Raw genomic sequence first — 288,358 nt, forward strand, 5'->3', positions numbered from 1 at the left:
AGTCTTAGCCATGCCTACTCAGACATTAGGACTATTGAATTCAATGGGGCTGCAACTCAATGTCTACTTACCTTGGAGCCTTACCAATGGGCAGTCAGTGTTTTATTTCTGCAGGCCTTAGACCGCTCAGGCTGTTTCTGGAAACTAGAATAGGCCCTGCAAAATCTGAACCTCTCATAACATGTATTTGTTGATGTTGTTTATCTTCCCACCTGCAGGCTAGATGGAGATGAGAGTGCCTCAGAGCATCTGCAAGCACATTTCCCTCACAAATGAGGAATCTCATGTGTCTGGGATTAGGGGACAGCATCTGTTAATTAGTGATATTAGCAGGAGCTGTAAATGCCAGGATTTATATGTCTTTTCAAATTGCTAGCAACTCAGAATATTAGGATTTATTTTTATTTTATTTTTAAAAAAACTTCTTTATCATTGGTCTAAATAGCCAATATATCTTTAAACATATGCAAGAAGAAATTGTTTAATTAGTTGCCACAGAAACTCCATTGCAGATGGTGGGATGGGACTGTAGGATTCAAAGGCTCCTCTTGAAAATATTCATGAGCAAACCTATACAAGCAATCAATAGCCACTAGCCATGATGGCAATGTTCTGCCTCCACTGTTACAGGGGCGCAGCATATCAGTTGCTGAGAATCACAAGTGGGGAGAATGTGGTTGCACTCGGTTCATGCTTGTGGTCTTCCAATAAGGATCTGGCTGGCCATTGTGAATTAGATGGGCCATTGACCTGATCCTGTAGGAAGTCAAAGGGGCTTATTCTCAGGAAAGTGTGACTAGAATGGTAGTCTAAACTGCAAAAAGAAGTGTGTAGCTTTAAGAATGCATGTGATGCTTACTTTCATAATTATACCACTTTAATTATTATTAGAGCAATGTTAGCACAGATCAAGTAGTAAAGCAAAGAATGCATTACATACCCTCCAACATGTTGAGTCCCAAGACTGGCACGCATGTCTTCCTGTCCGTGCTCACGTGCAGAGCCGGATTTACATATAAGCTAAACAAGCTATACTGTAGCTTAGGGCGCCACTCTCTTGGGGGTCCCAAAAAAATTTTAAGGAAAAAAAACACCTGGATGTACATTTCCAAAATATAAGATAAGTTCAACAATTACTTTGATAAAATACATATTTTGTTATGTGCAAATGGCTTTAGATACCTATTAGGTCCATAAATTACCATATAGCATATATTCAATACAAAAACAGCGACAAATTGTTGTTGACAAAGGACAGCTGGACATATACAGGGTCCCATTACCTTCAGTAGCTTAGGGCCTCATGAGACCTAAATCTGGCCCTGCTCACGTGCAAGTCACATGACCTGTGCAAGATCATGGAGCCCCAAAGACATGCTTTTTCAGGACTGTGCTCTTATGGGGTCCAAAAATGGCCCCAAATGGCTGCTGTGCCTGAGGAAGAGCAGCAATTCAGCTTCCCACCCTGTGAGGTCCAGGTATCCAAGGCCAGCAAAGTTATTTGGGCACCTGAAAATTCTGCAAACATTTCCCCACCTCTGGAAGGATGGGAGAGACAGAAACACAGATCAGTATAATGAAGACCCTCATAAAAACAACACCAAACGCTTGGCAACCTTTTAAATGGAAGTCAATTTAATCTTACTAGTTGCATTGATTGGCGTGTATGATTTAGTACTGTTCCATAAGCTGATACACTCTACCTTTCTTATCCAAATGTTACCTTTGTATTGTTCTAAATCTAATGCTTTAAAAATGCAACTGTAAAGTGAGTGCATCTCTATAGTGGTCCACAGCTCCAGCCTTCAGCTGGTTACAGGCACCTGGACTTGGATATTTTCAACAGGACCTTGTATGACTGTTGGAACAATTCTGGAAGTACAAAGTGTGGTGCCAATGCAGATGACTGCGTTCAGGCTGCGCATCTGCCTTTGTGGTGTGAGAAGAGCAGCTGTTTAGAAGTGCATTTAGAATTGTTCCATTGTGATGAGTAACATTGTGATAATGAGCATTGCAGATACCTCCAAGGCCTCAAAATGTGGAATGTGATGTGCTGGCAAATTAGCGAGTCGCCCGCCAACTCAGATGCCTGAAAGCATCAAGCAGCTGACATCAAACAGATGTGCTTAGGAAGTGGACAAATGGAATTGAGACCCACTTGCCAGCCTCAGATGGCGAGTTTGTAGGAAAGTCCTCTAAATAAATGCACACCATCCAAACAAATGGACCTTGTTGGCACCTTGTTTAGGGAACACAGGAAGCTCTCTTATGTAATCAAGCTCAATTCATCTAGCTCAGATTGTCTACACTGACTGGCAGCAACGATTTAGAGCTTCAGAGAGGGGTCTCTCCCAGCTCAACCTGGAGATGCTAGGAATCGAACCTTGAGACATTTTGCATGCTAAACATGTGCTCCATCCCTGAGCCACAGCCCTTCCACTTCATTTGCAGTTTTGTGGTCTACTCTCCAACCCAGTTGTTTATATATGGCATGGGACTCCATGTTGCCAACCCACATGTTCTAGTCTTGTTTGTATACACTATTGAACTGCAGAAGCTAATGAGTAAACACAACAGGTTCCTGCTGTCAGCCAGCTTTAGCCAGGATGTTTATTGAGAGAGTTTCTAAGTGCTTGGTTTTTAAAAGAGTTGAGAGCTCTTGGCTGCTCTGTGCTGCTTGTACATTTCTCATCAGCAGATGAGATGTTCCATCAGGGTGGAGAAAGTGCCGGCTGGCCAGCTGCAAACATACCTAGACCCTTTTCAGTCTGGCTTGAAGCTTGGGTTCAGCAGCAAGGCACAGCCTGGCTTGCCTTGACTGGTGATCCTTTTGGGAACAGAGACGGAGGGAGATATCCGTCTTGTTGGTTTGCCTTGATCTCTCAGAGGCATTCAGCACCATTTACCGTGGTGTCACTCTGGAGCAGTTCTGTGCTGGGAACTGGGGACATCAGGGTCACTGCTGGAGAGTAGCATTGGGGACCTTCTGGCTTGTCCCCATGGCACTTGCACTTTAAGGTCCCGTGTGGTTCTATCTTGTCCCCCATGTTGTTTAACATCTATATGAAACTGCTGGAAGCTGTCATCAGGGGAATTTGGGAGTGGTGTCCTGAATATGCTCCGCTTGGTCACTCTCCTAGTAGTTCTAGTCAGATCTCCTCTGAGGTCTGGGGGGTGGAATGCTTTGCTAAGGCCTGGGGAAAGCTCACCACCTTCTCTTCCTTGTATACCTAACTTACCACATTTTTATCTTGCTTTTCAGACAATTGTCATCTTGCAAAGCAGCTCAGATCAATAATAAAAAGGCCTTGCAGTCAGGCTTACAAATAGAAAGTCAAAACACAAAGGGGGAGTAGAATGAAAAGATTGAGGAGTGAAACCCTCAACCTTTATTCAAGGCCAGAACTGTGTGCTGGTCAAAAAGATTTCTACCCAATTCAGGCCAAGCTGATCATCCCTTGTTGAAGTTTTGGTTTTAGTAGCAGTTGGTGACTCTTGTTTCTTTGACCGATGGATGGGGTCAGAATAGGCTTTCTCCCTGCTTTGCAGTTCCAGTGCAAAAGGCAATTGGAGCAGAATATTTTGTTGTGGGTGCGGGAGAAAGCTCCCATCAGCTCTTTTTGATTTTGGTCCAGGACAGTCTTCCTTTAGCCATGATGGTCTTCTTGATAGGCAGGGGCAGCAGCTGCTCAGCGATCCTTTGTCTCCTAGCCAATGGCAGAGGTCAGAGTGTGCATACCCTCTAACATTTCTCTGATGAAAATAGGGATGTCCCATTCCATCATGATAATTTTACTATTTATACCCCACACAACTTACTGGGTTGCCCCAGCCACTCTAGGTGGCTCCCAACATATATAAAAACATAATAAAACATTAAACATTAAAAAACCTCCCTATACACGATTGCCTTCAATTGGCTTGGAGGTTGGATAACTCCATACCCTCCAACATTTCTCCATTGAAAACAGGGGAAAGTGGGACATTCCAGGATCAAAGGAAAAGTGGAACATTCCAGGAATGAATCAGAAACCAGGATGGCATCCTAAATTAGGGAAAATAGGGACTCTTGGAGGGTCTGAGTGTGCTGCTCTTCAGCTCTGCAGTCCCATCCATAATACTGTAATTTGTTTACAGGTAGGTAGCCGTGTTGGTCTGGATCGAAGTAAAATAAAAAAATTCCTTCAGTAGCACCTTAAAGACCAACTACTTAGTTGGTCTTTAAGGTGCTACTGAAGGAATTTTTTTTACTGTAATTTGTGTTATGCTGGACATTTATATTGCTTGAAACAAGCTAAAGTATGTCTTCGTCTTGTGTCAGCTTTCCCCGACCTGGTTCCTTCTAAGTATTTTCAACTACCATTTCCATCAACCCTGGCCATGCTGGTTAGAACTACAGTGGTGCCTCGCAAGACGAAATTAATTCGTTCCGCGAGTCGCTTCATCTTGCGATAATTTCGTCTTGTGAAGCGTGATTTGCCACGGCAAATAAATAAATGAAACCGCAAAAACCATTCATCTTGCGAAGCGCGGCCATAGAAAACTTCGTCTTGCGAGTCACCAACAACATTGCAAAACGCTTTTGTCTTGCGAGTTTTCCGTTGTGCGAGGCATTCGTCTTGCAAGGTACCACTGTAATAGGAACTGTAGCACAAAACATCTGCAGGGCACCAGGTTGCAGAACATTGATATTGGGCGTATTTTTATGCAGTTTTCTTTTACATAAGGTCAGTGGCATAGCGTGGTGGGCACAGGGGTGGTTGCCCCAGGTGAAAAATTTCAAAACCAGGTGCTGCCTCAAGACAGCTGTGTGCTTCCGTTGCTGGGCTCTGTTGAAAATGACTTCTCCATGCCATGACCTCTCCAGACAATGGGATGACTCTTCTTTTCATACCCTCTGCAGCTGCAATCTCCTGGGTGACATGGATGCCTTTCGGCAGTTAAGTGTGCATGCATAATCTGTCTGTTTCCCTCCATTCCCCTCTGCCCTCCACACAGCCCCAGGACCTGGCAACCCATGCTATGCCACTGTGTAGGGGATTTTTTTGTTTGTTTAATTTTCCAAATGTAGTCTTCATTCAGTGACAACAGTGAAAAAGCTTCAATTTGGACAGGTGTGCAGGTCTAGCTAAGCATAGAAGCAATTTATGTAAACAGCCCAGAGAGGTACTCATTTGCTTGGGTACAAGGTTAAATGTTTCAAAATATGTTCAGGCTCTTGTTTTGCCACAGACTTCTTTCTGACATGAAAATTATGGGCTTTAACGTGAACAATTTCAAATCCATTTATGCACTTAGTAAAGCACTTGGAATTAGTAATGGGTTTTATACTGAAGATACCCTTGGGAGATTTCAAAGTGTAAGGGGTGCTAAATTCTCACTTTACTGTTTTGTACTTGGGGGTGGCATATACCTGAATACAAAATACATATTTGCTCCATCGAGTGAGAAGAGCACATGTGTGTAGAATGGAGGCAGGGGCATAGCTTTTTCAAAAGCCAGAAGTGGTTGCCCTTGACCACGAACAAGAGGGTTAATGGAGGTCTCACAAAGTCAACTTTACTTTATTTTATGCATTCGCTCATATATTTAGATCTTGTGTATTCAAAAGACTTTTGGAGGTGGCTCGAAGCAATAAAACAACAAACATTAAAACGTCAGAACCACCAATAAACAACACAAACCAATGAGAAAAACAAAACATCAAAACTGAACAGTGAAACAACTACAGAGAAAAAGCACTAAAAAAAACCAAAGCAACTGTCAGTAGAATCATAGAATTGTAGAGTTGGATGGGATCACAACTGCAATGCAGGAATCATTTGCCCAATACGGGGCTTGAACCCACAACCCTGAGATTAAGAGTCTCATGCTCTACTGACTGAGCTACCAAGGCAGATAAAACAGTAAGATTTAAAGATCTGGACAAATAAAACCAGTTTTATCTGCACGCTAAGCATCAAGAATACAGACTGTGGCAGGGCATTCAAAGAATGGGGTGCCATTACTGAAAAGGCCCTGTCCACCAACTAGTTACTGCCTGCCTTATTTCAGTATGTGGGAGACACTTGTAGACGAGGTTCTCAGGATGAACTTCAAGCACAGGAAAGGTTGAAGAGACTAAGCCATCCTGGGGTCCCTTCACGACAGGCTTTTTCTTTCTTTTTCTTTTTTTGCGGGTATATTCAGCAACATGTCATTGATGCATTCATGGTGGATATATATACCTAACTACTCCCACACCGTTCCACTTCATGAGTTGTTGTTGTTGTTGTTTTATTTGCTGTCAATGTTACCACATTATTGCTGTCTACAGTGCGACAAAATGACAGGAAATCCAGTATATTTGTAGTAGAGGAGTTATGGGACATGCAGTGACTGGAAACAAAGCAGCATGTCTACCTCAGATCGTTGCAAGCACAAAGCGGCATCACATATAACTCTTCCAATACCATCAAGAGCACAAATAATCATGAATGCACGTTAAAAAATAACGACTGGAGGGGTCATGGTCTCAACCTATATAGGACTTCCTAGGCCTATGTTGGAACTTTGAATCGTCCATAGCAGCCATGGTGCAGAAGTCTGAACGAAATGAAGTACCTGGCAAGACTTCAAAGGCAGCTCCTGTGCATGCATGTCATGAAGTGGCACTACAACAGGGAGGAGGAAGAGGATCCTGGAGAGGGGTGTAGCTGGGACCGGGACACACAGGGGCAAGCAGGGAATGGGGAAGTAAGTACTCACAGGATGATGGAGGATGGCGAGGGGATGGGGGTCAGTGCACAGGAACCAGAGCTGCAGGACCCATCGCCTGAGCCAAAGGGACCCCTGTCTTCATGAACACGGCAGGCTGTGAGGTGTAGGGAGCAGCTGGTGGGGTGCTCCAGGAGGCTGAGGCAGGCAGGGGCTCACAACCCGGCTCACTAGCTGGCTAGGTGGGGCTTGCTAGCTCTGGGAGGAGGGGTGTGATTCCTCAGCTGGAGTAGGCTTGGGAAAGGTGAGGGTCACATGTCACATCAAGCCCAGATGCTGCAATAAGCATGCAATGTCCAAAAGGGAAGCAGAGCGGAGGTGGTAGGTCTGCTCAACTGCCCATGTTGGTGGACCTTGGCTTGGATGCTCCTGAACCTCTACGGGATTGTGCTTCAGAGGTTTAACTCTGGACTGTATCTTGCTTTGGATGACTATGGACTGTGTTTCCTGAGCTTTGGATGTGGACTTTGCTTGTGCGGCTCGACCCCTAGACTTTGGACTTGACATACAGTGGAACCTCGGTTTACGAACACCTCGGTTTATGAATTTTCAGTTTATGAACGCCGCGGACCCATCTGGAATGGATTAATTCACTTTCCATTACTTTCAATGGGAAAGTTCGCTTCAGTTTATGAACGCTTCAGTTTATGAACAGACTTCCGGAACCAATTGTGTTCATAAACCGAGGTACCACTGTACTGACTTGCTGCCGGGTAGGCTAGGGGTTAGGGACAATGCAACACATGGCAGTAGTCAAAATTGGATGTTACCAAAGCACAGGGATAGCTGTGGCCTGGCTACCGACTTCACTGCTCATTCCTTGTTCTTTTCAGCCCTTTGTAGGCCAGGATGTATGGGAAAGCAAGCCAATCTTGCCAAGGCTATAATTGGCAACCTGTTCCCAAGGGTCTAGATTCCGCTCTTTGAGATGCATGAAATGGAGCACACTGGGGCTGGCTTCTCTTCTTGTTCAAGCCACTGAGGATCCAGGCATCAGCATGACTAGCTTTCTCTCTACTGAAGGAGCTTAGCCTCCCTGTGAGCCCAGGACAGCCAGTCCCCATAAAGTGATGGAGTAGCTGCACCCTTAAAGCACCCCCAGGGTCACATTTCAGTGCTCAGCAATGGATGGAGCAGCACATGTCCTAATAGGTTAGCATACGGCCCTATGACTCAACGACCCGCTCCTTTCATCGCTATTGTCAGGATTCTGCGACTTCCTTCTTGACAGTGAAAATGCAGCTTCTGGCAAGCTCTTGTTATTTCAGCTAAGGCTCATCAACCATCCCTCTGTCACTAAATGCCTCATTATGTGCAATTAATGGACTGACTGAGAGGAGCTACAAAGTCGCTCTCTCTATGAACTCACTTTGAGGCAGCTGGGTTACTTCTAGTGACTTTTTAATGTTGTCAGGTTCATTACCAAGTGCAGCTGGGTAAATGGAGGTGGGGGAGAGAGGAGGGGGAAGGAAGGAAACACTTAAAGCAAAGAGAACCCAGAATGTATGCAAATATGGCCAAACAGCTCCAGGCAATGTGATGTACTGAACTCTTTACAGTACTTGCTTGATGGACCCGCTATTCACATTCCTAAAGGAATCTAAAAGGGCATCGTGGAACTTAGTCAGTTTCAAACTATTATGTTGTAGGAGTATACACCTACGGTATATTGTAGGCTTTGCAGGCATAGCTGCCTCTTTTAAAATTGCTAATGTACAACACACACAAACACACTTCTGGCAAGCTGACCTAAGAAGAAAAATAGAAAGAAAACGAAGAACAAGTCTGGATTCTCTCCCTCCCTGCTAACTTCCTTGTCACCGATGTGACATGTGTGTGTGTGTGTGTGTGTGTGTGTCAGGGCCGGATTTAGGTTTGATGAGGCCCTAAGCTACTGAAGGCAATGGGGCCCTTTATATGTCCAGCTGTCCTTTGTCAACAACAAATTGCCGCTGTTTTTTGTGTTGAATATATGCTATATGGTAATTTATGGACCTAACAGGTATCTAAAGCTATTTGTACATGCAGAATGTAGGCACTCTATATATAGAAATGAGCAAACCAGTGATATTTTAGGGAGCAGGATAGCAGGCGGGGTCCATTACTTATCATAGGAGCCTACACAACACAAAGCACTGTTGCTGTATGTAAGTTTTCTTTTATTTGTTTTTTATCTTATATTTTGGAAATGTACATCCAGGTGTTTTCCCCCCCCTTTAATTATTTTGGGGGCCCTCAAGAGAGTGGGGCCCTAAGCTATAGCTTGTTTAGCTTTTATGTAAATCCGGCACTAGTGTATGCGTGTGTGCATGCATGTACACACACACACACACACACACACACAGTGTCCTACACCAAAAACAGTCTGCAATGAGATGTACAAATGTAGACTAGAACACCATGCCTTGGATGCACGCATGCCAGGCTGAAAAGCAATTTTCTTCAGGCTACAATCCTATAGCCAATTAACTGGGAATAAGCTCAACTGAACAGGCTTCCAATTAGACATGAATAGGGCTACATGGTTAGCCACTCAAAATCATTGTATACCTAAAAGCAATATGTCATGTATGCATGTACGTTTCTTTGTTACAATAAACAAGTCCTCTGAGATCTTTCCCATTTGAAAATCCAGAAATATGTGGCAATGGTTCAAAACGGATTCATAGACTTGTCTCTGTTTTTTTTCTAACAGGAGGATCAAACTTGTCTGGAAGACAAATTAATTCATCAGTGGTAAAGGAGATGCATTCTGCATATGCGCAATGGTGCTCTTTTTTTGTTCATTATATCCCCAAGGGTAAACCTTGACTTGAAAACAGATTCCAGAGATCAACTTTGGTGAGCCTCTGTTCCAAATAGGCCCTGAATTTCCTTCCTTTTTCCACCATCTACCTTTGTTCAGTGACACTTATTTTATACAAATTAAATCACTGCACAAATTCCTAGATTATAAATAAACCTAAATATGTTGTGGCGTGCTATGGTCCATGGGGTCACGAAGAGTCGGACACGACTAAACGACTAAACAACAACAACATGTTGTGGATAAGAAGTTCATGCCGGAGCCCATAAGCAATGGCGGCACAAAATGCACAATATTTAGGTCTCTTGACTGCTTGGTTGTTAAAGGCTGAGCAGCATATATTAAATCAAAAGAGCCTAAGTCTGTGGAAGAGGTTCTATTTTTGAATTTTAACCAAATATAAGTTATTTGCAGGGGAGATTAACAGAGGTAATAATATGGAATAAGAAAGCAGGAGCTTAGACTGGATTTTGTGCAAAGTGAGAATGTGAGAGGCTGATACCTGGAGAGGGACGAAGGAGGCTGAAAGAGCGAGGCAATGCTCACAGAGAAAAGTTGCGTTTCTGATGCATGACCTGGATTAGAGGTTTTTCTTTTTCTGCCCACGTCTTTAAAAACTCAGTTGTGATCCCTTATGCACTGTTTTCTGCTAGGGGATTGACACAGTGCGGTGCTGAATGCTCTAACCCTGACCTTGCAAAGCTCTTAAGCATGTGCCTAGCTTTAACCACCAAAGAGTAATCCCATTGTGATTATTAATTTGCCTGAAGTTAAGCATGTGCTTGAATGCTATTGCAAGATGAAAGCAAGGGTGTTCAGAGCCAGAGCCACCTACAATTTCACAGTAATCAAATATTGCCCTGCGTGAAAAGGAATAGGAGTATTTTACCATTTCATGCAAGCTGGCAGCCTCTCATCAGTGGGGAGAAATAAGTGGCGTCATTATCGTGACTACCCTTTATCCAGTTCTCCAGTTCATTTGCAGCATATTTGGTGTCCTACAGTGCTGGGAGGAGCTGCTACCTGCTCGGTAGGAGAAATTTCAGACCGCCATTTCTTGGGACAAACAATTCTGCTGCCTAGGTCTGGGGGAAGAGTGGGTTTGGGAGTGGAGCCCAGTTAATTTGCAAGGTCTGAGACCAGTGTGAAAGCATACAAACCCTGCAGGGGCTGAAAAGCCCAGCTGCAGAAGGATGGTTTGCTCCGTTGTACAGGAATGACCTGGATACAGGAATATCCAGAGGCATATCTAGGGGTTGGCGAAACTGGCCGTCACCTATCAGAATATGGTGTGGGTGTGTGGGTGTGTGGGTGTATGCTGCTGTCACAACAGGATTAAATGTGAGAGAAGCTTCTCATCCTTTTTTGCAATAAATTGTAAACTCTGGGCTGCCATACGTCCAGACATAGCTGGGATTCATCCATTGAAAATGGCATCTGGGCAGAATTTTAGAAAAGCGGCTAAAATGTCCGGGGAAACCCAGGCCTATGGCAGGTCATACCAGAAGTGTAAACATGTGCAGTACAGTCGTACCTTGGTTCTCGGACATAATCTGTTTTGGAAGTCCGGCTGACTTCCGAAACGCTCGAAAACCAAGGTGCAGCTTCCGGAGCTTCCTGCACTCAAGCAGAAGCTGCGTCAGATGTTTGGCTTCCAAAAAACGTTCAAAAACTTACTTCCGGGTTTTTGGCATTCAGGAGCCAAAACATAAGAGTACCAAGGTGTTCAAGAACCGAGGTACGACTGTAACATGATTTATTTGGGGAAGAGTGCTGGTACACTTCCTTACCAAGGCTGCAAAGATATCCATGTAACTATTCTTTGGAGAGATGGATAGTAGAGATACTACCTACTTACTTTACTATGTAGCATCTGTGTTCTTTAACAGGGTGTGAATCAGGAGCAGAATGGAACAGAGCAGAAGAAAAGCGGGAACGAATACCAAGAGGTGAGCACTGAGTTCCATTGCTTCAGGGCCTCTTTCTTCCTCCAATCTGTATCTTTATCTCATTCTTGTCACCAGGAAGTAGAAGGCTCACAGTGTGTTGGTTTCTCATACCTTTTGCCTGTTGAGATGGCAAAAAGGCTCCATGGATCCTGTAGGTATCCGGCATGATTAGATTTGATTAGACTAATCTCTAGGTGAGAGCTTGTTTCTCTCCTCCTCCTCCTCATGGTTTAATGGTGTTGCAAGGACAGTGGAAGGGCTCTGTTACGGCCTCCACTAAATCCTCTCCTTTGGGAGAGAAGGGAAATTATTAAAGAGCTAAGCCCCTCCCACTTCCTCAACAGAACTCCACCCCCTTCACAGCAGACTTTGTCCCTGCATTTATTTGAATGATTAGTTGGCTCACTGTATTGGACTAAGCTAGCATAATGTCTGGGCAGGTATTTTCCCAGGTTACTGTGGGCAGGTAGCTTTCTGGACTCTGGCTGATTGCAGCAATGTAGGTGGAATATACACACATATAAAAATGCAGTGAAAACGTTTTGAAAAATATTGAATTTGCCATAGCTCACCATCGCCATCTAGTGCCACATCTGTATACTGCATTTTACAACATGCCTAAAACATTTTATTTACAGCTGTATAGCTGAGTCTGTTGTCTTAGGTGTGGCAGGTATATGGGAGGCTACTGGGCTGGGGGCTGGCTTGTTTGACTGGGGGTTTCCCAGAATACCAGAACAAATCATCATCATCATCCAGATCATTTTTTTCAGATCAATTTGCAATCTTAGAACGCTTTTACCACTGTTCTTTCATTAGTAATACCCTTTTTATCTGTGAAATGCTGGACATTATTTGATAAGCTTTGGAGGAACCTGCTCCACAATTGCTGTTAAAAATGGCATCTTAAAAAACAACAGCTAGAGGAGGCCAGTATTTAAATTGCTTAAAAAACAAAACAGCTCGGAGCACTGCTTACTAGAATGTTATTATCCTGCTTCTGAGAAGAGTTGACATAATTAGACCGATAAATATGTAGTACCCTCACTGGTCCGAGAAATTTCTCATTGCGTTTTTGATGTTACCATAAATTTCCCTGTAAAACTGAGTTAGCACATCCTGTGAGGGAATCCAAAGAGCTCAATTGTTCAGATTGGCAGTAACACCAGGATAAAAGTTTTAGGATCTGGCATAAAATGTTGCCTCCGGGAGAAGTGTTCCAGAGCAATGGTTTTCAGACAGACTTCTGGGAATCCTGGGGCTTCTCACATAACACCCAACATTTCACAAACAGGGGCAAGCTTGTGTGACCCTACTTGTGTGAAATGCTCCCTCTGCTAATAGCATCTCTACTCTACACAGGGTTCATCTCTACTTTCTCTATGCTGTGTCTATTTATGGTTCCTTTGATTAAGTCTATAATAAATATCCTACAATATTTTAAAAAATCAACACTTCAAACTATATCTTGGTAACTGCAAGATGCAAAATTGCAGGTTGTGAATTGCATAGTGCCTTGGTGATCATGCACATGTATTTACCTATGAGACAGGATGCCTCCACCTCCATTTACAGGGCAATCCTATCATCTTTATTCCAAAGTAAGCCATACTGTGTTCACTGCAGTTTACTCGTAAATAATTGTGCATAGGGAATTGCAATTCTATACTCACTTCCCTGGGATTTAATTCTGATTAGACATGCAAAGCACATGCAAAGCGTTGCAGACTTCTGATCAGACATGCAACGGATTGCAACCTCATACATCTAACTTTCTCATTCTGAAAAATAGCAACTCTAGACATACCCGGGGGGGGGGGGGGAATCAAGAAAGGAATTTCCCAAAGCAAAAATAAGGACAAGGACTAAAAAACAGGGGCTGTCCCTGGTAAATAGGGACAACTGAGTGGCAGAAATTGCATTGGGTAGGATCAACATAGTATGGGGGTGGGGAGGATTGACCACAGCAAACCCAAGCTTGGGTTCAGTATCTGCACCCTGGTCCCCCAGTGAGACCTTGCTTGCTTGGCTTGTACCATGGCAAGGTTCAACACTGGCTGACTCCCATTTTACAGGTTTGGAGCGACTGAAAGCCAGCAGATCCTTTCCATCAACATGGGGCTTGTGGAATGATGAACTGATCCTGGGACCCAATGCTATACCAACCCTTGTCCTGGCTGCTGCTGCCAATAAATAGTTGGCCTGATTTTTCCCCATCACCATTATGCAGTCTAATTATTTTGCTGCTCTCGTGGGTCAAATTACGCACCTGCCTGGACAAATAGGGACAGTTGAAGCATTCTTTGTGAGACTGACACTAGCAGATAAGCTTGTTGTTGTTTAGTCGTTTAGTCGTGTCCGACTCTTCGTGACCCCATGGACCAGAGCACGCCAGGCACTCCTGTCTTGCACTGCCTCCCGCAGTTTGGTCAAACTCATGTTCGTAGCTTCGAGAACACTGTCCAACCATCTTGTCCTCTGTCGTCCCCTTCTCCTAGTGCCCTCAATCTTTCCCAACATCAGGGTCTTTTCCAAGGATTCTTCTCTTCTCATGAGGTGGCCAAAGTATTGGAGCCTCAGCTTCACGATCTGTCCTTCCAGGGAGCACTCAGGGCTGATTTCCTTAAGAATGGATAGGTTTGATCTTCTTGCAGTCCATGGGACTCTCAAGAGTCTCCTCCAGCACCATAATTCAAAAGCATCAATTCTTCGGCGATCAGCCTTCTTTATGGTCCAACTCTCACTTCCATACATCACTACTGGGAAAACCATAGCTTTAACTATACGGACCTTTGTCGGCAAGGTGATGTCTCTGCTTTTTAAGATGCTGTCTAAGTTTGTCATTGCTTTTCTCCCAAGAAGCAGGCGTCTTTTAATTTCGTGACTGCTGTCACCATCTGCAGTGATCAAGGAGCCCAAGAAAGTAAAATCTCTCACTGCCTCCATTTCTTCCCCTTCTATTTGCCAGGAGGTGATGGGACCAGTGGCCATGATCTTGGTTTTTTTGATGTTGAGCTTCAGACCATATTTTGCGCTCTCCTCTTTCACCCTCATTAAAAGGTTCTTTAATTCCTCCTCGCTTTCTGCCATCAAGGTTGTGTCATCTGCATATCTGAGGTTGTTGATATTTCTTCCAGCAATCTTAATTCCGGCTTGGGATTCATCTAGTCCAGCCTTTCGCATGATGAATTCTGCATATAAGTTAAATAAGCAGGGAGACAATATACAACCTTGTCGTACTCCTTTCCCAATTTTGAACCAATCAGTTGTTCCATATCCAGTTCTAACTGTAGCTTCTTGTCCCACATAGAGATTTCTCAGGAGACAGATGAGGTGATCAGGCACTCCCATTTCTTTAAGAACTTGCCATAGTTTGCTGTGGTCGACACAGTCAAAGGCTTTTGCATAGTCAATGAAGCAGAAGTAGACGTTTTTCTGGAACTCTCTAGCTTTCTCCATAATCCAGCGCATGTTTGCTATTTGGTCTCTGGTTCCTCTGCCCTTTCGAAATCCAGCTTGCACTTCTGGGAGTTCTCGGTCCACATACTGCCTAAGCCTGCCTTGTAGAATTTTAAGCATAACCTTGCTAGCGTGTGAAATGAGCGCAATTGTGCGGTAGTTGCAGCATTCTTTGGCACTGCCCTTCTTTGGAATTGGGATGTAGACTGATCTTCTCCAATCCTCTGGCCATTGCTGAGTTTTCCAAACTTGCTGGCATATTGGGTGTAGCACCTTAACAGCATCATCTTTTAAAATTTTAAACAGTTCAGCTGGAATATCATCACTTCCACTGGCCTTGTTATTAGCAATGCTTTCTAAGGCCCATTTGACTTCACTCTCCAAGATGTCTGGCTCAAGGTCAGCAACCACACTACCTGAGGTGTACGAGACCTCCATATCTTTCTGGTATAATTCCTCTGTGTATTCTTGCCACCTCTTCTTGATGTCTTCTGCTTCTGTTAGGTCCTTACCACTTTTGTCCTTGATTATGGTAATCTTTGTACGAAATGTTCCTTTCATATCTCCAATTTTCTTGAACAGATCTCTGGTTTTCCCCATTCTATTGTTTTCCTCTATTTCTTTGCATTGCTCATTTAAGAAGACCCTCTTGTCTCTCCTTGCTGTTTTTTGGAAATCTGCATTCAGTTTCCTGTATCTTTCCCTATCTCCCTTGCATTTTGCTTGCCTCCTCTCCTCCGCTATTTGTAAGGCCTCGTTGGACAGCCATTTTGCTTTCTTGCATTTCCTTTTCCTTGGGATGGTTTTCATTGCTGCCTCCTGTATAATGTTACGAGCCTCCATCCATAGTTCTTCAGGCACTCTGTCCACCAAATCTAAATCCTTAAACCTGTTCCTCACTTCCACTGTGTATTCATAAGGGATTTGATTCAGATTGTATCTTACTGGCCCAGTGGTTTTTCCTACTTTCTTCAGTTTAAGCTGGAATTTTGCTATAAGAAGCTGATGATCTGAGTTACAGTCAGCTCCAGGTCTTGTTTTTGCTGACTGTATAGAGCTCCTCCATCTTTGGCTGCAGAGAATATAATCAATCTGATTTCGATGCTGTCCATTTGGTGATATCCATGTGTAGAGTCGTCTCTTGTGTTGTTGGAATAGAGTGTTTGTGATGACCAGCTTGTTCTCTTGACAGAACTCTATTAGCCTTTGCCCTGCTTCATTTTGAACTCCAAGGCCAAACTTGCCAGTTGTTCCTTTTATCTCTTGATTCCCTACTTTAGCATTCCAGTCCCCTGTAATGAGAAGAACATCCTTCTTTGGTGTCATTTCTAGAAGGTGTTGTAGGTCTTCATAGAATTGGTCAATTTCACTTTCTTCAGCACCGGTAGTTGGTGCATAAACTTGGATTACTGTGATGTTAAAAGGTCTGCCTTGGATTCGTATCGAGATCATTCTGTCATTTTTGAGATTGCATCCCATTACAGCTTTTGCCACTCTTTTGTTGACTATGAGGGCCACTCCATTTCTGCTACAGGATTCTTGCCCACAGTAGTAGATATGATAGTCATCCGAACTGAATTCGCCCATTCCCTTCCATTTTAGTTCACTGATGCCCAGGATGTCGATATTTATTCTTGTCATCTCATTTTTGACCACATCCAGCTTACCTCCACTCATGGTTCTTACATTCCAGGTTCCTATGCAATATTTTTCTTTACAGCATCGGACTTTCCTTTCGCTTCCAGGCATATCCGCAACTGAGCGTCCTTTCGGCTTTGGCCCAGCCGCTTCATCAGCTCTGAATCTACTTGTACTTGTCCTCCGCTCTTCCTCAGTAGCATGTTGGACGCCTTCCGACCTGAGGGGCTCATCTTCCAGCGTCATAACTTTTATATGCCTGTTGTCTTTGTCCATGGAGTTTTCTTGGCAGGGATACTGGAGTGGCTTGCCAGTTCCTTCTCCAGGTGGATCACATTTAGTCAAAACTCTCCACTATGACCTGTCCATCTTGGGTGGCCCTGCATGGCATAGCTCATAGCTTCTCTGAGTTATTCAAGCCCCTTCGCCACGACAAGGCATTGATCCATGAAGGGGGCAGATAAGCTTATCTTAGTGCTTATCCACACTTACATTTTGCCCAGCTCCTTCCAAGCAAAGTTCCATGTTTAAAAGCTCCGAGTCCCAGTATTATTGTTTTTGGTCCTGAAGATTTCCCTGTGAAAAACCACTCTTTAGTTCTCAATCAGAGCAAACGTCAATTTGGGGTTTTCCACAAATTGCTGTTTACTCCAGTTCAGCTTTAAAGAGCTGGTTTTTTGCAAGGAAATCTCTAATAATAATAATAATAATAATAATAATAATAATAATAATAAGTGCTCAAACATGGAGTTTTAAAGCACCTGGAAAGAATGGAGGAAAATTAAGTGTGGATGAGCCCTGAAAGAGAGCTTACTGCTACTGTTTTATCCTGCAATGCACAGGGGAGTGTATTACTATTCATGCAGAATAGCAGTGTAGGTTGCCTAGTCTCATTTGCAAACTGTGTGCATGTGTCTTAGGACACACCCCAGAATCTTCTCTAATGTACGGGGTTTCTTCAGCAGCCAAGCAAATGTTGGAAGGGTCCACTGGATGTAGAAAACTGTTCTAGAGTGATGTAAGAAATCAACAGTTATATGGCTACAGTTCATTTCCAGGCCACTGCAATGCGGACAATCACTCAAGGAGAGCTGTGCCTGCCTGAGATTTCTGGATTTTCTAAAGTTAATCTGGAAGAAATGAAACTGATGTAACTAAGGCTCAGGCAGTTTCTCTCTCTCTCTCTCTCTCTCTCTCTCTCTCTCTCTCTCTCTCTCTCTCTCTCTCTCTTGCACAGATGCAAATTTAGAGCTGTTTCTCTTAAACAAAAATAGCACTAAATTGCAGTGGAGACGAAGTAACAGGAAGCAGAATCTGGCCATAAATTGTATGCCCATGAGGGAAAGTTTGATATCTTGCCCCTCTTACTCAGTGCTGCTTGACTTTCTTCAGCTGAAGGGACTTTTCCCTTCATTGTGCCATATACAAAGGAGGAATGTGGAAGAAGAAGAAGAAACAGCAACTTTCTTCACATTAACCCAAAGGAAAACATGATAGAATTCTTCCCTTCAGCCCTAGCGTCTTTATAATAGTATTCAAGCTAGAAGCATCTTCAGGGCTTTGTTGTCTCTTAGTCAGAGATGGGAGCTCTTAAGGTTGAGTTTTAACGTTAAAAATATTCTTTGAACTCTGAAGGTTTTTTGAGTGTGTACGTGGGGCTCCTGATAGAGATACTCGTTTGAAGGGGAAGAAGAGAAACCTCCTCTATTCCCTCTTGGTTTGTGTCACTGTTTGATTCTGCTGCACTGCAGTTTTATGAAGGAAATTATCGGGGGAAGGGGAAGCAGACAGCACTCTCCTGACAGTGACTTGTCAGCTTTTTGCTTTAGAGTTTGGGAAAGAGCTGCATTTCATTTTTTTTTAAGCTTGCCATTTTGAAACCCCAGAGTAGAAAACCCACAAACACCCTGTTTCCTTCCAAGGATTGGCATTGAGTAAGCAGGCCGCTCTCAAACTGGGAGGGGTGGTGGTCATGTGTCCTTCAGGCCTTCTGAAGGAAGGATGGTGGTGACATTTAGCTGCAGGACATTCTCTCCCCCCGCCATATATTGCTGCTGTTGATGCTGTCGTTGATTGCATTTCCTACCCATCCTTCACCATAAGTTCCCTGGGTGTGTTACAACAACATAAAAATAATTTAAACTGATTGACAGTCAGAAGAACAGGCTGGACACACACACACACACCAGCCAATCACATGTCAAAGGCCAGAGTAAAAAGCATGGATACTGAACATTACTACAACACAGTAATCCTGAGGGCGGCAGATTTTCATAGGGGCTTCAGGGCAGGCTGAATGGCACACATAGTTCTGCCCTTCGGAATATCCTGCTGCTGTAGGACCCTCCCACTGACCAGATCCCCATATCTGCTGTTTGAGGAGACTGCCTTGCTCTGCCTAGGCTGGCTCATATCAGCCTCCAGGTCTCCTCCTTTAATGGGATGTTGACTTGGACAGACCTGTGTGTACCATATCGTCTGCACATTATCCCCTAAACTAGCCTGTGCCTTCAAGGCTCAGTAGGGAATGGCATCCCCTTGCCAGTGTCGAAGGAGGATTCATTTGCCTGCCGTTCTGGTGAGCTTTGCATATGGAATAGAGGAAGGAACCACCTTGTCCTTCACCTCAGGCAGCAAAATGTCATGGGCCAGCCTGGCTCTGCAGCAGATCTGTGGACGTTTACTCTGCTCCATGTGCTGCAGGGTGCTCAGGTTTTACATGGCAATGTGCAAGAGAAGAAGGAAGACCTGAAGACAGAACACAGGCTCATATGGTGAAGGATTCTTAGGGCTGCCATACATCCCAGCTTCATCCGTCGGAAATAGCATCGGTGCGCAATTCTCAAAAATCGCTAAAAATGTTTGGGGAAACCCGGGTGTGTGGCAACTCATGTCAGAAGTGTTGGTTTTTTTGGGGGGGGGTGATTTTCAACAACAACAAAAAACCCTCACCAACTTTGCCTCCTCCCACAAAAAGCTCAACAGGGCGGGGTATAAATAATAAATTATTATTATTATTATTATTATTATTATTATTATTATTATTACTATTCGAAATATGGCAACTGTAGTGGTCGGAGTGCTGCATTTAGGACCTTGGAGGAACACGGGTATAAAATTGTAATAATAAAAAAAGAATTTACATGCATCTTGCCCAAGAGAGCTCAATATAAGGAGATCCATATTCCAAGAGGTCCTGCCCATCATCCCTGGCAGTTCAAGAGCCCTTAAAGAAAGGCATCATTTCCTCTCCCCCCCCCAATGCCCTTAAAAGTACAGATGCATAGCTTTATTAGAAGCATATATGGTCAACTTTAACTTAATTTGGTTGTGAGCTTCTTCTTCCTTTTTTTTTTTTACTTTTCTGCAAATGGTTAACAAAACTTCACAAGAATGACTTTGTTCTCATCCAAAAATGGAGCCTCTGCTGCTTTGCTTCTATGAATGACAGATCAGCATCAACAACACTGTAGGTATTTTTATTAGGACTCCATGGCAACCCCAGTACATGATTTGGTGGTTCCGAGGGAACTGAATTATTTTCAGCTTGCGGTTTGTCCCATAAAATGACAATGTGATAGGGGTTCGTGCATCAATTGACGTCTGAATTTATCAACATTGTCGTCCCCCTGCTCCCCCCAGCAACTAGGGCTGCAGACTCTGGCTTCAGACAGGGCTGCTGTAAAAGTTTCAAGAATCTTCTGCGGTTCCGGTTCCACAGAATGATATCCAAAGTTAGACAAATTTGGAGTAGGCTTAGTGATCTCAATAGCTCTATTCTGGGTATGACTTAGAGATGGATGTTACCCAGAAATCTTATATTTAGCAGTGTGGCATAAAACCACAACTTTATTCATTTCTCCATTTCTGTTAAATTTCTAGGAAACTTATGGAAAACGCTTCATCTTATGGTTAGCATATAACCATCAAATTATTTGCTTCTTGGCAAGAATCTTGACCACAGGATATTGAATAACCCTCACCCAGGGTCCACAACTTTTGCAACCAGCATGACAGAAGGACTTCACTTCTCAGTCTGATACCAGAGGTAGCCAAAATATTTGATTAGTGAGAAACCAGGATAAATGGGAATGCTGTTAACCAATTTTTAAAAGAAGGCAGTACATGCAATGTATTCAGATATCATGTAATTCTGAATTTGTGGGAAATCCCATTGGTTGGTTCTACCTTTCTGGTTGAAATAATTGAGTCCCCAGTCCCCATATCTTGATGAAAGCGTCATGGGTTTCAGGACAAAATGGCTGCCAATGGCAGCCAAAAGAAAGAGAGGTGATGGTATTCTGTACCAGTGAGCATCCTCACAAAAATGCACTGGGTATAGAGGACAGAGTGTCAGACTAGGACCAGAGTAAGGTTGCTGGATTCAAAGGTGGAGAACATCATACTGGTACTATGTGCCTTCAGATTTCCTGAAGTGGTAGGACATAAGATGTGACTTCTCCTGCCTGCTCCCATGCCAGCCCTATCATCTAACCCCTTCTCCTGCTTACTGTGCATGGAGGGGCCCATAATAATAATAATAATAATAATAATAATAATAATAATAATAATAATTTATTATTTGTTTCCCCAGCCACTCTGGGTGGCTTCCAACAAAGATTAAAATACATTAAAATATCACACATTAAAAACTTCCCTAAACAGGGCTGCCTTCAGCTGTTTTCTAAATGTCAGGTAGTTGTTTATCTCTTTGACATCTGATAGGAGGGCATTCCACAGGGCGGGCGCCACAACCAAGAAGGCCCTCTGCCTGGTTCCCTGTAGCTTTGCTTCCCGCAGTGAGGGAACCACCAGAAAGCTCTCACCGCTGGGTGAGAACGATGGAGGTGGAGACACACTGTCATAAAAACGTTCCTCCGCATCCTCCCCGGCAGAACCAAAGTTTGCCAGCACATCATGACACACACCTTCAGGTATACTGGACCGAGGCCAGACCGATTATAGGTGCTGCCACATTTAAATCATCCCTAAACATTGGTGCATTGCTTTCATTCATGGTTTTCATACCTACGCAAAACTATCCTATTTTACGCTCCAAGTTTCATTGAAGATTTTAGAGAAGGGCAAGCCTTTTCACTCAAGCAATATTCCGAATCTATTTTTACAGTGCTTGCTCTGCATCAAGACCCACCCTCTAAACGGTACTACCCACACACTGATATGAGGCTTACTCATTCCATCTTCAGACGGGCACTAACAGATCTAAACAAACCTTTAAAAAGGACAAAACATTTGTAAAACAAACTTTTGGCTACTGAGAGTGCACTGAAGCAGGCAGTCCCATAACAGACTTGAAAGGGGAGGGCTTTGTATATTCTTCTCTCACATTTCCAGTGGAGCCTCTTGTGTACAGGTGGAATAGCTTCTCTCTTCTTCAGGCCAGCCTCTGCTCCTTCTTTAGTACTCATTTCTTCAGTGAAGTCATTCTGAACCATCCCTAGTCTCACCTTACTGGTACCTCCACTGCCACCTGGGTCTCCTCCACTCACTCCATCTCAATTATTCATTTTTCTCTCTTGTAGGTTGTAAGGGCAGGTCATTCCACCTGAAAAAGGATATTATTTAACTGCAAAAGTGTAGAAAAATGCAGCTGAATATCATTAAGTTGACCCTCCTGTTAGGAAAGGGCTGGACAACATTGGTGTTTTTCGTAGTAGCAGTAAGATTTTTCTTTAAAAATTTGGCTTTTGGATCGCACAAACTGGTAGTGGAGGAAAGCCAGTAGATATGGAAACTTTTGAATCAGGACCAGGGCTTGGGGTGGATCGCTTCTCCCCTATATGAATGCATGACAAAATTTCTGAGCAAGGCCTTTCTCCTCACACTAGTACTTAGGTTCACACCCAAAGGCCTACATTCCAGATAAACAAAAGGAAGTGCTTCTGCACAGAAAGCATAATTTACCTTACAAAATTCAAGCGAACAATACAGTGGTGCCTGCCAGTAACTTTGGGAAAAAATCGACAAATCCATGAAGGGTAGGTCGGTCAAAGCCATACAATTAAAGCAAAATTTGAAGTCGTCAGGTAATGCAAAGCAGATACGGGACTGATGCATAACGCAGTGTGGATGCAGCTAGTTGGATGCATGCAACAGTGCTTTTCAATTAGCATGGGCAATACAGAAAGCAAACCCACTTTGGCTTGTATTAATCAATTATTTGTGCCCTGAGTTCCAGTGAGCAAGAGCTACATTTGTAGTCAAAAAGGCAGAGGTGTGTGTGCATTTGTGGAATGTGAGGATGCAAACAGAATCACAGAACCGTAGAATTGTAGATGGTGCACTATGAATATGAAAGCAAAGGGAACATTGTCCCCTTCAAGGTTTTTTTAAACACACGCACACCAGACACCATAACAAGAGCAAAGTGTGAAAGTGTCTGGAATTGATGCTATGTTTTCAATTATTTATTTAGCACAGCATTCTTTTTCTTGTTGACACTTTGTTTGTGTTCTCTCCTTCCAGTTGGACGTGGTACATCTGTGAACACAGCACTTACCTATCACTTGACAACAATTCACAGCATAAGGGGTTTTAGAGCCTGGATAATGAAAGGAAGAGCTTGTCAAGTAGTTCTGGCACTACAATTTAGATGTACACTTCTTGGTTAGTTAGGTGTTGTTTTTTTAAGGAGAGCTTCATACTTGGTTTATGAGGTTCAAAAATCCTCCTGTGTCAAAGTTTAATAACAGCAAAACTTGGTTGGGATGTTCTGTTAATTTAACCCAGCACTAGAAACTTTGAAGAGCAGAAACCCACAGGTGAGCTGAGAAAGAGGCAGGTTTCACTTGCTATCAAGGCTGAACAGAAGCATTTTTGGACATTTGTTAAATCATACTGATCTAGATTCTTCTTATCATTGTTTCTGATGCATAAATATGTGCTCTCCTAAGCTACAGCCATGCCAGAATATATCTTTGTGTATCTTTATTTTAGTTTTTTTTTTTAAGTTTTTTTAAGGCAGATTCAGCTACCATCTGTGAAACCTAATCAATAGATGCTGATGGTATCAAAAGTATTGTTTTGTAAATGCAAGGAAGGGACATATGTGCATCCTATCCAAAGTTGGCATTGACCTAAGTTTTACTTAGAGGAGACCCATTGAAATTAATTTCAACAGGTCTACTTTGAGTAAAACTTAGTAGACCACAAGATCAACATGAGTCAACAGTGTGATGCAGCAGCAAAAAAAGTTTATGCTATTCTAGGCTACATCAAGAAAGTAATAGTACTGCTGTATTCTGCCTTGGTCAGACTGCACCTGGAATATTGTGTCTAGTTCTGGGCACCACAATTTAAGGAGGATATTGACAAGCTGGAAGGCAGAGGAAGGCAACCAAAATGATCAAGGGTCTGAAAACCAAGCCTAATGAGGAACAGTTGAGGGCATTGGGTATGTTTAAACTGGAAAATAGGAGATTGAAAGGAGATATGAGAGCCATCTTCAAATACTTCAAAGGCTGTCACTTGGAAGATGGAGCAAGCTTGTTTTCTCCTGCTCTGGAGGCTAGGACCTGAACCAATGGATTCAAGTTGCAAGAAAGGAGATTCCAAGTAAACATCAGAAAAAACTTTCTGACAGAAAGCTGTTTGACACTGGAATGGACTTCCACGATAGGTGGTGGACTCTCCTTGATTGGAGTTTTTAAAGCAGAGATTGGATAGCCACCTGCCATGTATGATCTAGTTGAGATTCCTATATTGCAGAGGATTGGACTAGATGACCCTTGGGGTCCCTTCCAGCTCTACAATTCTATTATTCGATGTGACTCCCCTGAAGAATCCTGAGCACTGTCATTTCTTATGGGTGCTGGGAATTGTAGCTCTGCAAGGGGTAAACTATTGTTCCCTTGGGGTCCCTTCTAACGTTATAATTCTATGATTCCATGAGTGCCACCCAGAATGAGAAATGAAGGCTTTAAAATACATGGCAGTGGAGAATATCAGTCCAAAAATTAGCCTTCAGTTTTCCACAGTAGCTGTTCAGATGCTTCTTGGAAGTCTACTACTGCAATGCGCTCTACGTGGGGCTACCTTTGAAGGTGACCCGGAAACTACAACTAATCCAGAATGCGGCAGCTAGACTGGTGACTGGGAGCGGCCGCCGAGATCACATAACACCGGTCCTGAAAGACCTACATTGGCTCCCAGTACGTTTCCGAGCACAATTCAAAGTGTTGGTGTTGACCTTTAAAGCCCTAAACGGCCTCGGTCCGGTATACCTGAAGGAGCGTCTCCACCCCCATCGTTCTGCCCGGACACTGAGGTCCAGCTCCGAGGGCCTTCTGGCGGTTCCCTCACTACGAGAAGCCAAGTTACAGGGAACCAGGCAGAGGGCCTTCTCGGTAGTGGCACCCACCCTGTGGAATGCCCTCCCACTAGAGGTCAAAGAGAACAACAATTACCAGACCTTTAGAAGGCATCTCAAGGCAGCCCTGTTTAGGGAAGCTTTTAATGTTTGATGGATTTCTGTATTTTAATGTTTGATGGATTTCTGTATTTTAGAATTTCTGTTTTGTTGGAAGCCGCCCAGAGTAGCTGGGGGAACCCGGCCAGATGGGCGGGGTATAAATAATAAATTATTATTATTATTATTATTATTATTATTATTATTATTATTAAGAGGGCATGAACATACTACTGTTGGTCCCCAGCCGCTGGTATTTACTGTCATACTGACTCTGGACCTGGAGATTTCACACAGCCAACCTGACTGATAGTCATGGATAGACGTATCCTTCATTATACACCTCAAAAGACTCCATCCGTAGATCTTTCCAAGGACAGCTGGCAAACCATCACTGGAATGTTTTATACATGGGATATATTTTCTTAAGGGACAAACATACGAGTATCTACTGTGCCAGGTCCATGCTTACCGAGAAGCTGAAATTACCAGTGTTGTTTGCCTTCTTTTGCTCTATTGAGATAATGAGCACAACTCCAAGGTTTGATTTGGGCTGAGAAAAAGAATAGGAAGAAGAAGACACAGAAATTCACCATTGGCGATGGGTGAGGGTTATGCTGGACATGGGGAAGAAAAGGGATAAAGTTAGAGGCAATTATAATGCAGGACCGGTACTACCGGTACTATAAGGCAGAGTGAGGCAATAGCCCCAGGTGGCAGATACTGGGGGGGGGGGAGCAGTAGCAGCCTCCCGGGCTACTACTCCCGAGCCCTTTGACTAGGCTGAGACCAGAGCTGTGTGTGCAACACAGCCTGAGATCCCCTCCTCCAAGCTACTGGGTGGGATGCCCTAAGCTACACTCAGGTGAAGATATATTCCCATTGCCAGAGCTTAAATCAGATTCAACTGCTAGTCTAGACAGCTTCACCTTCTGTCCATGGAATAAGATGGAGGTGAGCATCATCTTGCCTATTGCCAGAGGGAGAAAAATATCTTGAGTTGGCCCTACTACAGTGTAAGTGTGACATGTGGATTTTTTATGATACCCTTCTCCTTTTTTATCTTTCAGACATAGCTAATTCAAACACTTCTCCCTTTCCTGCCTAGGCCAGTTCTTATGTCGTTCACTTATTTTGCTGCCTGATGTTCCCAGTTGCTAGGAAACGTATTCCTTTTGACCGAGGGATTTTATTTAATTTTTTTTAAATTTTTTGCTATGGCAGCATCTTCTCTTCCAGCCTTGGGCAGCTTGTTGCCATGGCAGCAATCTACCTTCCCTTCTGGTGCCGTTCCCAAACGCTCGTGGTGTGACCCTCAAGATCTGCAGCCATTGTTCAAGAGTTTCCTAGATGTTGTCTCCCTTCTTGTTTTCCAACTCTCTTCGCTTTACTCTTCCCTGAAAATAACAAAAGTACCGAGGAGCCTGGTATTGCAAGGGATACATTTTCCTTCGTTTTCCCATTTTCCGGTTTGAGCCTAGCCACACAAAACAACTTGTCCTAACCAAAATCCAATTAGTGCCTTCAAAAGCAGGGATGTCTCTGCTTCTAAAGCTGCAAAGCAGACTTGGCCCAGCCAACTGGCATGGCGCTGACTTTGTGTCGCATGTGGTCATAGCACAGTGCTATATCATTGCTAACAGCAGGCCAGGCCAGTGAACCTGCCAACAATTTTAATGGAAGCAGAGTGACCTACCTTGGATACTCCAAGACTGGGACATGCAAGCTAGCTCACAGCTTGAGAAAGAAAAGGGAAATTCAGAGCTGGGTTGGGTTTCCCTTTTCACCCCCACCCCACCCCCGGCCATTCATCTGTTTCGAGCAAGCTGATAATCTGCATGTAGGAAGCAGCCTTTGCAAATGTGCTTACTGAGACAAAGAACGAAAGCAATATGGCCACAGTGGGGCAGAAACTGTTTGCATGCTCAAACTACCTACTGTTTCAGGTGCTGCGGCTTTTGATTCCGTAGGAGCAAGCCTCTCCTGTGCATAAGAACATTTTGTGCAAATTGGCAAGAGACAAGTGCCAGGCACAGATGATTATGACCTCACTTTGAAGTTTCGTGCCACAAATCTTCCCAGGAGCCGAATCCATGTGAATATCAACTAACGAGGCATGTTCTCCATGCATCTGCTGACTGGAGTTGCTAACCAGGCAAAGCACAACCAATTTAGGAGCCCTTCTCAAATATCAGATAGATAACAACACAGGCTTTTGTAAAGAATGCAGTACCATGAAACCTTGGTTGCATTGTCTGGTGATGCAAAGAGTACCGAATGGTTTCCTAAGTGCAAAGAACAATGTGCTCGCATAGTGTGGAATCTCATTATTTTTATGGAATCACAACCTTTGACCTGCGGTGCTGTGTCTACGATTAAAAAGAAAGAAAGATTTGGCTTAAATAGTACTTGACACTCTCAAGGAATGTTTGGGGCTTTTTTTAAAACAATCAAAGACATACAAAAGTAGACAATTTACAGATTCTGTATTAAACTTTTGAAAACATACAATATTATTAAGGGGGGGGGGAGAGAGAGAGAGAGAGAGAGAGAGAGAGAGAGAGAGACTGTTATGAGTTTAGGGGGTTAATGTGGATGGAACTCTGGGTCCAAAACCTGTGATCCAGTATCAGTGAGGCTAGAATGTATACAATGGAAACTGGTGGGTTGGCCAAACTAGTCAAGGTAATGGCTTTAGCTGGGCAGTGAAGTGCTCATCAGCATCTCAAACAATGAGCTAAGTGATGGTGCTCTCCAGGAAAGGGGTGGACATCCTGCCCTGCCCTGCTCTTTCTCTCACCTGGCTGGAGACCAGGCGATCCTCGTCCTAATGGAGAAGATAGATCTATGGGAGCCCCTCCATCCTACACTCAGCTTGTAGATATGTGTAAATAAAGCCATACCCTAAATACAGCACATATAAACTCAGAGAAATGCTTTTGTATTGCCTTTGTGCTGTCTCATCATTGGGTTATTGTTGTTTTAAGAGGGAAAGGGGTGCCCAAACAACAAAAAGTTGAAAGAAAATAGGAAGAACAATGACACATTTCATTGGATGTGGCCACGCGCTCAACAACCCTACCCCATCTATAAGAAACTACACTAGTATAATCAAACACACACACCCTTTTAAAGACAAAAAACAGCCTTGGCAAGTTGCTAGCCTCAATAGAGGAAGGGTGGACAGAAAAGGCTGATTAACCCTTTATCCACTGGCCATTTTGAATCTCCAAATCCTCCTTCCACTGCTTTTCACCCATGGGAGGGGAGGAAAACCAGGTTACCCGTGTCTTTGGTGATGATAAAGCCAGGGGTGCAATTTTGAGCTGAAAAATGAAGGAAAGGGAGAGAGGAGGGCCTTTTTCACTTATCCTGGCAGCTTGCCAAAGGTATTTTTGGTTAAAAGAATAAAGCATAATTTGGTCCTGAGAAATGCTGATTAGTATCATTGCTGGTAGTTGTACTATAAAACTCAACTGCTCTGGAAAAAGGGCAAAGAAGAAGATTAAGATGTAATGAGTTATCTCTTATTGATGAATCCTGTGGTTAAACTGCTGAGATACTTGAAACTTAGTAGAAAACAGATATAATGCATATCTTACTTAGTGCCAGAGAAGAGTTGAAATATCTAAATATATTGAACTATTGCTATAACTATGATCTGTAGCTGCATTCACCAAAATAACCTTTCTTGTAATGTGACACCAAGGAAAAATACTTATTAACAACTTTAAGAGGAAATGGGAACCATTTGTTATGTACTGGAATCAATTTGTGGACTATCAATCAACAGCTGTTTGATTCCCTTCATTAGACAACTGATTATTGCTTCATGAAATTCAAATTATAACGATGAATTAATTTAAATTTAAAACTTAAAATTAGAAAACGGGAAATACATGAGTAATTTAGTTTACTTCAAGTTCTTCCATTGTTCATGATTTTGTATTCAGTGGTACTGCACTACAATGTACCATAAAAAACGAAGTGTTTTAGGGATACCTAAAACATTTACAGATTTATTGTGACATAACCTTTTGGGTACTATTGCCGCCTTTAACAGATTCATGAAATGTTATCCTCACTTGGCACCTGCAACAGGAGGGTGGGAAATTACTAACAGCGAGAGCAAATGGCAACAAAATGCAAGAGGTGCAATCTATGATCTAGCTCAAATGTAAATAAGATAAGCACAATATTATTTAGTCTGGGTTTTCTCTTTAGCAGTAGTTTCAATGAAGCCACTTCCTCCTCCAGGAAAAAGGGAAGGCTATGGCAGGTTGGCTCACTAGCCAGCTTTTGCAAGTGATGAGAAGACTCAGCTGATGGGTGGTGGGAGCAACACAAAAACCTGTATTTGATGTGGTGGCTTCCCGTTTGTGGAGAATGCTCTCCCTAGGGAGACTCGCCTTGCCCCTTCACTATACATCTTTAAGCTCCAGGCAAAAACATTCCTTTTCTCCCAAGCCTTTGGCTAATTAGACAATCTACGTTTTTTTTTTTAATAATCTTTATTAACAACACAAAGAAACAAATCAAATATAATCAACTCAGAAAATAGTACAAATCGTTAAAACCAATGAACAAAAATTATAACCCATTGAAATATCATTTTTGCTTTACCCCCTCCCTCCCTCCCTCCCACTTCCCCCCAATCCCCACCCCCCGCACTTTCCATCCTGTTTAGAGCTTATCCTTATATTCCACATATTATTTACATACCTTAATTTATTTAACTATTAAAGAAAAAAAGAGAGAAAAAAAGAGTAAAATAAAAGACACAGCAAAATACATATAATTACTTATTTTCTAAATCAAATATTCATGACAAAATCGTTAAGCATCTGAGATTACATTTGGGTTTTCCAATTGGCTCTTAATATAATTAATAAATGATTTCCAATTTTTTACGGTCTCCTCTGAATCCATTCCTTTGATTTCTTCGTAATTTTTTGCTAAATTGTAATAATTGAATAATTTTATCTGCCATTCTTCTTTACTTGGGTTTACCGAGGTTTTCCAATTTTTTGCAACTAATAACCTAGCAGCTGCTACCGCATAACTGACTACACATCTGTCCTTGGGATGGATGTCCTCAGATATCATTCCTAGAAGGAACATTTCCGGGTTTTTCTTGAAAGAGTATTTTAATATTTTCTTTAATTCCTTGTAAAGCATTTCCCAAAATTCTCTAATTATACTACAATTCCACCATATGTGGATGAAGGAGCCAACCTCCTTTTTACACCTCCAGCATAAATTGCTGGTTCCTGGGTAGATTTTGGAAATTTTAAGTGGGGTCAGGTACCATCTGTTCTGCATCTTCGAGATGTTTTCCTTTAGATCGTAGTTGGGTGTAAATTCTGAATCTTTTTTCCATAACTTCTCCCACTTCTCCACTGGGATAGGTTTCCCCAGGTCCTGACCCCACTTAATCATGAATTCTTTCGTCAGCTCTTCTTCTGTTCTCCATTTTAGAATTATCTGGTATAATTTTTTAATATATTTGCTCTTATTTACTAATAATATCTCCTCCAATTTTGACATTTCCCTATCAAAGCCCAATTTTTTATCAATTTGCAGTCTCTGATTTATTTCAAAGTACTGCAACCAGGTGGTCAAGAGGTGTTTTATTTCGGAATAATCTTTTAATTTTAATGTTCCCTCTTTTTCTTCCAATAGATTCCTATAGGTAGGCCAATTACCACCCATATTAGTTCTTTTGACCGCCACTAATTCCAATGGTGAGACCCACCATGGGGTCTTTGGTTCAAAAAACCTTTTATATTTCTGCCAAACTAGGTACAGAGATTTTCTAATTATGTTGAACATAAAAATGTTCTTTTTTTCAATTTTTTCTTTCATTAGGTAGCGGTGCCAGCCAAAAGCTAATCCTTGGCCCTCCAAATCTAAAAGATCCGTATTTTGGAGTTCCATCCACTCTTTAATCCAAGCGATTGCAGCTGCGTCGTGGTATATTTCGAGATCTGGGAGCCCAAAGCCTCCCCTGTTTCTATGATCTATCATAATTGTATATTTGATCCTCGGTCTCTTCCCTTCCCAAATAAATTTCATAATATCCTTTTTCCATTCACCAAAAATTTTATCTTTCCTCAAAATTGGTAAGTTTTGAAATAAGTAATTCATTTTCGAGACTACACACATCTTAATTAATGAAATTCGGCCCATTATTGATAATTTTAATTTACTCCATTCCTCCATGTTTGCCTTTATCTTTTTCCAGGTTTCCCTATAATTTTCTTGCACCAGATCTATCCCTTTTATTGTTGTATTTATACCCAAATACTTCATTTTTTTGTCAATTTTTAAACCTGTTTTTTCTTGGAGCTCCTATTTTTCTTTGATTTCTAAATTTTTTACCAACATTTTGGTTTTCTCATAATTTATTTTCAATCCTGCCAGTTTACCATATTCATTTAGCTTCGTAATCACTGAGGGGATACTTTGTATTGGGTCTTCAGTAGTTATAATTATATCGTCTGCATAAGCCTTTACTTTATATTTTTTACTGCCAATTACTATACCCTTAATACTGTCCTCTTCTCTAAAAATTTTTAGAAGGATTTCCAATGTTAATATAAAGAGGATAGGGGATAAGGGACAGCCTTGCCTAGTACCTCTTCCAATGTTTATGTTGTCTGTTAATCTTCCATTTATTAGTATTCTGGCTTTTTGAGTTTTATATATGGCTTTTATTGCTTTCTCCATTCTATCTCCCAGGTTCATTTTTTCTACTGTCTTTATCAGAAATACCCAGGAGACTCTGTCGAAAGCCTTCTCCGCGTCAATGGCTAGGAGGGCTGCCTGCTTGTCCCTTCTATTTTCAAGGCATTCTAAAATGTTTACAATATTTCTAATATTATCCTTTACGGACCTACCCTTTACAAAGCCAACTTGATCTTTATGTATTAGTTCTTCCAAAATTTTATTTAATCTTTCTGCCAGGATTTTGGTAAAAATTTTATAATCAAAATTTAGGAGGGAGATCGGTCTGTAATTGGATGGTGAATCTGTATCTGTTTGGGCTTTGGGTATTAGAGTAATTTGTGCTTCTGTCCAAGATTTGGGAACCTTGCCTCCCGTTAATATTTTGTTCATTAAATCTTTAAGTGGGCTAGATATTATTTCCTGAAATTCCTTATAGAACTCTATGGGAAGCCCATCAGGACCTGGGGTCTTCCCTCTTTTCATAGCGTTTATCACTTCTATTATTTCTTCTGAGGTAATTTCTTTATTTAAAAGTAACATTTTTTCGGCTGGTATTTGGGGGAGCTGATATTTTTTAAAGAATTCATCAATCTCCTGAGCGCTTACCTCCTCCCTTTGATATAAAGATTCATAAAATTTTTGAAATATTTTCATAATTTCCTCAGTCCTATCAAGAATTTTCCCCTCTGATCTAATTCTTGTTATTATTTTCTCACTTTTCCTCTTATTGATCTGCCACATCAATAATTTGCTCGGTTTATTTGCCCATTCGAAGTATTTGTATTTCCAGAATTTTAATTTTCGTTCCATTTCTTGGTCGATCGTCCTTTCAAATTCTGCTCTTAATAATCTTAATTCTTGTTCTACCTTCTTATCATGGTTTTTATAGAGAGATTTTTCTTTTCTTTTTATTTCTTGTAATAATTTTTCTTTTTCTTTTTCTTCCGCTTTCCTGATTCTCGCTGATTGTTCTATGAAGACCCCACGCATGAAAGCCTTTCCCGCATCCCATACTGTATTTGAATCTACCTCACCGTTGTTATTTATTCTAAAATATTCTTTCAATTTTTTAATAGCCTCTTGTTTTACATTGGTTTTTTTCAACATAAAGACATTTAATCTCCAATTTTTCTCTTTTTGGCCTTCCTTTAATATCAGACTTATTGCACTGTGATCTGAAAGGGTTCTGGGGTTGATTTCTATTTTTTGGATTCTTAACAATAATTCTTTTGAAATCCAAATCATGTCTATTCTACGTTTTTTTGAACTGTAGGGGAGTATTGTTTTTGCTTGTGACTATGCTATGTATTTTTGTGTCATCATATTGTAAGTCACGCTGTGATGCCCCTATGAAGGGCAGTATAGAAATTCAAGAAAAACAAACAAACAAATTCCTGTAGGGTGGTGTTGAAATGTTCGCATTTAAGCTCTCAACGTGATTGGAATCACTTGGGAGGAGTTCCAGCTCTTTCCCCTGAACATTGCATCCATATCGCCTGGCAAATCTGCCCTCCACGTGTTGGGTGAAAGTCTGCTATGGTCAGTCTGCATAATGACCAGGGTTCTAAACTGCATGGGGAGCTAGTCCAACTGCAGTATGTTCCCTTCTGCAGCCCTTTACCAGCATGTGGAGGCACACAAAGCGGATAAGACAAATGCAGCAGGGCCATTGACAAAGCCTGTTCTCCTTCATGGAGAGCACGTGTTGTGGTGGGGTTTAGCAAGACACCCCTCTGTTGCTGGGAGGGTTCGTTTGGATGGCCATGCATGTGATTGGGCTGCTCTGGGTTGTTGGGGAGATTTTGATGTTGCCAATTTTGATTGACAGCCTAGAGGCTATACCAGGCACCCCCAAACTTGGCCCTCCAGATGTTTTGGGACTACAATCCCATCATCCCTGACCACTGGTCCTGTTAGCTAGGGATCATGGGAGTTGTAGTCCCAAAAGTTTGGGAGTGCCTGGGCTATACATTCCCTGCACGCAGCACTGAGCTTCCTCTTTTTGCTGCGCGCATCGGATCACTCGCCCACCCTCCCTAATTTTAGGGCTTTTGTGTTTGACCTTGCAATGCCTGTCATGAAGTCGTCTCCTTTGGGGCAGGGGCCTGGTAGGAATTTTGTCCATTTGGCTGATTGGCTGATGCCATTTGGTTTTTGCCTACTGTGTAGCAAAATCGTCACAACTTGTAAGGTTGCGGTTAGGCATTGGTTTAAAAATTGGTTGGTGGAGGGGTATGGATTGGCTGTGCCTGCCCTTCCAATGCTGCTGCTGCAAGGGTATTCCATTAAAGGAATCCAGGGGCTCGCCATGCTCTTGTCCGAACCCCTGTCAAGGGGCCAGGGCCACACAAGAGCCCCTGGGAGCATTTGGGGAGAGGTGAGGGCCTGGCACCCTGCTCTATTCTCTCCCCAAAAATGTTTTCCCTTACTGACTTTGCAGGCTTGTGGATGTCAGTTCTGTCCCTGGGCGGGGACAGATAGTCACAACCAATGCCTAAGCAACCACTCACATTTTGTATTTTAATATAGATGTGGCCAAAATTATGCCAATAACCTTAAACAAAAATTCTGTGTAAAGTGTGAATTTATTTGAGGTTGTTTTGGGGACCTCGACATGCAACAATCATGCTCTCCTCTCATTGCGGGGGTTCTTTAATGCCTGCATAGGGCCCTTAATGCTGATAATTGTCAATCCTACCCACAGAAACTGATACTGTGATTTAGTTAAAGAGCAGGAAACACAGCATAAGAATAGATAACAGGAGTATATGATACAATTCGCAGAAACGGTGCTTGATTTCTGCACACTCTCTGTAAGTCACAATTTCATCTGAATGTGGGCCTATAGAATAGTAGAGTTGTGTGAGCTCTCCAAATTTTCCATTGAATTAATTAAGAAACCACACAATTTGCAAGGGAGGAATTCTGGAGCTTGAACAGCTCACTTCTCCTTTGAGATGGGCTTTAACAAGCCCACAGAGCTCTTTTCTGAGTCTAGCTCGGGAAAATTTGCCACAGAAGGTGCTGTGTAGCATTTACTGTATTAAGTCCAACAGAGTCCAACTAATTAAGATTGGAGCATGTCTTGCTTGATGAAGGATGGGCTTGTAAAGATGCAAGTGTAATGCAGTCCTGTTCCTCAATGAATTTCCCGCATTATCCAGAGTTTCAGAAAATGACTGCGAGTTCCCTTTGACTTCATTCAGATAGATTTGGTCTTTATCTGTTCCTTGAGGAATGCATGTCAGTTTCCCAATAATCTGTGCTCACCTGTGGTACCGTGCCCCTGCACATTATCCATATAGCTTTCAGAACATTTGATCTGGTTTCACCTGCCCTGCACTCACCCCGTGGCATTAGCTATGGTGTGGAGAAGCACATACAAATCCCCACCTCTCCAGTTTAAACAAAGATGCCCCCAAACTAGATGGAAGCATCTTGGTTTCTTATGGCCAGGAACTGGGTGAATTGCCTGTACTAGATGGAGCTACAGGTGACTCTTCCAGTACTGTATTTGGTTTCTGGCACAATATAAAAATATCTCTCTTCACTCAGGAGTTTGGGGGAAATTGATTATTCAAAGCCCTACTGTAAAACACTGGCTCCTGATGAATTTATAGTGTATAATGGTTTTTAAAATCTTGGCTGTTTTATTATTTCATTTTGGCTTAAAGTGTGTTTTAATGGTGCTATGTGCTAATTGTTTCATTATAAGCAGTACTGTGTAAACTACCCTGAGATTCTGAATGGATGAAGGGTGGTTATTAAAAGATGAATAACTGGACAGATAAACAAAATAGACCCAGGAAAAAAAAGTGTGTTAGATCTGAAACAGGAACAACCAGTAGAAGAAATGTTTGCAACAAATGGTCAACGGAACTAGCTAAGCAGAGAAGATCGCCTTGCCCATCCCCACCAAAAAGCTTAGTCAGGTAGTCCGGTCACATAGTTATCAGAGTCAGCAAGAGTCTCAGTACAATACTGGTCATTGATCATAAAAAATCATATTGATCGAAGAGTCCCAGCATGTGTAAAGAGGTTAACTTTAAAGACCTGTGCTTGTACCTACAGAGCAGCTTGCTGTGGACACCCGAGTTGGATTCAACCAATAAGTCCTGCTAGTGCAAGGTCTTCCGCTAACACAATGGGCCTTTTTGCCCCCTCTCCTCACCCTTTGTGCCCCCAAGCCCCCCAAACTGGCTCCAAATGGGTGTTGAGGGAAATGCCAGAGCAGTGCACAGGGGGGGGGGTAGTTCATTCATTTATGTTAGTCTGTTCTGAGTAAAACTTAGTTGAACATGATATCAGAGTGCGTAATTATGAACTTTGGCATTATCAGCGGACTCATGGAACCTGACTGAAATCCACCAAACTAATTTAATACAGGTAAGCAAACACCTTGGTTGGGTGGTATCGACTTTGGAACTTGGCATGAAAGTGTTAAATTTGCCCCAAAGGCCAAGATATAGGAGGTTCAGATTTTTTATCTCCAGCCTCAGTTTCTTGACATCGGTGACAGCTACCCCTTTTCTTCTTGACATGTATGGTCTTTCTGATTTTCTCAGCACACACAGATGTGTTCATCTGGATCCCCTTGTTTGACTTTGGAGAAATTGTGGTTAAAAATGAATTAAGCACATTTTCAATAAGTTCCATTACATTCCGTCACCGAGTAACATATCATGGCTGGCATGAGCAATAAGGGACCAGCCTGAAAGCTGGAGTATTATAAATGATTTATTGGTCTAATAAACAGACTGAAATTATCCACCTCCTTCCCTTCCCCCTTGCCCGAAGGACCAATACAGCTACTGTACAAACATTTTCTACTTGCCATTATGTAATGTTACAGAGAAGAAAAACAAGTATATGAGTCCCATGAGATTCTCTACGGCTGACAAATTCCCTCCCCCCACATCCAGACTGACTATTAAACAACAGCCTTTGAAACCAAGGCAAAGATGGTTTGGGCAGATTGCAGCAGAAACAGATTGCTGTGTTCTCCATCATGGAAGCATTTTGCAGCTATTCAAGCTTCTAGAAAGCCCTTACTTTTCCGAGTCACCTCAGAGGAGCCATTAATTGAGTCACCTTTCCTCACCCGACACCTCTCTGCTTTTGAGGCAGGTCTGCCCATCAATCTCTTCTGTGCGAAGGGGGCAAGGGGAGGTGGAGAGAGGCCTCCCTCAGCCTTGCTGGGAGGAAGGAGGCTACATAAATAACTTCCCTACGCTGCAGAACGTTCCTCACTCAGTCATTTGTTGCACAGCTGCAGAGCTTCATCTCTGTTCACAATTTGCTCCTCCATAATTATAGGACTGGCACATTTGTGGTGCTACTAATAGGAAGGAGAGAAGAAGCTTTGTCAGCCTAACACCCCCGGTGTCAGATACATTTACTTGGAAGTAAGTTCCAGCACTTTCAATGGAACCAACTCACTTCCATGGAAGTGTGCTTTATGACTGATACTCTAAAAGTAGGGCTTCACTAAATATTCTGTTGTTTCAGCATTTGCTTTGAAAGTTGTAATTTTGATGCAACTGAGAATTTGCATACTGAGTACTTGTGTGGTTTTAATCTGGCTCCATACCCTCCCTACTCTGTTGCTTCTTGATGTCATTTCATATTTTCTGCATTCTTACAGTCCTCCTTTGCAACATTGCCATTTCATTACCATTGCCATTTACAAGAAAAATAATTGTCCAAACCCTGGTTACATACATTTTTCAAAACTTACTGCCCCACCCACCCCAACAGTGCCTGAAACAAAGGAAGCCATTTCAGCTTTAGAACAAATATTTAGAGTGGTCTTCCCCAGACAGGTGCACTCCACCTGTTTTGGACTAAAAGGTCCCTCCAGACTTGTTTTTATTGTGCATTCATGGCATTGGGGCAGTTTATATGCAATCCCATTATCAATACCACTTGTGTCCACAAAAGCTTGGGAGTGATCACACTGCTTTGATTGGCCAGCTCACCCATGAGGCAAGGTGAGGTGACTGCCATGGGTGGCAGAAACCACAGGGGCTGCAGATCTGGCCTCAAATCAATGCATTGGTCGCAGTGGCAACAGCTGTGGTGTGCTTGGGCGGGTGAATGCATGATTATTGCATCAATGAGTTACAGTATTGCGGAATTGCTGGCATCCATCTGTCTCAAGAGGAATTGAGTGCACATCCAGGGGTGAAATCAAACCACTGTGTTAGCAGCACTGAAGTGACCTCCCCAGGGTACAAGCCTGGGCAGTGTGTATGGAGGTCCTGGGCTGCCCAAACAACTGATGTGGTCCCAAGGAAAGCAGAGCAATACATCTGGCACCACCTTGGCTGCAGGAGTTGCCAGAAGGAGGTGTATGAAGTGCCATCCAACTGATTTAGGGACTCCACTCTGGACTTGTGTAGGATTTACTCCTTAGCCTTTTCTTCTGATTATATCCCACAAGACAGCCAAGGTTTAGGGCCAGAGTCTTCCTTCTCCTAGATGGGCTACCTTCCCAGGTTAAATTGCCCCATCAGCCCCTCACTTCCCTCTACACCATGTGCAGAAATGGCCTTCTTGACCATTGGACCCACTATTGAGTCCACCTCCAAAACACACACACACACTTTTTCAGTCTTGCAGGGCCCTGCAATATTCATGAGCCAAAGCCAGCATGGTGGGTATCATAGTCCAAAACATCTTGAGTGTATCAGGTTGTGGAAAAGTGGGTAGCCTAGAGAGGTGGGTAACCTGATGCCCCATTACTGTACTACAACTCCCATAATCCCTTGCTATTGGCCATGCTAACTGGGGCTGGTAACATCTGGTTACAGGTTTTCTTCACATCTCTACAGCTTACTCAGCCATCCCAGACCTGATGCCCTCCATGTGTTTTGGACTAATTCCCATTAGGCCCAGTCTGCACAATTAATTACAAGGATGATAGGAACTGTAGTCTAATACATCTTGAGAGCACTGGAGTTGAAGAAAGCTGGCTTACATTCGGAGCAAAAGACTTGTTGCTGATCTAATCTGATTTCTTACCTCTTATCAGACATGCTTTTGCATGTGACACATCTGAACCCAGGTAAAATAATTAGGAGCCTTCGAGCAACAGTCAAGGATAGAACAGATTGTGCATGGATTTTATTGTAAATGAAACTACCGGTAGTATGGTATAGCTCGGATTGCCCAGGGACTTGCAGTTTTTATGAACACTTGCACAATGATGGAAATACTAGATGTTTCCAAGCACATACTGCTCTCAGATCTATAGCTCCTTATGTTTCCAATCCAAGCAGTAATAATTTGCACAAATATTGGATGAAGGAAACCCACGCAATCCCTTCAGGTAATGTAGTAGGGAAAGCAAGACTTTTTTTTACAGGGAATGCTTGCTTGCGACTTTGCATAGTATTAAAAAATGCCTTGTCAAACTATTCCCAGTAATGCTTCATACATACCTGATGAGGATCACACAAGTTCATCTAAATAGTTTTGCTCACCAACTAAAGTAAAGGTAAAGGCCCCTGGACAGACACAAACCACTTAACTATTGTGAACTAAAGGGTGAAACACATCATATGACATTTATTTTGGGGTATTTAGGCCTTTGCTGATGTGTCCTTGGATGAGGTTACTTTTTTTAAAAATAAAATGAGATGGCTCAGTCTGGAAAAATCAGCTACCAACCTTTAAGAAACCTGAGTTGTTGCTGGGGAAATTTTTGTGGAGTGGTAATAACAGCCAAAGGTGATAGCCTGTTACCAAATGTGTACTTGTGAACTTAATGTTAGCCATTCAATGAACATAATCTGAGCAACGATTGCAACTATTTGCTAACCCTTTTTAGTAAACATGTGGATTTACTTCATCTCCCCTCACCCTTAGTTCAAGGTAGCTGAATGCCACAGACTAGGGACTAGGCTTCTTCCAGAATACCTAAAGGTAAAAAAAGGAGAAAATGTATTTCTAATTATAGGATGTGGTTTGTGCTGATGACACAGGAATATAGTCAGACCAGATGCCAGAGTGCATGGGTGGAGAATATGGTTGTCGGGAACAGAGAAAGACTCTAAGAGTCTGGTGAATGATCAGAGAACTACCGTATGTAGTCTCTGAACTGGTTCTTTGGCGTACTTGGTGGCAATGATGCTGATGAAGAAGCATTACTTCCACTTCACCAATGTTTACATAGTGTCACTAATTGAAGTAGTTTCAGACGGTTCAGGCCTTTTGCAGCTTCGCTGCCATGGAAGTGTTTAAGAACATTAGACAGCCCACTGCAAAATGTGTGCAAAGCCATCTGTGTGTGTGTGTGGGGGGGGTATTGTGACTTGGGTGTTACTTTGTCTGCAGAACAGATAAAGTCCAGAGCCCAGTCTAGTCAGATACTGTTGGATAAGATATGATGGTGTCCCTATCTGAAATGTGCTTCCTGTCTGGATCAGGGCCCCATGTCAGGTTTCTGCTGAAAATCAACATTCTCCTGCTGTGGTTTGCCCCCAAAAGGTGCTGTTTCCTGTTCTGCCTCCTGCTAATCTAGTCACTACGCCATGAAGCAGATATGCAGATATCAGCCCTTGAGATCTGGTAGTAATAGCCTCATAATTTTTGGACTTCACTTTTGATCTCCAGAGATACTTATTGGGTAGCCCAACAAACTGCTCCCCCAGTTTCGGATCAGGGCCCTGGGGCTGCTTTCTCTCTAAAAGAACAGAACATTGGATCAGGCCAAAGGTTTATCTAATCTAGCATCCAGATTCCTGCAGTCGCAAACCAGGTGCCAGGTGAATCTGCCTTACTTAAAATAGATGTGACTAATGTTACCTTTGTAGATTAGCCTTTAGTTACCTTTCTGGCAAGAGCAAAATACCTGCAGCTGTTTTCTCCCATGATAACAGGGAAATGGTCCAAATGCACTAGGGATTGAGATGTGTACCTGACACCACAAAAAGTGCCATGTATGTACACACACTGTCTGTCAGTTCCTATCTATTTCTTCAATGTTTTACTCACCCCTGGTTAAGCATTAAAAGGCTAATCTGAATCTGCAGGAAGCACTTACGCCAACGTGTCAAAACAGCCTGAGATTCTAGAGATTTTTGTGCCAGCAATTGTGCTTAAGGCAGTGCGTAGTTTTACCTATGCAAGCACAGTGCCACTAAATAGAATGTTACATTGCTGCTATGTTGTATATATCCACGTTGCAAGAAGAGTGCTAAGGTTTGGAATGGGGATTGCAGTTCGTGGAGTTGCACAGTTAGTATCACCTGAGATCAAAAGAACAATTAAAACCTGCTGAGGCTGTTACAGGTATTACCAGCTACCTGGAGTTCCAGGCATTGAAACAGTCATTGCAAAGCAAAGATGTTCACACCTGCTTCTTTTGCACAGGAATAGCCTGTGACTGAACTGGAGAGGCAGAATAGCAAGTTCAGACCTCTCTTCTGAAAGCAACATACCAAAAAGGATGCTTTCCCGACTCCTCCCTTCTTCAAACCACATTCCTCAGATGCACTGACTTTTCTGGACAACTGATTAGTTCTACAGCCTGATCGACTGTAGCTAATGAAAAGTTGTTGCAACTGGCCTGGAACATTATGGTGAAGGGCAGGCAAGAAACCTTATAAAGAAATTAAATTAGATGATAATGTGTGCCAGCTTGTTGTTGTTGTTTAGTCGTTTAGTCGTGTCTGACTCTTCGTGACCCCATGGACCATAGCACGTCAGGCACTCCTGTCTTGCACTGCCTCCCGCAGTTTGGTCAAACTCATGTTCGTAGCTTTGAGAACACTGTCCATCCATCTCATCCTCTGTCGTCCCCTTCTCCTAGTGCCCTCAATCTTTCCCAACATCAGGGTCTTTTCCAAGGATTCTTCTCTTCTCATGAGGTGGCCAAAGTATTGGAGCCTCAGCTTCACGATCTGTCCTTCCAGTGAGCACTCAGGGCTGATTTCCTTAAGAATGGATAGGTTTGATCTTCTTGCAGTCCATGGGACTCTCAAGAGTCTCCTCCAGCACCATAATTCAAAAGCCAGCTATGCATATAAAAACACAGATCCATATAAAAACACAAATGTCCAAATATATCCAATAGTTGACCAGACTTAAAACTGAGTGGCATTGTTAAAGGGTGGTTCAGAAGGCTTGAGCTCTGGGCCTCTTGGTCTAGATCCTGCTCCCCTCCCATTTTTATTTTTTAAACTTTATAAGATGGCAAGGCATGCTGCATGCAGTGCCAGCGAGGGACCCATCCATGAGCCATCATAATTTGCTCAGATGCCTAAATGTGGATTTATACATATAAACTAGCATGTGCAAATTTTACGCTAATTTGTGGCTGTGCCCTAAGTATCCAAAAACATCCCTGCCTGTGGCACCCTACTCAAAACCACCATTCCAGTTTGATGAGGAGACTATTGAGGAGGACTCACTGAGTACGGTTTTTCAAACAACTTTGAATCCACCTCACTGAATTTAGCTTACATTAAATGAATCTGATAACCAAGAGATCACAGGAGATAGTCAAATGCTTTGCTGAAATGAAGATAATATACTTCCACTGCATTCCCTCTGTCTACTAAGGTAGTAACTCAATCAAAAAAACAGAGGCAATTATAGTGTTGCAGGATATACAGTGGAACTTCGGTTTTTTAATGTAATCCATTCCGGAAGACCATTCGACTTCTGAAACATTCGAAAACCAAGGATCAATGGGCTGGCTGCAAAGTCAATGGGGAAAAATGAAAACGGAAGCAATTACTTTCAGGTTTTCAGTGTTCGGATTCAGAATTGTTCGGCTTCTGAGACGCTAAAAAACTGAGGTTCCACTGTATTCTTAATCAATCTGGGCTGGCTTCTACTATTCTACTGGATTGTTATAAAGATGCTTACAGACTTTAGCATTGGTTTTAGCATCTGATACAGAATTCAGGATCCACTGGTTTATAGTCTCCTAAAGCTTTCTTTCCCTTTTTGGAGATTGGGACAACATCTGGCTATCTCCAACCTTGTCACCTCACCTGTTTTCCAGGAATTTTTTTCCCAAAGATGTGATTAGAGGAGAAACCCTAGACTTCCACCCACTTCAGTACTGAAGGATTGTTCGCTTTCATTCATGCTAGTTAAGTGCTGCGAAAAATTCTGCTGCCCTATTTTACATAGCAAATAGCAATCAAACACAATGTATAACATAAACTAAAAAGCATGCATGGCGCTCTTTGGATGCCTAGATGGATTTGCTGCCCACAAGAGCCTGATACTGTAGCTAATTGGTCTACTTCATGACAGCTGGAATCTTAATGCTCGCGCTCTTTTACATAACCTGTGCAATTTGAAACCCACGATAGCTGGCTTGGGAGGTCGACAAAGCCTGCACAAATTGATTGCAATATTTTATGATAGTTTATTATTTGTATTACAATAGCCCAAAGGCCCACTTAGCATCAGGAGTTGGTTTTTCTGGGTGCTGTCTGTGCAAATCCTGAGATTTTTTCAAAGCTAAGTCAAGGTCTGAGACAATCTGCTCTTAATTTTACAATCAAGGGTGTGATCAAGTCACCACGGACACTTGAAAATTAATCTAAAAAAGGTCTGTGGGTTTGATCTTATTTTGGGGCATCCAAGGGTTTTGAAGCCAAGGCCTACACAGTTTATGGAAAAATCTTTGGTTTAAACCAGACATCCCCAAACTTTGGCCCTCCAGATGTTTTGGACTACAATTATTCCCATCATCCCTGACCACTGGTCCTCTTAGCTAGGGATCATGGGAGTTGAGGCCAAAACATCTGGAGGGCCGCAGTTTGGGGATGCCTGGTTTAAACCAACGGTTACAAACAGCCTGCCTTCAATAACATTCTTTTTGTAAACTGCTTTGTGGGTTGGGTGGTGTTTTTTTAAAAAAACAAAAACAAAAAAACACAATCAAGTGGTAAAGAAATTTTATGCAATAAATAAAATAACACCTGGAGGGGCACAGAGTACCCATTGCCCTTTCTGGTCAGCACCCACCAGTTCCTCCTGCCCATTCCTGTGTTTCTCTAATGGAGCTTGAAATTCTAACATGGTAGTGATTTTCTGCTTCTTTCTCTGTGAGCCTCTTGGCTCTGGGAATAGGGATTTGCTTGTTTCTTTATCTATTCTCACCCTGTTCTCAGACTGTATCTGTGTAGGTTCCAAGAGAGGTCAGTAGCAGATTGTGCTCTCTTTGGGTTGCTTCGCACTCCTGTGGTACAGGATACTCCCCTCCCCTTGATGTCAGAGTGCCTAAGTCATCCAGAGCGAAATCACACAAAGCAGTATATAACAACACTGCGTATCTGAATACAAAAATGTGCTGCTGTGCTTTGGGCTCCCTGGTGGCTTTTCTATCCACCAGTGGCAGGTATTCCCAGCTAATTGGTCTTAGGAGGGAATTTTGACAGCTACAGTCTTGACACTTTCTCAATTTTGCCTCCCCAGTGAGATAAGTGGAACTGGATTGTGAAATTTCCAAGAAAATGCATCTCTAAAGAAATATTTTGGAGAGGCTCATTGAACTCAGGTATGCTGCTTGCGATGTGGGTTTTTAAAAGTATTCCTTAATGTTGTAACAGTTGAAAATGATCGAAATGGAAAAGCTAGGGTTCTGAAATGTTGCTAAATATTGAATTTGTGACATTCCATTCCAGTAGCATGGGCCAGTGCTTCTAACAGGCAGAAATTCAACAGCAAGTTTCCCTTAGGAATTAAACTTTCCCATCATTCCCTTTCCATGGCTGGAGGGAAAATAGTCATTTCATTTCTGTGTTTATGTTTTTTATATTGCAGGTCATAGGTATAACTTTTTTTTGCAGTGCGGTTTAGAGCTTATGAATTTGGTGATAAATCTTTTAGATTTGAAATGTATAAAATAATTGTAAATTGTTAGCAAATCTTCCTATGTCGTTTATGTTGTATTAACTTTAGAAGATTAATAAAGGCCCATTTTTGAGCCATGCTTAGAACATTTTTATCTCCTGGTTTGAATGCTTTCTAGTAAGATAAATTTGAAACTGGCATGAAACAGACATCCTGTTGAGATTTTTTGCTGTCAGGAAGAATATTTCCACAAAGTAACAAGTAAGGATTTATGCATTCTCTGAATGGAACAGCAGCAATTTATCAGCATTAACAGCAAACTTATTGGTAAAATATAACAACTGTAATTATTGAGATTTTGGACTTCTGTACAACCACATTTCCAATTATTAGGGGAATTTTTATAACAATTGAGTCCAAGATAAATACAAGACTTAGGGAACTGTTTAGTCTATTCTCCGGTATTCTTAGCTTGGGAGAATCATTACGTTAAAAACATTACTACTGCTTATACATCTATGCAACCCCTGAACTCAGCCAATTTATTTGCTTCTCTCTTTCCAGTTTTTAGTCTCATTGGAGAGCTTTTTATTCCTTTTTGTGTCCATTGCATGTTAAAAAGGCCTTGCGTATTATTTATATAGAAACATCCAGCAAGAAAACATTCCAGGCCAACAGGAAGCATGTGAAGAAGGGGTGAGAGAATTCAAGAGCTGATCTTGTGGTCAGGAGAATTCATTGCTGCTGTTAACCTTCTTTCTGGGTTGCTAGATTCACTACACCACAGGTCCCTCATGCCTTTAATAGCTGTGCAGAGGGGACAATCTCAGCGCAGGCAAGTTCCCACATCATTTAAGTGCTATGACAGGACAAGTTGTGCCTGCCAGAAGTTCTTCTTTCTACTCAGCTAGAGCCACAGGGGCCCTCTCTAGCTTACTGAATCTGGAAAGCCTAGTTTATAGTATCTATAACATGGGGAGTAACTTTGGTTTTTGTTGTTTTTCTATCTCCAAGCACCGCCTCTACTTTTTCCTCCCGCTGACCATGCTAGTTGCTGTCATTTTTGCTAGTCCTATTCCTGCCAGGCCTGCCACATTGCAAATTTCTTCCCTATGCTTAGCATATTATTAATGATCACCAGTTTTTTCCCTTCCTCCTTTGTAGAGAAGATAGATACAGCTGCATTTATATCGCTCAGCGTGCTAGCAATTCTATTACAGTATACCAAAAGAGGGTCAGTCTCAGTCTCTGTTTGGTTGTTTTCTCAGCTCAGTTCCTGCCCTTAACACTCTTAAGGCAAAGATGGATTCCCGCCCACCAAAGTTACATTCGGTTCTGTTGTTTTTTAGTCCCCCCCCCCATACCTCTTCATTTTATCAGTTCGACAGATTCTTCCAAATCCTTCATTGTTTTTGTGAATTTCACACTTGGCTCTTTAGGTTCAGTTCAGGAAGACGCACATGACATGGTGAAAATGAAGAACCCACTGACTACTATGAAGTTCTTTGCAACCAACGATCCCACGTGGTCTCCAACTTTTCTCCATAAGCATGCATACTAGAGACATTCCTCTCTCCTTTTTAAAAAAATGTTAAATTCTCTAATTTTTTGCTTGAGATTTCATAAATTAACATATGAAATACACAGGGCTCCGTCACAGAAATTTTCATGCTGCTCAGAGCATTTTGGAGGGTGCCTGGATTTGTTTTAGTATTTCCTCGTTTGCTTGTTCAGTCACTGAATTTAGTCATCTTTTTATTGGCATCTGTCTGTCTCGGGAGACAATGGAACAGTGTGCCTCTGGGGGTGAAGTCAAACTGTTAGAGAGTCACAGCACCTCTGTGGCTGTAGAGACCGATATGGGAGAGACATGTTTTATTGCAGGTGAGGCAGATGAAGGCATCCGGTGTTGCTGCTACAGATGCATCTTCTGGTCTGACAATACCATCTCCTACCTTCTTTCTTTTTTGGCTCCTTAGGTCATCCATCTGTTTGCTCATAAATGATACAATCTCCTGGAATTCGGTCTATTTTGCTGAAATCCTGGGTCCAGTTCGCCACGTGCTCCAATTTCCGACATTGCTGTGAGAGTTGTCCTGCCTATTCCCAGACATTTTACTTTCACTGAATAATTTATCTTTATTCTGCTTTTCAAGCACTGAGTATATTCCCAGGAAATCTTCCAGGGTGGCAAGTTCATCCTTCTTCTTTTATGCTTTCTTTGTTCTTTTCTTTTTAACCCTCTCTGTTTCTCTCCACTGACAAGACACAACTCTATCTAGATTTCCTCATTTTTTTAAAAAAAAGATTTATGTAATGAAATTAGGGAAAGCCTTACATACAGGCTTTGTATGCAAAGGGTCACAAGTTCAGTCCATAGCATCTCTCAGTAAGGTTAGCAATGACTCCTGTGAGATGCTGTCATATAGACCTGGGGTGGCTAATCTTCTGTTTGGGGGCCTTGATGTGACCCTCCAAGCACATTTCTCTTGCCTCCAACATGCTACTGAACTTGGCAGAGAGAGAGAGAGAGAGAGAACAGTACTGGGTTGAACAGAGAGGTTTAAATCCCAGCACCCCAAAAGGGATGCAAATCACCTGCTCCCCAGCCATAACATCAGTCATTCAATGGACAGGGAAGGGCTTATTCCTCTCATGCATTTGAGAGTGTGGGGCAGACACATCCACCACTGGCCTCTGGAGGGTTTGTGAAGGGTCAGTGCAGCCCTCAGAACAAATCAGGTAAGCCGCCCCTTGGCTAGGTGGACCACTGCTCTGACTTGGTAGAAGGGACTTTCCCAGCTTCCTCGTTAGGATTCTCCTTGTTCCCTCCCATCATAAAAAAATTCAGAGTTGTTTAATGTCAGATTCAGGCTCTAACCCTACCTACAAGTGGACCGACTTATATTCCAGAAGGACCAAGGCTTTTAACCACTCAAGAGGTCTGGTGCAGGACGAGTGCCGGGTTTTGTTTTCTGCTTTTTATAGAAAACATTGCAGTCCCTTTGTCTGCCTGGAACTGGTATCCCATGGTTTGTAGAAATATAAAAATAAAAAATAAAAAATCTCAAAGCAGAAAAAAGAACCTGATTGGGTATGTGGGTAAAATAGTCCAGTGAGCATGCTCAGTGACCACAGCATACTGACCAGCTGATAGAAAAGGTGGAGGCGAGAATGGAAAACCAGGAGGGTGGGGTATTGAAGAGCAGCACAGCACACACTGCAACAATTGGTTGCATATCCCACTGATTTACCGTATATCCCGGCGTATAAGACGACTGGGCATATAAGACGACCCCCAACTTTTCCAGTTAAAATATAGAGTTTGGGATATACTCGCGAGTAAGCAGCTGCCGCTTTCTTTCTGTGCAGCTCTCCCTCCTCCCTTCTCCCTGCACAGAACACCATGTTTGATCTCCCCCCACCGTATGCGGTGACCGCAGATTCTCCAGTCCGGCACCAGAAGTTTCAGCATCCGGCATATAAGACGACCCTGCAGGGCCTGCAGCGTGTCCAAGACACATGTCTCTCCTGGGAGAGACGTGGTGGCTTGGGCGCGCGCAGGCTCCACGCTGCCCAAATGGTCCGCCTACTGCCTCCCCCCCCCCCAGCTGTAGGGTGGCTGAGTAGGAGGAGGCAGGCAGACTCTGGTGGCCCTGCGGTATGCCCCGCCCCTATGGGTGGCTTGCCCCGCCCCAGCGCATGCCGCCCCAGGCACCTGGTGGTGTGCTGATGGAATTGTAACAGGTGTCTTTGAATACTTTATCCTAGCAAACCTAACGGTAGCAAATGTGTATGCATGCCTTTACCCTCATGCCTCTGCATCTGAACCTTTCAAGCTAATTGATTTAGGAAGTAGTTAGACATTTCCTCCATTAGCAAAACAGCTATACTTCCCTAGAGCTCAGCCAGGGAGACTTAAATGCATTGTTTATTGCTGAAGACATATCATCAATAAGCAAACATTATTGGAGCTAGCTGATGAAAAATAAACTCCTTATACGTTACATAGCCTTGTTACTTCAGTACATGGAAGCCTGCTGGTCAGTCAAAAGATTACAATTGATTTTTCATTATGTTGATGCTCATTTCCTTCACCTGAAAATCTATGAAAGATTGCAGTGCAGACTGGCTGCCCTCAAAAGTGGCAAAGTCTCTGTTATTAAGGCATAAACATAGCTATTATCTAGACAAACTAATAGAGGAGAAACCCAGGAACAGCTATTGGTTAAGGTTATAACGCAGGAGCTCAGCAAACTTTCCTGACATAATTGTCTCGGCACTGAAGGTCATGGGTTTTTCCTACTGATCTTGAAACTTGGGAGTCATTCCAGAGAATTATTATTATCATAATAATAATAATACTGCATGATACATGTCCGGTAGTAATTCACAGCTTCAGGATAACCCAAATGGCTTTGCCCAAGGTGCCACTTCCATTGTGGGGATATTGCATTTATTCATGATGATAAAATCCCATGCAGACTGTCAATATCCAAATGGGGTGATGGGCAACAGAATGTCAAATGAGATTCAGGGTGAGTAAGCACAAAGAAATGCATGCTGGGACAAAAACCTCCTAACCTGACATATAGACGGAATCACTGATGAGGTCTAAATTGGCTGTTACTTCTCAGGAAAGAAATTTTGGGGTCATGTTGGAAAGCTCGCTAAAATGTCAGCTCAGTGAGCTACAGCTGGAGTGGTGGGAGACCAATTTAATATGAGGAAATTAAGGAAGTGATTGCAAATGAACCCACAAGCATCATAACGCCATTATAAAAATCAATACATGGGTCAACACATGACGTTAAACCATGGTTTAGCATTATGTGGACACACTGAAGCAAACCCAAGTAAAGTGCCCCAATACCCTGCTCCCCCCCCCACATGGCTGGAAGGAGGCACCTCTGCACAGATCAGTTTCGCTTGCAAAGAAAGTTGGCTTGTTTTGTCATCCAAACCAGGAATCCTGGCTTATAATCATCTCTGGTTGAATGTGCTAGTTTCATAACTCTTTGAAACTAACAGAGCAATACCCTGATGCTGGAGCGCGGTTGGGCAGAATAGAGATGATCATCAAATCAGCCTCTGCTAGCAGGAGAGCTCTACCACGAGTCACTGGCAAGCGCCCTGATGGCCCCAGCCAAACTGTAGCCAGTGGAAACCCCCCAAAATGGGGTGTTTGGGGTGTTAGGGCAGGGCTGACAGGGGATCCAGTGAACCACGCTGCTTTTTTCTGATGGCAGCAGGCCCGATCCAGGCCTCTTCAGTGCATCAGCCTGAGTGGTAGTGTATGAAAGGGACATGTTCTCCTGCACTGCGTCTTCCATTGTGGATGCAGTGCTGGCTGTGACACTCCATCAAGCCCTCCTACTGCTGGTCCACGGTTCGAATTGCACCCGAAGCCAACATCCTTTGAAAATGTTCTCCGTCTCCACAAAAGCCCTCCTCCAATCTGCGTGGGAAGAGGAGAGGGGAATCAAGGAGACCAACACTTTGCTTGGGCTCACTGCAGCTCATCTACATAGTGCTAAAACTGGGTCTGGCTTAGGGATCCATATTGTTATGTCCACCACCCCTGCAGGCCAAATTTGGTAGGTGGATGGAGCTGCCCACCTGTCAATCACCTGACACCACAATAATGTCAGGTGATCTGCGTGGTTCCACATGGGCAGATGTGCAGTTTGCAAAGTTGGTACCTGCCAACCCCCTTTGGCTGAACCAAGTTTTCACTGTATCATATAGGGCAGGTAGGTGTGGCTTGGTGTGGGCCTAATTAAGCACACAGACTACACTAATCAGAATGGACAATACTGAACTGGGGAGACCAAAAGTCAGACATTGTATAAGTCTGCTTCCTATAATTCCATGTATCACATACAGTATGTGTTCAGGAGTTTGGGTGGGCACACAAGCAGAGGAATAAGGAGGAGAAAGATATGAGAGGAAGGTAGGAGAGATGAGAAGGTGGTGAGAGAGACTTCCTAGAGCAAGAGTGTGATAAAAATGCTTAGCAGACTAGGACATCTCTAGAAGAATGAGATGGGCAAGGTGGCAGTGAGACTGGCAACAAAAGAGTTCTGCTCCAAAGGACTGCTAACTAGGTCATATGGTGAGGAGGGCATTGTCTCCCTTAGACTTTTAGCAGCCCAAATACTGGCTGAAGACTTCTAACTATCTTTGAAAAACATTTTGCGGCAATTTTTAAACACTTCTGTTTTTGCCCATGAAAAAATAATGCAACAGTTATATCCCCCCCCCCAAGTCATAAACTGAATGCAGCAATAGTAAAATGAGGCTGCTGTACTGGTCAGCACCTATTCTGAGATTGTAAGAACATGGGAGATGAGATTGACATATTTTGTGAGACGGGCTCATGAAGAAGACAGATTTACCATCCAAGCAATTACTACTGAAGCAGTAATAACAGGACGGCGAGTTGCTCTTATTGCTAGTCAAATAGTGTCTGCCACAGTAAAGGCACTGGAGTAATTACTCAAAGAGGCTGCAGATGAAAGATGGGCAACTGCATTACGGCTCATCAGACAGAACAGCATTTCCCAAGTTGTGTGTTGCAGAGTCGCACCCAGGCAGTCAAATTATACCTTTCACTTTGGCACAGATTCAAAGTTTTATCCCAATTAGGGATGAAAAAGAAAGTGAAACTTCAAACATTTTCAGAGAACAAATAGAAACACATTCCTGTAGTTTGGAAAAGGATGAAGCCTCTATTTGAATAAGATATTTCCTGTGCAGCAGGCCCCTAATAGCACAAGGGTCAAGCACTTAATGCTCAGATATGCCTGTACTGCAGAACCATTTATTTAAGTGGTGCAGAATGCATGAGTGGGTATAACAAAATGGCAGGTGTCACGGCACTGGCTGAAGCCTGCACCTTGTGAGAGAGTGCTGAAGCCTGCAGTTTAGCTTGCCAGTCCTTCTTTCCTTTGCTCCACCCTCCTGCTACCTGCCAGATATCTATATGCCCTTGATGCCTCTATCTAATTACTAGAATGTGCTATACATGGGGCTGCTTCAAAAAACGGTTCGGAAACTTCAGCTGCTGCAGAATTCGGTGGCCAGGTTGCTCGCCAGGGCAAGATGGTTTGAGGGAATTACACCGATCCTGGCCCAACTGCACTGGCCGCCAATGAGTTTCTGAGCCCAATTCAAAGTGCTAGTTTTGACCTATAAAGCCTAAAACAGTTCAAGGACTGCCTCTCTCCTTATAAACCAACCCGGACCTTGCAATCTTAATCTGAGGCCTTTCTTTGTGTGCCTCCTGCACAAGACCTCCAGAGGGTGGCAACATAAAAACGGGCCTTCTCTGCAGTGGCTCCCCATTGTGGAATGCTCTCCCCAGGGAAGCTTGCCTGGCGCCTTCATTAGACATCTTTAAGTGCCTGGTGAAAACGTTCCTCTTCAACCAAGCCTTGGGCTGATTAATTTTCCATGTCCTTTTAAGTATGTTTGTGGGAGCCATTTGTTTTGTTCTTGTTCTTATTATTTATTTTGTATTTTTATGCTGTGAACTGCCCTGATATATTTGAAAGAAGGGCAACATACAAATTTAAGAAACAAACAGATTTTACCCCTGGAATTGATTTACTGGCTCAGTCAACTCAGTTTGAATATCTGGTTGTTCACAAATGCACTTCACTCTCCACTCCCTCAGGAACAATATTTCTTGCCTTTATCCTAGACTCACACAGATAATAAATGCCTGTATGAAGCTGTGCAAGAGCAGGAGTGTCTGACTTGGAAGGGGAATATCCATACGCCTGTTGTGCAAACATACCAGTGTATGACTTCGTGAGAGAGTAAAGCTGTGCTCTTGAGCTGTTTCACAAATACAAGACTGGGGAAAATACAGTGTAGCTAGAAAAAGTGGCACCGAGTTCAAACTGGAGGACAAAGAGCATATGGGCTACACCTATGACTGGAATTCTGACCACCACCTTTTGTTAAATGTTTGTTTGCTCTTTTTTTCTCCTAGAGAGTTTGGCCAGTTTTATGGTCATTTCATTTAACAGAATATCTTTGCTTCCACTATGAGGTAGTTACCCCCCCCCATACCCCAAACCCTCTCCTGGCCTTTTCCTCCCTGCAGGGCTCACATGGAATTAAGTTCTGTGGAAGTCATTTGTTTTTCATCTACCACAGAATCAGCAGGCCTTAAAAACCAGATCATTCATTCGTCTCCATTCCATATTGACCTCATAACAGGGTGAGGGAGAAATCACAGTAAAAGAAGAAGTAAAAGTAAAGTGAATAAATTCTTACAACGTATTTGCAAGCAATTCACAATACAACATGGATGGCCACCTTATGTGCACCAAAGACGGGTGCCCTGGATGCATAACAATGTGCAGTGCAGCACATCAGATAGCAACACACAGTGGTGCTACTGGGTGAATTACAGAGAGACATAGTGTACTATTCTGCTAATTTCTGTACATTCCATGCAAAGGGTGTTTATGAGGCACAGTGCATTTTACTGTTCCTCCTAATGCTCCTACTGGTGGTGACAATGAGATGTACACACATAGATCTACACACATACAGTACACCTTTACTGCAAGTCCTCTTAGACCAGCAAAGAGATGGAGTATGCTTTTTATTATGGTTCTGTATGTTCTATTGTATTATTGTATTTTATTGTTGTTGATATCACTTTGGAACACCCCATTGTGGGAAGTCATTTAGGAACTAACTAATGCCTTAACCAATGCAGGAAACCCAGAGCTAGATAGCTGCCGAACCTCTGTTTGCGGACCTTCAGTGAGAGAACATCCACCACTGCCCTAGCTAATTGGCTTCATTGCAGAATTTTCCTTGCCACTGAAATGTTGCTTCTAATCTTTCACTGAAATCAACCCTATAATTTAAGCCTCTTAGGTCTAGTCTTGCCCTCTGGGGAACAAATCTTTGCCCTCTTTAAATACCTGAAATGCTATCACAGGATAACCATGTCTCCTCTTTCTCTGCTCTCAACGCCAGTGCAAGACAAGATTCACTTCAGAAAACAGCCCAATCCTGTCCTAAACATTTGGAGTCTGATTTTGGTCTAGATCCTGATTTGGAAAAATGAAGTTTCCTACTTCACCCATACTATTATGGGTGACTTTAAAAATGAATGTAATGTTTTAATTTTTTGACAGAAATGGATGAAATTTGCAGACCTAGCTGCTTCTCCTGAGTCAGCGAATTCTGCCAAATTACATTTAAGTAACTCCAGAGGTGGATTTTTGTGTGTGTGCTATGCTAGGCACCTTTTAAAGTTGGGTGGTGGTGGTGGGGCGGCGGCGGTGGTGTTTTTAATGAGCCATCTATACTTTTCTTCATTTTGGGGCAGATGAAAGAGTTCATGAATCCTGCCTAATGGACTTTCTGCAAGGCCAGTCTTTATGTTCTTGGGGTGGTAAAAAAAAAGAATATAATTCATCTTCCCTATTGTTTTGTGGGTCATTTATGTGAGATACCATGCATCATAGAGGTACCCTTAGGTAAGCAACCTGCCCTATCACAGGCAAACAGTCCAGAGGTTTTTGTGCTCAGTCAGGACATTTGATTGAGGAGAGAACTAAATGTGCAAGTATAAAATGCCATGCATTGTAGAAGTGCCCCTAGGAAAGCTACCTGTAAAATTTCAGAAGGATAGGTGCAGGGGATAGGGAGTTAAGTTGAATGAAGCGGCTGGGGGGGGGGGGCAAGATTAAAGCTTGTGTCCTATTTAATTGGCACCAAAGTCACAGAAACTAAGTGGAAAGCTGATTTGGCAGGAGTGGGTGTGCAAGCATGCAACACAGAGGTGGGTGGACTTGAACACCCAACATTTTCCAAGCAAGTACCAATAGCAGAACTAACAAACAGCACAGAACAGACAAGAACAAGATGATTCATTAACACCCCTTCTTTGAAACATTGCGATTGGAGAGTCCTGGTAAAACCAATCCCTTAGATTGGAAGCTAGATATGTCAGCCACAAGAGAGACCCTCCCGCTCCCCACCCTGGTGTTTTCCTTACATGGTGAACTTGAGTGGATTTTTTAAAGGCACACTGCATTGTTTTTTCAATGTCAGAATTGCCAAGGTACCCAAATTCACTGTACATCCCTAAATTTAAATATGTGTTTTATCATAAAACATATCTATTTTAGCTTAATGTGTGAATTTTAAAACATATATTATTCTAGAAAAACATTTTGCTATTTATTTTTAAAGACAAGAATTGTTATTGCAAAATTTGGAGCTGTTGTAAAATCCAACCTACCACGATGTTCCGATGCACACATGTGCCTGGAGGTGCAAATCAGGTCAGGTTATGTTGGAATTCACAGAAATCATATTCTTCATGTATCCTAGCACACCAGGGAGGCTTTAACATGCCACCTTCCCTGCTGTGCTGTCTTTCTACCTGGAAAAGGGAGGTGTTGAAGTTCAGGATCATGGAAATCTGGGATCCCAACCCCATCACTTGTGCCCCTTCTGCTGCCTCATTCTCCCCGAGCCCAAGAGGAATGGGAGAGAGCACCGTCGTCCCACTGCGGCTCCTACCGGTATTTACAAAGCAAGGCTGTTAATATTTCTTTCCAGCACTACTATGCCATGGAGGAGGGTAAGTGGGTGGGTGGGGGAGAGAAGGAAGGAGAAATAGCTGTGCTCTGTAAGATTCATAATTATTTAACGGGACCCTCTTTGAACTGATGCCAAATCTGTCATTGAATCCTATGTCATTGCATTTGCTGAACAGGGCCCCCTCCAAAGCCCCTGCCTCATTACCTCACAGGGTGCAGGCTGGTGGTTTTACTTCCTGGTGAGGTGCACATGCAACAATGTGTAGCATCATGGAGGGGGAAAGGGGGTGGGTGGGTGGGGGGAAGCAGAGTAGCGCCAAGGGAGAGACGAGCAGCAAGTGTAGAGTTCTTCAAAGAGGAACATCAAAGCGCCGAAGAGAGACGAGGGGAAGAGCTGCGAGTGACAGATCTGGTTTAAAGAGCCATCTATCTCCCAGCTCCTGCTATGTAAATTACACTTGCACGCTGAAGACGTGGTTAATTCATTTTTCAAACCAACTCCTTGCTGCTAGAGCTCTTTGCTCCCTTTCTGACAGTCAAAGGGGGTCATTCCCTCATCCGTGGATATGGTGACTGACAGATATTTTGGTTCGGGCACTCTGGCTGCAGCCAACATCTGGCACTTGCTTAGGGCCTAATTTAACCAGCATCTAAAGCTATAAAGTAGGGTTTTGGGCAGGCTGCAGCTACCTGGGCAGGCCAGCCCTACCATTATGCAGCGTGAAGTGGCCAGCTGAGCAGCAGCATATGAACCCTTTGCTGTTCTTCCTAACCCCCTCAGTTGTTCTTCTTGGCTAGGAATCACACTGTGGGTGCCACACAGTCTGCCCTGTGCCCCCCCCCTGCTCACCTGCTGCCCTCAGCACCCCAACTGAGACCACTGATGCAGTTTCTGTAGGGCGATGTGCCATCCTGTACTTTGTGACAGATGCAAAAATGTCTTGGGCCAACCCTGTAGCTATACAGTTTGCACCCCACCCTATGGTGAGGAGAGCCTGTGTCATCTCTTCTGCATCGAACACTGGTTGTTACCCCGGCTTGAGGATAGGGGGGCTGTTCTGTCTTCGCATGACAAAGGAGCAGCAACATTTTCTGCTACGGGAATGTGTCTGACTATAACCCATCACAGTGTGCTGGGGCCTCAGGCAGAAGGCAGAAGTGCTTGAATTCCTCATTCACCAAGGCTGCTCACAAGTTAAAGGCATGTACTGTGGTACCTCTGGATAAGCACACCTCTGGTTGCTTATCCTTCAGGATGCAAACATGGCAAACCTGGAAGTATTTTTTTTTGGGGGGGGGGGTCGTCATGCACACGTGCAGAAGCGCTCTAACACTGCGCGCACATGCACAAAAGTGGTCCCTCCTGTTTCGGAAACCCCAGGATCCGACCAGCGCTCTGGAATGGAACCCGTCTGCAACCAGAGGTACCACTGTATCTGGTTTATTTTTATGTATATAAAGGGGGGAGAGCTCAAAATAGTATGCATTGTTCTTCCTCTCCCATGTTATCTTCTCAAAAAGCCTAGGAAATAGTTAGGCTATGTGGTGCCCCCTTAGACTGGCAGAGAAGGTATCTTCATCTCTGCTCATCATCATTTGAGTAAACAGTGGGGCCCTACGTGGCTCTATATACCTGATTTGTCAGTCTGAACAACGTGTTATACTGAGTGGCAACACAAATTTGCCTTGCCTTATCTGGTATCTGAACACCATCCTGTCTATGATTCTGCTTCCTGCCTCTTCCCCCGGTTCTTGTTCGCCTGATCTGGGAACACATCTCAATCTAAGCTGAGGCTGATGGAGCTGTAGTCCAAAACATTTGGAGGGCACCTGGTTGAGGAATGATGCAGCTCTCCTTCCTTCTTTCTAGTGAATTAGGTAGATTTCCCCAAGAAAACAGCTAAGGGTTAAAGTCTAGAATTCTTCATTCCACAGTCAGCCTGATCAGAAACAAGAGATGCCAGCTGGCTGTGGCATTTGCTTGTTGCGTTGAAAACGAGCATGAAGAATTGCAGCCCAAAGGGTCAATTTTTCAGAAATGTTGAAGTGTCTGAAAACAGGGGTTCGGAATGAAAGCGTCTCCCGAGCCGTTGCTCTAACCTCAGTGCTGCGGTGCTGTAATAAGGTGCTTTTTATGTAAGTGACCTATTTTCCAGGGAAGCCAGTTCTCTGAGAGGGGAATTGAAAAATGACTAGAGCAGCAGTTTTTAACTTTAATATGTTTTCATTCTCTGTGAGCAACAAGCAGCTGCTGTACCCGGAGGACTTGAGGAACTGTCTGCTTTCATAAACGGATCTCTCTCTCGCTGGGGCCCAACAGAGATGGGGCTGAAGATGGAAAGGCAAAATGCTAGCAAGTGCTCAGTAAAACCCCCTTGCTGTCCTGGAGCCCCTTAGCAAAGATTTCCCATGCGGGCTGTGTACACACAATGTGCTTATAGCCCATGGTTTCCCCCAAAGAATCCTGGAACTGTAGCCTACCCTCACAGAGCCACAAATCCCAGCACCCTTAACAAACCAGGCTGTGCACAGTTTCTGATGGAGGTTGCTGGGAATTCTCTCTCTCAGGGTGTCATCCAAACCTCCACTTGTCCCACTGCTTTCCCTTGGGGGAAACCTGTGGTTTAGCACTGAATCAGAACAAACGACAATTGGGGTTTCTGCAGATTGGCGTTTGTTCCAATTTCATAGAATCATAGAGTTGGAAGGGACCACAAGGGTCTTCTACCTCCTGCAATGTGGGAACCCACAACCCTGAGATTATGAGTCTCATCCTCTACCAACTGAGCTATTTCAGCACTTAAGCCTACGGCAACCGGGATTTAGCATTGAAGAGCAGGTTTTCTGTGGGAAAGTGGAGGGGCAAAGGCAAAACTGCTGAGATCCATGGCTAGAAGGCACAAGACAAGCGGGAATGTGGGCAAGTTCCCACCCTCTTGCTTGCAAAAATGCATATACTGGGCAAAGTGTATTGGGCAAGAATGCATGCAAGATTGTATATATTAGATATAGCTTTCATGAAAATGGATGCAAATTTTCACGAGGCTTCCCCCCCCCCCCAGTACAAACTGATGTGGAAATGGGGACAGCTGAACTCAAGATGGAAAAATTAGAAACAGAGATAAACTGAAAATAACAGTTCTGTCCATCTGTAGCTGTACACACATCCTTTGCGTACGTGTGCACACATTCTAACGAGGGCTCAGCAGCAGCTCAGAAGACATCCTGAGCTCAATTTAAACAAACTGTGAAGACTTCAGGATTACTGCAATTAGATGATGCTTTCCCATTTAAATGCCACAAATGTCCCAAAAGTTGCAAAACCTTGCCTTTGCTTGCTTTACTTTTTTGTGTCCCTTTTGTCATTAATGCAAATTCATTGTTACTTTAATTCAAGCCAGGGCTAATGCTATGCTTTAATGTTCTTGACTTTCAGCCAGCGAGCTGATTGCAGCTTCCTCTGTTTACTGGCTTCCTCTCCTAGCATTTGCAAGTCTAAATATGCTGCATATTTATTATTAGCCTGCCATTTTAGAAAAGACACACACCCCTTGAGATGCAGGAACACTCTCTTTTATGTCATGCTTAAGAAGACTTTCCTCATATAATAAAGCCGTTGATATCCAACAGTTAAAAGAGTCTAGAGACACTTTGATTTCACCATACTGAAATGAAATGAAATGGCTCTAAACTACAGGTAAGGTAACAGCTGATCACAAAAATGCTGTGTCTTTCTCCAGCTTAGCCATATCCCATTCAGAATTTTGTACTTGGATCTGGTCTCTCCATGCTGATCCTGGCATCTAACTAGGTTTCCAGGATTAAATACCAGCAAAACTCGACAGGACTAGCCATTTCTATGTTCCATAGAAGCTTGGAGATGTGAAATGGCAGGGATTGTAGCTGGAAGACAAGTGGAGAGAAACTCAAGGTGAATCGAACTGGACACAGGCAAGAGCCCATTCTAGGGCTGAATCTGTGCTGGTGATAGTGGTAAAGAACAATACTTCTCTGATATCAGCAAATAAGCACAGTTTCATTCAGTGGAACTGTTTGGAATATTCTCCAGGATATTGGAGAAAATCCATGACAGTCCACTGTTTTTTGTTTGCTAAACACCACAAACAAATGAAATCACTTCCATCTGGTGCAACCTGGACACCACTTCTGGAACGGCATAAATACAGGATGTTACCAGAGAGCTGTCTAATTCTGTTTGCTTGGATGACTTTCAGTTAATGTAGCCCAGGGAGGTGGAGGAGGCTTGGTGGAATGTCAGTTACCGCATGGTTTGCTTGACCTTTGCACTTCTGGATTGATAGCATCTAGCTGACCATCTGGATTTGAGAGCTAATGCTTTGCTACAAGAGGGAGAAAGCCTGCCGACTTTGAAGGATGGCCCCCATCACTGTGCCAAACACACCCAAGTCTAGTTCTCCTTCACATCAGAACCTAGCAAGACAGTGGCAGGGCTCACCCATGCTGGAATCAGTAACGGGATAAGTGAGGGTGAACAATTCAGATAAGATGGAATTGCTGTTAATGGGAACTTCATTGGCTTTGTGAGGTAGTATCTCACCACCCCTGAATGGGGTTTCACTCCCCCTGAAGGGACAACCTCTGTAGCTTGAGGATGCTCTTGGATCTTGTCCTTACTTCAATGCTCAAGTGGTAATGATGGCTTTTTAGCTTAAACCAGGGGTCAGCAAACTTTTTCAGCAGGGGGGCCAGTCCACTGTCCCTCAGACCTTGGGTGGGTGGGGATTATATTTTTTTTGGGGGGGGGAATATGAACGAATTCCTATGCCCCACAAATAACCCAGAGATGCATTTTATATAAAAGGACACATTCTACTCATGTAAAAACATGCTGATTCCCGGACCGTCTGTGGGCTAGATTTAGAAGGCAATTGAGCCACATACAGCCCCCGGGCCTTAGTTTGGGGACCCCTGGCTTAGACTGAGCTGTGGCCCCTTCTAGACAGAGAAAGCCTCAGAACATGGGGGGCAGACTTTTGACTGGGAGTTGTCATTCTGATTATACAACACCTGTCTTCCGAGGTTCAGTCATGGTGCTGCTTTTATCAAGCTCTCAACAGTTTGATGACACTTCTAATCTGGGGAGAGGAGTTGTGCTCAAGTCCTTGTGGGCTTCCCATATGCATCTGTTTGACCACTGTAAGAATAGGATACTGAACTAATTGGGCCACTGGCCTGATCCAGCAGCCTCTTCTAATGTTCTCATGAGAAGTTCATTTGTTTGGCTTGGAAGCAATAGTCTTTCGTTACAGTTGTTCCAACTATGCTACTATGCCCCAAAAGATCCCAAACGCAGCAAAGGAAAAAATGTTTTGTGACAAGGCCCCAAGGTGAATGAAGCAGCCCAGATCTGTGCAAAGCCAGACACTCCCTGCTAAATAATTCTGTTCTAGTACATACATCCTGTTCTGTGATCTATGTCAAGGTCTTGGGGGGGGGCATTATTTCATGGGCAGCATTTTACTATTTTTAAAAATAGATTCTACCTTTTGCACATATGCCCTTTATTCCTCCCTTCCATTCTCTGAAATAAGGTTAGGGATCTCGCAGAAGAAAGTATATTTCAGAAAATGATCAGCGGAAGCTGAGTTCAAAGACTGGATTCATTTTGCGTAAAAAATAAAAAAATAGATGGAGTCGTTATCAAAATCAAGAGCCAAGTGTCTGTTATGTTACAGAGACTCGGCTACAGAGCTCTCTTGCTAAAGGAGTGATGGGTTCATTTTACAGACACAGGACTGCTATCATTATGTCACTCCTCTGTCCTTTCTCTGAAAACACATGTAATTAGGGGAACAACAGCATTGCACACAAATTTACTCGGACAAAAGAGACACATGAAGGACGGTCATAGTTTGAGGAGATCACTTAGTTAATCTGTCGCTAGATGGTACACCACTTCAGGCAGTAGGCAACAGATCACATAACTGTGATTAAATATTTTTTGGATATAATGAACCACTCTAATATAGCCTCTCTTTCTTTCCTTTTGATGTTCTAGATTTCTTTGTGCAAGGCTGCTTTTTTTTGTCCCTTTCATGGAAGAGTACCTGAATATGTGGCCCACTGCTGCTGTTTGATGTGGTTCAGTATGGAAACAGTTTTTCTGAAAATGAGCATGTCTGTGTGAACCAGTTTGGAGGCAAGTGATAATGATGCTCCATTGCTAGTGACTCTGTAATCCTGGTAGCTTCCAACAGTCCTGGTGGCACACAGCTATTAGCAAGTGGTGGTTTAATAGGGAGGTAAAACAGGGAAGCTTGCAGCCGCCAAGGGGGTAGTCGTAAGAACCGAAATCCATCAAGTCTTTAATAACTGGGTTTCTTCGGTTGCTAGTTCAACTGTCGACCTGCAAATACATTACACCCTTTCTCTCCAGGGCTTTTCTGACATGGCAAATTTGTGTAGTGACAATCCCAGAGCTACCTTTGTTTTCAATCTGCAAATAAGAATCTCCCACTACAGCTCTAAGAATCCCCACTGGTGTTCCACCAGCCCTCACAGATTTACTTAATTTTATTTATCAAATCATTTATATGTCCATTTTCAGGGCTAAAAAGGGCCTCCAGAGCAGCTCATGTAAACCTCCCCCCAAAGGATACAAAGAGAACCATTTAAAATACAGTAAAACTGAGAGAGGAATAAAATATCAGAACATAATCAGGCAGGGGAAACAAGGATTTCTCACAAGCTACTGGCCAGGCAAAATAAAAAAAGCTTGCCTAAATCCTGAAAAGCAGGTGGGGGAGCCAACTAAATCTGTCTAGGGAGTTCTACAGCCTGGGGGCTGCAATATATAAAAAAGCACTATCTCACATCTCAACCAATCACATACTCTAAGGTTGGTGGGATGCAACACTAGGCTCTGAGGTTTCCAAACAAAATAGATCCTGGGTACATGAGGGAGGACCATAGCTCAGTGGTGGACCACCTGCTTTAAATGCAGAAGGTCCCATGTCCAACCTCTGGCATCTCTAGGTGTGGAGAGTACTGAGCTAAATGGACCAGTGCAAAGTCAGTTGGTGTTGTCCATTTGAGCGCTACCAACTCAGAGTCTGGGTTAAATACAAGAAACCATCAAAAGAAAGAGCAGGAGGCTTGCAGATGCCTATCCGGTCAGCATACTGAGCAAGTAAGCAAGTCACCTGCTGTCTTCCTCACCAGTCATTCCTCCCAATTCTGAGGCTATATACATATAATTCATTTATTTATTCAATTTATATACTGTCCTTTATCCAAAGATCCCAGGGCGGCGTACAACATTAAGAACATAATTTACGCAGCATAATAATAAAAACATAATAGAGATAGTAAAATACACAGCATGATAATAAAATAATCGTAACAACAGTCCCCACCACTACCATTTGCATATAAATTTCCAACATTTGTGCCAGTTGGTGCCCTCCTTTGTTTTTGCAATGCAGACCCTCTTTTGGTGCAATGTGCAACTGGACTGGGCACCCTGTGTATACTTGCAATGGTGATTGTCAATTTGGACCCCAGAGTGTGGGGTGGGGAAACAGAAGGCCTGGGAAAGGCATGCCTCCCCTTGCATCACTTATATTTTCCAAATTGCCCTCTTTCAAAGTTGCTTTTTATTTATTTTGCTATTACGTTTCTATCCCACCTTTCTTCTAAGTAGCTCAAGATGGCCCAGTCTCACAGGTCCTAATCCAACACTCTAACCATTGCCCTACATCTTGTTCTATTGAAAAGCAACTGGAAATTACATGCACATGCAGGTTCTTCGATCACTCAGTGCCCCACGAAACCTGTATTTAAAAGAAGCTGATTAAAGATGTGTTGGTTTAAACAACAAGCCAAAGCTGGCACAACAAAATTGCCCTTAAATTTTTTTCTTAAAGATATACGCAGCCAAAGTTGCAATGTAAACATTAAATATTGCTGAAGAATTTGTGGTGGTCCTCACTGTGTAGGGTTTCTTGCTCAGTGTTCTGTGTGGTACTGGGGTCGCCCATTTATAGAATGAGAGATAGATCAATACACTAAAGGAACAAAATGATACATCCCATAAGGAGACAACATGGCTCCCTTGAGCAGTTGTAATGTGTCCCTATTTGTGTACTAGCAGGACAAATGTCCCATTATGCTGAACACATTTTTTTCTTCATGAGCAGAAGCAATGCTACATTCTAAGAACTCATCCTCTTCAAGCAAGTAGGTCATTCTCATAATCTCTTCAGCTTTGTATTAAAAAGCTCATCCAAGTTTAAGCTCAGGGTGTGTCTGCCTCATTACAACTTCCGGCTCACTAGGTGAATTAATGAAGACGATGGGAACATTTCTAAGGACTCCGGCAAGCTTTGTCTCAAACCCAATATACACTCAAACTGGAATCAAGAGTAAAAAAATTATTGCTTCTTCTATTGCTGAGAATACAGGTAATTTATCTTATTGTCCCCAGAATTTCTCAACTCAGGGACACTTTATGGCAGTTCAACAGCAATAGCAGTAAATAACATATTTTTTTGGCTTGGAATAGAATCTTGGCAACTGATAATGATCACCTTAAATACAACGTGAACCTCAAATGAATCATGGTGTTCATAAACAATCAGGTGCCATGGGAAAGTTACATTTCCCAGAGCCCCAAGTATTTGAAGAATATAACAACATTTCAGGTGCTGGGGAGAAAGGGACTCCCTTCCTCCCTTTCTTGCTGTTATAGCAGCATCTATAGTTGCCGAACAAGTAATTAGTTCCTGGTAAGGGGAGTAGGAGTGAAGAGGCTCACAGAGGATTTGGGAAGACGGACTTCAGTTGCTTTCCCAATGATGACATCAGGGATGTGATGGGGTTCAGTTTGGTTTGTAATGGGGCCCAGTGTAAACTGAGCTGTTTTCCACTTTCAAGGGAAATTTGTTTGCCAAGCCCAATTACTGATAAAATTGGGGAGATGAGAGGTGATGCTTGTTACTTAGGGTCAGTCAGAGTTCACAAAAGAATTTGGTGTTTTTTTAAAGATGGAGAAACTGAGACCAAATGAAACATACAGATTATAGATTGGGTCTTCATTGGCAGCAATAGAAGAGATGAATTTCATGTGATCCACATACAAGTACATAAGGAACCAACTACTGATAGAAAAACTGTAATTATGCCTTACCTTGTGGCAAGATTTTCTCTGTTAAAAATACAAATGACACTGATCTTTCAGAGGCCACTAAGGATCTCATAATGTCTTTCTTACTCACCAGACTGAAGTGCCTCCAACTTCTTTTAGAAAGTACATTTGTAATGTGCTAACAAAATTTATGGGTCCATCAATGAGAGAACACAGTATTTCACATGAAGGCAGCCAGAATGTATTTCATGTTTGCTGAATGTCAAGATCTCCCTTCAAGGTAAATGTTGATCTTGGTTTCACCTTGAACAGCACATGTTTGAAGTACACATTGCCATTCATCTCGATAAGGGTCTAGATAAATTTACCATTCTAGTAACTGTGAGGAGATGCGAAGACAGAGGGAAACGATGCAAACAGCAGAGGCTGCTTCACTTCTATGAGCAGGAAAGTTGAAAAAAGGTTTCCTTGAATTTGCAGGGTCCTGGGTTTTCCTGGCATTGCCATTGGACATCCAGTGAAGCTGAACATCAGAAAATACAGATAAAAGAAAGTATATCTTTAAAACAGAGCATAGTTAAACTACGGAACTCACTTCCGCAGAAGGCAGTGATTGCCATCTTTAAAAGGGGATTAGACAAATTCATTGAGGATAAGGCTATCAATGTCTACTAGCCAACATGGCTAGGCTTTGCCTCCATGATTGGAGACAATAATGCCTCTGAACGCCAGTTGCTGGAAACTGCAGGAAGTGCCCTTGTGCTTGGGTCCTGCTTGCAGGTTTCCCACAGGCATTTGGTTGGCCACTGTGAGAACAGGATGGTGGACAAGATGGGCTGCTAGCATGGTCCAGCAGACTTTCCTTCTGCTCTTATCCACTGAAAGAGTAGATTTCACAGGAAAGCTAGTCTGATTGAGGCGAAGAGGCAAAGCTAGCCCTAGACCAAACACTGCATTAAGTGAGGAGCATTTTCAGTGTCCTCCCCTCCGCTTGTTCAACTTTTGAATACTTCTTTATTTACTGCAAGAGTGGTTAAGCTCCCATCTGCTAGAAAAAATTTCTGGCCTCTCACGACCCCACCAATTTTGGGCACTGTGGCAAGAAGAAAATATTTATTAAAAAAACAACAACTGGTGAGCATGCCTGATGGAGATGCAAATTGTCCCCTTCCTAGTCATTAGATTGATTATCTGATGAATGGGGAAGGGGCAATAACCCTGCGTATGACAAAGAGAGAGGGGCCCACATCCACTTTTGGCCATGTCAATCACTGATTTTGATACTTGGGCCATAAAGGGTTAGCCACCCCTGATTTATTGCATATGTTGCCCATTTCGCAATTTTGAAACATGATGCACATGATTGATTCCTATCATATGAGATCATTTCCATACTTGGATCTCATCATAGTCACTCACATGCACACCAGTTATTGAATGTGCACAGGCAGCCTTATCCTCCATGAATTTCTCTAATCCTTTTTTAAAGATCACTGCCTCCTATGAAAGCAAGTGCCATAGTGTAACTATGCAGTGTGTGAAGAAGTACTTTCTTTTATCTGTATTTCAGGGTGATGGGTTCGAGTTCCACATTGATAAAAAAAGATTCCTGCATCGCAGAGGTTTGGACTAGATGACCCTCATGGCCCCTTCCAACTCTCCTCTTCCCAGGCCACAGCCCTCACTGGCTCTGCTTCACACCCTCCTTCAGCACTCTTGCCTAGATGGAAGGTGTCCTTGAGCTCTGGGGATGACTCTTACTTGCCTGGTTGGAGGGGTGTGTGCGTGTTTGTGCATGTAGAAATCTATGCCTTTAAAGCCCTAAATGGCCTCGGCTCAATATACCTGAAGGAGCGTCTCCACCCCCATCGCTCAGCCTGGACACTGAGGTCCAGCTCCGAGGGCCTTCTGGCGGTTCCCTCACTGCGAAAAGTGAGGTCACAGGGAACCAGGCAGAGGGCCTTATTGGTAGTGGTGCCCGCCCTGTGGAACACCCTCTCACCAAATGTCAAGGAAATAAACAACTACAGTATCTCACTTTTAGAAGACATCTGAAGGCAGCCTTGTATAGGAAAGTTTCTAATGTTTAATGTTTTATCATGTTTTTAATATTCTGTTGAGAGCCACCCAGAGTGGCTGTGGAGGCCCAGCCAGATGGGTGGGGTATAAGTAATAAATTATTATTATTATTATTATTATTATTATTATTATTATTATTATGCATTTTGCATGGCCTGAATGTAGCCAATCGTAGAAAGACAAGAGTTGCATCCATTGCTCTGGCCACTTTTCGCCTCTAGCCAGGCCCACCGCTGGTTTTGCAGCCCCTGGAAGATTCCCCATGAGGGAATTCAGCTCTGAAGCTGGAAAAGGCCACACACACACACACACACACCTCCCTCCAGCCCACTCTTGCTATACACTGTAGAGGGAATAAACAAGAAACACAATACTTTCAGATGAAATGGTTTCTGTGATAGGTGTTCATTTTGTGTTGTTTTCAGCCTATTTTTGGTTAATAATTGGTAATAAACCCCAATGCTCAGGTCAGGCTGTACCCAGTGGGCCCTAAGATCTGTGTTTGGAAAGCTGTTGGCTCAGCCCTTCAGTGAAGGCTCAGCCCTTAAAAGGCTGGCAGGTCCTATCATTCCAGTGGCACACCCCTCTGGGAGGGCCGTTTTAAAAATTTTTAAGGGCCTGTAGCAGTTGCATGCTCCTTGCGGTGGTGGAACAGGAGGAGCCACAGGGAAATCACCCTCAAGCTCTGAAAATAACCCAAGAGTCACCTCCTCAGCTAAGGGCCATGTGGATGCTGAGGGCTCCCTTGAGCAACTGGTTCATCAACCACATCAGAATCCAACTCCGGCCAACATTGGGACCCTGAAGCAGGGGACAAGGCAATTTCTAATAAACGAGTTCCATTAGTCCTGCAGTATGTACAGTAACTGTGTTCATGTGGGTTTTTAATAAGCTGCTTCCCTGCACCCAACTCCACCAATAACAGTTTCCTGGTAACACGAAAATAAATTAAAATGGACTGGTCTGGGCTTCCCTGCTGAGGCCTGGCTGCTAAAATGAGGCAGCAATCAAGCAGCACAGAATTATGGGGTTCATTCATTTAAATCCCAAGTTCTCCCTCTGGAATGGTGAATTAGCTAGGCCTTTCGAAGAAGGCAAGGGAATTGGCAGGCTTGCGATGATGGCGTAATGGGAAATGGAGGCCGGTTCCCACTGTTATCAAAATCCAATTTGGCCTGTACCTTGTGCACAGGAGCCTGCAAGGTGTGATGCTAATTTTCCTGCTGAGTATACAAATGACAATAACGTCCTCTTCATTTTGATGAGGTGGCCCTCTTGCAAAAACCCCTCGTTTGAGATGTGTGGAGTTCACTGATACCTTTGCATTGGCTATATAGCATATGACACTCGCATCTAAACCATGGGGGTCCTGTCACTCTCAGGGCCACATTCTCAATTTTGCTTAGGTATGATTATACCCAGGGGTAATTAGTTACAGCTGGCCACCTTCATTTGCTATTTTTCCTAATTGCCTTTAATTAGAGAGGCACACTCACTGTAAGTGTCCGTCACTTGCTGAGTCGTAATGAGCCAGGCTATGATTTTATTCCCCTACAATAAAAGGATCGTTTGCTTTGTCCCGGAACAGAGGACATATTTTAGGTCTGGGGAATCTGGTGTCAACTTGAATTGGGTGCATGGCAACCCCACCCTCTCTCATATCATCATCGTTCTTCCTCTTGAGACACACAGGTACCCAATAAATAAAGCATCAGCAGCCATTGGGTTAAGAGTTGCTGGTGAACAGGAACAAGCTGTTGTGAGTTGTGTTTCCTTCTTTTATTTCTCATTTGTCTCCCACTGTCCTGGAGAGTTGAGCAAGATGTCTACACTGTTGCTATTATTTCCTGTGGGTGGCCTCACCATAGCTGCCAAGTTTTCGCTTTTCTCGCGAGGAAGCCTATTCAACATAAGGGAAAATCCCTGTAAAAAAGGGATAACCTGGCAGCTATGGGCCTCACACAGAGAATGGCTGTCTGGTAGGGTTCTCTGCATCTCTGTATTGTTGACCAATACACCCAGTAGCCGCTAAAGGCCTTCAAAGGTGAGAGAAGCAACAGGATGGGGAAGGGAAGAAGCTTTCCCAGTGCCAGGTCCACCACCAAAATATCAGAGTTGTTGAATATTGAGGAGCCTAGCAACTTCAAAGTCGACATAGCAATTTGTGCCTCTGCTTCCACCATGTCAGCTCCAGATTTCAGGGTCTCATTGGGCCCAGTGCACTTAATGACCTCCTTGATGTTGCTGCAATTCATTCAATGCCAGATCGCAAGATATGCGCAGTATGCTGCTCTGTTGTCATTCAGGCTTAGCAAGTACCCAACAGCGCCTACTCCCAACACATGCACTCAATGCAGTCTTCATGCACCACCTTGCCTGGGTCCCAGTTTTTCCAGGAGACTTGCAGGATATGCACCTTGATTTAAGGCAGTTCTGACCAAGCACAACTACCGGGTTAAAAGGATAGCAACCACAACATATACAGTATATGGATGGCATCACTAGAACAAGGGTTCCACAGTGTGCCTGTACAGTATAGTCTTCACAAAGAAAGTAAAAAAGGTAAAGGACCCCAGTCAATGACGACTATGGGGTGCCGCGCTCATCTCACTTCAGGCCGAGGAAGCTGGAATTTGTCCACAGAAGAGCAATAAAAAAGCCTGGTGTTCATCTGAATTTGTCTGGCTTAGGTACACACTTGCAGCCTGATTCTTGTTGCTGTTGTGTGAGTCTTAGTTCAGGACAGTTGCCTTCCAGATTTTATGTAGCTTTGCAAATGCTCTTGGGTGATTTTATGTATTTGGATTTCTTGTTGCAACCCACCCTGAGACCATGTGGCAAACAGGGGGATGTAAAGTAAGAAATAAAGATGAAAAGCAGGAAACGTCCCCAACCTATGTCCTGTCCATTTAGTGGAAATGGAAGGAGGGTGAGTTTCAGGTTGTTCCTCCCAAGTACATGTTCACAGGAGTCCAGCATTGATTTAAAACAACTGTGGGCATTTTTGTACCTGCACACAGATTCAGATTTCTCCCCTCTTTGCTCAGAATAGTTAGCAAAACTGCCATATATTACAAATATGACATCTTTCAACTTCAGCACTGATAGGATTGTCTTTCCGCAGTGGACCTGACATTGTAAAGTGCAAAATCCTATCCAAAGCACCGACTTCTATTATTGCTAAGCCCCTGGTGGTTAACTGAGAAAGAAAAGACCTTTAAGGACCTTAAAGCCCACAGCCTCTGTCCCTGGTTTCCCTGCCATTACCCTTGAGCACATTACCCAACCTTCTCTCCAAAATTTCCACAGACAGTGCCTCAACGCCCTCTCTTGGTGGCTCAATTTGCATTCGCACAGCATTATACTATGCGGGGAACACAAAACAATACTTGATACAGATGTCTGAGGCTGCCTGGCTGCGGGTGAACTGACTGTGGGGTGGAGAGAGGGGCCTGCTGTGAAAAGAAGCAGGGAAGCTTCACTGAGTTAATGCTGCAGAACAAACGGAGAGAAAAATGCACTTGGATTTTTCACTCTTTCTTAAAAAGCAAGGACTGGTTAGGTACTGCAGAGTCAGGTACCTTAATCCATGGAGACGAAGAAAAAGAAGAAACTATATTAGGACTTACAATAAGAGGTCTTTTTAAATGCATTTTTTAATTTTATTCATTACAGTCGTAGCAGTCATAGTGATAGTATTTCACATGGTGCTTTTTCTGAGAGCTCAAACCACTTGGCATACACTTTCACTCAAACTTTTACAAGTTTGAACAGCAGGTGGGATTCACCTAAGCTTCCCCTGCTTTCCCTCATCCCTCTGCCTGCAGGCCCTTCAAGTTCCCCCAAATGGGTTCAGTGGGGTTGGGGGAACCCCAGAACAGTGCATTGGGGTGGGGAAGCAGGGAGTTATTTCTATCTGGCAAGCTGAAATGCTTATGCAAACAAACAGTTGGATGAGTGAGAATTCCATTGTGTATTTCCTTATCCCCGTGATACGGCTCTGTCTCTTCCCCCCCCCCCACAATTTCTTTCAGAGCATGCCTTTGCCATTTTGTTGCTCTCCAGTTTGTCAAAATCACACAGCTGCTGTGAGGAATTCATCCTGGTCTTTCACCTTCCATACAGCAGGTGGAGGGAATCCTGGACAGACGAGAAGCGCAGGCTTCTTTCCCCTAGAAGCCCGACTTACACTTTTGACTGTGTGCTAATAAAGCATGAACTGAAAGGGCAAGAGTCTTTCCGCACACAGCCGGAACCTCAGGTATCTGCTATTCCTTGAAAAGGCAGAGGAAATGCCACCCGGCTTTTTGCCTTGGGAGCTCTGGCCAGGGTAAAGACAGAAACGAAACATGCTAGTTGTTCTGAACACCTGTACACAGTAGCTGCAGTGCCCCACACAACAACCCTCGATTAGAAGGAATGGCGAAGGCTGGCATCAAATAATTTGATTGTTAATTAGATTGCACCCTGCTTTAAACTCCTTAAATATTTTGAGCCTTCGTTAAATGGCAAAGGCACAAGTAATCATAGAAGACCATGGCTGAATATTTCTTAATACATTATGCTGCATGGTCTCATATCCCAGGATTTTGAAAATGCAGAGAAATAGTCCCACACTATATGGCAACACCTATTTGCCCCAATTCAGAATAGGGGGCTTCTGCACACATCTACAACCTCACTGGATAAGTAGCCAGATGCACACATAGATGCTATTTATGTGGTTCCTATCTGGCGCTGCCTGCAAGGGCTGTGAGTGCCACAAATTAGTGAGATTCATCCAGCGGGGGCAGGCTGTGTGGGAGGGATGTAGCTCGCTATCAAACAAATGATCAGTGCACATTTAGATCAAAGCCATTACATCCAGAGTGAACAGGCTGTTGACACCATGTGCTGTTACATTTTATAAGCCTCCAAACATTAAACTAGTGGATGATAATGAAGGACTACCACACATCCCGAAATGGATTGTGTTGGGAGGGATGCAGTGAGATGTGATTACCCAGCCAATCAAAGCTGCAAGGCATGAGACTGCACACCCAAAGGATTTCATTTGAATTAGGTGATGTGATTCACATGTGCTCTCCTTATCGCAAGGAAGTGTTTTATGGCTTAATTAATTAATTGACTCTGAAGTTGCTTGTAAAGCTCAAAGAAAAGGTGTCACTGAGCCACAGAGTGCTGTTATATTAAGACATTATTGATGCTGTCATGAGAAACACGAGCCACTATATTCCTCCCTGGTGGTTGCAAGGGAGAACAAGAACAGTCAGCAAATGGGATGAAAGCAAAGGATGCAATCGGGATTCTGTCCCAAGAGCTACAGGTTGCCTGTAGCCCACCTCCTCTCAAAGGCTTTATTGGGTGCAAGGAAGCCAGGGAGATATTTTGAGTCTGCTACAAATATGGAGGAAGGAAACTGTGCAATGTGGTGTTGGCCAGGGCAGAAGAGATGCATGAGTCTTGCTTGCTGGAGACACTGAGCTCACAGAGCAGGTACCTTCCAGCCCTCTATACCGACTCATGCACCGTTGTCAGTCACATAAATAAGGGTCTTGTACCCATTTGGGACAAGCCTAAAAGGTAAAGGTAAAGGGACCCCTGACTGTTAGGTCCAGTCGCAGACGACTCTGGGGTTGCGCGCTCATCTCACATTATTGGCTGAGGGAGCCGGCGTACAGCTTCCGGGTCATGTGGCCAGCATGACTAAGCCGCTTCTGGCGAACCAGAGCAGCCCACGGAAACACCTTTTACCTTCCCGCCTGAGCGGTACCTATTTATCTACTTGCACTTTGATGTGCTTTCGGACTGCTAGGTTGGCAGGAGCAGGGACCGAGCAACGGGAGCTCACCCCATCACGGGGATTTGAACCTCCAACCTTCCGATTGGCAAGCCCTAGGCTCAGTGGTTTAGACCACAGCGCCACCCATGTCCCTTGGGACAAGCCTATCTTGGTGTAATTCATAGTACAGAGGCATCATCCGCATGTCAGCATCACAGATGTAGAGAACCGAAGGTCTGGTGAATATGCACTGATTTTCATGTTGGAAGCCATGTGATTGATGTGATAATAAAGCCCGGTCACAGAGTGCCTCCACTTCAGTATTTTATTTAGTTGCTGAACAAATTGATACCCTGATTTTCACCATATGCCTCAAGGCAATTTACAGTATAGGGGAACAAAATACAATATACAAAACTAAGAGTATAGAAATGGAAGCATTAGAACAGTGTAAATAGTTCAAACCTTTTTGACCTGCAGGAACAGTACATGCTGGATTTCTGATGGGTGGGAGGTCCATAGTATTGTGTCCACTCCAATGAAGACTTGACCCCTTGTAGACATCAATCATTCTTCTGGTCCATGAGGGACCACTATTAATGCTCTCTCAGATGATCTCAGTGATAAACTTGGGACAAACCTCAATAGATCTTCCTGAGGCCTTTAGGCTTATAACTGACATCTCCCTGGTTTTAAACAAATTAAAGGAGTTTTGTTTTTGTTTTTAGGGAGGTTCTTTGCTGAGGATTCTACTTGGGGAAACAGTTTAATTCATAAAAACAAACAAACCCAAAGTTCATTATTCCCTGTAGGCTATCATTTTAAAGGAAAATAGCACTCCGCCATAGGAATCCTATGCAAGGCAGTTGTGTAAACAAAGCTATCACCTGGTGCACTATGAAGACAAAAACCCTTGAGTTGTGAAAGCCTCCACAGCTGCTTCAAGAACACTTCAGCTCCAGAACAACCTTGTGCAAATTGAATTAACCTTCCTGTATAAACAGCTGAGCTCTCTCTGGTGTTGCTTCAAACACATTAGAGTAGTAACTGATATACCTCTCAAGTGTTCCAGTGTGAAGGACATAAATTCCATAAATTTGGCGGCTTATATTTGGCTGTCTTCTCTAATTGGCTTTGTGAAGCCACACTCATTCGTTTCCATTTCTTTAAGAGCATGTACACCTTGAAACAGGCCAGGCCCTACCATTTGGCTGAGTTGGGCAGCTGTTCCAAGTGGCTAATTTCAGGTGCCCTGAAACTATTTACTTTCTTGTTGCTGCTGTTTTACTGACAGTGAGAGATGCTTGTGGGATTATTATTATTTTTTAACCTCAGAGGCCAAACTAACTTGATCAGCCTTGTAAATATGGAAGATTCCTGCAATTAAGAGAACTTGTTTTTATTTTAACATGTATTTTTATCTCATCTAGTAGCTCAAAGAGGCATACAGATTTCTTCACAGTCCTCATATTATCATCAGAAGAACCTTGTGAGGCAGGCGGGGCTAAGACACAGTGAATAGCCTCAGGCCACTCAATGAACCTTTATGACTGAGTGGGAATTTATAACCATACATAGAAAAATATGATATTATAAAGTAGCCTTTGGGGAGACCATGATTCTGTCTAAAGTTTGTGGGGGAAATGGTTAAATATTCCCTCTCCTTACACTCATGATGATGATTTTCCCACTCCACTGCAAGATGGGAAAGAAATGGCTGTAAAGACAATGCAATTCTTTTCTGCTGGTCTACTTTTATCTTGGACATTGATCTCAGTTTGAAAAAGTAGAGGGTTGAAAGTGGAAGAAGTGGTCATGCATTGAAACTTCTCCCAACTCTTGGTAATTTTCAAGGCAGAGATTGCTGCTCTGAAGATAGTAGGAAAAGGAAACTCCTGGGAAAGAGGGCAGGGGTGTTTTTTTTGGGGGGGGGGAGAAGGGCAAAGGCTTTAATGGGCACCATTGTGCCCACAGGCACTGGGTTGGGAACACCAGGAGTGGAGGCCATGCTGATTTGCATTCAGAGCATTCTGCTATTTGTTGTCATGTTGTTTGAATTGGGGAAATGCTTTTACCTTTTACAATGTGTGCAATTTCCTCATAGTAAATCTACCATTCCTGGGGGGCAGAAAACAATAATTTTTGTATTTAAGTCAGGCCTTCTCAGGGAATAAAATAATCATACGTTCACATATTGTAAAGGATGGCAAGGAGGCTGAGAAGTAATTGCGACCTCGGGCTTGTTTGCAAACCAGCCAACCTCAAAATGGAAGATTTTCCTCCACTCTGCATTCTTTCTCTGGCCATGGTTTGGGGGGCAGGAGGGGGGTGGCAGATTTTGCTGACTTGTTTAAGTGTCTCTAAATGACAGGAAATAGCCTAGTTGCTAAGAGATTGTCATGGTATTTTCTCTCCTCTACCCTATATCTTATAAATAAATGTCTCTCATTGCCCAGAGGCTCTCGACATCTCCAGATTCTGCATGAGCAGTTATAGAGAAGCAAGAGTCAATTGTTCCACACACATATTCTTTCGGAGAGATGTGTGCACTCACAACAAAGCATACAGAGCTACTCTGCCCCACCCCTACCTCTAGGGTGGCAATGTTTCCAGTTTGAAAGAGGTTGCTATTTGGAAAGGCTGCCCAATTTGGATTGGGCAACCTCTTTCAAACTCAAAGCCCAGCTTAAAAGAACTAGCAGAAGGGAGAGAAGGAGGGGCATGAAGCTGCCAATCAACAGTGAGTGTCAACATAGCGGACACAGCAGGCACACAAGTTCAGAATGTTCCCCATATTCTGAAATTAACAGCTGTGTAAATTTCATCTACACATATAAACGACCATGTGCCAACCTTTACGCAAATCTGTGTCCTCTTTTTTGCGTGCTCAGACCCAGAGACCTTCCCCCCTAAATAAATTCACACATGACTCAAATTTTGGTTTGGTTTTTGGCAGAATTTCGGCCACAACTTTATTGATTACGGAAAGTGAGTGGTTGCATAGGCTCTGGTTCGACTAGCTCCCTGCACCTTTTCAGGTTGTGCTGACCCAGGGCACCATCATAGGTCAGCCAAGGGTGAACATCTGCATAGGCGGAAAGCCGGGAACAGGCTATGTCCGCCACCCAGATCTCTCTCTGGACTCAGGCACGGCACAGCCCCCTCACAGGGGTTGACCAAACCATTTGAGACCCTGGGGGTGACCAACTCCCAAGAGACTGTGATCTACTCACAGAGTTAAAAACTGGCAGTGATCTACCCCCTTTTGGGGGTTCAGGAAGGAAGGAGGAAGGCCCATTTGGGGCGGGGTTTCGGGTCAAAGTTGTTGAGTTTTTTCAGGGAGGAGGTAAAATGTTGAGCTTTTTTTAAGGGGAGCCACAGTTATTCAGCTTCTTTGTGGGGAGCCAATGATCTACCAGTGATCTACCACAGATGTCCAGTGATCTACCAGTAGATCATGATCTACCTGTTGGATATGCTTGCTTTAACGGAATCCCCTTCACATAGGGATGGTGAGAACGTTCTCCCATCCCTATCACCTGAACCAGTGCCTATCCACAACCTTACAAGTTGTGACGATTTGCTACGCGGCAGGCGAAACCCAAATGGCACCAGCCAATCAGCCAAGTGGGGAAAATTCCTGCCGTGCCCCTGTCCCAAAGACAGACGACACATGATGGCATAGCAAGGTCAAGCGCAACAAAGCTCTAAAAGTAGGGAGAGGTGGGCGGGTGTTCTGAATGCACGCACCGAAAGAGGAAGCTCTGGGTCACGTGCATGGGTATAAATAGGTCCCTCGATCCGTTTGGACTGCACCCCATTGGCCAGATTGAACCCAACATTGAGGGACCTTCCAATCGGGTGTTGTGGCTGACCAATCTTCCCACCCACAACACAGGGGTCCAGGTCTCCAGGTCTCACAGCAACACGTGCCCTCTTTGAGGGAGGACAGGATTCGGTGATGCAAAAGTGGCCACTTCCTGCCCACCCAGAGTGCAACAAGTTAGCAGCAGCAGCAGCAGCAGCAGCTTGTGCAAGTCAAATGTAACTTCCACACTGTCTGCATGAGCACAGCAATCACTACCACCGGGGTTGTCAACATTTGGAGCCGAAGAGATTAAAAAGCATTCCCCCAAATCTCAGCGGGCCTTTGGGTTTAAGGATGTAGAACCACCACCCTCTGCTGGAAGAAAGGACAAATTGATCGAAGGGCATACTCATCTGCTGCCCTAGAGACTAGCTGAGAGTTACCAAGGATGTTTCATCACAGTTGGAAAGGTTAGGTTGCTAGAGACCAAGAGATCATCGGGGAATGAGGTCAGGGTGTCCAATTTGTTTGAATCAGCAGCTGGTGCTTGTATTTAGGCCTAGGCAGTTGTAGACAGCTTACAATGAGCATTCAAAGAAATAAAACAGATAACAAGTGATCAGTTGAAACCAGCAGAGCATCTGGTGGAGCCTAATCTAATTTAGTCTATCTCAATCCACACTCCCTTTTAATACAGTGTATAAGTGCAGATTTTATGGCTTCAGCATCAAGCCATTTCTCTTGCCCACCACCTCTCCTACTTTAATGTACAGACTGATAAAGAGTTCTGTAGGACTCAAAAGCTTGGTGACTATTCTGTGAGATTTTGGTTGGCCTGCACCACTGGATTTGGTGGCGTCCACCACCACTTCACTTTGTATGTTTCTTTTGCAAAGTGATTCAGCTGTGGTGCTTATGACAAGCTAAGCACTATGGAAACACACCTGATGGCATAAAAGGCACCCAAAACTGTGCATAAAACACAGTGAAATCGTCTCAGCAGAACAATGTGAGAAGAGGCCACACTTTCTATGCTGCATATAAAAATGTGTGCATCAGTGGAGAAAACAGGCACAAAAAGCATATTTTAGAGGCAAATTTGTTGAACATCATACCAAAAGGTGTATTTTGGGGAGGAAATACACATGTGTGTTTTAGGGGGAAGTGTGTACAATAATTGTATATTGGGTAAATTGCCTACAATTTAAATGGGAAGTTTTCTTTGTGGGGATTTTTTTATATAAAAAAAAGCTTCAGAAAACCGGATGGAAGGAACTTATGACTGAGCACATGCGAAACTGACTTGAACTGGAAATAGGCTGATCCATCCATCTCTAGTCCCCCAAGGGACTAAATCACATGATTCCTCTAATTGTATAGCTCAGCAGCCCTCTTTGAAGATGCTGGCAACTATACAGTACCCATGTCAGAATGAGAGGACTATAGACAAGTTTAAATGGCTGTTTTACAGAGCTCAGCTTTGTCGCTCTCCCATTAAATGGCACGGAGCACCGCAGCCCATCACTGGTTTATCTGCAGCAGCGCAGACAAGCCTGACAGACAAGGTGATGGAGATTGTGAGACTAAGCGACAGCACAAGGCAGTCACTGCTCTCAGAGGTCAAGTCACTTAACTGAAGCTGAACTGTTGAAAGGAACAAGACTATACAACTGCTCTTTGGCTCCTGCGGCAGGGCAAGTCACTTAAAAGGAAATAACTGCTTGGCAATCACTTAGCAGAAAATCACAGCACAAAAAAATGGCTCCTTGCAATGGCATTTCAAGCCAGGCCTTCTCACCTAGATGCTTCGAAAAAGGGAAATGGTGCAGTAGAACAAACAAAGCAATTCAAGTCCTAGTATCTCCTCTGCAGCGCAGATCAGCTAGATACATAAACATGGCCAGAAGTAGGCAGAAATTTAATTCCTACGGAGAGAGGCAGGACTTCATTCCAGACTGCAATTGTGATGCAGTGACTTCGGGTGATTTTGCATAGCTGGCTGGCAATGCAGTCCTCCTCTGTGCTAGGAGTCTGCATTCATTTTGTGACAAATGGGGGCCAGTGCACAAAGGACCAAAGGGGAGTCATACTAAGGGATCCTCCATTTTGGGGATCCTCAATCCCTTATCGGTCTTGGAGGAGATGTTTACACATGATACACCCCAGTGTCTACCTTCTCTGTCCCCCTGCCCCCATTGAGAACGTCTTAATGCCATAGCATTCCAGGCCATTTGGAGAAATTGTGGCTCCCATAGGCAGTGCCTTGGAATTATTATTCCTATTACTATAGTTTATATACCAGGATTCGTCCCGAAGGTTCCCCCAATGGGGAATAACATATTAAATCAAAATATGTAACAGAGTGCACTCAAATGCCATGAATCAATCAGCAAACAAAGAAATATAAGACAGCAAAAGCACATCAATGGGAGAAAAAACTAGAATATTAAAGGATGTTCTCACCAACCCTACATTCCACATCCCTAGGGACTAGAAACTTGACCAGACATTATGAAATAACTTTTACTACCCCGTTGATTGCAATTCCCATAAAAGGCAGAAGTTCATTGAGACTAGGCATATGTTAAGAGGCTAGGCAGGTTTGAGGATAGAGTGCCTAGTAGTCCAGCTCCTTGCAAAGACAGCCAGCCACGCCCATGGTATAGCGAATCATGGCACAAAACAAGACTGGGAAGGTAACCAATTATGTTTCTTCAAGTTTGGGACTAAAAGATGTTGTGTCAGGTCCCCACTGAATGTACCATGTTCTGTACTATGGATGAGATAGCATGGTTTTAATTTTCTCTCTCTCTCTCTCTCTCTCTCTCTCTCTCTCTCTCTCTCTCTCTCTCTCTCTCTCTCTCTCTCTCCTGGCACTTTTTCATTACAGTCCTGGCATCCCTTTCTCTCTGTTTTTAGATGTTGTTCACAAGCCCTTTTTAGCTTTGAGCTACATCAGCTGAATATTGATACTGAAGTGCTTTACATAGATGCAGTTTTTCTCTATGTGTATTAATGTTTTCTGGAGTCTCCCAGACCCATTGTTTGAGACCATACTTTATAGTTGCTGGTGACAGTATGTAGAATGAATATGCTAATAAGCACTAAACACAGAGCAGAAGATTAAAAAAAGAAAAGAGGAGGGGGGAAGAGAGATGGGATCAGATTGCCGGAAACACAAAATTTACAAATGAGAGGCTCTCAGAGAGCTACACCGGCTGACCTTGCATGCTGTTCATTTTCAGTTGTGTAATTGCTCAGGGGTCACCATGAGTTGGGAGCCACCCTGCAAAGTTTAAGTAGATTCAGCTGAAGAATGGACATGTGAATGCTTTCCATTCATCACTAGGCCATCCTAGCCATTACCGTACCTCTCAGATTAAAGAAGTAGCTGGGATTAGCAGAAAAGGGCAGTTTTTTGAAAGCTGGAGTCCTACGTAGCTTCTCTTCTTCCAGACACTGACCATTAGCACTTCTCTGGCCTGACAGCAGTGGATTTAGGTCACCTTTGAGGGTTAAGAGGACACAGCTCTCCCCAGAGGGTCGTTATGGCAGTTCCCCGCTTGCAACCAGTTTTGGTTAGCAGAGGTCACATCTACAACCATATATTTAAAGCACACTTATGCAACTTTAGCAGTGGTGGAGAAACCTGGGAACTATAGTTTGTTAAAGGTGCTGGGGATTGTAGGTCTTTGAGGTCGGCACCCTTGCAACAGTACAGTTCCCGTGATTCTTTGGAGGACGCCATGACTGTTAAGTTGGTCTAAGAGAGTTTTGCATGTAATGGTGTACATGAGGCCAGATTTCCTTAAACTTTGGATAAGGATAATTTTTTTAATTGGACAGAAGGATGGCTGGATGATTGAGGAAGAATAAGATTGCTTTGAGTGATGTGGTTATTGTTGCAGATGGAGGCAGCACAGATTGAGGTTCGTTCCTAACATCTCTCCTCAACAGAGGCAGATTTAGGGCAGCGTGACTGGTTGCGCCACACGGAGCGCTGCAGAGCTCTGCAACTATGGCATAGTGAATTGAGCAGAATGGAAGCTGAGAGGTGGGGGGCACCAAATGTTGGTGTCCTGCAGGGCCCCCACTGAAATTTGAAAGACCAAAGTCGGCCCCTGTCCCTAAAAAGGACCCATTGGCAGATGATGGGAAAGACCTCTTCCGGAAACCCAGGAGAATCACTGCCAGTGAGACCAGACTAGGATAGAAGGACATAGGAAGCTTCCTTTTTCTGAGTCAGACCATTGATCCATCTAGGTCAGTACTGTCTACATGGGCAGGCAGCAACTCTCTGGGTTTTAGGAAGGGAACTCCCTGAGCCTCATCTGGAGGTGGTGGGGATTGAACCTGCATGCCAAGCAGATGCTGTACCACTCAGCTAGGCCTTTCCCCAAATTGTCATACCTGGCTTAAGGACAAATTCCTATGCTCCACTGCTAAAAGTTTTGGGGCTTCTCTCTGCTGCGCCTCTTCCCATTTTTTTATGTGTGTTGTTTTATTATGAGATTGTGATAGTTTTATTGATCTACGCTACTCTGAGTAATGCAAACACACCTTTAACAGTTCTGCAGAGCAGGGAACTTCAACTGCATGTTTTACTGCTGCTTTATTGTTTTAGTGCTGTGATTTTGGAAAATGGTTTATACCAGTTTGTATTCTAATTTACTGTTGGGTTCGGGCTTCGTATATGCACATTTTTTGGGGGGGGGATTCTGGAAATTTCATTAGGGTGTGTGGTGTTCTGCTTTCTAGTTCTGCTGCCGTTCACTGCGATGCCATGGCAGATTTGGACCAGATTTGGTGGGCTTGCTCCATAAGGAGAACCCAAAGAGCAATTATCCCAGATGACCTGATAGCATAGGAGGTGAAACATCCAAAGCAGCAGGGCAAAAGGGAGTGTGGGATGGCAGATGTGTTTACCACTAGGTTTCTGAGATGTATTTTTTACGTCCATTTCAGCAGTGTGTGTGAGAGAGATCTAAGCCTTCCCAGATCTCTCCCAGCACACAACACTTTTGCCTCTAGCAAGGTTGGGATATCCTACATTGATTAGTCACAGGCTAGGGAAGTTTCCACACTAGGTGGGAGGGGCCTTGTAAAGTCTGACCTACACATCCTTTTCTCTAGTGGGAGATCTAATGAATGCTATCACCCCTGGGATGCCATCACAGGAACCATAAGTTTGCTGCCTTGTAAAGATTTAAAATAATGAATCAAAATAATGGCGGGTTTTGCCAGGCACCTCCCATGAAGACAGCATCATATCCTTAATCATTTTCACCTCCAGCATCCAATGCAGCCACCTTTCATTGCGTCCTCTCTCCCTCCTCCCTTATTTACCGTCTCCCACAAAATGATGCATTTCAAGAACCTTTCCAAGGCTGGAAATGAGGATGCCCTAAATTGAGTCTGTCAATGTAGTCAGCCAAGCGGTCAAATTTCACACACACACACACACACACACACACACACACACACACACACTTGCACTTAATATGAGGCAGGCCGCACTTTTTAAAGCACATCTGCGGTAGTTTAACCGAGTCAGCAATGCATGCATTTCCCCAGTAAAACTGCAAGGAAACCTAAGTGCTTTGCTTAATTCGCCCAGGATTTCCCTCTGGCTTCATATAATGTACCAAGAGTTCAGATTCCTAAGTGGTCTTCAGCTAGCAGTCATTTTTGCTCAATATCGCTCTCATTATGGGCCAATTTCAACTTATGAATTAATTTATAAGCCAGTCCATTTGTGCAGGCAGGCAAAGCTGCTGGAGGCACAGCTCTCCATTCTGCCAACCTCCACTCAATACTAATGAGGAAGACAGGATGCAGGGTCAGCTGTCTGTTGTTGCCATGAAAGTGCAGCAGGTGGGGGGAGAGAAAGCAGCTAAAACAGCTGTCACAATGGAGGGGGAGAGCCAGGATCCTAACCAAGAGATACATCAGGACTGGCCAACATGGCACCCTTTGGGCGCTGTTCGATTACAAGTCCCAGTATCCCTGACTGGTTGCCCTGCTGGCTGGCGCAGGTGGGAATTGGAGTTCAACAACGTTTGGAGGATGTCATCGTGCCCTTGGACTATTATTCTTAACATGACTCAAGCAAAGCTGTGATTGAGTCTGGTATTGAAGTGGTTCCCAAACGTTTTCAGGTTCCCAGATCTCATCCCCACTGCCTGCTACTTTACCCTATAAAAAGCATTATCCAGAACAGCAGTTTCCACACCCCACGCAGGAATATGACAACACCATTAAATTCAAAACAGTAGCAATTAATTGCACATTTATTCAAAATCCAATTAAAACCATTTAGCTTGATTGATTCAATAACATGGATGAATTTGATCCAGCAGTACCAGCTTTTCAAAGTCTCATAGTCATTGACACTTCCAGCACCCCCCTGCTGCCCCCTTGCCTCTCAGTACCCTCCCCCCCACAGGTAATAATAGAATCGTAGAGTTGGAGAGAACCCTGGGGATCATCTAGTCCAACCCCCTGCAATGCCGCAATATGCAGCTGTCCCATACGGGGATCGAACCTGCCACCTTGGCATTATTAGCAGCATGCTCTAACCAACTGAGCTACGCTCCCACTGCCCACTTGGGAAATCACTGTTGTAGCACATGCCTTTGCTGTCATGGGTGTGTCAGGTGAAGACATGCCTGCCTCCCTCTCTGTTGTGAGCATCTCTGCTCAAATGTGGCTTGAATGGCAGAAGGAGGAATTTGCCTTGCTGACTTTCAAGTCACTACTGCGAACATGTGCCCTGAGAACTGCAGTAGCACTAGCAAAACCCTTCACTACCTCTCTCCAGCCCCACCTTTCAAAATCTTGAATTAATTTTTGTGTGCATAGATGCTGGTGTGCTCAGTCAAGATGAAAGGATGTGTCTGCCTCCACTACTTAGAACACTTTCCAGACCTATCCAGTTCCTTGCATCCTGTTGTTTCGACGGTAGGGGATCCCTGTCATTTCTGCACGAGTAAAAGCAATCGAACGGCAGCCCAGAGACAACTTGCTGCAAAACATCCACCAGGTGGCGTGGGATTGTCACAAAATCCCCAGTGGTGGCTCAACAACATATTTGCAGCCATCAAAATCATGTTTATGCATTACTTCAACACATTTGAAAACGTATTAAGAACTCCTGGGGTCTCCGCTGCTTCCCTCCCCACCCATCTCCCACTTGGGACCTTTGAAAAAGAGGGCAATTTGTATAAATGTTAGTTCTGTATAAAGCCCCCAGTTGACTTATGGGAGATAATGACAAGAATTTGAAATAATATGATCTGCAGCTTAAATCTCATCTGTGCCATATCTCTAAACACTAAATCCTGCCTGCAAAAAAATGAAGTAGAGAAAAAAGCACACATTTAAACTATAATGCAGAGCCCCTTTTGCCTTAATAGCAAAAGCTCTTCTGGCAAGATTAGAGGTGGAAAACACTGCCGAGCTCTTACCTGGCTGGGAGACGTTGTTCCAAATGTGAAAACAAAAGAGGGCAGAGAGGTAAGTACAATGAGGATATAGAATAGGTCCAAAATAAAGATTGCCCATGCATGGCCTCGTTTGCAATGATGCCCTGAAGCAAGGGATAACACCCTTTGAAAATGTCTGGGTTATCCTCATTTTTCATTGTTTTGTTATTATTGTTTATTAAAGTTGCATACCACCCTTCACCCAAAGATCACAGGGTGGTTCACAACATACATATGCAAAATGAGAAGACAAAGTGTATTGCCATCAGAACAGTAGTGGCTGCTACCCATTGGACTGCTAGGGAGGAAGGCAGGGAGCCCAGAGGCCATGGTAAGTCATTCTGGTTTTGTACCCCTCCTCCTCTCTGCTGAGTTTTACCAGGGCAACACTGGGACTAAGGAAAGGGAAGTTGCCATAGGCAATGCCACCCCCTGGACTGGTTGTAAGTAAGCAGGGAGGCAGATGAGTGTGCCTCCATGGCACACAATTGCCTGATTCACACATTGAGTGTTAAGTGTAACATTTATGGACAAACTTATGCATATACTGTACACCTTTGGAAACTGTTAATGCATGAATCAACCCCCACCCCACCCTGCTGCTTTACTCCCTGAGCTGAGCTTAACTAATTTAAAGGGCATTTACACTTTAAGCGACTGGGTGTCCCTGGAAAGTCAAAGGGATCCCTGATTTATGAGACAGAAATCAGTTTGGTAACTCCCAGGAGACAAGACAATCAACTTTTCCCAGCCCCTCCATTCCATTATCACACTTCACAGGTCTGGCTCCCTTCTCCCTGTAAGTTGATCCAGATAACCTCACACCTTAATAGCACCACACAACTTCACAAAAGTTCCAAGTATATCACAGGAGCACCCTTTCCTATGGCCTACACAACCCTTGCCTGTTGGTTTGACCTTTCAGGCTCCAAGTGTCATGTCTGGTGGTGCCATTGCCTTCCCACAACCATCCATTTGAGAGCTCCTGCCTCCCTGTTCATCTTGGCTTCCATATTGGATCATGGAAGGCAGAAGAGAGGGGGACTTCTTGCTCCCCTTTAGCAACTCTCAGCTGACAAATCGAATCAAGCCCTCACCCATCTGGAAGGGGCAGCCTCTCCGTAACGTTGCTTGCAGGCGGCTTGCGCACGCGCACATGAGCACACTCAATCAACTCACTGGCTTTAATCTGGCAGCAAGCAGACAGTGTTGGCCAGCAGAGACTGGAGAACATGCCAACGGCACCCAGGAGGTGTTAACTATCACCTCCCACATGGACTAGACTGGAGACATATGCTGACATTTGGGGGCATCAGTAAGAGGTCCCAGGACTAACGCCAATATAAAGCTTTTTTCCATAGGAATGCCATCATCATCATCACCACCAGGTAGAAATACAAATTCCACTCCAATAAATTCCAGGTTTGAAATTAACTGCTAGAATGTAAAAGCAAGACAAGAGCTAGATACTGTTCTTCTCTCTTTCCTTTCAGAGACACCATTGCTAGGCCTATGAATTATCGCCTTCGCCAGATGGTTTGGACTATATCTCCCACCACCTGCAGGCAGTTTTGGTAGTTGTAGCCCCAAGACTTCAGGAGGGCATCAGGTTGGCAGAGGCTATAATACGGCACCTCATCCATTGAATGCCTTCTGACAACTATGGACATGTACCGTAATGCATTTCTGCAATAAGCAATATATATAGATATAGGCAAATATCTTCCCTGCTATTATGCAATCGATTTTTTTTTTTTTACTGAGCACTGAAACTGCAAAGAAGGCTTGAAGCAATTATATTGACCTACACCTCCTTTCTTATGAGAGTAGCTACTTACAAAGTGTTCTGTTCAGTATCCTCGCCCCTTGTGACATTTGGACCAGTTGTCTCATAATAATGCCCCAGCTACAAAGGTCAAGAATGCCTCAGCTGCCTCTCCCCCAAGGTGACAGACTCAAGTCATGGTGCTTCAGCTCAGCGGGACAACATTTCAGAATTTCTGAGCATGATACTATGCAGGTTTTTCTTTCTCACAGCAAGATTCCTGCAGTTCAGCTTCATTTGGGTTACACCACCAGAGCAAGTAGGAAACCAGCATGAAGAAGACGACCTCCAATGAATTGGAAAAGTGGCTCACAAACAAACAGCAGGTTATCGGAGAAAGTCATATCCTAGTTGAATCTGAGATACCCTGGCTTATTAAAACAACAACAACAACCCAGCCAATCTATGCGTCCAAATCTTAGGATCTCACCATTATGGTGTCTATCCATGCTACTTAAAACTAGGTGAAAGGACGAGTGAACAACGTGTGTTTTCACAATCATATCACTTCATGGTCAAGGTGTCAGTGCTCTGTCCCCATGATCAGCGGCTAATCACTGGCAGACTTTGAGCTTTCAAATTTCAGTGGCACTCTGTGCAACACCAAAATTTGCCCCCTGCAGCACCCTCTCAGCTCGGTGCCCAGGGTGGGTGAATTGGCTGAACTCTCCTCAATCTACCTCTGTCAGAGACAGCAGTGCTTCTGAATGCCAGTAGCTGGAAACTGCAGGAAGGAAGGAAGCTCAGTTCCTACTTACAGGCTTCCCACAGGCATCTGACTGGTCACAGGATGCTGAACTAGATGGACCTGATCCAGCAGGGCTCTTCTTTGTATGTTCTTAATTTCATTCATACCCTATGAATTTTACCTAACCAGGCTTTGAGTTGGTGGAAATGAGAGTTCCCACACACTGCTGGACTTGCAAAAGGGTAAAAAATATTGGGAAATGATCCATAATGAATTGAAAAAAATGTTTAAAAGTACTTCCCCCCCCCAAAACCCCCAGAGTCCTTCTTGCTGGGGATCATTCAGACTGAAATTCCCAGGTGTCAAAAAAGGTTATTTATGTATGCCACTACTGCGGCCCGTGTTTCGTTAGCCTAAAAATGGAAAACGAGCGAGGTCCCAACCAAACTAAAATGGCAACTGAAGTTGACAGGATATGCACAGCTTGCAGACTTAACATATATAATAAGAGAACAAGAGGAACATAAGTTTAGAGAAGATTGGAAAACATTTATTGACTATGTGGGAAATAATTGTGTACAGCTGAAAATGCTGGCAGCATTAAGATAAATTCAACAGTGTAAACAAGTTTTTATGGATGCAATAAGGGAATACTGAATGGTATTTTAAAATATATATATGCAGGGATTTATGATATGTAAAATGAACCATGGAAAGAGAAGAAGGGGTGTCATTGATATCTTAAGGATGTAAAAATGAGTACTTTATACTGTACAAAACACACACTCAAAGAGAGTTCCCACATCCTGCTAATAGCTTTGTGGGGGCTGGGGGAGAATATATATTTTAACCAAGATGGGGAGAGAAGACCTAAACCAGACATGAGGACCACAACTGTAGCCCCTCCAGCTCTCATCAACCTCAGTCAGCATCACCCAAGGCAGGATGATGGGAGCTGTAGGACCACACATTCCTGAATCCTTGGTTTAAGCATGTGGTACTCTCTGATAATGATAACTCTTGCCACATACCACACCCAGTGTAAAGTTCATTTTGTAAAGTCCATTTTGTCAATCATTTATTTAAAGTAATATGTAGCCTGACCCTGCTGGTAATTTGCTTCCCTTGTTCCTTGGATAAAATCCCTGTTAGTCCTGGGTAATTTCTGGTAAAACCCAAGGATATGAGATTGCTGTTATCACAGGAAGACCATGACAGGTTATAAAATTATGTTAGGAAGAGCGGGGATAAAAATCAAGGTTTGGGTTGTGAGAGGGAGCTGGCACTGGGGGCATTGGCCAATTGAAAAGCTTGTTTGCCTTCTCCCTGCTTGAGGGCAAACTGGCTCCGCACATCCACCGCCGTACATAGGATCCAGCTTTTGGCACACCACTGCAGATGCTGTTTGCAACTGGGTGCCAAAACCCACACAAAGCACTGGATGCCTCTTGGGGGCTGCTGTGAGCAGGCTTGTCGGGTGTACCTCCAGGTAAAATATAGTGTGTTTGGAGCACTTGGAAGTGTCAGTCCCATTCTGCCAGCCAGAGACACAACAGTTTTGATTTAGGAGACAGGAACAGAGAACTGCTGTGCTTTTGACTCGTTCAAGGACTGGTTGCCTCTAGCTGAAGAGAGGTGCAATGAGAGAGAGAGAGAGAGAGAGAGAGAGAGAGAGAGAGTATGGGAGGGAGGAAGAGAGGGAGGGAGATCAAAATTCTGCTTGGAAAGTGTCCATTTTCGGTAATTATTATGTTTATAAATTTCAAAAGCAGACTGCAGAGGAATTTTCAGTGAGCAGCCAAAGCACACAAGATCAATATCCCGAAGTCCCGACTCTCGCATTAACACACTCGATAATCAGCTCTGCTCTCTCTGCTTCTTTGATTATTATTTCAGCATGTAGCAGCTGCCTTACAAGTGTTATGGCCTCTGATGCACTGAGGGACTTGGTTAAATGCAGATTATTGACCTGAGAGAACACAAGACCATACTTGAATACACTATCATTTTCTCTCACAAATCCATACCAAGGACATTTCTCGTCCCAAGGGAATGCTCCACATTACTTTTGAAGCTTTGAAAGGCCTTCTCTCTCTTTTTTGCTGCTCTGTCTGTTTAACCACACACACTGTTCCATAATGTCCTCCCCCCCCCTTTTACATTTTATATCAATAAGTCATTCCTGAGTTTTGGATTTTTTATGTTCTGTCATATTTCCTTGGTTATACATATGATTATGTAAAGGCAAATTCACCATACTTACAATTTAGCTCTATCTAGCGTTTATGCTCACTCCTAATGGGTTTATTACAATTTCAAAAATAAAATGTAATTTTATTAAAGCACCCTCTTGCTGTTATTTTGGCTATGGCACAGAGCTTAGATGTTATATTGCACAAATACGTCCTGCTTTTTTAATGGGACCCAGGACTAAAATATTGGGCCGTCATTCCATTAACGCAAGGATTCATATTTGTGGAACAGATCTTCCCCCATCTCCCGCACATGCTCCCCACAACCCCTAAATCTGCTCTGGAGGGTTGGGGAAAACCCTAGAACATATTTAGGAGCCACACAGGGGGAGGACAGGGAAAGTTCTCTTGTACAAGCATAAATATAAAATGTGAGTCACTTAGATCACATCCACACCAGACATTTAAAGCAGTTTTGTCCCACTTTAATAGCCAAGGCTTCCCCTAGAGAATCCTGGGAACCCTAGTTTACCCCTCCCAGAGCTACAATTCCCAGCATCCAGTGTCCATCTATATATATAAAAACGTAAACTGGCCATGTGGGTGTGTCTCCACTTTTCTCCGAAACCGCTTGACTGATTGTGTTCAAATTTGGAGACAACGTCCCAAGCGAATATGCGAGTGACCATATAAAGTTTGCGTAGACAGATGTCACACCTGGGCCAGGTAAAAAAAACCAAACCCCGTCTTCCGGAACTCACAACTCAGACGAAAGTGCATGCTTGGAATTAGAAGCCAGAAGCTGCGTCTCCAATGCCGAGGCAAGATCGTGACATCACCAGCCAACATTCTATAACCACCACAAAGGCCATTCCTCCACAAAGCCCAACGCCGGGATCCTGCCCCTAGCCCCCCCCCACGTCCAACCGTCACTGAGCACGCCACGCTGACACCGTGCCGAAAACCACCCCACGACCTACCATTGCCTCCCCCCCCACGCCAAATACCTGACATACAGGCCGGGATACGCCAACACAGGCACTGGGGGGAGTCACAGGGATGAGCCGAGGGGTGGGGGAGGGGTAAAGTTAGGGGGTGGGGCCAGTCACAGGGATGTGCCGGGGGTGGGGGGAGGGGTCGCAATACCCCATGGGTCAGGACAGGGTGGGGAGGAGTCACAGGGATGAGCCACAGCAATGCGTGGCCAGGCCAGCTAGTAGAATCATAAAATTGTAGCTTTTGGAAGGGTTCCTGGTTGCTCTACAGAGCCCTCTGGTGTCACATTTCAAAAAACCAATTATGAACATTACAAGCAGAACGTAATGTTTTCCTCTGCATTATGATAACCTTTCCTTAACGTCACAAACCGTGAGTGTAAATCCGCCCTAAGAAATGTCTCTCTTTTCATCTGAGGAATGTTGGAGGGTATGTCTGCAGATCTTTATTGGTGGCTTAAGTTTATGTAGATCTCAGAGCGAAGAACGCTTTATTGATCAGTTACATGTTGTAAACAAGCCTACCCAGCTGTGTGGAATGTTGACAAGTGTTTTAATCTGTTTTTAGCTTATCATTGGTTTTAAGTATTTTTGGATGTTATAAATAAATGCTTTAAACTGGTTTATTGTTATCCTTATTGTTTTGTTAAACTGAAATAAAGAAATAAACAACATGTGGAGGCCGGGGACACAACATCTGCTCTCTCCACCTCCCTGCAGTGTTTAGAGAGGGGCCGGTCTCTCTTCCAAGACAGGAGCTTAAAAATGCAAGTCTATCCTTCCATGACCGCGGTCATCAGGAAAAGTGCATATTCTACATACCATATCCCGTATTGCCTATCAGCCAGGAACAGCCTGCCTCCTCCTCCTCCTCCTCCTCCTCCTCCTCCTCCTCCTCCTCCTCCCCCCCTCTCTTTTAAATTGCCCGTAAGCAGAAGTATCTACATCCCTGAATTTCATTCCATTTAAGCTGGGATTCCTAGACAATCCGTCCTAGTTCTTCATAGGACAAGCCGTTCTATCTCAGTCAAGTCTGCATTCTTTGCCACACATCTCCTCCCGCCTCCAGCTTTTAACAACCCATTTAAATCTTATTCTGTAGTACTTATTTTCTTAGCAACACATTCAGGCAGAAATAGATGTCACACCTCCGGATCATTTGAGGGGGTGGAATATAATTAGAAGGGGGGAAAGTCTAAGAAGAAGAAGAGATCAATGAGGTCTGAAGGTGTAAAATCCTCACCCAAATTTTGGGTCTTTTGCATCCAGCACAACCAAGCCTTCTTGGTTTACTACAAAATGTCTACAAAATGAAAGATCACTGAGGTGGGGGTGGGGCAAATGCACAACTGACTCATCCTTGATTTTTGAAACAAAACTTGATCCCCACCAAATGGTGAACTGTTGACACAGGGGTCTAGGAAAACTGGACCTTCCATAGATAGCATTCTTGCAGGCATCTCAATCTCCAAGCAGCGAGAAAGTCCAGGGGTCCCAGGGAATACCCTGTTCCTGTTTCAGGATATATGAACACACACACACACACACACACACACACACACACACACACACCATGGGATGGAGGTGCTCACAGCATTAACACACCCCATTAGGAACCCAGGGAGATGTCCAAGCCATAGCTTTGGGTCCAGCACAGAGCAAGGTAAACCTCTGTGCCTCCAGCTTCCAGCATCAGCCAGAACTCTCTCCCTCATCCTGAGATGACCCTGCCTCCAGCCAGTTGAGATAGGAGAAGCCCACCCGTTTGTCTCTATGCCAACAGAGCTCGCTCTTTAAGTGCTAGTGACTGGTACTGTAATTAGCTGAGTGGATAAGGCCATTGCATTTGCAAAGGACCAGGCTTGATGGGTATCCTCTTGTAGATTCTAATGTCACAGATAAAGGATCATAGGCTGGAAGGAACCCACGGATATTCTCCAGACTGACTCCTGTAAAGCTAAAGAAATATCCATATACACTGCAGCCTACCACAGTGCTGGTTTAAATCAGAGGTAAATCACACAGAGTCCAGAGTCTTCAGGTAAATATTGTGATAGCTCCTACTGGACCAGGTCAGTGGTCCATGTAGTCCATCATCCTCTTCTCACAGTGGCCAACCAGATGCCTGTGGGAAACCAGCGAGCAGGATCCAAGCACAAGACCACTATTCCCTCCTGTGGCTTCCAGCAACTGCTAAGCAGAAGCCTGCAGTGAAGGCAGAACATCTCCATCAGGGTCAGTAGCCATTGTAACACTGTGAGGGGTAAACTACAGTTCCCAGCATTCTTCAGGCAAAATTTGCTTTAAATGTATAGGAAGAACGCAGCCATTTCCCTTCCTTTGAAACAATGCCTTTGAAACAATGAAGACTCAAAGGCTATCTTGAGGAACGAAGATGATGAGGGAACACAACACACCATCATTTTCCTGCCCTCCATATCCCCATTCAAGTGTCTCCCCATCCCCAAGACTGCTTCTAATTCTCATTTTTGAAAACCATCCGGCGGAAGCTGCATGCATCAAGGGGCAATGTCAGGTCTGGCTCTCACTGTTGCTCAGCCAAGAATTTCTCATGTCCTTCCTACTACAGTATGGAAATGAAGTGTGCACTTTCTGACATCCAGACCCAAAGGCAATCCTGCAGGACGGGATGGATAAATTGATTAAAGAAACCATGCAAAACATTTCTCTCCTCATGAATTTCTTAAGCTTCCCGAAGCTGGCAATCTTGCAGGACCCTTTGGGGGATTAGAAAATAAAAGAGGGGAGTGGGAGACTCTGGACTTTTGTTGGTTGGTGGAGAAGCCATACACACACACACACACACACACACACACACACACACACACAGGAGGGAACAGGGAAATATTGCCATGCTGTTGGTATCAGAAGCCCTCCAACCTTGAACAAAGGAAAGATGTCTGCAGTTAAAACTTCAAGGACGGTTTTCTTTTGTTGAGCCTTGTACCAGGATGCATCTCGAGCTACTCAGATTGAGGGTCTCTCCCTCTCTTTTTACCCTGGCACAAACTGGATGCTAATGTTTACTCACCACTTGGATCATAACCACACATATATTTCAAGCATATTTCTAGCACTTTAATGGCTTCCCAGTTTACCCTTCACAGAGCTTCAGGACCCTTTAAAAAAATGCTAGTTACCAGGAGAATTTGGGGGAAGCTATGTTCATTAAAGGACACGGGTGGCGCTGTGGGCCTAGGGCTTGCCGATCAGAAGGTCGGTGGTTCAAATCCCCGCGACGGGGTGAGCTCCTGTTGCTCGGTCCCACCTCCTGCCAACCTAGCAGTTCGAAAGTACGTCAAAGTGCAAGTAGATAAATAGGTACCACTACAGCGGGAAGGTAAACAGTGTTTCCATGTGCTGCTCTGGCGCCAGAAGCGGCTTTGTCATGCTGGCCACATGACCTGGAAGCTGTACGCCGGCTCCCATGGCCAATAATGCGAGATGAGCGCTGCAACCCCAGAGTCGGTCATGACTGGACCTAATGATCAGGGGTCCCTTTACCTTTATGTTCTTTAAATATATGGCATGGATGTGACCTTTGTTCTGATCTTTAGGAACAATTTCCCTTCTTTAACCTTTCCCATCATACCCCTTTCGTAGTTGGTAAGACTGAGGGAAAGGTTCCTTTTTCAGTATTTTTAAATTGATGTGGGCCACTTTGGGAGACATCCTTGTCCGTGAAGCAAATAAGATTGGAGAAGTGCCATTGCCACTTTTGTGAAATTTTTTAGGGTAGGTGTAGCAGGACAGATCCTGAAGCTGAGACTCCAATACTTTGGCCACCTCATGAGAAGAGAAGACTCCCTGGAAAAGACCCTGATGTTGGGAAAGGGGACAAGGAGAAGGGGACGACAGAGGACGAGAGGGTTGGACAGTGTTCTCGAAGCCACCAGCATGAGTCTGACCAAACCGCAGGAGGCAGTGGAAGACAGGAATGCCTGGCGTGCTCTGGTCCATGGGGTCATGAAGAGTCGGACACGACTAAATGACTAAATAACAACAAGCCACTGCATTGTCCTCCACAGGTTATTGCACTCCACCATCCATCTTCTCTGGTCACTGGCTGGTCTGGTGTGACTCATAGTACAAGTGAAACAAGAAGTGGTTCCCCATCCTTGGTTTAAAAATGCAAATATAAAACGCAAGAGAGAACAGCAGGGTATCTAGCAGACTATGAAGCTCAGAATAAGGTAGTCCCCCTGCCCTCTCAAAACCCTCTATAGAAATCTGACCTGCCAGGATGCAAGCAAACCGATAAAGGTTTTAACAATGGAAGATGAAAAATATGACCTTATTTATCTCTATGGCCTGGAAGACATCCAGAATGATCAAATGGCAAAGCTCCCAGTGTTTGACAGATGGAAACAGCGGGATGCGCATGTTACACCGAGCGAATGATTCTAGTGCAGCAGTGAGTAAATATGTTCTTTCAGGGGAGTCTAGCAGCATGAGTCAAAATCTTCATTTTAAAGCATGTCACTTCATCCAGCACACAAGCTGCCTTTTAACACTGAGAGGCCATGAAACATACGATTGCTCTAGGATTTTAGACAGAAGGAGCCCCTGCTAGAATTGTGGTAAGAGATTCATCGCCCCAGTTTAGAGACACTGACCTAAAGCCTCATCTGCACTAGACATTTACAGTATATCAATTCTATACCACTTTTGACGGTCATGGTTTCCTCAAAGAATCCTGGGATTCTGCAGTTTGTTAAGAGTGCAGTGAATTCTCAGGAGAGTCCTACCCGCCTCACAGAACTACAGTTCCCAGAGTTTTCTGGGAAGAGGGAATAGTTGTTAAATCAGCTTAAGTCTGTGGAGTGGATGTGCCCTGAGAGGATACAAGTGCCCGGACTGGGCTATGATTTGGAGAAGAGGAGAAGCCTTGCCTGATGCTTGGCTGTTTTGTAAGCATTACAAATTATGCACATTTCAGCAGCCAGCATGTCTAGGCAACAGATGTGACACCTGGAACACAGGAGAGATAAAGGAGAAGTTTGGAAGGGGAATAATCTTTAAATAAGATTATGCTGACACGGGGCTTCTTAGGCCAACACAATGAATTTGGATAGTTTCCCCACAGCCACGCTGCTGACATGGTTATCTCCTATTTACCCTCAGTAAGTTTCAAATTATGATGGCCTAGGGCAGCTTTCTGGGCCAATGGGAGTTCTGGTTCAAAACACCTGGGAAGGCATCAGACTGGCAAAGGCTGGCCTAGAAGGCTGGCTGTGGCAGCATGATAAGGAAGGGGCAGAGAACCGCTTTTTCCTCCAGGCTGCACGGCAGCTGTTAGCCCTCCTCAAAGGGAAAATTTCCCACTTTCCCCCCCAAGCTTTTGGGCGTCACATGCCAGAGCCACAGGCAAAAGTTGAGATGGCTACTGGTCCGAATGGGCAGAGCAACAGGTAGGAATGTTAAGCTGCATACACACCATAAGGCACCCCCTTCCCAAGAATTCTGAGTTAATGGTTAGAGTTTCTGTGAGGAGCCACAGGCCCCCATGGACCAGTTGAAAACTGGAGGGCAAAAGAGCAGTGTGGGGCTATTTGAAAGTCCTTTCAGAAATGGCTGGCACTGAATTAGTTGGCCCACTGGATGCCAGACAGAAAAGCCTCATCACACCAATCCTACCTTATCTCCTTTATGTGGATGTGGAGAGTGGGTCTCTCCTCTCCATTTGTGGTGGGAGTGTAAATATGTTGTCAAATTCTGATCTCCAAAGTGTTCTCCACCATGTGGAGTCTTTTCATTCAAGGTTTCCTGAGAGGCACCTGGTTCAAAAAGGAGATCCTGTTTTGCAGGAAGGGGTGGGATCTGGGAGTACAGAAATTGCTCATGAAAATTCATCCTATATCCAATTCGTTAGCAATAATATGGAAGGTGGGGGGGGAAATCCCTAGAAATATAGGAGCTCTCTGCCAAGAGTGTGTCTTTCATGTCCAGACCCTGGGTGAATACATATGATTGCACCAAATAGCAGCTTCTTACTTCAGAAATCCACCCATGTGTACAGTTTCTGCTGATGTGATGATTAGAATTTTTCCACACACCATTTAGAAAACAGAGCATCTGAGGTCTAGTTCAGGCAAACAGCAGGGGTGAGGTGACAAAACTGTTCCTGGATTGTATCCACTTCTGATTGAAGTGTGTGTGCACATTGTTGAGGATGATCATTGAACACTCTTCCATGTCACATGCTCCTTTTGCTTACCAGGTATCATTGAAAAGAGTTCTAGCATCTCTTACTCCGCAAATGTCAGTTTCGCACATGTGATGACCCCACTTCCTGGGAATTTTATCCATGTGGCTCTTCCTACGTGGTCTGAAGTGGTATCGGTTAGAAACAGTTTTACCACCGTGTCTGCAGTTGCATAAAATTGGCCAGTGTGTGCCCTCCATTGCTTGGCCAACATTCAGTGGTATCCATGCAGGGTACCCACCAAAAGCCATACTAATATCTTTATCCACCATGAATGGCCTGGATTGAACTGAGGGCATTGGAGTCTGTCAGGGTGCCAGATGTGCTGAATAGGTGCGCTTGCGCTTTTCTTCCTATCATCTTGTGCAGATGCACCCACAGGCGATCCATTGTCCCTCTCCCAGCTCTATGATTCTGACATTTTGCTTCATAAGTACAGCTATTTAAAGCAAAATGACTGGACCCCCCCCCCCCCAGCCCTGATACAACAACTCAAAGAGGCAAACAACTCTGGCTCCAACCTAATAACCCATGCAAATATTTCAGCTGAGTAGAAACAGTCCTAGAGAGAATCATAAAAAATAAATAAATCCAACATAAAACAGACATAAGCAGATCCAAGAAAAGCAATTATTTACAGGCGCAGAGACCTAGTAAAAGCAATTAGGAGGCTTGATATTAAGAACTGATTCCATCTTTAAAATGTTGGTGGGCCATAAAGAGATGGAAGCAAGAGGGACCCTTTAGGATGGAACCTTGCCTCCTCTTAACGCTATCAATTCTCCAGTTAATTATCTGATAATCACCACTGCATTCATCTGCAAAATAAATACCCCATGTAAATTTAAATCTGCATGTAAATAGAGTAAGAGTTAATTAACACAACAATAAACTACCCAGCCATCTGAGTATTCCCAGCAACTACACTGGCCATTAATGAGAAGAGTCTATTACCGTTTGGTGCTCTCTGATTGAAATATCCTAGCCTAATGCATTTGTTGCAAAGGAGAAATTATCATTGCCATGATCCAAGGAGCAAGTCGGCCAATGATCAAGTAACTCAGGCAAATGTAGGTCTTCTTTTTAAAAATGAAGTGTGAACCCAAACACTTGGTTAATTTTAAACCTATGCTTACGTCTGCATTTACTTCAATGAGATTTATGGATATCCTTAAATATGTTGATATAATTTGCTATGCTAAGGGGAAAAGGGACTCCTCCCCACCAAAAAAAGAAAAAGAAAAAAGTTTGACACTCTGTACAGTAGGAAGTTCTAACCCAGGCATCCCCAAACTTCGGCCCTCCAGATGTTTTGGACTACAATTCCCATCTTCCCCAACCACTGGTCCTGTTAGCTAGGGATCATGGGAGTTGAAGGCCAAAACATCTGGAGGGCCGCAGTTTGGGGATTCCTGTTCTAACCAAAGAATTAGAAATTGGAGGCCTCATGGCCAAGCTTGGCAGCCCTGAAAGGCACTAACTGGCCTCCACTTGCCAACCCAAAGACAAAGAAGATCAGCAGACAATCCCCAGCTTCATCAGGTAGAGCTGAGAGAAACTCTTGCCTTCTGCGAATCAGTTTAGACAAGGAATGAGGCACTGAATATGATCCTCATCTCTCCCATGGCTCAAGTTGGGAGGTGAGCAGAACCACCTACCTGTCAAGTACCTGAGGTTAGAGTCAGCTGGTTTGGGCTTGCAAAGCATCGTGCACAGAGCTATGCAACCCCTGACAATCAGCTGATTGTTGGCATCTACATCACTCTGTAGATCACCTGAAAACTGCATAGTGCCACCCAGAGAGCTGAGCAAGCCCCAACAATGAGCTGATTGCACAGCTTTGTATGTCTGTCCTAGATCCCTTAGACTAATGAGCTGCCCTTGTGTGTGATGGTGTGCCCTGCCATAGAAGTGGTGAAGTAAAAGTCAGTTGCCAGCCCAGAGCTGTCTTGTTCTTTGCCTCAGGTAGCAAAATTGAACCTGTCCAGCTTGTGCTTGCTAATTCTCATCAGTCAATGCCCTATAAGATCCATTTGTCCCTCGGCTAGGTTTACTTTCAAGTTCCAGAACCCCAGCTTTAAAAAAGTCAGAGAACCATTTGCAAGAGAGAACCTCTGTGCTTTGGAAGGGCTGTGGTTTCCACTTCCATTGCAGATTCTCCCCAGTTCCTACTACAAGGTTGGAAATTCCTTCCTGATCCCCATTAGAGCACCCAAGTCGCTTCCTTATTCCAAAAAAGTCAGATATTTGGGGCAGGTGGGTTTGTTTCACAAGAGCTCCAAAGCAGCTTCAATTGCATAGCCTGAATGTATCAGGATATGATTGATCCCACCCCAAAATAGTGCCCCCTGTCAGGGCCTGAGCATCAGCACATCTAACCCCTCCAGAAGTATCAGTGGGCAGAACTTCTCCTCGCCCCAAAAGCATCTCAGGTTACAGATACGAGTATATACATCACCCCCCCCCTCATCTTCACAGGAGACGTTCCTCCCAGTGAACAAGGTGCTTCCAGATTGTTGTAAGTTTGGGGTAGAATTTGCTTCCATATGAGCGAATTCAGGTTGCCCCAATTCTAGCTGATTGAGGGATCTTGCATAGCTGCTTCCTCAAAAGATCAGGGTTTTCTTTATTTGCTTGTTTGATGTGAAATGCCCTGGATAATCCAGGCCAGCAGCACTTCCTTTGACGTCATGTCAACCAACCCAACCAACCCAACAAACAAATTAGGATGAATGCTCCTTAAACAGTCAATTGTCTTGTCTCCCTGCAATCAAATTAGGGTGAATGTTCAAGAAACAGGTCCTCTGGGACCTCACTCTGGGATACCTGGCCACCGCCTTGCAAGCGTGGCCTCGCTCTGATGAGAACTTCCCTGCCCAGTCCTCGTCTTTGCCTCTGCGTCAAAACGCATACCTTATTCCCTGAGTCCTTCCGTAATCCTGCTTCTGAATTCCTGCCTCTCAGAACATTATCTGACTCGAGCGTATGCCCCACTTCATTAAGCCCGTAAGCCACTGGCTGGATGGTATCTTCCTTGTATCCGTTTGCAATTTAAAACAGGCACTCGCTTTAGATCAAAGAAGAGGCAGCAACAGCGGGAAGAGAAATTAGAATCTCATGGCATTTCCCTTCGATTTCATTGCCACTGTGCCGTCTCACTCATTAGCAAGAGAATGAAATCTGTTACAGTTCAGGCTGCCGCTGCCTTTTATCCTGTGGCCGCCGCATGACACATTATTGCCACATTTAACACCGATTGGTCACGGTCCTTCTCTTCCAAATTGGACAGTGCTCCACGCGCTGGTATTAAAGCCCCATCAGAGGGGGAACAAAGCAGCCTCGCTGCGACCCCCACCCCCTTTGGGTGTTTTCCCATCCTTCTCTTGTTATTACCAGTTCGTTTTCATGTGCTTTTTTAAAAAAAGTAAAATAAGGGAATGCTTTCCTCCTGACTGAATTTTCATACCGGATTGACAGCCCCAGAGACTAAGGCTCTCTCTGTCTTTCCCTTTCTTCTTTTTATCTGCACAAATGAACAGCAAAGAAACAAAGCAACAACAACAACCCAACCCCATACTCCTATCAGCCCCTTTTGGGCTGCTCTGTCTTGCCAGTGACCTGGCAAAAATCCCCTTTGATGGGAGGCCATCTGAATCTCCCCCTCAGTCATCCATTTAGTCCAGGGTTCACCAGAGTCAAGCCAGAGTTCCCCAAACTTGGGTCTCCAGCTGTTTTTGAACTACAACTCCCATCATCCCTAGCTAACAAGACTAGTACGGTAGTAAGAGATTATGGGAATCGTAGTCCAAAACCAGCTGGAGACCCTTAGGGAACCCTGGATAGTGTGAAATCTTGGAGGTTTGTTGTTGTTGTTTAGTTGTTTAGTCGTGTCCGACTCTTCGTGACCCCATGGCCCATAGCACGCCAGGACCTCCTGGCAATCTTGGAGGACCTCCTGACAATAGTACTCCTGGTCAGGGTTCCTGCCTGCCACTGATGTTCTCCTCCACAATACAATAAACTGGAAGGAGCATGGAGGGCATCTCTCTCCCCCCTCCCCCACACACTTTCAGTTTTTCTTTTCCATAGCAATGTTCACTAAAATGATTAAAACGTCATATAATTACTGAATCATAAAACACAGAACAAATGACCAACACAAATCAAATTAATTCTCTAAAAACATTTAGTGAAACAAATGATTTCAGCAGGAGATGAAATATCAGCATTGTAGGTGCATGTCTGATTTCAGTAGGATCACCGATGCCACTAGGCTAAAAAGCCTCAGCTCTCATTGAAATCTGCATTGCAAGTACCTTTGTATTTGCATATGTGCACATGTGTTTTCTAGGTACTTAATTCCTTGACCGTGTAATGCGCATTGTGACTTGATCTATAGTTCTTCTGGAGTTGCCTGCTCTCGGGGATGCCACTAGGTGTTTAAAAGGCGCAGGCCTGTGACATAGACTTGCATACAATTTGAAAGTGCTAATTTATAGAGAGAAGGGAATTTAGGTCTCTGATCAAATTAAGATAATGGGTGCTTGGGGGTCTCAGCAACACTGTGCCTTGAAAATGCTCAGCAGTCCTGTAAGCAAAATAAAATAAATATTAAGTTTAAAAAGAAAAGAAAAAAACAAGGAGAAGGCTCTGGAAACCTGGGGCAACAGATTCTTAGGGCCACCTGGCAACAACGTCCCTTGCTGCTTTGCCTTTTTTTTTTGCATGGCATTGATTCATTGATCACCCTTGGGACTAGTCTCAAGGTTGTGTTACCTTCTATACAGTTGGCATTTTTTTTTAAAAAAATGCATTTTTATCCCACCTTTTTCTCCAAGAAGCTCCAAGTGGTATACATTGTTCTCCCCCTCCCTCATGTAATTTCCACAACAACCCTGTGAGGTAGGTTAGGCTGAGAAACAGTCAACTGGCCCAGGTCACCCAGGGAGCTTCATCATGACCAAGTGGGAATCTGAGTCATGGTGTCCCAGGTCCTAGTCTGACTCTCTCTGCTACAAAATGCTGATAAAGTGTGTATTCTAAATGTTCAGTTCTTCTGGAATATGTCTCAGTGTATCCATGAAATAGATTAAGAGGGGATATCTGTGCGTCTCTGCTGTCTTGAGTCTTGTTTAAAAACCCACAGTGAATCACCTTAAATCTGAGCTTCATAAAACTGTGCAGGGTCAGCAGAGAATAGAATTAGAATGGGAGAAAGGCAGCGGGAATTTAAGTGCTAACCGTCTTTAAATTTAATGCTGAAATACATTCATGGCATTATTGCTTTATTATGTCTTTTTATGAAAGGTTAAAAGTACCTCTCTGCATGGTTAAAAAAGTACCGTGTTGAGTTCGTGCCCCACGAGTGACAATTCCATTTAAAAGAAGCACTGAGCCAGGAATTCATTCCCATGCGCTGCCTGAGAAGGCAAGAGAGTTCACTTCGCACTATCGGGAGGCAAGTTCTGGATTGTCAAATAAAACTTCCTGCTGCTAAATACCTGTTTGTGAGGATCCTCAGAGTCAAAAAGTATAGGAAGAGGAAGAACAAAAGAGGGGAGGGAGCTGGAAGTCAAACCAGAAACGAGAATGGTGATAGCTTCCAACATCAGTTGTTGACATCTGTCTGTCTCGGGAGAACCCAAATTGCCATTTGCTCTGATTGAGTGCTAAAGAGAAGTCTCCCCCAAAGTCACCAGAATTCAATGCAGCACAGAATGCCTCTCTTCACTCTTCAACAAATGCTCAGTCCTCTTCATTACCCTTGAGACGATTGGTTTCTTCCTCCACTATGTCTTTGTGGCTTTCGGCACTGAGCTTGGAACGGGATGGTGCCGCCATCTCAGCCGCTTCAACAGATGTCTTCTCTTCCCACACATTCAGTTTGTTCTTCTGAGCGCGTTTCTTTTTGAAGTGCAAGAAGAGGAAGGCAGTCATCAGGATAACAAACAGGACCAGAGGGTAGAATACAAGGAAACGGAACAGCGGTGGAGAAGAACAGATCTGGGTGGAACTGGTTGACACTGCAGGGGGGGGGGGAAACCAGGGAGAAAACATAGCTGTTCATTCTTGAATTTCCTGCATCTATGTAGGCTGCAAAAAGGTTGAATACATCTTTAAAAAATATTTACAGAATCTTCATTATCACCCATTCTAACAGATATGCAAAAGTGAAACATATGTGACTGAGTAGTTACATATAGATCACATGCATAATACACGGCATGGATTGTCACCTTTCCATTCTTGGAATGTGTCTGCACTGCCATTTTAGCACTGTTTTAGAATTTGCCATTAACTGCAAGCAATGTGCTTCTCCCATTTTCATAGGCCAGGTAGAATCTGTGTGAGATCGCATAAACGGAGACACAAACCACTAGGATAGCATTTCAGTCTCCTAAGACGTTATTGGGCAGAACTTAAAGTTACCATACTGCACTAAAAATCATGAACTGGAATTTATTAGCCAATTTGACACCATGGGACTGTTATAAGAGGACTCAGCAGAGACTGGAAGTGGCTACAGAAAAGTATTGCCTCTCTTTTTGTATTTATTTACACTGTTCATTTTTCTACATCTATTCATTCTCAGTGTATGATAGCAGGAAGTTGGTTGCTCCAACACTCATTGGATCTTCCACTTATTGATTGCTTGGTCTTTCGGCCTCAATTTATAATAGCAAAACAAACCTTCTGCCTCCTTTCTGTACTCCGAATGTGTAAGGCTTGTCTACCTACTATGTTGATCAATCAAAAGGGGTCACCAAGGGGCACGAGCAGTTACTAAAGTTCCTGCAGAGGCCTTTCCTGACACCCATAGGATCTCTACCTGCCACTGAAATTAGGCTTAAAAGAAGAGAATACTGTTGAGCTCAGATTCTGCTGTCTGGCTTCCCTTAGACACCTGACTGGTCACTGTGAGAAAAGGATGCTGGACTAGATGGACCATTGGCCTGATCCAGCAGGTTCTTCTAATGTTCTTATAGAAGAACCCATTACTACTACTCTTCTTCCTATTGCCTTGCCACATCCCAACCCCATAATTAAGCCCTCCTGTTCCTTCTTCGCCCCCAGTGTTTGGTGACCCCTTTTTGATTCCACAAGATGGAAAGTGAATGGAATAAATGTGAAGGGGGTGGAGCTAGTGTGCCCAAATGCTTCCTCTTATGTGTTTACTTTCCCCAATCTGAACTGTCTAAAGAGGGTAAGGATCACCTTTAAACCAGGTATAAGGCTGGAGAGTTCAGCACTGATATGCACCCAGGAGTCAGCATTACCTGAAGGGCGTACAACTAGCTTCCTGAATCCCGATTCACCCCATTCATGTTTTGCTCCTGCAGCACTGCAGTTGACAGCCTTGAACTCTTCCACCCGGCAGTAGAACAGCCCAGCATCATCCTTTTCCACATTCTGCAGGATCAGAAGAAAATCACCCACAGAAGGGCAGTGGGGGTGCAGCCTCCTTGCCATTGTGCTGTTGCCATAGTTAATGATGCCATTGCCTTTCATATTCACCAGGGTTTCCGTATTGGACTGTTCTGACACTCTGAACCAACTGATGGAGAAGTGGGAGGTGGGCTGTAATGGCCTCTGCAGAGTACAGTTCAAGGTCACGTCTTCATTTTCGGTGACAGTGATGCTGTAGTTCGTTCTTTCAACGAGTGGCTTATTTTCTGGTGGAGAACCAAAAAAGAGAGAAAATGTTATTTGGGATATTACATCACACCTCTAATCACTCTGATTGGCACTATGCATTCCCCTGTCCTAGGAACTGTTCCGGGACATACCAGAAATAGCTGGTCCAAGCTACACTTTCTGGGCCCCTCCAGACAGCTTTTTGTGTGTGTATTCATGATGATTTGCACACATGATGCTATCGAGGCAGTCTCAGGAGCAGCGCGGCAAAACAAGAAGTGCCGCCCTACCCTGCCACTGCCACCATACCTGCTGCCACCAGTGCCACTTCTCTGCCCATGCTGCTGGCTCAGTCGCTGGCGGAGAAGCAGCATTGGCACCAGTGCCAATTCTGGTTGAGATCTTATCAAAATTGCACACTCCACAAGATCTCACATGATTTCGGCCGATACCAGAGCCACTTCTGCCCGGATGGCAGGGCAGGCAGGATGCCCATGGGGCTGGTGCCTCAAGGGCCTCAGCCACCTAAGTCTGCCCAATTGCTGAGATGGTTCTGGGTGGTCTAATGCAATTCCACTATCAATACTGTTTGCACCTGCAAAGGTTTTGGAGCGTCACTTCCACTCAGTGGAGATCCTGTAGCTTCCTGCTGAAATCCCACATTCTTTTTTTAATATTACAAATGTTCTGGTTTGTTTTTATCCTGCTTTTGTTGTGCTATAACACCTCCAGACAGCAATATTGTAGTAGCATGGGGGGGGGGACATTGCAGAACAAATCTACTGCCAATGCACTGGTATTACATCAAGAAGATGTTGCACAATACACACGCAATCAAAAACCAGTCTGGAAGGGGCCCTGTGTGTCTTGCTGGAGCCAGAGATATTGAGGGGTAAGTCATCACCTTCTTAAAGGGTTCATAACTCCCCTACAATGTCTCGACAACGTTTTGGGTGTACCCGTGAGTAAGTCTGCTCAAATAGTGGAGTGGCTGTTTATAACAACAAAGTATTAGGCCATATACCTGGGAGATCTATCATTTCAAATAGCAGGAGGAGACCTACTCGCAAGCAGGCATCTCAGCCTGCTGTTTGTCTGTATCTAACAACAACAACACCTGGGGCATGTAATGTTAATGCAAAAGGTAGAACAAAGGTGAATGCACTAAATTGGGGGAATTAAGAATATTGACTTTTGGGATCTTTACTGGAGGCAATTGCGCACACACAAACACAATTGCATTGGCGATAGTAATGCCTTGCTTATTTGTGGGATTTGAAACAGACCAGTAATGAACCAATGTTAATGTCTCTGCTCCGGAGACCCGGCAATCTCCACATGACTCTTGTGATGGTGATGTTAATTTATAAAAGAACAAAGTTTTAAAGGCAGTAACAGGGCCAGCTCTAGGGGAAGGCTGGGTGGCATGGGGAGCCAGGGCTCCGGGCTGCCGGGGGGGTGGCGCCGTGCTGCGCCCGCCCACCAGCCGCAGCAAGAAACGGGGCGGGGCCGCCGGAGTGATCTCCGCACCATGGCGCCAGGGCGTCTGACATGCTTAAGACGGCCCTGGGCAGTAATGTGCCAATGTAAGATGACTCAAAAGCAATAAAAATGGCTTTGTAGCTTGGAATACCAGAACAGAGACAAGCAGAGTTGATTAAATGCAGGCTTCCTCAACCTCGGCCCTCCACATGTTTTGAGACTACAATTCCCATCATCCCTGACCACTGGTCCTGCTAGCTAGGGATCATGGGAGTTGTAGGCCAAAAACATCTGGAGGGCCGAGGTTGAGGAAGCCTGGGTTAAAGTAAATGTTTAAAGCCAGTTTAAAATGCATCTACTGCTTTCATGGGCAGACACTCTCCATTGTGACCTTATTCCCTGTGCCCCCCTCAGAAAGTGGCACTGAGGTCTCCAGCGTGCCACCAAAGAGCTAAGCCATGAGTAGGCGGAGACAAGCACAGTGATGAGTGGTCTAATCTTCTCAGGCAGCCCAATGTTTTGTGCCAGTCCTCCCATTTCTGCAATGGTGCCCCAGCTTAGCTAAACCACCCTGAGGGCGGGGAGAGAGAATGGCAGAATCTCTTGTCATTTCAGGGCCAAAACATCCCAAATGTACCATGTTGGCTACCCTCATCTAAAAGATCCATGGATAAATAAGGTTGGCTACCTGAAAACTTGAAATATACCGTGGTTTTTCCAGATTCCATCGTTCCAAGTTTGTACCAGCCCCCATCTGTTAACCAGATCCATTCATCTACTGCGCAGTAATATTCGCCACGGGCATCATAACCCCCTGACAGAATAAGCAGCTGGTACAGGTGGTTGGAGACCTTCTTGTTATGAAACCTGGATTTCTGATGCAGAGAACTGAATGCTTCCCCATATTCCAATATGTTAGTGTAATTCGTTCTTATAATCAGCAGTGGAACTGCATTTGTGGGAGAAAATGGGAGAAAATACCAGGCAACTCCTAACCAAGAATTCTCATTGGTCAACGACCTGATTCTGCAATCAATTCTTACATCTTCATTGCTGGTGATTTCCAAAGACTTTACATCCATGTTGATTCTGAGATTGCTTTCTAGGATAAAAGGCAAAGAAATATAGTTACTAGCTAATATTGACACCATTATGAAAATGTGGAATAATAACAATATAATAAGTAATCATAGCAATTTTGCTTACTTTTGAATGTAGAATTACATTGTATTTTTATGCTGATTTTTTTGTTCTAAACCATTTAAAATGATATTGAAATATGAAATAGTATTGAAATTAACTGAATATATTACAAAAACAATCTATTCTAATATAAATTTTGCAGAACACAGGCCAAACAATTTTGTTCAAGCTCTTATGAAGACCATGATTCATTCATATCCTTAAAAAAATAAAAAATAGAGTGAGTTCCCATCTGGGTTTCAGGATTCCATCACATTTTAATTTGCTCCACTTCTCTTTACATTTTAGAACCTCTTTTAACACGCATATTTGCTCCACAAAAAGCTTTAGAAATCAGCACTTTATTCAGAGGTACCGTACTAGAAAGAAAGTAATTGCCCCCCCCCAATCCTAAAACCTTTAGCAATGATTATATAAGGTGGGCTAGGTTCACCCAAAACCTCAAATCATAAAAGGAATTATATGCATATCGTAAATTGCTGCAAATTCCTGCTGAATGTAAATCTGCCTCCAGTTTAGTTTTTGACAAATAAGAGCTGCTTGACAGTGGAATGGTCTCTTCCAGGAAGTTGTGGACTCTCCTTTTAGCAGAGATTGAATGGCCATCTGTCATGGATGCTTTAGTTGTGATTCTGGCATTGCAGGGGGTTGGACTAGATGATCCTTGGAGCCCAACTCTACAATTCTATGATTTGGCTTGTTAACCTTTCCAGCAAGTGGAAATAGCATCTTAATGAATCGCTTCCAAGAACACAGAGAAAGGCTGTAACAAGGGCATCCTTTCCTGCTTTCAATATTCTCATTAGATCCCAGAGCTCTGTACTTGATTTTCATCTGAAGATGCCGGTTACAGAAACCTGCTACAGTTTTTTTCCAAAGCAGATCTTGCTAAGGATAGCCAAGCTATTGCTTTTAAGTTTGTTGTCACCCACAGTGGCCTTGCTAAAGAGAGATGACTTGAAAGGAGAAATCAGAACCCACTTCAATTTAATTAACTGAGCACAATCTCCAAGTTCCTTCTCTTGCTTTGAACCCGGCTGCTGACAGTGCAGTCTCTTCTCTCTGCGGTGGCAAGTGAAGTATGCAAAAGAACCCAGCAGCTGCTTCCCATTACAGTAAATGCTCAGGCTGTCAATGGTGCATCTCTGCAAAAACTATTGTCTACCCACTGTGGGTGCAAAACCCCTAGTATGAGTCATTTTGAAAATACACCAAACGTCTCCCCTTTCCACAGCATTGGTCAGACGTATGGTAAGAAGTTATCAGCTTCCTCTAGCATCTTAACTTATTGCTTGTTCTTGGCAACCAGAAGAAAGGGGGGTTTGCTTTCACAAAAGAGGCTTTATTTTATTTTTGTTTATTTTATTAAATGTATATTCTGTCCTTCTTTCTAAAAGAGCCCATGGTGGCAGAACCATCACTGATACATGACAATTAAAAATAAAATCAGAACACATTTAAAGCATTTAAAAACAACTGAAAGTAATTTATAATTTTTTAAAAAAACAACAACAACAATAAACACATTTAGCAAATATAAGAACAGAAGTAACCAAATCACTGAGATGGGAATACCCTGTTTTCCCGAAAATAAGACATACTCATAAAATAAGCCGTAGCAGGATTGCTAAGCATTTGCGCAATATAAGCCATACCCCGAAAATAAGTGATAGGCGCAGTTCTGGAGGGTGCCAAGAAAGAGGCGAGGCTGGGCGTTTAATAAAAAATAAGACATCCCCTGAAAATAAGCCATAGTGCGTCTTCTTGAGGACAACTAAATATAAGACAGTGTCTTATTTTCGGGGAAACACGGTAGTGCCTTGTATCTGATACTTGTGCTACTCAGAATGAAAATGAATGAATAAATAAAAATGAACACAGGTAACTTGGGTTCATTAGTTTCAATTGGTCTACTCTGAGCTCTTGATACAACCAAGGATATTTGTTTTATCAGTGCTCCCTTATACATTGTTGGAGGGATTTTAGGGATTATCCATTCATAAAGCTGGTTGGAAATTTAAATAAAATAGAAAATTTTAATACAAATGTCATAAGGTAGGGCAGGGTCTTGGATATGTTTGGGGAAAGACAGACAACACTATGGGGCAAAATAAAATCTATTGCATTCAACATATTGTACAGTGATTTGAGTCATCCACCAAGACTATGAGAGACACTTCATGGAAGACAATGGCTAATACTGTTGCAAAAGGAAAAGGCCTAGGCAATGGTTTCTAAACACCTACCTGGTTGGGTGACCTTGATCTCAACAGGATTAGAGGATAGCACAGAAGCTGCTATTGCAGACAAGTTTCTGGCATCCTGTGAGTTTCTCCAGATTTCAACTTCACACTTATACATCCCTGTCTCTTGCCATGTGACACTGTGGATAAGGAGTTGGGATAAAGGAGAGGATTTTGTAATCTTGGTTTTCTTCTCAAATTGCATAAATGCCAATCCCCATTCGATGGTGCCTCTTGCGGTGACTTTGACCACTTGCTGATAGCCACCCCGCTTCAAGTGCGGCTGGAAGAGCCAGGTGATGGAGACTGGCACATTGTTGGTGATGTCATCATTACCAGCCACGTTGCAGAACAGTACAAGGTCTTCCTGCAGTTTTACATTTGGAACTCTGCTACTCAGTATAGCTTTCAAATTCTGCCCTGTTAAGCCAGAGAAAATTGAGGACACTACATCAACACCAGAAATACCTTGTCAACATCTCTCCCAAATGTCACCAAATTTCTACTTGTAGGAAAGTCTTGTTCACCTGACTATTTTGGACATTACACCTGTAGTAGCCAACATACAGTAGTTGCCATCAGAGTCTCAGTTACTTAAAGAGAGACAGTATTTTCCCTAACATCTTGTGCTACAGTGAGTTATCACTAGTCACTACTTGTCTAGAAAGTCAAGTCTCACTGCTGAGGTAAGGACAGATGTCATAAAGTATTATATTCTCTATCACATCACACCCATTCTGTTGAATAGATGTTTGCTGACCTGGATTGCTTCCAAGTCAACTGAGTCAAAATCACAAAAGCATTGCCTTGGGCTTATCAAGAAATAACCCAGCTTAGTTATAGACCATTCATGGAATGAGGAATGATGTTCCAGGAGTACTTTATACATCTCTGCAACACAGTGTTAGGAAGTCAAACCATTGGGTTCATATACCACCCTTGCCTTGTACTAGGGCTGGGTCAGTTCATCTAATCCATTCCTGTCCACTTTGAATGGGAGTGGTTCCTTGGGGTCTCAGGCAGAGGCCTGTGATATCACTTGCCACCCGATCCATTGAAACAGATGCTCTGATTGAACCTGGGACCGTCTGAATACAAAGCAAGCTTTACCAATGAACTATGGTCTCTTCCCAAAGACATATGTGTGTGCTTAAAGAGTTGTCATGTTGCGTATAACGTTTAGTTTGGATAATTAGACAGGATAGCTAGAAGTATGTGAAAGGGAAAGGCTATGGGATGAACTTACCCAGTGGTTCAACTCTTGTTGAGATTTCCTGTGTGTGCTTCCAGCTCCTGCTCTCAGACCACTCTGTCACTTCACAGCGATACAGCCCTGTATCCTTTGTGGCTAAAGTGTTGTAGATAGTCAAAGTAAACATGGAAGGGTCCCTCTTCTCTAACCTGAGCTCACCATGAGCACTGCGCTCCAAGTAAGAAGCACCTATCTTTAGTCTGCCATTTCGTTCCATGCTGGCTATGAGCAGAGGAGGATCTCTGTCCCTCTGGATATGCCACCAGTTCACAGATAGTGAATTTGCAGCTATACTCACATTACAGTTGAAAACCAAAGTTTCTCCTTCCATTATTTGTTTCTTATTGACCCACACAAACAGTTTCAAGTGGCTTTCTGTGAACAAAATGCAACGGGTTATATAGATGGATAAATCCGAATCAAAGGGAAAGAGGGAAGAAGACACAGAATAGGTTTGCATTTTGACACGATCTATTTCATAGAAGATCATCTTAGTTTTCTACTGAGCATTCTAACTGGTTAATGGGAAAGTTTCATTGACACATGTCCTCTACATTTCCCTTCTGATACATGTCCTCTTTTCTATATAGAGATCATCCATATCTTTATCGCCACTGATGGAGACAGTTTTCTTCTAAATGCCAGTTGCTGGGAATCACTACTGGAGAGTGTGTTGTTGTGCTGAGGTCCTGCTTTAAGGCTTCTCATAGGTCACTGTGAGAACAGGATGCTGGACTAGATGGGCCGTTGGTGTGATCCAGATGACTCACACTATACACCATCATGTGTTAAGATCTGAGCTCATTTTTCCATAGGACCAAATGCAAAGCATGAAGAGACTAAGTGACTCTCCCTCTCTCGCTAGGTGACTTGTTGTTTTCCTTAACACCGACATCACCAAATTCCTTGGTTTTACCAGATCACCGTGGCTGAGAACTCTACTGTCTCCTACAATCTATGCCTGTGCTCTTTGGCAGTAATATGGTTACAAAGTGTTGCAGAACTGGTCTTCTCTTCATTTTGTGAAGAAGGTCTGAAACAGATGACTTAAAATGGATCCCAAACATCTTGAGCTCCTCTTCCAACATTATCACTATGTCATCGCCATAATTCAGCTGTGTCTAAACCTCAAACCTGAGATTTCTTTAAATGAGGACCAAGAGGAGCTGAACCCTCCAGCACATATTCAGACTGCCAATGATCCTGAGGAATCATCAGCTGGACATTCCTGCGCACAGTGAGCAACCTGACCACCAAATTCTGCACCAGCTGAAGTTTCCACACCGGCTTCAGAGGCAGCCCTATGTATAATGCAATGCAGTAATCTAACTTAGGGGTTAAAAGTGCATAGACAACAATAGCTAGACTCAGTGGTGGAGCTTCATGCTCCGGCACGGGGGGCGGGGCGGTGGAGAGCAGACAGGGGCGGGGCTGGTGCGCGTCCCAGGGGTGTGGCATGCTGCCCGCAGGGGTGTGTGGCACACATCCTGGGAGCATGGCAAGCCACCAGCGCAGGTGGGGGAACAGCCTTGATGGCACCCTGCCAGGATTGCACTGCCGGGGGCGGTGTGCTCCCCCCCGCACTCCTCTTCCTCCACCAGTGGCTAGACTATCCCTACCCAGGTAGGGGCACAGCTGAAGCTGATGGAGTGGTTGGATTGGTGGAGAAATTAGAGTTCAAATTCCCACTTGGCTCACTTGGTGACCTTGAGTCACTCTCCTCCTAGCTTACTTTACAGGCCTGTTGTGAATAGAAAAGAGGAGGAAATAGAATCATGTATGCCACCCTGATATTGTTGGAGACATGTGGGATAGCAAAATTAAATAATCAATCAAATAATAGTATTATAGGAACAGTAGGCAGAATTTAATGAGACAAGAAAAAGAGGAATCTAGACATCCCTTGGTATCCATTTTCATTTGTCAAATGCAAATGCTACTCGTCAAAGAAGGAACCTCACAATTTAAAAAATGTTTTTTATCACTGAATTGTAGAGCTATGGAGATGTAGAGTTTTCAGCGATGGGAAGGAAGACTTCATGATCAGACCAGAAGGGTTAGAAAACTATTATGCTCATGTTTGTTACTCGTTCCCAATTCCTCCATCATTAAACTTAAAAATAGGAACAAAAGCGTATATGCCCCTGAACACTGAAATAAGCTATGGTATACTACATAAATCTAACTTGAAGGCGGGGGTGTTCATGAGATTGAAGGGAATGAGAGCTTTATCCTGAATGAAACTTTCATCTATTCCTGGACCACAGACATTCCTGTATAGTTGCCTCATGCAAATTTTCTACAGCAGTTTGCCAGATTTTTTTTTTTAAGGAGCACACTTGAAGCTGCATAGCTTTGTAAAAAGGCCCACAGAAATAGGACAGGAAATCATGGAACAAAGAGGTACATAGGGAGAAAATGGGGAAGTAGTGAAAGCATTAGAATGGAATCCTTAACAAATGAAGAAAAACTTGAGAGAGAGTCTGGAGTGGTGTGATGTCACCAGTCTATTCCCACTTTGCAAACTAAGGCTGGAGACAGGCAACAGTCCCGTCCCCCATCCCCTCCAAAATATGAAATCATTTTTGGAAGTGGGATACTAGTGCACTTGTGCATCCAACTAAGCAGGAATTTGTAGTGTTTCAAAAAGCTGTCAAATGTGTTTGTCTGAAGGTAATGTCAGGAAATGGCTTACACCACAGAGGAAGAGATTCTGCTCTCAAGCCACTTCCTATTTTCTATCTGTAGCCCACAACGGAAAGATGGTATCAACAAAAGGACACACTCATTGTTCACCATTTTAAGCCTTAAATTGTTATATAGTTGCACAATTCACCTCTCCCATAGGATTTTGGAGACTGGTGTTTGATTGCGGAATTTGGAGTCTCTGGTCAGTTCTGAATGACTTATTTTACTGTTGGATTGTCCCTTTCTAAGGGTACTCAAGGGTACCAGAGCCTTATTTTTAGAAGAGAAGCACTGGACTGCCCTATGCTACAGAATGGTCTAATTACAGTGTTTCCCAACCTTGTGCCTCCAGCTGTTTTCGGACTACAATTCCCATCATTCCTGACCACTGGTCTTGCTAGCTAGGGATGATGGGAGTTGTAGTCCAAAAACATCTGGAGGCACAAGGTTGGGAAACACTGGTCTAATATACCTTTGAGTTTTGGTTTAGAGTATGCTAGCAAAGGGCATCAGTGAACTCCAGTCCAGAGGCTATTCCTATATTTTGTTTGGAGGGAAAGTGTTTGGCATGACTGACCTCTAGGCTTCACATCTATGTCAATGGCTGATGAAGACTTCTGTTCTGCGATAGCAAAGGAGCCAGTGGGAGTCTGCCCAACTTCAGAAACGAAACAGCTATAGGTGCCTTTGTCCTTCAGTTCCGCCTTGTTGATTCTGAGGATGTACTTATCATTGGTCTGCTTCTTCACTAGGAGGTTTCCCAGAGTATGCCGTTCCTCATTGTCATTTTGAAAAGACAAGGTGCCATAATGATCAAGACTAGCCATCACCATACCATGATGGCGCCAAACCACCTGGAACCATCTGTTTTGCTTATTCCGGGCTTTCACAGAGCAGTTCATCTGCAAGGCTTCCCCTTCCAGGAGAGACCTCTTAGCAACAGAGATGTCAACATCAAAATTTTTATCTGTGAAAATATAAATCAACAGAGATGGTTAAGTCCAGATTCAATTTTGCCTTTCAGTGCAATAAGCAGGAGTATCCATACTTGACGTGTGACATATTTTCATGGGCATCTTCCCCCAGCAATTAGATTAAATTTGTAAAGGATCTGAATGTCCTTATGGGGAATGGTTGAGGGAGTTTGGTATTTTTAGCCTGGGAAAGAGGAGACCGAGAGGAGGGATGATAGCCACCTTCAAATATCTACATGGAGGATGGAGCAAGCTCTTTTCTCCAGCTCCAGAGGGTAGGGCCCAAACCAATGGCTTCAAGTTACAAGAAAGGAGATTCTGACTAAACACCAGCAATAACTTTCAGACAGTAAGAGCTGTTTGACTGTGAGAAAGTCTCCCTCGGGAGGTTATGGACTCTCCTTCCTTGAAGGATTTTAAGCAGAGGTTGGATGGCCATCTGTCTTGAATGCTTTAGTTGTGATTCTTGCATTAATAATAATAATAAAAATTTTATTATTTATACCCCGCCCATCTGGCTGGGTTTCCCCAGCCACTCTGGGCGGCTTCCAACAGAAAAATAAAATAATCAATTAAACATTAAAAGCCTCCCTAAACAGAACTGCCTTCAGATGTCTTCTAAAAATCTGGTAGCTGTTTTCCTCTTTGACATCTGATGGGAGGGCGTTCCACAGGGCGGGCGCCACTACCAAGAAGGCCCTCTGCCTGGTTCCCTGCAACTTGGCTTCTCACAACGAGGTAACTGCCAGAAGGCCCTCAGTACTGGACCTCAGTGTCCGGGCAGAACGATGGGGGTGGAGACGCTCCTTCAGGTATTGCAGGGGTCCCTTCCAACTCTACAATTCTATGTTTTCCAGCATGAAAGTGGGAGGCTGATGGGGGCTAAAATGTGATATGCAAAAATCAGCTTCCCTTGTTAATGCTACAGCCACGGAACCAGGGCAGTTTGGGCAACTTCCCCACCCCTTACACTGCCTTCTTCCTAGGAATACTGACATTCAAAGACCATCTTGGCTGCGAGTCCTGGAGGACCTGCTTCCTGAAAATGTGACTCTCCAATGTTGCTGGACTACAACTCCCATTAGCCCCACAGTCAGCATGTGTTGGCTGGGGCTGATGAGAGTTGTAGTCCGACAACATCTGGAGGCACCAGTAGACAATACTGACCAGTGACCTGACTCAGTGCAAGGAAGCTTCTTACATCTCCTGTGCCCCTGTGCTGTGCATTCCCTAATATCAGTGCAATTTCAGAGCTCTCGCTCCATGCATCCAAAGGCCAAGGCACGGCAGCTAATCATAGCTTGAGCTGCTGGTCTAATTGCTTACTGCGCATAAATTATCCAGGGCATTGAATGCAGGCGCATAAATAATTCAGAGCAGAAATCCCGAACAAACGTTTGCCATTCACAAATATTTGCTGAATATCTTATGACAACAACATGGAACTCTTCAACCACACAGTTTCAGCCTGGAAGTGGGTTAAAAAAGCATCGCTCTTGTTGAGACAGGGTGTGTGCTGTGTGCTCTTCAATTTAGGTTGCAGCTCCCCTGGGGTGAATGAGGATGTGGGAAGGCATCACATCCCTTTCTCCATGTTCTTGCAGCACTAATCCCACAGCAGAGCTCAACAGATTGTAATTCAACAAATGGGGAGATGGAGGAGGGGAGGAGGATATAGAACTTCAATAAATGTTACGTGGAAAGCGGCAATTATAGAATCCATTTGCCTAATGCACTGGTGCTAGGTATGTACCAAGGTGCAGGATTTGGTGTTAAATCCTCTGATTAGCAGAAGGGGTGAGCAGGCCTCTATTCCAGCACTCAAACCTTGTCCTGTCCCCTGTTACATCAATCCTTCCCTCCCCGATCCCTACAATACACAGCCGTGCTGCAGAAGAGACCACAACCTGGGTCTCCTGCCGCCCTCTGGCTCGAAACGCTACATGATTTTTGTGATCCACGGAAGCTGTCGGTGCTGAGACAAAGAAGAACTAGTCGCAACCGAAACGAAAAGAAGCAGAACAGAATCGACCAGCTAGCTTTCATTTCCCTAGTGTAGGAGGATCACGTTTCACAGCTGTAGCAACTGAAAGAGTGGGGGGGGGAACCAACCTAAACTACCACTTCATCATCATCATCAGTAGTATTTGCGTTAAGCACCATGTATTATTTAGCCAGTCTCATGGTTTATGTCTGCATGATGTATGGTCCTTGATTCCTCCCCCCACTCCAGGATGTTAATAGGACAAGCCACACCTGGATCTGATAGAGTAGACAGTCTCTTTTCTCTTTGCATAGATGGAGTGCTTTTCTCTTTCATTCTTCCATAGCTTTATTACAGTAGCTTAGAGCAGCAAAATGTTAACAACAACAACAATCCAGAATAGCTGATTATATAAAGAAGCACTGACAAACTAGTAAATGAAAAAGCCAGAGTTGTTTATACATAATGTTACTTTTTGATGCTCCAGCTGGCTCCAAGGAGATCATCAGCTGCAAATTAAATTTTATTTTATTGTGCCCTTCCCAGGAAGGTCTTTAGAGTAAAATATACAGCCTTCCTGCTCGCACCATCTCACATGACTGAATTAGTTACAAAGTTTGCATTCCAAGCAATAAAGATTCCTAAGCAACTTTTACAAAATGGTGAAGGAGTACTGTTCTAATCTTGTTTACATTTTCAATAATGGAAAATTGCCTCTCTTGCATTTTTGAATTTCTTTCCCCTCTCGTTGTATGGAATCAAATATTTGTTTTTGGGATGCGAAGCCTATCAGAGCTGCATAGAAGGCTTGGAGTAAAATGGCGAACCAAGTTAATTGTGTGCATTTGCTGGAAAAATACATAGACAATTAATCTCCCACAGGCTCTCAAGCAGCTCATAGCTTTTTTCAGGAATGGCAGGATATATGACTGGTAGAAAATACAATATTACCCAGGCTTCTGATGGTCAGTGATGTTTTGTCTGTCTGTTTCCGGGCAATATCTTTCCAAGTTTCATTGGGATCTTGAATCCACTCCACTGCCTCACAGTACACTTCCCCCTGGTCTGAGGGTTGTATGCTGACAATGGAGAGCTTATATACTCTGACCCCAATTTTGTCTAGCCTTATATCTCCTGAGGAAAACCTCTGATTGTAAGAGGATCCTGGTAGTAAGACAAAATCTCTGGACAGGGAAAGGATCCTCTGGGCTTGTCCATTGCCTCCTTCTGGAAGAAGGTACCAGCCGACCGAGAGGTGGGTGTGTTGGACTGTAGCTGTTGACACTTCGCAAATGAGTTCTAATGAATCCCCTTGGTCTCGGATGAGAGCCTGTGGCCTCATGGTGGCAGCGAGCAGGTCTGGAATTACTAAAATGAAATGAAATGAAGGAAGAAATACAAGAAAACACAGATGGATGGATGATCACAGATGCATACAGAGCCACACACTTCTGTTAGAAGAAGTTACAGGTAGGTAGTTACAGATAGAAGTGTGCATACATACGAAAGCTCATACCTATGACAAACTTAGTTGGTCTCTAAGGTGCTGCTGGAAGGAATTTTTTTATTTTGTTAGAAGAAGGTCAGACTACAAGTGACTGGCCAGCATCCATTGAGTCCCCTGCAGTGATTATTTTTAGGAGGAACTAATCAGTGGTTCTAAGGAATGTTTATACCTTACCAGTGCTGGACTTGGAGCAGGGAGAGCCAGATCCAGATCCCCACCCAATTAAGTCACTCTCAAGACTAAACTGCCTCAACACAGGATTGTTGTGAGTCATTAGGGGTTCAAGTATGCCACCCCGGCTTCTTGAAGGAAGAACAGGATTTTATAAATAAAGATTCCCTAACCCTTGGTCACACCTTCCAAGCCCTGTCCACATAAAGCAAACTAATGGAGCCTCAGAGGTCATAGGCAGAACAGTTCAGCAAAGTACATGAGCTGCTTTGCATCTCCATTCCAGTGCCTCTTACTTAGCAGCTGTTGCAGAGTGGAGCTGGTTCGCCAGCTGAATTCAAAAACATCCACATTTACTATCTAACATGAGCCTGAACAAACTTTCACTCTCCAGTTGGAGCCGAGCCAAGCAGCCATGTATGACAGCTCTTTTGAACAGCTTCTGTTTTTGCTGCCTGCGTGGAATGGCAAAATCCAGCAGTGCAGTTAAACACCTGACAAGCCATAAGAACTGTCTGGTGGGCTGTGCAATCAGTTTTGCGGGGCAAAGACTGTTGAAGGTAACTGCTAAGTGGTCAGTGAATAGTCATATCATACCGAAAAGGTTCGTTTTGGCACCATAAGTCCCAAGGTAACCAGTATCTGTGCTGGGTGTGTAACACTCATACTCGCCGGCATCCACGTCTCTGAGCTCAGTGATGTGCAGCAGAACAGAATCTCCTCGGATCCTTTCTATGTAGATTTCCCTACTTCCAACGCGCTGAGAGTAGATAGCATAAGGAAAGGAGGCGTCATCCGTGCTGATAATTTGCAGCTTTCTATTTGGGTCCGATGGCCGATGAATGGACCATTCGAAATTCTGCTCCATTGGTCCCTGGTAACCACTGACATTACACCAGATGGTGACGTGGTAGCCTCTTGCTCGATATAGAAGTCCTTTCTGAATGGATACTATCCTTTCTCCTGCACAGAGATCTGCATGCAAACCATAACATGGCAGCAGAGTTTATCAAAATGTAATCAAGTAAAGCTGGCTTTCTGAACAAAGTGCAATAAGACAAAAGTAACGGGTGAAATGCAAAATGGCAAAACTCTGATGTTCAGTAGCCTTACATCAGAATTCACAAATACTACAGGCTTGAGCAAAAGTTAAATTAAAAATAATGAAGTGTTTTTATTTCTTCATTTCCCCCCTTTTTTCTTTTTAAAAAGGTGCTCTACATATATATTCTATATACACACGCAGCTATAATCAGGTTTCAAACTTTCTTGCCCAACCAAGCAAACTGAATCTATAACATTTGATGTTAGCTACAAGCAACCAGCTGTAGGATTACACACACACACACACACACACACACACACACACACACACACACACAGTCTAAATCTAAAAAGGCAGTGATGGGCACCAACTTGGATGGCTTTAAAAGAGGATTAGCCAAATTCAAGGACGACAAGGCTATTTGTTACCATGATGGCTATGCTCTGACCCTAAGGTTGGAAACAGTAATTATCCTGGACATCAGCTTCTGGAAACCCCAAGAGAGGAACAGTGCTCTTGTGCTCAGGTCCTGCTTATGGGTTTCCTAAAGGCATCTGGTTGGCCACTGTGGAAACACAATGCTAGACTAGATGAGCCACTGGCTTGATCCACAAGTCCATCTTCTGTTCCATGAAGGAACACCACACTCATGCCCTACTTGTGAGCATCCAAAACTTCAGTGGCCAACCTGGAGGAGGTCAACATAGTTGTAATACAGCAAGGAATTTCTTGGTTTCCAATGGTAGGGAGCTTGTGGCATTCCAGATATTGTTGGACTCCAACTCCCAACAGCCAGCATGATCAATGGTCATGGACGATGAGGCTTGGAGTCCAAAGCATCTGTAGGGTCACAGGTTTCCCTGTCTCTGTTATACTCCTATGAAGGCTAAATGCATTACATGAAACTCACCAGACAGCAGGAGGAGCACAGCTGCCAAGCACTGGATAGGTCCTATTAGTAGAAAGAACATACTTTCTTCCTCTTCGGGGATTAGAATTCTCTTCTCTAGTTGAGCTCCAGCAACTAACCTTGCCTCAATAATGGTGGGGAAGTTGTCTGTCACAATGCTGTTGTGGCTTCCTGTCTTTTCACAGAAGACAGACTGAAGATGCAATGTTTCTCAGAAATGCATAGAAGAAGCCGCATACATTAACTTAGAGCAGGGAGGGAGAACTGGTTACCCTGCAGGGACAACAACTCTCACCATTCCTGACCACTAGGCATCCTGTCTGGGGATGATAAAAGTTATTTTTAAAGAAAATGTGTGTCTACTCAGAAATAAACCTACTGAGTTGAACAGGCAAGTAAGTATAGGATTGCATCATTAGACAACCAAACTCTCTCAACTGTTAGGGAGTGTTTATTCAGGCTATTTTACTGTAATTCACAGATCATTTTAAAAAAGACATGGCACAAAGGAGAAAGGGGATGGGGAGAGGGGAAGAAAACAAGCAAAACGGGCACCGATTCTTAAACATACAAACTAAGGCCTATGGACCGGTGAGTTTAATTTGCTCTTTTTGTAATTGGTGACCTTCTTCCTTGTTATTGCTTGCATTTTCATCTTCATATGAAAATAGAAATTCATCCAAAGTTTTGTTTATATCAGTGGTTAGCTAAATGCCTCTGGAAGCTTCCAGGTTGGGGGTGGATGTGATGTCCATCACCTATTGTATGTCTGTGGCATTTGATTATTGGGGTACCAGTGAGACTCACCATTGAAAGGTTCAGTACATTCTCAGCCCCCAGGAAAAGTGTTCCTGTCCCAGGCTCCAGCTAGCCTGGGTGTGTCGTGACCTCGTTGTCCAGCAACAACTTGGACAATGTGTCTCACCAGCTGAATGGTCCAGGGAACACACCAGACAGGAAGCCATGGAACACAGGAGACATACCTGCCTTCAGTCCAGTGGGGTGGCATTGTAAGAGATTTCAATTATCCAAAAGTGGGTGGCGTCTGGCAGAGGTGGACTGGATGCAGAGGTTTGAAAGGCCTCAATTCATTTCCAACTTTCCTTGGAGCAAGTTGCTCACTAGGAGCTCTCCATGGTGCTGTCTTCCCAGGTCAACTCCTCCAGAACAGACAAGGAGCCTTACAGGAGTCTTCGGAGCTTGTTGGGGAGTGGGGAGTCTCAGAAAAAAGGGAAAGGGTACCTCTCCACACACCCAACTTTCTCTATTATGTTATCCAGTACTTGAGGGCTTCCAGACCCCAACCTAAGCGTTTCATAGCTATGGGGCATGCTTGGGTGACTGGTGTGTAACTTCAAGGCGTGCACCTCCCCTAAACATAATCCTCCCCCCTTCAGGATATCCACTATCCTGCCCCTCCTCTTATTTGGAGGCTGGATCTGCCTAGCAACAGTATAAATAAAACAGCCACACAATATTTTAAAGATCACAAATTCATTGCAATAAGAACAGCAGCATTAACACCCAGAAAATTAAACAGCAACAATATTAGTACAATAATAACAACAATAATAAATAAAAACTTCAAACATCCCTGTTCCTATGACAAGGAAGTTCAAGGACTGTGACCAATTTATTTTTGAGTCTAGACATGCTACCACACCACAGCTAATATGAACACCACCTTAGCATTTGCAAATAATTTTGAAAGGACTCCAGGTGGGAGAGGCATACTTCTTGCAATGATGATTAGATAAATGAATTTAATTTTCCCCAGTGCAGCCCTATGTACTTCACATTTGAAGACTGATCTCATTTCAACACAAAAATGCATAAAGACCACCTTGGTGTTTATATACTGGTTGAATGCAGTGGCATTTTCATGACATACCACAACCATCTGGTTTTGATCTTGGCAAAGACTGGCTTCTAGGGGCCAATGAGAGATTTTTAGGAAGCTGCCCATTTTCTTTCTCTGCCTCTTGTATAGAAAACAACCCTTCTCCACCCCCCCATAGATTCCTTTAACACAAGGAGTCTTAATGGAAGGATTGAGAGCCTGCCCTGCAGTATCTATTACCTCATTAGAGTCTGTGCTCTAGAAATAGGATTTTGATTCAATTAACTTTTATGGCTGTGCCTTATAAACTCCTCAACTGGTTTCTCACTTGATAAGCTTTTGGGATTCCTTTGCTGAGGGAACAGGAGCACTGCAGTGTAGAACCAGAAAGCTCCCCGGCACTAGTTTGTACTAACCCATATATATGAAGAAAGCTAGCCCCACAGGCAAAATTGAGTTCTAACCCCCATGTTCACCAGAGGTTTGTAGGCAAGGATGGTAGGTTGTGATGGATATAGCGACAGCTGAATTTTTAAGCTGTGGTTGCAGGGTTGGAATTGCAATTATGGATTCCCTGGGAGTCTAACACCACATTCTCATTAGTTTAATAGCCAAATACAGAATACTTCAGTCTACGCCTCTCTTTCTCAGTTTCCTGTCCCTCTTAATTACTTCTCCTGGTCACACTTATTAGCTCATACCGAAAGCAATGAATGGCACAGGACAGAGTGTTTGGATTTGGGGACTATTATACCTCCCATCTCTAGCCTAACCCACCCACTGATTAAAGTGCCCTAGCTTTTGTTTGAATTGGATGAATTTATGAAAGGAGCATTGTGTTAGAGTAAGGTGACCGCCCCATGAAAGGCTGGTTTCCTTTGCCTGCACAATTCCACACAGGGTTGCAAAACTACCACTTGAAATCAGTACTCATTTAAATAACTCACTTGCATATGTGCCATTTAAGTAACTTGAAACTGAAATACAGATTGTAAACCAATCCATGTTCTCTGGATTTCATTTCAAGTCAATAAGAAAGAAAAAATGATTCACTTAAAGAATTAAGACAGATACTGGCTACTTTTAAAAAATTGTAGTTTACTTGAAATCTGAAATGCAAATTGCGTGGAAGAGACTGCTGTTTGCACATTTGTTGATCTGTGACATTTCTATCCCACCTTCCTCCATGAGGCTCAGAGTAACATGCTTGGTCCTCTCCCACTTTATCCTCAGACGGCCTCAGCCCAGTATTCCTGAAGGAGCGTCTCCACCCCCATCGTTCTGCCCGGACATTGAGGTCCAGCTCCGAGGGCCTTCTGGTGGTTTCCTCACTGCAAGAAGTGAAGCTACAGGGAACCAGGCAGAGGGCCTACTTGGCAATGGCACCCTGCCTGTGGAACGCCCTCCCATCAGATGTCAGGATCTTTGCATTTGAAGGAGAAAACCCACAATATTGTACACCAAGCATGAGGAACCTGTGGCCCTCCAGTTGTGGCTGGACTTCAATTCCCAGCAGCCCTGACCATTGGCTATGCTGGTGAGGGTTGCTGGGACTGCGAGCTGCAAGTTATCCTATCCTGTCCTATACAGTAAAAGTGCACATGCAAACAATACTCTCAGAAATGAGGACCTGTTTTTGGTTTCACAGCAAAGTTTCTTGGGAAAGATATATTTTATTAATATCTTCTTCTTCTTCTTCACCATAAATATGCATGTGTATTCACAAGGAGGTCCATTAACCTAATGACTCTTACCTGCTCCAGCTAGCCTGTGGTATATATCTCTTGGGTGATTTGCCAACTTCCTTATTTGCAGTGCTTTTTCCCGTAAAAAGTGTTTAGGAATACTCTCATTTTGACTCAAGAAAACCACCATTTTATAGTTCAAATCGGGGGGGGGGATACATAAAGATTCACAAAATGTTTAGGGGTATGGACACCCCTGCGTCCCCACAGAAAAAAGCACTGCTTATGCATAAAAATGGGGTCTACAATATGCAGGTAGTAGCAAACCCACCACCACCCACCCCATTTTTATATCCTGGCTGCACTCTTGACACTCCTTAGCTACTCCAGGACAAAAGCAGAAGCAAATTAGGATGTAACTCTGCCCCACAGCTAAAACATCTTTAGCAGTTAACACTTCCAGGCCCTAGTGATGGATTTTTGACCCACTATCTGTCAGATAATGTTAATAGATGGCTGAGCTTTGGATCTTTAACTGTAGGAATGCAGAATGGAATTCTGCATTGGCTGTGGGTGGGGGAACCTAGAACTAATAATCTTGCATGACAGAATCATAAATTTGTCTGGTGCTTTAGGGACATCCACAAATGATGGTTTTCTTTGCTGATGATTGTAGAAATCCAACATCATATTACAGTATTTACATAGCCTGATTTCCTGCAATGCTATTATGAGTTTCATGATGTTTACAGTCATTTTTAAAGCTTCACTGTCAGGCATTCCAAATTTCTGCCATCACTTTATTTTCTGTGCTCTTTTCTGGGACTGCTCTGACCACTGACTGCTGTGAGAACAGGGTGCTGGATTAGATAGGCCATTGGCCTCATCCAGCAGGCCTTTGTATGCTCTTCTTATCTACTGTGGGATTAAAAGAATACTTTCTACCTTTGTCCCAAAATTCAGTTTAAAATCCTCCAGATTAATAATAAATTTCAAACAGAAATGGGACAGAATTAGGGTTAAGGTTAAGTGAAACGATAGACTTTCTAAAAAATCTCTTTGTCCATGACACAAATCTTTCCTCCCCCTAATTCTTATATCACTCCTTGATCCTTATGAGTTTTTTCCTGCTAAAATTACTGCACATTATATACACACTTCAGATTTCCTAAAGTAGCCAGCCCATAAACAGATGCATGCAAATATTCAGCAGCGCTTGCAAGACCAAGCAGCTGAACAGAAGAGAATCTTATTCTTTACAAAACTCTATACTGAATATGTACATCAGTATCCCCAAGTTAACAGGACAGGAGAAATTGGGAGATCCGATGAGGAAAAGGACAGGGCACCTGTACCTCTTGGTTTCATAAAGGAATTCTGGAAGGGGCTGCTTGTCTTGAAGGAGTAAGAATAAGCTGCTGAATTTCTCCTTCCAAAACACAGTACTATTAAAGGGAACAGGAGCCCTGTTTTTGGTGTGTGTGTTTTTGCATCTGGGTACACTGGCAGGAAATAAGAGAACAAATAAGATGTATAGAATAGAAATTAAGCAGTCCTAGAAAGAGTACTGCACAAAATTACATAGGCTCCCAAGGCTATTATTTGATGTGTGCCAATATTGATCATTTGAGCTCGTTTCCCAAGTTTCTCCCCCCAGCATAACAAGCGATAGATTTCAAGCATTACTTTAGCGCCCTCTAGGGGTACAATAGCCAACTGTGGTTTCTCGAGGGCAGCTCCCATTCACTAGCGTTACAGTTGTGAACAAGGAACACTTTAAAGTCTGGTATATTCTTCTTAATGAATGAATGACTGATTGTATAAAAAGTTGTTCCCTACATACATCCAGTAAAAACAACTGGCTCATCGGTGTGAAAATTCTGTATGGCTGTATGAAAAGATTGCTCAGTCGTGTCCTGGTGAGTGCTCCCCGCTTGCACCCGAGGAGCAGGAACCTGCTCCCAGATTTCCTGAGCGGTACATCGATTTAAAACTTTCTCAGATCATTTGCAAGTTCATTTGGGGGCTCTTTACATGGGCTACCCACAGTTACTTCCTTTGAAAGCAATCCCACATTTGTTCAGAGTTAGGCAATGGTGGTTGGTGGCATTTGAGACTAGTAGGGCAGAAGGCTGGGAGCTCAACAGTAGGGGGAGCCAGAGCCAATGACAAGCAGAGACAACCAATTCTCATTTGTCCCCATCTTCCTCCCTGCCAAGTTTTACAAAGGCACTGAGACTGAAGAGGAGGAATTTGACAGGCAGTGGCTCTGGTTGTGAGCAGGCAGACAAGTGAGGGCAGGCTGAGGTTTGTGGGGAACTGCCTCATGCATCTCACTGGAGTTAGATTTAAGAAAGACTGTGGTGTTTTGCCCTTTTATAATATTTCCCACCCCACCTTTCCAAGGCTTAGATATGCGTGTGTGTGTTAGATGGCCCACTTCAGGAAATGGCTTTTTTTGCCAAGAGGGAGGAAGTGAGCCAATTGTGTGGCAAAGACTCACGCACTTGGCTCAGCGCATGCAGCTATAGGCCTTTAACATGCCTTCTGAGCATCTGACTTAATGCTTTTTGTGGTTCAAGTAGTATCTTTAAACCTCCTCATCCCTTGGTCCCTGGGCCCTTCATATGGTCCTACCCAGTGGTTTTTCTCTTAAAAATTTTTTAAGGGTGCTCTCATTTTCCTACTCATATTGAAATACTGCAATATGTCAGTATTTCAAACCTAAACTTAGATTCACAAAATGTTTAGGGGTATGCCCCCCCCAATAAAGCAATGGTCCTTCCTTAGAGGATTTAGGAAGCCTCCAGGTCTGGTCTGACCTTAGGACCAGCCTGAGGGATTTGGGCACCTGAGGTGAATTAGAAAATTGTGCCCCGAGAATACACACATGGAAGATTCAAAGGTCACAGCATAAACCACATTGCTTCTCTCATTCAATATAAAGTTCAGGAAGGGGAAAGGAGGTGATGCTGACTGCCGCTACCCCCCAACCTTAATTTTCTGTGCTTAAGACAGCAGTGGCAGCCTGCACAGAGATGGCTCCCCCCCCCCCGGTACAAAACACCAAAAAAAAATCTTGGGGGGGGGGGACAGTCAGCACCAGCAACTGGCACAGGGAGCTATGAACACTGCACATTTTGGGGGAGAAACACATGTTGCACTTGAAAGTAACTCCACTGAAATGCAGGTGGTTTGTTTACAAATGAAGGGGACTCATGAGCCGGGCAGAAGGAGGAAGTAGACCAATGCAAGGCAGTAAATGAAAATGAAGGTTGCAGTCACACTTCCTGGTATGTAAGCATCATTGTTTAAACAAGCATAGGAATGGAAGTGATAAATGCTAACTGCATTTGCCGATTGCAAAACCAGGAAGCAATGCTGGACAGGAATGTCTCCCTTTCCCTGGGATGGATTCTTAGCAAAAGGGAGGCATTTGCAGGACTTCACTCTCTGATCTCTCTCTCTCTCTCTTTGCCTTCGGGGCAGTCGGAAGGGTTGACAACTGGAAGAGAAGCTGTGGCTGCTGTTGCGGGTGCTGGATCTGCCGCCCCCTGTGGATCCTGCTGCTGGAGGCAGTGTAGGCCGGGTCTGTCTGCCCTTAGAGGTGGGAACAGGGAAGAGATAGAGCAGCTTCTATGTGCTATGGAACTCCTTCATTTAGGAAGATCCAATCGACTTCCTCCTTGATGGCATTTCAACACTACGCTAAAATGCTCTTGACTTTATTGCTGGGCATTTAGTCTGCTTATTACTGGTTGATTTTTTTAAAGCAACAACAACATCGCATAGTGCTTTAAATACGGTTATTGTAGGTTTGCTTCTCAGTTACAAGTCTCCACAGTATGCCGCTGCATTTCACTGACTCCGTGTTTATGCCACCGCCATGAGGTGTGGAGGTGGGATCTGTCTAGTCCCAGCCTTGAAACGATGCTGCTTATTCACGTGTTGTTTCTTTACATAGCATGAAAATGGCTTAGACACTATTTGTTGAAGAGCTACCATCTGTGTTGATACATAATCCATTCCAAGCACTCAGGAAAACCCTTCAAGGCCTTTTTTTATTTACCTCTCTAACATGGGTCTGACCATAGGCTCAGCTCAGCTAAGCTGAGGAAGCCCGTGTTCATCTTGCATTAACAACCGAAGCTATAAATCAGCTACAAAGCAATCAATGATGCTGTAGAATGTACCTTTGGTGCTCCTGTTTGCTGACCTTCCTTCTGTGAATGGAAGTGAAAATAAAAGTACTTCAGCAGAAATAAAAGTACAAAAAAGTCTCTCGGTGTCAACAATACTTTATTGCTGAACAATCCGGGGCCAACCCAAGAAATTTTGCTGCAATAGGTAAAGGACAAGGTGGTGCTCTCCCCCCTCCCCAATTCCTCATACAGAAGTTGTCAATTCAGTCTTACTTTGCATGCACAAGGTCCCAGGTTCAGTCTCGGACATCTCTGGGTAGGATTGGAAGAGACCCCTGCCTGAACTCTTCAATAGCTCCAGCCAGTGGGCCCAACATGGCCTGCCAAGGGTTCAAATTTGGCCTGCAAGGCTGTTTCCCCCCAAATCATACCCATATGTGGCATCAGGTGTGGAGCAGACAGAGACACAGGTGTCAGCTCACAATTGGGAGCCTTAAAGTACACTCCCAATGGTGAATTTGAAAGGGAAAGCAGGCCCAACACCTGTTTGCTGCATCACGGTGATCCAGCTGTGGTTCCTAAGTGTCTCACAGCCAGGTGGCTATTAAGCAGGAACAGCTATGCAAAGTGCTTTGCCAGCCCTATGCTTGGCACTTCCCAAAGTGCTGGCAAAGCCCCAAGTGCTTGAGAGCTGCTGATAAAGAGATTTAGACAGGTGGGTGGGACAAACCACTAGCCAATCAACTGATGTCAACTTCATGTGAGTGACAGGGCCAGGTAAAGAGCTGGCCGGTTCTTCATCCCTGTTCTATAACTATAAAGTGGCCGTTCTTTATGAGGGGGGTGTTTCTAGGACAATGGTGAAAGTGTGAAGCTACCTTGTTATTTTTGCTACTGAATGCTGCATGTTGTTTAAGTAATCTTGTTATATTTATAGTATTGAAATGTGGGGTTTTTGTATGTTACATTTGCTCTTGTTTTGCTATTTTACGATGAGGTTGTTCTCATAGAGTTTGAAAAGTATTCCTGTTTCCTTTGTTGTAAGTCGCTTTGAGCATGACTTTTTGTATGGAAAAATGGCATACAAATAAAATGAATGAATGAGTGAATGAATGAATGAATTCTTGAACAAAGCAACTTTCAACAGGGCAGCAGCAACATGAAGCAGCAATTCAACGAGGGATTCCATTCTATCACCAGTGAATTGAATAGGGATCACAGTTTCCTTAAAAATAATAATCATACTACAAGTGTTAATTTGCTTACCAATGCCAGGATACCTAAGTTAACAACAACTGTTTATGAATGGTTTCTATTAATACCATAATTATCAATTTCTCCTTTCTGTAATTAATTTTGCCCTGACCATCCAACCATGTGTATATATATATGTATATGTGTATGTGTATACGTAACTCAGGATTACACTTCTTGTGTCTGATGAAGTGTTTGCCATAAGCTTTTAAGGTGCCATAAGACTCTGTTTTTGCTGTAACATATGAACACAACTGTACCACTCTGGAAATTGATATTCCTGTCATCCTTGAATGGGTCTTGTGGCTAGTAAGAGATAACATTGATAGGTGAGGATAGATACATTATAAGGATGGGTGCATAAACTATGTGCGGCACTCGGATACTAAATGAATTGACAGTTTCAGGTTTAAGTGCCATTACAAAAGTGTGCACAATACACAACTGCAAGGACCAACTCTTGTCTTTCTGAAGAGGGGAAAACATGTTCCTCTTTCTTGTCCAGCACTTTTGATGACTGCAGAGAGGAAATTTGTAAGCCGATAGCTTCCCAGAAGGTCTTGCCGTCATCAAGGAAAGTGGCATAGCAGACTTGGTAATGTGGCAGGCCAGACTCTCCATCTTCATGTGCCTCTTCCACGAGAGGTCCGGTGGGTGGCAACATGAGAAAGGGCCTTTTCTGTGGTGGCTTCGTTTGCAGAACAAAATTTAAAAATTCCTTCCAGTAGCACCTTAGAGACTTTAAAGTACACAAAAGCTCATACCAATGACAAACTTAGGTACTACTGGAAGGTATGTTTTTTCTGTTCGCAGTTTTGAATTTTTGTTGCGAGCCATCTTATGATCTTTGTATATAAATAAGTAATAACATAAAATCAGTACTACCACTTCTTACATGCAATGTAACTTTCTCAAGTCTCTGCAAAAAGAAGTATCTCTGATGTCATGGACACTTCCCCCTCAAATAATTTTGTTTCCAGTTAAGAACTTACCTTCCTCTGCCTTTTACTTTCAGCCAAACACGCACCAGCTCTCCTATGCCCTTAGCGAAAGACCCCCTCCCAACTTGGAACCTCTCCAGACATCCTTTTTATTGCACACTCACGATTACTTGCAAGCATGATGCTATTGGGGCAAGTCACGCACGATCCCGCTTTCAGTAATGTTTGTACCTGCAAAAGGTTTTGTGGTGGTCACATTGCTTCATTTCCAGTAACTGCCTATCATGTCACTTCCTGCTGAAGTCCATTAGGTTTTTTTCTTAACACCACAAGTGTTCTGGTTTATTTTTGTCCTGTTTTTGTTACGCTTTACCTTCTCCAGCAAGCCAATACTGTGAACACTTTGCAGAATACACCCACGATAAAAGACCATTCTGAAAGGGGCCCTTCAGTGAGACCCTGCCTACTCCATGCCTGCAACTGCCTGATATTTAGCAAGTATACGTAAGGGTCTGAAAAACCCCATGCTTCTCTGGGTCTTGCTAGACGTCAGAGTCATTAGAACACATTTTCATTCTTGTCGAATATATCACAACTGTAGATGACAAAACTGTGTTGTTTTAAAAGGGAAATGGAGCATATAAAAAACAAAGAGGGTCAAAGAGGGATGCACAATATCAGCTGTTGTTGCTGTTAAAAACTTCATTACCAAAGGACTGCTCGTTTTATGGTAGCATTTGTCAAAAATAAAAATAAAAAAAGATTACTGCCTCACTTTTATCCACTGCTGGACTTGCCTAACTAGGCGTTAGCATGGTATTAGAAAGTATTGCATAACATGTTTAAATCTCGTCTGTATTGGGATTTGCAGCTGCATTAGCATCTTATTAAGAATCATAATCTTTAAAAAGTTCAGCTTCCAGATGGTCAGAGCTGAAGGGGTGTCACAGGTAACTGATCGCCTTCCCTCCAACCTCATGACATACTATTACAGTATGGTCATTTTGCTCCATTTGTCACGGAGGCAGGAGCAATAAGAGGCCTGTTTAACAATAATTCCAGTTTTGCTATAAAAAGTATTAAGTGCTAGGGAAAGAAGCTGGATTTTAATATTAAGCTGCTTATTTAGGTCTCTAAGTTCTGGAGATACTTGCATTTCAAAACTAATTAGATTGACAGAAGCTTGGATTCCATTACAGCATTTCTAGAAGCAGAAGATTTAGAAGGGGGAAATTAAATGACTATTAAAAAGGCAGGATTTAAAAGTATGCACAGCCATCAATTATTATTCATCTAAAAAAATCAGCAGAGAACAACAACTTGATAAGGCAAATTTCAGACAGTGACTGCAAAGCAGCAGAATTTCAGGAACACAGTGATTTCTAGATTTTGGATGAGCCCAATGAGGATTTCACGTTAACATTGTGGGGAACAATAAAATAACTTTTGTTGTTAGACTTGAGTCATTTTGCAATCCAACATATTTATCTTCAGTTAGGACTTGGAGTAGTAGTAGTAGTAGTAGTAATAATAACAATAACAATAATAATAATAATATATTATTATTATTATTATTATTATTATTATTATTATTATTATTACCCCACCCATCTGGCTGGGTTTCACCAGCCACTCTGGGCAGCTTCCAACAAAAGATTAAAAATACATTAAAAATACATTAAAACATCAGTCATTAAAAACTTCCCTAAACAGGGCTGCCTTCAGAGCAGAGTCTGTTGGAGGGAGTCTGTTGGACTCCTAGAAAAGATTGCTGCATATATAGCAATTACCAGTACTTTTTTCCCCTTAAAAAAACCATTTAGGGGTATTCCTTTTTTGATTCAAGAAAACCACCATTTTATAAGTTCAAATCGGGAAAAATAAATACAGCAAATGGACAAAAGTGCAAAGATTCACAAAATGTTTAGGGGTATGCATGATCTTAAGAGAGTGAACATCACCTGTTTTAATGGATGCAAGCAATCAAGTGATGAATATGCATATACAAATAAGTCCTATTGCTAACCTGATTTCAAAAGCTTCTCTTCATTCCCATCAACACTAAGTGATTCTTTTGTTTCAGATTGTTAATAGAACCCCACATGCGATATAAACTGGATTCTCTTCCTGCTGCTGCTCTGAAAATTTAACTTGCTTAGAAGGGACTACCCACAGGCGTCTGTCTCTATTTCTCAAGGTCCATTAGATTTTCAACAGCTTTGTCTGGAAGCCTGGAGTTCTTTTTTCCTCCCTTTTTATAAATGCCTCTGATCAGGTCTGTGCTTTTTTTATATTCATTCACGTTTGTGCTTTCTGAAAGGGAAGTAGATGGATCAACCAACAGTAAAAAGAAGAGAGAAACCCGAAGCTTTCCGCTGCATAAACTGACCTGTATATAAACACAGAGATTTAAAACAACTCTGGAACAAAGAAACGTAACAGCTACGGAGCAGATTGCGCATCGTAGTTCAGTGCATCTCATTCACTTCACACGAAGGCTAAGCTTCGTTCAGGAAGAACGATTCAGACCCTCTCAAAAGCTACAAGTGCCTTAAAGTGTCAAACATTTATTAGAACAAAACTTCATTTGTTCTCTCCTTCCTTGCAAACATTTGACATAGAATTAGACTTGGTCATGTTTTCAAGGTTTCCCCTCAATGCTTTATATTCAGAAGACAAGCAGCTTCAATCAACACCATGCTGAAAGTGTCTAATAACGTATAGTGAGGAGACATGAGGGTCAGCCTCAAATAGTGAACATCTAACTCAGCCTTCCTATGGAGAAGTAGATGAAACAAGCACTTGTATGCCCATCCGTAAGATCTAGTGGATACCATGAGTCAAGGACAGACTCCCTTCAGAGGTTATTTGTCAAATATAGGGATTTTTATGGGGCTGTGACAGAATCCGGATTCCACTATTGCAACTCAAAAGTCATTCCAAATTTTGAATGGCTTTGTCCAGGGGTCAGCAACCTTTTTCAGCCTTGGGCCGGTACACCATCCCTCAGACCATGTGGTGGGCCAGACTATATTTTTTGGGGGGTATGAACGAATTCCTATACCCCACAAATAACCCAGAGATGCATTCTAAATAAAAGGGCACATTCTACTCATGTAAAAACACGCTGATTCCCGGACTGTCCGTGGGCCAGATTGAGAAGGCGAGCGGGCCGCATCCAGCCCATGGACCTTAGGTTGCCTACCCCTGGCTTAGTCCCTTGGATTATGCTATTCACCATCAAAGATGCCTTGATTCCAGTCTTTGTGGCCACACAATTTTAGAATTAGGCATATAAATCATTTCATTGGCACAAAAACTAATCTCTAAGACTCTGGAACATTGAAGCGTTCCCTCCCTGGCCATGAATTCTCCCCAGGCAGGGCTATAGGAACGTACCTACAATTCCCACAAATAGGACTCAGCTGACACTTTCGTCATCATCCCTAGCTAACAAGACCAGTGGTCAGGGATGATGGGAATTGCAGTCCCAAACATCTGGAGGGCCGGAGTTTGCCTATGCCTGGGTTTGACTGTGACGAGGGATTCCACAGAAACCCTCCCAGATCCAGACCATCACAGTGTAAGAGAGGCAATTATGTCAGCAGGACTTTGCCGTTCAGGGATGAGAAAAGCTTTATGTGCCCAAGTTTCCTCTTCTACATAATCTTTAATAAAACAGCAGCTCTGCCATCCTCTGCATCCAGCCATTCCACTTAATTCATCTGTCAGAAAAAGAAGGAAAGTGGAGCAAAGAAGAACAAAAGCAAGTAAGTGGTACAGAAATTAGGGCTTGAGAGGAGTATTTCTGCAAGGCCTCTTGGCAGATTTTGATGCGCAGCTTGAACTGTCAAGATATATAGAGATGCCTTCGCTTGTCTTCATCTTGAGAAGAAAATTGCAAGCAGTTCTGGATAAGAAGGGAAACAGGTCATGATCAGAGTCCCAAAACATGTGCCCACTTAACTGTGGCTTAGCTAATGAGCTTCACTGCCACACAGGCACAGATCTAACTCATTCAACACATCACTCATTCGTTTTATTTGCATGCCACTTTTCTGCAAAAAACAAACAAACATATTCCAAGCGGCTTAAGACAAAGAAAGCAGGAAGACAAAGAAAGCAGGAATACATTTTAAATAATTTTGTAATAATGTAGCAAAACAACAGCTCCGGTGCTCCCGACCTCGCAGCGCGCAGCGCCCCCCCTGCCAGCCTGGCGCCCCGGCGCCCCGTGCCACCGGGACTGCACCTAGAGCCAGGCCTGAGAGCAAATATAGTAACATACAAAAAAAAAATCTTAAATAACAAGCAGCATCCATTAGCAAGGGAGAGTCACAGTTTCATCTTAGTCCCAGAAACACCTCTCCCATGATGTTGCTCAGTGCTCCCGTAGCCGCTTGCAAAGGCAAGGTGTGGGGTAGCTGGGAACAACCCTCCCATGATGGTCCTCTGATCAGTTTCAAAACTGCAGCCTACATGTGGCAGAAAGATCCTGCTGAAGCTCACTGCCCCAGACTCAAAATATGCTGAGTACCATTCCCTGAACATAACTACTACCAAATAAAAAATGGGGAAAAAATCAATGAACCTAGCAAACCAACCTAACTATCCTAAATATTCAGCTTCAGACTCAATAGAATTTAAATGTGTATAGTAAAAGAACAAGCATATTAACAAACTTCCGGGACAATTCGTTATTGTTGGCAAATTCAATAATGATAATGGTACAATTGTGGTAATGTGCTAATTATGTAAAGCAAGAGATTGCAAACAAAACAAAAAAAACCCTTTGAGAGAAAAACATTACAGGGGCATCTCAAGTCAATATAGAGCAGGCTGTAAAGCATCAACTAATGGTGATTTTGAGATATTCAGTGCATCATTTTAGAGCAGGATGCAGCAATATTGACATTCCAAAATAGAGGACTGGTCAAGAATGAAGATCAGGGCTACTTTTGACAGCATAGACAAGCAACAACATTATTTCATTTTCCTTTGACTAAAATGGGATAATATACCACTCCATGCAGTGGAAATCATAAAGTACATTGAACACATCTAAAAGGAGAGGAACATGTAATTTAACACAATGACCACAGAACATGATTTTATAAAAAAGACAATTTATTTTCAATGTAAAAAACACGTTACACAGCATCGTTTAACTGTTCAACTCATATCTTCCAAAGCCATGCTGAACACATTTCTTTAAAAGCTTCCAGAGCTGTGCCTAAAACCTTTCTTCAAAATCAACCAAAAAGATTTCCTGTCCTTTAAGAAATATGCTTTTGAAATGTTACCCAATTCGTGTTCCAAGTGTCCTGAATTCCCAACTGTGAGCTGGAAGCATAGAAGAGACAAATCAGGATTGACAGGAGCCCTTAGAATGTTTGACTGTTGAGTCCACGACTGCAACTCTGACAAATACTGTTGAACACCTAACTGAATCCCATGCAACTCCTTCTCCACAGAGATACCAGATAGAGTTAACACAAAACAGAAGCAACAAGTATTTTCTGGAGAGACAGAAGAGCTACTTTTTTAAAAGAGGAACAATATAAAATTGGCACAATTGGAAGGAGACTCTGGAGTGGTACTACTTCAAGGTATACTTAAGTACAGTACAAGGGAGAAAGCATAATCCCAAATCAAAAGGAGCAGTTGAACCTATCAGCCAGATTTGTTTAGAAGAAAAATAGCTCCCCACCCTCTGGTGTAAGAAGTGTGGGCAACAACTTGAGAGAACCTTGCTATGAAAGGCAGGGAATCCCTGAACCAAAATAACCCTGAGTTTCTTTCCATGGAGAGGCAAAGTGTGCAATAAGTGTTCAAAGAAAATTAAACTTTCCTGGGCTAAGCCATTTCATAATTATTGCATTTAAATGTTTTTGTTTATCCCTCAAAATGTGAGAACAGAAAGACTCAAGACACAATATTCATGGAAGGATAATTTGTGCTTTAGACAACTGCTTCTGCTCCAGTTTAAAAAAGAAAGAAATAAGACAATGTGGAGAATGCAACTAAAACATTAGCTTGCAATATGAAAGGTTAAGACATAGGATTTGTCTAGATGGGTGGGATGTCAGATTAAATATAAGCCACCTGGGGCAATGCTCTAAATGTCAAGTGCAAAAACGGGTTGCCACAGAGAAGGCCCCAAAGGGGCAGATTACCATGGTCAGCCAACCAGAACTCTCATATTTACTAAGCCTTCTGGAGGACTCTAGCCATGTTGACTCCATACAACTTTAAAGTTTGCAGATTTCCAGCAGGTTCCTGCAGCTCTCAAGGAACCTTTCAGGAATCTCAGTTTGGACACCCCAGAATTAAAGCTTGCAAACCTAGCAATCTTCTACTGGAGTCAACGCAAGCTGAAACTGGTGATTTATGAACACCGCCTGTGCCTTCAGATGAATGGGCTAAGTTGATGTTGACATGCATAACATCCTGCATGCCTCCTTGTGTATGTGCACAATCTCCATTCAACTTGTATTAACCAGTTTACTCTGCAGGTCAACTTCACCTCCAAGCACAATAGAGTAGAATGACTATTTGCTCTTTGCATGAATGTTCAGTCTTAGGCTTGACTCAAGTCACACATGTTTAATGCCAAAAGTTTTCTGAAAATGCCTCTGTTCTGACTTCTTATTGCTTAGATATGCTGGCTGTGCTGGAAGATTTAGATGCCTTAAGTCACAGGGGCAGCTCCTTGGATAAGGGATAAAGGTATGTGGAAGACAAGATCTAAGTCCCTCTACTATAGCACCAGAGATCCCTATCACGATCATTTATCCTAGTGTGTCAGCAAAGGATATGCTGCACTATGTGGCATGCTCAAGGGAATCCAGAAAAGGAGCACTATCCCCCACGTATATCCACTGTATTCCTTCCTCCCTCCCTCCCCCTACCCTGCAGACACTGATCAATGCCTACAAAGTCTACTTGGTGTCTGCAAAACCAATTGTGTAAGTTCCCCAATAACAAGCTGCAGATCTAGATCCTTGTTCACTGATCTGCAGGGGTCTTTGTCATGGTGCACCTTAATCTGTCATGGCACACTGCTCTCTGTGACTTTTTTTCTACTTGCCTCGAGTCAGGAATGTTTGTAGAAGGAAGATTCTGCTTCAATTTTAGACCTTCTGGTCCTTGGGTTAGGTAGACCTGTGATCCACCTAAGAACATCCAGCAGTCTCCATCCAGTTTCTAGAGGTGACATGTTCATTATGGAAAAAAATCACCAGCACAGTGAGCAGAAGTGGAAAAAGTGGTAGCACTTCATGTTGAGGGCACAGAAGCTCAAGCCCCTCTTATCAGTATGATAATAGTGGGCACAATATGAAGCACAGTGGGAGGCAGGGCACTGTAAGAAAAGGTTTGTATTGCTGCCTACTTCTTTTACAGGGCTGCCAAACCAGCACTATTAAAAAAAAAAGACTTCAGAAACTACAATCCAAGTTTTAGTTTAGGATGAATTCCAATCCCACCAACAGCAGACAAGAGGATTTCCTCGCCAGATTCTGTCCGCAGTAAGGGAACCCGTTCTCTCTTCTCTAGGGATCAGCTAGTTATAAAGGAAGACATTTATTGCCTCTGAGCTCTTCCAATTCCATCTTCCATCAACAAGAGAAAATGTTTTAAACACAAGCCTTGATAGTGAGTCTTAGCTAAAGGTCTGCAGGAAGCACACTGTGGAACAGTTTGCCTGTGTGGGGGGGGGAGGGAGGGGAGAACTATCCCTCAAAAAAGTGCCACTTGAAGAAGAGCTCAATGCTGACAAACACTACTTGTGCTCTAAATGTGAAACACTGGTAAAAGGAGAAGTTCTAGGTCCAGGAGGGAAGGTCAAACATTGTTGTCAGGGCATTTTGGCTTGACACACTGAGGTCTGAGTAGCCTCAGGCCTTCCAAAATCCCCTCCCTCCCAAAAACATGTGCATCCACCTAAACTTTGAAGCTCAGTCCATTTCCATAGACATAAGTCGGCGTCTCTCTCGTCGGGTTTCTTGAACTTCCTTCTTGCAACACCAACGGGAACTGCAGTAGCCAATCAGACAGGATAAGAGTCCAATGATTGTGGACAGCCCAATGCCAATCAACAGTGGGAATTTGAAAGCATTCAGCACTGAAGGTGAGGGAGAAAGAAGAAGAAGAAATGTTATGCACAATCCAGAGAGAGTAAATGTTTATTGCATTAAAAGGGGATATTTCAGATCTGGATATATGCAAGTTAGAAAATGCATTCCTTTGCCATTTGTTACTTGCACCTGACCTGGACAGAAAAAGTAACAGAGATTCATAAGGATGTCAATGCAGTCCCAGGTCAATTTATAAAGATTAAAAATGTTAAGAGTACTGAAAGTAATATTGGTCAGATACTGTTATCTATGATTACTGAAACATCCCACCTTCCATTCTAAATTTTAAGAAAAAGAATCAAACACTGAAACTTTCCACCAGCAAATGTCCAGTTCAATCTATATTTAAAAGGCAACCAATTACCATGAAGGCTAGTAATCGAAACAACACTGTAAACCAGCATAACATGGTGGCTTGGAATGAGCATCTGCCTGTAGAATGAAATGTATGTTGCTTCAAACAACTCACATCCAACAGGAAAACAGCAGATTTCTGCAGACTAATTATGCAAACTAGTGAAATAAAACAAATATAAAACAGAGCAACTACTATTACAAGAACTCGAATTGCAGGCTATCATGTTAGTGCGTTCTAGCAGTTTTGTTTGATTTTCCCTGGATCATCACTTAGTGATGCAAGAATGGGCAGTCATAAAAACCAATAGTGGTAGAAATCATTATGTTGTTTGCCACTATGCTAAAAGACAAAGTATGTTGATTACTTCTCAATGGCAACTGATAATGCTATATATAAACAAATTGGAGGCACTCTTACCATCCATTTTCACAGTTACAAGGACTGGCTTGGATTTGACCTCCATTTCCTGTTGCCAAATCCCTGCAGTTGACCGCACCCAGGGGGTTACTAAGCAGTAGTGATTGCCAAAGTCTTGGTCTTCACAGCCGTGAATCCTAAGACGAAATTCCATGGGGCTGATTCTTTCCAAGCTGACATCACTGCTTCCATTTCTTTTGGCTTGGGTGACTATCCCTTTCCGATCTAATGAAGCGAGGAAAACGGGGTCTCCATCTATTGCGATCGAGTGCATGGCAAACCAAGAGACATCAAAGGACATGTCATCTGAATTGGGAAACAAAAGCAAAACCAATGTAAAGGGTAGGTATCACTAAACACAACAGTCCCAGGTAGGTAAAGAGCTTCCTCTTGCTCTTCCCAGAGTCAAGTTTGCTAAACTGAAAAGGCTTAATTGCATCCAACAATGAATGGTCTCCAATTTGTGGGCCCTTCTGAGCAATAGCCTCAACTCTAAGCTTGTCAGGAGCAGAAGGAAGGGCTAATGTGATTATTAGCATAAGAAGCTCCATTTGCAGCGGTACATTTGGGGCAATACTACACAGTTATTCTGCTTCAGATTGATATTCTGCTTCAGATTGATGGGGAAGCAAGAACTCAGATGGGCTGCATGAGACAGCCCTTCAACCTTTGCTAATATCCAGCTACATTGCATTTAACTCCACTATATTCACTGCAATATCACAGAAATATGATCTAAAACTGGTTTTGATGGCATCACATCAGTCCTCTTTTTCTAGTCGCTGTTCTCTGGCTTGAATTACTGCACAGTTCTTTGCCCACCATCTGGGTAAACTGCATAGTTCAAAAACGGAACCTGATATTCCCATTATAAAAGGGCTGTTTTAAAGCATTGTCCCCAATTCATATGTGACAAGACAGATTGCTGTGTATGCTCCTATCAGAGATTTCTGGTTTTGCTTACTAAAGGCCAGTATGTGTTCATTCTTGCATCATTTACCGTGGTTTTAACAAAATAAAAAAAATCCTTCCAGTAGCACCTTAGAGACCAACTATGTTTTAAGATATGCTTGAACTGTTCTTTATGAGGATATGGGAAGAGAAGAGGAAAATGTAGCATGGCTTTAGGAAAGTACAGTAATGCTCATAGGAATATCCAACCTGTTTAAGGTGGAAGGGCAAGCTATTGTAACCTTCAAAACAAGACATCATGAAACGGTATCAGACAGCAGTATTCCCCTAAAACTGAGGTAAGGCAAGTATAAGCAGGTTGCCTTACAGACACTAGTACAACCAAGTTTCTGTGACATTGCAAGGTTTGTTCCCTGTATGCATTGCCCCAATTCAGATCACCTGCCTACATATCTACTTTGGGTGGTGTCCATTAGGAACAAATGCCTCCAATTTCACTAACAGACTAATCTCTCTCAAGTGTCTTTGCACTGACTTCCACCTCTAACACTGGGTGACAGGTAGTCAGAGTCCATCAGTATATCCTGCATTCTTCCCTCCAATGTGCAAGATTATACTAAATCCATTAGCAGATCTGCACTTTTAACCTCATTAGACTGGTAGCTGAGGATGCAGTTTAATCGTTGCAACTGTCTTCTAGTCCTAGTCTTCTGAGAGCTGGAAAGCAAGTGTAAGAACCATCACATACTACAAAGAGAAGATTTACCATAACTATGCCTGCTACAATATCTCTTGGGCTGTACCTCAAAGCCAAAGTTCATTATCACAATATTTGCACGAAATGGATGTGAACTGATTATGTTTATGATAACAGTTGCCTCGTCTGAAAAGAAGCATGGTGCTTATCCATTTTTACTAGACTTGTGAAAGGTGCTTTACACATGAGACTTAAGTACGTGTACATTTTTATATCTTTGTTAAATTTATATCCCATGTTCCTCTGTGAATACTCAAGGTGGCTAGCAATAAAATAAAGCATCTTAAAATTACACTCACACCACAATCTAAGAAGAGACGTTGAAAATAGTCTAACAGCATCCAGTTACAATAATATCAACATGGAAGTTGTAGAAGGCTCTAGAAGAGTGTGATGAAAATGTTTCAAAATTACAAAACCAAAATCAACAAAAGTTTCACTGGAGGAAGGGTGCAATTATGCACATCCTGGGTTTATTTGACTGCAAAACTATGCTTTTGTCTGCAGGGAACAGTAGGGAATGCAAATCAAAGCTTCATCAAAAGCATAAAGATTACAGAGGCATTAAGACATAGACTGGGAGCCAGAAGGAGGCTCCCAGTCTATATCTAGTAACTCATGAAAGTTACCCTGCCCACATGAAATACAAAATGCAGCCTAGAGAACTCTAGAAGACTCTAGCTTGGTTTTACCACACTAAGATATTTTTTGCTGTTATCAGGTACTGCCATTTGTCATAAGCCATTTACTGATTGCCCTTTTGGAAATTATGTCATCCTGCCTTCTGTTGCAGATAAAAAGGTACCAGAAACAAGCATTATTCACAAGCTGTGCACCCTAATAGGATCTATTGGATAACCTGCATCATCTGTGCAGTCCATTCGCCCGCTGTAGCTGAAGGGAAGCCAATTAAAAAAACCTTGCATATTTGTAGTTTGTCATATGGACAGCCAATCCGAGAAACTGCCCAAGACTCAACATTAAGATGTCCAACAGATGGGAACAGTCTATCATCATCCAGATGGGTTATCAGAATCTCTGACCAGAGGGATGCGAATGTCCCAGATACCTTACTTTCAATCCCTAAAGCCATTCATTACCCGCATATCTATCCATCTCATTCCTGGACTTCACATTTCTGACTAACTTGATCCAATTACACTAGAACATGCCAGGAGACTTAACTCATAGGAAGAGGAGCATGTCTTAAGCTACTACCTATCTTTTCCACAGTTTCATTTTGCTTTCATCTCTCATGGTCCTGACATTAACCTTTGTAAATTTGTACATGTGGACAATATTTCAGTAAATCTGGTGAATATTTTGTGAGTTTGGACAATACTGGGGATTGCAGAAGCAGAAATAAAAACATCAGTCAGAAGCAAGATGCAGTGGAATCTAACAGAAGTCCTGGTCGGATTTAATTTTTATACTAATGGACTTTAAAGAGAGATGGCTGTAGGCAGTTACTATTCTAAGATGTGAATAATATTTGTCACACTTTGGAGAAGCTCATGTGGCATTTTTGGGAATAGAGAAAAAAAGCATTTGGAATGGTGACAAATTAAGCCTTAAAACTGTGTACATGGGGCAAACTACAGTGCTAGGACACTTCCTTCCTTGGAGGAACTTGGAAGTGGATTGACATGTGAAGCACACAGTTATATGCATGTTTTGATTTGACATGCAAGTCTAAACTCTCTGACCTTTAGTCAATTCCCTTGGTCTATCAGCCTTCAAGATTCTGAGTCCCATTTCCAGCCTATCTTCTTGGCACCGTGTACATCGGATTGACAGACTAGAGCTCCTTAAGCCTAGCCGAATCTCAGTGCTGAGACCATTTGTATGTAACAAAAGAAAGCAAGGACATAGAGACTTTTCCTTGATTTTGTAATTCCCACGGTAGTGCTTACAAGTTGTAGTTACAGTATATTAACGCCTTCTATTGAAATCCTTGTCCATAAAATATGAACTCTGCACACAGATGTATTGAAAAGCTAACCTAAAAACCCGTGGCCCTCCAGCTGTTGTTGGACTACAACTTCCATCCCCCCCAATCATGAGCCATACCAGCTGAGGGTGAGGAGAGCTGGAGTTCAACCAGCTCACAACAGCCACAGGTGACTCACTCCTGCTTTCAGGGCGTATCTTCTCTTGTTGTTGTTTAGTCGTGTCCGACTCTTCGTGACCCCATGGACCATAGCACGCCAGGCACTCCTGTCTTGCACTGCCTCCCACAGTTTGGTCAAACTCATGTTCGTAACTTCGAGAACACTGTCCAACCATCTCATCCTCTGTCGTCCCCTTCTCCTAGTGCCCTCAATCTTTCCCAACATCAGGGTCTTTTCCAGGGAGTCTTCTCTTCTCATGAGGTGGCCAAAGTATTGGAGCCTCAGCTTCACGATCTGTCCTTCCAGTGAGCACTCAGGCCTGATTTCCTTCAGAATGGATAGGTTTGATCTTCTTGCAGTCCATGGGACTCTCAAGAGTCTCCTCCAGCACCATAATTCAAAAGCATCAATTCTTCAGCGATCAGCCTTCTTTATGGTCCAGCTCTACCAAGGACTTTAACTCTACCACAGCAAAAGTGAAAATAGGAATAATTCTGTTTATCAGAAACCAAGTGCTAATGAAATATCTGTAGCGTTATGGCTCTAGTAATCCAACTCTTGCTGTGAAGTAACAGCAAGGAAGTATGTACTGCTGAATGGTGGAAAATACAGGTGAGGCTCCATCCAGCACAACCAAACTACCTGTACCTGTCAACTCTTTATACTCTGATGTAACTGAATGGCGTTGGTGATCACACAGACTAATGACAGAACCAATCCCGAGGGAGTGGGGGGATGGGACAAGAGACACACAAACAGACAAGGAAAGGAACCACTTTCCTTTGGCCTGGCTAGAAACAGCTCCAAACATGGCAGCTGTACTCCTGGTTCCTTCTGGGAACCTTAAACCAGAAGGCTGAAGAAGACTTATAACAGTAGACATGTTTGTGGTATATTTCTATAACGCAGCACTGTGCCAAGTGCATATTGCACACAGTTTGGTAGGAATACTTGAAGAATTTGATGTTTGTGAATTCTGATACAAACTGACTGGATCTGTAGTTCTCAGGTCATAAAAATTTCGAAGTATGTCTTGAGAGAAGGCATTTAGAAATATGTATACAAACACAATTCTTCATTATTAACGAGGAAGAAGGATGTACTGGACTTATGGGTGAGCACATGCAAAAGTGATATGGACCAGAAATAGTCCAATTCACCCTTCCTTATTGTGGGAGTGATTAGCAATAAGGGTATAAAGTTGCCTGTCAGACTGTAGGTTTTTGCCTTTTATTGACTGGACCAGTAGTTAAATGGAGTACTTTTGGCAGTACCATTCAATGGACATTAAGTAACTTATGGTATTGTGTTAACAAATTAAAAGTCCAACACTTATAGTTACTGAGCAAATGTTTTTTTTTAAAAAAAAGTTTTAAGGAAAGGAAGAGGCTGACAGACAAAAGGGCACTTGGCTTCTCAGCTCAGCGAGGTTTTTGAAATACTTCCTGTAAGCACTTTGAACACATCAACACAAATACTAAGGATTAAGGAAGAATGAATTGTTTGCCCTAGATGTGTCCTCAACATACTGCATAAAAAGTATAAACACCCATCAGAATTACATTTGTATAGGTGAGCTGCAAAGCTTATCTGAAAATAGCTAAGCCCAGATTTGTGTGCCGAACACCCACAACGACCAGGCTGCTCAGTCAAATAAGCATATTCTGAAATGAGCTGGATGTAGTGTGTTTTCAAGAGGTATACAGTGATGATTAAACATGCATCTCTTCCACAGGAGGAAACAAAAAACAAAAAACACCACAGCAGGATTTTGAGTACAAAAGTAAGATTTTATATTATCTCACGAAGGACTAGGATTCCTTACTATGAGGACACTTTCAGATGTACTGTTTTGCTGAGATTAGTTATTGAAGACCTGCAATTCATCACAGGGTTCCATTCTCAACTGAGACACAGTACTCAATTAATAAAAGGAAGTCTTAGTTCATTGCTAAACTATTAATTAATAAGCAACCATGTTCAAAATTAGATGGGCAACCACTACAAATTGGCCTAAAAGATAGCTCCAAAAATCATCTGTCCTCTGGGAACTGTCTCCAGTTGTGCACAATAAAACTTCTGTCCACAGTTTTTATTCTGTCTTGACAGCTGGGCAAACAGCTGGCATCTCATAGCGTACAGAAAGGGTGTGAGTTAATTGTGGATAATGAAGTGTAGGATTGTGGCAGGTGTGGATCTCTTTCCTCACTTCCACAAGCTCTAGGGCTGCATCAACTCCATCTATGCTTTCATGGAAAATTCAGATCCAGAGCTCCCTGGTATGACTAAGAAAGTGGGACTCGCCCAAGCACAGCTGCAGCTTGCAGAAGCACCTGATAATTATAATCCAATTCAGATTAGAATAAATTTGATAAAGGGTGAAGCTAGCAAGTTATGTAAAGTAAAAGGGGCCAGTCTTCAAGATTTTCCATGGTATTGTGCAAATGGATCATTTAATTCCAACTTCTACTTGCAAGCATAACACATGCTAAATTGTGAGCATGTTTAAAAATAAACAGGAAAAGAGGAAAAGCCATTATCATTCAAGAGGTTCAAATCATACCTGGACTGAGTACTGTCCCTGCAATGGAGATGATGCAATCTAATTTCACCAGATCTCCTCGATAAACTGTTGTTTTATGCGATTCCACAGAGACATTGAAAACAGGACCTGTAAAGAAAAGCACATATTTCTCATGTGTGACCTCATATATTACACACAAACAGAAAGCCTTACCTAGTATAAACATACATTCATAAGCTCCATCTGGCCAAAGATTCATGCCTTTAAAATGTACTTAGGGAAACTGAAGCAAAACAAGAAGTGCTCAACACCATCAGAATTAGCTCTTGCACCAGTCGGTAGAGTATGATACTTAATCTCAGGATAGTGGGTTCGAGCCCCACATTCGGTGAAAGATTCCTGAATTGCAGGGGGTTGGACTAGACCAGGCATCCCCAAACTTCAGCCCTTCAGATGTTTTGGACTACAATTCCCATCATCCCTGACCACTGGTCCTGTTAGCTCGGGATCATGGGAGTTGTAGGCCAAAACATCTGGAGGGCCGCAGTTTGGGGATGCCTGGACTAGATGGTCCTCATGTTCCCTTCCAATTCTATGATTCTATGAAAATTCAACAGTACTTCACACATTCTGTAGTCAGTGCTGACATTTATGAGAACACAAGGAGAGCTCTTAAGGCTACCTGTTAGCTGTACTTGCTTTCGAGCTTGGCACCACTAAAACTAGGATTTTAAAAAGCACTATAAATCCAGTGATATTCCACGCATATTTTGATGGTACCAGGGATATAATTTTTGCTACATTATTATGATTATTTGATGTACATGTATTTATATTCTGCCTTTCTCCCAAATTGGGATTCAGGGCAGCTTAAAACATTTAAAACATTATAAAATACAAAGTAACAAAAGCAAACTAGTTAAAAACAATAATTAAAATGCAGCGGAACATACGGTATTTTAAACCAGCCATTAAAATACAGTTCTTCCTGACAGCATTCCAGTGCTGCATTGCCTGCACTTTAATCTTCAAAGGCCTGTCTGAATATGAAGCTCTTAGCCTGCCGGTGGAAGGTTAACAAAGAGAAAGGCAATCTAACCTCACTTCAGAGGGGATGCCAGAATATGGGAGCAGCCAAAGAACAGGCTCTCTCTTGTGTCACCACCAACCGTGCTTCGGGTGTTTATGGGACCAAGTGAATGTGCTCATGCTCATCCGAAGACCTTAGCACCCAGGCAGATGCATTATCTTTCAGGTGGCCTGTACTCAAGCCACAGAATGTTTTGCACATGCTAAGCCCACCCCAATACAGGACGTTTTGCTGCCTAAAACAAAGGACAAGAACACCCTTCCTCTTTATACATACAGGACTGGCAATAGGACGGCATACTCCACTGCAGGGGCCAGGCTGTGAAAGACCCACACACAGTTCTGCGCTCGAAATACCTTGCTGCAGCTCGTTCCCTGCTCTGCGGCACCTGCTCTCCCCCCACTGAAACTGGTGGTGCCAGTGTGCATCATGTGGTTAGAACGATGCACATGTTGGGAATTCCATTCCACCCTTGCTGCAGATATGTGGGATTGATTGTTACATGTCACATGTCTGTTTACATTCCAGCACAGATTGCTGGAGTCCCGTGAGTGGAATACCCACTCTGTATTGCTTTTGTTTTCTTTCACTCCGGGAAGAACGACAAGGAGAGAAAGCTTGAGTCACAGACGCATGTTGGAGGGTGACTGATGGATCTCTGCAGCAGCAAGGCTGAGAAGGGAGGGGCCAAGCCAGCTGGCTTTCCATTTAGTAAGTCTGATGCTTACTAAAATGCATGGCCTCGTCTGCCAGCCACTCTGCTTACTTGCCCAACGGCACTGTTTGTAATGTGCCACAGGAAGCTGACCTGATGAAATAGCATGCCAGCCCAGGCCAGCTACAACCAAAGACCATTGCCCAGAATATGGGACTAGCTAGGGGAGCTCAGGAGGAATGGTCTCGGGGGGCTGACACCCAGCATCCACACCTAAGCTGCCTTCTTATTCTCCATCTTGGACCTTATACCTATCAAAGCCTACCCTTAACCTCCACAAGCAGAAAGCAGTTATGAGAGAGGGAGAAGAGAGATGCTGAGCAAAAGAAAAAAGAAAGTTAATATCTCTGATAATTTAAAGCATTTTTACTCCAGTCTTTGGCCAAAAAGGCTCCAATAGAATCTTATGAAGATCAACAAAAAGATTAAGAAATATCCCACTCCCATGGTGTTGAAGCTCACAGCCTCCAGGGTTGCTCCTGGCTGGCTAAAAAAGAAAGATGGAGAAAAGATATATGTTCCTGCAACATGGCCTTAGTCTTTGTCGAGATTTCTGCTCTTTCGAAGTGAACTAGTACTCCAATATTTGCTGTTTCTCTTACAGTCAGGCTAGGCGAGTATTCTCAAGGGACACATTCAACAGCAAAGCAAGTTTCTGTTAAGGATGTTAGCAGCTTGCAAACTATGTTATTTTTTTCTTGGTCTATGCTGAATCAGCCATAGAAGTCAAACCTCTGTATTGCAAAGAGAATTTATTTTTATTAAGATAACTTTTTAAAAAAGGAAAACCTGATGTAGACACCTCTCTCACAGACACATTTTACTGTGACCAAATTCAACTGTTAGAAGCAGTTACTACCTTAATGATTACTTCAAAATTCAAAATTAACATGGTACCAAATTTCTCTCCTAAATTACATTTTTGTATCGTACAGCATGAGACTGAATTTATCTCTTGCCCTAATTACTTAGAGGGACCCAGGTGGCGCTGTGGTTAAACCACTGAGCCTAGGACTTGCCGATCAGAAGGTCGGCGGTTCGAATCCCTGTGACAGGGTGAGCTCCCGTTGCTTGGTCCCAGCTCCTGCCAACCTAGCAGTTCAAAAGCACGTCAAAATGCAAGTAGATAAATAGGAACCGCTACAGCGGGAAGGTAAACGGCGTTTCCATGTGCTGCTCTGGTTTGCCATAAGCGGCTTTGTCATGCTGGCCACATGACCTGGAAGCTATACGCCGGCTCCCTCGGCCAATAATGCGAGATGAGCGCGCAACCCCAGAGTCGGTCACGACTGGACCTAATGGTCAGGGGTCCCTTTACCTTTACCTTTACCTTAATTACATAGATAAGAAGGATGCCCAACAATAGCAAAAGTATTTTTAAATAAATAAATATTCACATAAGAGTACTACAATAACACAGAGGATGTAGTGAACCCACATAATCAAGGCCATTCCAATGATTCGCAAATATAAATATAAGATGGGCACATTTTCTTCCCCGCTGCTGAATTTTTGTACTGATAAAGCAATTCCTACATAGGAAGAGTACCATAAAAAATCTGTTCTACATGCTTTCCACTTCAGACAAAAATAGTTGCATTAAATTAATCCTGTATCAAGTTAAGAGGGAATTACTGCATTTTCTAGTGCCTTATCAGCCTATAAGAGGAAAACCAAATTTATGTCCCTGATGACAGCTCTTTCCTAGACGTTGCTGCCAATCGTTAAAAAATGATGGAAGGTATTCCATATATTCAGTGTCACTTAGAATGGTCTATGCCTAAACAGGCACAATTTTGTGAAGACTGCAGAAAGCAGAAGGAACACAGCTAGAACAATCCCACCTCACTCAGTAGGAGAGATTCGTAGGAGAGCCATATCCAGAACCCTGCTGGCTTGCTACAGAAAGGACAGGTGGTGGGAAGTGCTCCCTCCCGCCCCCCATTTCCAGAGTTGGCATATTTCTGTCTGACAACCCTGGAATGCCAGTTCTTGGTCTCAGGTTGTTCCCAGTACCAGCAGCACGCTAGTGATAGCAGCAGAGCTTTCCATGATCACACTGGCAAGGCCCCTGATTCTGGCAACCATAACCCAAGAACTACCATACAACTCAATTGGTTTAACAGGCATTAGTTACTGACCTCTGCTCCTCGTTCAAGTTCCCAAAAGAGAACCCTAACGATTGGGCATCATACAAATCAACAGGCCCATGAGCCACAACCCCTATGCAAGACTTATCGATATTGTGCAGGTTTTACCTTAAGGAATACACCATCATGTAAAACAGGAGATAATATTGATAATTAGTAACCTTCAAAGAAGATCTTTTATAGTTTTCACTCATGTTATCATCACTGGGGAAGCTGAATTATTTTACTGTATTAGGATGGAAACAAACTGCAGTGATGAAGTATTCTAGAGAACTATATGCTTATTAGAACTATATTCTTGTGTGTGTGTGTGTGTGTGTGTGTGTGTGTGTGTGTGTGTGTGTGTGTTTCTGTTGTGAACCACTCTGGGATCTTTAGATGAAGTATGGTATGCAAATTCAATAAATACTAATAAAAATATTTTGTGACATTTTAACTTGTTCTAGTGTAGGTATTACCCAGGTGTAGCATTAAATGGCTTCTCTGTGCTACTTATTATCAAAAAGTGTTCATAGTCAAGATGTATGTTTGCAGACAAACATTTGATAAATGCACTTCAATTCTCTGTTGCTTGTTTATGTTGCTTGTTTATTAAGTATTATGATTCAATGATAAGTTTGTTTTACTTTTAAATGGGACTGAATTTACAAAGGAGGGTTTTAAAAAAATGAACAGTGTAGTAACTCCTGATGGCTCAGTTGGTAGAACATGAGACTCCTAATCTCAGGGTTGTGGGTTTGAGCCCTATGTTGGGCAAAAGATTCCTTCATTGCAGGAGGTTGGACTAGATGATCCTCATGGTCCCTTCCAACTGTATGATTCTATGAATATGAAAATGGGAACCATTTTTCAATCAGAAGTGTTGAGAACTCTAAAAAGATTCCTATGGAGAGGTTCTCAGCTCTTGCATTGGGCTTAGGAAATATTATTTCCAAAGGTGGGGGGGGGGGAGTTCTGCTGATCATGCACCATTATTTGAGGTAGGGTAAAAAGGTAAGAAAAGGTAAAGGACCCCTGGACAGTTAAGTTCAGTCAAAGATGACTATGGAATTATGGCGCTCATCTCGCTTTTTGGCCAAGGAGAAGAAGAAGAAGAAGAAGAAGAAGAAGAAGAAGAAGAAGAAGAAGAAGAAGAAGAAGAAGAAGAAGAAGAAGAAGAAGAAGAAGAGGAGTTTGGATTTGATATCCCGCTTTATCACTACCCAAAGGAGTCTCAAAGCAGATAACAATCTCCTTTCCCCTCCTCCCCCACAACAGACACCCTGTGAGGTGGGTGGGGCTGAGAGACTTCAAAGAAGTGTGACTAGCCCAAGGTCACCCAGCAGCTGCATGTGGAGGAGCAGAGACGCGAACCCGGCTTCCCAGATTACGAGTCTACCGCTCTTAACCACTACACCACACTGGCTCCCAGGGAGCTGGCGTTTGTCGACAGACAGTTTTCCAGGTCATGAGGCCAGCATGACTAAACTGCTTCTGGCACAACAGAACACCATGACGAGTGCCAGAGCGCATGGAAATGCTGTTTACCTTCCTGCCACAGTGGTACCTATTTATCTACTTGCACTGATATGCTTTCAAACTGCTAGGGTTGGCAGGAGGAGGGATAAGCATCAGGAGTCACCACATTGCATGGATTCGAACCGCTGACCTTCCAATCGGCAAGCCCAAGAGGCTCAGTGGTTTAGACCACAGCGCCACCCACACCCCTATTGAGGTGAAGTATGACGTATCAGTGAGAAACGTGATTTAAATCAGATTCCCCCTCCCTTTTAAAATTGCCTAGATTTACATCAATCCACCCTGAAAAAGGGGGTGGGGAGGGGAGAAGATGACAGGAATATACACATAATTGCTGTGTTGATTACATCCTAACACAACTAAATATGCATTAAGGATCCCAGTGAAACAACTGTGACCTTCACAGAAATACAGTGCCAAAGAAGCAAATTATATTAAAATATATCCTCCACTGGGACAGAAAGAGACACACAAAACTCGATCCAACAGACAGTAGCAGCAAGCAGTTGCTATCTGGCCATCCTAGGTTCATAAGAATGCGACTTTCAATGCTACATTGAACACAGAGCATATAACAGCATGCCCATAGTATGAGATATAGGAAAAACTGATGTCATCCACAAGCCCTTCCTATTCCAAAATATTACTCACATCTACCCTGGCCTCAGACCGTGCATTATTATTGTGAAGCTGCTATCATCTTGTCATTTAACAGGCCCTTCTCTCACATAATTCTAGTCATAACTGTTTTTTCTATGTACATTCTTCGACTAGCACTAACCACACAGCAGAAGATATTACAAAAACAAAACGTCGTGTGTTTTAGCTGATGCTTTTATTTCCAGCCACCAATTGACAAGAAGCCGTACCAGAATTACTAAAGCACTATCCTGGGCCTGTGCAGGGGAGGGAGGCCGACAGCCTCTCTTTTTGCTTCGCCTCAAAAAGAAGGAAAAGGCAAAGTAGTATTGTGTCTACACAATACCAAAATAGCCCTGCTGGATCAGACCAAAAAGGTCCATTAGTCCAGTGTCCTGACAGTGGCCAACCAGATGCCAGTGCAAAGTCAGCTAGCAGGAGATGAAGGCAAGAGCCCCTCCTTCTTCACAGGAACTGGGACTCAAGAAGTCCACTGCTTTGAACACAGAGTTACATAGCAGCCACTCACAGCATTCTCCTTCATGAGTTTATCCAGTTCCCTTCTAAAGCCATTGAAGCTAGTGGCCATCACAACTTACAGCAGCAAACTCCTTGAGTTCACTAAGCACTGTGTGAAGTTGTGCTTAATTTTAGCTGCCCTCAATCTCCAGCCAGTCAGCTTCTTTGGATGAACCCAAGTTCTAGGGAGTATGAGAAGAACAACAATACTTCTCTCTAACTACTTTCCCCATGCCGTTCATAATTTTGCAAACCTCCACCCCTTTTCTCCGTACCACACGTACTTTTCTAAATCTACATCAAATTTCCCCTTAGCTGCCTTACTAAGATTTAAGTGAAAAGTGTCGGTTATTATAGTCTTCTCTCACAGAAAAGGTGAAAGAGGGGAGGGCGCTTTAACAAACACAGTTCCAAAAGGAATTGTTGTGAAAATAATTAATAAATGGGATGGGGTTTATTTGTTGTTGTTGTTTTGGATGCTAGCCCTCTTGTTCCTGATAAATTGAGAGGGACTTGGCTGAGAAGTACAGTATACTGTACAGTATACTGTCTCTCTGCTTTGGCCTACCATGATTCATCCTACCTGGGAATTGTAAGGGTTAACAGTGCTTGTGGGGTCAGCATTACTGAATAGCGAGGGACACAGCTGCCCTTTCTTACACTACAATGGCTGCAAGGAAGGGCATAAACAGGCTCTCCCCTTCCATTGCAAGCCCCACCGATAGACTGCCGTGACTTGTACCGACTGTAAGGGGAAAGGTGGCCTCAAACTCATGACTGGCTCACTGTGGCTTCATTTAGCCAGAGCTGCCTCGAGAATTCTGTAGTGGAACTAGAAAGTGGGATATACGTGTTTAAATAAATACTTCGATAGTCTCATTTTGCATGCCATATAAACGAGTCCCAGGTACATGCCCCAGAGAGTAAACACCGACAGTGCGCTCACACACAGTTCTAATTGGCCACATGCTGAATATTAGTGCTGGGCTGTAGGCAGGCAAGTATAGAGACTGTTGAACACATGGGTCCTGGTTGGGATGAAGCACAAATTTGCAGAAGGGTCTAGGCACAATTTAGGAAGCTGTGCAGGGCTTCATAAGCACAGCACAAGGAGGCTGGATTGCTCACTGCCCGGGATATTAAGCAGGAGTAAGCTAAAAAATAGTTAACAGTGGACAGTGTTCTCGAAGCTACGAACATGAGTCTGACCAAACTACGGGAGGAAGTGCAAGACAGGAGTGCCTGGCGTGCTATGGTCCATGGGGTCACGAAGAGTCGGACACGACTAAACGACTAAACAACAACAATCATATGGAATAGCACCACCAAGCACGGAAATTGGGCATCCAGATCCCATACAACATTTCAGGATAGGACCTATGTGTGCTGTTTTCACAACCCTAGTATTGAACATGTTTTTCTTTTTCTTGGTAGGGGACATAATAAATGTGATCTCACACTACCTAGAGCCCTGAAAGAGCACATACTACTTTGTTACTGAAAAGCCAACCTCTTTTATTAAAAGATATAAAGCAAGTTAGACAAGATGCATCTGAGGTTTTGCCCTCACGTATTTTCGTTACGCCTCTGGTGCTGAAGTGTTGCCTTGTGCCTTCAGGGAACTCAAGAGTTCACTGGCCAGGTTATGCAGCCATGCCTGCGAAAAGTTTCCTTTCGCAGTTTGCAACCATACAGCTCTCATACATCTAAAGCCCAGAAAAGTAGTGCTGAGCAGCTGAACGGCTTAGGACATGTGCTTCAGGAGATGGGAGCCTCTCAAAAGCAAAAAAACCAAAACCAAAAACCAAACAAAAACAAACCCTACCCCTTACATTATTGGCAGCCTCGTTGACAATAGCCCAAGGATGCCCTGGAATGTCCTAAGACCAACATGATGCTCCGGAAACAACAATGGATCCATTATAATAAATGAGAGATCTTGCTACCAACCTGAAAGTAATTCCTCGTTCTGCTTAGCAGAAGGAAATGCTGAAAAGGAAAAGTACAAATGTGCCCAAAACCACCACACTGGCTCACATCATTACGAGTGCCAGGAATTGCAGCACCATATGTTAAAGGAGGATCAGATATACTATTAACAGTTAAATTTGTATTCCGACCTTCCTCCAAGCTCAGACCTGCTTACCTGTGGTTTCCAAGTCACGAAAAGATCTTGCAGACAAAATGGGGTGCCTGCATCATGCCAAGACAGGGTTCTGTCTTGGGCCCAGTCTTATTCAACATCTTTATCAATGACTTGGATGATGGGCTTGAGGGCATCCTGAGCAAGTTTGCAGATGACACCAAATTGGGAGGGGTGGCTAATACCCCAGAGGACAGGATCACACTTCAAAATGACCTTAACAGATTAGACAACTGGGCCAAAGCAAACAAGATGAATTTTAACAAGGAGAAATGTAAAGTACTACACTTGGGCAAAAAAATATGAAAGGCACAAATACAGGATGGGAGACACCTGGCTTGAGAGCAGTACATGTGAAAAGAATCTAGGAGCCTTGGTAGACAACAAACTTGACATGAGTCAGCAGTGTGATGCAGCAGCTAAAAAAGCCAATGCAATTCTGGGCTGCATCAATAGGAGTTTAGCATCTAGATCAAGGGAAGTAATAGTACCACTGTATTCTGCTCTGGTCAGACCTCACCTGGAGTACTGTGTCCAGCTCTGGGCACCACAGTTCAAGAAGATACTGCCAAGCTGGAACGTGTCCAGAAGAGGGCAACCAAAATGGTCAAAGGCTTGGAAATGATGCCTTATAAGGAACGGCTTAGGGAGCTGGGTATGTTTAGCCTGGAGAAGAGAAGGTTAAGGGGTGATATGATAGCCATGTTCAAATATATAAAAGGATGCCATATAGAGGAGGGAGAAAGGTTGTTTTCTGCTGCTCCAGAGAAGCGGACACGGAGCAATGGATTCAAACTACAAGAAGGAAGATTCCACCTAAACATTAGGAAGAACTTCCTGACAGTAAGAGCTGTTCGGCAGTGGAATTTGCTACCAAGGAGTGTGGTGGAGTCTCCTTCTTTGGAGGTCTTTAAGCAGAGGCTTGACAGGCATATGTCAAGAATGCTTTGATGGTGTTTCCTGCTTGGCAGGGGGTTGGACTGGATGGCCCTTGTGGTCTCTTCCAACTCTATGATTCTATGATTATAAGCCTTGAACAGAATTTGGTGCCTCTTGCCCTTAACACAATTTGAGGTGGGGTGTCTACATAGTTAGCTGAATGGGAAGTAGAATAGGATTATGACTACAGCTCATGATTAGCGAGGAAAGAGCTGAACCATGAGCCCATGTGTTTGGAGAACACACTAACCCAAACCTTGGTTTAGAGTGGTGAGAGAATAAAAACAACTAGGGAAGAACAAAGCTGCCACAACGCCACACAGTCCCAGTAAGTCACTGTTTGACTTACCAAGTTGTGTGAGTCAGGATTATAAATATGAGGTAGAAAAGCAAACTCGGAGTACCTAAAAGACTATGTCAATTGGGTGAATAGAAACTGGAAAATTTTCAGCTGGTGAAAATAAAGGATCATTTGCTAGCAATGAGAACTCTTAGACTGTGAAATAGCCTTGAGCAAATTAGTGATAGTTCCTGTTTTAAGAGACTTAATACAGTAAATTGAACAGAGGTTTTTGTTGCACAGTTGGGAACAACCTTCCATTGATACCGAATGAAGGAGAATATAGATTAGAGATCTTGTGTGTCCTGATTTATGAGCTCCAGGTTAGAAGATGTCCTTGCTCCAGACAAGTGTTTTAAAAAGATGTGCATTCATTGCACCACAGCAAAACAATGATCAGTGAGTGAGAGACGTAGGGAAACTTTCCATCTCAAGCTGGCAATTCTACTACCCCTGGAATAAACAAGGAAGCTTTGTGGCAACTAGAAGACTAACAAATGGACTAGGGCATAAGCTTTCAGGGAGTAGAATCCACTTCATCAGATGCAACCGATATCATAATAAATCTGTTTGGCTTTTGAGATCCTCAAGACTCCCTTGGTTTTTCTGCAACTAACGCTGCTTCTCTGGAAAGAATCTGATACACATTCTTCTATGAGAGTTCATGGAAACCTTTCTAAAGCACATCTGCATGTCAGGGCTCCTAGGGTAAAAATAAATAAATAACTTGTGTATGAGTACAGACACCAACAGAGAGACCTCCTACAGTTCAGCTAAATTGCACATTCACATCCTGAAGAGCTTTTCTTGAAACATGAAACCATTCAGACAAAAGTGATGCTCCAAACAGCTCTGGCAGTAAGCCAAACCAGTGGTTGAAAAGTCTTTCGATCAAAGTAAGTCCTCTCAGCTTCACACAAAAAAATCAATAAGAACACAGACATCTATTGCAACAACCACTAAAAGCTTTTATGTGGAAATCTTTGAGATTCCTTTAACCATAGTCCCTACACCCTTTATTGGCTTCTAAGGTTACACAGGGTATTGCCTGAGTTGGGCATGGTTCAGAATGAAGGTCTTGTTTTAAAATAAAACATGGGTGGGCAACATGTTAGAGCCACTTCACACATTTTGTTTTCATCCACCAAACACTGTCATACTATCGGAGCTGTGTGTAGCGTGAAGAGAAATGACTGAGCATCTTCAAACACTGGAGAGCTACCGTTGGGTATGGCTCCTTGGCTCATACTTTTTGCTCACACTTTTGGTGTCTACTGCAGCAAATTCTGGTGCACTGTTGAGTGCCACCCCACTGTGTGGCCACCCATGTGCTTTCACACTTCAGAAAGGAGCTAGCACACCAGCCACAGTAGCAAAGGAAGGAATAAGCTGTAACACAACATTCATTTTTGCAATCTTGATTTAAGCCACAGCTACCGACAGTTATTGGTGGTTCTTGGGGTGGTGGCAGCAGTGGCACCTTTCCACTGGTGCTGGGAGAATGCCACTGCTCCAGCCTCCCATGAACCACTACTGGTACCTAACAGTCCCAGATCTGCAGGCTGCTTTCTAGAAGCCTGCTGCAAAGAAGTTACAACTATGTTTGTCATTTTGCTATTGCTTGGGAAGCTGTAGCCTTTTCTCCTTTCCTTCCTCCAGTACCTTATGAAACGTAACCCACCCAGCAGAAACAGTTCATTGAAAGTATTATGAACAAATCTCTTCTCTCTCTCTCTCTCTCTCTCTCTCTCTCTCTCTCTCACACACACACACACACACAGAGAGAGAGAGAGAGAGAGAGAGAGAGAGAGAGAGAGAGAGAGAGAGAGATCTCAACACTGTATAATGGTTGTCGTCCCCCACCCCCCGAAAAAAATTGTCAATATCATTCCCTTTTCACACAACACTGACTCTCAAGCTGGCAAGTGAAGCACTACAAAGAAGAGGCATGTGTCCTGACTAGCAATGTTAAGACCAGGCATCCCCAAACTTCGGCCCTCCAGATGTTTTGGACTACAATTCCCATCATCCCTGACCACTGGTCCTGTTAGCTAGGGATCATGGGAGTTGTAGGCCAAAACATCTGGAGGGCCGCAGTTTGGGGATGCCTGGTTAAGACTCTCTCAACTGGACAGAGTGCACTATGTAAGTGTACATGTGCCAACCAGTAGGCAATTATTTATTTTCTTCCTGTTTTTGTTATTTATTTAATCATTTGACAATTATCAGTAATCAACAGAACTCTGCTCCAAAAATATTACTTATATCACAATGCTCTGCAAGTAAAAACAAATTAACGCAAAATTACAATATTTCTTCTATAAAAAAAACCAAACCTGCTTGAGGTAATTATTTCCTTGTCAATATTGTAATACTGTACTGGGCAATCAGTATCGGCCAAATTTATTTCTATATTCACCTGCAATTCTAGCTCTTAGTTGTTATTTTTGCTGTTACAGCCAAACTTTGTTAAGCTTTTATTTCCAGGGAGGGAGTACTGTAATTTTGTGATTTATTTATTGCTCCAATAGTTACGGAAGCAGTCAGATGCCATAACTTCAGAACAATTTCCACTTACATTGGTGTTCAGAGGTGTTTAATGAACAATCAATTCCAGAGTTTGGGTAAAACCAAGTCAAGAAGCAGGGATGCCAGGAGAAATATACAGTAATGGCAAGTACTGGAAGTCCATAGCTACTTGCTTCTGAATGACCTTATGAAATATTTGAATGTGAAGCTACTTCTGTTCCCTCCAGACATTGTTGGGAACTCCCAACAGGGGCAATGGTCAGAAATGATAGAAGTTGTGGTGCCAAACACCTGAAGGGCACCAAGCTAGAGAAGGCTGCCTTGTAGCTACTATGACTACCCCAAAGAATATTCTCCATTCAAGCACATCTCACTTCAGAGAAATTTAGGGCTTCAAAGTGACCATCTCTAAAGGCTCAATGGGCAACTGGCAGACATACAAATCAATACTCAGATGCCCGAGTAACTTTTATCAAATTCTTATGGAGTGAAATAAAAGATGTGTTCCTAAGCATGGGATTTCCACCCCAATTTCCTGGATTTCCACCAGTGATAAAGACTACGAAAATATTATTTGACAATACCATGACAGTAGGATTTCTTTGTGGACCAGAACTTTGTGAATTTCTTAAATGCATTTAACACAGCAATATGAAAGGGGGAAATTCTGATCGACGGACCACAGCTATTCTGAATGAATCTCTGGGACAGGCACTATTGTCATGTTCTCTCACCGATTAACATATTGAGCTTTGCACTGACCTGAGGTCTGGAAGTCTATCTGGATCGGGTTGGATAAACCATTGACTGCCTCTCGCCACATGCCTCCACCCCCTGGTGACCATGCAGTCACCACACAGCGATACAGCCCAGCATCAGAAATCTGTGTCTGGTACATCCTGTAGCGGAACTCGTTCTCCTGAACCTTTTCCAAGACTACACCATCCACCCGTTCCTGGTCTGTCCAATCTTCCCGTCTGACCACTGAATCTTGATTGAGAGAAATTATGCGAGTGGTCCCATTAGGAGTTGACTGGTCATTCAGATGCTTCTCGGCTGTAATGAGGACTGAGTAACGAGGAGTCTTGATGTTCTGGGAAGATACCTTGCATGTCATTTCAAAGGTGTGACCTGCCATGAAGAATGGCTTCAGTTTCACAGCCTCTACGGTCAGCATATAATCTGAGAAAAGCAAAGGAGGCACAGACATAAGCCACAAGCAAAGGATGGACAAACATAAAAGCAAGCAAGGGATTAATGCTGCATTCTAACATTCAGCAGTACATTTCATGTTTAAAAAAACCTGAGAAGTGGGCATCTTAGTCTGTTAGAGGCAAACACACAAAGAATCTCAGGACAATATGCAAACCTAATAGCATAATTCCCACTGTGCTCAATGGGGCTACTCTCAGGCAAGTATGCACAAGATCACAGCCCAAGTGACACAGCCTTTAGTGGCTACTTAGCAGAATGTTATGACAATACATGAGGAACAGAAGCAGCAAGGAAAGGTAGGCATGCAGAAAAATTATATACTGAGAATTTAATCTTCATGCTTGGGTGAAGTCCTAACTGAGCCTTAATAAGAAGTTAAGAGTTCCCATTTAACACTATGCAGTGGCTGCCCAAATGGGCATGGGTGAACTTAAAGAGTCTGAAAAAATAGCTTTACCAAATTTTCTTTCTTTATTCTATTTATTAAATATCTATCTACATCCGAGGATCAGAGTAGTTTACAATACAGTATGTTTTAAAAAGCCACACAAAAAATAACATAGTAGCAAACAAAAACAATATCCCCCACCACAGTTCAAAAACCATACATCGGCTAATTAAACAAAGGTCTGGGAGAAGAATGAAGTTTTTGCCTAGTGCCTAAAGATGTGTAATAAAGATGCCAGACGAGCCTCTCAGGGGAGAGCATTCCACAAATGGGGAGATGCCACAGAAAAGGCCTGTGTTGTCACCCTGATGGTCAGTTCATATGGGGAGAGGCGGTCCTTGACATATTGCATACCTCCGTCATTTAAGATTTTACAGGTCAAAGCCAGCACTTTAAATTCAGCCTGGAAAATAATTGGCAACCAGAGCAGTTGGGCCAGGATCAATGTAATATGCTCAAACCGTCTTGTCCCAGTGAGTAACCTGTCCACTGAATTCTGCACCCGCTGAAGTTTCCAAACCATCTTCAGAGGCATCCCCAGATATATTGTGTTGCAGGAGGTTATATATAGAGGTTAATAGTGCATAGGCGACACAAGTCAAGCTAACCTTGTCCAGATAGGGGCACAGCTGGGCCACCACCCAAAGCTAATGGAAGGCACTCCATGCCACTGAGGCCACCTGAGCCTCAAGCAACAGCAATGGATGCAGAAGTACCCATAAGCTGCATACCTGCTCTTTCAGAGAGAATATAACCCCATCAAAAGAAAGCCATCTCCCATCCTTCCGGTCTAGGGAACTGCCCACTAGCAGTGCCTCAGTCTTATTGGATTGAGTTTTGGTTTATTGGCTTTCATCCAGTCTGTTACCGAGGAAAGACATCAGTCCAGCAAATCCACTGTGACGCCTACAAGTAGAGCTGTGTGTCATCAGCATATTGCTGACAGCATAGCCCAAAGCTCCAGATAACTCCACTCCAGTCTCTAAGCATGATCGTCTGGACGACCATCCATGTAGGACCAGAACCATTGCAAAGCAATGCTACCCACCCACTAACTCGGACAGCCAATCCAGGAGGATACTATGGTTAATGGTATCTAAAGCCACTGAGAGGTCAAGGAGAGTTAACAGGGACACATTTATCTCCTGACAGGTGTCATTATACAGGGTAACTGAAGCAGTTTCTGTGCCAAAGCTGGGCCTAAACCCCGACTGTAATCGATCTAGAAAATCAGCTTCCTCCAAGATTACCTGATGTACTCACAGTGCAGATTATTTGGGTGACATTTGAGTGAAACAAAGCTTAATTCAGAATATAGCATTCATTTGGTTTTCAGATTAATCTCACAATAATCGACAACACGAAAGCTCATACCAATGACAAACTTAGTTGGTCTCTAAGGTGCTACTGGAAGGAATTTTCTGTTTTGTTTCAAAAAAAATCTGTAAACTTTTATCATTTCTGCTTTCTTGATCATGTGGCCAGCATGACTAAACTGCTACTGGTGCACGGAGGACTATGAAAAGTTCCAGAGCACAAGGAAACACCTTTTACCTTCCGACCACAGCAGTGCACTGGCATGCTTTCAAACTGCTAGCTTGGCAGAAGCTGAGACAGAGCAACGGGAGCTCACCCCGTCACACAGATTCAAACTCCCAATCTTCCGATTGGTAAGCCCAAGAGGCTCAGTGGATTAGACCACAGTGCCACCCACATCCTTCTTTTAAGACTACTGGACTTCTTAAGGCAGAATTGGGATATATCATGTGCGCAGTCTGAGGTGGCGGCGGCAATGCAATCTCATAGGCCATATGAATACAGGATTGTTGACATTTACACCATATGTATAATGAACAGACAGAGAGAAATATTAAGGGACATATCCGTTTTTGAAGATATATATATTTGAAAAACAGGCTAGTATCCTTGAGCACATAAGTAATGTGATGTCTCATTTTTCCCCACAGATGTACAAATTCTTTCTTATAGGGCTTGCTATTGCTGCTTGCTATTGCTGCATTAAAAATAATCACACACAAACACCCATAGAGAATCAGTAAGAGTCCAACAGCATTGAAGGAATTGCTCTATGCATCTGAGGGGAGAAACACTATTAAAAATATAAATATATAAGATTTTTAGTGAATGCAAAGTCAAAGTTCTATGAACTACCACAAGAAATGATTAGCAGACCTGCATTTGAATATTTAAGAAGAAAATAGGGGAGGGCTAGGAGAAAAAAAAAGGTAAAACATTAATTACAGCCACTCTTAAGGGGGGGGGGGTATAATACCATGCATCAATGGCATCTGACATCGTATAAACTGAACCTGATTTATAAATCTCTCTGAGGATAACTGCTGGGAAAACCTCATGCAGATTATATGACACATATTTTGGAGATGAAACAAAATTAAAAGTTTTTGACAGTTAGTGCTGTATTATAATCAATCACAAGATACAATATTCCAAATAAGATGGCTTAGAGCAGGCATCCCCAAACTTCGGCCCTTCAGATGTTTTGGACTACAATTCCCATCTTCTCCGACCACTGTTCCTGTTAGCTAGGGATCATGGGAGTTGTAGGCCAAAACATCTGGAGGGCTGCAGTTTGGGGATGCCTGGCTTAGAGTATTACTAAACCATTTTGAAGGCTGCATTGAATGACAAAAAAAACCCAATAAATCTGTCAACAGCAGTTAAAATATCAATTGCCATGTATTGAAAAAAGAAAGCAGTTCCAGCTCTACTTGATTGGTACTGTAGGATTCGGGTTAGAACATTAATGCAGAAGTTATAAATATAGTATAGCATAATATAAATTATTATATTTAGGCCCATGAAAATCATCAAAGATCAACATTTATGAAGGATAAAGTTGGTGGTGACATATGGCTGTTTATGCCATTTACATTGTTCTAATGAATCATCTCACTTTTGCTTTATGCTACTTATTACCACACTTGTTATTATCACACAAATATACTTTATGTATATTTGTAGGTATAAATGCTTGTTTGTTTCATGTGTTAATGTAAGTATTAAAACTTCTCATGGTAGTTTAAATAAACAAAATGACTTGAAACAATAATGTTTCTATACTACTAAGATACATCCTGCAGTAACATGGAATACAGTGCCAAAATAAACATTTTTCACTAAACAGAAGTTAGTATCATGCAGAACTGAGCCACATTCTGAAGGTGCACAAATGTAAATAAGATCAACTGTAAAAACTGTACAGCTTATGGCTCATTTCCCACCATAAAAACCTGAGAAGAAGTTTACCAGTACTTGCATGTCAAGGTCCCCAAGCCACCCTCAAATAAAACACATTTCACACAAAATTTTTGTTTAAGGTTTTTGGCATAGTTTTTTGGCCACAACTTTATTGATTACAGAATGTGAGTGGCTGCTTAGGCATTGGTTTGCGACTATCTGTTCCCACCTAGAGGTAGGAACAGAACTGACATCCACAAGCCTGCAAAAGTCAATAAGGGAAAACATTTTGGGGAGAGAACAGAGCTGGGTGCCAGGCCCTCACCTCTCCCCAAATTCTCCCAGGGGCTCTTGCGTGGCCCTAGCGCCTTGACAGGGGTTCGGACAAGAGCATGGCAAGTCCCAGGATTCCTTTAACGGAATACTCTTGCAGCAGCAGCGTTGGAAGGGCAGGCACAGCCAACCATACCCCCTCTATCAACCAAATTTAACCAATGCCTAACTGCAACCTTACAAGTTGTGGTGATTTTGCTACGCAGTAGGCAAAAAACCAAATGGCACCAGCCAATCAGCCAAATGGAAAAATTCCTACCAGGCCCTTGCCCCAAAGGAGACAACCCCATGACAGGCATACAGTCAATGCGAACAGCCCTAAATATAGGGAGAGTGGGAGGGTGATCCGATGCGTGCAGCGAAAAGAGGCAGCTCAACGCTGCACGCAGGGAATAAATAGCCCCTTGGTTGTCAAACATAAATTGCAACATCAAATTCTCCCCAACGACCAAGAGGTGCCCAATAAGATTCGTGGTCATCCAAACTAACCCACCCAGCAACAGAGGGATGTCTTGTTTGCCCCCACAGCAACATGTGCTCTCCATGAAGGAGAACACACTTTATCACGGAGAGCTGCGATAAAAAGGTATTAAATGCAAACATGTTCAAAAGTATTGTTACAAACATCTCATCTAACAATCTTGACATGATAAAAAAAAAGCTTCCAGGCCTGGTGGCGGGGGGGGGGCGGCCTCTGGGGGGGAGAGCAAGGAGGGGACAAACCCAATTATAAAATGGACCACCTTCAACTATCCACTTTGCATGGGACTCTCTCGGGGCAGGAGGGGGCTTGTGGGGGGTGGGTAGAAGAAGGGGGAGAATATGTTATGTATGTCTTGCTTTATTGTGTAAAATTAATAAAAAAATTTTTAAAAAAAGCTTAATATATTATGAAGTCAGCATCCAGATTTATAAGATGAATTCATACCTACGTTGAAGGGAATTTTGTTGTCTGATCCTGCAAACGTTATGTTACAAAGTAGGGCAGCTTAATTCAGATAAAGGCACTTTGCCAAAACTGGTCATATGTAAAAGCAGCAACAAGCATTACATTTGTGATCAGTTCACCTCAAATCTTCAGGACTGCAGCTCACAGGTCCCTTCATAAGAATATCAAATCTACTGCTTCCATCACCATCCTATTTTAGCAGGTGGAAGCTGACAATTCATGAAATATAGTATTTTAGTCATATTTTTGTGACTAGTTGATCAATCTAAAAAAAAAAAGGTATAGCCTGTTGCTGCTATCTGAAAAGGGCTTGGAATTACACTAGGAAATGCAATTTAGTGGTGCCAAACACTGGTTTTCCCTCAACCTGCTCCCTCATTTGGCCTCTACATGTTTCTACAGGTACATCACATACATTTTAGCTTTTCAGTATGAAAGAGGCAGGTCACGTACCATGAAAGCAGGGCTTTTATTTATAGATTTGAACTAGCTTGGCATTTAGACTGTTTGAACAACAATCCATTTTCTTCCAATAAAAAAGCTGGCTGAATATTAAACACAAGGTGAATCTTTTACAAGGCAACAGGGAAATAAGATATACCAAGCTCGCAACACAATTCACAAAATTAAAACTACATACAATAATACTTTTGTCCTCCCCCAAGAGATCCGCAAGGTACTTGTTCGTGATTACATTTTGCAGTGCTTTTGCCTTCAAGCAGCAGTTTTCACAATGAGTAAACACTGCCTAGAAGATGAGAAAACTGGGTATGACAATCAGCACTGTACAAAGGAGATCACAGTACAATGCTATCTAAAGGAAAACAGCAAAAGGTGGGGAAAGCACAGTGCGCAAACTGCTAAGCACCAAACTGCTCAATTGCTCACATTAAAAATAGTTTAATGCTGCAGACTCAATTCCTCAAAGGTGAAGATCATTTTCTTGAATGGAAAGCTCTCAACTCCCTACCCTCAAGAAAGCATGCCAGAGTGTCTCCCATCCCAACAATGATTAGCAAAGATACATAGTGTTATGCCTGGAAAAGGGGTGGTTTACTTGGGCAAGGAATGTGACAATGTAGAACACACTTTTAAAGTCTCTATGCCTGCCCTGCTGAGTGGCGTCGTTGTCCTCAAGCTATGAAACCTGGAACAGCTGAAAAGGGGCTAAAAACTAGAAAAGGACACAAGGAAAGAAAAGTGGTGTGTTTTGTGTATGGAATGAATAAATAGAATCCTGGAATTGTAGACCTGGAAAGGACCGTGAGGGTCATGTAGACCAACCCATGCAACACAGGAATCACAAATAAAGCATCCCTGATATATAGCCAACCAATCTCTGCTTAAAAACCTCCATTGAAGGAGAGTCCGCCAACTCCTGAGGAAGTCTGTTCCACTGCTGAACAGCTCTTACTGTAAGAAAGTTCTTCCTAATGTTTGGTATGAATCCCCTTTCTTGTCATTTGAACCCATTGGTTTGGGTCTTATCCTCCAGAGCAGGAGAAAACAAGCTTGCTCCATCTTCCAAGTGGAAGCCCTTTAGATATTTGAAGCTGACTAACACATCTGCTCTGTCTCCTCTTTTCCAGGATAAACAACCCAACTCCCTCAAGCATTCCTCATAAGGCTTGGCTTCCAGACCCTTTATCATCTTGGTCACCCTCCTCTGCACACATCCTAATTTGTCTAAACTCCAAATGTGACCTGATCAAGGTAGAATAGAGCAGTACTATTACTTCTAGAAGTATAGTCTCAGATCAAGAAAATAGCATTAGCTTTTTTGCTGCTGTATCACTCTTTTTTGCCTCCTCTTACACCTGTGGTCCACTAAGAACCCTGACCTTTTTCACATGTACTGCTGGCAATCCCATGAGGTATTGTCATTTAAAGTTGTCAGCCTACTCTTTCACATTTTCTCAACTTCCATGTTTAATATATTAATAAGATGCCAATCACTTTTGTAGAAGACAATTAAGCTACTGTAACCAGGGATACAGTAACCAGTAGTGTCACAAGCGAAGGCAAGTTTGACCCCTACATAATGGATATCATGGACTGTAGCCATTTGCAAGAAGGTAAAAACTGGCACAACACTTCTACCTCAGTGGCTCACAACCTCAACACCCAGGACCATGTAAAAATGGCTGAGGGTCTTGAGGGACCCTATAGAACTCAATTCCCCAGGAGACAGTGATGGCCACCAACTTGAATGGCTTTAAATGAGGATTAGACAAATTCATGGAGAAGAGGGTTATCAATGGCTACTAGCCAAGGTGACTTTGCTCAAACTTTTCCATAGTTGGAGGCCGCAATGCTTCCGAATACCAGTTGCTGGAAACCACTGGAGGAGAGAGTGCTCTTGTGCTCATGTTCTGCTCACTGGTTTCCCATTGGCATCTGGTTGACCACTGTGAGAACAGGATGCTGGACTATTGGCCTGATTCAGCAGGCTATTATTATTTTCTTAGCTTGTTGTAGCAACTGTATGTAATGCACTGTTCTACATGCTGCGTGATTTTTAATTGTATTTTTACACATTTAGGTATTTTCACCTAAATGAAGCTCACAGAACACTGGTGGTCCATGGACCAGAGTTTGGGAACCCCCGTTTTACTTCATACCAACCCTTTGCCATCCAGACATCTGACTAAAGAAGCTATGGGGGGCGTGGGGGGGGGGACAGGATGAGAGCTTTGCTGATCACTTAACAAAACATAGAAACAGCAGTCAACTGAATCCCCTCCTAAGGCCTTATAGGTATGCATCTGCATGTTAATCTGAGCCAATGAACGGTCCTCATAGCACTTGGGTCTGAAAGCAAGCAATCATATCCTACATTGGCCATTGGTATTCCCTTAAATGCCGCATCTAGCCAATACATGTCTAATACTAATAAATGTCTGAGGATGATCAGCATCACTGCCACAAACCCTTTCAACCTGTGAATTCCCAACTGAGGGGATTTGGACTCGATCCCTTGGACAGTCATCTTTGAGGAGCAGGATCACTGGAGATCTATAAGGAAAGCTGCAAAGAGAGGGAAATAAATTTCCATCCCTCATTCTGTCCAGACCCTTCCCTTACTGACACTATTCCATGTCTCCATTTGTTGAATGAAGTAAAGAAGAAAATACTGCCTTCAGGCAATACTTTCTAATGACACCTTGTTGGCATAAATCACTGAGTAGTTTTATAAACTTCCTAAGAACACATGAATGACAACAAATGCTGATTACAAACAGGAAAAATTTTAAGCCAAACATATTATAGTATGCATAGCATAGTATTATAAGCATGCATGCAGAATGTTCTTTTAGTTACAAGTATCATCTTCATTTACAAGAGGATTATCCAGTGGCTATTATATAGATTGCCTTAAATGCTTAGTAGTAGTTATGTTGGTAATCAGTTACAATTACAACCTCAATTACTACTGCATTATTTGCATTAAATAGAACAGTTACATTTCTTATTACAAGAGAGGGTCTCATACACAGTTTTAACATAGGCATTCCAGAACACTTATAAGTATGCAAGTCGGTCCAATAAGCACCATGTAATATTTGCTGCACCAGAGGATTCTAGGACTTGTGACTGTGCAGTACACTGCCCAAACAAATGCAGTTGCTTCAAAATCTGCACCCTAATTCCAGGCACAAAATGCATCACACATTGGATAAGCAACTTTCTGACCAGATGCCTGCCAGAGAGGCAGTAAATGATTATGCCTTTGTTCGTTTCAGCAAGAGTTTGCCACTGACTTCAGGAGGTAGCCTCAAAGGCAATGTGAGTACTGCATTAAATGCCTAAATTTGCAAGATTCCTCTTAAGGGGTAACATCCAATCTCTGCAACGGACAGCTCAAGCAAACTTGCATCTTATCTCATTAATGGTCTTAGCTGTCCTTTGAAGACAGAGTCAATTCTCTCTAAAGAAGTCTCATATGACTCAAAAGAGATTGGGCCCAAACATGCTGTTCTCGGTGCCTTCAGAGGTCTCCCCTCTCTCTGGTTTCTGTGCCAGTGTCTTCCCAAATTCTCTTCTACTAATTTCTTAAGAACTACAAATAAATTGTAATATGAACACCTGCAACAAACTCTCCCACAAGTACATTTCTTTGTGACAATATTTTGACTAATCATTTAAGTAAGAATACATTCTCCTCATGTGCTTTCCCTATGAACTACCCTTGACTATTTTTATTTTATAATAAAAACAGACTTTTTAAAAAAAAAACCTGGAGGCAGTTCAAGCTATTAAACTCTCCAAAAGCTCCAAGCTGTTTACACAGCTTTTACTTGCTCAGTGTTGATTTTATATTTCCAATTACGTACAAAGCAAGACAAAAAGCTGAAACATTCCATAAACCAACACTAAGATGTGCTAGTAGTTAAATGAAGAGTATTTGATTGTACTTAGCACTAATAGTGTGGATTTACAATGATGTATAATAATGAGAAAACTATTAAGAGTAGTTCCTGAAAATCATTACCATTATAATTAAATTCTGCAAGGAAGCAACAGTAGGCAAGTTGACTGTGAAGGTTGTAAATGAAGTTGCCTTCATTTTACATCTCAAATCTATGCACAGCAAAACATATTAGGATAGAATATGACCACTCCAGAGCCTCCTTCCTCTAGGCTTCATTGAGATGAACGGCAGCAAACTCTCTGCCATATCTTGCAATATTCTGCATGCTTTACTATCATTCAAAATCATTTTATTTTTTTACCCACCCTTCACTGTAAGATCCCAGGGCAGGTTACAATTTTAAATACAGCATGAAAAACCATTTAGAACAGCTTATGAATGCAAAAACAGAGTGGGTCCTAAAAATATGCCCCTCAAGTGTCAAAGGCCAGGGTGAACAGGTTTGTCCCCAGCATTTGCTGAAAGCTGTATAGTGAAGCTGTCAGGTGCACCTCTGTGGGGAGGGAGTTTCACTACTTAGAGGCACAGGATGTCCCTAACTTTTATAGCAAGGTTAAGCAAGGTTCCTTTTCTGTCTCTACTTTGAACTTCATTTTCTGGCACTTCAGAATCCAACATGGCCTTTGGTTCCTAGAGCACCTGGGTCCCAGGAAGCAGCTTACCATCACACCTAAGAACAAAGACTATGCTAAGCATCAATACAATACTATGTGGGCCTGTCCTTGTGCTTGGTCTGTAATCTGCAGTCAGGGCAGAATTATGCAGAGCAATTGCTGACAGGAGTGAGACCTTGTCACAATATTACAACTCTGAGATCCACACTGACTGCCTGTTTGTTACCAGGCCAAATGCAAGATGTAACAGTTAGTATTGTCATGAATTTGTGCAAAGGGGGAGGGGGCAGACTCCCCATCAGGGGCACCAACTTCTCATGATGACTGAGGCAGCCTGACACGTCACCAGGGGGCGGAACCAAATGCCCTTTGAACATTGAGGTATGCTGGCTGCAAAGGGGAGATCACCTTTTCAGCTGCGACATCTTCTCCTTGGAATCTCCCTCCCCTTATACATTAACCAAACACCCTCATGGATGGTGCTCAGAAAACAGACAAAATATGCTCTATTCTATCACTGGCTTTTTTAATACAGTTGCTGATGAGCTGTTTTAATCCCCTTAAGGTTCTTTTACATTTTACCATGGTTTTTATTAGGTTATTGTTATTAGCCAGCTTGGCAGAGGTGGGACATAAATATTTTAACAAGGCATAACTAGGCAAACACTTTGTCAACTTACTATTATGCAATTACTATACAGACAAGTAGAATAGTACTTCAGCACCAATTCTGTCTTTATAAAAAAGCATTTCAAGTGTGGTATTTCACATTTCATGCCTATGTTATCAAGTTGAAGCTGGTGTTAAGTGCTGCCTGAGACTGAGTGTTATGATCCTGAGACTAGGAAGTAAATGTCTAAGATTGACTTGGTATTTCCCCCCCCTTAATGCCCACATTCCTGAATAATAATGTACACTGAAAATAAATAGTTTGTGTTTCCATGTTTTATCACCTCAAGTAAGCTATTGTGTAGAATAACTGCAGCACATTTTTGCTGGTGCACTTAGGCCACTGAATATTGACTCAGGATGTGGAACTAATTGCAAGGATCAGATTACAGTGCTCTAGGTTTTGGATAAAGCTTTAAGGCCTCCCCCCCCCCCAGAAATCTCCACTTATTTCACAAGAACTGCTGCATAGTACAAAGTTTAAGGGTAGCAGCCTCCGTAGCATAATTGCTTTCTTTCCATATAAATTGCTTCCATGATCTCCAAAACGAGTGCACTGTTAGCATCTTTTCATATTCCTTTTCAGTACTGCATTTCAGAAATACAAAGGCAAGGGATCATTTAATTTCAGACTGAAGACAAGGAGATAGAACAAGTAACATTATCGCCTTCTCTCTCTCTCATATTCCTTGTCTTAATCTAATGCTCATAACCAATGATTGCAAGAACACTGAGGTTGTATACTTCTTTGCAAATAGTAGATGTCCCTAATACACTACTGCTTTCCTCTCCCGGAGCAGGAAAAAACATGGGCATGTTTTGCAGAATTCATTGGGTGGTAGCATTCTCTGTATTCAGACAGACTCTCTAGGACAGCGTTTCTCAACCGCTGTTCCGCGGCACACTAGTGTGCCACGAGACGCTGGCTGGTGTGCCGCGACGTGCGGCGACGAGAAGGGTGATTTGCATTGTCACGTGCCTGCCGGCCGCCAATGGGCAATGCTGACCCGCCGGAAAGGAAGCCAGCCAGCTCACGGCGCGGGGCGAGCGCAGCTCTCAACAGCCACCGCCACGGGAGGGTGGTTTTAGACAAACTTAAAGAAGCTGGCTGGATGAGCTCAACCTGAAACTTGCTGAGCAAAGGATTGTGCTGGCAGAGAAATCAGCGGCTTGTGAAGCCTTATTACAGGAGATTGCAACCAACACAGCAATTGGCAAGTGTTTCTTACAGTCATAATTATATAGTCAATATAGGGCGGCACAGAGTTAAATTTTTTAACTTTTTTAATGGTGGTGTGCCTCGTGATTTTTTTCCTGGAACAAGTGTGCCTTGGCCCAAAAAAGGTTGAGAAACACTGCTCTAGGAGGAAGTAAATAATCGTGGGACAGAAAACTGGGTTCTCATTACAAGGTCCTGTCCCCCCAAGTAGCTTTCAAAATGTACTTAAATATCCTAGGGATACTAAATGGCATTTGGGAGAGCAAGTATACTGCCACCTGCAAGCTAAAACAGATTAAAAGGCAACCCCCATGTTCACACATTTCTCTTCCAGATGCTTTTCTGCAGTATCTGGCTGACCACCAATGGCAGACTGGAGAGTAAGGCACACGGTAAGTGGATCCAAGACCAGAGATAGTGATTTACAAGAGGGCTATTGCTGTATATAGCATTTTGTCTTAAGCTTATCTGTAGTCAAAGTGTGTATGGGGTGTTAGGGGAGGTGTAGTACCTCTGGTGAGGGACACGCTGTGCTCCTTCTGGGGTAGTCTGTCCATCTTTGGTCCCCACTCTGAACTCAACTCTCACCTGTGGCTCCTGGAAGCTGTCAGCATGTGACAGTGGCCACACCTTAGGAACGGCTTCGACTGGCTGGTTAAACCAGGGGAGGGTAGCCAAAGGGTCTCAAACCCTCAACGAGTTAGGGATTCCCCTGCATGCAAAGGCAGCAGATTGAGTGGACAGGACCAATAGTGGGTCCAATGGTCAGGAAGGTGGTTTCCAAAACCCCCAGGCTCAGCCACACATACGAAAGATCTGTGTTGTGTGTGAGAGGGTAGGGAACCCAAGATGCATTGTTACAAGTCTGTACCAAAGCCTCCAACTTGGAAAGCCCAACAACCTAGTTTTAAACACATCCATTTGCTCACATATCCCCTGGGTAAATTTGAATCTGACACCTTTCCAAATCCTGCCCTTTTGTCTTCCCCTAGGCTAATGTTAAGTACTTTAATAATGAGAGAGGTACCTTGGCCTTCTGCCCTCGACTGCCCAGACAAATGCCTGTCTTCCTGTAATCACAGGGCAACAATCCAACTCCCTATTCACATTTCCTCCCCTCTTCTAGGTAAATTGTTTTTGCTATAATAAGATGCAAGTTTGTTCAGTTAATTCCCTCTCCTCTCCCTCACCCCCCATCCTGCCTAACAGAGGAGAGATCTCAGAGTATTCCCACTAGGGAAGTATACTCAAGACAGCCTATGTGGAAACCAAGAAACACTACTCCTACATCTCCTGGTATCTCCCTTGTTCCCTGAAAGACAAGACATGCCAGAAACAATTTCCCCTTTTAAAAAAAAGTCTAGGATTTTGGGCAGAATTTTTAAACAACTAAGAACCAATGCCTTCTTTCCCGGTAACAGCAGGGAACAAGAAATACTGTACATTTATTTTGTTTGATTTTCTCGGTTATGAATTTTTTTATTGCCAGAAGCAGGTTTCAAGGAGGTTAATTTCACAATTCAGTGCCATGCCTGGCCCATATTAGAAACTCCCCTAGTTACATGGTGCTCCCTTTAAAGTGTTTGCAATTACTCCACAAATATTAGGGTCAGTTGTATATGGTTTCCAACCAGTCTAAATTGGTAGGCGGTGGCACCAAACTTGAGGTACCAGGAGACTTTTGAGTACCAGGGAAGAGACTGTCCCAAAGTACTTCAACCCAGCTTTGTACAGTACTGAGTGTATGGCTCAGTTATGATACTTAGAACATCTTAAAGATAGATCTTGAGAAAGCCAATTTTGCTGACCCTTTAGACCTTGCTCGGTCCCAAAAATATGCTCTTTTGGGGCAGGGAATTGCTGTCTAGGGAATTTAGATTTGGTACACAAGATCTAAGATTGTGAAACTGAATTAATTTTGAATTAGGATCTCTAGCATAGATCAGATTATCAGTGTTTAGCCGAATTGAACTGGTATTAGGTATTTCTTCAGCAAAGCTCACCAAGGAATGGTGAGTTCTTATATACAGTACATCTAATTTTAAGTTGGGAATTGAATCTGACTGATGAGCCACATACTTATTCCCCTGAACTCAAGTGGGTCACATTTTGACAGGTGGGTAGCATTGTCAGTGACCTGATATCACAATGATATCAGGTGAGCTATTTTACCAAAACAATCAGCTGACCGTCCATACTTACAAAGCACTGTGTACAGGGAACTGCACACGACTTTGGAGATGCTGTCGCTCAGCTGATCAGTGGTCCTGGCAAAGCCCAGGTAAATCTTTATCTGACCCGCACCTGGCATCATATATGAATAGTTTATGGTTTAATGTGATGTGTAAATTGGGCCAATGGCAGGAAGAAGTTTAAATTAGAGAACCGCAGAGCTCCCTGGACATTCCATATGTCATATATGATGTCAGCCTAGGACAGGTGGACATGGCTTCGTCAAATACCTGTAACCTAGTGAGACAAACTGGGATGTCTTGAGGACCAAATTATGTCTGTGGTCTGCAGCTTCTTCACTGCTGTTTTAAATGAACTGATGAAGTAGAATGGGACTTATAGAAACTGATTGACTTTGGTAAACATTTGTTTTTATAAAGCTTGAATTCTGTGCCAATCTCGGTTTATACTGTCCATTTATGACTATGTGGTTTTAAAAGTGAAGTGAGCAGGGTATGTATGTTGTTTTTGCTCACTGATGTTTAACCAATTTAATGCTTCTTTAATTTAATAGTTTATGGTATTGTAAATTTCAGTTTCAGGCACCGATCTCTATAATTTGCTATCTTCCTTTATCTGTTCTAAGCTGAAAATCAAACCAGTTTCCCTACTCCATTACAGGATAAAATTTCAGCTTCAAAAAGAAAATCAGATTAGCAACAAGGGAAGTAGTTTATAGTAGCTTGGCTGGTATATTGAACTCCTTCCGAACCCAGCCGTAATTTCTATTCCTCCTCCTCTGCCTCTAAAAACTCGCCTTTGATGATCAAGAGATATTAAATATGAATAAGAGATAGGAGAAGCTTGTCAGTAAAAAGCTACTGATTCTTGTCTCTGAAAGGCAGGCCTGTTCTTAAGAAGTACTCCTTGATTTGCCACTTAGCTCTCAGTTTCCGTTTGTGATCGATCTTACAAGGACTAAGTATCTATCTTAGACTTGTCAGTGGAGCACAGTATTTTGCATTTAATGCAATTCACAATGCTCTAGATACAGTAGAGTTAACCTTCAAAAACACCAAGTGCCTACACTCTTATCAAGTGTATAGTGGCGAAATGAAGAGAGGAGGCTGAGGGAGCCTTACTACGGTAGTTTTGTGGCATGGCCACACACATACTTACACTGTGTGTGTGGTGGTGGTGTTTTTAAGTACCATAAGTCAGTCCCAAATATGATGCTCACTTAGGATAGCTATTATGTCCTGCTGGGAGCGGGGCAAGAGGTAGAGGTAGATCCCGGCCACATCCTGCTTAAATAGGGCAGGCCACATACCCTGGCCGATCAGATTGGGCAGCTGGTGGATGACGCGTCTGGGATTCCCCCCAATCACGCAGGACTGGGAAACATCCTGCGCGCACGTGAAGGGATCGTGCCTGCCCGCAACCCCACCTCCTGCTCAGGCGGAAGTGGCTTTAGCTCCTGGATGGCAGACTGAGCAGGCACACAGGTCAACTGGGCCAGCCTTGCCCTTGACAGTGAGAGATGTATTGCACTTCTATTTCTATTACAGTCATTGGGTCAGATTCACCGTACAAACCCTGTCAGCAGAAGGCTGCACGACGGCTTCACAATCGGATTCTGCCCCCCTCCCCTGTGCCTCCCTAAATTGGTTTGGGGTGGGTGGTTGGGAGAACAGTAGCGAGAGGAAAGGGGAGCTGATACGCTTGTGCTGATGGAACATTTGTAATAGTGTGACGTCAAATTCCACCCACTATTTCTAAGTTTGCGTATCATATAAACACATGCAAATTTATGCAAATCTGTGCCCTCTTTTTGGCAATATGTAAGCTTACCCAGCATGCTATTTATTTATTGGAAAACATGTAAGGGACCCTCATGGGCAGGCAATTATTCTCAAGCAATGTCTCAACATCCTACAACTACTGAAAGCATGTTCGAAAGGGGATGGATTTGTTATAATTCTGCTCTGGCAGCATACAATCAGATAAATGCCAGATTTAGTTTTCTATTCTAGATGCAAATCTTCAGATTAAAAGGAAAATGTCTGGTCAAGATTTGCATTTTAACTAGCTGGCTGTTAAGTCTTTTCTAACACTAGGTACATTGTCTCAGTATCTTCAATATCCCCCACAAGCATCCCTTGAAAGTGCAATACAGACTCAGATTAAGTTACCTATAATTATTGTTGCATCAGCATGACATATTGAGAGAATGCATTAAAATAGTCAAGTTTAGAAAATAATATGTTAAAGGATTCAGGAGTACAACAGACATCAGGTACAATGTAAGGTGGGGAGGGAGAGAGAAGGTCGGTGGAAATTGTTAAAAATAAGAGTCTAGTGGAATAGTTATGGAGTATTTCAGATTGAATATTCCCTTTCCCCTTAGCCTTCTACCTGTTTATTCTGCCCATCTTTCTCGTATTAGGACTGGCCAGTGTAGCACATTGACCTTTTCTTAAGGTCACTATTGCCACTGCCCAATCTTCCTCCCCAGATATTCAGGTTTGCAGATATAGTGAAGGGAGTCCTGTAGCTTCCTTAATATTTCCAAAAACTGGAATGTTCAGAGAGAACTCCACAGATCTCGAGTTCAAGTATTTCAACTTCTTCAAGCCATTGGCCCAATTCACACTGCATTAAATCACAAAATCGTGGTTAAAAACTATAGGCAAAACGTTCCTAAGTCTCAATGCTTCTCATAAAACAAAATTTAAAATAAGTAATAAAAATAGGTATTGTGAGGGACAGGGGATATCGCGAAGTCCCTCCCCTCCTGAGTTCAAGCCCGTCCCCGAGCAAAGGGGAAAGCAGGGAGAGTTCCGATTCCAGTGGGGAAGCAGGAAGTCGTGTCCGAGGCTCAGGCAAGGTAGAGGAGCCAGGGTCCCAGGTGGGACAGGAAGGGGCAAGTAAGGGGGGAAGACCCATCCCCCCAACTCCAGAATTACGCAGGAAGAGGAGGGGCAAGAGGATGGGTCTGCCAAAGCTTTTGTGTTGGAGAAAGACGCGCCAAAAGCCATTAGGAGGTTCTGAAACCGACTGACAACATCGCTCCGTGTAAATAGCAATGACTTGAGCACTGTAAATACGCAGCACCAATAAAAGAATAAAATGCAGAGCTGCGTAGCGTCGTTACTCTGAAGTAGTCCACTCCGGCCACTGTGACAGCAACCTCCTAATCATTTTTGGGCTACTTTGGAGTTGCCGGGATGAGCGTGTCAGAGGCGGAGAAGTGGCGGCAGATCGCTGAGCAAGCCCAGCTAGAACTGCAACAGCTGTCGCTGCAGGCGCAGGGAGAATTGAAGGCAGCTAAAGAGGAGACTAAGAAGGTCCAGGACGACCGGCTACAACTTGCGGAACAGGTGAGAGAGCTCCAGGAAAAAGAGCAGCATTTAAGGGCGGTGGCGGTAGACCTCCAAAACAAGCTGGATGCAGAGAAAAACAAGGCGGGAGGGGCACCCCAAGTCCAAGTGCTGCCAGGAAGGAGAGCCGGGACCCTAGTAAGCAAGTTCAATGGAGACCCGAAGGAGTTTCAGGGCTTTGAGACTGAGATTGTGTATGCTCTTGAGCTGCACCACGATGAGTTCCCTGATGATGAGCACAGAGTAGCGTTTATTGTGGAGCACCTTACAGGGGCGGCCAGGGAGTGGCTAAGACCGTTAATTGCAACAAGGAATCCTTGCATGAAGAATGTCAAACTATTTCTAGAAGGTTTGAAAACGATGTATTCGTCCGATAGTCATATGGACCAGACTAAGGAGGAACTTCATAATTTACGCCAAGGAAATATGACAGTTCGCGCGTATTGGGCGAAATTCACCATGCTGGTGCACAGATTGGGGTGGGATCTGGAGTCTGCCCCAATGCAAGCGGCGTTTTACTTGGGGTTGCATGAGGAGGTGAAGGATGAGCTCTCGAGAGGTCCAAAGCCCAGTAATATGGATCAACTGAGCAAAGCGGCTCTGGCGGTGGGGGTGAGGCAGGAATCCAGATGGAGCGACAAGCAAGCAACGCGCGCAAAGCGGGCTTGGTTCCCACGGTCGCAGGAGAAGCCACTCCCTCAACAACCCTTTCAAGCCACGCCTGGGGCCAGTCAGGACCAGGAACCCATGCAGATTGATAGCGCGCGCGCGCGGGCTTTTCAAACCCCAGCGGCGCCAAGACGCAAGGAGGGAAGGGGTGGGAATTGCTTTCTCTGCAACTCCCCCCAGCATCTCGTCAGAGACTGCCCACATCGCAGGGAGTGGCAAGGAAAGGCGGGAACGGTTGTGCCCTCCCCCACTGACGCAGCACCACAGCAGGGAAACGGGAAAGCCTGGCTGCAGGAGACAAGGGGCGGCAGCCAGGCACAGTCAGCAGACAACAGCCCCAGCCCACCCACCCGCACAGAGAGGAGCAGAGCCAGCCCACCCCTCCCAGAGCAGGAGTGGTTCTAGAAGTGACGCTCACGCTCCCAAATGGCTATCCATTGACGGTCCTCGCCCTAATTGACAGTGGTGCCTCAGCCAACTTCTTCTCGAGAAACTTTGCAGAAGAGCACCAGATCCAGCTTCTGCAGCTGGATTTTCCTCTGCACGTGGCAACCATTGACGGCAGAGAGCTGCTGGGAGGGGCCATCACTCATCAAACCCCCCCCATGAGAATGACGGTTGGAAGGCACTCAGAGACACTGGCATTCAACGTCACCACCATCTCAGACCCCCCAATCGTTTTGGGCATGAGCTGGCTGGCGCGCCACGACCCCTCCATAAGTTGGCATCAGAGATGCATCACTTTTGGATCGGACTTTTGCCTGGAACATTGCATGCAGCACCAACCAGGGGAGGGGCCTCCGATAGCCACGGTGGCCACCATGCACGTCAAAGGGGGTGAGGCGATACCCAAACCATACTGGGACCTGCAGGAGGTCTTCAGTGAAGCGGAGTCCGACCACCTGCCCCCACACAGGCCTTTTGACTGCCAGATCAACCTGGTGCCTGGGGCAACTATACCCCCAGCCAAGCTGTACGCCATGTCAGACCAGGAACTGGAGGATCTGCGCGCTTTTATCGACAAGAACCTCAAGCGGGGGTTCATCAGAGAAAGCAAGGCAGCAGGGGGCAGCCCGGTCTTCTGGGTGGACAAGAAAGACACGCAACAGCGCCGTCTTGTGGTGGATTTTAGACGGCTGAATTCGGTGACAGAGCCAGTGGCTTTCCCCATGCCCAGAGTGGATGATCTCCTGACAGCGGCACGCAGAGGCAAGATTTTCACCAAGCTAGACCTGAGGGGGGCGTACAACTTGATCAGGATCCGGGAAGGCGATGAGTGGAAAACCACGATGTTCACGCCTCTGGGCTCTTTTGAATATCTGGTGATGCCCTTCGGGTTGCAAGGGGGCTCAGCATGCTTCCAGGCCTTCATGCACCACGTCCTGGGGTCCCTACTCTTCAGGAAATGCTTGGTCTTTCTGGATGACATCCTTATTTACTCCAACGACCCAGTGCAGCACGTGAAGGACGTCAGGGAGGTGTTACAGCGCCTGAAGGAGAACCACCTGTATGTGAAGCTGGAGAAGTGCAAGTTTCACACCAAGGAGGTGGACTTCCTGGGCTACAAGCTGTCAGACAAGGGGCTGGCAATGGACAAGGACAAGGTGCAGACCATCCTGGACTGGCACAGCCCCAGGACGCGCAAAGATGCCCAACGCCTACTAGGCTTTGCCAACTTCTACAGGAAGTTCATCAAGAACTTCTCTCGAGTTACGGCTCCCATCACTGACTGCCTGAGAGGCAAGCAGAAGTTCAGGTGGACACCAGAGGCGCAAGCAGCGTTCGAAAGCCTCAAGAGGGTGTTCGCCTCAGACCAGAACCTGTTCCACGTGGTTCAGGACGCGCCCCTACGCATTGAAACAGATGCTTCTGATAAGGCTGTGGGCGCCATTTTGTTGCAACTGGACGCCAACAGAGAGTGGAGACCCTGTGCCTTCTTCTCCAGGAAGTTGACCCAGCCCGAGCGAAACTACACAGTTTTTGATCGGGAACTTCTTGCGATCCACGCGGCGTTCCAGCACTGGAGACACTTCCTGGTGGGCGCCAAGCACCCCATCCAGGTGTGCACAGACCACAAGAACCTGGAGTTCTGGAGAACTGCCAGGGTGCTCAACCAGCGGCAGATACGGTGGGCGGAGTTCTTCTCGAACTTCAACTTCTCCATACACTACATCCCAGGAGAGCAGAATGTCAGGGCGGATGCCCTCTCCCGCAAGCCAGAGTACATGGAGGAGGAGGCGCCACCAGCCCCAAGGCACATTTTCCCCCCGTCGGCATGGTCCTGCGGAGCAGCAGTGGTGAGCGAGGCAGAACTCACAGCACTGACGGCAGCGGATGAATTTGCCAACCGCATCTTCAGAGAACTGAGAGGGGGGAGGGAGCAGGCAAAAGACTTTGCAGAACGCAGAGGGCTGCTTTTCTACAAGGGTGCGCTGTACCTACCCACCACCCAGCTTCGACGTACGGTCCTCAAGCAGATGCACGACAACCCTACAGCGGGGCATTTTGGAAGGGACAAGACCACTCACCTAGTCATGAGACACTTCTGGTGGCCAGGGGTGAGGGAAGATGTTCGAGACTATGTAAGGGGCTGTACCACCTGCCAGCGGGCGAAGGTGGTCAGAGCAGCGCCACCAGGGTTGCTGGAGCCCTTAGCCACACCACACAGGCCGTGGGAAGTGGTGTCCATGGACTTCATCACAGATCTGCCTTCGTCCAGGGGTAAGACTGCAGTGTTGGTGGTGGTGGACCTCATGTCCAAAATGTGTCACTTTATACCGTGTGCCAGGGCAGTCTCGGCAGAAGAGACAGCCAAACTGTTTGTTGATCACATTTTCAGACTGCATGGATTACCTTTAAGGGTTATTTCGGATCGTGGCCGCCAATTTGTTTCCAGGTTCTGGCGGCGGCTCATGAACCTCCTGCAGGTGGAGGTCAGCTTGTCGACGGCTAGACACCCGCAGACCAACGGACAAGCGGAGAGGGTCAACGCCATTCTGCAGCAGTACCTGAGATGCTACGTCAGCCAGCGGCAAACGGACTGGGTGGATCGCTTGCCACTAGCAGAATTTGCCTACAACAATGCAGTGCACGTCTCCACAGGGGTGTCGCCCTTTAAGGCCAATTACGGGCGCGACCTCAGATCTTTCCCAGAGAGGGAGAGGGAGGAGGAGGAGGAGGGCCCACAGGCTGAGGATTGGGCAGAGGAACTGGAGACGGTGCACCAGCAGCTCAGAGAACACTTGGAGAGGGCCAAGGAAGCGTACAAAAAGGGGGCAGATCGCCACAGGCGACAAGGGGAGGTCATCAGGGTGGGGGACAAGGTGTGGTTGTCCTCGGAGGGCCTTCCCACCAGAGGGAGGTGCAAAAAGCTGGCACCCAAATGGCTGGGCCCCTTCACGGTCACGCAACAGGTCAACCCGGTGGCATACAGGCTGGCACTGCCAGAGGACATGAGGGTGCATCCAGTGTTTCATAGATCGCTGCTGTCGCCGTACAGGGAAAGCAGCAGGCTCAGAGACAGCGAACAAACCCCCGAGGGAGGGGGGGAGAGGGAAAGCAGGGAGCAACTCAATGAGGCCACGGCCATCCTGGATTCAAGGTGGGGGTGGGGGGCCTGGAGTACCTCATGGCATGGGAGGATGCTCCACCGTCCCAGAATGAATGGGTTCCCGCCACTCAGATACAGGAGGAATTCTTGGTGGAAGAATTTCACGCCCTCTTTCCCCACAGACCCAAGCCCTGGCACATGGAAAGGGAGGGGGAGGAGGAGGAGGCACGGGAGAACAGCTCACCATGGCGCTGGGAAGCGGAGTTTGAGGAACCAGAGGATGAGGTATGGGTGTCGCCAAGATCCACCCAGTCAGAGGAAGGAGCAGATTGGCAAAACATTTTTACCCCCACCAGCTCTGACGCCACGGACTTTTTGGGATTCCCGTCCTCCCAGGCGGAAGGGGGGGGCTCGCAGGACTGGGGGGAGGTGTTCACACCAACGGGCTCGGAGAGCACCGAGTTTTTAGGCTTCCAGTCGTCACCGACACATGGGGGGGGCCTGGGGAGGGGTGAAGGAGAGCTTGGGAGGGGGGTGGATGTGAGGGACAGGGGATATCGCGAAGTCCCTCCCCTCCTGAGTTCAAGCCCGTCCCCGAGCAAAGGGGAAAGCAGGGAGAGTTCCGATTCCAGTGGGGAAGCAGGAAGTCGTGTCCGAGGCTCAGGCAAGGTAGAGGAGCCAGGGTCCCAGGTGGGACAGGAAGGGGCAAGTAAGGGGGGAAGACCCATCCCCCCAACTCCAGAATTACGCAGGAAGAGGAGGGGCAAGAGGATGGGTCTGCCAAAGCTTTTGTGTTGGAGAAAGACGCGCCAAAAGCCATTAGGAGGTTCTGAAACCGACTGACAACATCGCTCCGTGTAAATAGCAATGACTTGAGCACTGTAAATACGCAGCACCAATAAAAGAATAAAATGCAGAGCTGCGTAGCGTCGTTACTCTGAAGTAGTCCACTCCGGCCACTGTGACAGGTATCATATAAACAAGAGCTCTGTGTAATCCATAGAGACTTAAGGCCAACACAGAGAACCTATGAACTGCAGTGGGCCTGAGGTACTTCCATCATTTCCGGCATGCAATTGCCACAAATTCAGATTCCCACAAATTCTAGAATGCAATGCTGAAGGCTAAATCAAGAGATACCGTTATAGAGATGGTGGCAGACAACAGTGAGCAAGTTCTATACACTGAACCTCAAATACTACATGACCTACCTGGGTCAACAGGAGGTCAGGACTATCACAAATCTGCAGCTCAGCCACATATTCTGACTGGTTTTTTGTCCAAATCATCTGCCTGAGGCTAGGACCACCAATGTTCAGTCCCTGCAGAGACCAATTCCACTGCAGATCATAATCAGCAACCCTCAGGTCAAGTGCCTTAAGGAGCTGCAAAGTCTAGTAAAAACATACACACAGACCTATGTATTTCAGTTAACATGTAGTTTCGTTTTATAGTAATGTTATTTGGTTTACATAGAGCAACTCAAAATTAAGTTAAGCACACGAGACCCAAACTCATCACTTGGTAAGAAGAAAAAGGATTTGAAAAGCTGGGGGTGGGGAGAGAAACCAGCAACAGAAACAAAGATGAACTGTCAAAATACTGTTTTGCACATCTGGCAAGAAATGGAACTTGTTAAAAAGGAAAACAGTGTTTACTTTAAGATAAATAAAGGGGGGGGGGATGCCACACACGCAGCCACCATATTTCAGATCACCCAGAGCACATCCAAAAGAGTATAAACAGATTTCCACAGTCTAACAAAAATGGGATAAACCTGTCTTTCACAAACAAGGCTACATTTTAAAGTCTGAGCAGCTATTATACGGTTTATGCTACATTTCTCTCAAGAGACACAGCAGCTAAAAAGCCTCGTATGAGTGACAAGCAATTTGGATATTGTACTTTACAAAGAAAAGCTTCCATTTCAGCCCAGGAGAAGGAAAACATTCTTAGCCCAAGTATGCCACACAAATTTCAAAATGACACATTTTTATCAGCCACCAGAGGAATCCATACATTTGGTGCATGTATATAAAGAGATCTGCGGACTTGTTTCACACAAGCTAACTTCAGGTCACATTTGAAAACCATGTGCAGCAGGCCCACATGCTCCCCCCCCCACCATCCCACAATGCCTGTTCTATAGTTTGCTTTAGATGTTAGTCAAATCAGGGCTTGAGTTAACTAAGATTGCCCTGAAACCATGGTTTGCAGTCTACCACAACTAGTTTTTAAATTTTACTTTACAAAACATAGAAATTGCACAGTTCTGTTTTTAAAATCAGATTTGGGTATTTCGTATGGCTGTAGAATACACTTAACTCCCCTCAATGAACTGCAGACATAGAGAGGCTCTATTGCTGAAGCCATCTCTTATTTTCCTGCAGGATTTTGGGTCCCAAATATGCTAAGAATAAATTGTACTAAGGAAGGAAAACTATTATCTGAGGCACTGCAGGTATATTAGGTCAGAGTGGCCTCAAAAATGCACCCTTGATAAGCCAGAGGCCCTGCTCCATGCTCTTCTCTCAACAGGAGCATAGCAGTGGCCTATGAAAGACAGGGCCTTCTCTGCTGTGGTGCCTAACACCCGAGAAACAGCGGATCAGCTTCCAGCAGGCAGCAGAAACTGCCCTGTTCCACAATGTTTTTCTGGATGGTGCTTTAAAGCAAGATCTTATCTGATACCGTGATGCTTTTTGTTACTTTAATATTAATTTATTGATGCATATGTGCTGTTGTGTATTTCTATTGACCAATGTAAGCTATCTTGATTATTATAGGAAGGCAGGGTACAAATGCTGGAAACAAATAATGCCACTGAGCAAATGGGAACAGGTCACTCATTATAATAAAAGAGGAAGGAGGAATAGATCACAAGCAGAAGGACTAGATCACAAATATTGTTGGCAATTTGCTGCCTGAGTCATAATCTAGGAAAGGTCAGAATTTTTTAAAAGGTCAAGCTCTCTTGGAACAGCAATATGTATAATAAAGACTGCACTGCATCAAATGGATGAGAAAAGGTGTTTTGTTTTTCAAAGGTATTATTTTTCATGCAATGCTTTTGAATTCGGACACATATTCAAGGCGCCGATCTCTCAGCCTTGCACTGCTTGCCTGCACTGTTGCTGCTGCCTCCCTTCTGTTCCCCTTCCTCCTGTACTGCAGCAGCCACACAACTATCCCAGCCTTGTAAACCATTTGGAGACAATTATTATTTTGCAGTATATAAATGGCTTAAATAAATAAAAACAAATCCACAAACAAACATTATTTTAAGGTTGGAAAACACACCACAAATGCATCTGCAAGGCTACAATCCATTAGATAAATTTTGGACTCTAGTCCTAATGGTCTGAAAAGTGGAGGTAGGGCTCTTTAGATGGTAATGGATATTATTCCAGACAATCTTACAGGGACCCTGCTTTAATTCTTGCTTTGAAATATGGTAAGCCAGTCCTGCTGCATCTAGGGGAACCCCCTGTCCAGAGGGGCCCAGGACTTCTGCCCCAATTCTATCCCCAACGGCAGCAACAGTGATGGCCCAGCTAGGCATGACGCTCCTCTCCTTTTTAGCCACAAAGGGCTACTAGCTCCTTAAGAGAGTTCCATGTATGCAACTGATGCTGCAGGGGACCAACACTGCTCACCCAGCTCTCTGGTGAGCAGCAGCAAGTACTTGGAGAGCACAGGGTGAATGTGTTGTTTGCCACTCAAGCGCTTGACCATGGGCAATATCTGCTTGGCCCAATGAAGCAAAAAATTGCAGAGCAGCTTGGCATTTATCAGGCATTCCTGCCTGATGAAACTGAGTTTGCAATGTACACATGTAGTTAGTTCTTCATCCTTTGAAAGATATTAATGTATTAGATAGAAGCCCATGGCCAAGGAACATTCTCCTAGTCCCACCCCACAGCTGAAGTGCACACTTGCTCTCAAAAAGTTTGCCAGTGTGGTGTTAGCGTCAGAAACTTCAACTCCAAGCTTGGATGTTTCAATAAGCATCTAGTTACTAAAATAATCACTGCATGTCCATAAATTAAGTGAGCCACAGATCTTTCCTCCTGATCCACTAATTTATTCCTTTTGCCAGAACCCTTTGCACTGATTTGCAAGCTGTCCATTCACTATGTGACACTCTTAGACACAAAGCCAGGATTTCCCTGCTGACCCTGTCCCTTCTTTTATCAATTAACTTTTTGTTACCAAGCAAGAGGAAGAAGGAAGATACCTATCTTGAAAAGCATGCCTCAAACCAATGCACGGCACAGCAGAAACTAGTTCAGATTTTCTGGTGCCAGATTAAGTTTCCCCCCAGGCCTTTTAAGGTTGCTGCAGCCTTTTAAATCTGTTTTAGATTTTCGGTTTCATTCTTTGCTCTTTTAGCTTTTGTTTTAAGGTCTTGATTTTTACCCCCTCCCATACTTTTATGGTGCTGCATTGTATGACTAATTTAAGGACAAAGCTTAAGTTTTTATTTATTTTATTTTAATTCTGTAAATGCCAAGAATGTTTATTATAGGGTGGCTTGTAAATGCCATAAAAAAATCTCCCGGTTGGCAGTGGGGCTTCAGTGCTCTGCATACCTCTTTGCACCACATCATTAAAAGAAACCAAAATAAAATTATGTAAACTAATGAAATTTCCAGAATAAGGGAAATTGTACAAAAAAGTGCTTATTTTGCACTGTTAATAGAAAACGGGGGGGGGGTGCCTTTCTTGTAATGCAGGGCTTTGACAATGAGTCTGTCTGCCATGACACTGGGATCATGACATCCTTCTCCAAGGAATGAGACCAGGAACTTAGGGTGGAAGATGGTCAGACTCAAATTTACACTTGGAAAAAGAGGAGCCCGTTGTGCCAGTACCTCTCCAACTGGTGGATGCTGCATTGCCTTCCTCTGAGAACTTCAGCTCAGAAGCCTTAGAAGAACCACAGCCCTGCCTGCTCTGCCAGAGTTAGTGAATGATAAAGCAAGCAGAGTCCATTTAAATGAAGGGGCTGCTCCCACAAAAGACAGAGCTACTGTAGCAACTCTGATAAACTGCAGCTCTAAGACCTAGTCTGGGGATGACTGCTGCTGAATACAGCCTCCAGCCCGGGCCACACACAGAACTGTCCAAAGTACCACTGAAGCCTAGCCTTTGTATTGCTGAGACCATTACTGTACTTAAAAAGGAATACCAGCATGAATTGTTTCAATTGCACATTCGAAGCCCAAGTTCAGTGCTTTAATTGGGTACCTGGTGCAGCATACTGTACACTATCTAGCCTCATGGCAAAACTGCTTCTCGGCTGGTTCAGTAAACACATACTCAAAACAAGTTGACAGAAAAAGAACACAGCAACTCTGATTCACCATGGTGTTTTCATTCCTACAAACACCTTGTGGCAGATCCCCGCATGTGAAAATGGAGACAGAAAAACTCTAAGTAGCAACTTGTCCCGGGCATTCAACAAGAACTGAAGCCATTGATCACATGAACTTTCAAGTCAGCCCTTGGTGCAGAGTGTGACACAGTATTGCAGCTGCCGCCGACGAATAATTACATTCTAAAAAATCTTCATGAAGGTGACTGTTGACAGCTCTGAAGCATGTGGGTTTGGAAATGCTGTTTCTATTTCTTTTACCCTTTATGGCCCAGACTTTGAGGCTACTTTGACCTGTTCTTGAATATCACAGGGCCAGATCACCAGGCTTTCAGGAACTAATGCAAGTTACTGCTTGTGCTTTCTACAAGCAATGAACACAAGGTGTTCCAAGGAAAAGGGCAGCTTGCCTTTTTAAAGCATGTTTCCCACACTCAAGTTATGTACAGGAGTGCCCAATCAGGACCATAGCTGCCAAGTTCTCCCTTTTTTTAAGGGAAATTCCCTTATGCTGAATAGGCTTCCTCGCGAGAAAAGGGAAAACTTGGCAGCTATGATCAGGACTGTTGGCTGCTGTCTAGACACAACTTTCCATCAGATAAAAGCTCTAACCAAAAACAGCTGTTAGTTTACTCTATTAAAAGAACAGGAATCTGATAATGATCCAAGTCAATTACTTGATTTCCTTCATTCTAATCATGATGCTGAGGGGGCTGGATATCCAAGGCCACTGTGACAACCAGTATTGTGGTCCATCTTCCATGTCCCCAACTCCCACATCCGCTTACGGTAAGAGTAGAGAGTTATGATTAAATGGTCTGTAAATCGTTCTAAACAAAACAAACGTAATATCATTTTTTACATTTTTTTCTTGCTACCTGGGTGTGAAAAAAAGATTCTGTGTAGTCTGCATCTGATGAACTCTAAGAATTCCAGATAAACCTTCAGTCTCTTGCACAACTCTTTGCACCAGTTCCCTGCGGCTGCTATTTCCTCAGGACTCCACCTTCACATACATTTCAAGCTGCTTCCTGGTACACTGCCAGGAGGAGTTTGGACAAGAGTTTGTGATGGTGTGGGTGATATTCAACTAAGCTTTACTAAAAGCAGACTTACTGAAATTAATTGACCCAACCTAGCCATGTTCGTTCATTTCAGTGGGACCACTCTGAGGAAATTTTAGTTGAATAACTCCCTGTGGGAGGAATTCAACATTGCCAGAGTGCTTGCTGGATGGAATGATTTTCCCTCTTCTCCCTCCTCACATTGTTCTGGGTGTTCTCCTGATGCCTCGAAGTCAATTTGGGGGGTTGGCAGTAGAGGGAGCTTGGGGGCAGGAAAGTGGGGAAGCCACAATGCACTAGTGGGAGTCCTTATGTAGACTCCTCCAAGTGAAACACATTAGTTAAATCCAGCCCTGAGTACGCTGCCCTAAAATATTTCCAGCACAGGGCTCTTAGCAACCTTAGCCTGGAATTATTGTTGATTGTGCTGAACATTCCTAAATGGTACTGTGCTCATCATTAGCCACTTTCCCCTCCAAAGATGGCAAATCCTTTATAATTTTTCAATCTCGGAGTCTATAAAGGCAAGCCACTGAGTCACCAACAATTTGCATCACAAGTTTTTAAAGTCAGGCTGTACAAGATTCCTACCTTGTGTAGACCATAAAATGCTTACAGGCACAGAAGCCACATCCTTGATCTTTATCCAGCTGTTATTTCGTTGCCTGCTCCATGAAGAAATTACACAATAATAATCTCCTCTGTCTGCTTCAGAGGTCCACTGGATTCGTAAGCGGAAGGTGTCCACAGTTGGTTTAGAAAAAATAATTTCCCCATTCTGGGCCCGTTGTTTGCTTCTGTCCCCAACTACCAGCGTCCAGTCTGCATCCATGGTGGCAAGAAGTTCATCTTTCACTACTTCGTCACTGCGCATAGGTAATCGGTAGTACCATGAGACAGTGAAACGCACATTTGTTTCAGTGTTCTGCACCTCTGTGATCCTACATTCCAATTCTGTGGGATCTTCTGCATACTTAGGTGTTTTAGTCGCATTCAGAAACACACGGTAATTTGGCTCTGTGGAGCATTTTGAAAAGCAGGAAGACAGACAAGGAAACAAAAGTATGAAATAAAGACAGATTCAGAATGTAGGCTACATTTTCACATTTATCATTTCAGAACGGCAACATTCTTATTGCAAGTCATGGCATAGGATGGGGCATTTACTGGCATAGGATGGGGCATTTAGCTGGTGACAGTAGACCATGTAATTCCCAGAAATGGACTATCTTCATGGCATGCAGCCCCAAGTCAAACAAAAGGCAGATTCTAAAGCCAAAATTTAGTAAGTCACACTATACTGTAGAAATTTCATAATACAACATTTTGGTTACAGAACACTGCATTGCAATTGCAAAGTCTGCCTCTCAGGGAAATGTTTCATTTTAATGAACATGCTCCCCATTTTGGAAGGGTTTGCCAAGAGCGTGTCAGGTTTCTGTACACTGCTTTACCATTCATTTTATTGCCCACTTCAGCGACCTTGGCAGAGGAAAGCTGGCACTAGAGCAAGCCAATATTGGAGAGCATCCCACATTTACTTGTTCCTGGTGTTGAATGCCAGTGCTAGAAACTGAATATACCCTTCAAGTTAACGTTACTGTGGGTTTTTTTAATACAATTTATGACAGTATCATAATCAAGTCTGAAAGGCTTATGGATGCACACACAGTGTCCTTGCTCCCCGCTTTGCTACAGTTTCCTATTTTGTCCAAACAAGGAAACTATGGTTGACAGTTTCTGAACAAGCCAGGATATGAAAACTTAGTTTGAAGTTGGATTAATACCCTTACTTGTTCCACAACAATTAATTTCCTGGTTTGGCTGATACAGGAAGCAATAGTTAATCAACGTCTCCCTGGTTTGTTAGCGGGAAGGGAGGAGCAAAAGAGCTGCTCATGTGCAGCCAAAAGGCTTGTTCTTGGTTCAGCATAATGATATATGATAATCTGAACCAGCCCACATAATTCACTGGAGCAGCTTGCTTCCAAACAGAAGCACCAACAACATTTTTATGTCATGATTAGAAAATAGAAGAAAGTTGAAGGTAAATGGGATGTCAGCTAATCATATCCAGCATTTGGAAGACCTGTAGGGAATAGGATGGCTGGGGCAAGTTTTGGCTTTGTCAGGAGTGCTCCAGCTAGTCTCTTCACACTGACTCTCAGACAAAGGATTTAGCAGGAAGGAATAAAAGGCTTGCTGGATAAGCCTCATTCCTGCACTCTTGTCAGCTGTCAAAGAACAGCCTTGCAGACAGTTCAACGACTTAATACCCTGCCAAGCTCTCAAACTTCAATCAAGTAGGAGGGGGCTGCTGCTGAATTTTGGATGCAGTTTATGTACTACAGATGAGAATTCCTCTCCTGCTTTACCCACCCGCAGGCAATGTAAGATCATTTGAAAAACATTTTTCTCCTCCCCCTTAACCTGCATCAAAATAATTACTAATTTGGGATACAAAGGCGAAGAAATTCCCACTGACCAACAGAATACTTTCAATGCAGAAAAGAGGCACCCTATTCAAGGCAGCTTTTAAAGCTATGGATGCTTTCCAGATAATATTGGTAACAGAAGTACACTGAGTGTACAGAATACCAGTGGTACCTCTCTTTTTAGTTGCATTCAGTGGGATGTCTGTTGGATGAGAAGAATGAGAGACAAGCTCACTCTCATAATTAGGCCTAGAGCAAACAGGATGGAAATCATTAGGCCATCTTGAGATTTCCTTTCCTTTCCTTTAAAAACTTGCACAGCTTATTCTCATTCCTCTAAGGCTATAATTCTAAACTAACCTATTAGCCTATTGAACTCAATGGCTGCGTTTACACATAGCGCTAAATACTAACTAGAGTTTCATAAACCATGCTAGGTAGTGCACAAGGGCTGTTTCACTATTCTAGTCCTTGAGAGCAGAGAAACAAATAACAAAAAGGCAGCTGGCTTAGTTTCATCCAAATCCAAGGTTGTGGTTTGCATTGCCCAAACAAACCAACATCACTAGCCAGGCTTACACTACGATTTGTTATCAGCTTATACTCTTGGGCTTGCTATTAAATGGTAATGCAGCCAAAGAGATTAAATTGCAGCTAAACATGTTTAGAATTGGATTGTACAAATACTGCAGAAGTGGATTTTCAGTTGCCTTGGCTCTCTGAAGTACAAGAGATGCTGTGGCTGTCAGGACTGGGTTACCATCAACCTGATCTCTGATTGTGCTACAATAGCATTCAGAAGTTTATATGCACAATGCTTGAATTTCAGCAGAGTATAAGTAGAAATGCTTGCTCCCACTGCTTGAAAGGCTGTCAAGAATCATCTGGCTCCTAATTGCAAAGTCAAAAGCCAGAAACTTGATTTTTTTAATTATCCTCTAAGAGATGCTGACACGTCAAGGCAAACTCTACAGAACAACATGGTTCTTTAGAAATTTGTGCTAAGGTTTCAGTTTTCCATATCTCTCCTGCCTGGATGCTCATTTCCTAGAACATCTGCATAAAAAGCAGATCTCAGTAGCTTAAGAGTTCAGCCAGGAAAACAGAGTTGCTGAAAACAGTACTCCATAAAGTCAAAGCAGAATATTGGGGTAAGGAAAAGTGAAAAACAATGCTTTTGTCTAGACAAACTTCTGGTTCGCCTCCTAATCTTTCCATACAATATAATGTCCATTAAATAATAGAAAGTGATCTATATTATTCTTAGGATTTCCCCAAGGAAATCTGGCAGATCTAACAATGGGTCTGAAAGAACCATTATAGTAGTGACTGTGGGATTAGTCCAGTCGTCCAAGCCACATTTCAGAACAACGAATCAGAGCACAAGAAGGTGTCTAGATGAGTCGCTGGACTACCTAAGACCAGATACTACTCTGCAGCTTTGCCAGAAGATACTATCTTGCTGATATAAACTACGTATAGATGTGGCCTTCAGAACAAGTGTTCATTTGACTATATGTTTATTTATCAGTTGTTTCCCCTCCTGTCTCTTGTCTTTGGAGCAAACACATTTTATTTTATTTTTTAAGAAGAACTTAAACAATGTGGATCATTCCCAGCTAAAAAAAAACCCCGAACAATTTTGAATTTTCTCTTTGGATGACTAATGGGAAAAATTACATTGCTACAGAGGATGGCAGCCCATGTATTTTCAGACAGGCTGCTAAAGAAGCCTGAGACTTAACAACAACCAGCACTGCATAAGTCTGCTTTATGTCATGGCAGGTCCTGTGGGGATTTCCAGCTTATATATCCCACCAACACCACCTTTGGGCTTGTTGAAAGCTTTTGAATGTCCCCTCTCTCTTCCAGGACAGGGATCACTTTAAATATTAAGACTATTCCATCTTTGTGTTCTTTTAAGTCAAGTTAGAGAGCCACATTTGATCAGAACAAACATTTCATTTTAAAATGTTTTCTCAGAACTGACACATTAGACACAAAAAGGCATCCATAACTAGTCATGAAAAAAAGCCCAGGATGGCTGGTATAGTTAAGAGACCGTGTTGGACACACCACCAATGAGCCTGAACTGGTAAGTCTTAAAGGGTTTAGCATTATTAAGAACTACATAATTTTCTGCCAACATGGAGTCCAAGGCAGGAGGGATCACTCCTACAGAACGCCACTTTCTGTTCACTTCTATATTGTGGTATAAACCCAGGATAGAAAACTGTGGACCTTCAGAGGTTGTTGGGACTACAACTGACATTATCACTTTGCAACTGGGTCATACTGGCAGGGACTGATGCAAGTTCAAAGCAAACCACCTCTGGAGGGCCACTGGTTCCCTATCATTAAAAGGTAAAGGGACTCCTGACTGTTAGGTCCAGTTGCGGACAACTCTGGGGCTGCGGTGCTCATCTCGTTTTAATGGCCATGGGAGCCGGCGTACAGCTTCGGGGTCATGTGGACAGCATGACTAAGCCGCTTCTGGCAAACCAGAGCAGCGCATGGAAACGCCGTTTACCTTTCCACCGAAGCGGTACCTATTGATCTACTTGCACTTTAACATGCTTTCGAACTGCTAGGTTGGCAGGAGCAGGGACCGAGCAACGGGAGCTCATCCTGTCACGGGGATTTGAACCGCCGACCTTCTGATTGCTAAGCCCTAGGCTCAGTGGTTTAACCCACAGCGCCACCCACGTCAGTATCATTACACAAGACAAATTATCCATCAACTTTATAGCATCACCACCCAGCTACTCACCTAATGCCAACACCTCCACAGTAACAGGCACAGATGTCCTCTCTGCTACCTTGTGCCAGCTACCATTGTGCTGTGGCACCCAGAGAGTTGCTTGGCAGTAGTAGTAACCGGAATCTTCAGTGCTCACATCACGTACCAATAGGTGGTAAGAACTTCGATCCACATGGCTGAGGCTGATGAGGGTAGAATCACTAACAACAGAATCACGGTCTGCACTTAGCAAAACCTGAGCTTCTGCCATGGTGCTATCAGGTGATTCACTGAAGTACCACCTGACCTCTGCTTGGAAAATACCACTTCTGTCTGTTGTGAAGTTGCAGGTAAGGTCAAGAGAGTCTCCCTCTGTCACAGATACATTGCTTCTGGTGATGAACACACCTAAAGCTTTGAGCAGGAGGGAAGCAAGACAAAAAAGTGTTATTTTCAACTTTTTAATACAGCAGGTAGCATAACCGTTGACTTCTACTGCCTGCCCTTTTAATTAGTGGCCTACATATTTACAGGCAAAGGTCACATATATTATTGCTGACCTACTGGCTGGATCATCACCTTGTCGCAGAAAACAATGGCTCTCAAAGTAAACCATTCATAGTGGGATCAGGTGTTAAACAGGGTTGTGTTATTGCCCCAACTCTATTCATTATATACATTGCCATGATCCTACACTTTGTCGACGGGAAATTCCCCGTCGGAGTAGACAATCTTATTCAGCTATGAGTGATAGAAGAAGAAGAAGAAGAAGAAGAAGAAGAAGAAGAAGAAGAAGAAGAAGAAGAAGAAGAAGAAGGAGGAGGAGGAGGAGGAGGAGGAGGAGGAGGAGGAGGAGGAGGAGGAGGAGGAGGAGGAGGAGGAGAAATTATTGCTGAACTACAGAAAAACAGGCAGTGAACTTTTTTTTCAAGTTTTACTACTTATCTAATTCTATGTTCTGAAGCAATTCATTGTACAATTTCAGTTTTCTTAGAATATAAAACCAGCTACCTTTGCCTTGTGCACGGATATCAAGGACACATTTTTTTTCTATTTAAATTCACTGTCAATCCAGCTTCACACAATCTACATCTTAGCTATGACATCCTTCCAACAGAAGGTGGTCCAAATGGCTCTACATTTAGCCAGGGGCGTAGGAAAATAGGGGCGGTGGGGGCAGGGCGCGGCTGCCCGCCCTGCCCCCAAAACACGTGCAGCATGGCGTGTCCCTCCCCCAAAATGTGCACCACATCCCTGGGGGCAGCGCGCCTGCTCTCCGCCCCCGGTGGCTGAGCATGAAGCTTCGCCGCTGCATTTAGCTACGTACAATTAATCCTCCCAGAAAAGAAAAACACCACCACCTCACATGCCTACCTACTCCAACATAACAAGCATTATAACTTCAAGCACAGGGAAGGTCAAGGGGGTCTCTCACCATCACAGATATGTTGTTTCTCACAATGAATACACCTAAAGCCAAGACACGCTCCCAAAGGAGTACAAATCAGATTTTACAAGCTAACTACTATGAAGAACTGAATCACATCTGAATGATTGTTGTGGCATTTTCAAATTCTCTGTGTGGTGATTAAATGATTGCAAGTCCAGTATGAGCATACTTGCAAAAACATATAATCTCATTTTGCTGCCCAGAGGCCAACTTGCTTATTCTTCCTTCACCAAAATTACCATTGTACACATTTTGCAGCCTGTCATGATCCATCAAAGCACATGCATTGCACACAGGTATATTTAAACAAAGGAAGGGGAATAGTCATTTAGAGACTACTGTCTAGTAACTAAACTATTGGGGGGGGAGTTGCAAACTTAAAGCAACTGTAGATTTAAATTATCCTTTAGCCCTAGGCAATCCCTAAAGCCAGGTAACAAGACCTTTTACACAAATATCCTATACAAACCACTGAAAAAGAAGAGTCCTCTGTTATGAAGCCAGGGTTTTAAATAGATTCCAAGCACAACTATGCAGTAGGTATTCAAAGAAAATACAAATATCTAAGTTCTTATTTGCAGTGCCTTCACAACGTATCTAACACATGTACTGAGGAAAGTACACACTGTTACTATGTTATATACCAGGCATCCCCAAACTCAGCCCTCCAGATGTTTGGGGGCTACAACTCCCATCATCCCTAGCTAACAGGACCAGTGGTCAGGGATGATGGGAATTGTAGTCCCAAAACATCTGGAGGGCCGAGTTTGGGGGTGCCTGTTATATACTGTGCTGAGATACTTAAGGGTATCCCTTAAGCTTTACACCAAATGCTGGTGTCCCACAGCCACAAAGGTATTACAGCATAGATGCTGATACAGGCCACATCATTTCATGAATACTGCATGCTCACCTGTTGGCTGCACCACAACATTTGCTATATCCACAGCCTTCTCTTGGATCTTCTGCCATGAAGCATCTGCACCTTTAACCCATTCACTCACTCTACACCTATAGGCACCTTCATCTGTTGGAAGAGCTTGGGACACAGACAAGCGGTAAATGTCATTGGCCATGGCATCTAAACGCACATCTCCACTGATATAGCGCTCGTTATACTCTGAACCAGGCTGGAACTTGCCCTCATGCGTCAAGGAGAGAATTTCTTGCCAGGCAAACCCATTTCTGAATTCCCAAGACACGTGCAGGTGTGTGTGTTCTGAAGAATTGGTGGACGCTGAGCAGCGGAGCTGAAAGGCATCTCCTTCTGATAAGTTCCAAGTGGATGTGGAGCGGGTGTTTGACCCAGCAACGGTTAAGCCATCCGCAATCACTATTCGGAGAAAAGAAAGTTATCAAGCGTGTGGGTTATAATAAATGGCTTTACATAAAGCAACGATGAAAACAGAGTCTAGCTGTGGTAGATTGTCATGAAAGAGATGACTAATTATGCAGCATAATGAGTACGCTGAGCCAAAACAAATCACTCACATTGGAAAACATGAGCAAAAAAGTGTTTTCACACACCACACTTTCTCCCTTAACTCAATCAATTATTCAGCTTCAGAAAGATCTCCACCCACAATTACCTCTTCAAGTAAATCTATTAGCAGAGAAACTTCCCCTTCCAATATACTTTGTTTAGAAGCACAAGTCAGCGAAGGGGGGGGAGAGAGAGAGACTGAAATATAACAGGAGCTATTCTGAGCATTTTGCTTTGTTTTATAAATTCAAACGATCCTGTTGAGATAGTCACCAAACCACTGCTTCAATTAAGCAAGCACAGGACAGTGCTATGGCACCAATTGGACATGGGGCGCTGTCTACCTTCAGGTTATGCAAGATTACACTAAGACCCAATACCAATTGTAAATACCCCTCACCCTTTAGAAGTACCTTTGACTTCGACTACGGCATTGTAATTTCCCTGAACGACAGAATCTGTGCTGGGCGTTGTGCATCGGTACATCCCTTGGTCAGCAGGGCGGATGTTTCCAATCACGAGTTCCACAGAATTGTTGCTGTTTCGCCTCAATGTGATCTCTTTACCGTCAACCCGATCTTTATACTCCTGAGACGTGAACCAAGGGTCCCAAGTACTCACTACTTGTACAAATCTAGAGTCTGGAGCAGAGATTCTAGAGAACTCCCAGTCAAAGTTCTGCTCGCTGGGTCCTTCATATTGACTAACGTTGCATGGAATCACCACCTCTGTGTTCTCAACTCGTACTAGAGGACCTGCAGGCACCTTCACAATACGCCCGTGGCAGGAAGCTGGGGGGGGGGGAACAAAGGATTGTAAGTTAAAATTGCACATACACACACACACAAACAGGGAGATGTGGGGAGGTAGGAAAGTAAAAATGACACTATTGTTTGCCATCTAATTGATGGTATGTTGGAATGTTTTAAGCGAAAATGTTTGTCAGTGAATTAGGAGAGCGTGCAGTGGGTTGAAATGGTGGAAGGCAAGATCAAATCCTTGCTTAGTTGTGAAATGCAATGGGTGGCCTTTGGGACATTGCTCCTCTTCACTACATCCATATTCGACTTGTCATTGGATGCCATCTGGGATTGTGAATACTGTCAGCCACAATTTAAGAATTCTTGTTCTTTCCACAAACATGATTTCCTTGATTCTCCCTTTCATCTGCACTATGTACAGATCCACTTTAGAAGAGTTAACAAAACTGAGTCAAGAATTTAAAAGAGTCCAATTACCACCTCATCTAGTTTGCAGATGAAATGGTGTGTCTTGTTTCAGAAACAGAAGTAATTTGAAATGAGCTGCCTGTCCATGACTGAAAAGAGAGTTGCCAATTCTGGTGATACTCTGGTGTCTGGATATTCTGAAGGTTTTAACCATTTTTGTTAAAGAGGCATGCCACCGAGTGTTTGTTTCCTTTGCAGCATTTTAATGTTTTAGATAGCTCTCATCAGTTAATGCTATTAACATTTTCATTGCTGTGATAAGTTTAAGTGATTATTTGATGTTAACAGAAGAGGAAGTTCAAAACTGCAACTTTGAATCAAATTACAAAGTATGCCTTGTTCTTTTCTTCTATAAATAGCAATCAAAGAATTTCTCCTGCTTCTCTTATATTCATAGTAAACAAAACATCTTGGAATCCTATAGAAACAAAAGTATCATCTATCAAATTTCAGCAGTGTTGCAATTTGAATCATTTCACAATGCTTGTGTTTTTGATGCATGATCATGTAAATATATATATGAAAGACAGCAGCATGAAGTGGGGGAGATATTTGCCCCCTACAGCCCTTAAGCTCTACCTCTCTTTCAAATCAGAACCAGTGAAGGCGGTGAAGCTCCTGTGTGAGTGCCTGGAGGCGGTTGGAGGATGGATGGCGCTTAACGAATTGAGGTTGAATCCTGACAAAACAGAAGTACTGTTTGTGGTGGACAGGAGGCGGGGCAGGTGTGGAAGACTCCGTAGTCCTGAATGGGGTAACTGTGCCCCTGAAGGACCAGGTGTGCAGCCTGGGAGTCATTTTGGACTCACAGCTGTCCATGGAGGCGCATTTTAATTCTGTGTCCAGGGCAGCTGTCTATCAGCTCCATCTGATACGCAGGCTGAGACCCTACCTGCCGGCAGACTGTCTCGCCAGAATGGTGCATGCTCTGGTTATCTCCCGCTTGGATTACTGCAATGCGCTCTACGAGGGGCTACCTTTGAAGGTGACCCGGAAACTGCAACTAATCCAGAACACCGGTCCTGAGAGATCTACACTGGCTCCCAGTACATTTCAGAGCACAATTCAGTGTGTTGGTGTTGACCTTTAAAGCCCTAAACGGCCTTGGTCCTGTATACCTGAAGGAGCGTCTCCACCCTCACCGTTCAGCCCAGACACTGAGATCCAGCGCCGAGGGCCTTCCCTCATTGCGAAAAGTGAGGTTACAGGGAACCAGACAGAGGGCCTTCTCGGTAGCAGCACCCACCCTGTGGAACGCCCTTCCATCAGATATCAAGGAAATAAGCAGCTATCCTAATTTTAAAAGACATCTGAAGGCAGCCCTGTTTAAGGAAGCTTTTAATATTGTATTGTTTTAATATTCAATTGGGAGCCGCCCAGAGTGGCTGGAGAGACTCAGCCATATGGGCGGGGTATAAATAATAAATTATTATTGTAAGAATGACACCCACATATTGGGGTTTCAAATACTGTACTCCAAATGGAAGACACAAAAGAAATGCAACCCTTATTTCCCATCTCAGTGTTCATTGGTGTCAGGCATCATTCTAGAGCTGTTGCTGAAGAGACAGGGAGCAAGAAGAGATACCCAGCACTAAGCATACGCTACATAATCCATTGTCTGCAGCCATGCCCCATAGCAGAACTGCATCTGTTTCTGACTGGCAAAGACTTACAAGTTAGGGATTTACATCAGGACAAGAAGACCTGACTGATAACTCAGGAACAACCTATTACAGGACGGCCCTAGAAGAGAAAGTGGCAGACCCACATGTTGTCCATCTAAATCATCCCAATCAACAGCTTATCCTGAGTAATTATATTTTCTTCACCCAGGCCTTTGGTGGTAGGGAAGCATTTTCTTAGAGACAGCCCCCACTCGTCACTAAAACCGTTGCTTACCAGCTACAATAGACACAAATATAGGGATCAGACCCTGGAGCAAGCACAGATATGTCCACATATCTACTCAGGCAACACTATCACTAGACCTAATAATGTCAGCCATGACAGGATCTTTCACATACAAGATGTGTACAGTGTGAAAAATGCTAAGCCGCTGTTCTAAGAATGAAAGAGTGTAAATAATTCTCTAGTTGTAAATTAACACTGTATAGTGGCCAGTTTTGAGGCCCAGTTTAGGAAGTATATGAAGTAGCATCAATAGGAAACTCAATTTAAAATCAATGATAATTAGCCTTATATCTTGCTGATTTAAATCACTTTGGTCTGAATCAATTCACCCTGCATAGAAGAACACTGAGCCTCATTAAATATGTTAGCTGCTCCTCACGAGTCCTAAGTGTTTCAGTCAGCCATGTGGAAAGTCAAAACCTCTTCAGCCTTGCAGTGGGCTTGTTTTGAAGCCCAAAAATCTCCAAGAGCTACAAATTGGCTTTGGTAGGATCTCTCATTTCCTAAGAATGCTAAGCAAGCACTGCTTTTATTTGCAGCTCAAGACTTTCCATAAAAGGAATAACCATTTCAGCTGCAGAGATGCTTCAATTTCAACCTCCAAACAAAATCACTTTAAGGATGTCTAATCCCACACTGTCATGTGTGTGCTTGGTTTCTTGCAGGACCGTCACAGCAGCACCCCAAAATGCTGCAACAGCTCAACAGCAATTCTCAATACCACAACAGCCTTAAACATATACGTACACAGTTTCCCTAGACAATCAGGGCTGGGGAAAGCCGTAGGATAAGGGTGTGGTATTACATCAGCTTTCTTTTCCCAGGAAAGCAAGCAGGCAGCTGAGGAGGAAGTGTTTCAGCAGCCTTCAAGGAAGGCAGGGTGGGTCTGGGAAGGCCCATGGCAGCACATGAATGGACAAGATAGCTACTACTGTCGCCACCTGAAGTGGACCAAATTAACTTTACTCTCCCTGATTACTTCACAATATTGTAGTGAGCACATGAGTCCTTTATTCACTGTCTCCTGTTTCCTTTTCTTTCCCTTTTGCCATTCCCCCCAACCCCTTCTCTTTGAGTTTGTGGTTTCCCTGTCTGTGCTTTTTCTGAGCGTTTGGCTCCTTTGGCTGTTTTATTGGTGGCAGTTAGCTGAGAGGCAGCAGCCTAAACCAGCTCCTGACTCCTCGGCACTTCCATTGAGCAGCCGTGGTTCTGGCCCGTCCCTGGTACTACTTCCAACAGTAGCCCTGCCAGCTCAGTCTCACAGCAAGCTCAGCAATGGACAGTGGTCTTCTGCTTGCCCCCAACATGCTGCAATGCCAAGCAGCAGCTGGTAGAAACTCTAGCCATCTTGTAGCCTTGTCACCGACCAGCAGCCCTTCCCATCACCCTCTCTTTCTCTCGCCTTGTCCTACCCACCCCTCCCTCTCAGACAACTGCAGCAGGCCATTTTGGGCCAGACCTTAGGAGCTGCCACCACTGCTACTGCCCCACTTCCTTCCCCCTCAATCCTTTCCCCTTATCCCCAAGATGGGCCAGGTTGGGCAGGGAGAGATGAAATAATGGGGGAGAGAAAGAGGTCCCCACAGGAGGTCACCCCAACCCTGCTCAGTCCCACTTCCTGTATTATTTAAAAAACAAACAAAAAAAATCTACAATTCCCAGTAGTCGGGGGGGGGATGCCATTTCCTTATTTGCCTCAGGTGGTAAAATGTATTTGGCTGGCCCTGACTCTAAGAGAACTTCCTGGGCCAGAGATGGGATGGCCCTCCAGATGTCTATGGACCACATCCCTAGCCAATGGTCATGGAGTCTAAGGACAACTGAGAACAGCAGGTTCCCTGTCCATGAGTTAAGCCCTGCTCAGTCACCAAGGTCTTCCTAAGCTCTGGCATGTTTCTATATCTTTTCATTGTTCCCTTTGGCCCTGATTTGCTCTTCAGCCCAGACTCCTGTTTCCTTCCCAAGGGATTTGGGATTTGATTCCACAAGATGTAGCAATGGGGATCAACATGGGTGGCTTTAAAAGGGGAGGAGACAGATTCATGAGCAACAAGGCTATCAATGGATTGTAGTTATGATGGATGTATATATATCATCTCCAGTCTCAGAGGCAGCATGCTCCTGAAAGCCAGCTGCTAGGAGAAATGAGTGGTAGAGGCTTATTGTATTCATGTGATGCTTGTGGGTTTCCCTTAAGCATCTGGTTGGCCAATGTGGGAATATACTGCTGAACTAGATTAGGACTTTTGCCTGGTCAAGCAGAGTCCATCTCGTGTTATTATTAAAGCATATGTTTTTACCAGTGAGCTATGGCCTCTTGCTGCCAATAATTATTTGACAGTGACAATAATTATTTCTCTCCATTCTATGAAGCATATGCTGCACAATCCATTCCTGTCGATAATGGCCTCTGTTTCACTGAACTGATTATTCCAGTGTTACCTCTGACAACTGTGATTCAAGTCACATATGATCAGGATCCCATTCTGCAGGCCATCAGGAACATTAGCCAATATTAAAAGCAGGCACGCAACCCATGAGAGTTTTCTGTCACAGCCCAGCCAACCAATAAAACAGATTATTACATCATCTTCACCACAGCATTTCTTGTAATGCACTTTCCTCAGGGCATATCCAGCCAGAAACAGAAATACATTTTTCAAGGACATTTATTTCTACTGTACATCTGCATAATGCAGCAGGGTTAATGCTGTGGGAACCAGAGATAACTTCACCGTTCATATGCCATAACATTTTTAACCTTGGTGATGTAATAATCCAAGTACTTTGCATGTGCTTAAATAGAAATCTAACTGCTAAAAGGGGGACATTTTAACTTTTTTAAAAAAGTAGAAGGGGTACAAATAAGGCAGGGGAGATGCAGGTTTTGGAGGATTTGCTGAGTAAAGGTAAAGGTAAAGGGGCCCCTGACCATCAGTCCAGTCGTGTCCGACTCTGGGGTTGCGGCGCTCAACTCGCTCTATAGGCCGAGGGAGCCAGCGTTTGTCCGCAGACAGCTTCCGGGTCATGTGGCCAGCATGACAAAGCTGCTTCTGGCGAACCAGAGCAGTGCACGGAAACGCCGTTTACCTCCCGCCGGAGCTGTCCCTATTTATCTACTTGCACTTTGATGTGCTTTAGAACTGCTAGGACCGAGCAACGGGAGCTCACCCCGTTGCAGGGATTCGAACCGCCGACCTTCTGATCAGCAAGCCCTAGACTCTGTGGTTTAACCCACAGCGCCACCTGGGTCCCATCCACAGCGCCACCTGGGTACACCTCAATAATTTTAGTCTCCAACTTGAGCCACACAAGCATCTCAGTTAAAAAAACTATAGGGAAGATGACAGGAAAGTCCAGATTTTACCTATCAGCCATTCTTTAGCTAACACTGTCCTCATAAAACCTAGTGTGTTCCTACTAGTAAAGAATCTAGTTGCTTGCCGACAACTTCCACCAAATCAACACTTAGTACAGAGATGTTCAATGTTGAGGCTAAGGAGAAAGATTCACACACACAAATACACCCCCACACCAACACCAACACCAGATAACCAGGCACAATCCAAATATTCTCGGGTTGACAATAGGTTGTTTTTTTTAAAAAAAAAGTTATTACAGAAAAACATAATGTTCTGTGGTTCTCACAGGAGATGTTCACATTTCAAACAAACAGGAAGTCACATTTTTCTTTGGGCTGCAGATTATAGCTGCTCATCCCCAAAAAAGCAACACTCCAAAATGGAGACTTCAAAGGAATTATTTCTAACAAGGCCTGCATATTTATACAAGGATTAGCAGGTTCTGTTCAACCTACCACCCTTGCAAAGGTCAGTAAGGCTCTCTTCTATGTCAACTAAAGCACTGAATCTTGAAGCACTTGGTGAGGAGGGGGAAGCATAAGGTTATTCTGCCTTCAAAAGGAGCAGAGGAGGAAAAGAACACTGCTTATAAGAATTTTCTGAAGGGTTTTAAGAAAATTGAATCTGGCATAAGAAAAGGAATTAGCTGCTGTCTATAAATGATTCAAAGCTTCAGGGTTCTGTCTGATTTAACTCAGATTTATCCACAGTACTAACAAAACAACTTCAGGTATATTACACAGCCAATATACTATGTTGCAGAGTCTGACTAAGTCAAAGACAACATCCCTGCCCCCCCCACTTCCTTTTCCTTCCTGTCACCTATGCCCCCCTTAAAAAAAAACCCTGGAACAAAATGTGATTTGTTATTTCAAAATTTGTTGAACCTGAATACCAATGCCCCAATACATAAAGCACGCACATTAATTATAAAAGCTACTTCTTCAGAATAAGGGTTCAGTTAAAGTGATAGTGGTACATACACTGGCACAAACACAATTTTATAAATAAGCATCCAGTATGTTTTAAAAGCATATTATACTATAATATGAAAAATAAAATACGAAGTGATCCCCCCGCCATGACCCACTTAATAAGCCTGAGGGCCACACATATTGCCTTCCCCTGCATTAGTGATTTTTATCCTTCCCAACTCAGGATATTTTAAAACAGCAGCACATTCTAAGGTTTGCATAAAAAAATTCTCCATACAGGTTATGGGGTGTTCATTTTTCTGTTGCTGAGTGAGCTCTGTTCCCCTCAATTGTATTCCCTCAAAAGGACACAGCCGGCTCCCTCGGCCAATAATGCGAGATGAGCGCGCAACCCCAGAGTCGGTCACGACTGGACCTAATGGTCAGGGGTCCCTTTACCTTTTTACTGCCTTCAGATTAAAAACTATCCTATCTACCTCTACCGTCATTGAGCCAAGTGGACTGTCCACTTTTGCGGTTTCCCCCCAAATGCATTGTAGGTTCATCTGCTCAAGCATTCGTTCAGCAGAGCTTTGGGTTTTTTTAAGCCCCCTTTTAACATTTTTTAAACCCCGGGCCTGTAAAGGGGAGAGATGTTTTCTGCCACTTGTGTGAAATGGGAGGCAAATTCTGTATTTTTTGCAGGGGGGGGGAGGTTGACTATAATGATACAGTACAAGGTGATGCAGGAGCTCCTCAAGTTCACTCTCCTTTTATGAAAGGCAGAGGCAGTGGCAGAAATGCAATCAACAGCTGCATTCTACCATCAAGAATGTCTGATTAGGAACAATGCTACATCAAAGGGGCATTGTTGGGGGGGGGGATGATGGCTGCCCCCATGGGCTAACTACCTCCCAATAATGCCAGCATTCAGCAGTGGCATTCAGAAACACAAACCAACACATTCTCTCTCTCTCTCTTTCTGAAAGAGTCTAGGCCAATACTCAGCCCAACTCTTATTAAAAACTGCTTTGAGGGATCTCCATGACTGATGCCAAGGGTTGGCTCATCAGTGCTTTGCAAATCCTCCTGCTTCTGAAAACAAGAACAGTCTGCCGGGGGGGGGGAGGTGGTGGTGGTGCGTATATGAGCAAGTTGTATCAAGTATTGTTCCAAAGCAGGCTCACTGCTAAAGTTATATACATCTGTATACACCTTAAAATGTTTGTACTCACACGGCCACCCACTGCTTCCAAGATACAATGATAGCTACTCACCGGGAAACTGAACACGATGCATTTTGTTCCCAAATTACAGCCCTCCATTTCATTTTGTTATAGTATGTTTTCATAATAGCCTCCTCTGTACCAATTATCTAGAGTACATTTCTTTCTTGTGCTCATAATTTTTTAGCCATGCAATCTATCTTTTAGGTCATTTGCAAATATGATAAAAGGCAATCTCTTATGCTCTTCCATCATGATGAAAATAAATTCGGGGGAAAACTTTCTGACAGTAAGAGCTGTTTGGCAGTGGAACAGATTTCCACAAGAGTTGGTAGACTCTCCTCCCTTGAAGGTTTTTAAACAGAGGTTGGATGGCCATCTGCCATGGGTGCTTTAGCTGAGATTCCTGCATTGCAGGGGGTTGGAATAGATGACCCTTGGGTCCCTTCCAACTATAAGATTCTATGATTCTATATGAAAGGCACCAAGGCTACAACTGGCTTCTTTGGGGCCAAATGAAAAATACCTACAGTAGGATCCCATATATGTTTATTCAGATGCAAGTTTCATTTGACCCTACTCCCACACAAATATAAGATAGCAGTCTTAAATTACTTTGCTCAGTAATTTTCAACTTCACGCCACTAACCGTTTCCAGCACTTCATTTAGATACTCCCCAGAGATATTTTCCATGTCCTTCTGATATGTCACAATGCACAGTTTTCTGTATACTTCTGGGAATGGTACCATATGCATAGATTATTATCTGGATTACTTGTTTTGTTATTTGTCACAATGCATTTCTTGATAACACCAGAGCAGGTGGCTCCTTCTTCTTTAAGTTGCGATCAAAAATTGCACTGCCACAAATATCCAAAAACACACAATTTAGATGTGCACTTGTACGCATAGTGCTAACCTGTGCACACGGAGGAAACAGTGGACCCCGGTGTGTCAAAAGCACATCCAAAGTGATGTGATAATCTCAAATGTAATTCATCAGCTCTTCTGTGGCATTGCAATCCTGTTTCTAAACTTGTTAAGAACTGACCTCGGCAATTATTTCCCACCAACCTTCCCCACAAATGGGGAAAAAAGCTTATGAGCACTGCTATTTAGAGTTATAAAACTGCTGAATATGGTGGGTTTATCCCTACGGTACCATTTATGAAGAGAATCTATCCAATAACAACCTTTACTATATACTGCACTTGCAGTCCAGCAAAAGCAAGTAGAATGGTTAGAAGTCAGAACAGAATTTCAGAGAGTCAAAATTCTACTAGCCATTTGAAATACAATTGCATAAACCTAATTTAAGGAAGTATGCATTACCCTAACCCCACAGATTCCTCCCACTTTGACACCTTTAGATTTTTAATCCCTTCTTTTTGGCAGACCATTTCAGCACGTGGCACAGTGTCTATCCTTAAAAAAGTTCATACTCTTTCCTTGCAATGGCATTCAGATTGCCTTGTCCAGCACAGAAATCTGCCATCTTACTAGGCACTGTGCAGGAAAAGCAGTACAAGCTCTGTTAGAAGATCCCAAACTGGAATCTTTATGGCTAAGCTATAATCAGCCTAGAAGTGGTTAAATGCCATGCTCCAAACGTCACTTGCATACAATACAGTTTTGCTGCAGTCTTCAAGTAGGGTTTTATGTCCCAGAAGATCTAAAGAATTACTATCCCATGGTATTTGGGAAAGGTGAACAGGAGAAGCCATCTGAGATACGCATGCATTGCTCGTCCCTTGTCGACTGACTTTTCTTTTAATGGATAATGCAAAGTGCTTATCAAAGGAATTAGCCTGGGTATAATTGCTTAAAACCTATTATCTCCATCAGGCTGAAATAAAGCATATTGCATCTTAAGCAAAGCCTCAGAAATGTGATCAGATGCTAACAGTGCTAGATTCTGCTAATCCAAGTACAACTTCAATTAAGAAAAAACTGATTCCCCACTCTACCCATCCCTAATCATGTTCCACCACCAGGATAAGTTTTGGTTATTCAAACATGTTCAAAGCCGTTGCAAAGAGTGTGCTTTTCTCAGCATCCATCCTTGCAACGTGGAGATAATTACCAGGGGACTTTACAAGACTGTTGCATGGCTTGCCTACATAATGGGTGATGTCCGATTGTGGCATCCCACTTGCACAAATGTGACTTTCCCCTCATGTCCTCCTACATACCCCCAAAATATACTATGGTGAATTGATGGGGACTGCAGATGCCGTATCACTGGCTAATATGGACGCACGTTTACCAGAATATCTAGAATTAGTGTGCTCTTCCAATAGCTTGTAACTATGTTTAGCTCCTTCTTTGGTTTCCAAAATTTATCATGCAAAACTAGTAAGAGAAAGAAGAGCTTGGGGGTGGGGATCCACTGTGTAGAAGGAAGTTTGCCTCCCTAGTTCCCTGCCAGAAAAGTGTGCTTTTCAAATAACTAATGTAACTATGTTTAGCTCCTCCTTTGGTTTGCAAAACTAATCATGCAAAATAGTAAGAGGAAGATGAGTCCTTCTCTGATCATGCCACAGCAAGCTTGTTCTCAACATCTAGAGATAAATGTGCTTTAAAACTGCCACTTGGTGCTGAAGGACCTGAAACAGACTCCCTGAATTGGCTCATTGCAAGGCACTTCATAAAAAGCCAGCAAAAAGTTACTCTGGGGAAAACAATCCACTAAGTAGAAGAAGAAGCAGTTTGCCTCCCTAGTTTGCTTAGATGTCATGGAAGGAGAGTGTTCAATAAGAGCTATGAAAAAGCAAAAGGAATACCATGAAGTCAGAATTCAGTGCTTCTTCCAACTACTGTGCCCAGGTGACCAGCACAAAGTACTGTACAGTATACGCCTTATGACGTTTGTGCCTTGTGCTCTTCAATCACATTTGTAAGCTGGCAACAGGTCTCTCCACCCAACCAATATGGCATCCTTATTGTTCCCTGTTCTTTACTGCCATATTAACAAGGATACCCCTGCTTATGCTGGCACAGGTTCCTGCTCTAGCTGCAGGCAGAGAAATGAACTAGAACAACAGTAGCCAACGTGGTGCTCACCAGAGGTTGCTGGACTACAACTCCCATCATCTCTGTCCATTAACCATGTTGGCAGAGGCTGAGCAAATTTGGAGCTCAAGAACCTCTGGAGGTTCCTAATCTCTTCCTCTTTTTGCTTGCTGGATATTTGCTGCTAATCCTGCAAGCATTTATTCTGCATTTGATAGATCTCCTTGTTAAAGGTAGCAATATTCTAGTTCAGGGGCAGTCATCACAGGACTCTCTTAATGTTACTGGATTCCAGCTCCCTCCAGCCCCAGCCTGCATGGTCAATGGTCAGGGATGATGTCAGTCAGAGCTCTCCATGGGTTTTCTAATCTCTGAGGCTGATTTATGGCAAGAACCTTCCATCATTCTCTTATGCAGAGTCTTGAACTTGTGCTTGCACAAATTTAAAGACCTTGTTTCAGGGTCTAAGGGCCTATATTTTAAGCTCTGAAGCTACATCTATTGCTAGCATTATTCATTTAAAAAAATTTATGCCCTATAAATTGTTCGTCAAAGGGAACTCAAGGCAGATAACAAATAAACCTTATATCAAATAAACCTTAAAACATGGTCACATCAATGATAATTAACTCCAACTCTTTGTGGGGGGGATCAGCACTCAATCAGGCCTGAATGCATTCCAGAATGAAAACTGGATGAATATGTTTAAGAAAGATGGAATGCACATAAGCACTGAGTTCGGGTGGTGGTGATCTTCCCATTAAGATACTGATCTTGTGGAATTTCCCAATGTTACAAAGCTAATCAGGTTTAGCTTTGCATTACGCTCAAGTTGTGAAAGCATCCAGAAAGGATTTTTAATTCTTATGAATAAAGAATTTAAAAGGTCATCCTTGCCACAAGACCTATCAAATATTTAAGCTAGAATTTATAAGCTACTCACAACAGCCTATAGTCAGAATTTCTGGGATAGTTATCTAGACATAATGTCACATGCAGACTACAACAAATCTGTTTGCAGTGAGGAGTGTGATGACATCATCTGATGAGGATGGCAAGGTACCAGCTTCCCTTCATCAGGACAAGCAATTAGTGTCTCCTTTCTATCTCTTTCTCATTGCCCTAATCTTGCTGTCTCTGAAACCTCATGCCAGCCCAAACTGCAGTCATTTGTATTCAAGATTTTTCTTCCTGGCGCACTTAGGCATCTTCCACTGCAATTTGCTTGGCTCTCTAGTGCTTACCTCATTCCATATAAGGCAATATCCCCATCTCTCTCAGTCTCTGTGATAGAAACCATTCAACCTTATGGGCAAGGCTAAATGGGTTTTGGTTGCCTGTGCAATTTGTAACAATGGACCATCATGATATATATTTTTCTAAACTGACACTTCAAGTCACAAAGCCATTTTATTAACCGTCCACCATTTTGGGTAAATATATATTCTATATATGTTTGTATTGGCATTTGTTGGCATTTGATTCCCACCAAACCAGCAAAACAACGTTAGTATTTTAAAAGTAATTGTGTTCTTTTCTATTACTGTATGCAGTACATAATCACCTCCAAGTAACATCCAGGCAGAAGGCCTTCTCTCTAGTTGCACCACTCTGTGGAACACCCTCACATCAGATGTCAAGGAAATAAACAACTATCTGACTTTTAGAAGATATCTGAAGGCAACCCTGTATAGGGAGGTTTTTAATGTTTGATGTTTTATTGTGTTTTTAATATTCTGTTGGGAGCTGCCCAGAGTGGCTGGGAAACCCATTCAGATGGGCAGGGTATAAATACATTATTATCCCCCAAAGTAATACAGTGCTTCCGTGAACACGCACGTAAAAGTTGGGTTCAGGCATACATGTGTAATCATGCGAGGAGATCCATTCATTATATTCACCTGTGAATAAGCCCCATTCAACTCAGCGAGGCCTACCTCTGAGTAGACATTTGTAAGATTGTGTTACAATCTATTTAAATACTGTAAAGCAGTCTATTCAAATAAGTCTTCGACAAAATGGAACAGAGGGATGGGATCAAATTAAACTTCTTTTACTTATGAGACTCTACTAAGCAAACTATAGTAACACATGCCAAACCTAAATTGTAGTTCTCAGAAAATCGCCACTCTTCCATTTATGCTAATAAATGTCCCCAAAACTAATAAATAAGACCATTATCACAATACAAGCAAAGCAATATTTCAAACACTTTGTGAACAGGGACTACTTTCTTCTGACTCAGTCCTCAAGTGCCTGATCTCTGAAACTTTACGCAAGTTTTATTTCACAGAGAACAGATGGCCTGCACTTCTCAACAGACGGGTCCATTTACAGCTCATCTCTCAAGTTGAGCCCACCATGCTACTTTCCACTAAGAAAATCTTAGTGCATTTACATGTCTAGGTGGAACAACAGAACTCGAATCAAGAGATTAGCACTAAACTGCAGGTTTAATTCATTTTCCCATCTCTTCCAGGAGGTGCTACAGTGCTCATTAAACTGCATCAAAAGTGAACAAAATGAACAAAGAATAAATCAGAAGAGAAAAACAAGAACATTAAAATGCTAATAGAAATTTATTTCTTTAGATTTATTTACACAGGGGTGCATAATTCCCCCCCTCCATTTGGCAGTTATACAGTGTGAACACACCTAGTCATCTTGAGCGAAACAGCAGTGCTTCTAAGCTAGGAGCAAGATAGCACCTGTAGGGCTGACCCTGCACACAAAAGCCTCTGTACTACACCCCATATAGCCTGTGCTTCCATATACAGTGGTGCCTCGCTTAACTAATGCCCTGCTTAACGAAATTTTCGCTTAACGAAAGGATTTTTCGAGCGGAGGTTGCCTCGCTAGACGAATGCGTTTTACGAAAAATTCGTCTAGCGAATCGCAGTTTCCCATAGGAATGCATTGAAATTCAATTAATGCGTTCCTATGGGCAAAAAGAAATTCAAAAAAAATTCAATGCATACCTATGGGATTCACTAGACGAATTTTTCGCTATAAGAAAAGACCCGTGGAACGAATTAATTTCGTCTAGCGAGGCACCACTGTACTGTAGAGTTGTCAGGTGTGTATCATTCTCATTATGCAGCTGCAGGCAGATCTGCTGTGCTGTCGTAAGGAAGGGCCATCCTTTGTTGGAAGAAGCTGCAACATTTTGAATGCAAACTTCATCCGTGTGAGAAATGAAGACACATAATTAAATACAACATTATGGAACATGTTCTCTGGTCCTTTTAACATCAACTCAGGTGCACAAAGGTGCCTTATTTCACTTCAGAAATATATTTCTGATTAGATCATGCCAACAGAAGCTACCTTAGTACCAATGATTAATTGCCAAACCCCACTCCAACAGTAACACAATTTCCAATCAAAAATGCAAAACCACTGTTTTCTAAATAATTTGGGGAAACATGTTATGTGCAAATATGCACAGCAAAGCCCTGGTACTTGCTATTCTTTCTGTGCTTTTCTTAAAGAAAAGCAAATTGGGGAAGGGGTGAATTGAGCATCCTGTTTTCTCTGGGACCAATGGACGAAAGTAAACATTAAGGGCAAACGGTATAAAAAATAAAGGCAACCTTGAAGATTGGGATATTGAGTGGCAATGGAGATCCTTAACCCTTTCCCTTTATCTGCTCCAAGTCCACCTCCACAATGCCACACACAGTTTTAACCCCACATGTTTCAACTGTGATTTTGAATTCCATGGAGATAAAGCTGTATGGAAGAGATTGATTTGGAGCAGACCAACAATGGATAGGGTGTTCACCTCCTCTGCCCCACCTCTTCTCTACTCAAGATCCCCACACTCAACACTGCTTACACTTCAATTGAAGGAAGAAAATATGACACAGACCAGGAGTCATCTAAGTGTTCCTAATCGCTCAAACTCAATTGCATTAGAAAATGTGTGTTATGGGAAGCCAGCATACAATTTAAAATTAGCATCACACCTTTGCTGCCTCTGTCAGCTGCAATTCCCTGGAACCCACTCCCCTTTTTAAAACTCAGAACGAACTGATAAAAGCCACTTGTTTCACAGTTCTGCCAATACTATCTAGGGAAGCGCTCCAGTTAATAATGGCAGACAGAGTTCAAACTGCAAGTCAAACTACAAGTCAAATCATAGTCAAGAAATGCAATTGTTTACCATGAGCTCCAACTGAAAGGCATGACAGACTTATTTCTTTCTGAAGCTTAAAAAATGAGAGTCCTTTCTAAGAGTACTATATATAGACACAGAGGAGCTGTATGCCTGCAGTAAGCCACCCTTTATTTACTCAACCATATATTTAATTCAGATAACCGTTTCTGAAGCAAAACTGCACCATCAGCCAATTGAAACAAAAGATCCCGTATAACGCAATGCCAGGGGTAGGGTTCTGTAATTCCCTCCGATCACCCGCATGGTTTCTTTGGAGTCATGGCCTAACCACAACCTCTGCAGCCATCTGATGATGCATGGCAAATTGCTTTAAAAACTGAGTGGAGATTCAAAAGCAGCTTGCAGTTGGAATTGAGGTCAGCTGTTTCAAGCCAAAAATGCCATTAAACTCGCCCAAACTCTTTGCCAGAGCTGAAGTAGCTTTTTGACTCCAGCCATAGTTGTTACTGCTGGCATGCTGAGCAAAGTTAACCATCGCAATGCAGGGTGGTTAATAACAGAGATGGGGAATGTGCTATTATGTATCCTTCCCAGAAGCCCTTGGTGAAACCTGCACAGCACCTAAAGAGCCTCATTTGAATGTCTGCTACCTCTTCCCACACTCCACTTTAAGACGCTTACAAGACTCAGATAGCTTGGACACCAGCCAATATTTATCTTCCACTTGGACCATTAGCCATCTGGCCTCATGCAGAGTTCTGGAGAACGCAAAAGCTTGTACCCCATTTTGTGACATTGGTTAGCTGAATAAATGTATTGCCATAACACAGAGAGAGAGGAAGGTTGCCTTTCCAGGACCTGGGGGAGAAAGAAGGTACACATATCCATTTGTGCATTTCGTTATTACCAGGGAGCAGCATTTCCTGCCTTGCCTGATGTCTTCCACTAGGGGGGAAGAGAACTTAGCTGAGGGCTACCCATTTTCTTCCTTTCCCCCTCCTATTCCCTCCCACTCAAGTGGAGGAGGAGAAAATAGTATTATTTACTTAGTTAGCAACTGACTGGGGAATGGTACTACATCTGCCACCTGGGCCTGGCTTGGGATAAAAAAGTGTGCAGTAATCCTGCCCCTCTTAGCTCTTTGAATATTCTAATGGTGCTGGAGGAAATATGGGGGAGACAATGGATAAGGTAAAGAAGAGATCTTTGTAAACACCCCTTCTTCCATAATACCTTGGTTCTTGAGCTTAATTCGTTCTGGGAGTCTGTTCAACTCCTAAAACCATTCGAAAACCAAGGCACAGCTTCCGATTGGCTGCAAGAGCTTCCTGCACTCAAGTGGAAGCCGTGTCGGAAGTTCAGCTTCCGAAAAACGTTCGCAAGCCGCAACACTTACTTCCAGGTTTGCGGCATTTGGAAGTTGTTTTGTTCGGCAACTAAGCCATTCAATAACCAAGGTATGACTGTACAAGGGGAGAAAAACACATCAATTTTGTTTCTTGGCTGAACTGCTTTAGACCCATGTACCAAAAGTGCAATGTCCTTGACACACACACAACAGCAGTATCCCACTGATGCTCTCTCCCCCTTTTGCCCTTAGAGTGCTATCAGAAGCTGCTCTACCAGCTCACTTCTCACTGAGCTTAATGGGCCTTATGCCAGCCAAATGCTTAAGCATCCACTGTGCACAATACTTTGCTGTATCCAAGTGTGATATGCCTGCACTTGCCCTATCCCATCCCTGCCATTATAGAAGTTTACAAAGCAAGCTATCATGAGCAAAACTGAAGTGAGAGCACACAACATTTGTCAGCACTTGCTGCAATCTACCATTAAGTCGGATTACTGGAATACCAGCTTTCCTCTAACTGTTACATAGTTACAAACCGTAATATCGCCTTTCAAGTTGCATTTGAGGAAAAAAAGGTTTTAGGTACTCTATCCAGATTCAAGACTTGAAATTTGAATGCAATTCAGATTTTGAAACAGAGATTGTAAATTCAAAATAAGACTCCAAAAACTCAGCACTATCTACCTGTTGACACTCTTAATAGTTTTAATGTTTAAAAAACAGTTCTTTTCTTCCTCCATTAGCTTTCCCTACCCCCTTTTTCATGTTTCTATTTAGACTGTAAGCTTGCAGGTATAGTTTTGTGGTTAATTTTGTGTTTTGCACAATATTAGGGTTCTTGTCTTCCTCTTCACCACATAGACCTCCTTCTGCTTTGCATTCTCCACCCAGAACATTAGTTACAGCAAGCTCACTCTCCCAGGACTCTAGCAAGAGCAGATGTAAGAGTAGGAAGCATCAAGAAGTTTTGCTTTGCTGCAGACAGGTTACTTCTCCCTCTTGGTGCCCCTCCCTGATCTCCAACTCAACCTCCAGAGACAGAAGCATAAAAGCTGATTGATAGATGTTTCAAGCAGATACATAAAGTTTCTGGAAATTTTTGAGGACACGGAAAAACTCATTTCCCCCTGCATTTGGTGGTGTTAATGGAAACAGAAATTTCAGAATTCCCCCCCCCTAATCTATGCTATACTTAACTTTCTTATCAAACCCAAATTGATTTACTGCTTTAACAAATAATGTTCTACTTATACTGCAATACAAATAGCACATAAAATTGCACATTTGGGCATATTTATTAAATGCACAGCATAAGCCTATATGCATTTACTCAGGAATAACAGCCACTGTTTAGATTAACTATAGGAGTACAGCCTCAAAAGCATACTTGCCTTAAGAGGCAATGCCACATGCATTCACTGAACCAGGTGGGACTTACTTCTGAGGAAGGTATTGTACTGTTAGTTTTGAGGGTACCTAGGAAGGGAGACTGCTACAAGAGAGGAGTCAGTTCAAAACAACAGCAGATACAGGATACTGCTCCTAGTACCCCCAAACTAGACTGAAGGTCAGAAGAAGGCAGCAAGCAACAAATGACAAGTGATGAAGGCCCTGTATGCTTCTCTCACTAAGACAGTAGCAAATAAATGCATATTGTATTTGAGTGTTGTATATGTCTACAGTATACACAGGAATTATTCTCTAAAATTGTAGATTGTCTAACATTGTAGATGGTCTAACATATCTTCATACTGCATATTTAGTGCAAGTAAAACCTGGAATTACTGGGGGGAGGCTTTCATCTTTCTGATTTTAGGAATGATATAGTCCAGAAAGGGGGCAGATAAAAGAGAGAGAAGAGAAAATATTGGCTTGACCACTACTGGCTTTTGCCACACCCATGTCTGGCATGCACACCCTGACAGATTGCAGCCCTTGACAGTGACAACAAAAGGTTTTGCACTTCTGTTATAAATAGAGTACCAAGACCAATTTTAAATACTGTATGTAAGTTAGTGCCTCTTATGATGGCAATTCAGACAGAACGTTCGCTCCTTTGGGACCAGTTCATATGACAGTTTTGTTCTACGCAAGCAGTCTCAACCATCCGCAGCAAGTATTCATGTGAAGAGTGTTCATCTGGGTCCTTATGGGTATGCAGTTAACAGCAATTCCACCTACCGAGATAACAGGAATTGCTCCACCTGGATCTGTCAACTCTCACGCTACATTTATGCTTACAGTACATAGAGGGTCAGAAGTTGGGACTGCTGACATCTATAAAAAGGGTGTTTAACTGAGATGGCCCTTTGAAGCACGGCTCTCAAAGAATATACACTACTGGACTTCACGGCAACAGCAAACGTTTCTAAAGGTGGCCTAAGCAGAGAATAACAATAGAGGGGCAGGTGAGGGAGGGTGGGAAGAATGTCACATAGCAATAAATCCTTCTGTGGCACAGAATTGTTGTTCCCAGTTATGAGCATACTTCAGTATCTAGTCAAAAACTCAAGTTTGGAAGGGAGGCAAATAATACTTCACTACCATTTCTCTACTTCTTCTCCCGCTAGCCTATTTCCCCAAACCTGACCATGCTACTTGCTCCCCCCAAATCCTTCAGGAAGTAAAAAGGGTTAAGTGGCATTTTAGACAGTCGTATATCCAGCAGTTTGCTCCTCCACTTGAACCTGTCTCCTAAGAGAGGCTTAGAAGACAGAAGAAGCAACAGAATCCTATTGCCCCCATACATACTACCCTAGAATTGCTTCAGGAAAGATAGCAGAGGCATTGTTCCTCCTATTCATGAAGGCTAAGTCACTAATGCCAAAGACTCTGGTGGCATCTTCCTCCCACCTCCCATTTAAAACTGACTTGCATCCATTGCTGTTGTCTTTGTCCATGGAGTTTTCTTGGCAGGGATACTGGAGTGGCTTGCCATTTCCTTCTCCAGGTGGATCACGTTTAGTCAAAACTCTCCACTATGACCTGTCCATCTTGGGTGGCCCTGCATGGCATAGCTCATAGCTTCTCTGAGTTATTCAAGCCCCTTCGCCACGACAAGGCATGGAGAAGCTCTGTACAGTCAGCAAAAACAAGACCTGGAGCTGATTGTAACTCAGATCATCAGCTTCTTATAGCAAAATTCCAGCTTAAACTGAAGAAAGTAGGAAAAACCACTGGGCCAGTAAGATACAATCTGAATCAAATCCCTTATGAATACACAGTGGAAGTGAGGAACAGGTTTAAGGATTTAGATTTGGTGGACGGAGTGCCTGAAGAACTATGGATGGAGGCTCGTAACATTATACAGGAGGCAGCAACGAAAACCATCCCAAGGAAAAGGAAATGCAAGAAAGCAAAATGGCTGTCCAACGAGGCCTTACAAATAGCGGAGGAGAGGAGGCAAGCAAAGTGCAAGGGAGATAGGGAAAGATACAGGAAACTGAATGCAGATTTCCAAAAAATAGCAAGGAGAGACAAGAGGGTCTTCTTAAATGAGCAATGCAAAGAAATAGAGGAAAACAACAGAATGGGGAAAACCAGAGATCTGTTCAAGAAAATTGGAGATATGAAAGGAACATTTCGTACAAAGATTACCATAATCAAGGACAAAAGTGGTAAGGACCTAACAGAAGCAGAAGACATCAAGAAGAGGTGGCAAGAATACACAGAGGAATTATACCAGAAAGATATGGAGGTCTCGTACACCCCAGGTAGTGTGGTTGCTGACCTTGAGCCAGACATCTTGGAGAGTGAAGTCAAATGGGCCTTAGAAAGCATTGCTAATAACAAGGCCAGTGGAAGTGATGATATTCCAGCTGAACTATTTAAAATTTTAAAAGATGATGCTGTTAAGGTGCTACACCCAATATGCCAGCAAGTTTGGAAAACTCAGCAATGGCCAGAGGATTGGAGAAGATCAGTCTACATCCCAATTCCAAAGAAGGGCAGTGCCAAAGAATGCTCCAACTACCGCACAATTGTGCTCATTTCACACGCTAGCAAGGTTATGCTTAAAATTCTACAAGGCAGGCTTAGGCAGTATGTGGACCGAGAACTCCCAGAAGTGCAAGCTGGATTTCGAAAGGGCAGAGGAACCAGAGACCAAATAGCAAACATGCACTGGATTATGGAGAAAGCTAGAGAGTTCCAGAAAAACATCTACTTCTGCTTCATCGACTATGCAAAAGCCTTTGACTGTGTCGACCACAGCAAACTATGGCAAGTTCTTAAAGAAATGGGAGTGCCTGATCACCTCATCTGTCTCCTGAGAAATCTCTATGTGGGACAAGAAGCTACAGTTAGAACTGGATATGGAACAACTGATTGGTTCAAAATTGGGAAAGGAGTACGACAAGGTTGTATATTGTCTCCCTGCTTATTTAACTTATATGCAGAATTCATCATGTGAAAGGCTGGACTAGATGAATCCCAAGCCGGAATTAAGATTGCCGGAAGAAATATCAACAACCTCAGATATGCAGATGACACAACCTTGATGGCAGAAAGCGAGGAGGAATTAAAGAACCTTTTAATGAGGGTGAAAGAGGAGAGCGCAAAATATGGTCTGAAGCTCAACATCAAAAAAACCAAGATCATGGCCACTGGTCCCATCACCTCCTGGCAAATAGAAGGGGAAGAAATGGAGGCAGTGAGAGATTTTACTTTCTTGGGCTCCTTGATCACTGCAGATGGTGACAGCACTCACGAAATTAAAAGACGCCTGCTTCTTGGGAGAAAAGCGATGACAAACCTATACAGCATCTTAAAAAGCAGAGACATCACCTTGCCGACAAAGGTCCGTATAGTTAAAGCTATGGTTTTCCCAGTAGTGATGTATGGAAGTGAGAGCTGGACCATAAAGAAGGCTGATCGCCAAAGAATTGATGTTTTTGAATTATGGTGCTGGAGGAGACTCTTGAGAGTCCCATGGACTGCAAGAAGATCAAACCTATCCATTCTTAAGGAAATCAGCCCTGAGTGCTCACTGGAAGGACAGATCGTGAAGCTGAGGCTCCAATACTTTGGCCACCTTATGAGAAGAGAGGAATCTTTGGAAAAGACCCTGATGTTGGGAAAGATAGAGGGCACTAGGAGAAGGGGACGACAGAGGACAAGATGGTTGGACAGTGTTCTCGAAGCTACGAACATGAGTTCAACCAAACTGCGGGAGGCAGTGCAAGACAGGAGTGCCTGGCGTGCTATGGTCCATGGGGTCACGAAGAGTCGGACACGACTAAACGACTAAACAAGCATCCATTGCTCCCCAAGCGCCTTGCAAGGGCACTCCTCTACCCAGTAATAACAATCACAGTTACACGTTTAACTCCTTTGTTTTGGTTAGTGTACTATCATAACCAGTATCTGGCAAATTGCCATCTGGTAGTGCAGGACCAAGATTGCAATAGGATGGGTCTCTCCTACCACATCATTTGAGCAAATACTCAGCTTCAACAAGAGCTTATTCCTTGAACACCAACTAAGTAATAGTCAGACATGTTTAGAGTCACATGCCTGTCAAGTGTGTCAACAGTGGCTGAATAACATGGCTTGTCTTTTATTGCAGCCCATTTACTTTGCCTCAGAGAAGTCTACCTTTACAGTATGTGTATTTGTGCGGATGCCTGATTATCGTCTTCCAAAGCAACTACTCTATTCCAAACTTAAAAATGGAAAGCATAAAGTTGGTGGTCAACAAAAGAGGCTTCAAGACTGTCTCAAGGCTAATCTAAAAAAAGTAGTATAAACACCGACAACTGGGAAACACTGGCCTGCGAGCGCTCCAGTTGGAGAATAGCCTTTACCAAAGGTGTCACGGACTTTGAAGACACTCAAACTCAGGACACAAGGGAGAAACGTGCTAAGAGGAAGGCACGCTTGGCAAATCCACACCATGATCAACTCCCGCCTGGAAACCAATGTCCCCACTGTGGAAGGACGTGTGGGTCCAGAATTGGCCTCCACAGTCACTTACGGACTCATTGTTAAAACCGTGTTTACGGAAGACAATCTTACTCGGCTAAGAGTATTCGCCAAAGAAGAGAAGATTCTTAAAATATGATAAACCACCACAAAATATTAATTTTCTGTTCATGTGATCACAGAGTCCTACTACAAAGCAGACTGTGCAAACCCCAATATTAAAACCATCAGCCCATCCTGGGCATTTACTGGGCATTTCAGCACAGATTCATACCTCCAAGGTAGCATTCCCCGTTCAAACAAGCAACTCTCAATTATTTCCTCATTCTCAGCTCTAAAGAACTATGCAATCTCTTTAGACTTACTCACAATACCATTTTCATTTTATAAAAGTGTCTAACATTGCAGTAAACTGTAAATCAAACCTGAGCTTCTATGATTCACAGAACCTGAAGTTCATTCGTATTGGGAAATCTACCCTTTATCTGCTGCCAAAACATAAGAACAGCTATATTCATGCAATAACTTGTGCCAAAAAGCCCACCCAAGATTTGGTGGCCTCCATCTTATGCCGTCCCAGGAACATGAGCAGTTTTACTCTTGCCTTCCTATATAGTATTCCTCATTTTTTCTCCAAATTACAAAGATTCTTCCATGGAGAAGCACATTATTAAAACCTCCCACTTTACTGAAACAGTACAGGGCCAGTTAATGTTGCAGATTGTGCAAATGAACAACAAGCACAAGAAAAAAAACACATACATAGATCTGGTGGACAATGCACACGTTAATTTCCTTTTGCACCACAAGTCCACAATGAATATTAAAACATGCATCAAGTCCCAGATCACAACAATGATGGCAATGCACAGAGTGGCATTTCTCCCCCCAGACACAAGGGTGCTAAAATCCATGCAGCAAGCCAAGTATTATCAGAGAAATGTGATCCCCTTTAGATTTTCAGATGTTTTCAGCATAGCATAGGCACTGTGAGAAGGTCGAAGACAAAATTCAGTTTCAACTTAGTATTGGATGAACCAATAGCGTAAGTGAATCCATTTATTATAATTAAACCTAGTACATTCTCCATCAAATATCTTCCCCCCTCACACACATATCCTGTATCTGCTTTCCTTGATTATTAGCACTTTGCATCCTATATCCGCAACACATTTTTGATCAGTTCTTCACTTGCCAGATGTGCATAAAAGTAGTTTAATAACTTTGGATTTCATATTTCATGAATTTTGGGAAGCTAAATAATATTCTATTACCTTTAGACTTGTCTATGTTTCGCATGAGACTTCATTCCAATACATAGTTTTAGAAGAGATATGCTCTCCATATCAATCATTTCTCATTCATTAGCATTTTCCCAACTTCTTATTTAACAAACTGCCTCAGCTGCTTTCACTATAGCAATATGAAACTATTAAGGGCACTGTGTCCTTGGAGATATTAGCATGGAGTCACGCTGGCATTTTATTTAATTTAAATCAATAATCAACTGAACCCACAAGGGCTCGGCGAAGATAGTGTTTAAGACAAACAATATCAACAAGGATATAGAAAATACAGAAAATTATACACAGTGTACCACTAAATTAAGATATTCCCCCCCCCCTCTGTGGGAGTTCCAAGTACTTTTTGCAAACCACTTTGATGTGGTGGTGGTTGATTTTTACAATCAAGCAGTGTATACATTTTATGAATGAATGAATGAATACATACATACATACATACATACATACTTTTCCATAGGAAGCTGTCTTGCTAGATGAGACCAAAATTCCTTCAAGGCCAAAATCCCACTACCTCCAATACTGGAGAGCTATATAGCTCTAGAAACTCACGGACAGGGAATGGAGATAATTGTCTTCTCTTGCTTGCACCAGCATCTAATACTCAAAGAAGCACACACCCTCTCAGAGTAATGGCTCTCTCAAGGCTAACAGCCATTAAGAGACCAATCCTTCATAAATGTGTTTAATTTTCTAAAGCCATGTAGCCATTGCTGCATCTCATGGGAGAAAACACATTTTGTTAAATACTTGTAGGAGTACTTTTGGCAAGTGTTTCAATTCAACTTCAACTGGCAACCCCAAGATCACAGAATAGAGAAAGAACACTATCCATCTTCTTGCCCACACAATTTTGTAAACCTCCATCATGTCCAACCATCTACAACACAGTCCAGAAAAAGGAGTCTAAAAAACTTTAATCACTCCACAAATTTTAGGCATTCTTTCTTGAATGCTTCAGAATAGTATACAGTATCCAAAAGTGGCACCATAGCCAGCAGTCAGCCACCAACAATTCTCTCCACGCTCTTAGTATTCAATATCATCTTGTGAACTGTACATTCAAAAGTGCATTTGTTGCTCAAATGAGATAGGGCTATTTTATCTGCTTCATGTGCATAAATAAATTCTATAATTTGCAGCCTCAATAGATATATTTTAAATATCAAAACAGAAAACCCGTGTGTATTCTTGCTCAGACAGTTGTTACAAGCAGCAAGACTACATCAATTTATCTGAAGTATGGATTTCACCTGTGTTTGGGAGGTTAAGGGAGGGGTAGTACTTCTGGTGGGGGACATGTCATGCTCCTTCTGAAGTAGTTTGTCCACCTTGGGTCCCCACACTGCGCTCAGCTCTCAGCTGGGGCTCCTAGAAGCTGCCAGCATGCAATAGTGGCCACACCCCAGGAAATGGCTTCAACTGGCTAGCTGATGGGCAGCTGATAGGTTGCAAACCCTCTGTGAGTTAGGAACTTCCCCTGCATGTTAAGACAAGCTCCGTCAGATTGAGTAGACAAGAGCAATAATGGGTGCAATGGCCAAGAGGGCAGTTTCTGCTGTAGAGGGAAGTGAGGGGCCGATGAGGTTCATCAACCTGGGAATACAGCCCATTAGGAGAAGGAAAACTATTATCCTAAACCTCTGCTGGCTTTCAGGAGAAGAAAAGGTTACACATATCCCGAGTTGAGTCCCTAAGGTGGTTGGGCGGCACCTTGTACATCTCCTTCTGGCAACTCCTGCAGCCAAGCGGGTGCCAAACATGTTGTTGCTCTGCTCTCCACACATCAGAGTGGCCAAGAAAGGGGGAATTGTAGTCTGGGTAGCCCAGGACCTCCATACACCCTGCCTAGGCTTGCCCCCCAGGGAGATCGCATTGGTGCCGCTAACACAGTGGTTTGACTTTACCCCTGGAGGCACACTCCATTGCCTCTTGAGACAGATGGATGCCAACAACAGTAATGGTCGCTAATGGGAAATACTTAGTGTGAAAAATATCTGTACCATCCGTCTGGATGCAATCACTTTGTAAAGCCTTGAAATACTTCTGAAATTTAGGAACAGAGAAGAGCAAGAGCATGCAAAAAGTGGTTGGTCTCAGTGAAGCAAGGCCACACTGGAACTCTCTTTTCATACCAAGTTGGGCAAACCCTACTCTTAAATGTGCTAGTTGACAGAGCAGAATTGTTTTTATTCTTTACCACAGAGGAATGAGGAAAATGTAATATCAGGTTGCTGGCAGTTGGAAAAGAACAGGTAACTCAGCACATATTAATTTCACCCTTTAATCCTTTCAGGCATCAGGACTTTCCCATATCTATCCTCTGCATACTCATTTCTAGTATTGATCAGTGAAATAGCATATCTAATGGGCAAAGCCCTTTACACTCTCTCTCGCTTTACCATAATTGCATTGCAAAGAACACTGTTTCATGAGGTTCATGATTACAAGCAGACAAGCAACTAATTACTGGAAGCCTTTAACTGCAGGGTTTTGAATTAAACCTTGATTCAAATTACTAACTGTTGTAGCATCAAAGAAATCAAACAGCTGGAAATGCAAGCCATTGCAAACAATGGACATGAAATGAAGCTCTCTGAAAGATCCCTAATGCTAGCCAGAAACGGGAGATTAGACAGAAAAAGCAATGCAAGAACCTCTGAGGCATGGAAGACAAATATTGATTACCTGGGGATTTTGAATGTTGATTGGGAATGTTCTTGCTGTGGTACAACATGAGTCACCTGCTTTCCCTCAAGCCCTTTCCCACCAAAAGGAAGAAGCAGTTTTTTTAATTAAATGGAAAAGTTATCTTAATTAGGACTGGAAAGGCTGACATTTGCTCAGGTTACAGATCAAATACACACAACTTGCATAAGAACTTGCAAGGTGGCTTTCCACGTGGTTTGGCAAAAACAGACCTACTTGTGGGTATTTAATTTTTTCCCCTGCAGTTCCCATGCTGTTAAAAGGTAAACTAAAGACTGAAGCACTCATGCTCAGAATGTAACATCACAAGCCCACCTGCAGGTTCAGCAAGCTTCCCAAGACAGGTACCTCAGCTGTCTATGAAACCATAGTTAGAAGACACGCTCTATTGAAGGCAGAAATAGCAATGCATTTCCTTGTACACTTACTTGGTTTGGTAAATATATAACTAGGTAATTACCCTGATAGCAGGCAAGACCTTTGGTCATGTCCCCTATACATGCCATACCAAACCTCTGCAAATATATATATCAGCAAATTATTTCCCTAAACTTCAACCTTCATAGACACAAGGCCTAACTAAATATGCTTGAAATTTTCTAATACAGGCAACCCCCCATTTACCCGTGTTCCGAGGCACTGCACGCATCAGTGAAATTGTTTATTTTTGAAACACCACAAGAAAAACATACAAACACCCTGGGCAGTACCACATGCCCTGCCCTGCCCCTTTTTGTGACATTTTGATGACTTTTTGCATCACTTTCAGGTTCAGTGCAATGCATGCATACACATATTGAACACGCATAAATGGCAGGTTGCCTGTACCCTATTCACTCATGAGGGAAACAGCATCAAACTCCCAACAAACTTGCCTCTCATTACCACTGTACAATGATGCAAAAATGAGAGAAAGAATTTTAAAAATGCTTGACTGCAGCCTTCTCTCTGTAGCCAACTTTAACACAAGGGCACTTTAAAACAAGTGATCCTCCATCAGCATTGTGGGCAGTAAAAAGGTAAAAAAAAGAAAGAAAGGCAAAGGACCCCTGGACGGTTAAGTCCAGTCAAAGGTGACTATGGGGTTGCGGCGCTCATCTCACTTTCAGGCCAAGGGAGCCGCCATTTGTCCACAGACAGCTTTCCGACCAGCATGACTAAACTGCTTCTGGTGCAAAGGAACACTGTGATGGAAACCAGAGTGCACGGAAATGCTGTTTACCTTCGTGCCACAGTGATACCTATTTATCTACTTGCACTGGTGTGCTTTCAAACTGCTAGGTTGGCAGAAGCTGGGAGCTCACCCGGCGAGTGGATTTGAACTGCCAACCAGCAAGCCCAAGTGGTTTAGATCACAGCGCCACCTACGTCCCTACTGGGCAATACCACATGCACAACTGAATGTTGGAACTAGCATTTTTATTATCAAACTATATGTGATGACATATCTGTCCACATCATATATAAAGCAAGGACTAGTCTTATCTTTAGATCAAGAGGAACACAGAGATTAAGAAAGAATGAACCTTCCTATACCTGCAATTTACCTGTCTATTGTCTCTTCCCTCTACCACCTTCCCCTTGTGATTCTCACATAGCCCCTCTCGCTTCCACTACTGGAGGCCAGCTGGGGGAGTGAAATGGGGAGGGGAAAATAAACTGCAAGGAAGTAAGTTTAGCACTCAGATATGCATCCATGTGGCCTCTTTTCTCTAAAAAGGCAACAAACCATTGGGTCCAATACCATTACTTTTTATTTTATTTGGACAAACTTGGGTCAACAAGCAAGTCTGCCACAAAACTAGTACATGTACACGGCCCTAGGCCATGAAGGGCAGATCTGCCTTCTTTGAGCTAAATGGATATGAACACCAGGTCCACTAAATATTTTAAGTTAAGGAATTATTTAAACCATTCATTTTATCTTAGAGGAGGAGGATGAAGACATGAAACATGGTGTGTCCAGATAATAATAACTCCAATATTCTGCATATGAAAATACCAAGAACTTCAGATTTGATGAAGATCTAAGTACTGCAGAAATGATTTTTAGATAATCCTTAAGAGAAATGGTTATTCCATTATGCACCCCAAGGCCCGCATTCCCATTACCCTCTGCTTAAGCCAATAAAATTCTTATAAATCTTGTCATGTTAAATACTGAAACTTTTCTATAAAACTTTACTGTGTTGTATAACTGATATCTTATAGGCTAATTACAGAAGCTCTGAAATATCTTTTCCTTAAGCTGTGGTGCACTAGCAGTCTCATTTAAAAATCCCTCTACATTCTATATTTTCTCACTCTCTCACACATGGTTCTTATTTTAAAATGTGTTGTTCTGAAGTGCTCCAAACACTAGAGCTCAAAATTATGGAACACTCCTAGTCTAGCACCGGAAAACACACCAGGGCACCTGTTCTACAGAGTCTACAAACTTTTAACAATTATAGATGTGCCATGCATTAATTAGAATGGTATATTCAGAACTCAAATTAACAACACTAAAATTAGCGCCAGAGCACTTCTAAACAACAGAACACCTCTGAATACCAGAGCATGCTCTCTCTCTCACACACACACTCACACACACACACACACACCCCAAATGCATGCAAAACTCTTTAATGCTAGTTCTTTAATGCTGCAATGCTATGTGGGCAAATTTCAGCAGAAGCCTGTTTCCATTAAACTAGGTGTCATAGAAAGAACTATGAAGTGAAAACAACTGCTGGACGCACTGGCATGGCAGCTTCAAAAATCAAAGAAGTGTATAAAATATACTGGCGGAAACTGTAAAAGGTTTAATCTAAGCACCGTGTATGAACAATGTAAGAAGACGCCTTTTCCCCAAATCATAACAGTACCAAAGCTTTTAGACAGAGAAGTTCACAATGATTTTATGAACTCACACCTTAAAGGGCAGCTGCTAAAGCCAGCCATCCTATTCCCCAAAAGGTACATTCCCTGTTCATGAGAAGACTAGACAGAAAGCTAGACCTCCCCGCTACATTAAGGAAGGAATTAGACACAGAGTTTAGTTACCTCTGCTATGACAGAGAGATAAAGAAGAATACAAGAGTGGATCTGTTTCCAATCTTTTAACACACGCTTATAAAGTGGAGATTAAAGCTGCATTAATGTTTTTTGAGGACATAAGAGGAATATGGCACTGGGGGGGGGGTGTCTCATTTTCAGTCATGGAGTAGGGCTGCCTCCTCCTGTCAGAGAAATCACTTGGGACTCTAAAAGTGTGCCGGGTCGCTTCACTGAAGAGCTGGGTTCTGCACAGTGGGGGTGGGGGGGGTTGAAAAAGAGAGATACGTCCAAGCATGGGCAGAGTGCCTTCCTCCACTAACAACTTACGCGGGTTTATTTTTCCAGGCTTCAAAGGATCACAACATGGCTCTCAAGCAAACTGTACAACCCTACAGTTCAACCCTTGATGATTTGATTTTTAAAAAAGACAAAGACACAAAAAAACACCAGGCACTGCTCATATCCCGCAACACAGCTACATGTGAATAAGAAACGCCGCGTATCCAAAAGCCAGGTCAGGTCAGGATCCCCACCACCCAAGCCGCGCTAACATCGCCCTCACATCGTCTAGTATCTCCCTCCCTTGCTCTCGCCCCCCAACCCCACTCGCACATCCCACCCCTCTTTTTCCCACACCACACCACCCCTCCCCCCCAGGTTCCAAGGACTCACCAAATAGCGACAGGAGCAGCAGAATAAGAAGGGGCGCGCCCTCCCCTTGGTGCCCCATGCCTCTACGTCCAGAATTGGGGGCGGCCAAGAAGCGCGCCGAGAGCCAGCCAGCCGGAGCCCCCCAAGTCGGTCAGCCAGTCAGCAGCCCCTCAGCTAAAGTGGAGCCTCCAACAGGGGGTGGGGCTACAAAGCAATAACCCGAGCGCGAGGCAGAGCAGCGAGCAGCCCTCGTCCGCCGGTTCCCCGCTGGCTGGTGGCTGGCTGGCTTGCCCTGGGAGCCGGCAGGAGCGAGGGAGCCGCCCGCCTAGTCTCCGCCGTCGCCGCCGTCCCCCTCCTCAGCCCGGCTGCGCAGCCAACCACAGGGACAAACTTTCCCTGCCCCCGCCCCGCTCCCCCTCCCACAGGTGCCGAGGGAAGGCCGGCCCGGCCCCCACCCCCTTAAAGGGGAGGAGGAGGAGGTGAAGCAGTTGCGCTCCCCGCCAGTCGGCAGCAGCTGCTTGTCCTCCGACGGCGCTGCCGAGGGATTCCCCGCGCCGCCTCACCCCGGCCGAGGGAAGCCATCCACTAGTTCTATTGCATTTACAACCAAGCAACCTCCACACCTCGCTCGGCACGCCCCGCAGCCGGCGCGCGCGCTCGGTCGGTGCGCGGCGCTCGCCGCCAAATCCCGCCCCTTCCACTCTCTGTCTCGGCGCTGGGATCCCGAAAGGGGAACAAAGTGCCGGCAACTAGAAAGCGAAGCCCTAAAACCAGGCGGGAAGAAGAAAGAAGGCGGGGGGGGGGGTTGGCCGCTCAGGCGGATAAAGCGCGCAAAGAAGCTCAAAGAGAAAAACCGAGTAGCCCGAAATAGTCCCACACGTTGGAAGTGAGAGGGGCGAAGGGTCCTGTCTCGCCTGTCAGCGTCGCGCGGAGGGTTTTTATGGCTCGCAGCGCAATCCTAAAGTATGTTGACTCCGGAGTATAACTGACTGGGTTTTGCTCCCAGGAAACTTGGGATAGGTTTGCAGCCTTGGCTTCGTACACACGCTCGTTTGCAAAGTAAATTCGGGTGAAATGAAGGGGGAAAGGATGTCCGATGGGAGATCAGGGGCGTCTTTGGGAGCACGAGTGCTTGCTTCTCCGCTTTAGGGGTCGTGTGTGGGCAATATGGGATTATGGGACACGCTGGGGTTTACTGGTCAAAGAGGCAGACTCCACTGGAAGCACTTCCCACTTGAGAAAGGGAGGGTTCTCGGGGCCACCTGCTTCCCAGTCGCAGCGAGAACGGCGAAAGGTCCTCCGCACCTTTTGCTCTAATGGCTTTAAATCCCTTCCCTGGCGATGGAAGACGGAAAAGACATACCTATCAGGTGTTGGCATCCGTCAGTCTCGAGAGACAATGGAGTGCGCCTCCGGGGGTGAAGTCAAACCGCTGCGTTAGTACCGTAGCACCAAAGTGGCCTCCCGGGATGCAAGAAACATCTTTGATTTTTAAAGGCAATCTTTTCCTCAAATCACAAACATGCCTCACAATATTTCAGTGGTGCTTTATGTTATCCCTTGTAGTATCCTTCTGGGCTGGCTTCCTGGGTTATGATCTGGAAAGATGGGACTAGGTAGTGCTGGGTTACTGCTATTCTGTCCCATGGTCACCAGCCGCCAGGAATGCTGAGAAGTTCTATCTTGTCCCCATTTCTGTTTAATTCCTACACTGGAATTCAATGTCAACAGTTCGTTGCTGGTTAAGTGTGGATAGTGTAATTATACAGTGAAGTCAGTAGGTGGCACTAGACTTTGATATACTGTACTGTACAGTATATGGGTGGAATCAGGAGGATCCCAATGCTGTTCTTTCTTTGGACAGAGACAATAAAGTTATTGGCTAGTTTATTTATTAGTGTGGCCTCTAAGCCGTCCATGACATTCTCTATGTCTTTTTAAAAAAATGAAACTGGAGTGTTAATCTACAAGTGTTATCAATGTAATGGACAAAATGTCACTCCATTTAAGGAAAGTCAATTCTATTACCACCACATCTTCACAGGCCTTCCAAAACACCTCCAGTATCATAAACATTGACAACCACTGGGAATGATAATCCACAATAAGGTACTTTTTACATCTAAAAGCTAGAGTCACTGCTCTTTCTATTTGAATGAGAAGGTGGGATATGAACCCTCATGAGGAATTTATGAAAACAGACCCAGAGCCAATATATGTTAAAAGTATGTCCTCTATTGTGATACTGTGCTTTCCTTTGTTATAAAATATATTGGTATAATAACTGCCTTATGCAATGCTCTTCAGCTGTTTAGATATTGATCTCCTCTTACCACACAATAAATGAGAGTTGTAGGTTTTGGCCTACAGCCTCAAACATTCTTGAATTCTAGGCGAGGCTATTTACTTTTCAGATCAGGCAACTGATGCTGTTGATTTAATTACTGTGGGTGGTTGTTTGTTGTTTGAGTTTCATTTTTAATCCACAGGTTTGATGAAGGAAAGGTATGTTGGTTTAACACTACCTGGGGTCATCTGGAAAATAATTGTTACTGCTTCCTTGTTTCCCTGAACTGCTGTAAAAATACAGACCACAGACCAAAAAAGATTTCAATTTCAATATATTTCTGTTTTCCAGGGCATTTATATGGCAAAACCTGCATGCTACTGCCTTCATGTCAGTTAAGCTAGCCTTTGGAAGATAAAAATGGAGGCACATCTTTCCAGAAGCCAAACGTCTGATGCGGCTGTTGGCTATTGTTTCTGGGGCGCCTGCACCAAACGGAAGCTGTGCCTTGGTTTTCTAAAGTTTCAGAAGTCGAACGGACTTCTGGAACGGATTACGTTTGAGAACCAAGGTACCACTGTATGTCTTTAATGTACTGGTATCTTGATATATGGTGGGAAAGCATATGGAATTTACATCCAGATAGGAATGTGCAAATCCCCTTTGAGAAATTTTGTTACTTCTATTTAAATTGTTTTCCTGATTTCACTTGGATCTTCTGCCTGCGGCGGAATATCCGAATTTGCTTCCAATGTGACTTCATGGAAATACAATTACAACCTAGGACATTGGAAATCACTATCTCTCTCACACAGCAATCCCAGAAGTGTCATTGGGAGGGGGGGGCATCGAGTCAAGACAGTCCAATATTAAATTTTAATTCAAAAGGAATCCCAGCTGTCCTGAAAATACAAAGTTTGTGAACATAGCAGAAACTTGCTCATTTTTCTCAATCTCAACTTTCTTTCTGTGCTAGGGTGGCCAACAAGGAGCCCTACAGATATTGCTGGACAACAACTCCCATCAGCCATGACCATTGGCCATGCCGGTTGGGGTTGATGGGAGTTGGAGTCCAAAAGCATCTGGAGGGCATATTGGCTATTCCTGCTCTCTACACATTAGTGCTCAGTTCAGCAGCTCCCTCCATAGCAAAGGTTGGCTCTCATTGCACAGCAAGCAATGTTGTGTCATTGGCCGCTGAATCCTAGACAAGAGGGATGTGCCTCATTCCCGTTTCCCTTTGTTAATTAGCCATAACTTCAACAGCAGTCTATATTTTGCCTGATCATCCCTGAGTAATGTTAGAGTTTTGTCACACCACTCTTCTGGTGGGTAGTAGTTCTTGCTCAGCCCTCCCATTCCTGCCCAAGCAAATGCTGTTTCTTTCATCAAAACTCTGTGCCTTTGTCTGCAAACTGGCTAACACATACTCCTGTTCTTCTCTACCTGCAGCAGAACACTCTTCCTACCAATTTCACAGAAAACAAAACTTTTGTTCTATTGCTGCATCAGTTTCCTGACCAGCCAGCAGTACCAACATCTTTTTATTACCAGTAGTAGTAGTAGTAGTAGTAAAGAGGGGGGAGGACTTGGGTAACTACCAACTGATGAACTTGGCATTGATACCAAGAAACATCCTAGAACAGATAATTCGGTATGTCTGTGAACCCTTGGAAAAGGATACCATGATTGCTAAGACCCAACATGTATTTCTCAAAAACAAGTCATGCCAAACAAACCTCTCTCTTTTGTGTATATATGTTACAAGCTTGGTGGATCAGGGGAATGCTGTGGACATAGTGTATCTTGATTTCATAAGGCTTTTGAGAAAGTCCCCTATGATATTCTTGTGAGGAAGCTGGTAAAATGCGGGTTGGACGAGGTAACTGTTAGGTGGATTTGTAGCCACCCAATATGATCAAAAGTCAGAAAATCAAGTCTAATGAGGAATACTTGAAGGAGCTAGGTATGTTTCACCTAGAAAAGAGGAGACTGAGAGGAGATATGATAGACATCTTCAAATATATTAAGGGCTGTCACATGGAAGATGGAGCAAACTTGTTTTCTCCTGCTCTGGAGGGTAGGACTCGATCCAATAGCTTCAAGTTACAAGAAAGGAGATTCCGACTAAATCTCAGGAATAACTTTCTGACAGTAAGAGCTGTTCAACAGTCATTGGAGGTTTTTAAGTTGGATGGCCATCTGTCATGCATGCTTTAGTTGAGATTCCTGCATTGCAGAGGGTTGGACTAGATTACCCTTGGGGGCCCTTCCAACTCTACAATTCTATGATTCTATAGTAGTAGCAGAAATTATTTGTAGCTTTCCACAAATAAGCCCCAAATCCATAAAACACACAAAGCTTTTCATCATCAGAAAAAGGTGCCTCAAAAGGTAATCTGAACTACTATTAGATATATTCAGAGTTCATAGATATGTAAACAGAAGTACTTTATAGCTACAACACAATGGCACTGCTCTCAGTTTACACAAAGATCAATTACTTTTCCAGATACTAAACAGTGAAAAATCAAGCCTATTGTGTTTTTTCTCTTTCTCTTTATTTGAAAGATGCTGAAATCAGAGGCTGTTTCACAGATCATGCAGATATAGCTAGTGAAGAGGCTGGGGTTTGTTTGTTTTTTGCAGTTTTGCTCCTTTTTGCATGCTTCAGGTCCCCCATTTGCATGTTGCTTATTCTTGCCTTATTTTTGATGGACTGATACACCGATTGATTTAGGCCATTTCCCCCACAATTTCCATTTTGTAGCAATTTAAGCTTTCATCTGAGGTGTCAGATTTAAGTCAAAGACTTTCAAAAAAAACACCATAAAGCAGTCAAGTACCTTTTCCCATTTTAAAAAAAATATTTATTTATGAGGTTCACAGTAAATGTGTGATCAATTGTTTGTTTCAATGGGAAGATTCCAATTTGACTTTCATGTATGATAGTTAGATACTGTTTTATTGTTTTGTTGCTGCTGCAGCAGATTTATTTAGTTACATTTCCTCTAACACGAACACCTCTGTTAATTGCTGGCCCAAAGAAATCTCCCATTTTCTGCACCGGGATAATGAGTTACTTCAGGCATATCTCAGGAGAGTGTCCAGAATAAAGAATTAGCTGAAAGGATATGTGTGTGCACTCAGTTTATGACCCTGAAATTTAGATATAAACAGGATTCCCAAAGCGCTTCCCAGAGAAACACGATACCCACACCGCTAAGTTTTCTTTGCATGCAGGCCTGGCACCAGCTGTCAGCCAGGTTGGGCACTGACTGAGGGCTCCAGGGGCTTGGAGAGGTTCAGTACTGGTCCGGCCTGGCAGCTTCATCATTCACCTTCCTCTGGATGCTTTTCAGTAGTGGGCAGCAGTGCCACTTTGGAGCAGCAGCCAAGCCCAACTCCTGTCTGCAGTGGCCTCCCAACATTCTAAGGTGACCCAAATGTGATGCCCTGTCCCTTTAGATCTATGACATGTATCCAGGTAGTGAAGGAGCACTGGTGAATCAGACCAAAGACCTATCTAGTCCGGCATTCTGCTTTTACAGAACAGATGCCTATCAGAACCCCGCAAGCAGGAAATGAGCACAGTAGCCCTCGCCCCACTCACATTCCCCACAGCTGCCCTTGGGTCTGGTTCAGAAGCTCCATCTGGTGCAAAATGCAGTGGCCAGACTGCTGGGGGGGGGCGCATCTGGCAATAACATGTGACACAATTGTTAAAGCAGCTGCACTGGCTGCCCATCCACTACTGAGCGAGGTTCAAGGTCTTTGTATTTATTTGCGAAGCCCTGAACTATTTAGGTCCAGGGTACCTTAAGGAAAGCTTGAACCTTATATCGATACCTGAGATCTTCTGCAGGAGCATCACTGGCCATTCTCCAAGTTGGCAAGGCTCACCTGGTAGCAACAAGAAATAGATCCTTCCATGTCATCAGCCCAATATTGTGGAACACCCTTGCCAACAAAGATTCAGCGGGCGCCTTCTGTTTCAGTTTTTAAGCTCCTGCTGGAAACTTTTCTATTCCATCAGGACTTTGCAGGCAATTTAGAATGTACGTTTCCACAATAGTTAGCTGGTGCCTGTTTTTAACTTTTTATATGGATTTAATTGTATGGCTTTATGTACTGTCCTTGTAAACCACATTGATATTCTTTATGAATAGCTGTATATAATAATAAATAAATGAACTTGTGTTTAGAGGCATATCACATCCAATACTCCACCACTGGGCATACTTTTAAAAACCTCTGTCATGTCCCTGTTTTTCATCTTGTCCTAAACGAAAAAGCTCCAGATATTACAAGGGAGTTAGTTGCTTCAGCCCCACCATCGTTTTGGTTGCCTTCTTCTGGATGTTATTCAGCTCTACAATGTTTATTTTGGCCACAACCAAAACTTCACACAACCTTCCATTGTGAAATTGAGAGTTTTATTTTCAGCTCTGCTCCTAATGAACCCTAACATAGCATTCACCTTGATCCTAAGATCTCTTTCCTTGTCATTCACTGTCAGTTCAGACCCTTTATGTGCAATTATGATAGCAAGGTTCCTGAACGTGTCCAACTGGCTGAACTACCTAAGGAGGACTGAGCCATATTTAAATCACAGCCAGACAATTTCATGTGTTACTATTACCTCCATGGAAATTAATCGAGTACATGCAACATCTTCCCAGCTTGTGTGCTTGCAAAAGGAAAGGACAATTTTATCACACTTCATATATTTTTATATATTTACTTCCTTACTATATTTATTTATATAAGGCCACCCAATAACATTGCTCTTCGGGCACATCAGAAACAGAAAATGCTAAAATGCAGTTAAAACAAGAATGGCATAAAATTGCAACCTAAAAATGTGCAGCAGAAAGAACAATAAAACCAAATAACTGAAAAACTAGGCAGCACATAAATACTGGCTGGAAATGGTAAATCACGGCTTAAACAAAGGCTGAGAGAATAAAAAGGCTTTCTTGGTGTGGGAATGGTGATAAGGAACACAGCAGATAAGCGGCTCTGGGGAGGACATTTCATAAACAGGGTGTCACTGGTTTAAAAGCCTTTTCCCAGAAAGCCAGCCTTCTCCCTTCACTTTGTGGGGCACCCAAATCAAGGCTTCTGAACATGGTCCCAAGCTGTTTAGAACTTTAGCATTTAAAATCTTGACTTGAGATTATAAATGGATTGGAGGTCGGTGCAGTAGGTAAAGCAAAGGAATGAAATTATTGAGTCATCTAGTTAGCAGTCTTAATGATCACCTATGTTTCTAGCCTATTCTCAAAGGCAGCCCTGCATACTTGCCTGGACTACTGGATTGTGGCACTGCCCTTGAAGACTGCCTAGAAACTGCACTTAGTGCAAAACGTGGCTGCTAGGTTGGTGAATGGGGCAGCCCAAAGCAAGCATCTGTTGCCATTCCTGAAAATGCTACACTGGCTGCCAGCCAAGTACTGGGTACTAGTACTAGTATACAAAGTTCTAAATGACTAGGGGCCCAACTACATAAAAAAACTTCCCCAATACCGACCACCTCATGCACTAAATCAACAGAGGAAGCCCTGGTGGTAGTGCCATTGCTGCTGCCGCCTGGTTAGCACTGAGCCACAATGGGGCCTTCTCAGTGCCGCTTCCCCATTTCTAGAATGTGAAGTGTCTGCCTCATTATTAACATTCAAGAGGAATTTAAAAACATTCCTGTTCACACAGGTATCTGGTGGTTGAATGATACTGACCCTGGCAACCTTGAAGTTATTGGCTGTGGGTGTACATGATTGGTTTTTGTTTTTTTAAAAATGTTCTTCAATTTATTTTATTTTTTATTTTATTTTTGCTATTTTGTTGTTAGTTGTTTGCAATTTTTATAATAATAATAATAACAACCACAACAACAACCGCATTTCCATAATTTCTTACGTGCAAATTGATTTCCATGTAGGGAATTGTTATTATTAAAAAGCTGCCGCCATGTATCACAAGAACTGCGCTCCTAAGTTGCAAAGTGCCCAGAGCAGCACAGAGGGTAAGTCTGGATGATTATTATGCTGCCATCACAAAACTTCTCCTTTATACTCCAGCAGCCCTGGGGACCTGGGGGAAAGGAGTGGGCAAAGTTTATTAGAATCTATGAACAGCCCACTGACTTTGCAAAGCCAGCCTAAAGCTCCTTTGAAGCATAAATCAAGAGAAGAGACGGCCTCTTAAGAAGATGGATGTTGGACTTGGAATAACGAAATATTTATTTAAAGATTCAGCCTCGCTGTAGAAAATACAAGAGGACATAAACACTGAACACTTTATATGCACTGTCTCTAGCAAAGCAGATACTTTCAGTTAGGTTGTCACTCCTTTAATTTATGTCCAAGTAGTTACATTCTCACACTAAAAAGCCATGGGTATTTTTTTTGTCCCTGAAAGCAAGACAAATGCTAAAGCCAATATGGATCTGCCACGCTGACTGGGCCAACTTTTCAGCTTTTCCACTTGAAATGGCTTTAAAGTATAGATCAGATTTACTTTTAGACTCCTGCTGCTGTTTTGCATTTTATAACTGATGTTTGCTCAGACATTTTCCCAGGTTAATGACCCCAGCTTTGCAAAATCTAAGCCCTCCTGTAGACAGCCACCCTAGCATGAGTTGGAAAGCTGGAAGGAATTGATTTTTCATGCCTGTGGCCTTCATTCCCCAAAACTGGATAAGTCCTATAAGGAGAAAAAAGAAATGAGGTTCACATTTATATTGCAGAGTATCTGGGAGAAGCAGGGCCAGCCCTGCCATTAAGCAAAGTGAGAAAGCTGCCTCAGGCAACAGACACTGCAGGGTGGGAAGTAATGCCAAGGTGTTAGAAGACAGAGCTGTGGGTGCCATGTGGCTAATCTAGCCTACCACCTTCAGCTGTGGTTGAGGACTCTGTCCCATTTCCATTGATGAAGGACAATTCCACAGCCAACCCTGCCAGCTTCTGGGCATGAGATTGGTGGTGGGGTAGGGAAGAATCTTGTCCTTCACCTCAGACAACAAAATGTCTTGGCCCAGACCCAAGGGGAGGATTTCCACAAACATGCCAGAGACTAAAGATTTGCGTTTGAAAGACCAATGCCAGGCATTGGTCCACAGCCTGTGAGATCTCAAACAAGTTTATAAAAGTTTATGTAGTTTCATATATCTTTCAAAAACAAAACATTTTAAACTGAGGTGACTTACAGATTTGTCACATTAATGTGTGAAGCTCCCCTCAGAGACAAAGGCCAGGTGAGCTGCCAAGTAAAACAATTTGCAAGTTCCCTCTCTCCAGGGGTGGCCCATCCTGTTTAGCTGTCTGTATGGAAAGATTTCTCTGGGACTCCATCCTGCTCAAGTCCTCATTTCTCCTGAGCGTCATGACATGCAGTGAGATGATTTGGGGCCATGAGTTGCACATTATTCTTCCAGAATGCCATCTCTGGTGGGTTTTTCATTCTTATCAACTCTGGTTGTTTTGTCCAATGTTTGGGGTGGGGTCATATCAGGTCAGTCATTCCCTGTGCTAGGCTCCCTAATGGCCTCTTGCTCTAGGAAGTCTCTGCAGCAAACAGGCCCTTCATCATCATGGAGCAAAGAATAGTCCATTCAACAGGGTCTTGCTTGGTTTCGATAGCTACCCACTTTCTTCATGCTGGAGCTGTCCATACAATCATTCCTGATAAGGAAGCTACAAAGGTGTAGCTAGAGCTCTTGATCTAGGGAGGTAGACAACTTGTCAACACTTATCTAGCATCCACACTCATGTATGCAAGCCCAGGTCTTGCACCTGTATATTTTGCACCCAATTCTGATTTTCTCTCTTTCTCAGAATGCTTCAGTTCTGAGGCTGATCCTAAATATGCCTACCTGGAAGAATGAATGTTGAGTTCATTGTGAATTACTTCCTAGAAAGCTAATGTTATGAGGTGGGATTTTTGGGGTGGTGGTGGAAGTAGGCTGCATGAAAGATCCTTCTAACTCCTGGATCCAGCAAGCGTTGAACTATAAACCAGGCTACTTCCCGATTTTGAGATGATCATCTGGGTGATGGGCCATTATGGAGAACAAAGGAAGATGCTCTGTGTGAGAGCATACCGCTGTGTAAGGTGGGACTCCCCCCTCAACAGATAAAGCGGAGTTTAGAGTAGAGTTTGCAGTGATGTGAGCTAGAAGGAAAGCAGCAATCTGGAGAGAGAGAGAAATGCTTGAGGGCAGCGTTTGATTTCCCTAGTTAAGGCCCCTAACCTGGGACCTCTGGAATTTCATACCGCTTGGAGACTGAGGTGGCATGCAACCATACATATAGCAACTCAAATTCCATGTTTTTGAGAATCTCTGTGATTTAGCCAAGTACTACCTGATACAGAAATGCACTGCTATGCCTTTTAAAATGGGAAACGTAGGAAGCTGCCTTGATCCCCCTAGCTCAGTATTGTGTCTCCATTTACCGGCAATATTTTTCCAGGGGTCTTTCCCAACCATGCCCAGAGACACTGGAGATTAGACCATAGCTGCCAAGTTATCCCCTTTTTTAAGGGATTTCCCCTTATGCTGAATAGGCTTCCTCGCGAGAAAAGGGAAAACTTGGCAGCTATGGATTAGACCTAGGATTTCTGCATGCAAAGCAGAGCCTCTACTGCTGAGCTATAACCATCTCCAAATCTGTTCATTGTTTTTATACTGCCAGTTCTGTGAAGAATTTAGTGATTCGTTTAGGTAAGAGGCCAGTAGGACAGAAAGAGGCACACTAGAGACCATGCAAGGAACTAACGGCTTGTCGTCGTCATAGCTAAGCTTGTCATCATTATAGACATGGAACATTCAAACATATCTCTACTGAACTGTCCAAGATAAGGCTATCTTGGCATTTGATGAAAAGAGTGAAGGATTCCTGTGGTTTTTCTTGCCGAGAATTTGCTTGGCCAGTTAACGTGAAAGAAAAATGCATTCAAATGGACTCCAATACTGTAAATGATGTGTGGTATATTACTGAGACACTTTCCCAGAGGTATCCAGATCATGGAATAAAAATACATTTATAGGAAAATACCCATTGAAAATTGCCAGTTACATTGTTTAGCCAGAGTGTGAAGCTCCTATCATTCACAGCTGTAATTTACTAAACCAAATTTATGCCCACAGTGAGGATGTATATGCATGTGTACACATAACAGCATTTGGGAATGTTGTAGGGTGCATTTTGTTGCGTATGTTACAAGACACATTGTTAAGACTTTCTCTTTAAAAGTAGGTTATAAATCTGTTATATAAGTGCACAAGGAGGGAGGAAAAACCCTCATAAATTCAGGACAATTAATAAGGAACTAAAGAGCTATTAAGGATTAGAATATCATGGTGCCGAGTTTCTGAAATGCAGTCTAGAACTGGAATATGTGCACTAGCCACTAACTGGATTTTTTCTGTGTTTCTCCCACAAATTTTCAGTGTGTGTGTGTGTGTGTACACACACACACACACACACACACACACACACACACATATGCTAATAACAGTTGTTTAATAAAAAAGAGCTACCGGTATCCTGCTCAGACAGGATATCATTTCACAACAAGCAGCTTTGCCTTTGGTGCAAGAGTATTGGGCTAACTTGAATTAAACAAGAATTAATAGCTACCACCGCAGCCTGAGCTGACCAAAAAAGCATCTTTATCAGGCTCAAGGAACAAATAACCATCTATAATCCATACGAAGCATAATCTGTAAATTTTGGGACATTTAAGAAAAGCTAGTAATTGCAATGGTCCTGAACTTCACAATGAAGGTGAAGGAACTGGGTGCTTAAATATTATTATATTATAATTATATTATATAATTGAATTTAAGTCCAGTGGTTAATGAACATAACAACCAGCCATTGTGCACATTCCCTAGGCCTCCTGGATAATGTGGACATAATCTGTCCATGAAGGGGAAGTTTGCACATTTTCCCAACAAGCCTTCAAGAACGTGCATATATTGAGAGAATTATCGGGTGATTGTGCATAATCTCTAACAGACCTTGGGATATTTGCATATCTCATTTGAATTTCATATGTTCTCCAGCCATTGTGCAGAATCTCTTATCACGTCTTGGCAAATGCCCATTTCTTACCTGTATTTTGTACATCCTTCGGGTAAGAGTCACATTGTCAGGGCATTATTCCGTCTCCAAGAAACATGCCTTCTTACACACACAGAGAGAGAGCTGGGCTGCTTCTGTCCCACAGTGTGATATTCCTGGGGCCACAACATACTTTGCCACTTATCAGCAGGAGAAAGGGGGGACGCTTCTTTCTGAAGTCCTGCTTCCTTTTCAGCACTCTCAGCTGTTCCCCAGTCAGCACAAGGGGAAATGCACCTTCTCCATGGCCTGTTTGGTGTTGACACTTCTCTCTTCATGGAAAAATGATGTGCACATGCTCCATGAGGCCTGGAACACTGACTGCTCAATTTCTCCTTGACATAAACACACACGCTTAATCATTTATTTTATATAAAAAAATATGTACCTACCACCCACTCACAGAAGACATCAAGACGGTGTAGAACTCTATATGCAAATACCATAAAACATAAGGTACATAAGAACAATACAAAGTGATCATAAAAATGAGTGACTCCTCTTGAAAAAGGTGGGAGCAACTTGGATAGGCCTGTCAGGATAACATATAATCAAAAGACAACAGAAAATTAGCAGCAAGGATGCCTGCCAAATCTCTGCTGAAATAAATTTATATTTATAAATATGAAACAACTCAAGGACCTGCTTGCACTGTGGAAAGAAGCAGGAGAAGTTACCACGTAATATGAAAAGTGTGCCAACAGGAGTTCCCCATAGAACCACCATATGATCCAATCAGGGAGAGTGTCAAGCTGTCACTTGTTTCCCCGTACTGAGGAACCAGCTCCAAGCTGTCTCACCATGCAATTTTATGGGGTGATTGTGACATTGATATGCAATTATCCGAAAAGAGGGGCACTGTTTGAAAGCACCCTAATAGAGCTTATTGCACCCCCCCTCCCCGCCAGTTCCTTTAAGATCAGTGACGGAATCTCATCCAAGAAGTTTGTCCTGCACATTGTCATTCCCCCTCCCTCTTTTTGGGATGACAAGTTAGATAGTTATCCGCCTGGCAGGAAAATGGGTCAGACTGTCTCCATGTACCTATACATTGTCAATAGGTGTGTAATAACAAGCCATCGCAAGATGCCCTGCTGATCAACTGGTTGGCCTGTAACCTTTGAGTACCTCTGTGCTTGGTGCATCATTACAGCAGGACCTTTTGTCCTGATGAATTTTCAGGAAGACCATTTGCGAGGCAGTTTTTGACTTAAACCACCACTGATACATAGGCCCAGATTTGCTTTCAACTGGGAGATTCTTCTAGCCTATCTGATTCTACCAGGTGCCTTTGTAAATCATTAATTATTTGCAATTATCACATCAACCTTCAAGTAAGCCAGCTGGCAGATCTTAAAGTGAGCTTGATGACCGGTCTCAGTTTCAAAGAGTTCAGAAGATTGTTTTTCTCCCCCAGCTGTGGGGTGAAATGGTGACTACAGCAAAAGGGTTCTCTCTCTCTCTCTCTCTCTCTCTCTCTCTCTCTCTCTCTCTCTCTCTCTCTCTCTCTCTGTGTGTGTGTGTGTGTGTGTGTGTGTGTGTGTGTGTGTGTGTGTTGCTCTCCCCTGCACACATACATTCACATATACAAACACATCTGGGGACCGTGTGTGTGTGTGTAGAAGTGCTGGCTAAAAAAGAAAAACAGCAGAAGCAATACAGGAACAGGCAGTGTCTAAGTACGCCTTGATATTGTTTAAATGGTTTTCAGAAAGGCATGTGTTGTATATAGGTTATCTTTAAAGTCCTTGATTTCAAGAAAGGTAAGAATTAATTGCATGTTAATAAATAAGCCCATATTTTGACAGACTTAGAAATTAGTAAATGCAGAGGTGTGTGAACCATTCTTCTGATTATTAAAATGGTTTAGGTTAGTTTAGATACTAGCTATATACAGGTTGTCATCCATTTGTCTCAAGAGACTATGGAGTGTGCCTCCAGGGCAGGGAGTAAAACCATTGTTAGCAGCACCGAAGTAACTTCCCCCAGGCAGTGTGTATAGAAGTCCTGGGCTGCCCAGATGACAAGATCCCCATCTTCGCCTCTATGATGTGGTCCAAAGGAAAGGAAAGCAATACATTTGGCACCAGCTTGGCTACAGGAGTTGCCAGAAGGCGGCATACAAAGTGCCATCTAACCATTTTACGGACTCCATATTTGTGGAGGCTTTACTCCTTAGCCTTTTCTTCTCCTGAAGATATCCTGCATGGCAGTAGAGGTTCAGGATCAGAGTTTTACTTCTCCTAGATGGACCACATGACCTTAAAGTGGTGCTGTGCAATGCTGGCTCAATGACCAATAAGACCAGTATCATCCATGGCATCATCATGGGTGGAGGAATTGACCTGGCATGTGTAACAGAGACACAATAGCTGGGCCTGTTCTTGCCACTGCTTGTTCACTGCTTCTCTTACACACAGCAGCCTAGGTCACGTTTTGCAGTGATTTTTAAAGAAGTCCTAGTTTTCACCAGGTGTCCTATTAGGGAGACTCAACTTTCTGAATGTATGTTCTGGAAGCTGGGCAATAGGGGCAGTGCAGGAATCCTATTGAGGTACCGACCTCCCTGCTGAACCAAGGATTCCCTGCCCAAGCTGCTTCAGGTCATGTCAGATGAACCACTTGAAAATTGCTGAAAATTGCACTGAATGGTTTTTCTGCTTGTAGCAACTGCAATGCTCTGTGCTAGATGTTGTGTAATTTTTAATTGTATTCTTATTGCTTTTTTATTTCTTATATATTGTATTTTATTACAATTTGAATTCCATGGAATTCAAATTGTAATACAATAAAGTACAATGTAAGGAATAAATGAAGCAAATAAAAAGCAGTATGAATGTTTAATGCGATGGATGTTCTGTTTCCTCTCTCCAGCCACATAGCTACAGAAATGCCACAGAGTTCCTGAATGAAGTACACACACCACAACTTGGGAACCCCTGGTTTAAATTATGTCACAATGGGACATATGGGATGTCTCATTAACAAAAGGGCCCTCTAGGAAAGGGAGTATCTAGCTTACCTAGGGAGAGGAATCTGTGAAGTAAGATTGGACTCATGGTGAAGACATGAATGGGAATTTTCATGACATGAAAGTGAAATGGGAAGCTAACAATATCTATGGAAAAGCTGTGGTAAGTGACATGCAGTGTGATAATTTTCGAAACTTAAATTTAGAGAAAAAAGGTCTAATGGTACACCATGGGGCATATGCTATTCTTCACGTTGATAATGCATTAAATTTTAATGAAACAAATACATGTAAACACAGTATATCTGCAAAGCAAAACTACTGAAAAAGGAGATTCAATAGATGCAAAGAAAAATTATTCTAATGCGCACATCACAGATGTGAAACTTTTCTAACTACGTTCTAGCGCATGCATGGAACACTAAAGCATAGATTAGTATCATATGTAAACCAATGTAATGAAGTGAGGAATCCTAGCAGAGTTTCCTCAGAGGTTGGCGGGGGGCAAGGAAATAACAGTGATTAACTGCCCATTATGTCTTCTGAGACCATGGGATATTTTGCCCTGGTCTACCTTAGAGAGCTGGACCATAAAGAAGGCTGATCGCCGAAGAATTGATGTATTTGAATTATGGTGCTGGAGGAGACTCTTGAGAGTCCCTTGGACTGCAAGATGATCAAACTTATCCATTCTGAAGGAAATCAACCCTGAGTGCTCACTGGAAGGAAAGATCCTGAAGCTGAGGCTCCAATACTTTGGCCACCTCATGAGAAGAGAAGACCCCCTGGAAAAGACCCTGATGTTGGGAAAGATTGAGGTCACTAGGAGAAGGGGACGACAGAGGACGAGATGGTTGGACAGTGTTCTTGAAGCTACGAACATGAGTCTGACCAAACTTTGGGAGGCAGTGGAAGACAGGAGTGCCTGGCATGCTATGGTCCATGGGGTCACGGAGAGTCGGATATGACTAAATGACTAAACAACAACAACAACTTTAGAGCTGTCCACAACTAGGATTGGTTTTGGGTTTTTTTACTTCTATCAGATGGGTTTGGAAAGGTCGTTCTGTCGTAAACAGAATACGGCTATTAGTAGGAAACAATCCTGTGGACAAGGAATTGTGCTCTCATTCAATAAAATGTTTGAAGGGGTTAAAATGTGTCATCATCCTAGAGAGAATTTTTGGCAAAATGGTCTTTTACAGAGCCAAGGAGGGAGCCAGAAAGGAAGATCAGGAATTCATAAAGAGGCATTTGCATCTGAGATGGAATAATATAAACCCTCGGGATATTGGCAGGTCTTTCTCTGCTATAGAGGATACTGTCCCTTCCTTTATTGGAAAGCTCTTATAGCCAAGTTGCTACAAGGTTATTGCAGCTCCCTCTCTGGAAGTAGAGGAGTCTCAGCTTTCATTTCATAGGGAGAAGGCTAAAACACGTTCTGCTTCATGAGGCGGCTTTCCATTGGAAGATTTGCTCTAAGGCATGTTCATGAAATGATCCACTGGATGCTGCAAAGCTGAAAACAAAGAGGACGACGCATCTGCAATTACACATATAAATGTGTAAGTAACGAAATAGAGATTATCTCCGTTTCCATGGCAATCATTCTCTCAAAACAGCTGGATTGGCAGTTAAGAGGAATAGCTCCAAAACTTAGGAAATAAAGGTCTTGTAATTGCATCAACTGATAAATAAGAAAAAGACATAGAGTTGCAGAGTTGAAAGAGATCTCAGGAGGTCATCCAGTCCAGCCCTCTGCTCAGTGCAAAAATCTGCAAATCAAGATGCAACCACAGCTTCCCTGGCAGGCGGCCATCCAGCCTCTGATTCAACACCTCCAGCAAAGAAAAGCCCACCCCCTCCCAAGACAAATATGTTCCAGTGTCAAATAACCCTTACTGTCAGGAAGCTACTCCTAATGTTCCAGCAAAATCTGCTTCCCTGTTGTTTCTACCCATTGGTTCTAATCCTGCTCTCTGTGGCAAGAGAGGACAAGTCTGCTCCATCATCCACAGATATTTGAAGACAGCTGTGAGGTCTCCACATTGTCTTCTTTTCTTTTCATGCCCAAGCCTCAGGCTCAAATGCAGATTGCTCCATGTCAGATTCAGATTCTGTGCCTGCCCCCATCACAAGCTAGGCCATGTGGCTTGACATTCCCACATTCATACACCCAGAAAGACAAGCCTAAAGTCCTCTACAAGCTCCTGGGCAGGTTGAATGTTTTCCTCTGATTTCCTTCAAGGTATTACAGCATGCTCCCTCTACCTCTACAATTCCCCATCATCCCTGACCACTGGTCCTTCTAGCTAGGGGTCATGGGAGTTGTAGGCAAAAAACATCTGGGGGGCTGAGGTTGAGGAAGCCTGTGCCGCAGTGTGCTCAAATAACTTTTTTTAAAAAAGCAAAACATCCAGAAACACATGGTCTAGTCTATATAAGCCAATAATAATAATAATAATAATAATAATAATAATAATAATAATAATAATAATAATAATAATTTATTTATACCCCGCCCATCTGGCCGGTTCTCCCCAGCCACTCTGGGCAGCTTCCAACAAAAGAATAAAACACAATAATCTATTAAACATTAAAAGCCTCCCTGAACAGGGCTGCCTTCAGATGTCTTCTAAAAGTCTAGTAGTTGTTTTCCTTTTTGACATCTGTTGGGAGGGCGTTCCACAGGGTAGGCGCCACCACCGAGAAGGCCCTCTGCCTAGTTCCCTGCAACGATATATAGTGCCCCTGAAAAGAAACCAGCAGTGTGTTTCTGTGACTCTGCTAACATTATTTCCTAACAAGTAGAGAATGATTCTACAATAACAGAAAATAATCCCCCCAAAAGGAAGTCTGCCTGTTGTGAAAGCAGCCCATGCTGCCTTATGTGATATTGAACTCTGCCATTCCTTAGCCCTGTTTGTTTGTTTGTTTGTTTGGTCTGGTGATTGTGGTTCCCGTGATCAATAGATATGTAGCCCGCCCATGGTGCATGCATGGTCCTCTCCTACAGAAGCTTTAGCCTCTTTATTTTGCCATATGTTATTTCAATGCTACAGAGGAAGCTAAGATGGGTTATGGATACTTCCTGGAGATGAAGTGCAAAAGAATAGGGATCATTTCTAACTCTCTTCCATTAACTGCACGTCGTCGTCGTTTAGTCGTTTAGTCGTGTCCGACTCTTCGTGACCCCATGGACCATAGCACGCCAGGCACTCCTGTCTTGCACTGCCTCCCGTAGTTTGGTCAAACTCATGTTCGTAGCTTCGAGAACACTGTCCAACCATCTTGTCCTCTGTCGTCCCCTTCTCCTAGTGCCCTCAATCTTTCCCAACATCAGGGTCTTTTCCAAGGATTCTTCTCTTCTCATGAGGTGGCCAAAGTATTGGAGCCTCAGCTTCACGATCTGTCCTTCCAGGGAGCACTCAGGGCTGATTTCCTTAAGAATTGATAGGTTTGATCTTCTAGCAGTCCATGGGACTCTCAAGAGTCTCCTCCAGCACCATAATTCAAAAGCATCAATTCTTCGGCGATCAGCCTTCTTTATGGTCCAGCTCTCACTTCCATACATCACTACTGGGAAAACCATAGCTTTAACTATACGGACCTTTGTCGGCAAGGTGATGTCTCTGCTTTTTAAGATGCTGTCTAGGTTTGTCATTGCTTTTCTCCCAAGAAGCAGGCGTCTTTTAATTTCGTGACTGCTGTCACCATCTGCAGTGATCAAGGAGCCCAAGAAAGTAAAATCTCTCACTGCCTCCATTTCTTCCCCTTCTATTTGCCAGGAGGTGATGGGACCAGTGGCCATGATCTTGGTTTTTTTGATGTTGAGCTTCAGACCATATTTTGCGCTCTCCTCTTTCACCCTCATTAAAAGGTTCTTTAATTCCTCCTCACTTTCTGCCATCAAGGTTGTGTCATCTGCATATCTGAGGTTGTTGATATTTCTTCCGGCAATCTTAATTCCTGCTTGGGATTCATCTAGTCCAGCCTTTCGCATGATGAATTCTGCATATAAGTTAAATAAGCAGGGAGACAATATACAACCTTGTCTTACTCCTTTCCCAATTTTGAACCAATCAGTTGTTCCATATCCAGTTCTAACTGTAGCTTCTTGTCCCACATAGAGATTTCTCAGGAGACAGATGAGGTGATCAGGCACTCCCATTTCTTTAAGAACTTGCCATAGTTTGCTGTGGTCGACACAGTCAAAGGCTTTTGCATAGTCAATGAAGCAGAAGTAGACGTTTTTCTGGAACTCTCTAGCTTTCTCCATAATCCAGCGCATGTTTGCTATTTGGTCTCTGGTTCCTCTGCCCTTTCCAAATCCAGCTTGCACTTCTGGGAGTTCTCGGTCCACATACTGCCTAAGCCTGCCTTGTAGAATTTTAAGCATAACCTTGCTAGCGTGTGAAATGAGCGCAATTGTGCGGTAGTTGGAGCATTCTTTGGCACTGCCCTTCTTTGGAATTGGGATGTAGACTGATCTTCTCCAATCCTCTGGCCATTGCTGAGTTTTCCAAACTTGCTGGCATATTGGGTGTAGCACCTTAACAGCATCATCTTTTAAAATTTTAAATAGTTCAGCTGGAATATCATCACTTCCACTGGCTTTGTTATTAGCAGTGCTTTCTAAGGCCCATTTGACCATTGTGCATTAACTGCACACTCATGAGCAAAATGAATAGTGCCCCAGCTCCCCCTTTTGTACACTCAGAAGCTTTTCATTTCTCTGCAAGTATTAATTCAAGAAATCTTTTCTGCCATGAGACCATGGCTCTTTAAAAGCACTCAAATTGGACAGCACTATGATTAGTTTCTGATCCAACACAGATTTGGGAGTTGCTCTTTCACAATTTCATCAAAGTTTGCAGGTTTAATCTGAAATCAAGCAGGATTTGAGTTTGCCAATGTCTATGGTAACTTCTCTCTCTTACATCCAGGATGTTGGCTTATATTATGAATGTATGTTCTGCATTATTTTATTAATAATACTGCCACAAGTTTGTCATGGCCTTTAGTTAGAAGAATAAACTTCGGAACTGAACTTTTGTTGAAGTGAAAATATTTATGGAAGAGGCAAACCCAACATTTGAACTGTCCAGTTGTGATGGAAAGATAGGGAGGTGTAGGGTTGCCATATTTCAAAAAGTGAAAATCCAGACACAAAAGTTGTTGACCTTTGTTTCCCAACGGCCAAATCCCGAATACGGTATGTCCGGGAAATCCTGGACGTATGGCAGCCCTAGGAAGGTGCAAATATTCCAAGGAATGTTGTGAGATCTGAAGATTTTCTGTGATGGTGACAGTTGATTTTATGTGAGAGGCCTCTGCCCCAACAAGATCAGACCTTGAATTGGGCAGACTATCTGGTCCAACTGTGGCTCCTGTTGGCTATGCAAGCAGGATTTTATTTATTTATTTTGGTCAATTTTGCAAAAATGATAGGGGCAGCCGAGCATTTTCTTGAGCTCCTGGACTTCCAGTGTTGCAAAACAAAGAAGTACCCCAGCCACTAACATGGAAACATGGTCTCATTTGACAACATCTTTATAACTATTATGTTGCGCGCACACAAACACACACACACACAGAGAGAGAGAGAGCTTAATACTAAGACAGTCTCCAAGCAGTTTACAATACAACAAATGCAATATGTTTATATGGCAAACAACAAAACTGAGAAACTGTAGTATAATACAATGCAATGAAATATAAAACAAACCTATAGTACAATTGAATATAAAACAATATAAACCCAAAACAGAAATATAGCAGCACATTTTGAAAACTTCTTATGAGGCAGGGATCCCTGATGTGTGCCCTTTTCAGAAGTGCAGTGCAGAGCAAAATGGGGAGGGGAGTTGGTGAGATGAGACATGTACCTCTAAAAGCACCATTTACATCATCCATCCTTATATTTGTACTTCTAAATTAGATATTGCCCAACAAAAGTTTGAATTCCGCTTACACTTTTGAAAACATTACCCATCTGTTTTATGATTCAGAGAAGTGGTTTGGTGAAAATTTCTTTGGCACAGAAACATCTTTAAGATGAATTTTTTACCAGTTCTGATGCTAGCAAAGTGATGTCGTTTTGTCTTCCATCTCCCTTAGCTTTCCCCCCTCTATGCCATATTCTACAGATGCCTCATTAGTGTGTCTGGACAGGTTAAGATTTTAAAAAGAAAAAAGGAGTCCCTGTCAGTTGGGAAACATAGACAAGGAGAAAAATGGATTCTGCTTCCCACTCGGCTCTCAATAAGCGCAGCTAAAGGGCACAGCAACCATAAACCTATTGCATAGAGATGCAATCCTTGGATGTCCCTCATAGTACATACTCTGTATAGGGATGAGCCAATTTGTCTGTTTTGGTTCCCTCTGTTTCTTATTTCACTTAAGTTCAATTCTTCACATTTCCACATGTTTGTAATCATTGCATTTTAGTGCAAATTTCTCCTAACATACACAATGTTGCTGGATTCTAATTCTTGACCATTGACCACGCTGGCTGGGACTACAGTAATGGGATCTGGGAGTCCCATAACATCTGGAGGGACACAGGATCCGCATCTGGGCTCTCCTGGTGCCGGCTTTATTATCAAGCCTAAGCACATCTTGACTACTGAAACATGCGTTGACCCCCTGCTTCCTTTCGCTACCCTTTTTAACTGTTTGAAATTTTAGGTTGCAAGCTTCACAGGGCAGGGACTTGGTGACACATTGATGAAAGAAACACCCTCAGATCCACACATCAACTCTGAGAAAGAGTAAATTCAACTCAGAGGGAAAGGACACAGACATAAAATACCGTGAGTAAGAAAGGAGGGACTCAAACACTCACTCACACCTACCTGACCTTTCAGAGCCTTAAAAATGAGTTCGCTTCAGTGGAAAACATATCATGTGCTCAGACTACAAGAAGGCACAGTTTTAAGCTTATTGGGGACAGATAACTTATGCAGGGAACTCCCAGAAAACGGCTTGCCCTCCTTCCCAGATTAAAAGGAAAGTGAGCATGGAGAGAAACATGTCCATGAAGGACCAGATACTTGTTAAGGCTCCTTCTAAACATGACAAACTCTCACTAGAGGTATCCAAATCGTGGCATTGCAGGCAGCAGATTAAAACAGAAGAATGAAAAACTAGTCCCATTAAATTTTTATATATACTGTACTCTTTTTATTTTTGAAAAGAGGCGAGGCATTTCATCCCACACTGTCCTCAGACATCCAAATTCTGTGCTGGATGAACATCCTTTTAAAGTTTAAAACATGTCTGGGGCACTTCAGTGTGAAAACAACATATGCTTTTGGTGGGTGCTGAGATTAAGAGAGCTAGGAATCATCATTGAGAATTTGTAAGAGGACATTAATTAAGTGTTGTTCAAATACTAAGATAAGCATCTAAGCATTCTTGTTACACATTGCTGGTTAGGTCTATAGAGATCTCAACACACACACATATCCATACCCTCACTTACAACACATACTTGACTATTCAACTCCATGACTAATAACCATGCACATCAGTTGGTTTATACGTGAAGCCATCAGGATTTATCGAATGCTTGCAGCCTGCTTAAACTTACTGTGTCCAGGACAGTCAAATTTTCCATTGAGTCACACACTCAAGAGATTACCAACAAAGAAGAAAACATTGGTCTGGTCTGGATCATTAAGGAGAGCAGCACAGAGATGGTCGTACATTTTGCCTTGTCAAACAATTATATAATGAAATTCCATTCCTAAACATAGGACTCATATTACAGCTTTATGTGCCCCTGCCATCCCCAATTCATACTCAAACTGCTTGAGGAGCCATTTGCAAGTGGCCTATCCATGTACCTCTTCGGGGAAGGCTATGGTTTGGAACCGGCTTTGTTTTGGATAGTGGGTCTTCTCATTTTGGTGTTTTGGACTGATTTTACACTTTGGTGAACATTTGAATCAAAACTTTGCTTTGGTTCATTTTCCAAAAGTTTAGATGACTTCTCCATTGACTAGAATGAAGAATAACAACAATTGCCTTTAACTTCTTCACTTTTTGGCAAGATTGGGAAAAAAGTCCACAGCCTTAGTAGACTGTAAGACTGACTAATATCCAAAAACCTGATGCATGGGAGAGATTTTTGTTTGTAGGTTTCCTTGAAAGTTTGAGCTATAACTTCTTCTTCTTCTTCTTCTTCTTCTTCTTCTTCTTCTTCTTCTTCTTCTTCTTCTTCATTTGAGAGGCAGAATATGTATAGGCTCTGATAGTACCATTTCCTGCAAAAGTGGAGGGCACTGATCATATTTGCAAAGTCTACACACACAGGCTCATGTGCTGAGGAGACATCAAATATATGGACCTGGGGGAACATGTGGACAGGTGCCAGCAGATACAACCAACTTCCTCTCCACACATCCATCCATACAAGTTTGAATGCCACTCTGTTCAGGCTTCTATGCACAAGCAAATTCAGAAACTCCATTTTGCTCATATGGATGCCATAACATGTACACAAGCAAAGCCTGCTGGATCACATCAGTGCCTCATCTGGTTCAGGATTCTGTCCTCCCAGCGCCCAACCAGATGCCCACAATCTGGATCTAATGACAACACCACACTCCATTCCTGCAGTTCCCAGCAACTAGTATTCAACTGGTATGCAGCCTCTGATTGTGGAGGCAAAGCCTTTGATAGCCTTTACCTCCATGGATTGGTTGAATCCTCTTTTAAAACCATGGATGGTTAGAGCATGGACAAGGATGAGGTGCTGGGTCTCAAGACTGCCTGAAAGCCTTTGCCATCTTTACACCTAACCCAGATATGTGGAACCTCATTCTTCTTTTTACTGATTACTGAGAGGAAAGCCCTCTGCATGTGCTCAAGGGAAAACTTTCAGGATTGCCTCACATGTCCCAGGGCTGAGCCCTGACACTGAAAATAGATTCTGGCTTAGGGTAAGAAAAAGAAAAATTCACACCTAGGTGCATTAAACTCAATTAAATATATCCCTCCCTCTTGGTCTGGCTGATGGTGCAATCTTACTGGATGGGACTCAGCAATAATATAAAATAAACGTATCAGCTTTGAGTTGTTGTTGTTTACTTCCTCTGTGTCTTTGTGTAAAGGCTACAGCACTAAAATTGGTATTTGCTTTCTTCAAATCAAATTTGTCTCCAAAATGCTGCAGTTTTCCCAACCAGACACTGTGCCTTTGCAATCTCTCTCTCCAGTTATCCTAAGGGGCTTCTCTCAAAAGCCTCAGTCAAGACAGCTCATCTCAGTGCCCAGGAGCTTTACATAAGCAATGCCCATTAGCGTTAATGGAAGATGCTTGCATAAATCTCTCAGGCGAAGATGGGAGAATAGACCCTTGGGTATATACACATGCATCAGTGCCGGAGTTCTTATCAGCTAAATGGAGGAAGATGCATTTGCACCTGCTAGTGTTCTGCTCCTTGGGCCTCCCCAAAGAAGCTTCTTGCACATGGCAATTCAAGAAGCAGCAAAATCCATTGTAGTGCATCTAGTTAAGTCAATTCTACAACTGTAGAATCCAGGGCAGCATTTCAGTACTGGAGACATGAGGCAGTTGTTGCTTGCATATCTCAAGCAGGAGCTGGAAGTCTCCCAATTGCCCATTCCCCATTATGATCTTTGCATTCCAGAACTGTAAATTAGTGGAATTACTTTTGCTATGCAAGGTGCATTTGGGTGACTGGCGTCTCATTCCCACTCAGCCACCCCTCACCCCACAAGTTCTCTTGGGTGTGTACCAGATATTTGCCTGACTAGAAACAGTCAGAGGCAGCAATAGTCAGTCTTGTGTGCAGTTGTTTCCTTTACATGCACTATCACAACATAATTCACCTATCAATTAAACTCTGCTAGTGAGGATCATGTTAGGACCACAGTCTCCATCGTCTTCCTTTCCATATTGATCAATGATGGAAATGAGTTGCCAATTTGTCTATCACTCTTCTTGTTTATTTGTTATTGTTGTTACGTCTCTCACAATGTTATATTAGCATTAACACAATAATAATTTTTGGCGCATTTGTTTTGTGGAACACCATTTTTAATGGAACTCTCCATACATGTTTTTGGTTGGTTTTTTGCTGAAATTAAAAAGGCATTAAAATGAACTAGTAATACAATTTTAAATAATTCCTGCACAATATAATGTTAGGTTAAAGAAATAAAAAGCCGACTACATCTATGAGGTCCTCTATTTTTTGCTGAACGTATAAAACATCCCAGCACAGTCTATTACAAAGGATAATCATGGCTTAATAACCAGAGGAGTTCCCCACACACAGACCTTTTGCAGACCACCTATTTAAATATTTAACTAGCAGATCAAGCAATTTCTTTCAAAGCTTAATATACCAGGCATGTCAACACATAACACACCAGGTCTATTTCACCCAATTCACATGGACATATACCTTAAAAAGAAATCCTGTTCCAAAATTGCAGCAATGTTAATCTTATTAAAGTACAAGCAAGTAATGTTTCCCACGTTTTAAAATTTAGCACAGTTGTTAGCTAATATACCAGTGCAATGGGGTACTTGAATCATCGCCGAAAGACAGTAGCAGGGGGCAAATTTACAGCTAACAGAACAGGATTTCCAGGACACTTTTCCTGCCTGTTCCTGTCCGCATTCGTCATCACGAATGGATGGTGACAAGAGCCAGAAGCTCAGTGCTTCTGGATGACAACAGGCACAAATCCATCAGGTGATGCTTCTCCCTAGCAGGGATATGTGGTAAGAGCAAAGGCTGCACCTGTTGAATTTCTGCCTGTGAAGCTGCCACCTCAGGCAGGAAACAAGCTGTATAGTGATGCAATTTGCAATCGTTGCTCTTTGTCCTTGTTTGTGATCCGGACTTAAATTGCCCTTTCCTCCATCTGTATAAAAGAAAAAAACAGACAATGAGGCTGATCTTTATATAAGGAAGTTATAGCACTGACTGTGGCACTGAATACCACTTGCTGGGGAAAGCAGGAACTTGTCAGCTTTCCAGGAACATCTGGTTGGCCACTGTGGGAAACAGGTGCTGGACTATGTGGATTTGAGATTAGACACAACAAGGCTCCTCTTATATTCTTGCAGCTCCTTGACCACAATTTTTCCCCTCCTATGCCCCTGTGAGGTAAGGCAGATGGTGCAGAGACATTTCAAAAGTGAGGGCCAGAGGCACACCCTTCTATTCCACTCAGAAAGGAAGAGATGGCAGCTGTTGCAAAGAAAGCTGAGCCACTCGACATAGATTTTGCTCCCGCGTCTACAAAGAGAATACGTCAAGCGGTGGAATGAACCAAATCCACTGGGGCCTGGTGACGTTTGCAGAGATTCTGAAGGAAACAGTCTATGCAAATCTCAGAGCTGCTAAGAAAGGAGCTTCATTAGCGCAAGGATTTCTGTTTGTGCAATGGGAAGTCCCCCCCTTCCCCTCCATGCACTCCCCTAATCAGATCTGGAGGGGGGACCCCCAGAACAGGTTTAGGGGGTACACATAGGGTATGTGGGGAGTAGAACTGTAGAGTTCGAAAGAACTCCAAGGATCATCTAGTCCAACCCCCTGCAATGCAGGAATCTCAACACGTGGTTCCCCCATCCAGTTTGAAACCATACTGGGGGAGAAGGGGGGGGGAGTTCAGTTGCAAAGCCAGAAGTTCTTGAGCAATGGAACTACTTCACCAGATATTGCCCCTAATGTTTATAGTGGAGGAATAGTGTGGAAAAGAAAGATAAAATGCTAGAAGTGCCGGACTCCAATACAGGCCTGACTCCAGGTTTTGAGGGTCCCATAGGTGGTGGCCCCTCACCTTTGTAATTCATGGGTGAAGGTCCCTGGCACTTGCCAAAGTAAATTGTCTGATGGCCCTAAAGAGTGCAATTTCTAAGAACGAGCAAAAAGTTGGAGAATCATGAAATGGATCCGACTATGTAATATAAGAGGGTGTATTTGGCATCATATACCTAAGCTTTAGCAAGGATTTTCTCATCCCTATAAAGGCTCAGGAAATGTGGACTAGAATGAAGGTGGAGGCACATTTAGCTGAGACACAAACTGACATCAGATTCAAAACGAGTATCCAAAGGAATCAGTCCAAAGCCCCACATTGTTCAGCACCTTCCTTAATGGCCTGGAAATAGGTTTCGTAAACTTGTTGAAGCTGTTGGCTGTTTTGTAAACTTATTGAAGAGACTGGCAAAGATAGAAGAGGGTAGGCTACAGTTCAAAATGAGCTCCATAAACTAGAGAACGAATAATTATGACAAAATGGAACTTGACAAAGACAAATGTAAAGGATTATAAATGCTCCTTTATACGATGCAAAATACCCAGCTAGGCAATATGTACTGCCAAAAATGATTTAAGTGTTACGGCGGATCACTAAACATGAAAGAAAGCTATGGCACTCTGGCTTTTTCAGTACCTGTGTTTGGGTAGAATTCTCAGTCAAATGTTAATCACTGCAACATGGAGACTTTCCCTATGAAGTATGTGAAGAACTAGGTCTAAAAAGAATTCTCCGTTGTAAATTTTTGTGTTGAATATTCTCTAGATACGGTATATATGTGGATCATTAACGTCTGGCAAAGAACCTTTCCGTTTGCCACACAAAATGGCATGTTGCAAACACCTGCAACTAGGGGGTGTGCAAACCAAAGTAGGATCCTTCTGACATGCCTTGAACCAAAATACAAACCTCAAAGGGCAACTCAGATGTTTAGAAAAACTGTGCAGACAAGTGGGGGAAATGAGACTCCCCCCCACCTTATTTCCCCATAATAGGGAATGGGGAATACATGAAGCTTTGTTTTGCTGAATCGGGATTCAAATATGGACCTGAACTTAATCAGGCAGCATCCAAAGTACTGTTTTTCAAAGTGCCAGGCTGTTTTTCAAAGTGCCAAGTTGGTGTCTGAACCAAATCTGGTGGTCCGTTCAGCCCCCTAGGGTGAATCCTAGCCAGTAACGTCATCTTTCTTTATTCTTTCAGCTCCTGCCACCACGAGAAAAGCCTTGCATGTTAATTGGGGAGGTGGGGTTGAGAGACAAGGAGCAGAGCAGTCTGTTAGGAAAGAACATTTCAGGATTATTGTGAATGAAGCAACACTAAGATAAGTGAGAATAAAGCCCTCCCAACCTTTACAGTTCGAAGCCAGGAGCTAACATCGCTGCATGCTGAATTCACAGCTCAACAAAGTATGAAGAACTGCTTCGCTTAAACCAGGGCCAAGTTAGTTTGCTACCATCAGTGATGGATAAAGAAACCCTTTCCCAAGCATGGACATTTCCCAGGCTCTGGCAGCAGCTCCAAAATTCATTTCACCCTTTAATTCGATTTCATGGAGCAGAGTAAAGAGAGGTGGGGCAGAGGGAGAGGACCAAGGGGATAAGGGAAAGGGCATCTTACAATTCTTCCTTTGAATGCAGTGATGCTCTTGATCAGTGAGGGGTGGGATAAGTGGTTTCCATGGCAATATATTCCCAAATACACACACACATATTTGGCAGGGAAGGAATTCAGTGCCCTGTATTGAGTGTCAAATTTCAGCAAGAGCACAAGTCACTTCCATTTCATCATCTTCCCAAAAAATAAAAAAAATAAAAACCTCTGGCTTTAACTAGGTCACATTTTCTTACCAGAGCAGAAGCTGCTGCAGCCTTGCTCGGAATGGCTTAACCATCCGAGAAGAATTTCACTAAGAGGTGCCTTATATGCCAGAATTGGTGATAAAAAAAACCGCTTCCCTCTGCTCCAGAGAAATAAAAAAGAAGCCCTGTGTGCAGGGCGGGGGCAAAGCCTTTGGAATGGTGCTGTTCAATGGCGGCATTAGAACAGCAGTTTAAAACAATGGCACATTCCCCTAAGGCAGGCCACAGTTGTACACACACTGAGCACATTTGGGGAGAAATGGGGAATGGGGACAGAGAGAGAGAGAGAGAGAGAGAGAGAGAGAGAGAGAGAGAGAGAGAGAGAGAGATTTGCAGAAAGCCTTTATTCCGCTTCTCATTTCCCAGGAAAGGCTTTGTAACATATGCTATTAATTCATTGTGAGTGGGTATGCAGTATGTTTAGTATATGAAATATACTCGGAGTCAAGAGTGAATTTCATGCTCTTTATTCAGCTCATAGTCATCAAGGAGGAGAAGAGAAAACGAATGGCTCTTTTCCCCAAACCGTCTGCTTATATACATTATTTACACAATGGGCCTTGCGTGATTGGCTACTTCAGGGCTACACCTGTGGGCCAATTATATTGTGGATTGACTTCTGCCTGCAGCCTGATTGGCTGCTCCTACAGGCCAATCAGGTAGCAGATTCACTTCTGCCAGCCGCCTGATTGGCTGCTCCAGCAGGCCAATCAGGTTGAGGATTCACTTCCACCTGGAGTTGGATTGGGTAGCTCCCGCTGATTCTGAATCCTATTGTTCTAGGATTCAGCTCAGTACATAACACCATACAAAGTAAAATTTTAGTTTCATCCCATTGATTTTAATGCCAAAGCGTCCTGGACAATGTTTCTGAAATATATTTCACTTAGGATTGATATCTTTGCCCATTTTTGTAACTATGTTGATTTAAGTATCTGGTTGTTTCATTAAAATAAATAAATTGCAGTGCAATCCCATCTTTGATTTACAAAGGCTAGGATGAAGGTGGACTGTTACTAAACCCCTTATACAGGCTTAAACCCTAAACGTCTGGTACCATTTGCCTCCAGACACATATAGCGAACATGTGGAAAAGGAAATGGGGTTGTACCCACTCGCCTCACCTTCAACCTCCACACATGCAATGGAGAACCTACAAGTCACCCTGGATGAACACAATAACTGCATGTGGCTGGAACTGTCAAAAGTGCCTGGAAAGCAGGCACAATCAGGATTTCGTATCATGTAGCCACAGATCCATAGCATCAAGTCAAAGTTGGTTGGCAGTTACTGGTCACTGCCTTTTACATACGGGTTGGGCAGTTGTTTTATCTATGACGGAGGTGGCCCTCCAAAAGGCTTCTGGATTCCATCTTCCATCAGTCCCCAGCTAGTGGTCAGGGATGATGGCAGCTGTAGTCAAACAACATCTGGAGGATGTTAGCCACCCCTGGTCTATGGCATCTGCTTGTATCTATGAATATGGCCAGTGGAATACCTGGTCTATGTTCCTATTGAGAAGCTTGAAGTCAGTGGCACTGCTGGTTTCAAAGCTGTAAGTGCACAGGGCAGCTCAAGCCAGTTTGCTTCCTCGGGAGCAAAGGACAAAATGTAACCTCTCCTCTCATTTTTTGCACAGAGTAAACCGAATCTTACTTCAGCACTGGCAATGGGTCAGTGTCTTGCACTGCAGGCTTAACTTGGGGGGGGTGTTTCCAGAGCAATCCACATAGCACAGTTCTCTAACATCTCACTGCTGTTCCCCACCATCTGCCACCAGAGGAAGCCATCTCACACTGCCAAATGATTAAGCTGGTCCTGTCCAGGAGCGCAGGAAGGATTCTAGAAGCAGGCAAATACTTTTCCATTTGCATAGCCTGGTCAGCCTGCATCAGTTCTGTCTATGCTGGTTGATTGATCCCTCTCAGATTAGTAGAGCCAGTCATTTCCAGGTCGGGCTGGGAAAGGTCCCTTGCTTGAAATCCTGGACAGCCCCTGCCAGTCAGTGAAAACAATACTGAGCTAGAGAGATAGTTGGCGGATACCCAACAATTAGAGCCAATAAGAGATGCTATGGAGAGGCTCGCAGGGTCCAAGTCTGAGCATTCATTGCAGAGTGAAGTGGGAATGGCTTTGCTGTGCATCCAAATGTTCAGTCGTCTCTTGAATTTAACAGAGCTCTTTTGGCCTCTGCTATCTTATGGCAATGAGCTTCACACATTAATAATGCATAGGGGCCAGTTTTAAATATATTGCCTTTTAGAGACATTAAGGTCCTCTTGTGCCTCTATTATTAGAATGGGAAACAGGGTGTAGATAATTTACTTCCATTCATTATTTTTAATGCGTCTGCCATGGCCCTTATTCTTTGGCTCTGTAAATTAGGCATCCAGTATTTTCATTCCATCTTCATCTTGGGGGCTTTCCATGCTGATAGCACATGGCTTTTCTCTGTCTCTGGGCACCTTCAGATTCAGCTGTTTCTCTGAGATAGGCTGAACCTGGCGCCCTTCAAATGTACTGCAGCTCCCAACCTTGAGACATGCTGACTGGCGCTCTTGGGAGTTGTAATCCAAACATCTGGAGGCTGCCCATTTAGGGGAAGGCTAGATGAACAGTCATAGTTCTACTATTCCTGGTGAAGAATCCTCAAGGATGTATACAAAGCAATTATAATACCAGATTGTTACTTTATAGTAGGACTGAACATTTCAGTTTGTAGATTCAATGTACAGCACCCCAGTGGTGAGGTTGCTGTCTTGATCAAAGACCTGTTGCTCACACTGGCCACAGTGGAAAGAGGAGCAGGAGTATTGGGATTGATCCAGGCTGATGATCGTGCCAATTCCAGCAATGAGGCTGGCTTGAGATCCTGGAGGTTCCTGGCTAGCTCAGCCCTGCCATCTCCTCAAAATGCCCAGCGGAGGCCTTTCTGATTGCTCCCACCAGCCTCCAGGCCTGACGTTTCATCTTAGATGAAGCATGATGAAAGCAGAGGCCAATGGTCCAACCAATGGTGCAATCAAGCCTGTATATGTCTACTCAGATGCATGTCCCATTGGATTCAAGGAATTGTTCACACTTCCATTTGTCCCATGCCTAGATAGCACAAGTCTGAACAGTTTTCAACTACATCTGCAGTTTCTAGTCCAAGCGATTTTCCACTTGCGCTGTTCCTTTCCCAGGAAAAGCCTGTTCTTTGGTGCTAAACTGGAGCAAGAGTTAATCCATAGTAAACCTGAATTGCCGTTTGCTCTGATTGAGCACTTAAGAGCAGTGTCCCCCAGGGAAAAGCAGTGGGACAAGATAAAGTTACTCCCAGATAAATGAGTTTAAGGTTTGCAACCTAAAGCACATGTGTGACTAAACCTTCTTTAGCTGTTTTAGATGGTGAGAGAAGGAAAAGTACTGTACATGCTCAGTGTACAGTTGCAAAGAGAACCAGATGCAGACAGATCAAAATAGATTTTCCTAGAGCAGAAAAAAGGCATTCATTTCAGTGAAGTCTATTTATCTGCCAAATTGTAATGCATTTCCAGCTGGTTTGGCTATGGCTAGGCTAAAAAGAAAATTCAGGATTATTATTATTATTATTATTATTATTATTATTATTATTATTGAAAGGCAAAACATATTTATTTCACTTTCCCTTGGCTCTTTTGGGAAAATGGCTGATTTATATTTGCTCAAGCTTTCAAGATTTCACATCTAAAAAGAAACTGGGCCAGGGAAGCTGATTCAAGTTCCAAACAGCTGGAAATGAGATGGTGACGACAGTGAGGGAGGAGGCTAAAGTGGAAATCTTAATCCACTTCAAAACTGAGCTTTCTCTAATATAATACAGAAGCCCCTCACATTTGCATGTACCTCACATTTACAGGTTAGTGGCAGAGCCATTCATGGGATTACTGCAAGCTCATTATTTCACTTCTCCGGTCATATGGCAATCTGCATCTTCCCATGTAGTCCAGCATCCCGTTCTCACATTGGCCAGCCTATGAGAAGCCCGTAAGCTTGTGATTCCTAGCAGATGGCATTCATGGGCATACTGCCTCTGACATCAGGTGTAGAACATCATGTGTCCCAGTGGCCTCAGAGTGCAGCAGCCATCACAAATCAGAGACTATGGGAATCTCCAGCTAAGGTGTTGGACCCTGAGCCTCCTGCTGGAGACTGAGAAACCACTGAGCCTGAACTGACAGACAGGAGCCCACAGGGTGCAAAGCATAACTGGTGAAGGATGTGGCTCAGGAAGGTGTGCTACCTGGGTAGAGCCCCGAGGGCCAGGTAAAGAAACAGGGGTTGCACATGTCAGTGTTTGAAAAAAGCAAAGGGTTCTGACTTCCTTTGTCTCCTCAGCCTGGTCCTCAGACCCTTGTCGGCATAAAAGAGTCCATGAGAAGAGTGTCTTTGCAGAGTATTTTCTGCTTTTATTCTTAAAAGTCTTTATCTGCAAAACGACCAACCAACTGTACACACATCTACACTACCAGCTTTCTCCAACCAACCCACACAACACCAACACTAACATTGACCACTCTATTATATATACAGGTACAATTAGGTGAAAGGTTGCATGAGTCATTCTAGGCCGCTGACTCATCCTGACTTAGTTCTTTTAGCATTAAATAAACAGTGGCCAATTTTTAGCCATGACAGCACGTTGGTCCCCTGGGCCTGAGATTTCCTATTTCTGATCTAACAGAAGTAGAGCTACCAGTGAACTGTCCAAGACAATATTCCCTCCCCCTTCCACTTGCAGAAGATGACTAGACTTGCAGTTGAATTGGATGGCACAGCTGAAGGTGGCAAACTAAATTAGGGGACACTGAGCACAATACATGGCTCACTCAGCTCCATCTTCTAACACCTTTGTGCCATTTCCCTCCCTGCAGCATTTGCTGCCTGAGGCAACTGCCTCATCCTTCCTATTGGTAGGGCCAGCTCAGAGCTATATATTACAGGAGATCCGTGCCACATGGCTGCTGCCAAAAACCACAGCCGTGCATCTCTTCCTCCTTTCTTCCTTGGTAATTCAAAATATTTTTTCAGTATATTTCCATTTTCTAGTGTCTTTATCTTACTTCTTTACAGATATTAATCCCTTCCTTCCCAGTCCTTCCAATAACTCTTTTTTCCATTTGTTTTCTCTTTACTGTCTTCCACAAAACCAATTAAAGGCAGGTATTTTGACCAGTTGGCAAATCTCCCTCCCTCTTCTTTGAAAATGGGAGCTTATTGCCGCAGTTCTGCACATCTGAAATGATTTGGGGCGTGGCGTAAAATCCCTTTACTACCACATAAAACTTGCCAAGCTAACAAATGAAACTTTGTGAAAGAAGCTGCAGAGCTGTCCAGATGTCCAGAATAAAAGTGACCTAATAGGAGATAATGATGAAAAGGAGCCATCATCTCAGGGCGTATTCATACCTCAAAAGCAAAAGTGGGCAGTGGAGATATATCAGTAGAGATAGAAGGAAACAAAACAACATTGCTAATTAGGGAAGAAACACTGGCCATTTCTGAACTTGACTGTAATGGCAAATGATAGATCTGTCACTTGACAGAAGGGATTCATTCAAATTGATTGAACAGAAGAACTTTATAGTCTAATTGTTGTTGCATATCATTAGAAGTAATTAAGGTGTTCACACTGTGCATCACTTACAGGGCATATTCCTGAATTATCTGTGAGCAGATTGTGTGTCTATGGATGCGGTTCGCAGTTGCTTAACACAGCAACAAAAGAAATTTTAACATGTGGCTTAATTTGCAAAACTTATTTGCATTTGATGGAGTATGCGATGCTAGCCTGTGATAGCTTATGCCAGAATAAATTAACCTTCAAGACGCTACAATTCTGCTTTTCTTTTTCTTCCTCCAGAGCTCTCCTGTAAATAGCTATCAGCACCACATGAACTGTCTCCTCAGGTAGATAATGTTGTTTGGCTTCTCTGATTGGAAGGCATTGATTCTATATTCTTTCTTTCTTTCTTTCTTTCTTTCTTTCTTTCTTTCTCTCTCTCTCTCTCTCTCACACACACACACACACGAGAGAGAGAGAGAGAGGAGGAATCTATTATTTTATTGCCTGCAAATACTCAATTGCTAGGGAAATTCAATTTATGTGCTGTTGTTTTTTAGAAAGGCTGGGAGTGTGTTTTTATAATGAATACCCCAATGGATCTTAGATATTCCAGAGAAGATTTAGATATCTGCTAGAACTGCCCAGTTATAAAGTCCTTTGTGAGAAAACTGGTAGATTTATCTACCAGAACTCATGATGTGGACCCCACCCCCATGACTGTTCTGTTGGGTTATCTGTATATTAGCCTTGAGGAAGGGAAAGAGTCAGTATGAAATCTAACAAATACAGCACAGATATTTGTAGCACAAAAATGGAGAAACAGTTCCCCATCTACGATAAAGGAATATTTGGCAAATAAGCTCCTGAAATTACTAAAAAGTGGTGTGGAAGACGAAAGTCATAAGAATTTTACAATCATTGGTTTCTGTTTATTGAATATATGAAGAATAGATTTGGCATGGTTATTGACAAAAATGGAAACTTCTCTATGTGGTGAATAATAAACATACAAAAATAAATATTTGTGTGGTGTATTTCCAACTATGACAGAGGTTATTATCGATATATTATTTATAAAGTTGTATGTCAATATTAAAAGTGAATGGACATAGTCTTTTTTTAAAAAAGTATTAAGATTTAATAAACACAAGTTAAAACTATCTGCTGAGCATCCAATTCATGGGACGCTGTGAGGTCTGTTGGCTTCTCCTCACCAAGGTATTTGCTCCCTGAGGTTAAGGACAAGATGGCTCCCATTCCACATACAGAAGCCAACTGGGCTCACAGCTGAATTTCACTTTGACACCAGTCGGGGCCAGTCTTCCGCTGTACCCGAGCCAGTTTTGGATGGTCAGAACGTATTGTGCAGCATAGAAAGCGCTGTCCTTCAACAGACAAGAATGGCCAGAGGGCTTAGAAGCAAAATCACAGGGCTACCAACACTGTCCCACCAACATCTGTTGCTTGGGTGGTCATCTCACTTTGCCCAATAGCATTCATTCATTCATTCATTCATTTATAATATTTCCTACCTGCCCCTTGCCATAAGGTCCCAGAGCATGTTTCAACCCTGTAATAATGCAATATTTAAATCAGTTAAAACTTTTCCATAACTGAGTTGGACACTTAAGAAGGACTTTATTCTGTCACTGGGGGTAGATGGTAGTACAGAGAAGGCACATCTAGATGAGAACTATCTTGAAACACCCCAAGTTTCAAACTCTGATGATGGACAACACAAATATAATTGTTTTTCCTCTGGTTGCCTTGATATCAAAGCTCTTGCCAGCTGTAGATTATTGATTGTAGATGCATTTAAATTGGCCAGGAAAAATAAGGTTTTGTGGTGGATATTATGCTACTAGAAATACTTATTTACAATATGTATACACCATCCAACAACAAAAAGTTTTCTGGACAATTTACAGTAAAAGTGAAAACTACAAATTATACCAGGACCTTCTCCAGCCTGGTGTTCCCTCCAGATGCTGTTGCACTAAAACTCTCATCATCCCTGTTGATTTGAAAGGCCTCAGGTTGGGGAAGGCTGAACTATACAAATTATCTCAACCAAAAAACAGCTAGAATAAATCCAACATACAATGCAAGACAGGGAATTGCAACAGTGCAAAATATCTAAAAATCACTAAACGTTCTTTTGTAAAACTGAGAGCCCTAGGAAAATAATAATAAAAACAAACAGTTTGCTCTAACAATAACAAGAAAAAGCAATATTGCATCATATTTTGACATTTAAATGAAGATTATACTTCAAGGTTGGAAGTATTTCCAATACTCAGAAAATTTTATTGCCCTTTCTACATTTGAACATTTATCTTACAATTGTCACTCTTTATAGGGTTGCCAGACTCAATAGAGGACAGGACTTCTGTGCCTTTAATTGCCCTGCTCTCTTTTGAGTCTGGAAACCTTAAAGAGAAACCAGCAGACCCTTTGTTTAATTTCCAAGCAAAGGGTCTGCTGGTTTCTCTTTAAGGTTTCCAGACTCAAAAGAGAGCAGGGCAATTAAAGGCACAGATGTCCTGTCCTCTATTGAGTCTGGCAACCCTACCTCTTATTTGGATAGCTATTTGGACAAATAGACTGCTTATACTAAGATATGTGTTTACATCAGGATTAATGTACTATTCTATTGATAAGGTGAGCCGACGTGGTTTCTTTCTCTTATATCTTATTTTTAATAAAATATATTGTGCGCTTTAAAAAAAAAATTAATAATTTGACTTTTTTAAAATAAAAAAGGTTGCCCCACTTAACAAAATACAATCCAGAGCTCTGTTATTATTCATCCTCCTTACCTCTCTGCACCCACTGCAAGTACATGAATGTTTGCTCAAAAAAGGAAGTTGAAATGAATTGCAGGATCGTGGTCCCAGGATAACTGAGTGTAAAAAAAGGGGGAAGGGAGAAAATTAAAGCAGCTCATTGACTTACACATCAACAGATGGAGAAACAAGAGACTTTGAGAAACAGCTTCAGGAAAGCAAAATTAAACATAACAGATATGGCTTTCATTAACAAGAGCAGCAGTAAAAACTAATTTTCCATGGATGCAAATGGTTCCTCTGCTTGCTCTGCAGCACGCCATTTGGGGAACTTGGGTATTATGTTGGGAGGGGGTTCACCCGGGTTCAGTCTTTTATTGCCACAGCTCTCCGAGTCTGTCAATATTTGTAAAAGAGCATGTGCATATCTCAGGAGACAGATAGGTGTGTATTGGATTTCCATGGTGAGAATGAGAAGAACAGACATAAGCGGTAATGTAGGAGCCTGAGGAGACTAGCAGGGCCAAGTAAACAGCCTTGTTTCATTAGATGAGAAATGAATTCCCACTTCAAGCTCCATGGCTGGAACAGGCAGGGGTCTCTATTGACAAGCAGAGGCATAAGTACACGTAAGCACGCGTCAGGATGTTGTCTTGCTTCACTGACAGACAATCCCCTTGACATGAGCCAGCCACTTTCAGCCAAGAATAGTAACCATTACACAACTCTCCTGTGGGACAGCCTGCAGAGGCCGGGATGTGGCTGTTACTACGGTACAGAATGTAGCACATTGAAAACGCTCTCTGGAGAGAGAGAAAGAGAGAAAGAAAGAGAAAGAAAGAAAGAAAGAAAGAAAGAAAGAAAGAAAGAAAGAAAGAAAGAAAGAAAGAAAGAATTATACCCACTTCCTTGAGGAAATAAACTCCCATAAGTGTCAGATTTCCAGTATCTTATTCTTTATTTACATTAAGACACCTGGGTATAGGGTGGTATATACATTCAATTAATAATAATAACAACACCACACAGGGCTTTGCCTTTCCTACTTTCTGCCACCAGTTTCGGAATGAGTTTAATACTTGTCTAGTTATGTCTTGCTCTCTTTTAGTACGCTGCCACAATATTTTTGAATGATGGGCAGACTGCAAAATAATCATTGCATATTCACAATTTATTTTTGGCATCTTCTCAAGAGGCACAACCCTGCTTAAAAAGTCAGTTGTTAATACAATATTAGATTCATCTTTTGAATGTATCGATGAATTCAGATGATCCATAGCTCTAGTGCTAATAGCTATTCACAATAGTACCATTATGCAGAACACAGAAAATCCCCTGCAAAGGTTTTAAGGACATGCAAACAGCATACATATCTATTTTAAGGAAAGAGAAGGAAACCTAATAAAAGCATTATTTCACAGATGATTCATTTTTACTCATTTCTCCAGTCACTTCACTTGCACTTCAACTGCAGTAGAATATTCAAACTGTAGCTTCTTTCTTGTTTTATTGTTTTCTAACCAAACCTCCAGAAAGGGTCATAGCTCAGGGGTAGAGCACACTTTCTGCATACATAAATTCCCTGATTCCATCTCCAGCTAAGACTTGGAAAGGCCCATCCAAACCCTGGAAAGCCACTGCCAACCAGTATAGGCAATGTTGACTTAGATGGTCTAAGGTTCTTAGATGGACGGCGGGTTCTGCAAATGCTGGGCATGCTGGGTTCAGGACTATCTCCCACTGGGACTACTGCAATGCGCTCTACGTGGGGCTACCTTTGAAGGTGACCCGGAAACTACAACTAATCCAGAATGAGGCAGCTGGACAGGTAACTGGGAGTGGCCGCCGAGACCATATAACACCGGTCCTGAAAGACATTGGCTCCCAGTATGTTTCCGAGCACAATTCAAAGTGTTGGTGCTGACCTTTAAAGCCCTAAACGACCTCGGCCCAGTATACTTGAAGGAGCATCTCCACCTCCATTGTTCAGCCCAGACACTGAGTTCCAGCTTCGAGGGCCTGTGGAACGCCCTCCCATCAGATGTCAAGCAAACAAACATCATCTGACACTTAGAAGACATCTGAAGGCAACCCTGTTTAGGGAAGTTTTTAATGTTTGATGTTTTATCGTGTTTTAATATTCTGTTGGGAGCACTTTGGTTTCATAAACTAGTGGTATTTCATGTATTTTACAGACATCATAGCCTGCATTGAGGAGGAGGTCAGGAGAAAGATGGGGGGGGGAAGCTCAGTAATATGGAATGCAAGAACCCCAGTTTGCTTTCCTAAGAACAGATCAACAAAAGGAGAATCTGATCAAAGGTCCATTTAGTCCTGCATTCTGTTCTCACAGCGGCCACAAGCTTCCAACTTCTGATTCCCAGTAACTGTTCTTCATCGGCATACTGCCTTCAGCAGTGGAAGCAGATTACTAGTCAGGTATAACCTTTTCGTCCATGAATCTGTCTAATTTGTCTCTTCCCACCTACCCCCACCCAAACAAACAAACAAATACAACATATATTTATTCGAATCTAGCCAGGATCTTTAACTTAAACCTGTGGTTTAAGATCCCAGTGTGCTCCAAAGCTGAAAACTAAGGCTTTCCAGTTTAGACGTAATGAGAAATTATGATTAAAGATGAGACACATTTGGACACATTTTAGAGCATACAGTTAGGCATGGCAGGTCAGACTATCTTCATTCTAGATCACGAAAGAAGAGTGTTGACATGTGGAGAATGTGGTAGGATGGAAGCCCTGAAGATGTGCTTTAAAAATCCCAACTTGAGTGGAAAGTCAAGTTCCAAGCTCCTTTCTTACTCTTGCTTGGCTGCAAAGAGGTGGGAGATATGGAAGGAAGCTGGTGGAAAAAGAAACCATAAGATGAGAGGAAAAGAACAAGGTTATGGGAAAATGCCTTGTAGGTTTTCCCAGGCTGCTTTGCCTCTTCCTTATCTCTCCTTCTCTGCAAACATGTGTGTGCATATCATCTTCACTCTCACATTAATAATATCCTGGAACTGATTAACTGCATTCTTTAATGCTTCTTTCCACTGAAGGATCATCAGGAAAAGTGTATTTAGATACAGGGCGTGCATTTACCCAAAATAGAATTAATCCCGAGCATTTGGATTAATACATCCCTAATACTGTGAAAGGTAGCAAGGGGGAATTCTTTTTATTTATTTATGCAAATATAGTTTTGTTTGGCTTGCCCTACCCCAGGTCTTGAAGAGATCTCTCCCTCCATATAACAGACCTTCTTCCCTATGATAGCCCAGACGACCCCAAACTCCTGAACTCCTTGCATATTTACTGATGTTTTGATTTTTAATCCACTCAGTCCCAGCATTATTTCCACTCTCTTTTCTTTTGCAGCAGACAATCTCGGTTCTAAGCCCACCTATGCCAGTAGTGGCTGGCGTAGTAGGGCCGAGCCACAGAGCTGCTTAGGTTTTTGTTGCAATTCTGGCTTGCTTCAGTAAGGAATGGATAATGTGCATTGCAGACTCACCACCACCCCTGCCACGCCCATCCAGTTAATCTGCCGTGATGGATAAGCCGCTCTGCCCCACTACACCAGCCACTACTGCCCCATGTCCCACCCAGCTCTAGAATTTCCTCTCAACTCAGTGTTTATCCCTAAGGGCCAAGTCTAATTATTAGGCTGTAGTCCTTTACATGTGTGCCTGGGAGTCAGAGGTGCCATCAAGGGAATGGACATTCAGGGCTACACTCGGCAGAGTTACCGGGTAGCAGGACGACCTCCAAATGCAGCAGGGTTGACTTGCCACATTTCAAAGGAAGGGAAGCAGTCGCCTTGACAATCTAAAGCAGGGGTCCCCAAACTAAGACCCGGGGGCCGGATGCGGCCCAATCGCCTTCTAAATCCAGCCCACGGACGGTCCAGGAATCAGCATGTTTTTACATGAGTAGAATGTGTCCTTTTATTTAAAATGGATCTCTGGGTTATTTGTGGGGCCTGCCTGGTGTTTTTACATGAGTAGAATGTGTCCTATTTAAAATGCATCTCTGGGTTATTTGTGGGGCATAGGAATTCGTTCATATTTTTTTTCCAAAATATAGTCCATCCCCCCACAAGGTCTGAGGGACCGTGGACCGGCCCCCTGCTGAAAAAGTTTGCTGACCCCTGAAAGAGTCCCCTGCAAGGCCAGCAAGTCTAAAATAGCTGCTCTGCTGGTGGGAATAAGTCCTATGGAACTCAAGGCAGCTTACCTCTGCCTTGTACATGTACAGGATTGCCCTGCAGATTAGTTATCCATCACTTAAGCAACCCAGAATTACAGCAAATCCCTAATCAGACTTGAACAGAGCAAGAAATTAAGCAGCTTTGGCCCAGGGAGCCAAGAGAATGACAGAATTGCAACCTCATAAACATTCTCTGCAGCATGCCCCACACTGCCATTATTACAGTCTTGAGGAGATCCAGTTATTTGGGGGGGGGGCAGACAAAATACCACTTTATTCCATACGTTCCTTCCCACATGCTCTGGTTGCCATCTGAACCACATTGATCCAGATTCCTTTCACCCTATGAAGCACAGGGAAAGGGGGGTGGACAGTAACTACAGGTACCAGGTATAAATTCCTCCCTCAATGTTTAAAGAAATATAGGCCTTCTCTCCAAGAGGGCACCCCACATTAATTCAGCCTCCCTACTAGTCTCCCAAGGACCGGAAGGGTAAATTAGGGATCAGATCAAGTCCATGATCTGACTCAGTGGACCTTACTAACATCTATTACCCCAAGCTGTGCTGCACAATTATAGGCATCAGAAGTTTATCTCTGTTTCATAGGAGTTCTTCCCAGTTAGCATGTACAGGACTGCAACTTTGATGCGGTACATTTTTCAAGGGAAAGAAATGTCTGCTTCACTCCAATAAGCCCCCTGTGTGATGCTTGGCACAAACACTAGAATCAGTGCCAAAATCATGCAAACAGAAGGCAGGATGTTTCATTGAACATTTCAATTGCCTCCCAAGGATTCTGACCCTCTTTATGGAACAGTGCAAGAAGTGAGCTTTCATAGTGTTATGAGTTTTGAGTGTTAAGCTGTGTGCCAGACTCCCCAATCCCTGGATCCAGTGAGTGTTAGAATTTAATCAAGGCATCTAATTCTTGGAATAGCCAGGCTAGCCTCCTGGTGAAGTGATACCCTGGGTGATTAAGGGAGATTAAGGGGATCAGTGTGAGATGGCAAATGGGTGTCCCCACCTCAACAGACAAAGCCAGAGTTTGGAGTTTTGTAGTGATGTGACCTACAATCAAAGCAGCAACAAGGAGAGAGAGAGAGCCACAAATCCAAAGCTGTGGCTAAGGGAGAAGCAAGACCCTCTTTTAACATCATTGTCTTCCAGGAGCACTTCTGATCCAAGTCTATCAGTGACATTGACGTCCTTCCATATCAAACAATAGAAAGCAAATGATGGACTCCGGCCCACATTCACCCACACTGCATTAACCACTCCACTTCAATTGCTAAACATCTGGCTTTGTTCTGGCTCACACACAATGAAGCCACAGACTCCCAAAGAGAGAACCCTGGAAGGCAAAGGCCTTTAAAGAGGAGAAGGTAAGGGCTACATCTTTTTTCCATGAATGCAATATTTTATTTATGCACTCAGCTCTTTGGTTAAGTGAGCCTGAGGGGCTGAGAATCTGCATCCATAGAAGCTTTTAGCTATTGTCTTCTTGGATGTGGCTGGAAGTCTTGGAATGGAATGAATTGGAGCAGGACCCCTTGACAAGGCAGCAGCAAATTGCCAAATGCAAGGAGATAAGAAAGCCTGTTAAAAGGTCAATCTGTAGTGATTGCTAATAGCTTGGGGTGACTCACAAGCCACAGGAGTGGTCTGTTTCTGATATTCCATTATGCCCAGTGTGGCTTGTTGGAAGCTCTGTAGTGTGAAAAGGCAAAATAGAGCAAGTAAATCATTTCTTATTGATTGGCAACTGAGAGGCAATCCACTGGCCATCTTGAGAATTCTTCCAAGGAAACCACCCAGAGAATAAAAAGAGGACTCGCTTGTGTTGGAAAGGCTTGCTGGTCTTCTGGGTGTAATTTAAGAACAAAAATTGAGAATCTGTGACCTCTGGGCTCTTCTGGAAATCTAACTCGTATGTTTTATTATTTACCAAAATGGAAACAAATCTCTGCAAGTTAGAGTTTGTTTCTAGACCCAATTCAAGATGTTCACATTAGTGTTTAAAGCCATAAATGACTTGCTCTTTGACCACTCCTGTTGCTTTTACACACATTATGATCTTGATGGCTTTACCTTGCTAGGGATCTTGCCATCTGTCTCTCTATTAGCCACTGATAGATCCTCACTCAAGATCCATTCCTGCTACTACGCAGGTGGTCCTGTTGCTACCCAAAACCTGGCCTCTTCACAGCTGCTATTATGCAGGCCAGTGCCTTGCCACACATATCTATGCTACTGTGTGGGAAAACCTCCACAGAGGAAACTGGTGACGACATAGGAACCTTCCATACTAAGGCTGCATACACACTATAACTTTAAAGCAAAATTGAAGCACATTATTTCCCTCAAAGAATTCTGGGAACTATAGCTTCCCAGCAATCCCTAACAAACTACAGTGCCCAGAATTCTTTGAAGGAAAGAATGTGCTTCAAATGTGCTGTAGGGTTGCTATAGCTTTTTTAAAAAGCTGCCCCCCCTAAATTCACACACAAAAATTCAACACTTCTGACATGGGTTGCCATACGACAGGGTTTTCCCGGTCATTTTTACCGATTTTTGGACATTCTGTCTGGACGCTATTTCTGACGCATCCCGGATATGTCTGGCAAATTCAATGTATGGTGTGATCTGCTACATGCCCCCCATTAACTGCTTTTGCCCAATATGTGCTTCAGCTGGGATAAGGCATGCGACTTAGGGAATCCTTGGGCTGAAAAAGATTCAGAGATACCTTGGCCTAGAGAAATCTTGCAGCAATATCACAAGAAAGGTAGATGCTATTGGGCTATAACTGCCATCATAGCTAATAACTGGTCATGCCAACTGAGACTGATGGAAACTGGAATCCAACCGCATGTGCTGGGTCCTATTCTGGCCTTGAGCAGGAGCTCATGGAGCGAAGCAGGCTGGTTATCGCAGCACCAAGGAGAGCTCCCAGAGAGCAACGTTACACCAATTCCATAGATTTAATGCAAGTGGCTTCCCCCAAAGAATCCTAGGAACAGTAGTTGAGGGTGCTCTGTGTGGGGTAAACAAAAGTACCCAGGATTCTTTGGGGAAGGCCATGTGCTTTAAATGTATGGTGCAGTTACGACCCACCAACAAAGGGTGGGTGTAAATTGAGGCCTTTTGTCGCCAGTTCACCTGTTCTATGCTCCATCCATCTCCCTTTGTCAGGGCACAAAGAACTCTAAAAGGCCCCGTCCTTTGGCCTGAAGATGGGAGGTCTTCCTGATGTGCTCCCTGCATCACTGAAAAGGCAAGGTAGTGTAAGAATCCATCAGTTCCTTGGGTCTAGTGGAGGACCCCTCAATACTGCTGGACTCTGGGTGTCACAACACAGAAGGCCCCACAGCAACCCAAGAAGGAGAGAATCAAATATGGATAAGTTGTTGCTTATCTTTATCCTATACTGGACAAAAGTGAACATTGAAAAAAAAATATTACAAAATTAGAAGTGTCATTTGGACTGCAAAATGCATTTGATCAGCTTAAATTCAGTCTCGCTAAATTTTGATGGGTATTTTCTAAAACACATCACTTCACTGATGTCCTCTCCAGAGATGTCCTTATCCTCTGCTAGCTCTTGTTAAGACGCATCATTCTAGACATCATGGAGAAGCCCCAGGAGAGCCATTGAGTAAAAGCAAAATCACAAGAAGCAACCCACAGCTGAAGCATTGAGATTTAACAGCATCACTCAACAGCTTAGTACTTGGTTGCAGCGCTCTTGGCTGACTGCAAAATTAGGTTGGTGCCAACAGCCTAAGAGCTTTATATTCCATATTCACAACAAAAACGATGATCATTTTTGCTTTGGTGATGGCCTTTCTTTCCCTTGCCAGTCCGGGCTCTTCCCCTTGCAGGAAAATCCTCTCTTAATTTGGCCATGTAGAAAATCCCTTCTACGAGAATTCCAAAATTGGTGGGGATGAATGCTTTCCTCTTAAGTTACTCTCCTGGCAAGACTAGTGTCAAGGATCAACAAGGTCAGACACTCACCAAGGTGAGACTGGCAGAGAACCCACCATTGTAATGAGACCCTGAGCAAGTATCCCATTTCCTAGTGGAGGAAGTACCTGCTGGCAGAAGGTAAATCAGCCAGGGCCACATGCTGCATCTTCCTTCAGGTGCAACTCCCACTGCAGAGGCCTCTGGGGGCAAGCTACCATTTCTCAGGGGGAGGGGCACCTGGAGGCTGCAGAAGTGTAATCCTCTTGGGATCCGCTCCCTCCACCAGAGTGCAAAATGGAGAAGAGAGGGCTGGTGTTGGGGTAAAGTTAGCCATGATGTCCCCACCCTTAGCCCCAACTCTGTCACAGCTGAGCATTAAATTTAAACTTGCAATAACTGGAACCCTAGTAACCAATGGTGAAAATGAAAATCAGCGACAAGCCCCAAATACGTTACTTTGGATTTTCAGTGTTGGCTGGGTTGACTCATCGAATTGGAAGAGACCCCCGAGGATCATCTAGTCCAACCCCCTGCAATGCAGGAATATGCAGCTGTCCCATACGGGAATTGAACCTGCAACCTTAGTATTATCAGTACCACGCTCAAACCAACTGAGCTATGCGGAGCATAAATACAGGGGCGTACCCAGGGGCAAGGCACAGGAGGGGAGGGGCCACAAAGTGGGAACGTGGGTGGGGCTATGGAGCCCAGGTGAAACTGACTCCAGTCTCACCTAGGCGCCGTGAAGCTTTTGCAGTCGGAGGCGCCGGGGCTCCACTGACAGCACGCAGCCAGGGCGCCTGCTCTGGCCCGCCGGGTTGCCCCCGGTGCACTATGGCCAGGACCCCAGTGGAGTGCGCAGCCATGGGCAAGAGCAGCGCTGCCGGCGGGGCTGGTGGGCAGAGCGCGAGTTCAGCGTTCCTACCCGCCGCGTCCTCCAGCTTCCCGTTGCGCTCTCTGGTTCCCCGCCACGCTTGGCCTTGCCGGAGGGAGCGACGGGGAGCTGGAGGGAGGGCGCGACGCAGTGGGCAGGAACGCCGAACTCGCGCTCTGCCGAGCTGTGCTCTGCCTCCGCCTCTGCCTGTCGGCAGCGCCACTCTCGCCCACGGCTGCTTCTAGGAGGGCAGTTGCCCCCCTGCCCTGTGCTAGGTACGCCCATGCATAAATACATTCTTATTTATAGTAATACACATAAATAGGAAGCTATGTGGAAACAAGAGTGACTTTGGGCATTTGGGGTGGTGCTATGGATTAGCCACCTTTAAAAATCTGCAAGATAGTTACTTTGAGAAAGAGTTACTTTGAGAAAGTCCACCCAGAGTCTAAGATTCAAGTCTGACATAAGCCCTTTTTACCTATGTTGTGGTACCAAATGAATGAGGGGGCAGCCCAGTTCCCTAGATGACACCATGCACACTGGCCACAAACCCCAGGCAATGCACGATGCAGCTTAGTCTGAATCAGGCTGCCTCCTATGCTCTAGGGTTTTCAATTTGGGGATGGAAACTTTGATTAGTCAAGGTTTCTATTCCCAAGGTCTTGAAGTAGCTACTTTCACACTCAGCCAATCACACATCAGCTGCGAGATACTGCTGGTGTGTGCAGGAAGGTCAAATGAATGGGCCTAACCCTGTGATTTCCCAGTGGCCCCTTCATGCATTTGATAATGCATGTTTGATAAAAGCCCTGTTTAGGGAAGCTTTTAATGTTTGATGGATTTCTGTATTTTAGTATTTTGTTGGAGGCCACCCAGAGTGGCTGGGGGAACCCGGCCGGATGGGTGGGGTATAAATAATAAATTTATTATTATTATTATTATTATTATTATTATTATTATTATTATGAACACCCTAGTAGGATTTTAATGGCAAACCATGCTTTTAATGTTACATGATTGGGTTTGGGGCTTGCATGCTCCTTCTTCCCTCTCCTCCCTCCTCTTGCACCCTCCCCGACATCCTGTTTGTGGCAAAAGTAGAGTCTGTGATTATTTCCAAACTATGTCTTGTACCAGGAGTTGCTGGCCCTTGGGCCGCATGTACGCCACCCACCCCTAGAAGTGATTTTCAGTGGTTGCTCCAGCCTCTCTGGCCTTTTCTTCGAGCTGAAAAAGGTTAGCCATCCCTGTTTTACACACATCACTGCCTGTCTACAAATGAATACCGGAAGCCTTCATCAAACTAGGGTTTTCAATTTGGAACTGCGGTCACCTATGGTTTGTGCCGACCATAATTTGCCTAGCTCAGATATAACAGCAAGCAAAGATTTGCTTCTGAAAGGAAGAGTGGGAGAAAATCAGGCCTTGGCCGGGAAAGAAGGAAGGCTAGGAGTGAGCATGTGAGCTCAAGGTCATTCATGAGCCCATATAAGAAAGCAAAAACTAATATCAGCAGCCATCACCAGGGCATAGCTACCACCCTCCAAGCCAGGGTCAGCAACCTTTTTCAGCCGTGGGACGGTCCACCGTCCCTCAGACCAGACTATATTTTGAAAAATATAGGGCCGGACTATTTTTTTGGGGGGGGGGGTGAACGAATTCCTATGCCCCACAAATAACCCAGAGATGCATTTTAAATAAAAGGACACATTCTACTTGTGTAAAAACATGCTGATTCCCAGACCGTCCACAGGCCAGATTGAGAAGGCGATTGGGACGCATCCGGCCCCCAGGCCTTAGGTTGCCTACCCCTGCTCCAAGCTATGGGAAAAACAATGGTTAGGCCTGTCTATCTGCCTGGGTTCTGGACGCCAATGAACAGAAGGATCTTTTAAAACACAGGAAACCAAGTAATTAAAGCAGTCCGTTTCCAAAGGCAGCTGCCTCGTTAATGCCCAAGGGCAAAACATGTGCAACTTATCAAAACAGGTTTATTTACCAACATACATCAAGATAGTCATAGCATAAAATAAATAACCACTTCTAGCTATCTCGACTCATTGTTTGACACTGGTGTAGAAGGTCAAACAAGCCTTGAAAGCTTGCAGTTACATTACAATGATCCTTTGTGCAAGATATCTTAAAAGCTCTAAGATGAATCTCAACCTCCCAGACTTAACACATGGGTGGGTAACCTACAGCTTGCATAAGGTACAGTGAAGACAAAGGATGGTACACAACTAGGTTTTGCTCAGAGTATACACATTGAAATTAGTAGACGCAAGTTAGTTAAGGTCATTAATTTCAGTGGGTCTACTTTGAGTAAAATGTGGTTGAATACCACCCAAGGGGCCTTGTTTAAAGAGAAAAAGCCCAAAGTAATGTGCAAACAAATATGCCCTACTTCAGTGGCATGGAGAAATCAGGATCCTGAATATCGCTAATGGCACCAGGCCTACAAAGTATACACATCTTTTAATTGAAAATCCAGCAGGACATATAAAAAGGTTTGCACTACAACTTTTCTCCACAGGACTCCCTGGTGCAATTTAATAGGCCAGCCACTAACTGTGGAGGAATTGGATGAAACAGAAGAAATAAAGACAATAGGTATTGCATGAACATTGATTACAGTCGACAGAGAGTGAAGATCCAAGGACTCCCTGCCTCCAAAACAGAGTTTTGTAGTCAGGTCAAGCAAGCCAGAAATGTGATTAAGATCATACAGGCCAAAGTTCAACATTTGCATCTTCCCCTGTATGGAGAACTGGAGCAAACAATAATTGGGGTTTCTGTGGACTCCCATTTCTTCCAATTCAGTAGTAAAATACAGGTTTTCCCAGGTAAAGCGGTGGGGCAAAACAACACCACCACTTAGATATAGAGGTGGATATACCATACCTTTTCCTAGAAAGCACAGCAAAAAAGGAAGTGAGACTAACTGAGTCCACATCTGCACTATCTACTTAAAGCAGTATCATACCACTTTAAACAATCAAGGCATCCCCCCAAAGAATTATGGGAACTGCAATTTGTTGAGGGTGCTGAGAGTTGTCAGGGGCTCCTATTCCGCCCCTCACCCCACAGAGTTACAATTCTGAGAGCTGTTTGTCTCATTGCTCAGCTACAACATAAAGAGCTCAGTGGAGTGGGAGACCAGCCAACCAGACAGCATCCAAAGTTGGGTCCAGTCCTAGGGTGAGGCAAACAGCGATCCTCATGGTCAGATGGTCCAGGAATTTAGAAATCGAAGATCCTGGGGTCAAGACGAGCAGCAAGCAGCAAGCGTTATTTCCAGCACCTGACTGCTGCTGGAAGCTCTGCATAAGAAGGCTGAAGCCAGCTGGTTCTCATCAGGGCCTTCTACTCTATCTCCTTGAAGGCTGATCAGCTGCTGGTAGAGTCACTCTGCCTTCTCCCCCTTCAGGCAAAGCTGACTCCTGGCCCATGACATTAACAACGAATCCCTCTTCTTAGGGAACTCAGGAATTTGTTATTCTGTGAAGGGAAACTAACTATACTTCCCATGTTTTGTTGTGGGAAGCCACCATAATTGCTTAAAGTGGTTTAAAGGTAAAGGTAAAGGGACCCCTGACCATTAGGTCCAGTCGTGACCGACTCTGGGGTTGCGGCACTCATCTCACTCTATTGGCCAGGGAGCAGGCATACAGCTTCCAGGTCATGTGGCCAGCATGACAAAGCCGCTTCTGGTGAACCAGAGCAGCGAACGGAAACGCTGTTTACCTTCCTGCCTGTATCTATTTATCTACTTGCACTTTGACGTGCTTTCGAACTGGTATACTACTGCTTTAAATTGGGTAGTATTCAAAAATTTTGGGTGGTATTCAACTAAGTTTTACCTAGACTAGACCTATTGAAATTATGGGCTTAACTTAGTCATGTTCATTAATTTCAGTGTGTTTGCTCTGATTAAAAACCTAGTTGAATGGCACCCATAGGGCGGATGAGGCCATAATTTGAATCCAACCATATATGCTTACTGCAGAAAACTCCACTGTGACACTTCTCCATACACATTTACAGCCTGTATTTTGGTGGTGTACAAAAATATCTAATCTTTTAAGGATTCCACTTATGCTAGAAGGGGGACCCCAGTGATTCAGAAGGACTCCAGCCTCCTCAGCGCTGAGTGGAACAGGCAGTGTCAGTGTCCTCCATTTATATTTATCTTTTGAACAGCCAAGTTCTGCATTTTGTGATACTATGGTGATGACATAAAAGGTTTTGGTATGAAGGGCTGGATCTAGACAAATCAAAGAAGTGTTTCAGTTAAACATTGTAAACTTTGTATGAGAAATCGGGTTGGCAAAAACGGAACTTCACAGCGCCATCTGGTGTCACAGTGTTATAATGCATATTATAAAGCACTTTTTCTTTGCCAATGTAGCTGAGTCCAAGGCCTGCATAATTTTACTGGAGGGAAAGAAAACTAAGGCTAGCAAAGTGGACTGGGGTGTATGGGGGGGGGAAATGAATTCATTCAACCTGGTAAAACAAATGATGCTCTTCTGCTATGAACATTCTACAAGTACAGAATCTGGTGCAGAAAAATCTGCTATAGTGTATTTCTTAATTAAAAATGCAAGTTGTAGAGTTTCTCCCTTTTCAAGCAGCAACTGTAAAAGGCTCCAGCGTCTGGACTCTCCGTGCCTTCAAGGTCTTCATTTATGTTCATCCTTTATAAATACAGTTCCCCACAGCCCCCTGCCAACCTTTATCTGTCTTCTGACAACATGCTTTTGACTTGCAGTCTCTTGGAGGCTTTTTTTTATGCTGACAGGTCTACACAATTGTTTAAAATTTTCTTGCGTTGCCAGTCATTTTAATGATTGCTCTTTACTGCTTTTAATGTGCGCGCTCTTTGTTTTATATTGTTGTGCATCACCCTGATATTTTGTGAGAGCGTGATGTAGAAAAACTGATACAAATATAGAAAATCAATAAATAAACATGCCAGTCCTTGGAAAAATCTGTTTTCAAGTCTACAGATGCTCAAATGACAGATCCCACCCCCCACCCGCAAGGAGTGGAAATATAGATATTGTCTCTAAAGACCAGGCTCGATTTATGCTCCTAGCTACGTGACTCACTATCACTCAACAACTTCCACAAACCACAATCCGAGGTACCAATTATTGCACATAAGTCCAATAGCACTTTTTAATGTTATGTGATAATGAGCTGTGAAGCTACCAGTGTAAATTGAACCAGGTCTTTAGAGGCAATGGCTTTGTCCACATTTCACCCTGATTTAGCTGTTAATCCACTTCTCTGCCATTCAGATTAGACTGGAGTAGCCCACACCTGCACATATTTCAGTTTGTATATGAGAAGGTGCAACTTCGATCTTTCCTGGTCATACCAGCAGCCATTTTGTGTTTGCCTCTGCCTTCTGATTTGTTGATTCTGTACCAACAGAGCATGCATGCAGATTTCTGCACTTTCACCTTATTTTTTTATTTTTTTAAAAAAATATCTGTGCCCATGAAGTATGCAACAGCACACACTCAGGCAATTGTAAATTTGCTTGTGCATTTTCTGGTTTTGTGCAAATCTGATGGATCAATTGGTGGGGGAAGCAGAACCAGAAAGAACACATCAGAAAGAGTTAACAAGCACAGCTGGAAAAGAAATGAAAGCATTGAGGATGCAGTGGGCATGGAAAGGAGAATAGCAGAAAGTGACAATTGAGCCACCTACCCCAAAGCACTGAAACAAATAGTTCATGAGTCAGAATGAGGTGGTTTGGAACCTAATCTCCCCCAATTTATCAGGTTTTCCCCATTTCAGGTAAGCCCGTATACAGGCATCACGCCATGCATGCACGCGTGCTACTCAAGTGCAACCATATATACGTGTCATGCCGGGAAATAAATAAATAATTCAGTTCAAACCTGCAAATGGCAGGAGAGTGCTGGAGAGTCCTTGTTGCAAGGAGACTCTCTGGAGCCTGAAGAGGACGCTAGTGAGGGCAGAGGAAGCCCCAAAGAGACCTGAGACACAGCGGGGCTTTGTTTAGGCTGCTTGGCTTCCCCGTGGAACTGCTGATGTGGGGAGTAGTGCAGCAGCAGCAGCAGCAGCAGCAGCAGCAGCAGCAGCAGCAGCAGCAGCAGCAGCAGCCACTCTCCTGTGCATCCTCCAACCAGCCTCAGAGCTTCAACTCTGGTTGGAGAGAGAATTGTGTGGAGAGACAGCAAGAGAGAGAGAGCTGGAGGGCAGGGGGGAATAGGCATATAGAGGCTTTTTAGAGGGTGCTCCCCACTTTATGCGATTACCCTTATGCAAGAGGGAGCCCAGAACGGAACCCCCATGTAAGTGAGGGGACGCCTTTATATAGGGGAAAGACATCGAGACTGGTATTGTTGGAGAGTAACATCACATGGACTAGCCAAATAAATGGGAATGCAAACAGCTGCAAACACACACTGAATTCTGGTGTGGACAAGCCCAATATCTACAGATGACCCCTTGAAAATACAAAATAAATTCAGTGTCAGATCCTTCACCATGACGGTAGGCTCATTAATTCAAGACTACCTCCCAAAATGCTTCTACTGGGGGCAGCTCCACCACATATGTATGAGTACCTTTCCAGACACAAACTCTCCAACGAAGATTTCGACCCCGTGTTGTCACTCAGGCCAATCTAGCTTGTCTATAAAAGCACTTTTATGCTAAAGTTTCATAGAGTTCTCTCTAATATTGTTCCTGCTCCCATTGGGATATTTGTCCCATGAAACTTACAGTACTGAACTCTAATAATGTATATCTTAGATCAGGCATCCCCAAACTGCGGCCCTCTAGATGGTTTGGCCTACAACTCCCATGATCCCAAGCTAACAGGACCAGTGGTTGGGGAAGACGGGAATTGTAGTCCAAAACATCTGGAGGGCTGAAGTTTGGGGTGCCTGTCTTAGATAGTCACAACATTTTCCAGCTTTGAATACCAATGACTCAGAAAGTCACCAGGTGTTGGTTGCTGCTTATGCATAAAAAAGCAGGCCTGCTGGAATTGCAACCAACCCAATATTATCTCTCCAAACATCTGCCAAGATTTCTTTGTCTTAATATCAAAGTCTCATTACAATAAAGGCTTTTCGGTTTCCATATCAAATGCATTTGCCCTTGTTCTGACTAGAAAAAATACAGAAATGGGAACAACGGACAAACCAGGCAATAGTTTCCATTGCCATTGTTTTCACATTTTTTATGTAAATGCCAGAAATAAAAATAAGGGTTTCCGTCTGGCTTCTGCCTTTCAAGAGCCTGAAACAAGGGCGTCATGACTTCTAAATGTGTGAGACAAGGTTCCTGTGCTGACCCATGCCTTACCACAGTCCTTCAGCAAAAATGGGAGATGTTGCCTTATTTAGAAAGTATCCAAATAGCGTTGGAGGTTAGATATTCCCCAACCACCTTGTCTTGATTTATTGTATAAAATGTGCACACTCAGTGAGCTTCCAAACAGGGGCAACCCATACTGTAAATGGGTGGTTCGCATATCACAAGTGGGTCGTTCACAACAGTGAGTTTCTGGGGTTTTTTAAATGTATGTAATTTCCCCCAGAAAGGGTAGATCTGGATTAAGGTGGCTGGGGGACATGGGCTGGCATTTTGGTGCCAACAACATTATGTAGGCACTGTGACAAAAATTATTCATGGGAGCATCCATACCACAATAAACACCCTTCAGGAAGCGCCTTGGATCCCAGCATTTAGTTTGGAAACTAAAACTGCTGAATATGGTTTGCCAGGATTTGATGGTCCTTTTTTCTCTCAGGAATACATTTTTTAAAATGAATATTGCAGTAGGTTTGTAACAACACATTGAGTCAGCGCAAGGAAGACAGTCTAATGAATTCAGCACATCACAGCTGCCAGTTTTCATGGCGCCTCATGAAGTTGCTAAGCTCTGGTTTGGTCAGGAGCTAGAAAATTCTTAAGAGTCCTGCACTTCATACAAACCAGGAAGCCCTGAAAAATAGCTCATTATGTCATTGGATGCCAATCCCTGCCTACTCCTGAAAGTACACAGGAGGTGAGAAAAGGATATTAGAGTTACAACACCAATAATATATTTTGTCACAAATGTCTGCTTCCTCCTCCTTAGGGAGAAGTTGCAACTGGCTTTTCTCACCAGTTTCCTTCTAAACCACTCATTGGTAACTGGAGAGTGGGTGGGTGTGGAGATCCACACAATTCCCTGGTTTTCTTTTCTTTTTTTACATTTTGCGTCGTGTGCATAGCGTTTTCCTTAATATCTATTCACAACTAGCTGGCCCTGCCACGCATTGCTGTGGCTCAGTCTGTTAAATGGAGCCTCAGAGTCCCCCTTCAGACTCCCCTCACCTTCAGAGTACCCCTGTTTTACGTGTATTATGTTTACACAGGTGCATCCCTGTACTCCACCCACCCTGTTCTGACCCATTACCTATCCTGCCCCCTCCTCCCCCCCACCCTGGCTCATCTCTGTGATTGGGCCCACCCTGTCCCAACCCATGACCTATCCTGCCCCCTCCCCCCAATCCCCCACCCAGTCACTCTCTCTTTCTTCCTATAAAATATTTTAATATTTTGTTGGAAGCCGCCCATAGTGTCTGGGGAAACCCAGCCAAATGGGCTGGGTATAAGTAATAAATATATTATTATTATTATTATTATTATTATTATTATTATTATTATATTCTTCCTTTCTTCCTTCCTTCCTTCCTTCCCCCCCCTCTCTCTCAGAATTGTAGAGTTGGAAGGGACACCAACAGTCATTTAGTTAAATCCCCTGCAATGCAGGAATCGCAACTAAAGTATCCCCAACAGATACCCTGTTTCTCCGAAAATAAGACATACCCATAAAATAAGCCGTAGGGTAGCTATCCAACCTCTTTCTTGTCTACGCCACTTTACAGGATAGTTGTGAAGATTTAAAAAACAAAAACCAGCACCCATGTTTGACTCCAAACCCTGAAACTTTGGAGGATGGGCAGGATGGCACCAAGATCACCCAGTGAGCTTTATGGCTAAGTCAGAATTCAAACTGGACTCACCCAAGTCCTCCCCAACACTGATTTTTGTTGTTGTTGTTGTTGTTGTTTATTAACTTAGGGTAGCATTCAGTTTAGTTTTTCTTTGAGTGGCCCCATTGAAATCAGTGGCCATAACTAGGCAAGGCCTATTAATTTCAATGGGTCTAATCTGGTTAAAATCTATAAACTGTTCTCTGGGAAGTTCCTAAGAAAGGAAATAATAAAACTGCAAGGTTCCTCATAAGCAACGATGTAAGTGCAAGTGTAATTTTAAAGATAAGAAAGAAGCAGTGGAGCAAGTTATGTGTGGATTTCACAAGATGCAGGCTTTGGGCTGGCAATGTCCCACACATTCCAGGTGAGAGTTTTGCCCTACCCTTTTCCTACCCTGCCCTGCCCTGCCCTGCTTTTACCGGAACTTCCTCCTGCTCCCATCAGTGACTCCCAGCCCAGGAAAATGCTGTCCACCTTCCATTTGCATCCTACCTTGCTGTGTACATCAGGGTCGAAGAGATTGCGATTACATCATGTTTAATCCTTCAGGCTACATGAATCAAAAGAGCTATTGATACTGGATGCAGATCCAACATAATCAGGCAAGCCTCGACAAGTCTGCTGACATACACAGCATTAGCAAAGAAGACAACTCATGCACCTTCAGCAAAAACCGAGCATCCTGGAAAGAAGCCTGGCCAGTGCGGGGGGAGTGTGGAGGGAGTTATAGCAGGAACAAAGAAGGGAGGGGGAATACTTAGGGCAGGCATGCCTGTTCAGGCATAGAGCTCCCCACCCCCACCCCAAGACATGCTTACAGGTGTATTGTAGGAAGCAGCCTCTCCAGTATAATGGTACCACGTTACTGACAAATCTATGGCATGGAGGGGATTATATCCGCCCCCTCTGTTATCCAGCATAGACACTGTGGCTCTAACAGCTGTGTGGCAGGCATAAATTCAACAGGCAAAGCTTTTGCTGCTGTGGAAAAAGCTGCACATGTCCATTTTCCGTCTGGGAGGAAAGAGGCTTGGTCAGAAAGATGGAGGCACACCTAGCTGGATGTACCACACATGCCTCAAACACAAATGATCCACAAGCTTCTAAATCAGAGGGCACCAGATTATAAGAAGTTGCTCTATACCAGTTCAGACCTCTGTGTATCTGAGCCAGTCCTAATACTAGGGGCTCTTTGGGGTCACAGGCAGAGGCTTTGCATCCCTCAACTACCTTTTTGTTTTTTAACTAGGCACACAGGGATTGCACCTGCAAAGGATGTGTCCTGACATGGAGTTACAGTTCCTCTCCAAATGAAGGAGGAGAGTCCATGTACCTTTCGTAGTTGTAGAGAAGCAGGAATTTCAGCAAGTGCTGTTTTTCCACCCCCACTTTCTACAGCAGTTTCTGTGCCCGAAGGATCCCTCTTCCCATGCATGCCCTCCTGGACCTTGCCATCACCCCTCAAGGCCCTGCTCTCTGTAGCCCCACGAGTTGAGTTCAGGTAGGTGGCCACAAGCGAAAAGGCCTTCTCAGCAGTGGCCCCTTGCTTGTGAAATGAGCTCCCCAGAGATGCCCACCTGGCTACTTCTTTAATGTCACTTCAGCACCAGCAAGAGTGTGGTGCTTTTAAAATCTCATCTCTTTTCCTCTGTTTTTATCCCTGGAATGTTTTCAGGAAGAGTTGTATGCTTCTTGCATGATTCTCATTCTGTCTCTCTCTCTCATTTTATACGGATTGTTTCATTTTGCTTTTCAAGGTTTGTGTTTCATTTTTGTTTGTGCTTTTCTAAGTATAAATTCATTGATATTGTACTATTACACTTTGTAGCCAAGATCGTTATACATCAAACAAGCTTGCTTGTCAAGAAAAAAAGAAAAAAAGAGAAGCAGAAAGGGAGGAAAAGAGAAATGACACATTATGGAGAAAAGGGGCAACATAGCAAAAAACCTATAAAGGAAAAATATCATTTACATTGTCGTTCAATAAATGTAAACAAACCCCATATCTCAATAAATCTGTTTTCTTGATTTTTATGTATTGTGTTTCTGTCCTGCGTATGTTTTATCATTAAGACAGTTTGTCAGGTTTTCCTTAAACAATCAATTATAGTAGGAAGTCTTTATTTTTTTCTATTTTCATGAAATACACTGATTTGCTGTCGCTAGCAGTGTAGTAATGAGCTGCAAATCAGTATTAACGACTTCAGAATGAACTTTGGTGACGCACATGCACACACATACACACAACAAAAAATCTTATACTGTATTAGCAGAGAACTTCCATCTAAATTTACAGTGGTACCTCTGGTTAAGAACTTAATTCATTCCGGAGGTCTGTTCTTAACCTGAAACTGTTCTTAACCTGAGGTACCACTTTACCTAATGGGGCCTCCTGCTGCCGCCACCACGCCACCGCTGCACAATTTCTGTTCTCATCCTGAAGCAAAGTTCTTAACCCGAGGTACTATTTCTGGGTTAGCAGAGTCTGTAACCCGAAGCGTCTGTAAGCCGAGGTACCACTGTACAGTGGATGGGAAAGACATCTAAGGCCCTAGTTGGCTGAAACAACTGTTGTTCCTGTGCTCCCCCTACTGTTCACTTCCAGGTGTGCACCCACATTTTTTGAATATTCCATTGCAGGGAGAGAGAGAAATGTTATTGGGTGGCTTATTTGTTTGTTGTCAGCAAACAAAGCTCCTTTACATTTGGTGCTCTGCTGGCTTTATTTCCCTTCCTGCTCTCATAACATGAGAACAGCATAAGCCAGTAGTTGACAAGGGAGTTTCCTGCTGCAGAAGAACAGCCTCACAAGGGAGATGAGACTGTTTGCCCTCTTTTTTTTTGAAAGAATAAAAGGGAGATATGACTTACAATCCTCAAAATGGGGAACATGCATTCTTCAAAGAAGAAGAAGAAAATCAGCTTCAAGATATTGCTACAGAAGAAGGGGAGGCCTGGCTTGTATTCAATTTCCTTCCTTTTTTGCCCCATGAATGGAACAGAACAGAAGCCACCCTAGCCGTCATAGCTGCCAAGTTTTCCCTTTTCTCGCGAGGAAGCCTATTCAGCATAAGGGAAAATCCCTTAAAAAAAGGGATAACTTGGCAGCTATGTTAGCCGTAATGGAAACCATGCTAAATGCCCAAGATACAGTGAATATGCTTTAAGAAAGCTACTCCATACTTGCTCAGGGGCATGTTTCTTTTTTCATTATTACATCACAGATTTCAGGACTCAACCCCAATAATAAAAACAGAGTCAGGTGGCTACAAATGTACACAGAGGAGACCTCATAGAATCATAGAGTTGGAAGAGACCACAAGGGCCATCCAGTCCAACTCCCTGACAAGCATTTCATTTTTATTTTGTTACTGTCTTTTAATATTGTAATTTGCTATCTGTTTCATGTGCCCCAGGACTGATTGTAAATTTATGACTCCTCAGGATTCCCCACAGCTGTATTATATTCTTAGTTTCCTTGATTTTGAAAACATGTCAGGTAGCCACAAACGATGTTGATGGTGTGAAAATGCATTTACTATTATGGGTTGTATTCAGACCTAGCCATACTTGGAAGACATCCACGCAGGGCCATCTCAAGCATGTCGGGCACCCAGGCGCCGTGGTGCGGAGATCTCTCCGGCACCGCCACAATGGTGGGCGGGCGCAGCGTGCAGCACGGCTTCCGCACGGCGCCCCGCTGCTGGCCCGGCACCCTGGCGCTCCACGCCACCCAGCCTACCCCTAGAGCCGGCCCTGCATCCATGGAAATCAATGGGAAATGAATTACTCATGATCCAACCCTGTATATTTCTTCCATTTGTTGTTGTTGTTGTTTAGTCGTTTAGTCGTGTCCGACTCTTCGTGACCCCATGGACCATAGCACGCCAGGCACTCCTGTCTTGCACTGCCTCCCACAGTTTGGTCAAACTCATGTTCGTAGCTTCGAGAACATTGTCCAACCATCTCGTCCTCTGTCGTCCCCTTCTCCTAGTGCCCTCCATCTTTCCCAACATCAGGGTCTTTTCCAAGGATTCTTCTCTTCTCATGAGGTGGCCAAAGTATTGGAGCCTCAGCTTCACGATCTGTCCTTCCAGGGAGCACTCAGGGCTGATTTCCTTAAGAATGGATAGGTTTGATCTTCTTGCAGTCCATGGGACTCTCAAGAGTCTCCTCCAGCACCACAATTCAAAAGCATCAATTCTTCGGCGATCAGCCTTCTTTATGGTCCAGCTCTCACTTCCATACATCACTACTGGGAAAACCATAGTTTTAACTATACGGACCTTTGTTGGCAAGGTGATGTCTCTGCTTTTAAAGATGCTGTCTAGGTTTGTCATTGCTTTTCTCCCAAGAAGCAGGCGTCTTTTAATTTCGTGACTGCTGTCACCATCTGCAGTGATCAAGGAGCCCAAGAAAGTAAAATCTCTCACTGCCTCCATTTCTTCCCCTTCTATTTGCCAGGAGGTGATGGGACCAGTGGCCATGATCTTGGTTTTTTTGATGTTGAGCTTCAGACCATATTTTGCGCTCTCCTCTTTCACCCTCATTAAAAGGTTCTTTAATTCCTCCTCGCTTTCTGCCATCAAGGTTGTGTCATCTGCATATCTGAGGTTGTTGATATTTCTTCCGGCAATCTTAATTCCGGCTTGGGATTCATCTAATCCAGCCTTTCGCATGATGAATTCTGCATTTCTCCATAATCCAGCACATGTTTGCTATTTGGTCTCTGGTTCCTCTGCCCTTTTGAAATCCAGCTTGCACTTCTGGGAGTTCTCGGTCCACATACTGCCTGAGCCTGCCTTGTAGAATTTTAAGCATAACCTTGCTAGCGTGTGAAATGAGCGCAATTTTGCGGTAGTTGGAGCATTCTTTGGCACTGCCCTTCTTTGGAATTGGGATGTAGACTGATCTTCTCCAATCCTCTGGCCATTGCTGAGTTTTCCAAACTTGCTGGCATATTGGGTGTAGCACCTTAACAGCATCATCTTTTAAAATTTTAAATAGTTCAGCTGGAATATCATCACTTCCAATATCATTTCTTCACTTCCAATATCATTTCTTCCATTTACATGCTGCCTTTCTATTAAGGTAGCCAAGGAAGTTTACAATTTTAAAATACCAAAATGAGAAAGAAGAAGAGAGCATAAAAACAGCAAATCTCAAACAAAGTTTCCACAGGCTGTTTGATAGTCCCTTTAGGAGCTGATGATATGGATCCCTTGATCTGGATTTTTCACTTTGGCCTTCCTTCCAGCCGCATGTTTTAAATAGGCTCTTGGGAAGGTGTGAGGAGAAACTCCCTTTAAAGTTATTTTGAGCCATTGTTTATTTCCTCAGGAGCTCCTTGATGTAGGATTCTTCCCTTCTTTACTAGTGCAAATCATGGAAGGGCATACCTTAAAAATCTGCATTATCACAACGACAGATGAGCCATCAGTTTTGTGAAGGGCCTGTTGTGTGCCATAGACTAAGCATAGTTGCCAAGTTCCGGATTTGGAAATGGGCAGAGCGGCACCAGAAACATGGCCACTGGCAGGAGCTGTTTTCCGGGGGATTTATGGGATATAAATCCATTTGGGAGACCAGCGGGAAACGGTAAGAAAATACGGGGTTTCCCCAGGGAAAACGGGGTACTTGGCAGCTATGGCCATAGAGTGTGTACATCTTTGGGTGCCATTTTGATTTTCTGCCTCTGTCTTGGGCTGACCTGGCCTGTTGATGGATGCCACCTGCTGTTCAGCATCGCTTACTCAGCATCAAGCACTCCCAAATCCACCACCGGGCAATACCTTTATTTGGACCAACCAAAACGCCACAGTTCTCCAAAACTAAATGTTATACACAAAGGGGGTGGAAGATGGTTGTTAAGCAAATTGGGCTGGGTGTTGTAGTCATGGGGATCTGCAGTTAGGCTTCATGCCACGATGGGAAACTGCAGACTGACTGGATTAGTCTTGGCTAGGTGGTGTTTTCAGATTACATCCAGGATTCTGGGACGACGCAGCATGCATTCCAGATCTGTTTCATGCCGTAAGCAAAACACACAGCTTCCTGGTTAGGCAGAAAGCAGGATTAAGACAAAACACGGCAGTCTTTATGTTAGCATAGGTGGGGATTAATTTTGGGTGGTGTGAGATAGAAGGGAACGTAAGCCTCAAAAACGCAAACTTCCGCTTCAGATTCGAAGAAATCGAATGACAATTTGATTCTACAACACAACCCTTAATTTCTTTCTTTTTTTATGTGAAAGTATGTCCCACACTGCTCAGTTGTCTGTGTGTTTTAAATTGCCTCACGCCAAAGCATTTTCTCACATTACGGTATGTACCCTAGTTGTCAGAAAATGGCGTATTTCCACACTTAAGACCATGAATGGATTGTTATAGATTGGGGGAACCCCTCCTCCCAAACCCTAGAAATAAATGGTAGGATTTTGATTATTTGGGATATGAAGGAGGAAATACCAGCTGCAGAGGAACTCCTGGGCTAGCCTACATGAAACAACCTGGCATTAAGAAACTACAGGGCCATTGAGGACCATTCAAAATGCAAGAGAACTGTCCTTCCCCACTGCCCTGAGGTGTGAAGAGAGAAGGTTGGAAGGATACCAAGATAACTTGGAGGGATGTGACAGGAGGAGTTTGGGGCCTTTAAGTTTAACATGAGGCTTGTAATAGCTGATAAAAAGAGCAAAATGCAGCATCGCTGAAGGCAGGCTGAAACCCACTGTTGCCAGAGGTTTATATGCACATGCATTTTTCCATCAAGGCAAGCAAGATGCAATATCAGGACACATTCCAGCCAGGCAAAAGCACTTGAGGACAGTGTCCGGAGCAGGGCTGGTGGGAAGCATGATAAGAAAACATATTATCCACTAGATGGCACCATTACCATTTCCTTGTAACCACAGATAAACATTGTTGTCTAAAGTGATTTCAAGGTCAGTTAATCTAAGGCAGAGGTAGACAGCCTAAGGCCCGGGGGCCGGATCCGGCCCACTCGTCTTCTCAATCCGGCCCATGGACAGTCCAGGAATCAGCGTGTTTTTACATGAGTAGAATGTGTCCTCTTATTTAAAATGCATCTGTGGGTTATTTGTGGGGCATAGGAATTCGTTCATCCCCCCCAAGGTCTGAGGGACAGTAGCTGAAAAAGGTTGCTGACCCCTGATCTAAGGTCTTGTCCGCACCATTTCAAAATTCACCAGGGACTCAGGTGTACAGCTGCAAATAAAACATTTTAAGTGTGTTTGTAAAGTGCAATATACAAATGTGACACTAGATGGCGATGGTGAGCTATGGCAAATTCAATATATATTTTTCCCCCAAAACTTTTTTTTAAAAAAAGCATTTTCACTGTGTTTTCAATATGTGTGGATATGAAGAGAAAACAGAGCTTTCTTTTTCTTTTTGAAAAGCAATGATGTTTGATGCCTCATGGTTTTGGTTACAAATTGTAATAATAAAGGGGGTGGGGGGGAAAATGAAACCAAACAAACATTTCACTTTGTATGTTTCTTGCTCCTTCCTCTTCTTGCAGGAAACATGTGGTGTTTGTACTGACCAAGTGACATACTGGTTTATCTGGAGCTGAAATCTGCTTTTCTACTAACCAATAATAACAAAAAAAAGTTTTTTCTAAATAAATTGCACACCCCTTTGCTGTGTAATGTGCATTTGCCATATCAAGGAATTGGGGGTTATCCCATTTTCCCCTGCATCTTATCTCCTCCTCTTTGCTACTTCTGTACACTCCAGAGCACCAACAAGCCCAAAGCCTCATCTTTTCTCCCTGCTTCTTCAATTTGAAAAAGCTTTCCTTATTTCTTTTCCTCCTGTTCCTTAGTTCCCGTTGGTGTGTGCTTACTTGTTGCAAAGCATTTGAAGCAGCAGTGTGTGATGCAGTCTAGTAATAATGAAAAAGCAACACGGCAAGTCCCAAGAAATACAAACAAACAAGCAAACAAAACCCACACACTCCTTTTCAGCTCATGAATTTCCCTTCTTTCTGCTGCAAGCGGTACATGGTGGGAAGTGTGGTGTGGTAGTTGTAGTGTGGTTGCTTATACCAAGTCACTGGCAAGATATTAAAAATAGACAGTGTCACACAAGATGCGGAACAAAAGTAAACATGTGTGTGGTCCTTGGACAATGATATGTGGGAACAGTGAACAAACCGGACAGCTATGGCAGCATGAAGGGCTGTGGTGCACAAAACAGATTTGGAAAATGTGAATTTTCAGCTGCGGTGCAGATGAGTCCTAAATTTGCAATCCTGCACGGAACCGACACCAGGCTGATAGATGCAAACCAAGATCGTTCTGTCTGACCCCTGTGGACCAAACCACATGGTGTGCATATTTCATCAAAAGCCTCCACAAAAAGAAGACCCCTCTTTAATATGGACATGCACAAGATTCAGCTGAAGCCTGAGACCTGAACAGAATTTGGCCAGTTTTTTGGGGGGGGTAGATCCTGGTGTCCTCTAAGCTAGGTTGAGGCAGCCACTGATTGCCTTGGGTCAGGTGGCCCAGAACAATTTG

General features: G+C 43.4%; 2 protein-coding genes across 4 annotated transcripts; both read right to left on the minus strand.

Annotated features, from left to right (window-relative positions):
• Positions 1–99,582: 99,582 nt before the first annotated feature.
• On the minus strand, positions 99,583–118,547 carry CD101 (CD101 molecule). Of its 2 annotated transcripts, XR_009557487.1 has the most exons (10): positions 118,465–118,547; positions 117,107–117,484; positions 115,783–116,199; positions 112,451–112,840; positions 109,180–109,560; positions 107,937–108,353; positions 105,176–105,589; positions 102,648–103,043; positions 100,689–101,393; positions 99,583–99,958 (listed from the first exon to the last, which is right to left on the minus strand). XR_009557487.1 is itself a non-coding variant. In XM_060273651.1 (9 exons), the coding sequence occupies exons 1-9, from the start codon at positions 118,523–118,525 to the stop codon at positions 101,116–101,118; spliced, it is 3,132 nt and encodes a 1,043-aa protein (XP_060129634.1). In that variant the 5' UTR covers positions 118,526–118,547; the 3' UTR covers positions 99,583–101,115. The 2 variants fall into 2 exon arrangements, 1 of the variants encoding a protein (XP_060129634.1); XM_060273651.1 differs by having other exon boundaries at positions 99,583–101,393.
• A 17,206-nt stretch (positions 118,548–135,753) lies between these two features.
• PTGFRN (prostaglandin F2 receptor inhibitor) lies at positions 135,754–224,710 on the minus strand. Of its 2 annotated transcripts, XM_035114817.2 has the most exons (9): positions 224,316–224,709; positions 193,957–194,334; positions 192,974–193,393; positions 190,641–191,024; positions 186,027–186,452; positions 156,888–157,307; positions 143,583–143,690; positions 137,240–137,545; positions 135,754–136,451 (listed from the first exon to the last, which is right to left on the minus strand). In XM_035114817.2, the coding sequence occupies exons 1-9, from the start codon at positions 224,371–224,373 to the stop codon at positions 136,285–136,287; spliced, it is 2,667 nt and encodes an 888-aa protein (XP_034970708.1). In that variant the 5' UTR covers positions 224,374–224,709; the 3' UTR covers positions 135,754–136,284. The 2 variants fall into 2 exon arrangements, with proteins under 2 accessions (XP_034970708.1, XP_034970710.1); XM_035114819.2 differs by lacking the exon at positions 156,888–157,307 and having other exon boundaries at positions 224,316–224,710.
• Between the last annotated feature and the right edge of the window lie 63,648 nt (positions 224,711–288,358).

The sequence above is a fragment of the Zootoca vivipara genome, chromosome 4, assembly GCF_963506605.1.
Source record: "Zootoca vivipara chromosome 4, rZooViv1.1, whole genome shotgun sequence".
NCBI lineage: Eukaryota > Metazoa > Chordata > Lepidosauria > Squamata > Lacertidae > Zootoca > Zootoca vivipara.

Bases quoted from the DNA above. Each gene is read 5' to 3' on its own strand.
- CD101 (XM_060273651.1), bottom strand. From the start codon at position 118,525: ATGTTCTTTCTACTAATAGGACCTATCCAGTGCTTGGCAGCTGTGCTC. The intron at 112,841-115,782 runs GTAATATTGTAT...ATATTTTCACAG, and splicing joins ACTGACCATCAGAAGCCTGG to ATAAAAATTTTGATGTTGAC. The intron at 103,044-105,175 runs GTAGCCAACCTT...GTTCTCCACCAG, and splicing joins GGTATATTTCAAGTTTTCAG to AAAATAAGCCACTCGTTGAA.
- PTGFRN (XM_035114817.2), bottom strand. From the start codon at position 224,373: ATGGGGCACCAAGGGGAGGGCGCGCCCCTTCTTATTCTGCTGCTCCTG. The intron at 143,691-156,887 runs GTCAGTGCAAAG...TTTTCTTTACAG, and splicing joins GATAGACTTCCAGACCTCAG to GTCCTGTTTTCAATGTCTCT. The intron at 136,452-137,239 runs GTAAGAGTGCCT...CCTCACCTTCAG, and splicing joins TGTAACTGTGAAAATGGATG to TGCTGAATGCTTTCAAATTC.